General features: G+C 37.4%; 77 protein-coding genes, 1 long non-coding RNA gene and 2 other non-coding genes across 125 annotated transcripts in view; 35 read left to right on the top strand and 45 right to left on the bottom strand.

The window, feature by feature from the left end:
- Window positions 1-3,957, top strand: part of LOC9326233 (LOB domain-containing protein 3) — an 11,125-nt gene extending 7,168 nt beyond the window's left edge. For 10 of the 15 annotated variants that reach the window (XM_021013455.1, XM_021013454.1, XM_021013451.1 and 7 more), the window contains 3 exons: window positions 2,135-2,336; window positions 3,198-3,381; window positions 3,648-3,957. In XM_021013455.1, coding sequence (XP_020869114.1) covers window positions 2,157-2,336; window positions 3,198-3,381; window positions 3,648-3,778 — 495 coding nt within the window. In that variant the 5' untranslated portion in view covers window positions 2,135-2,156 and the 3' untranslated portion in view covers window positions 3,779-3,957. Of the gene's footprint in view, window positions 690-2,134; window positions 2,337-3,197; window positions 3,382-3,647 lie in introns of those variants that run through there. The other 5 variants (XR_002329439.1, XR_002329438.1, XR_002329434.1 and 2 more) reach the window with 2 other exon arrangements.
- A 238-nt stretch (window positions 3,958-4,195) lies between these two features.
- Window positions 4,196-6,852, bottom strand: LOC9328976 (uncharacterized protein At4g15545). The gene is made up of 9 exons (XM_021014833.1): window positions 6,307-6,852; window positions 5,826-5,894; window positions 5,669-5,722; window positions 5,447-5,495; window positions 5,288-5,362; window positions 4,967-5,200; window positions 4,829-4,874; window positions 4,637-4,715; window positions 4,196-4,552 (listed from the first exon to the last, which is right to left on the bottom strand). Exons 1-9 carry the CDS (start codon window positions 6,574-6,576, stop codon window positions 4,460-4,462), a joined length of 969 nt encoding a protein of 322 aa, XP_020870492.1. The 5' UTR covers window positions 6,577-6,852; the 3' UTR covers window positions 4,196-4,459.
- A 606-nt stretch (window positions 6,853-7,458) lies between these two features.
- On the top strand, window positions 7,459-7,915 carry LOC9328975. The gene has a single exon (XM_002892867.2). The coding sequence runs from the start codon at window positions 7,465-7,467 to the stop codon at window positions 7,840-7,842; it is 378 nt and encodes a 125-aa protein (XP_002892913.2). The 5' UTR covers window positions 7,459-7,464; the 3' UTR covers window positions 7,843-7,915.
- A 1,897-nt stretch (window positions 7,916-9,812) lies between these two features.
- On the top strand, window positions 9,813-10,715 carry LOC9326232 (auxin-responsive protein SAUR41). Its single transcript, XM_021010352.1, has one exon. It carries the CDS (start codon window positions 10,051-10,053, stop codon window positions 10,492-10,494), a length of 444 nt encoding a protein of 147 aa, XP_020866011.1. The 5' UTR covers window positions 9,813-10,050; the 3' UTR covers window positions 10,495-10,715.
- A 5,368-nt stretch (window positions 10,716-16,083) lies between these two features.
- LOC9328974 lies at window positions 16,084-17,527 on the bottom strand. The gene is made up of 2 exons (XM_002890123.2): window positions 16,962-17,527; window positions 16,084-16,825 (listed from the first exon to the last, which is right to left on the bottom strand). The coding sequence occupies exons 1-2, from the start codon at window positions 17,190-17,192 to the stop codon at window positions 16,271-16,273; spliced, it is 786 nt and encodes a 261-aa protein (XP_002890169.1). The 5' UTR covers window positions 17,193-17,527; the 3' UTR covers window positions 16,084-16,270.
- Window positions 17,528-28,299: 10,772 nt separating this feature from the next.
- Window positions 28,300-29,770, top strand: LOC9328972 (transcription factor MYB58). The gene is made up of 3 exons (XM_002892864.2): window positions 28,300-28,668; window positions 28,752-28,881; window positions 28,963-29,770. Exons 1-3 carry the CDS (start codon window positions 28,530-28,532, stop codon window positions 29,522-29,524), a joined length of 831 nt encoding a protein of 276 aa, XP_002892910.1. The 5' UTR covers window positions 28,300-28,529; the 3' UTR covers window positions 29,525-29,770.
- Window positions 29,771-30,103: 333 nt separating this feature from the next.
- On the top strand, window positions 30,104-33,725 carry LOC9326231 (pentatricopeptide repeat-containing protein At3g24000, mitochondrial). Its single transcript, XM_021012900.1, has one exon. It carries the CDS (start codon window positions 30,743-30,745, stop codon window positions 33,554-33,556), a length of 2,814 nt encoding a protein of 937 aa, XP_020868559.1. The 5' UTR covers window positions 30,104-30,742; the 3' UTR covers window positions 33,557-33,725.
- A 98-nt stretch (window positions 33,726-33,823) lies between these two features.
- Window positions 33,824-36,420, bottom strand: LOC9328971 (proteasome subunit alpha type-2-A). The gene is made up of 12 exons (XM_021012901.1): window positions 36,271-36,420; window positions 35,975-36,040; window positions 35,820-35,896; window positions 35,674-35,738; window positions 35,504-35,550; window positions 35,333-35,408; window positions 35,177-35,244; window positions 34,904-34,973; window positions 34,608-34,693; window positions 34,443-34,505; window positions 34,150-34,215; window positions 33,824-34,052 (listed from the first exon to the last, which is right to left on the bottom strand). Exons 2-12 carry the CDS (start codon window positions 36,013-36,015, stop codon window positions 34,004-34,006), a joined length of 708 nt encoding a protein of 235 aa, XP_020868560.1. The 5' UTR covers window positions 36,016-36,040; window positions 36,271-36,420; the 3' UTR covers window positions 33,824-34,003.
- Window positions 36,421-37,704: 1,284 nt separating this feature from the next.
- LOC9326230 (thiosulfate/3-mercaptopyruvate sulfurtransferase 2) lies at window positions 37,705-41,131 on the top strand. Of its 5 annotated transcripts, none has more exons than XM_021013300.1 (12): window positions 37,705-37,875; window positions 38,301-38,483; window positions 38,613-38,672; window positions 38,994-39,056; window positions 39,370-39,494; window positions 39,596-39,758; window positions 39,872-39,931; window positions 40,167-40,225; window positions 40,338-40,419; window positions 40,507-40,570; window positions 40,632-40,699; window positions 40,796-41,131. In XM_021013300.1, exons 2-12 carry the CDS (start codon window positions 38,367-38,369, stop codon window positions 40,895-40,897), a joined length of 963 nt encoding a protein of 320 aa, XP_020868959.1. In that variant the 5' UTR covers window positions 37,705-37,875; window positions 38,301-38,366; the 3' UTR covers window positions 40,898-41,131. The 5 variants fall into 5 exon arrangements, with proteins under 5 accessions (XP_020868959.1, XP_020868958.1, XP_020868957.1 ...); XM_021013299.1 differs by having other exon boundaries at window positions 38,298-38,483; window positions 40,796-41,123; XM_021013298.1 differs by lacking the exon at window positions 37,705-37,875 and adding an exon at window positions 37,881-37,994 and having other exon boundaries at window positions 38,298-38,483.
- A 63-nt stretch (window positions 41,132-41,194) lies between these two features.
- Window positions 41,195-41,267, top strand: TRNAR-CCG. Its single transcript has one exon. It is a non-coding gene; the product is annotated as a tRNA-Arg (tRNA).
- Window positions 41,268-41,322: 55 nt separating this feature from the next.
- Window positions 41,323-42,886, bottom strand: LOC9326229 (putative rRNA methylase YtqB). Its single transcript, XM_002890121.2, has 6 exons — window positions 42,607-42,886; window positions 42,421-42,484; window positions 42,135-42,333; window positions 41,974-42,047; window positions 41,685-41,840; window positions 41,323-41,574 (listed from the first exon to the last, which is right to left on the bottom strand). The coding sequence occupies exons 1-6, from the start codon at window positions 42,806-42,808 to the stop codon at window positions 41,445-41,447; spliced, it is 825 nt and encodes a 274-aa protein (XP_002890167.1). The 5' UTR covers window positions 42,809-42,886; the 3' UTR covers window positions 41,323-41,444.
- A 61-nt stretch (window positions 42,887-42,947) lies between these two features.
- Window positions 42,948-44,950, bottom strand: LOC9326228 (serine/threonine-protein kinase RHS3). The gene is made up of 3 exons (XM_002890120.2): window positions 44,740-44,950; window positions 43,921-44,534; window positions 42,948-43,839 (listed from the first exon to the last, which is right to left on the bottom strand). Exons 1-3 carry the CDS (start codon window positions 44,776-44,778, stop codon window positions 42,996-42,998), a joined length of 1,497 nt encoding a protein of 498 aa, XP_002890166.2. The 5' UTR covers window positions 44,779-44,950; the 3' UTR covers window positions 42,948-42,995.
- Window positions 44,951-45,105: 155 nt separating this feature from the next.
- LOC9328970 (mediator of RNA polymerase II transcription subunit 22a) lies at window positions 45,106-46,140 on the bottom strand. The gene is made up of 3 exons (XM_002890119.2): window positions 45,938-46,140; window positions 45,731-45,796; window positions 45,106-45,488 (listed from the first exon to the last, which is right to left on the bottom strand). The coding sequence occupies exons 1-3, from the start codon at window positions 46,091-46,093 to the stop codon at window positions 45,255-45,257; spliced, it is 456 nt and encodes a 151-aa protein (XP_002890165.2). The 5' UTR covers window positions 46,094-46,140; the 3' UTR covers window positions 45,106-45,254.
- Window positions 46,141-46,557: 417 nt separating this feature from the next.
- LOC9326227 (metacaspase-8) lies at window positions 46,558-48,103 on the top strand. Its single transcript, XM_021014047.1, has 2 exons — window positions 46,558-47,080; window positions 47,157-48,103. Exons 1-2 carry the CDS (start codon window positions 46,732-46,734, stop codon window positions 47,945-47,947), a joined length of 1,140 nt encoding a protein of 379 aa, XP_020869706.1. The 5' UTR covers window positions 46,558-46,731; the 3' UTR covers window positions 47,948-48,103.
- Window positions 48,104-49,685: 1,582 nt separating this feature from the next.
- Window positions 49,686-52,410, bottom strand: LOC9328969 (dihomomethionine N-hydroxylase). The gene is made up of 3 exons (XM_002890118.2): window positions 51,375-52,410; window positions 50,893-51,166; window positions 49,686-50,299 (listed from the first exon to the last, which is right to left on the bottom strand). Exons 1-3 carry the CDS (start codon window positions 52,353-52,355, stop codon window positions 49,929-49,931), a joined length of 1,626 nt encoding a protein of 541 aa, XP_002890164.2. The 5' UTR covers window positions 52,356-52,410; the 3' UTR covers window positions 49,686-49,928.
- Window positions 52,411-52,979: 569 nt separating this feature from the next.
- On the top strand, window positions 52,980-54,834 carry LOC110224554. The gene is made up of 3 exons (XM_021010760.1): window positions 52,980-53,352; window positions 54,066-54,138; window positions 54,344-54,834. The coding sequence occupies exons 1-3, from the start codon at window positions 53,318-53,320 to the stop codon at window positions 54,770-54,772; spliced, it is 537 nt and encodes a 178-aa protein (XP_020866419.1). The 5' UTR covers window positions 52,980-53,317; the 3' UTR covers window positions 54,773-54,834.
- A 1,316-nt stretch (window positions 54,835-56,150) lies between these two features.
- Window positions 56,151-58,738, bottom strand: LOC9326225 (hexahomomethionine N-hydroxylase). The gene is made up of 3 exons (XM_002890117.2): window positions 57,639-58,738; window positions 56,992-57,265; window positions 56,151-56,719 (listed from the first exon to the last, which is right to left on the bottom strand). The coding sequence occupies exons 1-3, from the start codon at window positions 58,689-58,691 to the stop codon at window positions 56,349-56,351; spliced, it is 1,698 nt and encodes a 565-aa protein (XP_002890163.2). The 5' UTR covers window positions 58,692-58,738; the 3' UTR covers window positions 56,151-56,348.
- A 3,394-nt stretch (window positions 58,739-62,132) lies between these two features.
- LOC9328968 (organic cation/carnitine transporter 3) lies at window positions 62,133-63,907 on the bottom strand. The gene has a single exon (XM_021013187.1). The coding sequence runs from the start codon at window positions 63,826-63,828 to the stop codon at window positions 62,272-62,274; it is 1,557 nt and encodes a 518-aa protein (XP_020868846.1). The 5' UTR covers window positions 63,829-63,907; the 3' UTR covers window positions 62,133-62,271.
- A 1,462-nt stretch (window positions 63,908-65,369) lies between these two features.
- Window positions 65,370-68,707, top strand: LOC9326224 (cation/H(+) antiporter 1). Its single transcript, XM_002892859.2, has 4 exons — window positions 65,370-66,057; window positions 66,224-67,201; window positions 67,292-68,232; window positions 68,386-68,707. Exons 1-4 carry the CDS (start codon window positions 65,899-65,901, stop codon window positions 68,663-68,665), a joined length of 2,358 nt encoding a protein of 785 aa, XP_002892905.1. The 5' UTR covers window positions 65,370-65,898; the 3' UTR covers window positions 68,666-68,707.
- Window positions 68,683-70,380, bottom strand: LOC9328967 (organic cation/carnitine transporter 6). Its single transcript, XM_002890115.2, has one exon. The coding sequence runs from the start codon at window positions 70,311-70,313 to the stop codon at window positions 68,793-68,795; it is 1,521 nt and encodes a 506-aa protein (XP_002890161.1). The 5' UTR covers window positions 70,314-70,380; the 3' UTR covers window positions 68,683-68,792.
- Window positions 70,381-71,385: 1,005 nt separating this feature from the next.
- LOC9326223 (putative ALA-interacting subunit 4) lies at window positions 71,386-74,519 on the top strand. 2 transcript variants are annotated; one of them, XR_002329421.1, is made up of 9 exons: window positions 71,386-71,929; window positions 72,527-72,585; window positions 72,686-72,760; window positions 72,849-72,962; window positions 73,051-73,121; window positions 73,336-73,633; window positions 73,728-74,017; window positions 74,153-74,274; window positions 74,391-74,519. XR_002329421.1 is itself a non-coding variant. In XM_002892858.2 (8 exons), the coding sequence occupies exons 1-8, from the start codon at window positions 71,842-71,844 to the stop codon at window positions 74,208-74,210; spliced, it is 1,053 nt and encodes a 350-aa protein (XP_002892904.2). In that variant the 5' UTR covers window positions 71,386-71,841; the 3' UTR covers window positions 74,211-74,383. The 2 variants fall into 2 exon arrangements, 1 of the variants encoding a protein (XP_002892904.2); XM_002892858.2 differs by lacking the exon at window positions 74,391-74,519 and having other exon boundaries at window positions 74,153-74,383.
- Window positions 74,520-74,600: 81 nt separating this feature from the next.
- On the bottom strand, window positions 74,601-76,928 carry LOC9328966 (inosine-5'-monophosphate dehydrogenase 2). Its single transcript, XM_002890114.2, has 5 exons — window positions 76,334-76,928; window positions 75,594-76,189; window positions 75,311-75,490; window positions 74,951-75,208; window positions 74,601-74,851 (listed from the first exon to the last, which is right to left on the bottom strand). Exons 1-5 carry the CDS (start codon window positions 76,734-76,736, stop codon window positions 74,780-74,782), a joined length of 1,509 nt encoding a protein of 502 aa, XP_002890160.1. The 5' UTR covers window positions 76,737-76,928; the 3' UTR covers window positions 74,601-74,779.
- Window positions 76,929-77,024: 96 nt separating this feature from the next.
- Window positions 77,025-80,180, top strand: LOC9328965 (2-dehydro-3-deoxyphosphooctonate aldolase 2). 4 transcript variants are annotated; one of them, XM_021013233.1, is made up of 14 exons: window positions 77,025-77,133; window positions 77,216-77,313; window positions 77,526-77,622; window positions 77,834-77,899; window positions 77,982-78,041; window positions 78,148-78,222; window positions 78,303-78,387; window positions 78,545-78,603; window positions 78,711-78,755; window positions 78,857-78,955; window positions 79,058-79,105; window positions 79,174-79,221; window positions 79,301-79,379; window positions 79,463-79,610. In XM_021013233.1, the coding sequence occupies exons 1-13, from the start codon at window positions 77,095-77,097 to the stop codon at window positions 79,355-79,357; spliced, it is 876 nt and encodes a 291-aa protein (XP_020868892.1). In that variant the 5' UTR covers window positions 77,025-77,094; the 3' UTR covers window positions 79,358-79,379; window positions 79,463-79,610. The 4 variants fall into 4 exon arrangements, with proteins under 4 accessions (XP_020868892.1, XP_020868893.1, XP_020868891.1 ...); XM_021013234.1 differs by lacking the exons at window positions 79,174-79,221; window positions 79,301-79,379 and adding an exon at window positions 80,098-80,180 and having other exon boundaries at window positions 79,463-79,543; XM_021013232.1 differs by having other exon boundaries at window positions 79,301-79,549.
- Window positions 80,181-81,647: 1,467 nt separating this feature from the next.
- LOC9326222 (putative cyclin-B3-1) lies at window positions 81,648-87,198 on the top strand. The gene is made up of 24 exons (XM_021013713.1): window positions 81,648-81,796; window positions 82,133-82,172; window positions 82,269-82,329; window positions 82,407-82,439; window positions 82,584-82,638; window positions 82,730-82,781; window positions 82,864-82,960; window positions 83,144-83,179; window positions 83,341-83,395; window positions 83,638-83,692; window positions 83,788-83,845; window positions 84,063-84,117; window positions 84,266-84,311; window positions 84,415-84,505; window positions 84,756-84,810; window positions 85,016-85,303; window positions 85,382-85,504; window positions 85,631-85,720; window positions 85,829-85,990; window positions 86,087-86,146; window positions 86,251-86,349; window positions 86,443-86,621; window positions 86,709-86,887; window positions 86,985-87,198. Exons 1-23 carry the CDS (start codon window positions 81,782-81,784, stop codon window positions 86,842-86,844), a joined length of 1,941 nt encoding a protein of 646 aa, XP_020869372.1. The 5' UTR covers window positions 81,648-81,781; the 3' UTR covers window positions 86,845-86,887; window positions 86,985-87,198.
- LOC9326221 lies at window positions 87,116-88,383 on the bottom strand. The gene is made up of 2 exons (XM_002890113.2): window positions 87,925-88,383; window positions 87,116-87,782 (listed from the first exon to the last, which is right to left on the bottom strand). Exons 1-2 carry the CDS (start codon window positions 88,257-88,259, stop codon window positions 87,296-87,298), a joined length of 822 nt encoding a protein of 273 aa, XP_002890159.1. The 5' UTR covers window positions 88,260-88,383; the 3' UTR covers window positions 87,116-87,295.
- A 99-nt stretch (window positions 88,384-88,482) lies between these two features.
- On the bottom strand, window positions 88,483-91,123 carry LOC9326220 (metal tolerance protein 10). 2 transcript variants are annotated; one of them, XM_021013899.1, is made up of 6 exons: window positions 90,600-91,123; window positions 89,934-90,046; window positions 89,616-89,861; window positions 89,408-89,488; window positions 89,103-89,333; window positions 88,483-89,010 (listed from the first exon to the last, which is right to left on the bottom strand). In XM_021013899.1, the coding sequence occupies exons 1-6, from the start codon at window positions 90,793-90,795 to the stop codon at window positions 88,669-88,671; spliced, it is 1,209 nt and encodes a 402-aa protein (XP_020869558.1). In that variant the 5' UTR covers window positions 90,796-91,123; the 3' UTR covers window positions 88,483-88,668. The 2 variants fall into 2 exon arrangements, with proteins under 2 accessions (XP_020869558.1, XP_020869559.1); XM_021013900.1 differs by lacking the exon at window positions 90,600-91,123 and adding an exon at window positions 90,134-90,337.
- Window positions 91,124-91,835: 712 nt separating this feature from the next.
- On the bottom strand, window positions 91,836-95,149 carry LOC9328964 (glyceraldehyde-3-phosphate dehydrogenase GAPCP2, chloroplastic). The gene is made up of 14 exons (XM_021013898.1): window positions 94,913-95,149; window positions 94,497-94,585; window positions 94,344-94,411; window positions 94,220-94,258; window positions 93,974-94,074; window positions 93,624-93,736; window positions 93,389-93,488; window positions 93,100-93,246; window positions 92,937-92,997; window positions 92,739-92,836; window positions 92,513-92,655; window positions 92,318-92,401; window positions 92,143-92,232; window positions 91,836-92,050 (listed from the first exon to the last, which is right to left on the bottom strand). Exons 1-14 carry the CDS (start codon window positions 95,003-95,005, stop codon window positions 91,996-91,998), a joined length of 1,281 nt encoding a protein of 426 aa, XP_020869557.1. The 5' UTR covers window positions 95,006-95,149; the 3' UTR covers window positions 91,836-91,995.
- Window positions 95,150-95,396: 247 nt separating this feature from the next.
- On the top strand, window positions 95,397-98,997 carry LOC9328963. Its single transcript, XM_021012991.1, has 13 exons — window positions 95,397-95,728; window positions 96,055-96,264; window positions 96,418-96,468; window positions 96,677-96,807; window positions 96,898-97,014; window positions 97,123-97,242; window positions 97,423-97,484; window positions 97,696-97,865; window positions 97,964-98,017; window positions 98,129-98,238; window positions 98,339-98,452; window positions 98,553-98,678; window positions 98,775-98,997. The coding sequence occupies exons 2-13, from the start codon at window positions 96,055-96,057 to the stop codon at window positions 98,800-98,802; spliced, it is 1,293 nt and encodes a 430-aa protein (XP_020868650.1). The 5' UTR covers window positions 95,397-95,728; the 3' UTR covers window positions 98,803-98,997.
- An 82-nt stretch (window positions 98,998-99,079) lies between these two features.
- Window positions 99,080-101,510, top strand: LOC9326219 (DEAD-box ATP-dependent RNA helicase 36). Its single transcript, XM_002892854.2, has 6 exons — window positions 99,080-99,885; window positions 99,973-100,295; window positions 100,390-100,593; window positions 100,684-100,765; window positions 100,864-100,962; window positions 101,168-101,510. The coding sequence occupies exons 1-6, from the start codon at window positions 99,283-99,285 to the stop codon at window positions 101,318-101,320; spliced, it is 1,464 nt and encodes a 487-aa protein (XP_002892900.1). The 5' UTR covers window positions 99,080-99,282; the 3' UTR covers window positions 101,321-101,510.
- LOC9328962 (probable serine/threonine-protein kinase DDB_G0267686) lies at window positions 101,476-107,017 on the bottom strand. 2 transcript variants are annotated; one of them, XM_021012989.1, is made up of 9 exons: window positions 106,516-107,017; window positions 103,502-106,142; window positions 103,349-103,429; window positions 103,015-103,167; window positions 102,724-102,887; window positions 102,490-102,637; window positions 102,294-102,416; window positions 102,122-102,209; window positions 101,476-101,872 (listed from the first exon to the last, which is right to left on the bottom strand). In XM_021012989.1, exons 2-9 carry the CDS (start codon window positions 105,986-105,988, stop codon window positions 101,673-101,675), a joined length of 3,444 nt encoding a protein of 1,147 aa, XP_020868648.1. In that variant the 5' UTR covers window positions 105,989-106,142; window positions 106,516-107,017; the 3' UTR covers window positions 101,476-101,672. The 2 variants fall into 2 exon arrangements, with proteins under 2 accessions (XP_020868648.1, XP_020868649.1); XM_021012990.1 differs by having other exon boundaries at window positions 106,542-106,740.
- A 387-nt stretch (window positions 107,018-107,404) lies between these two features.
- LOC9326218 (wall-associated receptor kinase-like 8) lies at window positions 107,405-110,287 on the top strand. Its single transcript, XM_002892853.2, has 3 exons — window positions 107,405-108,586; window positions 108,683-108,787; window positions 108,873-110,287. Exons 1-3 carry the CDS (start codon window positions 107,692-107,694, stop codon window positions 110,078-110,080), a joined length of 2,208 nt encoding a protein of 735 aa, XP_002892899.1. The 5' UTR covers window positions 107,405-107,691; the 3' UTR covers window positions 110,081-110,287.
- A 76-nt stretch (window positions 110,288-110,363) lies between these two features.
- On the bottom strand, window positions 110,364-112,844 carry LOC9328961 (F-box/kelch-repeat protein At1g16250). Its single transcript, XM_021012993.1, has 4 exons — window positions 112,586-112,844; window positions 111,857-112,432; window positions 111,080-111,659; window positions 110,364-110,724 (listed from the first exon to the last, which is right to left on the bottom strand). Coding segments are annotated over exons 1-3 (1,152 nt in total). The 5' UTR covers window positions 112,588-112,844; the 3' UTR covers window positions 110,364-110,724; window positions 111,080-111,085.
- A 93-nt stretch (window positions 112,845-112,937) lies between these two features.
- LOC9326217 (syntaxin-51) lies at window positions 112,938-114,788 on the top strand. 2 transcript variants are annotated; one of them, XM_021012994.1, is made up of 6 exons: window positions 112,938-113,122; window positions 113,425-113,650; window positions 113,761-113,966; window positions 114,057-114,157; window positions 114,236-114,280; window positions 114,480-114,788. In XM_021012994.1, exons 2-6 carry the CDS (start codon window positions 113,436-113,438, stop codon window positions 114,609-114,611), a joined length of 699 nt encoding a protein of 232 aa, XP_020868653.1. In that variant the 5' UTR covers window positions 112,938-113,122; window positions 113,425-113,435; the 3' UTR covers window positions 114,612-114,788. The 2 variants fall into 2 exon arrangements, with proteins under 2 accessions (XP_020868653.1, XP_020868654.1); XM_021012995.1 differs by having other exon boundaries at window positions 112,997-113,122; window positions 113,410-113,650.
- Window positions 114,789-114,981: 193 nt separating this feature from the next.
- On the top strand, window positions 114,982-118,234 carry LOC110225327 (syntaxin-51-like). Its single transcript, XM_021014791.1, has 6 exons — window positions 114,982-115,175; window positions 115,381-115,606; window positions 115,708-115,910; window positions 116,002-116,102; window positions 116,187-116,231; window positions 117,938-118,234. Exons 2-6 carry the CDS (start codon window positions 115,392-115,394, stop codon window positions 118,064-118,066), a joined length of 693 nt encoding a protein of 230 aa, XP_020870450.1. The 5' UTR covers window positions 114,982-115,175; window positions 115,381-115,391; the 3' UTR covers window positions 118,067-118,234.
- Window positions 118,235-118,264: 30 nt separating this feature from the next.
- LOC9328960 (probable protein phosphatase 2C 6) lies at window positions 118,265-121,131 on the bottom strand. Its single transcript, XM_002890108.2, has 5 exons — window positions 120,194-121,131; window positions 119,603-119,968; window positions 119,409-119,526; window positions 119,101-119,324; window positions 118,265-119,025 (listed from the first exon to the last, which is right to left on the bottom strand). Exons 1-5 carry the CDS (start codon window positions 120,449-120,451, stop codon window positions 118,516-118,518), a joined length of 1,476 nt encoding a protein of 491 aa, XP_002890154.1. The 5' UTR covers window positions 120,452-121,131; the 3' UTR covers window positions 118,265-118,515.
- A 927-nt stretch (window positions 121,132-122,058) lies between these two features.
- LOC9326216 (coiled-coil domain-containing protein 124) lies at window positions 122,059-123,731 on the top strand. Its single transcript, XM_021012977.1, has 3 exons — window positions 122,059-122,828; window positions 123,160-123,279; window positions 123,490-123,731. The coding sequence occupies exons 1-3, from the start codon at window positions 122,271-122,273 to the stop codon at window positions 123,511-123,513; spliced, it is 702 nt and encodes a 233-aa protein (XP_020868636.1). The 5' UTR covers window positions 122,059-122,270; the 3' UTR covers window positions 123,514-123,731.
- A 148-nt stretch (window positions 123,732-123,879) lies between these two features.
- On the bottom strand, window positions 123,880-126,857 carry LOC9328959 (probable ubiquitin receptor RAD23a). Its single transcript, XM_002890107.2, has 12 exons — window positions 126,650-126,857; window positions 126,232-126,393; window positions 125,871-125,909; window positions 125,743-125,781; window positions 125,586-125,647; window positions 125,284-125,461; window positions 125,079-125,201; window positions 124,932-124,997; window positions 124,679-124,726; window positions 124,466-124,575; window positions 124,257-124,341; window positions 123,880-124,162 (listed from the first exon to the last, which is right to left on the bottom strand). The coding sequence occupies exons 1-12, from the start codon at window positions 126,713-126,715 to the stop codon at window positions 124,046-124,048; spliced, it is 1,095 nt and encodes a 364-aa protein (XP_002890153.1). The 5' UTR covers window positions 126,716-126,857; the 3' UTR covers window positions 123,880-124,045.
- Window positions 126,858-127,557: 700 nt separating this feature from the next.
- On the bottom strand, window positions 127,558-129,960 carry LOC9328958 (probable serine incorporator). Of its 2 annotated transcripts, none has more exons than XM_021011941.1 (7): window positions 129,850-129,960; window positions 129,288-129,513; window positions 128,963-129,202; window positions 128,771-128,882; window positions 128,519-128,693; window positions 128,178-128,418; window positions 127,558-128,013 (listed from the first exon to the last, which is right to left on the bottom strand). In XM_021011941.1, exons 2-7 carry the CDS (start codon window positions 129,469-129,471, stop codon window positions 127,727-127,729), a joined length of 1,239 nt encoding a protein of 412 aa, XP_020867600.1. In that variant the 5' UTR covers window positions 129,472-129,513; window positions 129,850-129,960; the 3' UTR covers window positions 127,558-127,726. The 2 variants fall into 2 exon arrangements, with proteins under 2 accessions (XP_020867600.1, XP_020867601.1); XM_021011942.1 differs by lacking the exon at window positions 129,850-129,960 and adding an exon at window positions 129,760-129,783.
- Window positions 129,961-130,472: 512 nt separating this feature from the next.
- On the top strand, window positions 130,473-131,561 carry LOC9326214. The gene is made up of 2 exons (XM_021011943.1): window positions 130,473-130,753; window positions 131,167-131,561. Exon 2 carries the CDS (start codon window positions 131,184-131,186, stop codon window positions 131,460-131,462), a length of 279 nt encoding a protein of 92 aa, XP_020867602.1. The 5' UTR covers window positions 130,473-130,753; window positions 131,167-131,183; the 3' UTR covers window positions 131,463-131,561.
- Window positions 131,562-131,812: 251 nt separating this feature from the next.
- On the bottom strand, window positions 131,813-134,867 carry LOC9326213 (wall-associated receptor kinase-like 5). The gene is made up of 3 exons (XM_021011940.1): window positions 133,482-134,867; window positions 133,285-133,407; window positions 131,813-133,199 (listed from the first exon to the last, which is right to left on the bottom strand). Exons 1-3 carry the CDS (start codon window positions 134,419-134,421, stop codon window positions 132,019-132,021), a joined length of 2,244 nt encoding a protein of 747 aa, XP_020867599.1. The 5' UTR covers window positions 134,422-134,867; the 3' UTR covers window positions 131,813-132,018.
- Window positions 134,868-135,328: 461 nt separating this feature from the next.
- Window positions 135,329-138,040, bottom strand: LOC9326212 (wall-associated receptor kinase-like 4). The gene is made up of 3 exons (XM_021011567.1): window positions 136,973-138,040; window positions 136,773-136,895; window positions 135,329-136,687 (listed from the first exon to the last, which is right to left on the bottom strand). The coding sequence occupies exons 1-3, from the start codon at window positions 137,910-137,912 to the stop codon at window positions 135,474-135,476; spliced, it is 2,277 nt and encodes a 758-aa protein (XP_020867226.1). The 5' UTR covers window positions 137,913-138,040; the 3' UTR covers window positions 135,329-135,473.
- Window positions 138,041-138,146: 106 nt separating this feature from the next.
- LOC110224732 lies at window positions 138,147-141,993 on the top strand. 2 transcript variants are annotated; one of them, XR_002329230.1, is made up of 3 exons: window positions 138,147-138,378; window positions 141,501-141,582; window positions 141,897-141,993. It is a non-coding gene; the product is annotated as an uncharacterized LOC110224732 (long non-coding RNA). The 2 variants fall into 2 exon arrangements; XR_002329231.1 differs by lacking the exon at window positions 138,147-138,378 and adding an exon at window positions 140,889-140,963.
- Window positions 138,482-141,000, bottom strand: LOC9326211 (wall-associated receptor kinase-like 3). Its single transcript, XM_021011569.1, has 3 exons — window positions 140,033-141,000; window positions 139,844-139,960; window positions 138,482-139,757 (listed from the first exon to the last, which is right to left on the bottom strand). The coding sequence occupies exons 1-3, from the start codon at window positions 140,979-140,981 to the stop codon at window positions 138,634-138,636; spliced, it is 2,190 nt and encodes a 729-aa protein (XP_020867228.1). The 5' UTR covers window positions 140,982-141,000; the 3' UTR covers window positions 138,482-138,633.
- Window positions 141,667-144,623, bottom strand: LOC9326210 (wall-associated receptor kinase-like 6). The gene is given in 5 exon segments (XM_021011568.1): window positions 141,667-141,893; window positions 141,895-142,951; window positions 143,043-143,159; window positions 143,244-144,065; window positions 144,068-144,623. Coding segments are annotated over 5 exon segments (2,190 nt in total). The 5' UTR covers window positions 144,195-144,623; the 3' UTR covers window positions 141,667-141,826.
- TRNAK-CUU lies at window positions 144,453-144,525 on the top strand. The gene has a single exon. It is a non-coding gene; the product is annotated as a tRNA-Lys (tRNA).
- A 94-nt stretch (window positions 144,624-144,717) lies between the features above and the next one.
- LOC9326209 (wall-associated receptor kinase-like 6) lies at window positions 144,718-146,360 on the bottom strand. The gene is given in 4 exon segments (XM_021011571.1): window positions 144,718-145,351; window positions 145,431-145,595; window positions 145,597-145,734; window positions 145,736-146,360. Coding segments are annotated over 3 exon segments (834 nt in total). The 5' UTR covers window positions 146,339-146,360; the 3' UTR covers window positions 144,718-145,351; window positions 145,431-145,502.
- A 240-nt stretch (window positions 146,361-146,600) lies between these two features.
- LOC9328957 lies at window positions 146,601-148,364 on the bottom strand. Its single transcript, XM_021011570.1, has 5 exons — window positions 147,889-148,364; window positions 147,453-147,670; window positions 147,230-147,358; window positions 147,020-147,151; window positions 146,601-146,929 (listed from the first exon to the last, which is right to left on the bottom strand). The coding sequence occupies exons 1-5, from the start codon at window positions 148,235-148,237 to the stop codon at window positions 146,816-146,818; spliced, it is 942 nt and encodes a 313-aa protein (XP_020867229.1). The 5' UTR covers window positions 148,238-148,364; the 3' UTR covers window positions 146,601-146,815.
- Window positions 148,365-148,560: 196 nt separating this feature from the next.
- On the top strand, window positions 148,561-150,827 carry LOC9326208 (tubby-like protein 8). The gene is made up of 9 exons (XM_002892848.2): window positions 148,561-149,227; window positions 149,311-149,425; window positions 149,506-149,682; window positions 149,775-149,830; window positions 149,931-150,027; window positions 150,118-150,207; window positions 150,290-150,382; window positions 150,463-150,530; window positions 150,654-150,827. Exons 1-9 carry the CDS (start codon window positions 148,806-148,808, stop codon window positions 150,727-150,729), a joined length of 1,194 nt encoding a protein of 397 aa, XP_002892894.1. The 5' UTR covers window positions 148,561-148,805; the 3' UTR covers window positions 150,730-150,827.
- Window positions 150,828-150,887: 60 nt separating this feature from the next.
- LOC9326207 (AP2-like ethylene-responsive transcription factor At1g16060) lies at window positions 150,888-154,356 on the bottom strand. 2 transcript variants are annotated; one of them, XM_021014680.1, is made up of 8 exons: window positions 153,963-154,356; window positions 153,778-153,860; window positions 153,533-153,541; window positions 153,001-153,089; window positions 152,716-152,789; window positions 152,538-152,588; window positions 152,367-152,443; window positions 150,888-151,517 (listed from the first exon to the last, which is right to left on the bottom strand). In XM_021014680.1, the coding sequence occupies exons 1-8, from the start codon at window positions 154,151-154,153 to the stop codon at window positions 151,054-151,056; spliced, it is 1,038 nt and encodes a 345-aa protein (XP_020870339.1). In that variant the 5' UTR covers window positions 154,154-154,356; the 3' UTR covers window positions 150,888-151,053. The 2 variants fall into 2 exon arrangements, with proteins under 2 accessions (XP_020870339.1, XP_020870340.1); XM_021014681.1 differs by lacking the exons at window positions 153,533-153,541; window positions 153,778-153,860; window positions 153,963-154,356 and adding an exon at window positions 153,194-153,269.
- Window positions 154,357-160,048: 5,692 nt separating this feature from the next.
- Window positions 160,049-162,035, bottom strand: LOC9328956 (phosphatidylinositol-glycan biosynthesis class F protein). Of its 4 annotated transcripts, XM_002890097.2 has the most exons (8): window positions 161,748-162,035; window positions 161,592-161,657; window positions 161,344-161,386; window positions 161,095-161,149; window positions 160,863-160,911; window positions 160,680-160,747; window positions 160,497-160,605; window positions 160,076-160,352 (listed from the first exon to the last, which is right to left on the bottom strand). In XM_002890097.2, the coding sequence occupies exons 1-8, from the start codon at window positions 161,928-161,930 to the stop codon at window positions 160,239-160,241; spliced, it is 687 nt and encodes a 228-aa protein (XP_002890143.1). In that variant the 5' UTR covers window positions 161,931-162,035; the 3' UTR covers window positions 160,076-160,238. The 4 variants fall into 4 exon arrangements, with proteins under 4 accessions (XP_020867565.1, XP_020867566.1, XP_002890143.1 ...); XM_021011906.1 differs by lacking the exons at window positions 161,592-161,657; window positions 161,748-162,035 and adding an exon at window positions 161,479-161,585 and having other exon boundaries at window positions 160,049-160,352; XM_021011905.1 differs by lacking the exon at window positions 161,592-161,657.
- A 93-nt stretch (window positions 162,036-162,128) lies between these two features.
- On the top strand, window positions 162,129-164,474 carry LOC9328955 (heat shock 70 kDa protein 5). Its single transcript, XM_021011895.1, has one exon. The coding sequence runs from the start codon at window positions 162,334-162,336 to the stop codon at window positions 164,278-164,280; it is 1,947 nt and encodes a 648-aa protein (XP_020867554.1). The 5' UTR covers window positions 162,129-162,333; the 3' UTR covers window positions 164,281-164,474.
- Window positions 164,475-164,844: 370 nt separating this feature from the next.
- Window positions 164,845-165,412, top strand: LOC9326205. Its single transcript, XM_002892846.2, has 2 exons — window positions 164,845-165,036; window positions 165,126-165,412. The coding sequence occupies exons 1-2, from the start codon at window positions 164,916-164,918 to the stop codon at window positions 165,389-165,391; spliced, it is 387 nt and encodes a 128-aa protein (XP_002892892.1). The 5' UTR covers window positions 164,845-164,915; the 3' UTR covers window positions 165,392-165,412.
- A 58-nt stretch (window positions 165,413-165,470) lies between these two features.
- On the bottom strand, window positions 165,471-168,649 carry LOC9328954 (vacuolar fusion protein CCZ1 homolog A). Of its 6 annotated transcripts, none has more exons than XM_021011898.1 (10): window positions 168,291-168,649; window positions 167,876-168,157; window positions 167,671-167,764; window positions 167,375-167,558; window positions 167,237-167,275; window positions 166,991-167,100; window positions 166,371-166,910; window positions 166,134-166,289; window positions 165,833-166,050; window positions 165,471-165,749 (listed from the first exon to the last, which is right to left on the bottom strand). In XM_021011898.1, exons 2-10 carry the CDS (start codon window positions 168,049-168,051, stop codon window positions 165,719-165,721), a joined length of 1,548 nt encoding a protein of 515 aa, XP_020867557.1. In that variant the 5' UTR covers window positions 168,052-168,157; window positions 168,291-168,649; the 3' UTR covers window positions 165,471-165,718. The 6 variants fall into 6 exon arrangements, with proteins under 6 accessions (XP_020867557.1, XP_020867558.1, XP_020867556.1 ...); XM_021011899.1 differs by having other exon boundaries at window positions 167,876-168,154; XM_021011897.1 differs by having other exon boundaries at window positions 167,876-168,082.
- Window positions 168,650-168,815: 166 nt separating this feature from the next.
- On the top strand, window positions 168,816-171,465 carry LOC9326204 (magnesium transporter MRS2-1). The gene is made up of 6 exons (XM_021011903.1): window positions 168,816-169,060; window positions 169,152-169,198; window positions 169,605-170,230; window positions 170,346-170,807; window positions 170,905-170,952; window positions 171,056-171,465. Exons 3-6 carry the CDS (start codon window positions 169,640-169,642, stop codon window positions 171,284-171,286), a joined length of 1,332 nt encoding a protein of 443 aa, XP_020867562.1. The 5' UTR covers window positions 168,816-169,060; window positions 169,152-169,198; window positions 169,605-169,639; the 3' UTR covers window positions 171,287-171,465.
- On the bottom strand, window positions 171,421-172,229 carry LOC9328953. The gene is made up of 2 exons (XM_021011909.1): window positions 171,990-172,229; window positions 171,421-171,684 (listed from the first exon to the last, which is right to left on the bottom strand). Exons 1-2 carry the CDS (start codon window positions 172,159-172,161, stop codon window positions 171,593-171,595), a joined length of 264 nt encoding a protein of 87 aa, XP_020867568.1. The 5' UTR covers window positions 172,162-172,229; the 3' UTR covers window positions 171,421-171,592.
- Window positions 172,230-172,365: 136 nt separating this feature from the next.
- LOC9326203 (putative cyclic nucleotide-gated ion channel 7) lies at window positions 172,366-175,539 on the top strand. Of its 2 annotated transcripts, XM_021011894.1 has the most exons (5): window positions 172,366-173,447; window positions 173,525-173,737; window positions 173,825-174,138; window positions 174,215-174,563; window positions 174,641-175,539. In XM_021011894.1, the coding sequence occupies exons 1-5, from the start codon at window positions 172,914-172,916 to the stop codon at window positions 175,358-175,360; spliced, it is 2,130 nt and encodes a 709-aa protein (XP_020867553.1). In that variant the 5' UTR covers window positions 172,366-172,913; the 3' UTR covers window positions 175,361-175,539. The 2 variants fall into 2 exon arrangements, with proteins under 2 accessions (XP_020867553.1, XP_020867552.1); XM_021011893.1 differs by having other exon boundaries at window positions 173,525-174,138; window positions 174,641-175,377.
- LOC9328952 (photosynthetic NDH subunit of subcomplex B 1, chloroplastic) lies at window positions 175,386-177,548 on the bottom strand. The gene is made up of 7 exons (XM_021011902.1): window positions 176,954-177,548; window positions 176,704-176,854; window positions 176,426-176,616; window positions 176,096-176,353; window positions 175,910-176,015; window positions 175,738-175,823; window positions 175,386-175,643 (listed from the first exon to the last, which is right to left on the bottom strand). Exons 1-7 carry the CDS (start codon window positions 177,373-177,375, stop codon window positions 175,475-175,477), a joined length of 1,383 nt encoding a protein of 460 aa, XP_020867561.1. The 5' UTR covers window positions 177,376-177,548; the 3' UTR covers window positions 175,386-175,474.
- A 245-nt stretch (window positions 177,549-177,793) lies between these two features.
- Window positions 177,794-180,436, top strand: LOC9328951 (DNA-3-methyladenine glycosylase 1). Its single transcript, XM_021011904.1, has 5 exons — window positions 177,794-178,687; window positions 179,281-179,338; window positions 179,426-179,509; window positions 179,625-179,766; window positions 179,872-180,436. The coding sequence occupies exons 1-5, from the start codon at window positions 178,222-178,224 to the stop codon at window positions 180,184-180,186; spliced, it is 1,065 nt and encodes a 354-aa protein (XP_020867563.1). The 5' UTR covers window positions 177,794-178,221; the 3' UTR covers window positions 180,187-180,436.
- Window positions 180,437-181,967: 1,531 nt separating this feature from the next.
- On the top strand, window positions 181,968-184,601 carry LOC9326202 (metal transporter Nramp6). Its single transcript, XM_021011816.1, has 10 exons — window positions 181,968-182,060; window positions 182,361-182,439; window positions 182,980-183,023; window positions 183,099-183,177; window positions 183,291-183,395; window positions 183,510-183,592; window positions 183,692-183,796; window positions 183,872-184,003; window positions 184,082-184,177; window positions 184,264-184,601. Exons 1-10 carry the CDS (start codon window positions 181,968-181,970, stop codon window positions 184,489-184,491), a joined length of 1,044 nt encoding a protein of 347 aa, XP_020867475.1. The 3' UTR covers window positions 184,492-184,601.
- LOC9326201 (cinnamoyl-CoA reductase 1) lies at window positions 184,586-187,951 on the bottom strand. The gene is made up of 5 exons (XM_021011815.1): window positions 187,704-187,951; window positions 187,439-187,593; window positions 186,780-186,965; window positions 186,170-186,522; window positions 184,586-185,035 (listed from the first exon to the last, which is right to left on the bottom strand). Exons 1-5 carry the CDS (start codon window positions 187,834-187,836, stop codon window positions 184,834-184,836), a joined length of 1,029 nt encoding a protein of 342 aa, XP_020867474.1. The 5' UTR covers window positions 187,837-187,951; the 3' UTR covers window positions 184,586-184,833.
- Window positions 187,952-188,453: 502 nt separating this feature from the next.
- LOC110224773 (neurofilament medium polypeptide) lies at window positions 188,454-193,394 on the bottom strand. 2 transcript variants are annotated; one of them, XM_021011812.1, is made up of 14 exons: window positions 193,049-193,394; window positions 192,505-192,708; window positions 192,198-192,379; window positions 191,979-192,105; window positions 191,698-191,895; window positions 191,524-191,574; window positions 190,731-191,438; window positions 190,549-190,641; window positions 190,390-190,463; window positions 190,254-190,305; window positions 190,078-190,161; window positions 189,932-189,975; window positions 189,770-189,844; window positions 188,454-189,687 (listed from the first exon to the last, which is right to left on the bottom strand). In XM_021011812.1, the coding sequence occupies exons 1-14, from the start codon at window positions 193,160-193,162 to the stop codon at window positions 188,664-188,666; spliced, it is 3,030 nt and encodes a 1,009-aa protein (XP_020867471.1). In that variant the 5' UTR covers window positions 193,163-193,394; the 3' UTR covers window positions 188,454-188,663. The 2 variants fall into 2 exon arrangements, with proteins under 2 accessions (XP_020867471.1, XP_020867470.1); XM_021011811.1 differs by having other exon boundaries at window positions 190,549-190,644; window positions 193,049-193,391.
- Window positions 193,395-193,843: 449 nt separating this feature from the next.
- LOC9326200 (40S ribosomal protein S12-2) lies at window positions 193,844-195,539 on the bottom strand. Its single transcript, XM_002890092.2, has 5 exons — window positions 195,380-195,539; window positions 195,147-195,211; window positions 194,371-194,665; window positions 194,214-194,279; window positions 193,844-194,104 (listed from the first exon to the last, which is right to left on the bottom strand). The coding sequence occupies exons 2-5, from the start codon at window positions 195,152-195,154 to the stop codon at window positions 194,045-194,047; spliced, it is 429 nt and encodes a 142-aa protein (XP_002890138.2). The 5' UTR covers window positions 195,155-195,211; window positions 195,380-195,539; the 3' UTR covers window positions 193,844-194,044.
- A 233-nt stretch (window positions 195,540-195,772) lies between these two features.
- On the bottom strand, window positions 195,773-197,414 carry LOC9326199 (probable CCR4-associated factor 1 homolog 2). Its single transcript, XM_002890091.2, has 2 exons — window positions 197,106-197,414; window positions 195,773-196,965 (listed from the first exon to the last, which is right to left on the bottom strand). Exon 2 carries the CDS (start codon window positions 196,835-196,837, stop codon window positions 195,983-195,985), a length of 855 nt encoding a protein of 284 aa, XP_002890137.1. The 5' UTR covers window positions 196,838-196,965; window positions 197,106-197,414; the 3' UTR covers window positions 195,773-195,982.
- Window positions 197,415-197,734: 320 nt separating this feature from the next.
- Window positions 197,735-201,608, bottom strand: LOC9326198 (factor of DNA methylation 1). Its single transcript, XM_021011814.1, has 8 exons — window positions 201,542-201,608; window positions 200,143-201,060; window positions 199,875-200,056; window positions 199,677-199,766; window positions 199,275-199,562; window positions 198,648-198,860; window positions 198,196-198,428; window positions 197,735-197,940 (listed from the first exon to the last, which is right to left on the bottom strand). The coding sequence occupies exons 2-7, from the start codon at window positions 201,044-201,046 to the stop codon at window positions 198,198-198,200; spliced, it is 1,908 nt and encodes a 635-aa protein (XP_020867473.1). The 5' UTR covers window positions 201,047-201,060; window positions 201,542-201,608; the 3' UTR covers window positions 197,735-197,940; window positions 198,196-198,197.
- Window positions 201,548-202,554, bottom strand: LOC9326197. Its single transcript, XM_002890089.2, has 2 exons — window positions 202,056-202,554; window positions 201,548-201,614 (listed from the first exon to the last, which is right to left on the bottom strand). Exon 1 carries the CDS (start codon window positions 202,516-202,518, stop codon window positions 202,177-202,179), a length of 342 nt encoding a protein of 113 aa, XP_002890135.1. The 5' UTR covers window positions 202,519-202,554; the 3' UTR covers window positions 201,548-201,614; window positions 202,056-202,176.
- A 3-nt stretch (window positions 202,555-202,557) lies between these two features.
- Window positions 202,558-205,878, bottom strand: LOC9326196 (probable disease resistance protein At1g15890). Its single transcript, XM_021011813.1, is given in 4 exon segments — window positions 202,558-202,812; window positions 202,814-204,485; window positions 204,488-204,871; window positions 204,874-205,878. Coding segments are annotated over 4 exon segments (2,517 nt in total). The 5' UTR covers window positions 205,229-205,878; the 3' UTR covers window positions 202,558-202,706.
- A 3,763-nt stretch (window positions 205,879-209,641) lies between these two features.
- Window positions 209,642-215,669, bottom strand: LOC110224871. Its single transcript, XM_021012467.1, has 2 exons — window positions 211,477-215,669; window positions 209,642-211,371 (listed from the first exon to the last, which is right to left on the bottom strand). Exon 2 carries the CDS (start codon window positions 211,004-211,006, stop codon window positions 209,735-209,737), a length of 1,272 nt encoding a protein of 423 aa, XP_020868126.1. The 5' UTR covers window positions 211,007-211,371; window positions 211,477-215,669; the 3' UTR covers window positions 209,642-209,734.
- LOC9328950 (probable disease resistance protein At1g15890) lies at window positions 212,936-214,083 on the bottom strand. The gene is made up of 3 exons (XM_021013928.1): window positions 213,786-214,083; window positions 213,542-213,655; window positions 212,936-213,444 (listed from the first exon to the last, which is right to left on the bottom strand). The coding sequence occupies exons 1-3, from the start codon at window positions 214,081-214,083 to the stop codon at window positions 212,936-212,938; spliced, it is 921 nt and encodes a 306-aa protein (XP_020869587.1).
- Window positions 215,670-215,721: 52 nt separating the features above from the next.
- Window positions 215,722-217,586, top strand: LOC9326195 (Golgi SNAP receptor complex member 1-1). Its single transcript, XM_021012471.1, has 5 exons — window positions 215,722-216,058; window positions 216,332-216,571; window positions 216,772-216,936; window positions 217,036-217,149; window positions 217,271-217,586. The coding sequence occupies exons 1-5, from the start codon at window positions 216,020-216,022 to the stop codon at window positions 217,382-217,384; spliced, it is 672 nt and encodes a 223-aa protein (XP_020868130.1). The 5' UTR covers window positions 215,722-216,019; the 3' UTR covers window positions 217,385-217,586.
- Window positions 217,587-217,677: 91 nt separating this feature from the next.
- On the bottom strand, window positions 217,678-219,128 carry LOC9326194 (uncharacterized protein At2g39795, mitochondrial). Its single transcript, XM_002890086.2, has 3 exons — window positions 218,736-219,128; window positions 218,107-218,429; window positions 217,678-218,005 (listed from the first exon to the last, which is right to left on the bottom strand). Exons 1-3 carry the CDS (start codon window positions 218,976-218,978, stop codon window positions 217,843-217,845), a joined length of 729 nt encoding a protein of 242 aa, XP_002890132.1. The 5' UTR covers window positions 218,979-219,128; the 3' UTR covers window positions 217,678-217,842.
- Window positions 219,129-219,252: 124 nt separating this feature from the next.
- On the bottom strand, window positions 219,253-221,550 carry LOC110224872 (DCN1-like protein 5). Of its 3 annotated transcripts, none has more exons than XM_021012468.1 (11): window positions 221,432-221,550; window positions 221,230-221,302; window positions 220,807-220,891; window positions 220,576-220,650; window positions 220,446-220,482; window positions 220,243-220,326; window positions 220,076-220,136; window positions 219,873-219,979; window positions 219,708-219,773; window positions 219,490-219,631; window positions 219,253-219,394 (listed from the first exon to the last, which is right to left on the bottom strand). In XM_021012468.1, the coding sequence occupies exons 2-10, from the start codon at window positions 221,300-221,302 to the stop codon at window positions 219,536-219,538; spliced, it is 684 nt and encodes a 227-aa protein (XP_020868127.1). In that variant the 5' UTR covers window positions 221,432-221,550; the 3' UTR covers window positions 219,253-219,394; window positions 219,490-219,535. The 3 variants fall into 3 exon arrangements, with proteins under 3 accessions (XP_020868127.1, XP_020868129.1, XP_020868128.1); XM_021012470.1 differs by having other exon boundaries at window positions 219,494-219,631; window positions 221,432-221,545; XM_021012469.1 differs by having other exon boundaries at window positions 221,452-221,470.
- Window positions 221,551-234,248: 12,698 nt separating this feature from the next.
- Window positions 234,249-236,706, top strand: LOC9326192 (protein RAE1). Of its 2 annotated transcripts, XM_021015175.1 has the most exons (12): window positions 234,249-234,372; window positions 234,482-234,549; window positions 234,782-234,868; window positions 234,984-235,061; window positions 235,148-235,341; window positions 235,429-235,570; window positions 235,656-235,736; window positions 235,847-235,975; window positions 236,053-236,130; window positions 236,218-236,289; window positions 236,412-236,492; window positions 236,580-236,706. In XM_021015175.1, exons 2-12 carry the CDS (start codon window positions 234,490-234,492, stop codon window positions 236,646-236,648), a joined length of 1,071 nt encoding a protein of 356 aa, XP_020870834.1. In that variant the 5' UTR covers window positions 234,249-234,372; window positions 234,482-234,489; the 3' UTR covers window positions 236,649-236,706. The 2 variants fall into 2 exon arrangements, with proteins under 2 accessions (XP_020870834.1, XP_020870835.1); XM_021015176.1 differs by having other exon boundaries at window positions 234,249-234,549.
- A 26-nt stretch (window positions 236,707-236,732) lies between these two features.
- On the bottom strand, window positions 236,733-238,098 carry LOC9326191 (ribonuclease 3-like protein 1). 2 transcript variants are annotated; one of them, XM_021015177.1, is made up of 4 exons: window positions 237,919-238,098; window positions 237,567-237,747; window positions 237,197-237,305; window positions 236,733-237,103 (listed from the first exon to the last, which is right to left on the bottom strand). In XM_021015177.1, exons 1-4 carry the CDS (start codon window positions 237,970-237,972, stop codon window positions 236,875-236,877), a joined length of 573 nt encoding a protein of 190 aa, XP_020870836.1. In that variant the 5' UTR covers window positions 237,973-238,098; the 3' UTR covers window positions 236,733-236,874. The 2 variants fall into 2 exon arrangements, with proteins under 2 accessions (XP_020870836.1, XP_002890129.1); XM_002890083.2 differs by having other exon boundaries at window positions 237,197-237,308; window positions 237,919-238,097.
- Window positions 238,099-238,832: 734 nt separating this feature from the next.
- Window positions 238,833-240,392, bottom strand: LOC9326190. The gene has a single exon (XM_021013015.1). The coding sequence runs from the start codon at window positions 239,682-239,684 to the stop codon at window positions 239,286-239,288; it is 399 nt and encodes a 132-aa protein (XP_020868674.1). The 5' UTR covers window positions 239,685-240,392; the 3' UTR covers window positions 238,833-239,285.
- A 369-nt stretch (window positions 240,393-240,761) lies between these two features.
- Window positions 240,762-242,703, bottom strand: LOC9326189 (loricrin). The gene has a single exon (XM_002890081.2). The coding sequence runs from the start codon at window positions 242,560-242,562 to the stop codon at window positions 241,207-241,209; it is 1,356 nt and encodes a 451-aa protein (XP_002890127.1). The 5' UTR covers window positions 242,563-242,703; the 3' UTR covers window positions 240,762-241,206.
- Window positions 242,651-243,607, top strand: LOC110225110 (proline-rich extensin-like protein EPR1; the record flags this gene model as incomplete). The annotated part of the gene is made up of 1 exon (XM_021013924.1): window positions 242,651-243,607. A coding segment is annotated over one exon (501 nt), but the record flags the coding sequence as incomplete, so codon positions are not given.
- Window positions 243,461-244,736, top strand: LOC9326188 (chlorophyll a-b binding protein CP24, chloroplastic). The gene is made up of 2 exons (XM_021013013.1): window positions 243,461-243,858; window positions 244,068-244,736. Exons 1-2 carry the CDS (start codon window positions 243,632-243,634, stop codon window positions 244,615-244,617), a joined length of 777 nt encoding a protein of 258 aa, XP_020868672.1. The 5' UTR covers window positions 243,461-243,631; the 3' UTR covers window positions 244,618-244,736.
- Window positions 244,737-244,789: 53 nt separating this feature from the next.
- Window positions 244,790-247,034, bottom strand: LOC9328947. The gene is made up of 5 exons (XM_002890079.2): window positions 246,002-247,034; window positions 245,745-245,827; window positions 245,473-245,584; window positions 245,311-245,363; window positions 244,790-245,211 (listed from the first exon to the last, which is right to left on the bottom strand). Exons 1-5 carry the CDS (start codon window positions 246,912-246,914, stop codon window positions 245,068-245,070), a joined length of 1,305 nt encoding a protein of 434 aa, XP_002890125.1. The 5' UTR covers window positions 246,915-247,034; the 3' UTR covers window positions 244,790-245,067.
- A 403-nt stretch (window positions 247,035-247,437) lies between these two features.
- LOC9328946 lies at window positions 247,438-250,634 on the top strand. The gene is made up of 5 exons (XM_021013014.1): window positions 247,438-248,207; window positions 249,737-249,790; window positions 249,872-249,934; window positions 250,012-250,080; window positions 250,176-250,634. The coding sequence occupies exons 1-5, from the start codon at window positions 247,863-247,865 to the stop codon at window positions 250,275-250,277; spliced, it is 633 nt and encodes a 210-aa protein (XP_020868673.1). The 5' UTR covers window positions 247,438-247,862; the 3' UTR covers window positions 250,278-250,634.
- Window positions 250,635-252,707: 2,073 nt separating this feature from the next.
- Window positions 252,708-254,458, top strand: LOC9328945 (mediator of RNA polymerase II transcription subunit 15a). 4 transcript variants are annotated; one of them, XM_021010637.1, is made up of 7 exons: window positions 252,708-252,843; window positions 253,001-253,080; window positions 253,207-253,318; window positions 253,445-253,535; window positions 253,657-253,792; window positions 253,917-254,028; window positions 254,231-254,458. In XM_021010637.1, the coding sequence occupies exons 2-7, from the start codon at window positions 253,016-253,018 to the stop codon at window positions 254,273-254,275; spliced, it is 561 nt and encodes a 186-aa protein (XP_020866296.1). In that variant the 5' UTR covers window positions 252,708-252,843; window positions 253,001-253,015; the 3' UTR covers window positions 254,276-254,458. The 4 variants fall into 4 exon arrangements, with proteins under 4 accessions (XP_020866296.1, XP_020866295.1, XP_020866294.1 ...); XM_021010636.1 differs by having other exon boundaries at window positions 252,713-252,847; window positions 253,415-253,535; XM_021010635.1 differs by having other exon boundaries at window positions 252,715-252,843; window positions 253,415-253,535.
- The last annotated feature ends 548 nt before the right edge of the window (window positions 254,459-255,006 follow it).

Raw genomic sequence — 255,006 nt, 5'->3', positions numbered from 1 at the left:
TAGGAAGCACGGAAGCTCCGTCCGTAGTCCGATTCCCGCTTCGGAAGCTAAAACGGAATCGGAAGCTTCAGGAAGCGCCCGGAAGCGTGGTGGAAGCGCGATTCCGAAAAAAAGGAAATCGGAAGCGTTTTGGAAGCTATGATTCCGTTTAGGAAGCGTTCTATTTTTATGCGATTCTGATTTTGGAATCGTTATTAAGGAAATATTTAGGAAGCGTGATATATTTTTTGTATTTCTTAATTAAATATGAAATTAGAAAACCCTAATTACTCTTTACTAAACAAGAGAATACCAATCGTGGCTAAATTTCGTCTTTGGCAAAACTCTTGTTGGGATTGACCCATTTGATTGGCCCTGCAAAAGAGAAAGCTAGGTTAGTGATGATGAAGAACAAGGAAGTTCTGAAGTAGAACAAGAAGAAGAAGTTGTCATGGTTGAAGAAGAAGAGAGGTCAACTAAAGAAGAAGAAGGAGTCAACGTAAAAAGAAGATGTGTTTTGAGTTAAGAGATGGAGTGGGCCTAAGTGGTTAAGGTGTGGCCCAACAGAAGAAAGGTGTTGTCTAATGGGTCTAACTAAAGCCCATTCGTAGAAGTAATTATAATGTCCAAGTATAACTAAGCGTTAAGTGAGTTGTTGAGAGTGTTTGCTAATGGTGATGAAAATGAAAAGGAAGACGATGGTCCAAATCTTTGACTTATGCGTTATGTTTTTTTTTTAATCTCTAATCAACTTAATTAAGTATTGGATCTCTTTTATTTAAGACAAGAGTTATTTAATCACATTTGAGTTATTTAATCACATTTGATTATATATATATATATATATATATATATATATATATATATATATATTACACGCTTCCAAAACGTACCCATATCATAAATTTTTGAAAAAATCGCTTCCACGTTTCCAAACGCTTCGCTTCCCCGCACCCGCTTCTGATTCCATGCAACTTAGTTAAAGACACATAACAAAATTAAGTACATATTTTACTCCCATAAAAAAGGTAATGAAAAACTATTACCAATTATTGAAATTTTTTGTCAATGATTATAATCGTTTTCAAAGTATTTCATTATCTATTGGGTAGAAGTTATAACAACCGACCAAGAACAACCAACTATTAATTACGTGAGCGTACATGTATATTGATATCATTCAAAGATCTTTCGTTTGGTATTTAGGATTAAGGGATTAATTATACATTGTTTTTGAACTTCTTGCAGAAACAAAACGATAATACTATAATAGTTAATATACTCATTCGAACAGGGCCCAAAATGGTGGTATTGGTCGATTTGAATCACTTAAACAACAATTCACAATTATAAATGACTTGTTATATGTTTGCATGTTGTACGTATTAGAATATGGTATCAGAGCCCGATCCACATATGTCCAACCCGATCCGACCCAAAGATGGTCCAATCATCGACAAAACCCAAAATTGATGTCGTCGATCTAAGTCCGAACATTCCGAGATTAATGGCCAAAGAGTCATCATCTCGAGGGAGCGTATTAGGACATAATGTCCCACACCGGAAGTTGAAAGGGATTTTAACTAATATATAAGGGATATGGGTCACTCCACTCATTGCCAATTGGTTTTGAGTTGGAAGCCCATATTCTAATAGTACATTGTCGTTAATTTTTGGATGTGTCAAATAATGAAAGTATATATACTAGTAGACGATATTAGCAAAGACAGAATTTGAAAATTCATATCAAAACGATATCTTATGATCAAGAAGAAAACTAGATCTTGATTCACCAAGAAGTGACAATCTCATACCCGATCAAAACAAGGAGAAAAAAAAAGAGAAGTAATGTTGCGTCAACTTGCAAGAAACAGTAGAGCAAACAATATAGGTATAGTATTCAATTTAATATACAGACAAAACAAAAACCTATTCAACGAATAAAAAACTTTGAGAAATTATAAGTGGGCCAAAGAAATCTTAAGGAATAGAGATGCGATTTTTTGTCCAAACAAAGCAAATCTAATGACTTATTACTTCGGGGTTGGACCCACAAGAAGATTTGATATATGTCTCACATTCTCTTCTTGTCTATATAAACACAATCGCACACTGTTCTCTAAAGTCTTCTTCTCTTCTTGTTTTACTCTTCAAGTCTCAAAAACTCTCTTTTCTAAATGAGACAAAAGGCTCACAGACACGGAAGAACAGTATCGCCTTGTGCCGGCTGTAAGCTTCTCCGGCGAAAATGTGTGAAAGATTGCGTCTTTGCTCCGTATTTTCCGGCCAAAGAGCCTTACAAGTTTGCCATTGTCCACAAGATTTTTGGTGCTAGTAATGTCAATAAGATGTTGCAGGTGAAAGTTCTCCCTTTGTTTAGATTTGGGATTTTAGCCACTTTTATTAAAAATGTTGTTGTATATATATATTATTCCCTTTTGGTCACGATATCTTTTTTCTTGTATATATTGCTGCATCCAAGTTTATAAACATTATGGTTTCTTTATTTTGTTTTTTTTTTCTTGTGGTCGTTCATGTTGTTAAACTCTTCAATTTGTTTGTCTTTTTGATTCTTGAAATTAACGTTTATATTAATTAGGGCTTTTGGATCTTGTCAATGTGATATTTGCTTTTTCTTAGATTTTTTGTTGTTTTTGGAAAGTATCGAAACCGCGTGTAAGAATAGTGAAGGAAGTCACTTTCTAGTTTTCTATCAAAAGTCTATATCGCATGTCACATTAAAAGGCAGAAATCATGACATTATTTCTTTTTATTTGTTATCTTATGAAAAATTATGACGCGGTGAATAATTAATCCATGTCTAAACGCGACGTCTTACTATTTTCTACTATTGAATATTACTATAAGATCATTGACAAAATCATTACAAACAAACAAACCATCATTTTATAAGCATGCATTTATTTATTACATAAACATCATGTAATAGTACATCATATAATCCATCACTAAAAGTTCCAAAATAACATCATCAATGATTTTTTTCAAGAGAATTAAACGCTAAAATAACATATTCCACTGTATACATAATTGCATGGTTTTCGTAAAAATTATAGAAATGCAACATCATTTCGTTATTTAGCGGATTAAAACCATTCATCTACTTTTCTTGCAATAATAACTATTTACATGTCTTTAAATAATAGAAATAAATATTATTAATATCCAAACCAAGTATACTAATTTAACGATCGTAGGAGCTGTCGGAGAACCACCGGAGCGACGCTGTTAATTCGATGGTGTACGAGGCCAACGCGAGGGTGCAAGATCCTGTATACGGATGTGTAGGGACAATTTCTTCGTTACACAGACAACTCGAGACTCTCCAAACTCAGCTTGCTTTCGCTCAGGCCGAGCTGATTCATATCAGGACGCTCCACCGTATCGACACAGAGCCGGCGCAAGATAAACTGGGGCCACAAGCCCAATATAATGTTTGGGCCGAACTATATTGTAAACAAAGGAAAAGAAATTAAAACAGGTAAAATGTGTTACAGTAAAGGTTCGAACTTGAGACCTTAGTAATATTTTCACATCTTTAAACCACTAGACTAAAGAGACTTTTATGTAAATGAGGCCGATTAAGAACTATATATTTTTGGGGCCACAAGCACATGCCTCACCAGCTTGTGTCTAGGGCCGGCTCTGTATCGACACCAAACCCCCACCGTACGCGGCGAGTACTGTTACTTTCCCGTCGAACAAAGACTTCTACAGTGACGTCGACATGGCTTTTGTGTATGAGGATGGTGCCAGAGACTCCCTTTGGTCATGCTAGCTTTAATTAGCACTATATCCTATCTTTGCGATGTTAAAAATAAATAAATGATAAGATATGTATATAATATGAACAAATTAAGTATACAATTAAATTAAAGTAGTTCTCTAGAATAGCAAGTAGCAACTAAAAGAATTAAGATTGTAAACTTTATTTCTGTCTGCCTTCTTTTGGTTTTTTTTTGGTTCTTAAAATAATTTTATGGAAGAAAAAAGAATAGAGAGGCATATTGATGTAAAAAATACATATAATGAGTTGATGCTATTCAAACAATAAAGTGAAAAGTATGTGTAGTAATAAAACAATAATGTCACATTGATATGATGTAAGGATAGATATACAACTTTTTGATATATTTTTGTATGAAATAATTTCTTAAATCTAGTATAGAGATAGTATATGTTACATATTGATATGTAGGTGTATTATACATACTTAAATTTATATAAAGATTCATTCAAAGCCAATTTCTAACAAAATGCATTAGGACCAAAGCGAGATATATTACAAGGGAGAAACACAACACTTCGCAAAACGAGATATTTCTTCTTCATTTTTTGTGTGAAACAAAAAACACTTAGCATGTTACTAAATCCCGTCGAGAATACACATACTTGATACTACAATGGTTAAGATCCTATCACGTTGGCCAGAATTCAAGATAACGGCTTATGAAAAAGTTCAACGCATGTTTCTGTTAAGGAGACCTTGGAAAGATAAATAGAGATCTTTGTTATCTCCCCCAAATATCTCATCTGCTTTCCTCAGAGTTTCCTGTCAAAAGCATCAACGTTTTTGAATCTGTAATCTGGACATACCGAAAGAAAAACTGGCACATGAACTACTACAAAATTTTACCTCTCGGGTTTGCTTCTGGGCGTTGAGCTCCTTGATGTTAGCTAAGAAGGAACTGAATTGTTCATAGGATAATCGGCTCCTGTGAATGATGGATGAAACAAAAAAAAAGATCAACAATTTGAGAGTCTGGTTAATCATAAAACTGACACTAGCTACTAGCTAGGCACAAGAGCTGAAGAGAAAAAGCCTCACCTGGCTTGCCGGAAAAATTCTTTACCATCCATCCGAGGTGTACGAGCTGGAAAAGAATTTTATATAGAGTATCTATGAGAGAATATACTTGAGTTTCACCAATTTTATACAAGTAACAATCGTTAAGATCCTATGAACCTGGGAGTGTGCGGTTGCGAGGAGGGGAATTAGCAGCCGATGATTGCTGACTTAACGGGTACCAGAGTGTTGCCTTTGTGGGAGAAACTGCACCTGATGTTCTTTTAGGAGAACCTGCTGCAGAATATCCTCGAGGAGATACACTTGTGGAGATGATCTTTGGTGTTGCGGTTGGGGTAAGACGTGGAGAGATGTATGGTGTCATGGAAAATTTGTTTCCAGTGTATTTTGAAGCTACAAAATAAAAACTCTTATTTATTCCCAAGTTGCAGCATAGAGATAGAATAGAAGTATAACACTGGATGGTTGATTCAATGTAACCTTCAACAATTGGATTGTTCAGGTCTGTAGATCCACTGTAAGCATGTTTTATTGAGTGTGCATTGGTCCTTTCATCTGCATGGTTGAAAGACAAATAGCTTACAGATAGACCAAAACAAGACATATCGTTTAATTGGGAATTGGATATTGATGCAGTACCTTTGGGAACTGACTGGTCGCAAGTCCTAATATCAACAGGTTCTGTTTGCTGTAAATAACAAATGGAGAAGAAGCACAGTTACATTCCCTAAAATCAGAGGTCAGAAGCGTGCAAGATAGAGAGCAATAGCAGGAAAAAAACAATAGGCTCTCGCTGGAGTGCATATAACATATAAAACAACAAAAGAATGTGCATAAACTACAAAAGCTTGAATCTCTTACCGGACCACTCTCATCGCTCAGGGATTTGATTAACTGCCGCTTGAACGTCTCCAACTAAAAATAAAAACATTAGCTGTTTTCTCCACTCAAAAATATATGATGTGAAACTCCTTTACAATACAAGCATAAAGCATCAGAAAACCAACAAAATTCTCACCTTAGCCAAATCACGGGTGAGTTTCGTTACAGTCTTTGCCAGTGAATCCTTCTCCTTGGTCAGGTTCATCTTTACCAGAAAAGGAAGACAGTTCATTAAAAAGAAAAAGAAAAGTCATGGATATAAAAGCAGAGGAAACCAAAAAAGTGTGACACCAGATGATTCGACTCTTGAGCAGATATTGAAGAGCATATCTACCATCTTAGGAATTCAAGCTGAATCCTTGAGCATCATACAGCTATCTAAACATATACCAAACACACAAAATTGTTCCCAAAATTTGAAATCCCCGTAAGTAACCTGTAACAACACCAAGAAGGTCCTGAATCTATACATACCAGTCAAGCCCGAGACTCTCTCTCCATTGTTAAGCAACTATCTCAGCAAACAAAACTAGCCAAATCTCGGAAGCTAAAATGCAAAAGTAACGGAGCCATAAAAGCAACAGAATTGGATAACGAAATGAAGCTCTTTTACTTACATTATCCTCGAGGACGACCTTCAATCTCGAATCAGCCTCGCGGCAGTCTCTCTCCAGGCGAGACGATTTCTCCTCAAGCTCACGGACAACACTTTCCTTCTCCAGAAGCTTCTGTCTCAATTCCACCACCTCAGAGTCCAGATTCGACACTCTTGAAGCTATCGCCATCGATGTAATCTTCCTTGCGAGATCCAGCTGCTCAAAAGGGTCCATCGGAATCACCGACAAAACCTCTTCGGGGAGCTCGAAATCTAGCTGGTCGTCTCCCATTTCTCCACCACAAGAATGCCCCTAAAATCTCCTTCGACGCCGGAGAATTTCACCGGAGATAACGTTCTATCTTCTATGGTGAGAAATTGAGCCCCAAATTTTGGAGATGACAAGCCCGAGAAGATTAGGGTTTTTAGCTCTGGAATTGTCCGATTGCCTGTAAGTTGTTGGAGAAGGGAAATCAAAAAGACAAAAGCCTTTACACTTGTCAATTTCTCATTGGCTACATATCTTTTTCCTGTCTCTATTTTGAATTTTTCTTGTTTGAATTTTAAGAATACACTTGTGATTACTTTTCCCTCCAAACCAGAGAAAAAAAAAAAAACACTACTTTTTATAATTTCTCAAAATTGTACATTTCATAAATAAAAACCAAGAAATAAATTTTAAAATGTTAGTGCCATTTTGGTCCTACATTCCAAAATGACAAATAATGACCTGAATTCGCATTTATTAATATGTCGTATTAAAATATTCCAAATTGGCTTGTTGGGTATTAAGTATAATATAGTAGTATAAGAAAATAATTTTTTCTAAAATTTAGAAATGCAATAATAAAGGTTTCAGTATTTTCTGGTTACGAGTTGAGATGTCTACATCTAAACAGTTTCGTTGAACAGAATCACCAGACACGTATTGAAATGCATATCAATTCGTATCTACGTATATTCAATTTCCTTTATTGTATAAACACATAACCGGTTTTTTCCGGTTTGCATTAATTATTCAGACGATTAAACCATCAATCAATCGGCTCTTAATCTCCTCCACTTAGGTTGTATCGCCTCGTATACCATCCAAACCGGACTATACTACCAAATCAATGAGAGACAACTATCAGCTTTGAGCATTTATTACATTGTTCGGACCACAGTGGTGTCGTCGAGTATGACTGATTGTCTGTGTGCGATTACACACACGTATACTATTATATATACACACATCTCGATGCGAAGAGAAAAACATCATCTTCTTGGATTTCTTTTGTTACTCGAAGAAAAAAAAAAAAAAAAGATGTATTGTCTTCAAGTTGCAGCATATCACTTGTTCTTCAACGCATCTCGAATATGTTATCTTCTTGCTCTGATTATATTTGTCTTTCTTAGATTCTTCGCTATTTTCCAGAATACTGAAGTGAATCAAGTCGTCGAGCCCAGAACGACGACGCTTTTGAGGTTTACTGATACAAAGGGAGATGTGAATGTAACTTTCTCTGGTGTTTTCTTAGAATCTGTAATCAAAGATATCACTGATAATCTTTTGTAGTTTATTTTGTATTATTTAATTATGTACTTATCGTTATATCTATAATTACCATGCTAAAAAAATTCCAGGCTCATCGCTTTTATACCTTTCTTTAATTACTTGATTATTTGATCTTTTAGAACTAAAATTTGAATACTAGGTTTAGACCGTAGCTTATAGAATAATGATTTGTGTTAGTTTGGTAGTCTGTCTGATATTGCTGGTTCGGAATCAAGTAACATGTAGGTTCGATCGTAGGAGGACCGAGGACGAAGAATAGGTTTTATTAGGTTTGATATCGTGAGTCGTGACTGTTCATATTACTTAGTTTATCAGGACTCTTACTAATTACTAAGACTGTGTTAGCAAGCTCGATCCTAGATAGACCGGTTTAAAAAAAAATACGGTAATTTTTTCTTTTCATAGTCCCCAAAAAATAGCCGCAAATTAATCACCAACTCATTTTCTTCTTGGCAACATTTATATTTTTAGTTTATTTATATATTTTAAATTCACATTTATTTAATTAGTGTATATGTATATAGTAGTTATTAACGTATTCATGAGTACAAAATGAATCCAGAAACTAGAGTCCGATTCAAAATATGATGGGCCTTCATTTTTGCCAAGGCCCAAAATAAATCGCAATTATTTGAGGCCGAACCGACAGGCCTCATGTGTTAGCTTTAAGGTTTTCTTCCGTCGGGTTTCAGTTTTTTTTTTTTTTTTTTTTTTTTTTTTGCTTTCGTGACGTCGGGTTTAAGATATTAACGACAAATAAATAATGAAAAAAAAAAATTAATAAGAAGGCTCCGTACTGGGGTAAGAGAAAAGAAGGACAGGCAGAGAGTTGGTGGGTCACACTCTGTATGAATAAATGACCGTACAACCAAACCCACCTGCCACTCTTTAATAGTACCTTTAAACACACGTCATTTTAAACTATTCTATTATTTTGATTTTCATTTTTAATAAATTTTTCTTTTCCATTAATTTTCTTCTCACTGAATTTGAACCCATCCATTTTCTACAAAATATCGCTTAATTTTTGTGTATTTATGGAAATGGTTAATGAAAAGTCGTACTGAAGAACATATACTTAATGGAATTATTAATATGTCGTTTCAGTTTGTTTTTTTCTGTAAACATGCCGTTTAGTTTATGAAATATCCACAAACGCATGGGGACAAGTGTGTCGTGAACAACTTGTTTAGTGACTCCCAAATTGGTCGATGTTTTGTTTCTGCCTCGATGTCTTTTTTATCCTTGTATCTATTTGAATTTTTTCTTCTAAGAAGAAATTACATTGTACGTTTGGAACATGCGAATAACGTTTAGGAGACAAGAAGTGCTCAAAACATTTATACTATCCAAAATGTATTTGTAATGTTGAGGAACTTATAAATTTTGTCGGCCAGATAAACTATAAAAATTAATAACATAAAACAAAATAAAATACGTTTAACAAATAACCAAGAAAAGTTATCATGAAAAAACTTCATTATAATGAAATAATCGACAAAAACGAAGGTCCCGCTTTCTCGATTGATATTTCATTTTTGTAAATTCTATTTGACTTCTTGGTCTTTGTGCAATCTAAAAGAATGTTGAACTTAAATTTAGCCGCAGATATTTCATCCAACCATTTGTAGTATATTGACCAAATTACTACAAAATCAGACAAAAAGACTCCAAATTTCTAGTAGAATAAATAAAATTGTTTGAATAATTTATCAAGTCTACTGAACCACCAACCACATATATAAGGGTTTCAAAAATTTCCTGTTTCTTTCATCTTTGACCACAATGATGTAAGAACAACTTGTTTAATCATACTCAAATTTGATTTTAATCAAAATCACGGACTATTTCAATTGATTGGTTTAAACTCCACTAGCTCAAATATAATAATTTATATTTTTGTAGCCAATATAATAATAAAAATATTTTCAAAACAGGTTTTTTTTGTGATAAAGTTTAGAGACATAGATACTAATAAAGTTTATTTGTAGTATAAAAAAAAACATTAATTACTAAAAAAAAAGTAAATTTTCTCGGGCTGTTGTACCCGGCAAGTACTGCATATGTACTCTCTCCTCAATGCTCTCGTCATAGTCTTTCCATGTCTTCTCTCTATATATAGTATATTACTTAACTCTTTCTCACTCTCTCTCTCTAATTTTGAAATATATCTCTCATTAGTTTAAACCGCCGGAGACAAAAAAAAAAATGAAGCATCTCATCCGTCGCCTCTCTAAAGTCGCCGACTCATCCTCCGAATTCTCCATCCGCCGTTCCACCTCATCCTTCCGCAACCGTCGCGGTCATCACCGTCTCCACGCGCCGCCGCCTCAGTGGTCAATTTATCCGGCGAGAAGAGTCAACACCGTCCCCGCCGGTCACGTACCTGTCTACGTTGGCGAAGAGATGGAGAGGTTCGTGGTTAGCGCGGAGCTTATGAACCATCCGATTTTCGTCGGTTTGCTTAACCGATCCGCTCAAGAATACGGTTACGCTCAGAAAGGAGTTCTTCATATCCCCTGCCACGTCCTCGTGTTCGAGCGCGTGGTGGAAACGCTCCGGCTGGGAGCATTCGAAGAGTCCGGTGAGGTACAGGATTTCGTGGCTTCGTTGCTCTCCGGTGATGAATTGATACCTGAAACTACAGAGTAGCTTTTCAAGAATAATAATCCAAATCGGCGATTTGATATTTTCTCCTTTTTTTTTTTTTTTTCGTTTTTTATTTTACGATTTTGTAAATACACACCAGTTTTTTTTTTTTTTACTTCTTCTATATTTGGTTACTTTAATCTCTGTTTTAGCCGATCAAGAAACATAATTTTCGTATAGTAATCAAATCAAATCGAATATGAAACTGCAGAAATTGAAACGCTGTTTTTGGCCGCCAATAAAAAAAGTAGAAAACAAAAGAAACGTGCGTCCCACACGTTTCATGTACCGTTTGGTTTAAGAATCAGATTAGCTCAATTTCGAAACTGCACGTTTTGGTTATATAAGATTATAAGTCATAATTGTACAAACATTTACCAAGAAACGTACGAGTTGGGACAATTTGGTCTAGTGATTAAGCTTGCAAGTTTTTAACAATAATTGGAAATCTGTTTGTCCTAAACTAATGAGACGTCACCACGAAAGGAAAACTAATTGTTTATAGCTACGGGTGTCAAAATGGGTAACCTGATCCGATCCGACCCAAACCCATATGGGTTCGAGTGTTTAATGGACGGGTTTGACCCGACCCATATATTTATATGGGTTGAATTTACATACCCAAACCCATTATTATAGAAATCCATTGGCTTAATGGGTTATATGGGTATCCATATATTTGTATAATAAAATATATAAATAATAAAAATCCAAAAAAATAACATAAAATTGTAAACCAACAAAAGTTTTTGAATAATAAATTAAAAAATCTAGTTATTTTACTTTTTACTTTTATTTTACATATGTTTTACATATATTTTACATTTTACTTTTAATAATAAATAAATTAAAATAATATTATACATATATTTTACTTTTTACTTTTATTTTTAGGTAAAATGTAAACTTTAATAGTTATTTTAGATATTTTACATATATAGTTGTAAAGAAAAGAAGATATTTTACATATATTTATATAAATTTTACATAATATATCAATATAGATATATATAAATTTTACTTTTTAGTTTTGGTTATGAAACCCATGGGTAACCCATGACCCTAATGGGTTTTACCCATTAAATCCATAACCCTAATAGGGTAACCCACTAAAACCCATTTATATATATGGATAAAAAAATTCTACCTAAACCCACTAAAATCATGGGCGGGTTCGGGTAACCCATGGATATTAACCCATTTTGACACCCCTATTTATAGCTAATTTATCTCTTAACTTTGTATGCTTTATACAGTACTATATCTATGAGTTGATTTGTTTCATTAGTTTTTTTTTTTTTTTATGATCAAAGTTTCATTAGTTTAGTTCTAATAAAGCTATACTACAATTCCACCCAAAAATGAAGATAATATTCCAAGAAGCGAAGGGCCATCAAGGTCTTTAAGAGGACGAAATGGTAATTTCTGGACAAGCACCGAATTAGTATCGTCATTTTCAACGAAAGAGTATGGATTTGGGTGCACAATTGCACCGTACGGATCCATCAGATAAAGTACTGAGAGTTGTAACAAAACGTCCAAAGATCACTTGAAAATTTAAACAATTAGATACGGAAAGATCCATAAAGAAATTTTTGATTTTTTTATTTTTTTATATAGTTGCACAGGTCGACATGCACCTTGTTTGTGGCGCACACTTTTTGTTGTTTACGTAATTGTTTATTTTTTAATCAAAGTTGCGAATTTATCATGAACTCGTTTAACTTCTTGTTAACATATGTTTATTAGTTACATCTAATTAATAACAGGGATATATCACGTATTTATATATTTCGGTCTTAGGTCAAACTATACATGAATAGGTTTGAGTTTCCTTTGCCCGTTCTGTATAACCTAACCTTCAGGATCTTTGACACCGAAATTTCTAAATTAATAATGTAGATGTCACTACATTTGAGTGGATAATCCACTAGCACTAGGACAAATTCTATTTGTATATCTTAATGAATCTTTGTCAACAAAATTTAAAGGAATTTGTCTTACCTATTCCATATTACATTGGCAATTTTGGTAAAAAAGAGAAAATTATTATGCAGGTTATCCATTCGAGGACATCCGGAAATTTTTTTTATAACAACAAATAGTTTTTGTAAGAGAACTAAAATAGAAATATGATCTACATAAATGTTTTTGGTGTTTTATGTAATTATTGAAGTTAAAAAAACGTTTAGTATCTGCATTCATAAATATAATTAGATGGAAAATATAGAAGCACCCTCCGTTGAAAGGCTTCTAGTGTCTTGTATCTTGGTAATTCGATCGGCTCTACAATTTGCGTTCGCCTTTTGTCTCAAGCATCAGAGCAGGAAAGAACAAGAAAATCGTCATTACTTTGTCATACTCCATAAGCATTTTCGCTTATGTTTGAGTGGATGGACTGAAAATGTTCTATAAATTATGCTTTCATGTTTTTGCTTTTTTTTTTTCTCGTCTAAATTTATTATTAATTGCAAATTATGAGAACTGTTACATAGACGATTCTACAACTGACAATTATGTTTCATGTTTTTGTTTTTTTTGTCATGGAACTATTTATAAAAGTATATATAAATAATAAAATATAGAATAAAATATATAAAGTATATATAAATATATATATATATATATATATATTTAAAGTATGTTTTTGTTTTTTTGTTTTAATTGTAAACTTAAATAGTTTTTATTTTTAATAAAATATTTACATTCTTAGCAAAAAAAAAAATAATAATATAGAAGCATTTTTTCTTCAAAGTTGTAATAGTGAAACAAAAGTTAGTCTTAAAACCAGACCAATAATACCCGGTGTAAGAAGCTACAATTATTTAAGGAGATGATATTTTTACGGTGTTGGACTGCTTGCCGGAATATTGAGATCTACAAATTTAAAATATATCCAGAAATCAGTAGGATTAGTGATGTCATGATGTGGCAGTCAAGTATTGGCTAAAACCCTAGAAGGTTGATTTGTCAAATCTTATTGCACATGTGTGCTTCATTTCGTAGGAAGTTGGGGAAAAACTTAAGTAAAACAGCTAACATAAACAAGTTCGCATAAAGTAAAAATAAATGTATAATAATCAATAAATAAAACAAAGTATGAGTTGCAGCTGGCAACCTTAAATCCGTACACCAACTTTTGTATTTGTGTACTCTATTTCATATATGTTTGTGTAACGTACTAACAGAGTTTCTCTTTTTGTAAGTGTTATAACACAGTTACACATGTATAAATTGGAATGCCAAAAAGAAAAAAAAGTTGTATGCTTATTTTCGCCGTAATCCCATTGACAACATCACAGAAGTTGAAATGAAATGTAGAAGAGGAATTTATAGGTTGTAGCATTTTCTGGACAGATCACACAAAACTTATCATCCTATTGGGCCTGAGCTGCTTATGGTAATGCTAACTTTTAGATGGGCCTAAATTGCTATGTAAGCTAACTTTTGTTTATATAACTTTGTGAAATTCAAGAACAGTAGTATCCTAAAGATCTGTAGAAATATACTTGCACCAAATATAATTCTTCTAAAGACCAGTGTTTGTTTTTAGAAACTTTTGAAACCAAAATTCTAGTAAAATATATACATGTATAAAATATTGTTTTTGGTAAATATTATTTTCTGAAAATAATTTGTATAGTCTTTGAAAGAGACAATTATTTAAAATTAAGAAAAAATATAAAATAGGGAAGTTGAATTTTCGTTGTTTCAAAGACAGATCCACGTCCCTTTATGTAATTGCGATTTTGTATCTGCAAATTAATAGTGACGTGCGATATAATGGCGTGGAATATGTATTATTTACAATCAGAAATTGTATTTCTTCCTTTTCGGGATTGCCTTTGAAGCAATACTAAGTGCCAGCATAATTTAATGTAGATGCTGACTCGAAGATTTTAGACTTTTCCTAAAAGATAAAATGAAAAAAAAAGTAACTCAAAATTGTTTTAAGAGCATTAATTGGTATTTATTAGTAGAGGTCGCTATCCAATTAACTGACTTTGTTTTCACTAGCAATGACTTTCTCTTCTCTCTTTTTTTCATACTTAGCAAAACAAAGACTTCATATAAATCCAGCCCCAATCCATTTTTCCTTTTACTAAATCGCAAATCTCTTTAGGAATGCCTGATGGCCATTGGACAAACGCTTTCTTGCATACACTTCACACATAGTCGCACTATACAAATAAAAAAACTTCAAATTCTGGTATTTTTACCAATTATCTTTAGTTGTTGATGTTAATTAATAAGTGACTTATTTACCTCAACTATTGGTGTGATATAGTTTTAAAATAATGTATTGACTTATAGTCTTAAACCAAAGTTTGTAACAGTTGACTCATTAAATACAGTAAAGTTTTCAATAATTGATAAAGACAATTACCAACCAAAGCGTATATAGCGTATCGTATTCCATCAGGAATGTGTTAAATGAAAATTTTATTCTACGAGATATTTTAATTACTTGAGGTCCTACCGAAATTAATGAACACTTCTTTTTATTGTTGAAATAGCACTGTACACAGTCTAATAAAATTAGCAATTTCTTATAATATTTTTTTAAATCCATATATTTATATGGTATATGAACACTTCTTTTATTATTATTTTCCAAAGATTACTTGTTTTGAAAATATATTAATATGGTATATGCGTGTGAATGAACATGCATCGTTACCCTATGTGGAAGTGAAGTTAGGTCCGCGAAACTTTAATGACTCGTTTTTTCTCGTCTTTAATGACTCTTATTCCACTTAAATTCTTCTCATTTATTCGTCGGTTTAATGTACTCTCTCCGTTTTCGAATAGTTATCGTTTTAGAGAAATTTTTTTGTTTTTAATTAGTTGTCGTTTTCAGTTTTCGATACAAAATTTATTACTTTTTTATTTTTTATATTTATTTTTATTATGCAATTTGATTTACTATTGGTTAAATTATGTTTATGTAGATAACTAATGATATTTTTATATTGAAAAACTAACAACATTAATAATTTCTTAATTTGTGTGCATATAGTTAAAACGATAACTATTCGAAAACGGAGGGAGTATTACTAGTAAAAGAATTAAGCCAGATTGTTTAAGCCTTTAAGGCTTCAAGCGTGTGTATTTTTGTATAAGAATATTACTCCAGTGAATATATTTTTTTAATACTTTATAACCGTTTCAAATGGTAGGTGTTGTGGAATATTTTTTCGTTTCAGAAAGTTAGATGTTTTATTTTATTTCCAGTGAATATATATATTTTAAAATTTTTTTAGTTTACCCCTAATTTTATACTAAAAGAAAACTTTTTAATACTAATATATACAAACAATGGTATACTTGTAATTGCAAATAAATTTTAATATATGTATAAAAACTAAGCATCTGCTAATTTCTGGAAACAGAGAGAATAATAAAGTAAAATTATAAGTTTCCAACTAACTTAACTTGAACTAACCCGTGACTTCCTTTGACAAAAAAAAAAAAAAAAACATTGGGTTCTTTAAGATGTGGAATAAATACCAGTACAGTTGAACTAAATGTAATGAAATATGTTGACCAAATAATATACGAGTATAATTTGGTAACCTTACTCACATAGAGTGTCTTTCAAATAATTAAGATAAACTATTGATCAGAAAATCCCATACATAACAATTTACAAAATAACATCCATCTCTTCCTTTCTGCATTCAATTTATTTTCAATGAAACCCCCTGATTTTATCTATCATTTACAGAAATCGAACCTACAAAATAAAGCCATTCAATTCTATCCCCGAGAGTCTTTTTCAAATCGAAATGTTGAGATCAATCTTAGGCTTCTTCATGGCAGGCAAAGGAACAAACGAATGACACCTCGGGCATTTCGGATTGTTCTTCGCCACAAACACGTACGATAAGCACCCTGGACATCCAGCCGCCACCTGAGACGCCGCGGCGGTGGTGGCAGAAGCGGTTCCATCGTAAACACCGTCATCGTCAGGCGATGGGCGTTTCTTTGTGTCTTTCTCCGCCCTCTCCAAAGCCGATTTCACTTTGTCTAGTGTGCAAACACTCGATAGATACGAGAGCGACGTATTTGGAGAATAAGAAGACAGAGGAGGTGGAAGAGGACGAGAGAGAGAAGACGGAACTAGCTTCAGTTCAAGGCTTGTGTCGTCGTCGTCGTCGAAGAGGCTTAACAATGGTTTCGTCGGAGATTTGTCGGAAACCGGCGGGACATTCAAATCTTGAAATCTCGGACCTGTTTGGTTGGTTTGGTCTGCGTGATGATGATGATGATGATGAGACGATGACGAAGAGCTCGTTGAAGTGCGTTGTTGTTGCAGATACACTTTCCCTGACTGTTCAAAAATCGATTAATTATTATGATTACTGAAAATAATCGTTTTTCTTTTTCCGAAAACTCTCTGTTTCGTTATTTCAAAATTTTCTCGAGAAAAAAAAAACAAAGGAGAGAAACAATAGCGACGAACGAACCTTTAGGTCGAGACGTTTTTCCCATCCGTTAGGGACTTGGAGGTCAAGGTCAAGTTCCAGCGACTGTTCGTCTCCTTCTCCTCCTCCTCCTCCCACACAACCGCCGCTTCCGAGGAGATCGCGTGTCATGAGCGCCACCGTCGATCTTGGTCCGGTGGAATCTTTTACCACCGTCCGATCATCCTTGTACATACCAAGTATCCGTACGAGAGAGCTGACGTCAGCAGCCATACCCAAGAAGCAGAGATAAAGAGAAAGAGAAAGAGAAAGAGAAAGAGAGAGAAAGAGGTCAGTTATGGGGTCTGTTAGGCAGAGAGAGAGAGTTATATAGATGGGGCCATTGTAAGAAAACAGAGTCTCAACTCTTAAAGTTAACGAGGACGGTTTTAGTAAATTTATAGCCAATTAATTTCTCTCATTTATTATTAAAAAATATACTATGATTAATTTATCATATTTTTATATTTGCATGGAAATTATTTAATGTTATTAAGTGTACCATTTGTTGTCTACCGTCAAAGATTGAATTCCATGTGTAATTTTGTATTCTACGTACCCCTTACAATATGTGAAAAAAGAACAAATTCACAATTGTAGAATCATATATCAACTTTTTTCCTCACAACATATCTTTTGTCCTACATTTAGAAAGTGGAGATTGAATTTGAACCCATTCATGTCTTAATGGGCAGGCTCTAGGTAGAAACCATCAAACACATAATTCAGTACTTTATGAATCAAACTTTACTTTACTAATTCTTGGTAAAAGAAAACAAATTTTTTTTTTTTTGGCAAGTAAGTATTAGTAAATGAATAAAATAAACAAGAGTAACAAATTAACAGCCAAAAGGCCAAAGGAAAGGTGTGGAGGGAGGAATTCAAGGAGGAAGCAGACACAAAGTGTAATAAATGCGAAGAAAATAAAACGCATTAAATGCATGGAAACTACAAATAGATTCAAGCTTCTATCCATCAAATTACACATTTTACCCCTCCCTACTCCTCTCTCTACTTGTAATCATAATTTTCAAATTGTAAGTTTTACGTTCATATTCAATTAAATACTCAATTAACTACGCATTGATGAATTATGCATTTAATGCACTTCGTCTTCTTTTGTATTGGGCACGTCAAAGATATTTAATGAAGTAGGTATTGATACGAATGTGGTATTTAGAGTAACCCACCATTAGCATTAGTATGTGTTTCTGATATCTATAGCCCTTTAAAAAAAAAAAAAAATTATCCAATCTATAGCCTAATTATATATCTTCACTTTTCGAAATCTTATTATAACCAAAGTCGTACGTATGCGTATATCTCGAAAATATTCATCTAGTCCCCAATATTATCAGCCTCTATTCATTCTGCCTACCTATATTCTTTTTGTTGTTGCATACCTATATATATTCGACTATGGTGAATTGACATTATAAAAACAATTTTTAAAACATATACTGTATATATTATATATATACTAATTCTTTTAAAGTAAAAAAATAGACCACTTAGTTAATTATATTTTAAAGTAAAATTTATTAGTGCTTGGGAGTTAAATTTTATGATTTCAGAGTTTAGAGTTTAAACTTTTAGATTTAGAGTTTATTTTGTAGTATTTAACGTTTAAATTTGCAGTTAAAGATTTAAAATTATTATAATATTGTTATAATTTGATATAAATTTAAATTATTTCATAACATTCATTTGATATAAAATTATAGAAAATTATACTAAATTGTAGTAACCGTTATAAGACGTTAGAAAAAAAAACTTTACAGCATTGTATTGTCTTTTTTAGAATCCAAAAAATATCATTTATGGTTTTTGTCGATAATATATAATATAGACAACGATATTATCAATTAAAATTTATAAATTAAACGTATAACGTTCTATTCTCTTTTTTAAAATCTAAAACTATCATTTACATTTTTTGTCGATAATATATAATATATACAAAATATTAACACAAACTACCAATTTATCAGTCATATTTATTTTTTAATCTTATAACGTTCTACTGTCTTCGTAAAAATCTAAAATATTATATATGTTTTGTCGATATTATATATACAAAACGATATTGACACAAACCACCAATTTACTAGTTTAAATTTATTAATTAAAGTTATAACGTTCTATTTTTTTAAAAAAATATTTATGTTTTTTGTCGAACATAAACAACCAATTTACCAGTCAAAATATATTATTCAATTTTATAACGTTCTATTGTCTTTTTAAATTTTAAAAGAGATTTTCGTTATCATAAGCCACCCATGCATTTAACAATTAATTAAAATTTAGTAATTAAATTTAAAGAAAAAGGGTTAGATTATTGCATGCGCTCCTGACCACGATGACGTGGCTTCGGTCGGAGGTGGCAAACTGGCAACGAACTTTTCTGTTCATCCAACTAATCCAATTATCAAACCTATATTTCTTGGGGATTAGCAAAAATACTCCTTTTCTCATGGGGAAAAAACCCGAAAAAACCGCCATCTATTTTTTTTTTTGCCGTTTAATACGCGTGTTATTAAAGTTGGAATAAAAATGCCTGGTTTAATTTCAATTGCCTTTTAAAATCGTCGTGTTTTAAAACTTGGTATAATCATACACCCACGTTAACAGACGTTAACTCTACTAACGGAATGACTAACCGCGGTTAAATCCTTAACCCAAGGTGTTTAAGTATATATATATATTTTCTGTCCGAAAACTAACTAATATATTGTTGTAGCCAGATGGTTAAATGCGGGAAGACATCCCAACTAAACCTGGGTTCGAATCCCCATTTTGACGTTTTTTTTTTTAGTTTGTTTTTCTCCATCTTCTCCATTAAAGCTGATGATCTCCTCCGGGCTCCGGTCAAGTACTCCTCTCGACGATTCAAACATAAATTTTACGAATTCGAATTTCAAGTTTCCGATTCTCTAAATCAATTGATTCCACTCTTCGTCAAATGAGAAAAGCCCTAATTTTGATCCTCTAAGTCACACATGGGTGCGAACGAGTTTCGTTTCTTCCTCTCCTGCGATATCAATTCGCCCGTCACTTTTCGTGTCGAGAAGCTTGATGGAAACCTCCCAGTCAAGAAATCTTCTGATTCGGGTACTCAAAAGATTTTGATTGAAAGAAACTTGAATTGATTCTCTTAATCCCTAATTTTGGTTTAATGGGAACTTGTTTTGTTGATTGGTGTGTGAAATTTAAGAATTTATGAAATAAATACTAAATCGTTTAGAAAAAAGAACACCCGTACATATATTTTACCTTATGTATCAAATTCGGCCTAACCAATTTGAATTGGATTGATGCAGGTGAAGATTAAGAAAGTTGTAGACAGACAATAAAACTGGTTATCGAGACCTAGACTGAGAGGGATCGATAGTGGAAGACTGAGAGGGATCGATAGTGGAAGAATCAAACTAATTGGGATCTATGGTGTTTTAGATTTCGACTTGCAGAGATGAAGAGAGACGAGAGAAAAGAGACGATAGGAGGAAAGAGAGAAATTTTTTTTTTTTTTTTGTCTTCTTCTTCCTAATTTGGAGCCAATGAAAATTTTGTACCCAAATCAAAATCAGCGATTCGATTTTAGAAATATGAAAAGCGAAATCTAATAGGAGACGAGTCCCCCATGATTATAACAACGAAACTCGTGGGAGAATTTCTGCAATTAGAAGAAATAAAAGCAAAGTCGACGAAGAACAGAGAACCAAAATCTTGATTCTGGTTCTTAAGAAAATTATCGCAAATTAGAAGAAATCAGAGGAAAAAAAATTGAATCGGAATCATGAATCTGCAAAAGCGATCTACTACTCCTAACAACAACAAAAAAAAACCTAAGAAAATTCAAAATGACGAATAGGGGGAGAAAAAACCAGAGCTTTACATTGAATGTGCGTGCATTGTATATTGATGAAGACCAAAAAAAAAAAAAAACGTTTTAAAGTGACGGCGGTGAGATTCGAACTCGAGTGGACAATTCAACACACGTTTAACCACCAGACTAAGATAATATATTTGTATATGTTAGAAAAGAGATTGTATATATATACGTAAACACCCTGGGTTAAGGTTTAACCGCGGTTACTAATTCCGTTATTAGAGTTAACGTCTGTTAACGCGGGTGTATGATTATACCAAGTTTTTAAACACGACGATTTTAAAAGGCAATTGAAATTAAACCAGGCATTTTTATTCCAACTTTAATAACACGCGTATTAAACGGCCAAAAAAAAAATAGATGGCGGTTTTTTCGGGTTTTTTCCCTTTTCTCATGCCCATTTTCAAAAATGCCCTTTTTAGATTGTTCATTTTAAAAAATATCCCTTTTTAAATCTGAAATTTTTATAAAGTTTTATTAGGTTTATAAGGTACTTATGGATTGTAACTACTACTTGAAGACTCGATCCAAGTATTTATAAGGTTTTATAAGGTGTTTTAAAAGGATTTACAAGTTATTTTAAAGAATTTTTAAGGTTTTTCAAAGGTTTTACAAGATATTTTAAAGGTTTTTAAAGGTATTTAAAATGCATTTATAAGGTATTTATAAAGTATTTATAAGATTTTAGATACATAGAAATGTAGTTTGTGTATGTTTTAATAATATTACATACATATTTGGGTAAATCTTATATTTTTAAGAGCATTTTTTATAAAGTTTTAAAAAAGGGTATTTTTGAAAAGTGGCATTGAAAAAGTGGCATTATTAACCATTTCCCATATTTCTTTCATTCATTTCGGACACAATTAGTCACATATCTTTTGTATTCTATGTGAAATATGAATATCAAACTTTACTCTCTTTTTTTAATTTACCGAAAAATGTGCTCAACAAGCAAACGGAATTAATGACGGTCCTTCTTTACATTGGTAGAAGCACATACTCGAAATTTAAGTGCTAATTAATTCGTCTTCGACCAAATGCGTATGGTTTATTTGCTACTAATCTGATTCTGATAAGCAAAATAAAGTCAAATTGCAAAAATGTATATTGGTGGGACAACTGTAGTTAAATGGAGTTTCTAGGAAAATAAGGAAGGTGTGCATTTAAGAGCTTTAAATAATAACGTTGAAAACGTTATGATAAACATAAATTTCTATTTTCTTAATAGTACAAGTAAAAAGGTGAGGAAGTGATGATGCTCACGGGCGATATTCTCACAACACCAGCACAATTAAAGCACTTTAATTTTCAACACACACACATACTGTTTAAAATACATGCACGTACCTTTTATTTCATAAATACTAACAGTATCAAATTTCCTAATAAACGGACAATATAGATGCACACAAGGTTCTAAAAAAAAAAAAAAGAGATGCACACAAGGTTCTTTATTTTTCAAGTTTGACACATTAAAAAATTTAATCTTCATGGTTTTTTTTAAAAAAATCTTCATGAAACGGAAAGAGTTTTAGTTTGGAGTAGTTGGTTGGAACAAATAAAGTAGAGCAATACTTGGATTCACCTCTAGGGTGAATCTTTTTGTTCACCCCTTTTGTTTTAACCAATAAAATTGTCATATCATTTTATATTTAAATAAAAATTAAAAATTAAACAAATAAAAACAAAACAAATTAAAATGAAATCATTTATAAATATATGAATATAGTTAGAGTGGAAAAGGGTTCATTTCAGAAAATTTCTTCATTTAGTTAAACCCAAACTAACACATAATCTCTTTCAATTGCATAACGTAAACCCTAATTCTTATTTATAAACCCAAACCGATATATAATCTCGTTTAATTGTAAAATATAAACTCTACTCCTTCTTTATAAACTCAAACCGACATAAAATCTCGTTTACTTGTAATCTAAACTAGAATTGTCCTTTATAAACCCAAATTGACATATATTTTTGTTTAAATGTAAAATCTAATCCCTAATCGTCGTTCATAAACCCAAACCGACATATAATCTCGTTTATTTGTAAAATCTAAACTCTAATTCTCTTTTATAAACCCAAACCGATATATAACATCGATTAATTGTAAAATCTAAACCCTAATTCATATTTGTAAACCCAAACCAACACACATCATTGTTTAATTATAAATCTAAACCCTAATCACCTTTTTTATAAACCCAAACCAACATATAATTTTGCTTAATTGTAAAATCTAAACCCAAATTCACATTAAGAAACACAAACCGACATATCATTAATTTTGTTTAATTAAAAGTATACAAATTTTGTTTCCTTAATTTTTTTTAGTTTTCAGAATTTAATTTTGATTTTTTTTAAAAAATATATTACATGACATATTATTGTATTTTGATTGGCTAATCAAATGGAGGGTGAATAAGAGAGATTCATTTCTAGGGGTGAACCAAAGAATTTTTCAATAAAGTATTCTACCAAACAAAAAATTAATTTAAATTTTAGTCCCTATTCCTAGCAGAAATCAATATATGGGAGTTACTCCTAACTAGACGGCTAAGCCCTAAATGTATACCGAGAGACCCATATAATAATAGTATGAATTAAATTGGACATATATTTATTAATGGTAGCGAGACTGGTCTTGGGATTTGAATGCATTTTAATGCGAGATCGGTAAGGGTTTTTAATACGAAAAATTAAATGGCACTCACCTTTTATGCTATGATAATAATTTAAGAAAGTTAACTTTAATTTTTATAAAATGCATCTGAAAACCTTAAATTCCGAGGCCATATGGAAGTTGCAGCAGTCTGAGATCGGATTTTCCACCACCTACCAACTTTTTCAATACTATTTCTTATTGTTTTTTTTGTTTGCAATCACAGATTGTTCATTGTTCCTTTACCAAAATTTTGTTGACCTTTTAGTGCTTGGACTCTGGACGGAGTCTGTTTTTAATTGGGCTTATTTGTTGGAGAACCAAATTTTGTAGTAAAATTAGCAAGAAAATCGTGCTCGCAAAACCATACTATTTGCGTGTGATTTTTTTTTTTTTTTTTTTTTTTTTTTTTTTTTTGCGTGTGATTTAAATGAATAATGTGACATTATATTAAAAAAAAATGTTACCGGACGACATAACATGATGCTCATTAGTATACATGCAAGCACACCCCATATTAATTAAAAAAAAAGGTATGCGATATATGAATGAACTTTGCCTTCACCGTCGCTAGTCGCTACCACTATCAAATTTTCATCGACTGAAAAATGAAAACACGAATGCTACTTTTCTAAATCAAAGTATTGGGCTTTAAAAAAAAAAGTATTGGGCTTAAACCATAAAGGACCACATAGCGAGGGTTTCTTAAGCCCATATATAATGTAAAGCTACAAAATTTTCAATTCTTTTTTTTTTTAACATCAGCAAATGTTTTATTTTGCATTTTATTATGTTAGAAAACGCCATAGTTATATTATATAACAATGAGAACTCATTTCTTTGTTTAGGTAATAATGTAATATATATATATATTTAAACGTAAAAGAAGCAAATTAAATTTTTACATAATATTTTAGTTTATTACCAATACTCTTTGCTATTATCAGTAGCAACTTTACATTTGTAATTTACCTAAATAAATATTTGTCCCGTAGCATTATGTAGTTAATTGATTTTAATTTTTAGCTGGATATATTATATACACACGTATGAGTTTTTCAAAAATTTGACAACAAGATTATAATAAAAGTAACAGCAAATAATATTTCGTAAATTAACGTTTCGTCATGCATATGTAATGTGATCGTCTCGCTTTTTCTCAAGCCATCACGTACTAAAATTTTGTTTCTTAATTTATGCATTTGTTTTTAAATTAAATAGTATAAATTTACGAGTCCTGTGCTTGTACCATGAGTGATTAGTTTGGTAGTCATCATGACTCATGAAAAAGTCATCACTATTAAGCAAATCTTCTACCAACCAACTCCTAAAATTTTAAAATCTTAATTTATATATTTTCCAAGAGTAGGTGCCCATATTGGGGTTACTTTATAATTATTTCATAATTGTTATAAAACACATCGTCATGTGATGATCGTTAACTAAGGAAGACATGACGCAGCATATGAATATACAATGATCTAAACTTTTATTATTCTGAATAAATCACTTGCCATATGTATATTATCATTACATATTAATTGTTGAGATGTAACTTTATTTATAAACTCAGAAACTCCAAAACATGAAAGTGTTCATCCATTATAATCACTGCCGGCCTTGACTACAAGCAGGACAAGCTACAGTTTGCGACCAATAATTGTTTATATATTAATTTGGCCAATATTTTTTGATATTTTTTGCAAAAAATCATTGATTCTGCGGGTAAAAATGTGTTGGGTACTAATAAAAGGTCGATGGTTCGACTCTTACAAGCCAAAAAAAATTCTTGCTTGCAGCCCCAAAAATCTCCAGGACGGCTCTGATTACAATCAAGTAATCAACTATATTTTTGTGTGTAACTTATATATATCTCTTAAATTACTTTTAAATTATAAGATTGAACGCGACATGCCAAAATATATCCAACAATGCGTGCATGCAATGCATTCTTTGATTATTATTTCAACTACATCAATAAATAGACATATATTATAGTTTATAGTTGGTTTATGATGTGAACACACTTACACATAACTTGTTCTAGTAAACCATTGTTAAAAACAGAAGTCAGTGAATATATATGATTTTGACCGATTGAATGATTTTGACCAATTGGAATTGTAGTATAGTGATGCATTTCTGAAATTTATTGCATATAATGAAAGAAAATAGAAACCTTTTTTTTGTTGAATTATTAAGAGGTTTTGGACCTAGGTTTGTAGATCTTCTCAAACCAGAGACCAAAATATTTTATATGGTCCATTCTCAAGTGGCAAACAAGATATTGTTAAACTGTTACCGAATTATGAACATTAGTGTCTCAACAAACAAATACACACTAACTCAATCTAATACTATAAATTGAAAACCACTTTCTAGTAGTTAAAAAAAACATTAGTGTCTCACCAAACAAATACATATATTTTGTCACCAAACATATACATCCTCTATATATGTAGTTTTTTTTTTGGCCAACTCTAGTATTAATTTTTTGTGGTACGTAGAAAAACAAACAAACTTTGCGATCAAGCCCAAAGGAACGTGTGATCAAAGAACTACTATCGAATAGAGAAAATGAAGTTTGTTAAACATTGAGCTAATTTCAATTTTATAGTTGATTAAATCGTGGAGTTTTAGACCGAATAGTCTAAATTAGGGAGCCTTTTCACCTCGTCCCTAGTTAGCGATACAATATTAAACGGCGAATCCAACTATTATTGTCACCTTAATAAACAACAAATGTACTACGGATTCATTTCATTGCACTTAATTATGGTATTTTATTTAAGAAAACGGGCGGCCGAACCAATCAAAGACTAAAAACAGAGTGTGCCAATAGCAACACGTGTGCTTTCGTCATGCAAATTCCAATCTTTTTCAATTCGTCATCGATTGGGATATTTCAACTTTTTCCATTCTTTTCAACCTAGTTTACTAAACTTTTTCTTTTTTCAGTGGAACCTAATTGGTTCATGTTAAAATAACATTTTCGTAAGTTGTTCACCAAACAAAGGAAACATATGATTTTAACTCTACTAAAGATGCATGCACTCTAATACTATTGTCGAATAAATACTTATATCTTCGTCAAAAAAGTTTGTTTATTATTAGGTTACAAGATCCATTCTTACTACCTAACTGATTTTTTGGTTAAATATTTTGATTTCGAAACAAAACTATACAGGACATGCATGTGAGAACAAAGACTGTTGTTGTTGTTGCTGCTAGTTGAGATATATATATATATATATATATATATATATATATATATATATATATATATATATATATATATATATATGTTGCCAATATAACATACACGATGCCAACTTTTCGTCATATAATTTAGTGGAAGCATGAGTTTCGTCATATCTTGTTTGGTATATGGAATATAAATCGTACTTTTGAATAGGAATCTTAAACTTAACTCCCTATTAATGGGAGATGAAAACAAACTGAAGTTAAGTAAGCAATTGATGCTGATATGTTTCTTTAGATTGATGAAGCAGTTGCTTCAAAACCTCGACAAACAAGTCTGGAACCGAATCTCTTCAATACGTGAACAAAAAGATAGAAGATACGATGGATGTACGGAAGCTTGATTTGCTTCAAAATAAATATTGTATGCAAATTTCTAACCACTTTATGTTAAAAACTTATAGTAATTTATGATTTGACTGAATAATTTGTGTATGTTACTTAAAATCCAAATCGTAAATGTGAAAAATACATAGAAGACATGATTAAAATTTATTTAAAAGAGTATTGATGAGAGGGATGGAGATTAAAGAAAAAGAAAGAAAAAGTGGAGAAAAAGAAAAAACTTGGAGAAATATTATGTGTGTATAAAGTAAAGGAAAGCTAATTTGATCATTGTGTTCGAAGAAAACAAAAAAGTACACACATGTAATATGTTACAGGGTTATAGGACCCATTTTCTCTACAATAAATCCTCTATGTACATAATTTTTGTTACTGTTATTAAACATGATTTTATATGTGTATGTTGTGGTTGTAGATTTTATTTTTAGCCTTCCACGATTCTAAAACCCTAACCAGTCAAACTAATTTTTTTTTACATTTCCTTGTATAGAGCAACATTATTGGGAGGTGCTTAGTTTTGGTTCTTAGTAAATTTTTTGGTTTTTAGCCCAATTTTTGACTCTTAGCTATGAGTCATTCTTTAGCAAAATCATCAATTACACCTTTATTTTTAATCTCTTTTGAGCTAAGAACCAAGTTAAGAACCTCCCAATAAGGATGGTCTAAGATGATAGCATCCTTACGTCTTGTTTGGTAGATTACAACTTAAAGTATAAAGAAAAAACGATAATAAGTCAAGTTTTATTTCATGAAATTTCCACTTATCAAACTTTCTCGTTTTGTTAAATTTTAAAACCGTTTTTCAAAAGTTGGTATAGCTATAGATAGAAAAAATTATTACAACCCTACCTGATATGACTCACAGAGACACAAATACATATTAATTAGTCAGATCACAAATTTTACAGTTAGCTAATATTAACTAACGAGTTGCGCAGTACAAGAAACTTAGTCAAAATAAGTTAGAATAATAATACTAATCAAAAGAACAAATCTAATTTGGTTTTACATTATAAAGATGGATTCAACTTATAGATTTGTCAGAGGCAATCTTTATAGGTTTCAGATTGAATAAAAAATATGAGACTCAGTATCTAAGTTTCAAACATGTTTCATGTATGTATATATAGTTGATTACATTTCCCAAATAATAAAAATAATTTTTTTTGACATATATAAATGGGAAATTAAAAAAAAAAGATGGGAATATTGCCAGATACTGATCCACAATATAGACAAGTTTTAAACTTCAACGAATCTGATGTGACAATTGTCAATCTCTGTTGTTTATAACATGTTTCTCAAAGTCAGGATCAGACACCACTTCTCATGTATAAATACACACAACACCAATTGGATTTGGTAAAACGGAATCTCAAAAGTGTGTGTGAGAGAGAGAGAGAGAGAGAGAATGGGCAAAGGAAGAGCACCATGTTGTGACAAAAGCAAAGTAAAGAGAGGACCATGGAGCCAAGATGAAGACTTCAAACTCATCTCTTTCATTCACAAGTATGGTCATGAGAACTGGAGATCTCTCCCAAAGCAAGCTGGTATGTTTCTCATCTTTAAAAAGCCTCTTTTCTTTAGCTTTTCTAATCTTCTGGTTCTGATTCTATCTATGCATGCAATGAAGGATTGTTGAGGTGTGGCAAGAGTTGTCGTCTACGATGGATTAATTACCTCAGACCTGATGTGAAACGTGGCAATTTCACCGCAGAGGAAGAAGAAACCATCATTAAACTTCACCAGAGCTTTGGTAACAAGTATGTGTTATCTTGTTACTGTCTTCTTGTGTGGCTCAAAGTTCTGATTTTGACAATAGCTTTTCCGCATTTTGGATTCAGGTGGTCGAAGATTGCTTCTAAACTTCCGGGAAGAACAGACAATGAGATCAAGAATGTGTGGCATACACATCTCAAGAAAAGATTGAGCTCAAAAACTAACCTTAATGTCGATGAAGCGGCTTCAAAAGGTTCTTTGAATGAAGAAGAGAACTCTCAAGAGTCATCTCCAAATGCTTCAATGTCTTTTGCTGGTTCCAACATTTCAAGCAAAGACGATGATGCACAGATAAGTCAAAAAACGTTTGAGCATATTCTAACTTTTAGCGACTTTACGGAGATGCTACAAGAGGTAGACAAACCAGAGCTCCTGGAGATGACTTTTGATATAGATCCAGACATCTGGAGTTTCATAGATGGTTCAGACTCATCATTCCAACAACCTGAGAACAGAGCTCTTCAAGAGTCTGAAGAAGATGAAGTTGATAAATGGTTCAAGCACCTGGAATGCGAACTCGGGTTAGAAGAAAACGATAACCAACAACAACAACAACAGCATAAACAGGGAACAGAAGATGAAAATTCATCATCACTCTTGGAGAGTTACGAGCTCCTGATACATTAATGAAGCCATAAAGCAAAAGACATTTTCACCTTAAAAACGAAATTATTATCCTCATGAAAATCTACAATAGAGCTAAATTCTTGGCATCTTTAGTAGATAGGCGCATATAATAGCAATCGAAGAAACGTCAAAATGTAGATATTACAGAGTTGAAAGATTGTATTTGCAAATGATTGCTTTGTAGTGAAACCAAGTTATCGCAAGCAAACAACCATCTAGAAATGGAAAGCTGACAGTTATAAGAAAGACTAGTTGTTGCTATCTTCAATATTGATTCAGCAGCTAACATTTTCTATAAACGAACAAACATAGCATTCTCTCAGAATCCTTTTCCAAAACAGAGTAAAACTTGAAGAAGAAAAAAATGATTTTGTGGGTTTTCTTGATCTTGATGAAAATGTTTTAGCTTTCACAGATTCTGGTGAATACATCGATTGAATCATTCACACAGTTACAATTGCAAATGCTGAATTTCAAAGGAATCTTTTTTTGTCTGTTTCTGTAGAAATTAGATTCGCTTACGCTATGTGGAAGGTGAAGTAGAATACAAACGATTCACGATTCAGAGAACTTACCCGAAAAAGGCGAGAAATTCCCAATCTTTCTTCGTTCATGCGAGTCCTAGAAACACAGTGAGACTTGCAGAGGGTTCAAACGGTGTAGGAGAAAATAATTAGGGTAAAATAAGCAACATAAGAATAGTACAGGGTTTACATTGAAATTATTGTTTTCAATCCTAAACCGGTCCGGTAAAATCGGTTTTATATGGTCCAGTACGTTCTCCGGTTATTTCGGTTTTTGTTTAAAAGAGCAGTCTTTTTTTTTTGTTCTTTCTAGGTTGCCTTCAAGTCGTTTGATCTTTCCGGGAACCACCGTTGAAACGCCGACGAATTAGAGCTGGCCAGCTGGCGACGCAAAGTCCTGTCTTTTCAGGGCGGCGATTCTCGTTTGCTCAGTAGGTTTGTCTCCCGCCATTCCAACACGCGACGTTTCTCGACATTGCAATGTCTGGAAAGAGTGGAAGAAGAAGAAGGAAAAAAAGTTATCAGATGGAGTGGATGTTTCTCGCTCTCAGACCATTGGAACCCGGAATTATCTTGTTTCGATCAAACTGGTTTCTCTCAAATCACTAGAGAAACTACGGGAAGAGCTCTGCACGCGCTTTGTGTCAAGGGATTGGTTCGTCTGAGTGTGCTGCACACTAACACTTTGATTAACATGTACACCAAGTTTGGTCGAGTCAAACCTGCACGCTACCTGTTCGATAAAATGCCTGTGAGAAACGAAGTCTCTTGGAATACCATGATGTCTGGGATAGTCCGTGTTGGATTGTATCTGGAAGGAATGGAATTTTTCCAGAAGATGTGTGATCTTGGTATCAAGCCAAGTAGCTTTGTGATTGCTAGTTTAGTTACAGCTTGTGGTCGGTCTGGTTCTATGTTCAGAGAAGGGGTTCAAGTTCACGGCTTTGTGGCTAAGTCTGGTTTGCTGTCTGATGTTTACGTCAGTACTGCTATTTTGCATCTCTATGGGGTTTATGGATTGGTTTCGTGTTCAAGGAAGGTTTTTGAGGAGATGCCTGACCGAAACGTGGTGTCTTGGACTTCATTGATGGTTGGTTACTCGGATAAGGGTGAGCCAGAGGAAGTCATTGATATCTATAAAAGTATGAGAGGAGAAGGAGTTGAGTGTAATGAAAATTCCATGTCTTTGGTAATCAGTTCCTGCGGATTGCTTAAAGATGAATCATTGGGTCGTCAAATTATTGGACAGGTTATCAAATCGGGGCTGGAGAGTAAGCTGGCAGTGGAGAATTCGCTCATATCCATGTTTGGTAATATGGGAAATGTAGACTATGCAAATTACATTTTTAATCAAATATCCGAACGGGACACAATTTCATGGAACTCGATTGTTGCGGCATATGCACAGAATGGTCATATCGAGGAATCATCTAGGATTTTCAATTTGATGCGTCGTTTTCATGATGAAGTGAACTCCACCACTGTGTCTACTCTGTTATCAGTTTTGGGTGATGTAGATCACCAAAAATGGGGTAGAGGAATTCATGGTTTGGTGGTTAAAATGGGGTTTGATTCGGTTGTTTGTGTGTGCAATACTCTTTTGAGAATGTATGCAGGCGCGGGAAGATCAGAAGAGGCAGATTTGGTGTTCAAACAAATGCCCACTAAAGATTTGATCTCATGGAACTCTTTGATGGCTTCTTTTGTCAACGATGGGAGGAGCTTAGATGCTTTAGGAATTCTTTGTTCAATGATAAGGACTGGAAAATCAGTGAACTATGTGACTTTTACAAGCGCATTGGCTGCTTGCTTTAGTCCTGAATTTTTCGATAAGGGCAGGATCCTTCATGGACTTGTAGTGGTCAGCGGTTTATTTGACAATCAGATTATTGGTAATGCATTGGTTTCTATGTACGGAAAGATAGGTGGGATGAGCACATCCAGACGGGTACTATTACAGATGCCTAGACGAGATGTAGTAGCTTGGAATGCTCTTATTGGTGGCTATGCTGAGAATGAAGATCCCGACAAGGCACTGGCGGCTTTTCAAACTCTGCGAGTGGAAGGTGTTTCTGCAAATTATATCACAGTGGTAAGTGTTCTTAGTGCTTGCTTAGTGCCCGGGGATTTGCTTGAACGGGGGAAACCATTACACGCTTATATAGTTTCTGCTGGATTTGAATCGGATGAACACGTGAAAAACTCGCTTATCACTATGTACGCAAAATGTGGTGATCTAAGCTCGAGTCAGGACCTATTTAACGGATTAGATAATAGGAGTATCATCACCTGGAATGCTATTCTTGCGGCAAATGCTCATCACGGTCATGGAGAAGAGGTGCTAAAACTTGTATCAAAGATGAGAAGCTTTGGGTTGAGTCTAGACCAGTTTAGTTTCTCTGAGGGGCTTTCTGCCGCTGCGAAGCTAGCTGTCCTAGAGGAAGGCCAACAACTTCATGGCTTAGCTGTAAAACTCGGGTTTGAACTTGATTGTTTCATCTTTAACGCTGCTGCAGACATGTATAGCAAATGCGGGGAAATAGGCGAAGTGGTGAAAATGCTTCCTCCATCAGTCAATCGATCACTCCCCTCATGGAACATACTAATATCAGCTTTGGGAAGACACGGGTACTTCGAGGAAGTTTGTGAGACTTTTCATGAGATGCTTGAAATGGGAATCAAGCCGGGCCATGTCACATTTGTCTCTCTTCTTACAGCATGCAGCCACGGGGGATTAGTAGACCAAGGCCTTGCGTATTATGACATGATTGCTAAAGATTTTGGATTAGAACCGGCGATTGAACATTGCATCTGTGTAATTGATCTTCTTGGAAGATCAGGGAGGTTAGCCGAAGCTGAAACCTTTATATCGAAAATGCCAATGAAACCAAACGACCTCGTGTGGCGTAGTTTGTTAGCTTCCTGCAAAATCCACAGGGATTTAGACCGCGGAAGAAAAGCAGCGGAAAATCTCTCGAAGTTAGAACCAGAGGATGATTCTGTTTTTGTCTTGTCCTCAAATATGTTTGCAACAACAGGCAGATGGGAAGATGTAGAGAATGTGAGAAAGCAAATGGGTTTCAAGAACATCAAGAAGAAACAAGCTTGCAGTTGGGTGAAACTAAAAGACAAAGTGAGTTCGTTTGGTATTGGAGACAGAACTCATCCACAAACAATGGAGATATACGCAAAGCTAGAAGACATCAAGAAGTTGATAAAAGAATCTGGGTATGTCGCAGATACTAGTCAGGCTTTGCAAGACACAGATGAAGAACAAAAAGAGCACAATCTTTGGAACCACAGCGAAAGACTCGCTCTTGCTTATGCGCTGATGAGTACTCCTGAAGGTTCTACGGTTAGAATCTTCAAGAACCTTCGCATATGCAGTGATTGTCACTCTGTTTACAAGTTTGTTAGTAGAGTCATCGGACGTAGAATCGTGCTAAGAGACCAGTATCGGTTTCACCATTTTGAGAGTGGTTTGTGTTCTTGTAAGGATTACTGGTGAAAGAAGAGGAAGCTCGATTACGACTCTGTACAGTTGCTAGCTGACAAAGTTTCGTTATAGGATTCTTTGGTTAAGGTTTTGGGTTTCAACAGTTTTGGAACATTACTCCATGATTCTGTTTGTAGACAGTTATTCTGTTGTAAGAAATGGAATAAAATTGGTTTTAGAATTTGCAATTTCTCGATTGGAGGTGAAAGTGGCCATGCGACCAATTCAATGACAGATAAGATCAGACTACTCTAAGATTTCTCTGAAACCTTCACTGAGTGAAAGAAAAAAAGAAACAGATTTCATTAGTTATTGAATCATAAGAAACACTCAGCTTGTGTTCAGCAACAAACTATTTAAAGATCCAAGTTTTACAGAAAAAAACAAATCTTTAAGACTCTGCAAATGCCACGAAATTCCTGTCTTAAGCGCATGTTTGTTGCTAGACTATACTAGGAGTTACTCGACTTCAGCAAGGTAATCATCGATCTCCGCTGGTGTTAGTACCCTGCATTAATCCCAAAAAACCAATTGAGTATCAACAACATTCTATTCAAACATCAGTAGCAGCAACAACGATTCTTGGTGTTAAACAAACAGGGTACCTGAAAACTTTGTCAGCACCAATTTTGCCAATTTCAATATTTTTGCTTGAGATCTCTCCCTCAAAGCTATCAAAAGCAAAAAACAAAAGACAAATGAGGTGAAGACTTTTCGGCACAGAGTATGAAGACTAAAGTTACAGATGTATCATGTATGTATATGTGGGTGTGTGTACACACCGTGCTTTCATTATAAAAGACAGTGCTATGCGTTTGGTAATCTTAACAGCCTCAAGACTGGTAACTTTCTACTAATGAATGATCAAGAGACCTTGAATCTGTAGATTTGTACTTACCCTTCTTTCAATGTCAGTATCGCTGTGTGAATGGCATCGTCAAGTTCCATGTCTTCTGTGTACCTGCAAGGATTTCGTGGTTGGTTAAGTTTGGTCAGCGAAGAAGAGTGGTTTCCTGTTGTTATGACAGGAGCCTACACTAACGAAATTTGTAAATAATATTACCTTTTCTCAAGGAAGGTTTTTGCATTAGAAACGTTCTTCCCCATGGCTGAAGCTTTCCAGGAGAAATAAGAGCCAGATGGATCCACCTAGTGCAAGATGAGATGGTAATTCAGACTATTTGGTTTAGACAGAAAAATAAGGTGGTAATTATTGTAACAGGATAGTCAAAAAGGTAAAATACTCTGATACAAATTTCACTACGTTCAGTTTTTCAGCGCTGAAGAGAATGGAAGCTAAGAAGATTGGGAGACTCGATTGTGCTCAATCAACTGACACATATTCTAAGGAGGAAATACCTGATACAATTGTGGACCCTTGTCATCATATCCAGCCACCAGCAGGGAAACCCCGAAAGGCCTAACACCACTGTAAACAAGAGACTACAAAAATTAGAAATAGGATATATAATGGGTACAAATTTGCTGAAGCAACATTATTTCAAGTCAAGTCAATTACCAATTGCTTTTTCTAAGCAAATAGTTCAGTGCAATTCAAATATATTGGGAAAATGAAAGGAAGTAAACATATGACAGATGAGGTTGAATTTTACAGTTCAATGTAGAACTTACCCCGATTGAGTAAACTCTTGCATAACAGTAGCGGTTTCCCTTACAAGTTGGGTAACAGGGATGGGTTCCTGCAACAATAAAGCTTTCTTTAGATGAAACCATACCACATAGGAAAGTATTCCAAGAAAGTTTGAGAAAACAGAGAGATAGGATTACTTTGTACAGACGGAGATACTGCTCAGCCTGTTTCCTACTCTTCCTAACAAGAACTCGAAAATCAGGACCCATGCCACTTCATAGAAGGAAATGCAAAAAAAAAAGTTAGTACTTAAGCTACAACATCAAAAACAAAAACAAATAAAAACTTAAGATAAGTGAGAAGAAAACCTGTATACAACTCCAATATTAGGAGTCAAATGCTGAATTTTTTGAACCTGAAACAGGCAAAAGATAAAACTAATGTCAGAGATTTTGACTGAATTACGCAATCTAAGAAAGCATCACAAAGTATGGCTCAAGGGTAATGATACGAATATTCTGGCTGATTATTAACTTACAGATGTTTCATCAACCAGAATAGAAGGCAATTTCTTTTCAGTTGCAATGACGACTCCATTAGAAGCTGCAGTAAGAAACCAAGTTATCAGAAGAAAGCTACAAAATTTCTTTGATCTATTACCAATTCATCATGTCATTGACAAACCTTTAATCCCCAAAGATGTTTGGCCAGATCCAACAGCTGTAAGGGCATGTTCTATCTGAACGAGCTTCCCAGATGGGCTGTCTCAGACACAGCACACCAAATCAGTCACAGTAAAAACTAACCCAAAATGCTCTGATGATTGAGCAAGTTCGTACCTGAAAGTGGTGAGAGAAAACGAGTACTGACTATCTCCCATAGCTCCTTAATCAAATCGGCGAAAGCTGTGAACAAACACAACGAGTAAGATCAATTTCCTGAAAAGAATTTCTGAAAAATTGGACTCGTGGTTTCAAAGTCCACCAGAAATTAGGGTTTCACCGTTACCGGGATCAAACGATTCAGGTTTCGTTTGCTTAAACATTAGAGTCTAAAAGCAGTTTAATAGAATGGGATTTTTGAGATCGAAACGAATCTTCGAAAAAGAACTAACACTGTGAAAAGAATAGCTTACCTTTAGCTTCAGCTTCGAGATCGAACAAGCGATTAGTTGCAGAGAGAGAGGTGAAATAAATAGGCTTTTAGGTTTCTTGCAGAGAAGAGAAGAGAAGGTTGAAGTCCGAGATTTTACGAATTCTTTTTGGAAGAAGAAAGTAAAACCAAAACGACTCCGTTTTAGTGGAAACGCGATTTTTAATAAAGAAAACGCAAGCGCGATTTTATTTATGTAACCAAATACGCGTTTGTCGCGTCACTCTTTTGCTGATCAGTGATCAGTGATCACCCGGTAGGCCTAGGCACAAGGCAAGTACTTGCTATTTTTCAAGTACTTGTGACTCGGTTTGGCCCGTACAAATAATTGAAAGTTCGCTTGATACTCGACTCGTTTGAGCAAGTACTTGCTATAACAAGTACTCGTCCAAAATTTTGTTACTTGCAAGTAACTTGACCCGGCTTGTTACTTGCAAGGTAACTTGACTTAGCTTGTTACTTGCAAATACTTGTTACTTAAATCTTGAAGTCTTGAACATTTAATTTAAATAAAAAAATAATCTCATACATATTATAAAACATTCAGAATTTTAAACATCATAAAATCGCAAAACATCCTAGAATCACAACACATTGAAAGTTCCAAAAGATAAACATTTTAAAACAACTTGGTTCAAATTGAAATCATGTCTCTGTCTTCTTTCTTGAGTTCTTGTCTTCTTGATTCTCTTTTTTTTTCCATATAAATAAAACCAACATAACAAATGTTACTATTAGTGTATTACGCTTTAAAACAAAACTTGAAAATCATGAAGTATCCATACCTTTCATTCTTCCTCCAAAGCTAAACCCACTCCTTGCACCAAATTTCCATAAGCATTTGAAGTTACAAATTCTGTTGAAACAACATAAAAGTTGTAAGTTCACATGTAAAAGAAAACATGCATATATAACGTACGAATAAGTGTATAATGTTAGTATATACCTTCTTCTAGAATTTCAAGTTGTTCAATTTCTTCCTCCAGCAAACTTTGTTCATAATCGTTACGAATCAAGTCTTGAGTGCATATTAGAGCCTCAACAAGTCTCGGGGTTAGAGAACTGCGAAAAGGATCTATAACCCGACCACTTGTACTATATGCTGACTCAGAAGCAACGGTTGAAACCGGTATAGCTAACAGATCTCTAGCCATTAGAGACAAAATCTTATATTGGGTTTTATAATTTTAGACTTTTAGTGATTGGGTTTAAATGTTTAATGGTCTTTATATCTTGTAATACAAAACGGGACGAGTAGCGGAGCGAGTAACGGGGCGAGTAACGAGCCAATTATCAAAAAAATTTATGATACTTGATACTTGACCCTTACTTACAAGTAATAGAATTATACTACTTAGTACTTGCCTTGACAACACCGGGTACTTGTTTTTTCAAGACGAGTACAAGCCGAGTAGCAAGTATCAACCGAGTAACGAGTACTTGTGCCCAGGCCTATCACCCAGGTGGCAAAAGCAGCATCGTTGAGAACGAAGAAGCTTGAAAAAGTTGCGAGCTCGGAGAATCTGGTGGCAGTAGCAAAATCTGGCGGCTTTAAGTCAACAATTGTTCCACTACATGGTATTCTGAGGTGATATGGCTTTGGCTCTTTTCTCAACAACTTTATTGGTTGCTGGTCACGGCCAGATTAATCCGTATCTATCTTCTGTTCCTCAGCAGACGACTCGTAATTTCGCAACCATTTTGAATGCAAGTTGTTCGTAATTCGATTTTCGACCGTCTCTGACCTTAGATATTCACTTCTAGTTACTGATAATTTGTTTGTATAATTTGGCTACTACTAGTAGTCGGCTTTCGAGTTTAGAACACATTGGGAGTTATAGTTAGCTGTGTGTAGATATCCGATGATATCTGAGTCAAAATGATTAAAATCTGAATTTAATTTTCTCTTGTGTAACTCATTCTAGTGAATTGTGTTCAAAGGTTGGATTTTTTTTTTTTTTTTTTTTATCTTTTGTTTTGTAATTCTGAGATTGTAAATGATTACTGCAGAAGAGAGCATTCAGCTCACAGTTACGCTCTGCCTATTCAGCTTCTAAATCTACTCACGTTGGTCGAGTCATGGCTTCTTCTGGATCTGGGGCAAAAGTTAATTACGCAACATCCTCTATATCTACCAATGAACCTGTCGTGTCTGTTGATTGGCTTCACTCTAATCTTAGAGATGCTGATATAAAGGTAACCCAACGTCCTAGCTGTGTTGAATCTCAGTCTCAGAATGCTTATAGTTTGCACTTGTTGAGATTGTAGCCTTAGTCAAGACTTTTCTGCTATGATTCTTATGTAACTTGTTTGTTTCCTGGTCAGGTTTTGGATGCCTCATGGTACATGCCACATGAGCAAAGAAATCCAATCCAAGAGTACCATGTGAGAATATGTACACTTTTCTAAATAACTACGTAAATTAGCTATAAGCCTTTGTTCTGAATGAGTGTTCTGGATGAGCGCTATGACACTCTACATTAGTTGTTCGTTAGCTAATCGCGCGACTGATCGCTGCGACTAATCGCCATTTAAATAATCGCATCGCTAATTTTTCCTGCGATCAAAAATTTCAGTCGCTAGTCGCAGGATCCTGCGACTGTCAAACGAACAACTTTCAGTCGCAGTCGCAGTCGCAGGAGGTTTGCGACTGCCAAACGAACATCACCATATGTTGATTGGCTTGCATGTTGTCCTTTTCTACAGGTTGCTCATATCCCAGGTGCTCTCTTCTTTGATTTGGATGGAATATCTGATCAAAAAACAAATGTGAGTTTCGCGGCCTTTTTCTCCAGAGAAGATATTATCATGTTGTTGTTTTCCCTACTTATTGACTTTACACTGCCATCACGTATATGTATAATGAAATCTTATCAGTAAGTATCCTTCATTGCAGCCATGTGTATATATTCTTGTTTCTTTGACGCAAAAATTTGGACTCTTTGTTTTGATTGTGTATATCCTTTTTCTTGAGAGTTTCCCATTAATAGCTTTGGCAAGCCTTCTAACTGTGAGCTTCTATGTGTCTTACGAATGCGCAAGAACCAAAACGTTTGGTATATTATTTGAATTATATGTGCAGTTACTACACATGCTACCATCCGAGGAAGCTTTTGCTGCTAGTTGTTCTGCTCTTGGAATCGAGAACAAAGATGGAGTGGTTGTGTATGATGGAATGGGGCTCTTTAGTGCAGCTCGTGTATGGTGGTGAGTTATGGATCTCATGTCCCTAAGCTTTTTTTTATCTTTCCTCAATATGTTTTCTCAGGTATTATCAAATCGATGAGTGCTCTTTTTTGTCAAAACAGGATGTTTAGAATCTTTGGACATGACAAAGTATGGGTACTTGATGGAGGCTTGCCGAAATGGCGTGCTTCAGGCTATGACGTTGAATCCATTGCTTCAAGTGATGCCATTTTGAAAGCCAGTGCAGCAACTGAGGCTATAGAGAAAATTAATCAAGGACAAACAGTAAATTAATTCATTCATAGAAATATTTTCCCATTCTGATGTATCTGCAAATTGCATATTTAGTTGGTTCACCTGCTACTTATGGTTTACCCACATCTTTGCTGGTTGCACAGATTAGTCCAATAACTTTTCAGACGAAGTTCCGGTCACATCTTGTATTGGCACTTGATCAGGTTAGCGTTTCCAAAATAGAGTTTTTCTTTGATTTGATGAACTTGAAGATAGTGTGTGTCAATTCACTTGATACCATGATCACCTGGTTTATTGTTCCACAAATAAAATCCTTGGTTAGATTGAAGCGGAGTAGCAAACTGGCTTATATTAAAAGATGTCACGTTAGTTATTAATAGATTTAAAGTTTATAGATAGTTGCTAGTAAACTAGGGGAGCTAACTGGATAATTGACAGGTGAAGAAAAACATCGAGGATAAGACTTATCAGCACATCGATGCGCGTTCAAAGGCTAGGTATCATGCCAAATTTATTGCTTGTTCTGGATTGTAATTTCACTATAATATCGATGCTAATGGTTTAATTTCACTATATCTGTCATCATATAGAATTTACTCTGTTTCACAGATTTGACGGTATTGCTCCAGAACCTTGGAAGGGTATAACGAGTGGTCATATACCCGGTAGCAAGTGTGTCCCTTTTTCCCAAGTAAACCACCGTCTAACTTGAAGGGCTTACCGTTATCTTTGCTCTTTGAAACCAGACATGATAAACTGATAATATATTCTTATGCAGATGTTTGATTCCTCTCAAACACTGTTACCAGCAGAGGAGCTGAAGAAGCGGTTTGAACAAGAAGGTAAAACAAAATGCAGTCTCAAGTATTTTTTCTATGCAATTCCTTATCCGTTTATCTGCAGACATTTCTCTGGACAGTCCGATCGTGGCCTCATGTGGAACCGGTGTAACAGCTTGTATTTTGGCATTGGTAACTAAATGATGATCTAGAATTCATTCATATACTGTGAATCTGTGATCATATGATTAAAACTGAAGACTGATTCCTCTTTATTTTACTGGTCAGGGACTTTATCGTCTGGGAAAAACCGATGTGGCAATCTATGATGGGTCTTGGACTGAATGGGCAACCGTACCAAACTTGCCGATAGTGGGTTCTTCTTCATAAGAAAGTCCAAGAAAAAGCTACAAGATCACAAGCCAGTTGATATTCATAAGGCTTAGCTTGGTTCAATCCATTTCTGTGTTAAACTTTAGCCAATTGCTGGGAGGGTTGTCTTGTTATTATTATACATCAGTATTCAAGATTCTTGAGTTTGGTCTCTTCTCTGTGGAGATTGATAAAAAGTCTTTATGTTCTTGTTGTCTGTTACACAATTTTGTGTTGCATATCACTTGCTCAGTTTCATGGATTGTTATAAAGAGGAATAGATATATAAATGTAATTGTAGTTGACTGTCAAAAAGACCGCGTGGCCTAATGGATAAGGCGCTCGCCTCCGGAGCGGGAGATTGTGGGTTCGAGTCCCACCGTGGTCGTTTTTTTAATTTATGTTAACAATGAACTTTTTTCATTCATAAACCTCTTCTCCTCTGCGTAATAAACAGATTTTGAAAACTTCCATCAACAAAGGTAAAATAGATTGGGTATAGTAACCATATAATCTCTCAGATTAACCATACAAAGCTTCTGGTAGATCAAAATAAATCAGTTTTTCAGTTTTCTCTCTTGAACATGAAAACAAGAACTGGAGCTAACGGTCGGTTCAACATTTGGAATTTGCAGCAGACCCAATCACTGACCGGTAAACCCGACCCAAAAGCTTCAACCACTTCTAACTCTTCTCTTGAACACCGAACCAATTCACAACAACAAGAAACATGGAGCAAAGTATGTTAGGAAACTTCACATCTCATTAGATCATCAGAGAAATTTTGCTAGCATTTTTAAATTACCTTCCACCAGGATGGCCAATGTAAACCACCAAGCTGATGAGGCCACCGGGCATTAAAATTCTCTCAGCAGCCTTCAATGCCGATAATGTTGTATCCGAGACAGTGATTATCGACTTGTTGCCCCCTGGAAGATACCCCAGATTGAATGCAACCATCCTAAAGATCATCATAAAAAGATTTCGAAGTGAAAACCTAAGGCAGCGTACTAACCAAACCTGTTTAAGCGAGGAATTTTTTTGCCAGGGATTCATCAAAAATGTGGCATCGGAGTCAACAATTTACACGGTACCTCACACGGGAGTTTTCAGGGACAATCTCTCCCATTTTACTATGACAAATGTTAAAAAGTTTGACGCATTCCTTCTGTATTTCTTCAGCAGAAATGGAACAAGGCTCAATATTAGTAAGAACCACACCGCTATGGAAAGCGAGCTCTGGTAATCATCTAACCTCTTTGGAACCAACGGCTTGATCCAGCAAAGATGAAGTGCTCTCAATGGCATCTTTTTGAATGTCCATAGCATAGACATAGCCACCACAACCAACAGAATCATTCATAACCATCTTCAACATTGCTAAAGTATCGTTCCCGTTTCCACACGTAGCATCAATGACCATATCCCCCTTTTGGATTACCTGCTCCCACACACTGAAAGGATAATCAGCAGTGAAGAGGAATAAAAAATCTTTTTTTTTTTGTTATTATTAATTCAAGTTGTGGGTTTAATGTACGCACACATGAGCTACTTCTGTTGCCTTCTTCCTCCCAAATAGATAACCAACAAAAACATCCTCTACTCCTGAAACGAGGAAAAGACTCAACTTTAAGCACAAAAACACTAAGTACGATCCGGAAGCTCCGTATCTAACTCGATTCCTTTCTAAAAACAGTTTTGGGTAGCTGAATGTAAAATATTTTCACCTCGAATTGGAAAATCTCGTGAATGCGAAGGAGACGAGCTAAAAGCAGCTACACGAGAACGTCGAATTCTGGGACAAGGGTTTCGTTGCACTGCAATTCGAAAACCGAAGGTCATAAGCGTTTTGCGGATAGGAATTGAGTATGAGCGCGCCAACGTAGAGGATAACATTGACATCTCTGCTTGAAAGAACCCAGCCGCCATTGCAGAGTTTTTTAAAACAAAGCTTCGTCGATCTGCTCTTAAAAAAATGTTTTCTTACACTTGGGGTCTGAAAAACTAAAATTAGATTGGGCTTTATCTTCGGCCCAATATTTATATCTCAAAGAAAAAGATAAAGCACGACGACGTATCGTGATGTTACAAATAGTATAATGGTGGGAGACTATAGCTAAAAATATTCAAAAACAATGTAATCAGGATCACTACCGCTCTGAGCTTCATCACACGTTTTGCTCTTCTTTTCGGTTGCCGCCGCCGGCAAAGACTCCTTCTCTTTCTTCACATAACACGAGAAATCCACCGGCTCCGGCAAATGCGGCGGCGTTTCTCCACGAATCAACGCCCAATTCACACCTTCAAAAAATGGATGTTGCTTGATCTCCGTCGCGCCTCGCTTATACGCAATTCTGTTTTGCGGCTCTTTTACCAACAAACCTTTGATTAAATCCTTTGCCTTTGAGCTAACCTGAGAATATTCCGGGAATCTCAGAGGTTGTCCGATTACATTATAAAGCGTCGCTTTGTTTCCTTGTCCTTTAAATGGCGTTGCTCCATGAAGAAGCTCGTAGATGAAAATCCCAAACGTCCACCAATCTACGGCGCTTCCGTGACCTTCGTTTTTGATAATCTCCGGCGCTAAATACTCGTGTGTTCCGACAAAAGACATTGATTTCACGTTCGTCGGCTCTGCCATGAGTTCTGGTAATGATCCATCGAAATCGGATTTGGATTTACGGTTTTTCTTCGATGATTGGAGCATTCGTGGGAAGAATGTGGATGGTTGGTAACATCCTTGGACCGCCGCATTGTCTTCAACGATTCCCGTGGTTCCGCCGCCGTTGAAAGATTTGACAAGTGTTGGATTGACTGAACATCGGAGGGATAAATCGAAATCGGAGAGCATAATGTGACCGTCATCTCGAACCAGTACGTTCTCTGGCTTTAAATCTCGGTATACGATTCCGAGCATGTGTAAATACTCTAACGCTAACAACACTTCTGATGCAAAGAACCTATAAGCCCAAAAAAAAAAAAAAAAAAAACCCTTAAGATGTATTTTTCTCTGTTTCTAAATACTCTGTTTGTATACTAACCTTGCAGCGTCTTCTGTGAAACACTTGTTAGGTTGCTTCTGTCTCAAGGAATAGAGATTTCCGCCGCTACAAAACTCCATGACCAAGCAATAGAATTTATCAGTTTCGAAGTGAGAGTAAAGAGTAGGCAAGAAAGGATGATCAAGCTGAGACAAGATCTCTCTCTCCGTCTGAGCTCTCAACAGCTTGTTCCTGCTCACAAGAGAAGCCTTATCCATTACTTTCATCGCGAAATATGTAGTCGGATTTGCGCCTTTGAGTTCAACAAGATAAACACTTCCGATATCTCCGTACCCTAGCCGTTTCAAAACACGAAAATCGCTGATTCCAAGCTTGATTCCTCTAGATTTCAAGGAATTCACTGCGTCCCACCTAATATCTCCTCCTGTGTGAGGCTTAGAGGAATTATTAGAGGATGTGCTTTCGCTGTTGTTGCTTTGTGAGCTCATGTTAATGCTGTGATTGCCAATTAACAGAGTCGGCTCTGTCTTTATTAGATGTTCTTCAATCTTCTTTGTGTTTTGCTCAAATTTCTTCTGCTTATCTTTACGCGGTTTTTGTTGTTGATATTTATGGTTTGATGAGTTTGAGGCAGAGTCACGATGATGACTCGTCTGCACATGAACAAAAGACAATGGGATTATGAACTTTACATGTTTCTGTCAAAGTAGAATGAATTGAAGAAAACACATTAAGTTACATCAACGAAACATATATATACACGGTTCATACAATATAGATAAACATAAACTTAATCACAAATATATTCTTAATCCCTATCTTAACAGGTATCCTAACACTTTCTTTGATAAAAATTACCTCCGGCGAGACAAGCTTGTTTCCGGGTTTCAATAACATCGCCGGCGAGTAAAGCTTGAACAAGAGTGTCCTGGTTTCCACGTAGAGGAAAAGAAAACAAATATCTTGTCTTAAAACATCAACTTTGAGTTAACTATCTTTTATCATTTAAATTTCCGACATTACTTGTTGTCACGAATATAACAAAGCTTCATTGTCTACCAAGATAGGTGTGCACGTCGTACATTAATTTGTTTTTTTTTTTTTTTTTTTTTTTTGTGGGAACAAAAGAGAAAAAGCTTGGAATTAAGAAGTAATGTGAAAGATTAGGTAACAATGAGTGGAGACAAGTATTTTATGAATTCCAAAGAAAGTGGGGATGGTGGAAGGAAGAAAAGGTCTTTCAGATTAAATATAGCTTCAAAGTTAAATGTTCATATGTAAATCAGAGTTTGTTCAGACAAAGTAGCCTAAAAGTTTTGGCAATAAGAAGAAAAAACCCTACAAAATGCCATTTTCTCGGATTTAAAACCCCCTTAAATGTCTAGAGTCAATCTCTGAGCAGAAGAGTAATAGTGAGACTCAAGCTCTTTAAGACTAGCAGATGCATCATCAGCAATTCTAGCCAACAATCGATTCGTCTTCTCGGCCTCTTTATCAAACTCTGCAGTTCTTTGTTCTACATGATCATTTAGTGATGCAAATCCTGAAAAAATGGCGGTTTGCTTCAGTTCCGATACGAGTTTCAAAAGAGAATCAGCTGCTTGAACCTGCCACACCATTAATAAAGAACTCAATTAACAAACACAATGAGTGCATAAGCTAGCAAAACAAATCCAATTGAAAACAAAAGTAGAAATATATTAGATTTTGGAGACTCATTAGCTAGTGAATGTTGCAAAGATTCAAAAAGTTCATATATGTGAGCTTCAGATCCCAACTGCTGTCCTAAAACCCCAAACCCTAATCGCATCTGCCTAAATTGATAATCATTCGAATTTGAATCAATTACCAATCTTGACGCTCGCATCTCCATCATGTATGCTTCCTGAGAGTTCTTCATTGGTGGATCACTCACCTACAAATAAAACAAAGATGTTCACGAAAATCGAAAATTTTGCAAACAAATTTCCAAGAACGGTAATCGTCAATCGAAACTATGCTGCAGAGATTGAATTCTGATCAATCGTAAGTATAGAACTGCAATCAAATCACTTACCCTTGCGACATTGACGATTTGAGTGAAGTTATCGACGACAGATGTGATGTCAGTCTCTACCCTCTGCATCAAGGCCTTTTGTTTCTGTAAGGCAGCAGCGGCTGCGGCGGCCGTCGGTCCGCTTCCTCCACCGGAACCACCGCCTTTGTTCATCATTCAAGTCTTTGCAGTTTGCACAGAAACGAAGGAACCACCTATGGGAGGCTTAAGAGACAGAAAAGGCCTAAAAGTACTATTGGGCTAGTACATATTCCAATCAATAGTGTTCAAAACCCATTTGTTTTTTTTTTATTTTTATTTTATGTCACTTAAAATTTTTTAAAGTGAAAAGTAAACAACCCAAAAAATTCACCAAAATATCAAAATGAGACCAAAACAAAATCTAAAAGTCAAGAGCATAATTTAGTTTTCCTAAAAGGGGAATTGCAAATATTAGGAAGAATGTAAATGATTAACTTAATGGCACTCATGTTTTTTTCCTTAATAATAAATAGACCATAGTCCATTAATACTTTCTTTTACAAAGAGCATAATAGGAGTTGTATTAAAATTTGATAATAAAAAGACCATGGAAATAGCCGCCAGCCAAAAAACAGACCAAGGAAAAATATAAAATGAGGCGTAAAAGGCCATTACAGCAAACCACAGAGTTTCTATAACGAGAAGAGGCAAAATAAACAGTCAAGAATGTTTGTCCTTCGTGGTAGTTTAAATGTGAAATCTTTCTTTTATAAATAAAATGAATAAATGTTATTCATAAAGGGAAAACAAAGGTTTAATTCATTCATTCGTCAATGGCGAAGAAAGCAGTTTTGATAGGAATCAACTACCCAGGGACCGCGGTGGAGTTACGCGGCTGTGTCAACGACGTCCGCCGGATGCAGAAATGCCTAATCGAACTTTACGGATTCGCTAACAAGGACATCACCATACTGATCGACACAGATAAATCATGTATACAACCTACAGGCAAGAACATCCACGACGAATTGACTAGACTCATCGCATCAGGGCAATCTGGCGATTTTCTGGTCTTTCATTACAGTGGACATGGCACGAGAATCCCGCCTGGGATAGGAGAATTAGGCGACTCTACAGGGTTTGACGAGTGTATCACTCCTTGCGATATGAATCTAATTAAGGGTATGACATGACTATTGGTGTTTTAGATTATTTTCCGGTTTTTTTCTTTCTAATTTTTTCACAAATGTGTTTGTAGACCATGATTTTAGAGAAATGGTGTCACATGTAAAAGAAGGCTGTCAATTGACGATAATCTCGGACTCTTGTCACAGTGGTGGTCTCATCGAGGAAGTAAAGGAGCAGATTGGGGAAAGCCATGTGAAGCCGATCAATGAGGTAAAGGAGCAGATCGACGAAAGCCATGTGAAGCCGCCAAAACTTGGGATTGCTAGTTACTTGCTTAGCATTGTGATGAATTTGTTAGCGACTTGTGGAATCTCAAAATCTCAGAGAGACCGTGGAGGTGGCCAAGAAAGCTTTAGCGGAGAGATAGAATTAGCGAGCGATTATGAAACGTTTGATATAAAAACTAGATATCTACCTTTCGAAAGCTACGTAAGTCTTCTCAAGCAACAAACCGGGCAAACCAATATCGAATCTCGGAGAATCAGACAGACACTTCTCAAATTATTCGGTGAAGACTCAAGCCCGATTCATCAGAGAGGTTTAAGTGACCTAGGAAACTTCGATGTTAATGCAGGTGATTCTGGAGCCCCAGGATCGATTGCCGACAAGGGGATTCTGTTAAGTGGATGTCAAACAGATCAGAGATCAGAGGATGTTTATGTGACAAGAACTGGAAAAGCTTATGGGGCATTCAGTGATGCGATTCAGACGATATTGTCGACGCCGAGGAAGGAGAAGAAGAAGATTACGAACAAAGAAGTGGTTTCCGAAGCTAGAGTGCTTCTCAAGAAACGGGGGTTTAGTCAACGACCAGGCTTGTATTGTCATGACCGTTATGTTAATAAACCATTCATATGCTAAAACACAAGAAGTTCATCTGAAGACTTTTGTTTGATGGTGCATTTCAAGTTATTTCTTTTTGTGATTTAAGATTTTTATGTAAATGTCTTTTTTTGGGGGGTAGGTTTGAATAAGTCTCTCAGTGACTTGTGATTCAAGTAATATACAATTTTTTTTTTTTTAATATAGAATTAATGGGAAAAAAAAAACTTAGTCACAATGATTATTTCAATATTTGACATATGGAATATGTGTAACGGTGACGTGCTGACCTCTAATTAAATAATAAATATTATGCAAGATCACCCAATATTCATGTATAGTTGACAATTAGCTAAGCCAAAGAAAAACAAAAACATGGACCAAACAGTGTTGTTAGCGAGAGGGAAAAGAAGAGCATATGCAGTGGAAGGTTCTCTCAAAGTCTCTCAAAATATATTATTATAATATACATAAATTAGTTTAATTGTATAATTAAATTTTAAGTAATAAATTTTTTTAAAACTAATTGCATGTTGTCATGTCTGACATGAGTTTCTGAAGAGATTCTCAAAAGTTATCATATGAGAACTCATGCTCATGTCTCTCTCTTACTTTTTAATATTTTTATTTTTTATATTCTTAAGAACACTTGCGATAACCTTTCCCCTGTACAAGTTATAAGGAAAATGTCAGGCCAGGCGTCCCTCTCCTTAAAACGCTTCTCAAGGCGATCTCATCGGTAAATCCGTGTGACCTTGTGGGCCTGGACGAAGATGTATAGATCGGCATTTGGGTTATTGGGCCTTGATAGAACTCAAACCCATAATTTATAGTATACACTTGAAAAACATATGGTGATGATGATAACGTGAATAGGAATCATGATTGGTGTAATAATAGTTGTGAAAACGAGAAGTGAGTGATGGTAATTGGTAAATGGTCATTCATGTGATACTCATGTCACATGGATTTGAGATGCCTCTGGCCTCTGGGTTGGTAACCACGTTTATATTATAATGCTTTTTTGTGTTATATAATTTGATGTGCCATATATGAATCATGATATACATTGGCATTGAAAGTGTCGCATCCAATTACGGTGGTGGAGACTTGGAGTCTGACTGCTATAGATATAATTCTAGCTCCATTTCTTCTCTTTACAGGGAAAAATTATATATCATCAAATTTGATTCAATTAATTCTATTCTTTTAAAGTTTCCAATATTCTTGTCTCTAACAACTTCATCTGTCAATACAAACACTAAAAGCTGAATTCCAATGAGATTTTTCTACAATCTAGTTATTTTCAAAAAAAAAGTCTACAAACACAATTAAGTTACATAACCAAATATATATATATATATATATATATTTTTTGAGTCAAATCACTAATTAAGACGGTTAAATGAAAAGACATGTTACCAAAAGCCATACTGCATGCTGACAACCAACTATATATATTTTTTCTACGTTTTTAGTAAATATCTAATACAGTATATGATAGATTCCATATTAATCCTCCTTTTTAGCAAACATAATATCTATGATAGATTCTATATTAACGACCTCGGGTGTAAACACGTTCCTTTATCCTGGTAATGGGGAACAAAATAAGTGGTGCCATATATATGTTACATTTCTATGATCCTATCTACGTAAGGGTCTGCATTTTATTGATATTTTTATTAAGGATTCACCTTTTTAGTACTCTAATCCTTAACAACATTCCAATTAAACACGACCATCATTAACCTCTTAAGTTATAACTAATTAACTATGCTACTCCGAATGTTTGATCGGTGTTTATTATGAAGTGACGGGGATACAAAAGAAAAAGACAACAACAAACGACACTACGTCAAGCAAAACTTATAACATAGAAACGAGCAAACCAAATTTTTTTAAAACCAAAAAAAAACATAGAGACGACTAAGCGTTGAAGAACATAACAGATAAAGAAACAAGGCGTCTGGTTTTCTTCTTCTTTTTTTTCTTACACCATCTTGTTTTTTTCTTCTTCTTAGGGGCGGAATTTTGGATAAAGGCTTGGTGCCAAGCGTGGCTCAACGGACAAGAGAAGAGGTTTAGCCATCAGCAATGATGCATCATCTTCCTCGAGGCTTAATGGTCCAAAATCTTTATGGAGATTCCAGTTAAACCCTTGAAGAAACCTAGCCAACATCATAACCATCATGGTCGTCCCGACTTTAACACCGATGCAGCCACGTCGACCGGTGCTAAACGAGACAAAACGCATCTCTGTTTCCACCAGAGTAACCTCTTTTGTGATTCCGTCTCCTTGGAGGTGACGCTCCGGTTTGTATACCAATGGATCTTTCCATATTTTAGGGTTCCGGCCTAGTCCAGGGCGGGATACATGAATGTGGCTACCTGTCCAAAAATCAACCATTTCTTAAGATATAACGCATATCATATATATCAAGATGCTGCTAGCTCAACCGGTTAGATGTTTGATGTATAAACGTGACTGGATTCAAACTTGAATACGTTTTGTGGAATCACCACAAACTCAATCAAAGACTACTCTGTGAACCTACTAAAAGTATGAATATGATGCGAAAATTAAATTAAATGAAAACAAGAAAATCAAAACGTAAAAACTACCATAGGAAATATATAGCTAGATTTTTTTTAAAAAAAAAAGATAATATATAAACACAGTAATTGACATAAAAAAATAAAAGAAATATAGTCAGAGTTATTTTTAGGCTATATATAAAAAACAAATAAAAGTACCAAAGATAAAATTTATTAAAAGTAGGGGGTAAAAACGTTATATTTAGGTATATCAAGTGTTATTGATTCTATCGGTAAAAACGTACGACAGAATTTACATGTTGTAGAATAACCATGCATAAATTTTTTATTTCTTAACGAAACCCATGCGCATGCCTAAACTTACTAGTTATATTGAGTACTAGAGAAAAAACGCAAAAGATTTATCTCTTCTTCTTCTTTTTTACCTTTGGGAATGAAATAACCCCCAAGGGTGGTATCTTGACGGGCAAGATGGGAAGGGACATAATGAGCACTTGGGTGAATCCTGAAGGTTTCTCTACAACAAGCTTTTAAGTAGTTTAGATTTGGTATGTCTGATTCTCGCACAAGCCTGTCTTTTCCAACTACTTCATCTAACTCCTTGAGAGCATTTCTAAGAATCTCCGGGTTCTTTAACATTTCAGCAAGTGTCCACTCCATGTTATTTGCCGGATTATCGATCGCTGCTATACAAAATTCCTGTAACAAAACACCAGAACAACAAACAAATTAATGTAGCTAGATATACATATATACGTAGATCTCGCAACTTTAGTCAATATATAGTATTCAACATTTTTTTTTTTTTTCTGCTTGTCAGAATTCAGATGATCATCTTATTTAGTGTATATATCTATTTCTCTATGTATATACATACACTCTTTTATAAAAGTTATATTTAACTTACAACGCATTGAGCTTTGATTTCGTCTGGCGTGACCAAGTACTTTCCGTTTCGATCTTTTAACGTAATGAACGTATCAAGCCAATCTTCAACAGCAGCCTTACCACCTTTTTCCCTCCATAACTCGACCCTCTCGTCAATTATGGGATTGTTGTAACTACGAACAATGTTACAATTCACTGTAACCCTCTTCTCTTGACCATCAACATTCCAACCTCTCAACCATCGTTCCACGTAATCCGCTGGACTAAAAGATGGTAAACAGTTAAGAGTGTTGAAAATCACCTCAAGATGATGTTTTTCCGCTTTTCCTAGTCTCCCATCATCGGAAAACACGTTTTCTTTCGTGACATGTCTCCTTCCAAACAACATTCTCATGGTCACTGCGTAACCATAAACCCTCGAGAGTTCTCTAACATCGACCGTCTCGGACCGTTGATACATGGAGTGAACGTAAGCAATGAGATTATCCGCTTCGATGGTTCTCGCAGCTTCCAACATATTCAACGTTTTAACGGACATAATTTCCGTTGTGATCACTCTTTTCATCTTCATGAATTGTTCACCGTACGGCGAGATTCCCATTGATTTGTAATTGTCTCCGATTGTCTCCATGATGAAAAGTTGAGGCCGGTCTGCCAAATCTGCGTCTCGCTCTCTAAACGCTTCTCTAGCGATCTCGTCGGAGTTTATGGTGATGGCGCGGATTCCGGCAAAGTTGAAACATGCAATATCTGTTTTTAGCTCTTTCATGGCAAGGCGGAAATATTTGGACCTAGGACGAGTCATGATTAGTTCGGGTAGATTGCCGAGGATGGGCCATCCTGGTGGGCCAGGCGGAAGCTGGCGAGATTGGTCTTTGGTTTTGGTGGGTCTTGAGAGTATTCGACCCAGTAAAGTGATTGATGCCATGGAGAGGATAAAGACTAGTAGGATTTGAAAAGGGTATGGTAATGATGTGGTAAAGCTCATCATCATCATCATGTATGTATGCGTGTAGTGAGGTGTGTGCTCGTTAGCAATAGCGATATCTGGAAAGTGTTTGTTGTGTTGATTATTTATAGAATCGATATCATGCATGTGATGCTCACGTAGGGTTTGGGCTTTTGGGTAGGTACTACGGTAATCACGTTTATATATTTTATATCTAGTTTGAGTAGCAATAGTAAAACTGTAAAAACTTTATGGATTTTTGAAAAGTATACTACGTACTTCTGTTTCAAGGGCTTTAGTTTTGTTTCACATAAAGTGTTTTAATTTGTTTTGTATTTTGAATGTAGAATTCTTTTAGGCCGTTTAAAAAAATAAAGAATGTAAATTCTTAAAAAATTCTTTATCACATTAAAAAAATATTTAAGAAAATCCGTATAATTCCTTTCAATTTATTTACTAGATCCATAAACTCATATTACAAACTTGAACACTTTTCTTAAATATATATATATATATATATATATATTTGTTATCTAAAGATTTGTATGTGGCTATAAGTGGTGTTGTAATATATGTTTAATCACTTAGAGCATCTCCAATGGCCTATTTTTTGGGTTCTCTCAATGAGTTCTCTTCAAAAACATTTGCAAAAATAAATCAAAATTAAGATTCAAGAAGAGAGACAGCTCTCTTGTGAGAGGTTTTGAGGGTTAAGAGAACCGATGACGTGGCAGCTTGTCATTGGTCGAATTTGAGACAAAAGAAGAAAAAAAAACACAAAAAAAAAAACACAAAGTAACGCGTAAAAAAAAAACAAAAGCTGCTTCTCTCTTTCTTTCTTTGTTGGCGATGTCGAAGGCGATTTGGAGTGATTTTCTCCGGCGATTGAGGCAGACGGCGACGATTGAGGGAAGAATTGAGTGGTTAAGGCCGGGAATGAGAATGATGATGCATCGCATGTGGAGATCGGGAATGAGAGAGATCACTGCAAATTGGAGATCCAAATTCAATGGATGGAGAGTAATCGATTCAGCTTGGATCGTAATTGGTAAGAGCATTTGCTTGGCTTTTGTGCGTTATCATGATTTATTTGGGGTATTTGATGTTCTTTTTAGAGTTATTTGAATTTTTGAAATTAGGGTTCATAGTTTCGAAAATTGGGGTTTTCAGTTCTAAGCATTGATAAGGTGTTTTTTTAACTAAATTGGAGGCTATGTGTTTGTTATTTGGCATGATTGAAGTGAGGAGGAGTCGTTGTATGTTTGATTTTTTGGGTTTAGGGTTTCGGATTGAATCAAATTGAGTCAGGATTGTTTCATTAGGGGTTTCATTGATATTTCCTTGTCATGATTGAATCAAATTGAGTCATAGCATGCTTGATTTATGGTAAATAGTTTCGTTAATGTATGTAGATCTTTTCTTCAAAATGCTTTGATTCTTGAATTATGGATTATATGAGACTATATAGTGTATAGCTTCCTTAATAAATAGTTTCTGTTTTTATTCTGAAATATAAACTTCGTGATCAAAGCATTAAAAGATTAGTTTAAGCTTTCAAGCTCTAGTTGCTTTAGGCATTAACCAACACACATAGAGTCTGGTTTTTCTTTGTTTGAGTCATGTGGAAAGGTTAATACTTGGTATTTCTCGGAGGCATGATCATTTTGAAAACCTGATTCAATATCTCTTAGTAATTACTTGAATCATTTTGAATTTTTAATCTTATGTTAATATTTCTTTCTTTGTCTCTGTTTTGGTGAGGTTAAATGGAGTGGTTGAACCTGACAAATCTCACAAGTGGAGAAGGCATCGATTTAACAGCCTCTATATCAAGGTACAGTTCAAAGTGGTTGTTTCATTTAATTACCAGTGTGTGCTATGTGATTAATGCTTGGTTTGTGTTTGATTAGGACAGTTTTTGCTTTTGTAAATGCTTTCTTTGTTCTTTGAAATAAATGCTTTCTAGTTGGAGTATTGTAGGTAAAGACAATTAGTGTCTTTACCTTGGCATTCATTGCTAATACTTCAATAAGTTTCAGTCTATTCGACTACCACAAACTCGGAAAGACACTTTATTTGCTACACATCAAGAAGCGGCCCGTAAAGATGTCGAACGTGCATTTGGAGTATTGCAAGCTCGCTTTCACATTATTAAAAACCCAGCTCTTGTTTGGGATAAGGAAAAAATTGGAAATATTATGAAAGCATGTATCATACTGCACAATATGATAGTCGAAGACGAACGAGATGGGTACAACACTCAGTTTGATGTTTCAGAATTCCTACAAGTTGAAGGAAACCAAACTTCACAAGTCGATTTATCGTATTCTACAGGTATGCCTCCAAATATTGAGAATATGATGGGCATGCGAAATCAACTTCGTAATCAAAATATGCATCAACAATTGAAAAGTGATTTGGTTGAGCATATATGGAGAAAATTTCGCAACAATCAACAGAATAACTAATCGTTTTTTTTTTTCCAAATTTATTTTCAAATGTATGAAATTATTGTATCTTTAATATGTTATGAATTATAATATTTTTCAGATTTATGAAATAAAAAAATTAAAAATAATTTAATTTTTTCCTGAGAACCCCACAAAGAGAGCCTACCATTGGACGTTGCAAAATTAACAAAAGCTCTCATCTCATAAATTTGAAAATTTTAATCTTAAAAAAATGGTGAGAGCCCATGGAGGGCTCTCACCATTGGAGATGCTCTTACACGACTATATTCAAGATTTAAATATAGGAATGGGACATGAGAAAGTTAACCAAATACAAGGGGAATTTTCCCTCTAAAAGATAAAGGGAATATAATACTATGACTATGAACATGCGTCAAGAATCTACTCTACACAGTGGAGGGATCCAAGATTTTACCTATAAACATTTTTATTTGATAAAACTTAATAAATATTACAATTTTCTAAAAAAATTAAACATACAAAACATAAAAGCATATAAAAAATACATATAAAAAAACAAATTATTGTCATATACGCTTAACATGAGCTTTCAATTATTGATGTATAGTCCGATCACGAACTCGAGTTCGAATATAATGTCTATCATATTACTGAGATTTGAAGGCATATTTTTTTTTATCTTTTATTAATATTTTTGATCAAATCAGAAAACGACACATATAGGACTCCAAACAATCCTTAAACCTCTTAACAATCTTTATATTAGAGCCAACTCTTAACAATCTTTAACTTTATTTGTTGTTTTCATTTATTTTAATTACTTTTAACTTTAAGAATTTTTTTTATGAAACCCATAAAAACCACCATTGGGGTGCTCTAAGACCTTTATTACAAAAATTTTGAACATCCGACTCTCTCTTTTAAAACACTTGTCCAACCTTTGGCTTTCCATCTCCCATTCTCCTACCGGATGAGCCTCTTATTACTCCTGATAAAATCATTTTTCTTTCGCTTATTAATTAACAGCAAACTGGAACATGAGACGGAATTAACCAAAGAATCCGATTGATTTTTCTTAAACTGGTCTTGATCACTTGTTAATTATCATCAACTTTGATTCAATTCATTTTTTAACTTCATCAGTATATACAACATTGAAAGGTGGATTCCAGCGAAATATTTTTACAACTAATATTTTAATTTTTTTTTCGTAGAAACATATCTATTATTTTAATAAATAAATAATACTACCTTGGGTAGGTGAACACGTTTATCCTGATAATGAACAATATTCTTATTAGTGGCGGTGTCATGTCACCAACGTTTATCCTGATAATGAAAAACATTCTACGTAGTCTAATTCTTCGCACCATTTCAATTAAACACGGTTATCATTATACCTCATAAGTTATAGTTGCGCCCGGATTATTGATTGATATTCATTATTAAGTTACGGAGATACAGAAAAAAAGAAGACACACGAATGTAACAATATAGCGTTTTCTGGCAAAGGATAGTCTAAAAACAACAATAAACAACAGTACGTCAAGTAACATAACACAGAAACGACAAAGCGTCGAAGAATATCACAGAGAATAAACAAGGCGTCTTGTTAAGGACGGAATTTTGGATAAAGGTTTGGTGCCAAGCGTGGCTCAACAGACAAAAGAAGAGGCTTAGCCATCAGCAATGATGCATCATCTTCCTCGAGGCTTAGCGGTCCACAACCTTGGTAGAGTTTCCAGTTAAACCCTTGAAGAAACCTAGCCAACATCATAACCATCATAATTGTCCCGACTTTGACACCGACGCAGCCACGACGACCAGTGCTAAACGAGACAAAACGCATCTCTGTTTCCACCAGAGTAACCTCTTTTGTGATTCCCTCTCCTTGGAGGTGACGCTCCGGTTCATATACCAATGGATCTTTCCATATTTTAGGGTTCCGGCCTAATCCAGGGCGGCATACATGAATGTGGCTACCTGTCCAAAAATCAATAATTTCTTAATCTATAACGCAAAATCGTATCGAGTTTTTGTGAACGAAACCCATGCACATAAACGTACTAGTCGTGGTATTTAAAACGAACAAAAAAAGTACGACAAAATCTAGGTTGTATAATATATAGCCAAAAACAAAAACAATGAATTTTGTTTTTGTTAATGAAACTCATGCATACACTTACTAGCTAGTTATAAAAGTTAAATCTTATGGAAATAACAAATACATATGCATTCCATATAATATATATTACCTTTGGGAATTAAATAACCCCCGAGGGTGGTATCTTGACGGGCCACATGAGGAGGGACATAATGAGCGCTTGGGTGAATCCTGAATGTTTCTCTGCAACAAGCTTTTAAGTAGTTTAGATTTGGTATGTCAGATTCTTGCACAAGCCTTTCTTTTCCAACTACTTCCTCTAACTCTTTCAGAGCTTTTCTGAGAATCTCCGGGTTCTTTAACATTTCCGCAAGTGTCCACTCCATGTTATTTGCCGGATTATCGATCGTTGCTATACAAAATTCCTGTAAAAAAAACAGAACAATAAACAGTTAATCAATGTGTGTGTGTGTGTAAATAATAAACCAAATCGAATAAGATTCTCAAAGCTACTTTTAACATGTTATGTACAAAATTATGATTGTAACTATTATAGCTCGCAACTTTAGTCAATAGTATTTAACATTTTTCTCTTTTTCTTTTTGGTCAGAATTATTCGGATGATCATCTTATTTAGCGTAAATATCTATCTCTCTATATAATTACTATTTTATATGAATTTTTTATTTTTTTCTGTTTGGTCAGAATTCAAATATAATGATCATATTATTTAGTGTAGATATCTATTTCTCTGTATATTATACACTGTTTTCTAAAACTTATACTGTAATTACTTACAACGCATTGAGCTTTGATTTCGTCTGGCGTGACCAAGTACTTTCCGTTTTGATCTTTTAACGTAATGAACGTATCAAGCCAATCTTCAACAGCAGCCTTACCACCTTTTTCCCTCCATAATTCAATCCTCTCGTCGATTATGGGATTGTTGTAACTACGAACAAGATTAACATTCACTTTCGCCATCTCCTCTTGACCATCAATATTCCAACCTCTCAACCATCTTTCCACGTAATCCACGGGACTAAAACCTGGCAAACAGTTTAGAGTGTTGAAAATCACCTCAAGATGATGTTTTTCTGCTTTTCCTAGTCTCCCATCATCCGAAAACACGTTTTCTTTCGTGACATGTCTCCTTCCAAACAACATCCTCATGGTCACTGCGTAACCATAAACCCTCGAGAGCTCTCTTACGTCGACCGTCTCTGACCGTTGATACATCGAGTGAATGTAAGCAATGAAATTATCCGCTTCGATGGTTCTTGCAGCTTCCAACATTTTCAACGTTTTAACGGACATAATTTCCGTTGTAATCACTTTTTTCATCTTCATGAATTGTTCACCGTACGGGGAGGTTCCCATTGATTTGTAATTGTCTCCAATGAACTCTATGCTGGAAAGTTGAGGCCGGTCTGCCAAAACGGCGTCTCGCTCTCTAAACGCTTCTTTAGTGATCTCGTCGGAGGTTATGGTGATGGTGTGGGTTCCAGCAAAGTTGAAACATGCAATATCTGTTTTTAGCTCTTTCATGGCAAGGTGGAAATATTTGGACCTAGGACGAGTCATGATTAGTTCGGGTAGATTGCCGAGGATGGGCCATCCTGGTGGGCCAGGCGGAAGCTGGCGAGATCGGTCTTTTGTTTTGGAGGGCCTTGAGAGTATTCGACCTAGTAAAGTGATTGATGCGATGAAGACGATAAAGCCTAGTACGATTTGAAATGATGTGTTAAAGCTCATCATCATCATCATCTTAATGTTTGTATTAGTGTTTTTGTTTGAGTGTTTAGTGAGTTGTGTGCTCGTTTCGCTATGAACACTGCGATATTGGGACATTGTTTGTTGTTTTAAGTATTTATAGATTCGAAAACAATCTTAAAGCCAAATTCTCCTTATTTAAAAGCCAAATCAATATATTAAATAACAAAAAATCTCGATAAAGATAATTTTGCTATTATAATAGAAGGGTAACTTTTTAAGAGAAAACCTTCAATTATATTTTATTACATGATATGTCATTAGAATCACTTTGTTTAGTCTAAGTAGTTTAAGGGCATTTCTAGAAAATCACATTTGCTCATTTCCTACAGCTACAAGTCTACAACACACCTTACCATAATTTTGTATACCAGTATTTAACTATATTTAAAAAACCAGAAATATGCTAGTGTTACTATGTTAGTAGATTGTGTGAGTTTAATTTACTTTTAAAAAATTTAGTTAAATGATTTTCTTATAATATTTTTACTGGCATATGATGTAATAAATACGATCCTGTATATATTTTTTTTTTAATATATAGTGGAATTGAAAAGAAAGAGCTAGAAAAGAAAATAATCTAAAGTGATTCAATATAAAGGGAGTGGGATACTAGACTGGTGAGCTCTTGGGTAGGTAACCACGTTTAGATGTCTGAATTGATTTTCAGACCCCCTCTTTGCATTTCAGTGGTTAATTAGTTGGCCTATATATATGTGTCACTCTAAAATAGTAGTATAGCATTTTTAGTTAATTTAAAAAATGTTTCTTCAAGAAAAGTAGATTTTTTTCATTTCAATAAAGACTACCACTTTAATATTCCTACAAAAGGGTGCATCCTTTAGAGTTTACGTACATTTCGAATATGGAAATGAGATAAGGGAAAGAAAGTATGCATGAGTCATTGTTGAATAGATCAAATTGAAAGAGAATTATGGTTGGATGAATTTGGTTTATGGTCCGGTATCATAGAGGAGACAGTCACTTGGTAGTTGGTACATTTGGACCCTAATATGGAAGAGGAAGTCTGTCTCGGCGGATCCAAAACATATTTCTATATAGAGCATAAAATATAAATTTAATTAAATTATAATTAATTAGTTAAAAAAATTATAAAAGAAAGAGCCATAAGAGAATAAAATCTTTTTTTTTTGTCAACAAATGTTAGTTAATGCTCAAAAGACTAGTCATTCATGACGAATGTTGTTTACATATGTGATATAAAGCGGTTCGGTACGAATTTTTTGTGCCAAATTATCCGCTTTTACATTTGCACTACAAAAGATTAAAGATAAAAAAAAATTTAAAAATTTTTCATTGTCGTAACTCTTCCAAATACACGGAAAAAGCCTTTTTACCTTTCAAAATACACAATAAAGAGAATCGAACCTAAAAACTTAGATTTAGCATGGGGCAATTTTATTTTTTACCTTTTAAAATTGAAACACATTATTTGTATTAGCCATTTATTAAATTTATAAAATCTGCCTAAGGTTCTAAATAAATCCGCCACTAGTCACGGAGGATCACCCAGAAAATAAAGGCATGTTTAGGGATCATCTGCTTGAACCAAACAGAATTTAAACGGACACTGCTAGAGGATTGAGAGTCTCCCAAATATGTGAAGTAGAGAAGATACTTATTAATTAGTTTACAATAAGTTAGATTGTAACCATCTTTCCATTGTGTGTCCAAAAAAAAACATTTCTCTCTCGACTAGAACCAGTTCGCCCTAGCCGCCTTCAACCGTAGCCTCTCGTTCTGACCTCTCCGGCTTCCGGCGCTCCTCGCCGGAGTCGTGAGAGGATCCGTCGGTTACTTTCCAGTCGTCTCTCTTTGGTTTCGGGTCACTCTGCTACTTTGAGAAAGTTTTGATTTGTTTGTTTCCGAGCGGCGTTTGGTGATGGCCTCTTCCGTTTCTGGCAAAATTTCCTCTCCGCGTCGTTGTCTCTTGATTCGTAGAGGAGATCCGCGATTTCCTTTGTGATCGTCTGTGGTTTCGTTCTTCTCCGCCTTTGATCTGGACCTTGTCTAGGTTTCGGGCGATGGTGATAGGCGGAGCCGTTGCTTCCTTTATGACTGAGACGAGTTTGTTTTATCTCCGGTAACTTCCGATATCCGTGTTTTTCATCTTTGAGGTAGTAGAGTTTTGTCCCTTGTTTGTTCAGTTGGAATAAGTGTTATTAGGTTGGTTTCAATCGTTAGCTTGGTCGTTATCTGAGAATTAGCTGGTTGTTTGGCCCTTTCTCGACGGGCTGTGTGTATGGTTTAGCCATATGGTCCGGTTTTTGTGGCTCTCAGTCTCTGGTTCTCAGCGGAAGTTATGAGTTTATGTCATTTCTGTTCATTCCTCTTTGCTGGCCTTCTCCTAGGACTTAATCGAATCGCATCCGTCACCATTCTTTCCCTCTGAAGGTTTTGGTGAGTCGATTAAGCGGCTGTTTAGTCTCCTCCACACGAAGTTAATTTCAGGTTTGGTCGAGACCTGTTTTGTTTGTGCTGCCTCCTAACTGGTTTCGACATTTGTTTCGATTTCTCCGGCCCCTGGCAGTTTCGTCGGTCTTGTCAATTATCTTTTGAAAGATTCGTCTTGCCATCCCAAGGAAGCACAAGTTTCAAATTTCTGAAGTCTACCTACATCAAGCGAGGACAAGTAGAGTTGAAGCCTCGGTTGGTTATTTTCGGTGTTCCAACATGTCTAATCGTTTTCCGCTCTCGGGTTTGGTCTAGTTTTTGAGTTTTGAATAGTTGTGTTTGCATATCTCATTTAAGAGTCTTTGTTTGTATATGAAGTTGTTTCCCGGGTAGTCGGACTTTGTCTCTCGAGATTTCGAGCTTAGTTAGTCGGAATCTGCGGGCTTTTGTCTCTCGAAATTTCAACCTTAGTTTAGTTGGAGTTTGCGAGCTTTGTCTCTCAAAATTCCGAGCTTAGTTTAGTCGGAATTTGCGAGCTTTGATTCCGGTGTGTCCGGCTTATGTATCCTTACCTTGTTTTTAATAACACCAGACAACAAAAAAAAAAAAAACCATCTTTCCATTGTACTATCTTATGACCAATTTCTATATTTTCTTGATTGTAAAAAAATATCAGTCTAATGATAAAAAAATCATAAAAGTCATAATTGGTCATACATCGAAATTAAGCTTAATGCAAGGAGTTAACCCGTACGTGGTTTCATAAGTATTAAAACCAGAATGATTTGAAGAGGCCCGACCCGTCTATAAGGCAGGCAAAGCTCCCGCTTTAGGCCACAAATAAATACTAAAAAGTTGAGGCCACATTTAAGAATCCTAGGTGGTGTAGTGCTAAGTGTCCAAGAGTAATCTCTCATATTCAAGGGTTCGAGTGCATGTACTTACATTTATTTTGTCCATATTTTCTTTTTATCTTGTTCTGTTTTTCACAATAACGTGAATAATGTTCATATTTTCTTATTATAAATTATTGATAAATATATTTTTGATAACTAATAATATCATGTAATATAAAATAAAAACTATTATGTATAATCAATAAAATTTGCTTAAAAGAATATTAGACTCTATTTTGTTATTTTGCTTTAGGCCACCAAATTAATAGGACCGGCATTTGAATCAATACCGAAACGGTTTAAGCCTGCATGCATACTTTTTAATTATTACAGCAAAGACAACACTATCAACCAATAAATTGTCTCTTTGCCAAAGTCTTATACTCCTCCTCGTCCATAGTGTCGCATAGAACACTTCCTCTAGTCTCCGGCAATCCAAACACAAACAATCCACACAATGCTATGACCAAACCAAACAACCCATACGACCAAAACTGATTTTCGCGACCAGCAGCAACCATCACTGGACTAAAAACGCCGCCAAACACCAGCGCCTGCCTCACCATCGCAATCGCCGAGTTCCTCACACATGTCGGAAACATCTCAATTGTGTATATAAGCGTCATGTTAAATGCGGTGCACGCACTGAAAAACGAAACGAGCTCTAACACAATCTGTAATGCCCCTAGTTGTTGTCCTAACACCGCGATCAGAGCGCTAGAGATTCCACTTAGAGCTGTAAATCCGATCAACGCATCTCTTCTATTGATTTTATCAATGAAGAAAAACGTTATCAGAAAAGCTGGGAACTCAGACAAGGCGTTGAATACAACACCTAAGTAAAGATTGAAGTTTAGATTCGTTAAAGCTAATGGCATTCCGTAATAAACCATACCGATACCAAATCCAACCACCATTGCCGCTAATAATCTCCTAAACGACCAACTTTTCCTCACCAAGATCTTTAACGCGTCGTAAACATCAGGATTTGAATTGGATTGATCCTCTTCTATATCAAAACATAAGTTCGTGAAGCTCATAGTGATTGCATTAGAAGCAATGCTTTGGAGAATTGAGACGGCTTCTTCTTTACGACCCTTTACGATAAGCCATCTAGGAGATTCCCTGACGAAAATCCGAATTAAACAGCAATAGATTAAAGTCGGTATCGATGTCCAAACATAAAGATACCTCCACGAATTCCCGTTATTAATGTAACCTAACATCGGCAGCGATAAAAACCCTAACGTGAAGCAAAAGAAACCCATAGCACCGACTTTTCCTCGCCATTTTTTACCGACTAACTCCGTTGATAAAACGAGCGCGCAAGTCCCGATCGTGGCTCGGCCACACCCGTTCAAGAATCTCAAAAACGCATAAACCCAAATGCTCGTTGAGAAAGCTGTTAACATCGAAGAAAGAGACATTATGAGACACGACAACAAGAGCATGTTCTTACGACCGAGCGATGAGTCGGCGAGTGTAGAAAGAACTAAGCCGCCGATTAGACAGCCAAGGAAAAAGGAGCTTGCAGGCAATCCCTTGAGGAACGAGCCGGCGCATTGTAGCCCCCACTCGGAAATGATTGACACGTGAGGGTTGAAGTCCCAAGACCAGGTTTGGTTGGGTAAGGTGCAGAGGTTGGAAGATGACGTGTTGCATACTGAGTCGACTAGGTCCGAGTCGGTACAGTGCCATGTGGGTTGTGAGTCGGTGAAGACAGTGATGAATGTTTGTTGAGCGTCGAAGACCCAAGCGAATGAGACTAAAGCGGCTTGGAGGAATTGTGCCCACCCGAAGTTTCCGATGCATTGCTCTATCGTCTCGTCAAGGGATTTTGGTGGTGGAAGATTTGACTCGGACGAGTTGGAATCGGAGAGAAGCGGCCGTGTCGAGTCGGCCATATATAAGAAGAGATAGGGTTTTCTTTCGTACTTAATTTTATGTTTGAATTGATTTGCATGTCCAATCAATTTTTGTTACTCTATAATCTATATATAGAGAATAAAATACAACTTGTGTGTGCATTTAAATTAAATTTCTTATATAAATAATTGATTATTTCATTCCATATTTTATTTTTTTTGGATAGAATCTTTCCAGTTATTTTACGTCCGATAAATTATTGGATGAAATAAAATATCATTTAACAGTTTTTAAAAATTTATTTTTTTTGTATGAAAAAAAGAGGTAGTAATTAAAAAATGTTATTTTAGAATGGTGGGAAAGTTTTGTAAATATTGTGATCGATCACAACTAATTAAAAATTTGGATGCAATACTGTCCGTGAGACAGTGACTAGGATCCAGCTAGCAGGACATGTCTTTAGTCTATAATATTTTTTTTGGCGTCAAACTCATTACATATATAAAACACATTTATTAGATACAGTATCTTCAATAGGATAAACTGAATAAGAACCCAGAAATTTACCTTGATCACGATTGAGATATTTGAGAGATTGATTTTAAGATTTTGTGAAATTGGAAACTGAATTGTGAAGAAGAAGAGGTTAATCGCGAAATCTCCTCCAAGCCAGAGAAGAGGAACGTGAAAGAGAGAGAGGAGGAGAAGAGAGAGAATTTGGGGCTTCTGACCTTGACACGTGTCCAACTCTTAAGACAGAAAACGTTCCTTAACTAAGGAACGTTCCTTAGTTATATTCACCTTTTCTGATTTAAATTAAATCATTCTAAAACCTAAGATTCATTTAAGAACCTGCCGATAATCTTGCTCTTAGATCTCTCGATGGCTAAGTGAATGGCTGAGGATGAGCCATCTATAATTGGTTTCTCAGGACCTTCTTCCCCACCGCCGTTAATTAGCTCCCTGTGATCCCACACTCAGCCACTTTGGGTCTACTTCTTTAATTATCATTTATTCTTCGATGGGTTTTTATCATTTTTTTTTTTACATCAATGAGCTTTTTATCATTTCTTGATATACATCTTTGTAAATAAATACATATTTTTGGATTAAATCTTATTGTAAGGTAAGTACAAAATTAAAATCAATATTAGATGCTGTAACTTAAATAATGATCAAGTTGCACCTGGTTGCTGCAGTTGGACAAGATAAGCTTAATCTAATTGCTTTCCAGAGCATGGGAGATGTCTTTAATTCGAATGTCTCTAGTCATTTGGAAGCTTATACGTAGCCTTATGCATGTAGGAGAACATAAATAAAATATACAAATTTGTGGAGGCATAGTTTTGTTTTATACAGAACACTGGAATGTCATCGAAAGTCTAATATATAGATGGATGCTCTGTTTTTCATGCAGTTTATAACAATATACTCGATAATTTTCTGTCCAATAAAAATATTCATTTAATCAATAAGAAAATAAATATAACATTTCAGCAGGTATAATATAAATGTTTGAAATAAGAAAATCAGATATAAGTTATAAATAAATAATTTGACGTATACCTGTTAATTTTAATTCATACATAAAGTAGTGCAGTAACTTATAAAATATAATACATAAAAGCTATAGTTTTTCGTTGACAAAAAAGCAATAGTTTTTTGTTTGATTTTTCCATTGGATGCAATGTTAGTAAATACTTTTGAAAGAACCTAATGTCAGAAGAAAAAATTAAGTTTACATAGTTTTCTTCCTGAAATCGACACTTTTGTATAATCTTACCAAAAACATAAACTTACCCCCTTTAAACCTACTCCAATAATTCATGCATTTTCCGATAATAGTAAGTATATCCGCTTTTAATGGCGAAAATTAAATGTGTCGACAAGAAAAATAAATGGCGAAAAACAAAAGGCATGGAGTAATTGGAGGAAAATCACGTAAATGTAAACCCCTCAAACTCCAATCCAAGATAAAGTAATATTTATATTTTTAAGAAAAAAACTGAAAACTATATATTCTTCGTTTTAAAAGAAATTGAAGTTTCTTTCAAATTTTATATTTCCCGCATTGAACTTTGAAGAATGCTCAAAATCGAATCAAGAAAATGGATCCAAAGATGTTGTTTTGTTTACCAGAAGGAGATGCATTGTTTAATCCACTCAATACAATGTTTATTCAAATGGCTTGCATTCTCGTCTTCTCTCAATTCTTCTATCTCTTCCTTAAACCCTGTGGCCAAGCCGGTCCCGTTGCCCAGATTCTCGTAAGTTTTTTTCTTTAAAAATACTTTTAAACACTTTTTTTATTTTTGAACTTTTCACAATTTGACTCCTTAAACCCTGAGAATAACCTGTCGTGCAAAAAACCAGGATAATTGATATATTATAAACATTCAGAAAAAAACTGACGGTTTGATCATTTTAATTCAGGCTGGGATTGTGTTGAGTTTGCTCACAATAATCCGCAAAGTCCACGAGTTCTTCCTCCAGAAAGATTCAGCGAGCTATTACATCTTTTTCTCATTCCTTTTACGAACAGCTTTCATGTTCTTGATCGGTCTCGAGATCGATCTTGACTTCATAAAACGAAACTTAAAGAACTCCATTGTCATAACTTTGGGCTCCTTACTCACCTCTGGCATCATCTGGCTCCCTTTCCTCTGGTTTATCATCCATTTCATGCAGATCAAAGGCGATTTCTTAACATTTTACTTAGCCTTCCTCATTACCTTGTCCAACACGGCAGCTCCTGTCGTCATCCGTTCGATCATCGATTGGAAACTCCACACATCTGAGATCGGACGGCTAGCAATCTCATGTGGATTGTTCATCGAGATAACCAACATATTTCTCTACACTATCGTCCTTTCTTTCATCTCAGGGACTATGACCGCCGATATTTTTATCTACACATTTGCCACCGGAGTTATAATCTTGATTAATAGATTCTTAGCTTCATGGCTCCCAAAAAGAAACCCTAAAGAGAAATATCTCTCCAAAGCTGAAACGCTTGCTTTCTTCATCATTATTCTAATCATCGCGTTAACCATTGAATCCAGCAACTTAAACTCCACGCTTTTTGTGTTTTTCATCGGATTAATGTTTCCGAGAGAAGGAAAAACTTACAGAACGATGATCCAACGGTTGAGTTACCCGATTCACGAGTTTGTTCTTCCGGTTTACTTTGGTTACATCGGGTTTAGATTTAGCGTGAATTCGTTAACCAAACGCCACTACCTCGTCCTTGCTATGACAGTGGCTTTAAGCCTACTGGGGAAGCTTCTAGGAGTTTTATGCGCTTGTTCATTCCTAAAGATCCCAAAGAAGTATTGGCTTTTCTTGTCAACTATGCTTTCCGTCAAAGGTCATATAGGTCTTGTTCTTCTCGACTCTAACTTGATTTACAAGGTATTACAACAAATTACGAGTTTTTGTTAATTTAGTTTTTCAAGTCAGTTAATAATCTTCATCTCCGTGTTATTGGTTTTCTCTTTGTAGAAATGGTTTACTCCGGTAGTTCATGATATGTTCGTTGCGGCTCTAGTGATCATGACTTTGTTAAGCGGAGTTATGACGTCTTTGTTGCTTAGAGTGCAAGAAAAGAGTTTCGCACACATAAAAACATCACTTGAGTTTTTTGACACTAAAGAGGAGTTACGAGTGTTGACGTGCGTCTATGGTGTTCGTCATGCTCGTGGATCAATCTCTTTAGTCTCTGCTCTAAGTGGCTTCTCTCCTGGAGCTTCTTCTTCGCCGTTCACGCCTTATCTTATGCACCTCATACCGCTCCCGAAGAAGCGGAAAACGGAATTGTTGTACCACGAATTAGACGAAGATGGAGGAAATTCCAACGGTGGAGACGATGAGTTCGGGACTAATGAAGGACTAGAGATCAATGACTCGATCGATTCGTTTACTAAAGACAGAAAAATCATGATCCGGCAAGTGAAACTCGTGGCACCGATGGAGACTATGCACGAAGAGATCTGTAACGCGACTGAAGATCTTCGCGTCTCGATTGTGTTTCTTCCCTTTCATAAACACCAGAGGATCGACGGGAAAACCACCAATGACGGGGAAGTTTTTCGACATATGAACCGGAAGGTTCTAAAGCAAGCTCAGTGTTCGATAGGTATCTTTGTTGATAGAAACATAACCGGGTTTCACCAGCTTCACGGCTCTGATTCGGTACAACACGTTGCGGCGTTGTTCTTCGGTGGTCCTGATGACCGTGAGGCTCTGTCCTTGTGCAAGTGGCTTACCAATAACTCTCAGATTCACCTCACTGTAATACAGTTTGTGGCCGATGACTCAAAGATGGAGAAACTTGTTGGTGACGCGGTGACCAAGGAAAACAACGAAGTATTCTTGGAGATTGTTAGTAAAGATCAAACCGAAGACGAAACAGATCGAATCTTCTTAGAAGAATTCTATAACAGGTACCTTACAAATACTCTGTTTTTGGCATGACGAGTACTCTGTTACTATGTCGCTATATATATATATATGTATACTCTGTTTCTGTATCTTGTCTTCACCAGAATTACATTGCGTTTTTCATTTACGGGGATGTTTTTGATTTGTCTTGAAAGATTTGTGACGACGGGGCAAGTTGGATTCATAGAGAAGCGAGTGAGCAACGGAGTGCAGACGCTGACAATTCTGAGAGAGATCGGGGAGATGTATTCACTGTTTGTGGTAGGAAAAAACAGAGGAGATTGTCCAATGACTTCAGGAATGAACGATTGGGAAGAGTGTCCGGAATTAGGAACAGTCGGAGATTTCTTGGCTTCATCAAATATGGATGTAAATGCTTCTGTATTAGTAGTTCAAAGACATAGAAACTCATTTGATAGCTTTGTAGATGATTAGCAAATACTCTTTAGTTTTTACTTAACAAAACTTCAAATATTTTACTCTTATAAAATCAAGACAAACATCACAGAATTGAAAACATATGAAAATGGAGAATGTTTAAGCTAAACAAACTCTTAAACTCTCAGCAAACATGGCTAGTGTTTACGGCTTGATCTCTCTTTTCTTGTTCTTCCATTGAATCGCAGAGACTCAAACCTTTTGTCTCAGGCAGAATCAAAACGAACAATCCTAAACCTGACATTGCAATTCCAAAAATCGCAAACGATACTGACGGAATGTATCTTCCAATCGAAGAAATTAACGGACAACAAGCTCCTCCAACAACAAGAGCCTGTCTAAACATCATTGTTGCCGAACTTCTCACACAAGTTGGAAACATTTCAACCATAAAAACTGCCATAAGGTTGAATCCGATCCTTGCGCAGAAGAATGTTCCGAGGATGCTGAGAACAAAACAGAGCACTCCCGATGCCCCACCAAGTAAGGTATTCACTAGAACAGAGCTTCTTCTGTTGAATCTCTCCAATAAGATTGGAGTGATGACGAAAGTAGGCAGCTCCACCAATGCATTTAGGGTTTCACTCAAGTAGATGTTGACATCTATGTCTCTAGCTGCTAAAGGAACACCGTAATACGATATTCCCAACCCAAACATTATGATCATAACAACTAAAATCCTCTGAAAAGCCCATTTTCGGAAGAAGAAGTCCTTAATAGAGTAAGTTGGCACTTGTTCAAAGTTTTCTTGCTCGTGGGGTAACTTAGAAACCACTGATTCCAAATAAGCTTTGTTCTTCGGCGACATCTTTGTGAGAACATCAATGGCTTCTTTATCATTTCCTTGCATGTGAAGCCACCGAGGTGATTCGAGTGCAAAGAGGTAGAGGAAGATACAGTAAAATATCGCTGGAACAGATGTGTATAGATAGAGATATCTCCATGAAGAATCTTGAGCAAGGTAAGCGATTCCAGACAACGACATAAACCCTAAAACAAATAGGGTAAATGGAATCATTGTAGCTCTAGGTCTCCATCTGGTGGAGACTCGCTCACTGATGAGAACCAACGCGTATGACCAGGTCTGTGATCGCGAAAATCTGATGAAAAACTTTAGGAATGTATAAATCCATATATTGGTTGAGAAGATAACACAGATTGAAGTGATTGACATTGCAAAGGTTGAGAACAAAACTAGTTTCTTGCGACCCAAGGAATCGTCTGGGATCAAAGCTAGAAAAAAGCCTCCAACAATGGCACCGATGTAGAAAGCGGAACTAGGCATACCTCTGAGTAAAGACCTCGAGCACTCGAGGCCGAATTCTGAAATGACGGATTTGCCCTTGGAACCACCGTCCCATTCCCAAGCTGATCTTGGAAGATTGCAGATGTCGGAAGCTGAAGGATCACAGATCGTGTGGTTTAGACAGTGCCACGTGGGATAAGCATCTGTGTACACGGTGATGAATATCTGCTGAGCATCGAAGAGCAAAGCGAGTCCAACCAGGGATATCTGGAAAAATTGCCAGAATCCGAAATCTGATAGACTCTGTTCGACGATCTTGTCGAAAGTCAATGCTGTTTTGTCGTTGACTCCAGAATCATTGGCGAAATGAGACAACAATGGTTCTGATGGATCATCCATTATTGTTTAGTTTCGAGCTTTGTGTTTGGTTTTGTTTTTGTGTTTTTGAAGAGCTTGACTTGACTATTGGTATACTCTCATTAATTCTTATCAACTATATATAAATCTGAATCTGTGTTTTCATTAAAAGCAAATCTCAACTTGTATAAATTAATTCATACCGTGTTTAATATGTGTTATAATAATATTTCAAACGTGCTTCAAGTGAAGCTTGGGTCGTCGAAGTCAAAGTATTCATGCCAGTATGGATTCAGTTCATTACTGTTTTACTGTTTCTTTTATATTGATGGTCATACTTATAAGTCGTGGATTTGATTTATCTAATTTTAAAAACATAGCTTTACTGGTTGAGCCACGATCGGATCCGTTCACATGCCATGGACTAAATCATCACGTCGAGAATCCGTGTTAGTATAGAAAGTACTGGTTTGATTGGTGGCAGTTTAGATTAGACGGCTTGGGAAGTTATCAATCAATTCGGTGGACCAAAACTTTTTTAGTTGGATTGGTTCATCACAAATTAGTGGAATGGTTTAATAAAATTAGTGGAATGGTTTAAAACATTAAATCGGATGTAGTTAGACCAAGTTGTAATCCTACCCTCTAATCCGATACTAGCAAAGATTACTCATCGTTTTTATCAATCAATGGAATGATTAAATGATTAAACAGTTGAAAATGGTGGTTGTATAAAGTGATTAGAAACGAAAAATATAGATTACCAACCAACCCAAAAATAAGACAGTTGGGCAAAACAATCCTTAATACAAGACTAAAGTTTAGTTTTAATGTAACTAACCTTTAATTTAAAATATATTTTATTCAATTGTCATTAGAACTAGATACAATTTTCTTTCATGTTTTGCATAGAATTATGTAAATTATTTTTATATTATAATAAAATCTTTGGTATCTATTTTTAACCTATTTCAAGTAATTATTTGAAAAGAAAAAAAAATTAAAATCCATTATTTTGAATTAAATATTGCAGAAATAAGAATGATTGAAAGAAAACAGAAAGTAAATGATTGGGTCACATGGACCTGTATATAATGTACGACTGTTCAATCGATTTGTATAATTTGTGTGTTTGATGGGCTTCTTTCTGTGTACTAATATGAGTCGGACTCGTTAGTCTCATAATAAATGCCGATTGAAGGACACAATTTTTGGGACCAGCTTGACCAAACCATGTAATCTACGAAAACTGTATAAGTTGTACCAGAGTTGTTACTGTGTCATTCAAAATCCAATCAAATGAATGTTGTTGACAAAAGCTATTACATAAGATAAGCTCAATAATATGGCATGGCTTCACATTTTATTCGTCAATCTAATTTTGGCTATATGGTTTGGTCTCGTATGACCGATGGAAACACCGATAAAAAACAAGATAAATCTCACAATTCGGTGAAAATGGGTATTTACTATTTACTTATTTAGATATTCGAAAAAGTCAAACACAAAAAAAAAACGCATTATTTTTGAAAACGGCATTAGTTTTTTTCTCCTTGTCAATTCTTTCATAATGAGCTCCTCTGGGACGTCCTCAATTGCATTAGGCGGTGGATCCGCTGAGGCAGCTGCTGCCAAAAGCACCTCAAAGCGTCCAAAATGTGATCTCTAATCTATTCTCAAATTTTTGATACATTTTGTCATTTGAGGTTATTTTTGATTTTTTTTTTCTTTTGCGGATTTGACAAATCTGTACTTTGGTATCGTACATAGTGTTCTAGAATGACTTTGTAATTCCACCAATAGTTGTTGTCATTGATCAATCTTTCTATGCTTTTCTCTTGAGAGGAAGTTATGTGCGTGTTGAAAATAAATGTTAAGAACTCAGATTCTTTTGTTTGAGATGTTGCTAGTCTCTAGATCATCATATTCGATGCTTCATTTATCAATGCAAATGACTATAATTAATTTACATTGTATACAGATATATCATATAGGGAAAAAATCAGATTACTGATATTAATCTAGTTCAAACAAACAAATGGATGCTTGTATTTTCTTATTTGTTTGGTATCTTTTAGTAATCCATTCCATGTGAAAATTTAACAAGGGTGTAGTTGAAACCCATTTTGTGTTGCTGGATTGATGTAACTCCCCAACAAATTAAAATGTGTGATACCTTTTTGATTCCTTAATATAAGTTTCCTTGAATCTGTATACTAAGAAACCTAATCTGTTGGCTGAATTTGCTTCATTAGATTCAAGATTTACCCAACAGGAGCTTCCAGCATGCAAACCCATTCTTACTCCAAAATGGGTAAAGAATCAATAACTCATAACAATGTAAACATTCCTAGGGGTACAATTTCCAATGTTTTTCATAGTTAAACTCTTTTTTTGGTTATCTTGTTTTGCAGGTGATTCTGACTTTTCTTGTCTCAGGGGTTGTCTTTATTCCTCTTGGAGTGATTTGCCTATTTGCTTCTCAGGGTGTATGTTTTAGTCTTTTCTTACTTTCCTCAGCTACAATTATTTCTTTTTGTGAATATGATTTGATTTTTTTATTACATACATGATCAGGTCATCGAAATTGTTTATCGATATGACATAGACTGCATTCCATTATCCTCTAGGGACAACAAAGTCAGATACATACAGGGCTTAGAAGATAAGAGGTGTAACAGAACAATAATGGTAGATATCTATCATCTTTAGTTCTTGCTATATACTTCTTAATTAACTTTCGTTCACAATCTTTTTTATAAATGTTTTTTTATGATAGGTGACAAAAACTATGAAGAATCCGGTGTATGTATATTACCAGCTTGAGAACTATTACCAAAACCATCGACGGTAACATATCACTATTAGTATTCATTCTTGTGTTTGCGACTTTCCATGGACTCTAGCAGAACCTCTTTGAGCATGTGCTATTGGTGCATTCCAGCAAGATTCAATTTTTTTTTTTTTACACATCACGTATATGTTTACTAAAGGTATTGCACAAGGCTTAATTTGAAATAGTTTGAGAAAATAAAACTTTGTTTGATGATTTTTCAAATTGAAGGTATGTGAAAAGTCGACAAGATGGACAATTGAGAAGTCCGAAAGATGAGCACGATGTGAAATCATGTGCGCCCGAGGATACTATAGATGGTGAACCCATTGTTCCTTGTGGTCTTGTTGCTTGGAGTTTGTTCAATGATACTTATGACTTCACTAGAAACAATCAAAAACTCCCTGTGAATAAGAAAGGCATCTCATGGAAGAGTGATAGAGAATCAAAGTTTGGTAAAAATGTCTTCCCGAAAAATTTCCAGAAAGGATCTCCCATCGGCGGTAAAAGTCTTGATCCTGATGTTCCAGTAAGTCTTTTTGATGTGCTAAGAATCTCACATCTTAAGTAAAAAAATTCTAAAGTGATATATAAAAACTGGTAAAAATGTATGTTTCTGACAGTTAAGTGAACAAGAAGATCTAATTGTCTGGATGCGAACTGCGGCTCTACCAACATTTAGAAAGCTGTACGGTAAAATAGATACTGATCTTCAAGCCGGAGATACGATAAAGGTCTTGTTACAGAACAATTACAACACTTATAGCTTCAATGGAAAGAAGAAGCTTGTGCTCTCTACCACTAGCTGGCTCGGTGGAAGGAATGATTTCCTTGGGATTGCGTATTTGACTGTTGGTAGCATATGCTTGTTCTTGGCTGTTTCCTTCTCTGTCTTGTATCTAGCAAAACCAAGGTACATATGTAACATTCTCTGATTTTTGAGACTGTTTTCATAAAACGTCATAGAGAGTCTTTAATAGTCTATATAGCAGTCTATATAGCACAAATGACAAAACTGTAAATGTTATGTTTTACTTATGTGTTTCAGGCAATTGGGAGATCCATCGTACTTGTCATGGAACAGAAGTGCTGGAGGTGGACGATGATAAGAGTTGTTTTAAGCTCTTGTTTGTTGTTTCTGGGATCTGTCACTTACTTCTCCTTCTATTGGTAAATAAATTCCCTATGAGAATAGATTTTTACCGTTTATGAGAAAAATTATGTATAGACTAACCCATAAGACTAATCACATCATATAAATTTTTATTTTTTTTTGTTTGATATAGCTCAAAGTTTGTTGGGAACTAACTAAATTAAACGCTGCGACCACGGTGTAAAGGTTGGTATCACTGGGTCAGGAACCCATATGTATGTATTGTCAGAATCATGCATAATGGACATGAGAGGTTGAAACTTTCATGTGGTGGCAAGCCATTTAATACTATTTTGATCCAGCAAAATTCATGTTTATTGTGTTTAATACAAAACTGAAACCATGAACAAAAGTTAAATATAACACAATTCCATAACCCCAAATGGTTGGATATGGTTGAAATAGGGTAGTGATTCAGTGAAATAGCATTACGAAACACGATTCAACTATTACAGGATTACAGAACCTTATTGTTGACACTAGTATAGTGCACGGTTACATAAGAAAGTAAACTCGGGAAAGCTAAAACGATTTCTTTTCGTAAGAAACCAGTCCATGGATTCCACCTTCTATCTGTGCTGCACCGGTACGAGCCTATACACAACATCAACACCATAAACGTAAATACTAACATCAAAACAGCAGAAATCGCAAATTAAGATAGTTTTCCAAGGACTAGATTTAACGACATACCTCGAGTCTAAGGATATTATCTCTCAATAGCTTGTGAGCAGACTGCAAAGAAGAAGCACCAAGATCTTGGAAACCTTGCTTCACAGCATGCATTGTGTAAGGTATAAACTTTAACACTGAGCCTTTGTCCGCAACCGCTCCAACCACTCCTTGTGCAATCTTGAGTTTCGCGGTATCTCCCAAGTATCTCTGGTCACTTCCTTTGGTCATTGCTTCTAATGAACCCATACCTCTGTATTTCTTCACTCTCCTACCGTTCTATAATTAACACAAAACAGACCAAACAAAGCAAGATATTGAGGAAAAAAATCAAGGAAGGTTGTTAATCAATATCCAAAGTCGGAAGGTGTGTGCAATTACTCGATATTCATAAGCTCCAGGAGCTTCGGTGCTTCCAGCCAAGAAGCTTCCCATCATCACAGTTGATGCTCCAAGAACTAGAGCCTTCACAATGTGACCTGAGTTTGAGATGCCACCATCTGCGATAACAGGTACACCGTGCTGAGAAGCTAGTGTCGAGACTTTGTACACGGCAGTAGCCTAAGAGAGAACCAATCACAAAAAAAAGAACCCGACTTCGTAAGGTGCAATTCATAGAATCAACTTAGCACTCTATTTCAAATATGAAAGCTTTTTCATTTACCTGTCCTCGTCCAACGGCACAAACCTCTTGTGTTGTGCATATAGATCCAGATCCCATACCAACTCTCAACCCATCAACTCCTGCTTTGATCAAGTTCTCTGCCTGGTACATAGTCACCACATTCCCACCAACCACATCCAACTCTGGATACGTATTCTTCACATACTTGATCATCTCAAGCTGGTAAATTGAGTTCCCTTGCGAACTATCCAGCACCACAACGTTAGCTCCAGCATCCACTAAGTGCTCTAGCCTCTCCTTGTCTGAATCCCTAGTCCCTATAGCCGCACCCACCATCCATTTCTTGTCTGCACCAACAGTTCCTGACCCTAACTTGGGATATCCTTTAACCCTCTCCACATCGTCTTTTGTTACTACGTTGACGGCCTCACCTTCCTTCTCCAGAACCACAAATCCTTTCTGCTTATCTTCCAAAACCGCCTCAATCTTGTCAAGATCAATATCCCATGGCACATAGTAATCTTTGCTCTCACAACTCCTCATGTAATCATATATCTTCATCTCCTTTTGGTCATCTTTCATACTCGACCACTCCGATTTTGAGACATAACCCAACAATTTCGGTGTCAGTGTTCCTGATTAATCAAACAACAACAACAACAACAAAAAATTATCAAATGGAAACTACTTCACAATTATTACCACGATTTTGATTCATTCTGAAAATGAAAGTATCTAACTTTCAGCTAAAAGGTCTGAAATCGATTGTGAAATTATACCTGTCTGCGAGACAAAAACGAAGGAAGAAGGACCAAAATCATCAACCGAACCAATCTGATGCTCTGGGCATTTGAAAACAGCATCAGACGCAATCGGAACTTGAAGCGATTTGGCGTGACGGATGACGGAAGCTTGAGTCTCGATGTCACAGTTATAGTGCACGATTCCGATTCCTCCAAGCGCAGCCATTGCAGCAGCCATGTGGGACTCAGATACAGTGTCCATCGGCGAAGCGACGCAAGGGATCGAGAGTGGGACGCGCTTGCTGAGGCGCGTGGATAAAGAGACGGCGTCTGTGGAAAAGTCGATGAAGTGAGGTAGAAATATCACATCGTCGTAGGTGTATGAGTATCCCTGTGAGAATAGCTTTTCAGCTGAAAATCCATCTTCGAATCCTGACATCTTCAATCCAACAATGGCGTCGATGCCGATAGATAGAAATGAATAGTGAGTGTGAGCTAGGGTTTAGTGGAGGAGTTGGTGAACAAGGAGGTTTAGGAGCGAAAGATGACAAACGAAAATGTTGGTAAAAAGATCAAACCGTAACCGAAGAAATAAAACCGAATCAAATCGAAGTTTGTTTTCTAACCGGTTGGTTTTGTTATTTACAAGTGAAAGAACCGAAATCGAATCAAAACCGGATGGCTGATTTATCCACCGAAATCGAATCAAAACCAGACCATCACTAAATTCTTGTTTCTTCGTGAATTTTGTTAAAAAAGTTGAGGTTTTGTTTTCTGATCTTAAGCTCTACTAAAAAATGGCGAATTCAGCGTCACTACTGTACGATCAGCTCAAGGTTGAGTCTTCTTTTTTACAATGCTCATTTTTTTTTTATTTTCTTCCGGTGGTCTTATCAAACGCACAATGACTCTTTGCAGGTTGCGGAGCCGTTTTTCTTGTTTGCTGGTCCAAATGTGATTGAATCCGAAGAACATGTTCTTCGAATGGCGAAAAGCATCAAAGAGATTTCTACAACGTATGTGTAACCATCACCATTGAAGCTCTTTTCTTGTTCTGACATCTTGTGTTCAACTGTGGCGAACGGAACTAATAAAAAAATTGAAAAGGGGGAAATATTTTCAAAATTGTATTCCACTTATAGCAATCGCGTCATAGTGGAAACCCTGATCCTCTCATTTATTGGACAATGTGGTTACTTACTTATTGTTAAGCATGCTCTTGTTGTAGGCTTGGATTGCCCCTGGTTTTCAAGTCAAGTTTCGATAAAGCTAACAGAACTTCATCAAAGTCCTTCCGAGGTCCTGGCATGCCTGAGGGTCTCAAGGTTATTTTTGATTAATCATTCCCTCTTCTTCAGTTGCAAGCATGGATGATTCTCTATCTGGTGCTGTTACAACTGTGCATTTGAAAACCTTCAAGAGTATTAAAGCGATTTATCTTTATGACGGAAACTAGTATTGGTGTGGCTTCATCTCTTGTGTGTAATTTCTGCACAAGTATAGTAAAGGTAGTAACTTTTCTGTTTCTCTCAACAGATTCTTGAGAAGGTGAAAGTAGCATATGATCTACCAATCGTAACTGACGTTCATGAATCGAGCCAGGTATATGGAGTTTTAGTCACATCAGAGAATCAATATTCGAAATTTTTTTGTTTCTTTCTGATGCTTTGCTTGTTTTTATTAGTGTGAAGCGGTCGGCAAGGTTGCAGATGTAATTCAGATACCAGCGTTCTTATGTCGCCAGGCAAGATTCTAACATATGCTTTCTTAGCAATCAAATTTTCATCTACTGTTTGAATTTATCATTTATGGATAGGGTTCATGGTTTTAATCACTGCCTATATCTCCAGACAGATCTTCTGGTCGCGGCAGCCCAAACTGGGAAAATTATCAACATAAAGAAAGGACAATTTTGTGGTCACTCTGTGAGTTATCTTATTGATCTGGAGAAACTTTTGTTTCCTGGTATATTGTAGTGACTGATTTCATGTATATCCATTTTAAGGTCATGAGAAACTCGGCCGAGAAGGTTAGACTCGCAGGGAATCCAAATGTGATGGTTTGTGAAAGAGGAACCATGTTTGGATACAGTAAGTTAAATGTTCTTTGTGTCAATAGAATTGGCAGCGTGAATGAACATGTAGATATTCACCACTTTTATGCAAATAGGGACCAAAATAGACTAAAGACACTGGATACCTTCTTTATGACTCCTGAGTGTCCTCACATTTGATTTTTGTTCCTCAGATGATTTAATAGTAGATCCACGAAATTTGGAATGGATGAGGGAAGCTGATTGTCCCGTTGTAAGTTAATCTTGCTTCTTGTTCTTTTCTTGTTGTGGGAGTTTATATCTTTGTTTTGGCTTTATACTTTTTGATGTTTTGACACTCTTAATAATTATTGGCTTCAGGTTGCTGATATAACTCATTCATTACAACAACCTGCAGGCAAGAAGGTATGATAATTAGAACGATGCTCTGAGTAATTTAAGAAGTGCTTGGTGTTTTAAAGCTAAATCAGAATTGGTCTAAACTCAAACATACCTTGTTTATATAGTTAGATGGTGGGGGTGTTGCTAGTGGAGGCCTTCGCGAATTAATACCATGCGTAGCAAGAACAGCCGTAGCTGTTGGTGTCAATGGAATTTTCATGGAGGTATCAATATTTTTTTCCAACTTGAACGCAATTTTTTTGTCATCTCTTTGAATCTTTGTTCCGATTTGGTTATGAAACTTGGTTCATTTTCCGGTGACTTAGGTGCATGATGATCCTTTGAATGCACCAGTTGATGGTCCAACACAATGGGTGAGTTTTAATTTTTTCAGACCATGTACATTTGCATTCTCGATCATCTTTATTTTCTTCCTGTTCAGCCTCTGCGTCATCTAGAAGAACTGCTAGAAGAGCTCATTGCAATCGCGGTAAGCCCTTTACATTATCCCATAAAATTTCAATCTGTTTCCATTTGTTGTAACATTGGCCCTTATGACATCTTTGCAGAGTGTCACAAAGGGGAAACAGCAGTTCCAAATCGATCTCACGCCTTATCGTGATTAGAATCAAAGGGTGTATTAGCCAGGCGAGAGACCGATAGATCAAGATAGAAATGATGAACTCTCTTCGTTTTCTCATCATTTGCAGATTCTTTTCTGCATTTTGCAGGTCGAGCACGTCACTTTGGGTGCAACTACACCTTCTTGATAATACTTCAATCTTGTCGGAGCAATAAGCATTATTTGTTTGTTGGCAGTAGGCCTGGGCGTTCGGATATTCGGGTCGGGTTCGGGTCGGGTTTTTCGGGTTCGGGTTTTTCGGGTATAAAAAACTAAGACCCGTTCGGGTATTTTAAAACTTCGGGTTCGGGTCGGGTTCGGATCGGATATTTCGGGTTCGGATTCGGGTTTACCCGAAGTATCCAAATATTAAAAATTTTGTATCCGACTCTTTGCAAAGTATTGAAAAATACTCAAAAATCTATAAAACCCAAATATTTTTTAACCGAATCTAGCCAAAAGTAACTAAAACACCCAAAAATTCTTAGCATCCAAATAATTTAGGCACTTAAATTTTTACAAGTATAAATATTACTAATATATTATAATCTATGTACTTATATTTCGGGTATGTTCATGTACTTGTTCGGGTTAGGGTTCGGATCGGGTTCGGGTTCGGATTTTCGGGTTGTGAAGTTTAGAACCCGTTCGGGTATTTTAAAACTTCGGATTTGGATTCGGATCGGGTTTTTCGGGTCGGATTCGGTTCGGTTCTACGGGTTCGGGTAATATGCCTAGGCCTAGTTGGCAGTTGGCAAAATACATCTCTCCACAGCTACTAATGTATTTTCAAAGTAGCTGATGTTGCCTAATATCAAATGTCAGAGTTTTTATTTAGGGTCAACAAAATATTAAACCACAATTGACCAGAAAATAAAAAATATACCCATAGTTTTTATATTATTAGTTCTCTCTCCTCAACTTCTGTAAGTTGGACAAAAATGCCCCTCCGCATATAACAAATTAATTAACAATATAATAAAATAGTTATCGACGTTTTTTATTTGATTTTAAATAGATTGTCCATCAAATATCTGAGTAAGAATATCTAATGAGTTAAATGATTATCTATTGGTTTAACACGATAACAAAATATATATATCAATAAGTTTATAAATATATCGTGTTAAACATATTGTATCGCGGTAACTTTGTAATTGATATGATAAAGTTTATATTATCATAGAAAATATTTATGGTAAGATAGTAGATATATAGATAATATTTATATTAACGTGTATAACGATGTTAACATGATAACAATAAAAATAACAGATGTTACTCTATTTATCGATAACTATAGTAAAATCAAACCCAGAAAAATGTGCCAATGACGCCGACGATTCCTTTCTTTTCATCGATTAACCTAATCTAAACTACAATTGACAAATTCAGTTTTCATATCTGTCTCAGTCCACCACTCTGTTTGTTCTAACTTCACGACACCATCCATTTCTCCCCCGTAATTACCGCAACAGATATTATCATCATCACCACAATACAACTTTTAGCCATCACACCTTCTCAGTTCTTCTTTCATCTTCTTTTTTCTATACTTACCGCCACCAACAATGTCATTGTTAGCATCATCACCGGTAAATCTCATCATCGTCAAATCAGAACCACCATCAATTACCATTATTTTTTATCGCAGAAACTTAACCAACCTTCGCAAAAACACAAAACAAAAACTTCCCTTATCTTCATCATCGCTAAATCAAAAGCACTATTGTCATAGGTGAACCACACAAATTATTGGTTTTGCTTTTCGGTTCTCTGCAGAAAAAAGTCTGATTTAATTTTCATTACTAAAGTTGTGTTCTGGTGTTTGAAGAAGAAAGAAATAGAAGAAGAGAGATAAAACATTGAATAAATAAATCAAGGGTGATATTGTATTTTACATATGGACAGTGAATGCCAAATAGTAACGAAGAGAGAACTAATTATTCATTCTTCTATGGTCACAGATTATAGATACCCTTTTATTTATTTATTTTATTTGAGAAGAAATAAACAACAATTAGAAGTTAAATTATTTATTTACTTTTTATGTCAACAGAAAATACAGTTTCTATACCTGAACTTATATAAGTCTTTTCTTTGAACTTCTTACATAATGCATTATTAATTGCACTTGCACAATAACAAAATGCAAATAACAATGTTTTTTTCATTCTTTTTTTCCGAATAATAGGTTGATGGGTCTGATATGCCCTAGGTTGGTAACGAATGGGCTTGGGTTAAACAAGCCCAAACAAAAATAGAAAATAACTATGAAGTGAAGGGCCATAAACGTAAATTCCATAAGCTCAATTTCAAATACTTGAGAAGCGGCGTCGCTCAGTGTCTGGGAATTTGCAACGGTAGAACTCTCTTGCAATTGAGTTTCTGGGAAGAACAAAGCAGAAGATCTGGAGATTTAAGGATAATGGCGTTCGCAAAGGTAAAGAATTTTTCGTGAAGATCCTAATTTCATCAAGATTTTGTTCAAAAAACGAGTTAGGGTTATTAGTTATTACGTTTCATCGCAGATGAGTTTGAGATTCGAGGGCTTGTTATTTTAAACGAGATTAGGATTAGGGATCTTGAATTTCTTTGCAGATAGAAGAGATTATGATTTTTGCCGATTTCTGCTTCTTTTACCACAAGATTGGATTCTTGTGATTTCATTGGCTTATACTACTCTCAGATTTGATTAATTTGATCAACATAATCTTAAAAAATCACAGGTGATAAAGCTTTAGTTCTTATTTCACTTACTATTGATTTTTTCTTGTAGGCACCACGACTAAGTAGAGATGATATTCTTGGAAATCGAGGTAAGGGAGACTGTTTTATCCTCTGTTACTTGGTGAATCTTATTCAGTCTTAAGCAAAAATAATTCAAAATCTAAAAATGTTTATATCTGAAATAGTGGGCCCTAGGAGTTTCAAAATCTTCTCTGATAATCAGAAAACTGATCCAGCGGGTACAGTGTAAGTGCATCTCTTACATTCATCTTTCAGTACTATTGCATTTGTTAATCTGAATTTAACTGTTGCTATTTCTGCAGAGTTACTTCGCAGAAGACTCGTATTCCTTTGAGGTTTGTGCTGTTGTTTTACAATTTTTCTGTTTCTTACATACGTCTATTAAATGATGAATTTACTGGTGCATATTTGGCTTGATCATGAAGAAGTAGACTTTACGAGTCTGTAAGAAATTAGTTTTCTGCTTTTACATTTTTTAGGAGAAAGTCTGTTACAATTAGCAATGGAGCAGCTTCTAACACAAACAATATGAAGGTTTATCCTTTTACCTCTTTCTGAGTTCATACAAGTGTTGAATGTTATGCACTTTTTCACATGCTAATGCATTTTTGTTTTGATTGAAAAGAAGGAAAATTCGAGAATCACAGGAAAGGGCGAAATCAGTATTGAAAATGCGGGTAAGCTTATACTGGAGAGTTTCTTCATTACATTTTCTGGACGTAGTTTTGAATGTTAACTCAAATTTTTGCCTCCTTTCAGAGGAATGTACTAAAGTCACAAGAAAAGCTTTGGCTGATTTAAGTAATCTTGGTGGGAACCCTCTAAGGATTCCAACGCTTTGTGGCAGCAGTACCATGTAATTTGCTTAACTCTTAAGGGTTTTTATGATCTCTCTTGGAAACAAATGATAAACTGCCCATGGTCTTCACTTCTTAATCAAACTGATCTTATGTTTAGAAAACATATTTCTTAGTTAGTTTTTATTGTACTGATTTTTTTTCTGTTCTAAAACTATTCTATTGAACATGCAACCATGCAGGAAATGGAAAGGTGTAAAATGTGCAAATTCACAAAGGTATGTAGTAATCGTTAGCTGATGCTATAGACGTCACATACATACAATATCGTTACATATCGATGAGCTTTTACAGAACGAATCACAGTTCCATGTATATTATACCTGATTTTTGACAATGAGTTGATGATGCTGGGCTAATTTGACCTTTACATGTGTAGGATTTCAGTTGGTTCAACCAGAGTTAATAATATTTCTGTGAAAAAGTCAACCAAGGTATAGTAACCGTATTGCCAAACTATATCATGTTGTATACTTGCAAATTTCTATGACTAGATGCAGTTTTGAGATTAACCAGAATATCACAATTTATCTGTCTGCATGTGAGTTACAGCAAATATCACAAACGTTGTATGTGTCTTAAAGCATGGGATTTTAATTAGTTAAACAACTCGATGGCCATTTCCTTCTTCTTTCTCGCAAGCCTTGATTATTGTTTTATTTTTCTTCTGATATAGGAGCTTGAGAGTAAAAGAACAACCGAACTTGAAAACAATAACCCTTGCAAGACAGGTGACTTCCTAAATGTTATGTTTGTTTTCATGTCTATGGCTTTAGTTGATCTTTACCGTTTATCTAAAATTCGGAAGTTTTAAATCATATTTTAGGTCAGAAATTCATCATAAACAAAACCCTGAGCCTTGGATCAACGGCTGGTGGAACAAGGTACCTTTGTGCTAATCTCATGCATAATAGATTGATTATCAGCTTCCTGACCAGTTTGAAGAATTTTCCAAAAAAAAACAAAAATAGATATTTTGTTTATGCCCTACATTCCCTATCAATATGTCAAAGCTCTCATCACGTAACCTACGTTAGTATCTGCTGAGAATGATTTTACATCATTCATTGATTAACTTCCTTGATTGATTTGTTCTTGCAGAAATTCCTTACCAACTTTAAAGAGAACAAGCCTCACTGATAAGAGCTTAAAAAAGGTTGTTATCAATCTAATTTGAGATGTTTTTGTCTTATAGTTAGCTGGTTTTACAACAACTCGTGACGCTAATCATTTAGGATAGTTTACTTAATTGTGTATTTCTCTACTCACTGTTTTTTACCCTGATTTTTACTATTTTGACGCAGTTCAATGTCTCAAGCTTAAATTCAAAACAATTGGGTCAGGGTCTAGGTAACATGGATTTCTTTTCTAAACTTCTGATGGAAATATGTATGTTTAAAATTTTAATTTGATTGGTTCAGTATCTAATATGAGTGAGGTTGCATTGTTTCAGCTAGTAAAGTCAGCAATAAAGCTGTCCCACAGCTGAGGAGTGCCGGAACCTATACTTTGAAAACTCGGACAAGCGTCGGCTCTATACCATCGTAAGTAAATGTGCTTAATTCTGATATCATCATTAAAGAAATGAAGTTGTTTCTCTCTTGCACATCACACATGTCTTCTTCCAACTATCAAATTGTCTAAATTCATAGAATCCTTGTTTGCATTTTCATTATCAATGATTCAATGTACGACTTTTTTACATCTTCGAGAACCAGATTATTTTTTCTTTTATCGTTTGTGGGCAGCAACTTGAGATATAACTTGCGAAGTTTATTTTCTTTGCATGTTCAGGGACCGCAACAGACAGAGTAAGAATAACGTCCGTATCGTAAGGAAATCTATCAAGGTATATACCTTTAGTTTCGTATCTTTGCATGCAAGTGGTTTATTTCCATTATAGCCACACTATTTGAAGTCTCTCAAAAATGTTTTGGCCTTGGCTATTATCATCATTGAACTGCTAAATCAGTTCATTTCATCTGGCAATAGTTACAGTCACATTGAGGTTTTTTGTTTATTAAATATGTGATAAGCTTTCTCTCTTATTCAAGATCCAGACAACTGTAAAGACGTCGCTACAAAACCGTAGTTCTCTTAAGAAGCCCCCAGTGGGTAGAAGTAAATCAAGATCTATTTCTTCAATCCCTTCTTCTGAAATAGTTGCCTTAACGCTGTCACTTCCGAAAAAGGTTGAAACAAAATGTCTCGAAGAAGACACTCAAGGAGAGAGTTCATCTAGTAGAAACAAAGACCCAACAACAAAAGTGTTGGATGTTGCAGCGAAGCCAAAATCAAAGCGTAGAAAGTCTTTCACATCTCTACTAGTAAATGGATCAAAGGTTCGTAATTTTATGATTTGTTGTGTTTCTTGTGACTTCTTTTTCTCCAATATTACTAATTTGGTAATTTACTTGCAGTTGGATGAGAAAAATGGTGAAACCACAGAGGCAGAGAAACTTCCAAACATTGATGATGAATCCAATCAGTTGGAAGTTGCAGAATATGTGGATGACATATATCAGTTCTATTGGACTGCAGAGGTATTCCACTTATTATTCCACATACATACAACTTCACTTTCCCTTATATTCATTTTTTCTTTTTCCTTATAGCTTTGAATATTGAATTTTAGCTTTCCAATAGCTTAGTGTGAAATATTGTTGCAGGCGTTAAATCCAGCTTTGGGATACTACTTGTCAGCTCATGCAGAAGTCAGTCCAGTTACGCGTGGAATTTTGATCAACTGGCTTATCGAAGTGAGTGCAGTAAATTTTTTGTTTCCATTTCAACTTGATATTTCCCTACTCAAAGTTTTGCTTCTCCATGTGGAAACCTATATCTCGGTTTTACTTATTTGTTTGCAGGTTCATTTCAAATTTGATCTAATGCATGAGACTCTCTACCTGACAATGGACTTATTAGACCGTTACCTCTCCCAAGTTCCAATACATAAAAATGAGATGCAATTGATTGGTCTTACTGCACTCTTATTGGCATCTAAATATGAGGACTATTGGCATCCTAGGGTAAGAGACAATTATCCTGAAAGCTAATACCTCTGCTTAGCTCCATATAGCGTCACCCTTAAACTTTTAGAATCTATTTTCTTTGTCCATGTACAGATCAAAGACTTGATTAGCATATCCGCAGAATCATACAGCAGAGAACAAATCTTGGGAATGGTATATAACGAACTCTGTTTATAGTCAACTTCTTTATTCTTTTTAACAATCTCTGGTCGTTTGCATATTTACCCTTGTAATTTATCTTCTTTTTTTCTTTTCAGGAGAGGATTATGCTTAAACAGTTAAAGTTCCGTTTGAATGCACCCACCCCCTATGTTTTCATGTTGAGGTTCCTCAAAGCTGCTCAATCAAATAAGAAGGTACGCGAAAAACTTGCATCTGAATGCTTTATATCCTATAAAATTAACCTGCTTGAATAGGTAGTCATTGAATACTATTATTAATTTTTTCAGCTTGAACAACTCGCCTTCTACCTTATCGAGTTGTGCTTGGTGGAGTACGAAGCTTTGAAGTATAAGCCATCATTGCTATGTGCATCAGCCATATATGTTGCCCGATGCACTTTGCATATGACTCCAGTTTGGACCTCGCTCCTAAACAACCATACCCACTACAATGTCTCCCAGATGAAGTAACAGTCTCATTAATAACTCCACCTTGTAGATCACTTAGACTAATTAGATTCTGTAACTAATCGTACACAATTTTCTTATCACAGGGATTGTTCTGACATGGTCTTAAGGTTTCACAAAGCTGCTAAAACAGGAAAACTGAGGGTCACTTATGAGAAGTACATGAATCCAGATCACAGTAATGTCGCAGTCTTGAAACCCTTGGATAAACTCCCTCTCTAAGTTGAACTCTACAAAAGTCCTGGCATGCCTCACCAGTCTAAAGGTGTATATCTATACATATGTTCATGTAGCTGGAAACTTGTTTTCTGTTCGCTTTCTCTATTTAACTGATCTTGTTCATTCTTACTTGGAAATTGCAGGGAGATACAGCATCTACATGGACTCTAGCCGGATATTAAGAAAACTCAGGCTAATGGTGATTCTTAATTAGGTGTGTTGTTTTGTTTCTGTGAGTTTAACCACTGAGTAATATTACTGTTTCACATAATCATAAAGACAAAACTCCATTGTATTGATTACGTTGTATAAAGCTTTTGGAACAACATAACAGTTCTAGGTTTCCCAAGAATTAAATCAACCAGATCTACTCATATATATAAAACCTTCAATGTAAAACTATATACACCTGAGAAGTGTGACCTTGAGTATGTGTATAACAACTCTACTTCCACTATGTGCATGTGAGTAAACTGTCTGTCACAAAGATATCCTCTGTCTCCAATGTCCCTCTCACCACTTGATAAAACCTAATCCATGAAGATGAATAAGAGTCCACAGGACTGAAAAAGAACGTTGGATTGGGACTACTTGCAGGAGAAGCAGTCACCAAATCCAAAACCGAAGCTGCGGGTTTGAGCTGTTGAGGGAAATTGAAGGCCAAGTTATCGACTTTATGCTCATAGATTTTGCCATTACGGTCGAGTTTATACCGAGAAGTGCCTTGAAACTCTCCTTTAGCTTCCCATGGAACTCTAGGCACACCCTTGAGATTCCACCTGATGAGAATCATGTTCTCTGATGGTTGCCATACCCTGAAGATCTCAAGTGAGATATCCCTGAACAATATCTTCCCATGAAATCTGAGCGCCCAGAAGATCAATTTGTAGTTGTCAATCCCACTGAATGTGTTCATCGGATCCACAAATGTTATATCATCCCTGTCAAACAAACAAAGATTCTGAATTGAATTCTCGGAGAAACATTCACAATCAAATGATAAAATTCTGAAGATAGCATCCAAAGATTCTTCCTTTCACCCATTATCATTCAATTATCAAATACCCAAATGAGGAAATTTACCTGTAGATGTCGTAATTAAGATCTCTAGTGAAGAGCAAAGGCAAATCTTCGCGAAGCGTACGGACAGCGACACCAAGATTGATATAGAATTCATCTCTGTCGTGGTTATTATGCTTATCTTGCGAACTGTGTCTTGTCTGAACCTGCGTGTCTTTAAGAGGAGGAGACTGGATGCTCAAAAGAGAGTGTGTCGATATATTATCTTCCACGAATTCGTAGCTAACAGAAGACGACGACGACGATAGAGATTGACTGAAAATGGGTTTATGGTTTGGGTATTTTCCGGTCTGAAGATGGATTGAGGGAGACGATAGATTAGGAAGAAGAAAAGCCATGGCTGCTGGATTTGAGAGCTCGTCTTTGTTTCTTCTTACATTTTCATGGCGACGATTCTGAGCCAGAGAAATTGTCTCGTGGAGTAAGAGCAATCAAGCACGGAACTTTGTCGGAAGATAGATAAACCAACTTTTAGTTTTGAGTGGTTTTAATTTAAAACCCATTATTTTTTTATGATTTTATCTTTATTTTGAGTTTAGCTTCAAACGACACACAGGTGAATGAAACGATATTAATGTCGTCAATTAGCTTCAAACGACACACAATGCGCATTCCATAAACAGAGACGGCACAACGTTCAACGACACATTTCGATTTCCATCTACTACTGTATATGTATAGATAAAACGACACGAAGAATACATAAACTAAAGAACTAATTATACCCTACAAGATTTACTTAAAAATCTAGTTACACTTGTGTTCAGGACGATGAGTGAACTCAAAGTCTATGTGGACAAAAGCTCGTTCTACTTCAGCAAGCTGCTCGAGCTTCTCCTGAAGAGTCTCTCCGATGTTGTGAGCCTCTTGTAGTCTCATGTCCTCTGGCAAAACAATGTCTACTTCCACAAAGTAGTGTGACCCAAAAGTGTAAGCCCTTACTGTGTCAATATGCTTGATTTGTTCGTGATGGTTCCATATCAAGAATGTCAGTTTCGCCAAGAACTCTGGCGGCGCAGAGCGTCCGATCAGCGAATGGACGTTCTCTAGTACCGTTCTTGCCCATGTTGCTATGGTGTACAAAGCAATCTGCAACCATTAAAAAGACAAAAAAAAAAAAAAAACGTTTGTCAAATCCCATGAGACATTTCTTGATCATTTTAGATTCCTGAGTTACTTACAAGTATAGCACCGGAGGGATCAATCCACCAGTAGAATTTGACGGCCAAGACAGCTGTTGCTAAGCCGATTGAATTAGTGACAACGTCAAAGAGGTGATCCTGAGCATAGGCCCTAACGATTTCGTTCTGAAATCCTCTGCAATATAGCATTAGAAGAAACTTCACAATGGTGACAGAGACCATGATCCCGATCATCCATTTCTCCTCTGTGCTATTCATATGAATACCACTCTGTAACAAAAACAGAATTGGTTACATACATCAAATAACCGATGAAAGCAGTTACCTGAAAAAAAGTAATGTACCTTGGCAACTAGTTGCCTTCCTGACTCTAGTAAAACTTGCAGTCCAAGAGTTGCCATCACCGAAGCAAACACAATGATGCCCTGTAAATTTACATTATCAGTTCTATTTTCTTGGGAGACAAGTAAGTTCGTAGAAGAAACTGATCAGAGAGGAATCAGAACAAAAACCAAACAAAGGGGTTAATAGATAAAAACAAAAGAAACATACCACAGGTTGCATCCGGCGCTTTCCGATAGGATAGTGAAACTGGTTTGGTTTTCTCATGGCATTAGCTGTAAACCAGAGAATAAAACCAGACAAGAGATCCAAGAGAGAGTCCAAAGTTGAAGCAATCACAGCCATGGATCTACTTTCCATAGAGGCATAAACTTTTGCCACAAAAAGCACCAAATTTGTTGCGTTCGATATGTGAACTGCCAGCCTCTCACTCTTTGCAAGCTTCTTCATTTCTTCCTGTTGAAACCAAGAAAGATTGAGGATTCATCTCAAAGAGACATACCATAAGAAAAATAGTAGAGGGCAGACCTCAGTTGGAACACCAGATGCAAAACCAGTTTCGTGGATAGTCTCCATCTCATTGAAACCCTCGAGGAGCCTCTCTTGCTTCTTGTAGTATTCAGAGACTCTACGTTCCTTTCCTGCATTAAGACAGCAGAGAGGAGGGTTCAAAGTTAAAACCCTTTTTCAAGATTTAACAATGTGTTAGTCGACCTTGATGGGTTTACCAGTTTCTCAATCACTCTAAAACGCCTTAAAACATCTGAGGTTAATCTGATTCAGTAATCATTCAGTATCCACATAATTTTAAAACAGAGAATCTGGCATATACAAATTCTAAAAGAGAAGCTTAAGATTCCATCAAAAGCTTAATAACTTTGAATCAACAAAAAGAAAAAAGTTAAATACTCGCTTGAATCAAATCAATAGAAAGGGTTTTAAACAGAGAGTATCATTTACTCTTAATTTATACTTGAAGCGATTTCGGTTAATTTCGAAACTTTATTTTTCCGAACAAGTTTCAACAATTACACATTTGCATAATCACTTTTTCTCTGTTTTCGTACACAATTCAAAAGGCATGGTCGATGATCATGTTACGTACACGTCTATAGACATCGACACTTTACGGATTGAGCACAGATCACAAAAAAAAAAAAAAAAAAAACGAAAACATGATGGAAGGAGTCTTACTGGGAGTACGGAAATAGCGAGAAAAGCGAGTACGAGCGTCGTGACGGCCACCGATGGAGGAAGGTGGTGAAGAAGGAAGTTGAAAAGCTTCGAGGTTGAGACGCCAAGACGATTGAAGCGGCGGCGCATCGTCGTCACTAGGTAAAAGCTCGACATTGTATTCGTCTTTCGTACGGACTATATGCTCCGTCGCCATTATCCGATCTCTCTGCGTTCGAATTCCGAAAAAAGTGTTTCTAGGGAAGTTGTGAGAAAGAGAAAGAGAGAGAGAAACAAAAACAATGTTGCTTGTTTGAAGAAAATATAGGAGGAGTTAAGCCGCATATGAGTCACACACAAAACTCTTGGAAAACAAAAATGTCAAATGCAAAAATATTTTATTTTGAATAATTCATTCCTTTTTTACAAGGAAGAAATAATCTTGTTAACATTTACTAACAAAAACGCCGGAAAGTTATAACCCCTCTTAGTCAATATTATAATCACATACTTTAGTTAGAAAATTTAGCTGTGTTGAATGGGTATAATACCATGTATGATATTTTCATTTTTAAATTTGTTAAGGAACATGGTATTTATTCAAGATAGGTACACGAAATACATTTGTCTTCTGTTTTTAAAAATGTGCACATAATCGGAAAAAACCATTTAAATAAGTATTCGTATATGTTGTTGAGTTGGCGAAGTAGGTGGTCATTACTCACTAGTGATGCAAAAAGGCGTGGTCTAAAATCACAAGGAGTATGTATACCAATTCTTTTACATTACTCTTTCCTTCATCTTAAAAGGTTTTCTATACGGCCACGTTATATCAAGATATGTTTTTATTAACATTTTGGATTATGATAAGGAATGATTAAATAATACGTCCACATTTGTTTAGATCAAAGTGGTTTCCCACGATTGCAAAAATGCTTTTGTCCCCTTGTGCCTTTTGTTTACTCACACTTTTCCTCTTTATACGAGCATTTTCTCTGAGTGGTTTTTTTTTTAGATATGTTGCATCGTGTTATTAATTAACAAATTCCTATATCGGAGTATCAGATAATTTTGCCTAAAAGTGGATGTCACGTCACTATTTCATCATATATTACGTTGTGCAAAGTTAACCAATAACCTCGCTTACATGATAATTGTCGTAAGTCCTTAATGACACTTTGCTAACCATCATGGAGTCATGGTCATGGATGGTTCACTGTCACAATTTCGAATAATTCATAACGTAGAGATGAGTTATTGAAGCTAACCGGAAAATTCCAATCTTTGAAAACCAATCTTTTTACTTAGCTATTTTTTTTTTTTAAGGAACATCTTTCTCTCGAAGTAACGAACAATATTTCTTAGTAGTTAGTATAACAAAAAATTTGCATTGGCTTCTGCAAGAAAGCGGCATGGTTTAGCAGCTGGCTGCAACTAACGCCATGTGCTCTATCAGGTCAAGGACTCGGTTACTGTGACATTACAAGACCCACACATATTTTAGTATTTGGGTATTGTCAAATGGCAATGTGATGGTAAAGAACCGAGAGAGAGTAACTGTTACCTGTAACCCCATTCGTTGTCATACCAGGAGACAAGTTTCATGAAGGACTTGCTTAATCCAATCCCAGCATTAGCATCAAAGATACTTGACCTGAAATTTTTTGACAATGACCACAACATTTGAGAACCAACACTAGATTTTAAATGATCCGCTACAAGATTTAAGAGTGACATACCTTGAATCTCCAAGAAAATCATTAGAGACGACATCTTCTTCTGTATATCCAAGAATGCCCCTAAGTGGTCCTTCTGATGCAAACCTGTTAGAGATTTTAAATCAAATTCATGAGAGGTTATTACAAGTTCCATGTTTTATTCATATATAGAGAATGTTACGGGAAATTAGTTGAACAGAGTTTTGAGAGTAATACTTTATGGCTGCCTTAACGTCTTCATAAGATGCATCCTTCTCAAGTCGACAAGTTAAATCCACAACAGAAACATTTGGTGTTGGGACACGGAAGGCCATTCCCGTTAGTTTTCCATTGAGTTCCGGAAGGAACTTACCAACAGCCTATTTAGACAAGAAAAAAAAGGCATGGCTTAAATATGATTCCAGATGCGATGCTTTGTATATAACTGTATGATTTTGCGTACCTTTGCAGCGCCGGTTGAGCTAGGAATGATGTTTTGACTAGCGCCTCTGCCTCCTCTCCAGTCCTTCATTGATGGGCCGTCCACAGTTTTCTGAGTAGCTGAATATTCAAATGCGAAGATAAACAAAACACATCATTTAGTCTCGTCAGTTCAGTGATTTACAGTGACATATAACAAGAGGGCACAAGAATCAAAGACCTGTGGTCGCGTGGACTGTTGTCATCAAGCCTTCAAGAATTCCAAATTCCTCATGCACCACCTACCAGATACAAGTGGTTAAGGGCCATAGACAATTTTATTTGACCTTAATGAAGTTCTACATAACAAGCTATATATAGGACAAAAATGCAATGTTACAAACCTTGGCAAGAGGTGCAAGACAATTGGTGGTACAGCTTGCATTGGAGACTATATCCATGTTAGGTTGGTATGTCTTCTCATTTACTCCAACAACGAACATGGGCGCGTCCGCTGAAGGTGCAGAAATGATGACTTTCTTGGCGCCACCCTGCAGAGACAATGAAAGGTCAAGAAAACCATAGACCATTTTAGCAGATGATTGTTTGAATTAAAAATATAAGGCCTGCTATTAAATGTTAACATCAATGGAACTAGTAGATCAACAAGTGTGTTCAGGTGAAAGTGCAAACCTTCAAATGTGATGAAGCTTGTCCAACGGTGGTGAATACCCCCGAAGACTCAACAACATACTCAGCTCCAAGATCAGCCCACGGGATTTCAGCTGGGTCTCTGAGGAAGAATCAATAAGATGTCAGACTCTAAAAGGATAAGCTTTATACCCTACCAATAGGAAAATCATGGATATTGATTCCTAATTTGACAATACTAGACGGATACACATGAGTCAACATTTTGAGGCAATACCTCTTGCTGACAACTTTGACCTGTTTTCCATTGATCTCCAAAGTAGAATCATCAATTACATTGATGGTTCCTTTGTAATTTCCATGAGTAGAATCATACTTGAACATGTAAGCCTGCAGAAGAGGGGAGAGAAGAATTGCTTTTAGTTTGATATATCCATGCCTCTTAATACGATTACTATATGGGTTCAAGCACGCGGAACAGTTACTATGAGTAAGGGAAACTAAATGGGAAGAGAGCATAAGAAACAGTTATAGAAATTCCTGGCTAAAAATAGACTTAAAAATAGTAAGAGCAAAATGGCATTGTAAGTTGCATCTACTACTGGATAAGATAGTCATCATCCTTACCATGTACTTGGCGTCTATGAATGGATCGTTGACTGCTACAACCTCAATATCATCCCTAAAGGTAGCGATGCGGAGGACCAACCTTCCAATTCGACCAAAACCTGTCCCGCACATAAAAATACAACCATCAATAAGAAATGAAAATGTAGAGAACTAGAAGCATGTCAGAAGGAATGAAGGCATAGAGACTATCTTATGATGTTGAATTTCACAATGAATCCAACAATGGAAAGAAAAAAAACATACCGTTGATCCCAACCTTTGTCTTTCCACTGCTCCTTGACCCTATACAAGTCAACCAAATCAAAGTTAGCTGTAAGAGTGCAGCAACAAACACAGGTAAGAATATCAATTAATTTTTTTTACTTACTATGAACAATAGGAGGTGCTTCTGTAGCTGTGGCCTTGATGGGTTGAACGCTCTTCGCATTGCATTTTCTGTACATTAGAACATAAAACATCGTTAGGAACCAAGGCAAGCATCGTAAGAAATTTACATGTACTACAGAGTTTGTCACAGAACTGTAAAGTTGAAGATGACCCAGTTGAAACTGCAGCACCAGAAAATCTAGACGAGGCCAGGTTGTGAGTGAATCCAAGACTTGACGTGACCTGATCATATGAGACAAAAGATATAATAAACCCACTGAAACTTTAATGCTTCCTATCATCGATTCAGCTTCTCAATCAAATAATAACTCAGGGCAAACGACTAGGAATTCAATATTTCAACGACAAGTGAGGACGCAAGTAGAGAAGATAGCGATAAAATAGAAAACAACGAGTTGACTTTACACTGAGAAATTGAAACCAGAACCAAAAACAAGACATCACCTCCTTACTATCTACTAAAACTCCAGGCGACACGGACATACAAAAGCGAAGCAGATCAAAATTCAAAGCTAAACCCAAGAGAGAGAAAACGAAAACGTTTAATACCTGAGAATGATCGTACGATGACGATGGATAAAGCTGGAAACGAGGAGCTGCGGCGGAAGTGGCGGCGGATCTGAGGAGAGAAGAGAAGGCCATAGCTAAGCTACCAGATACAGAGAGATCTCGCCGCCAAAAACCTTCCGCTGAATGGCTTTTGAGTGTAGCTGTGGAGCCAAGAAAATGTTCTGTTGAGTTAAAAATTGCAAATTGCAAATTGCAACTGCACACTGTTTAGTTCATTTTTGAAGAATATTTTCATGCTTACGACTCTGCAAAGACGATGACTGTGTTCCGATGCGTCGCAGCCTACTTTTGCGATGAGATCTAACGGTTGAGATTTCTCGGAGGAAAACTACAAAGCCGCGTGTACGGGATCAGCGTCAAGGCCCATGATTTGGTGGGCCTTCGGTCATATTTGAACAACGTTGACGTATCTTTTGTCGTTTATTGAGTTACGTAAAGTTTTGCCACGTCAAAATAAAATGGGCCTGATCTAGTTTGACAGGTGGCAAGTCCAGCTGGCTCTCCCTCCAAAAATGGCTACTGTACTGTTAAAACGACGACGAGGCTGAGCCAGCTCCGATACGCCACGTGGCATTTTCTTCGCTGTTCCTGCAGCTGGCTCGTCTCACAGTCCCCTCTGTGTGATTAATTTGCTTTTCTGGCTCTCCCGTCAAAAATGGCGAACCGTCGGTTTCTCTGTATCTCTAGAATTTCCCAGAGATTAATTTGAATCTTCATCTTCTTCTTCTCTCTGATTCGCCGAGAAACCTTGTTCCTCTGCTCCTCTCGTCCTTCGCGCTTTTTGCCTTCGGCAAGGTCTCTCATACACACGAAATTTCTCTTTGTTTTAGTTTGTTTGAGCAATGTTGACATGCTACTACCTAGTTTTCCGATTGATTTTCTGAATGACTTCTCCGGGATCGGTTGATTCGTCTTCGTATTTGATGTGTAGAATTCGATTTTCTTCTTTAACTTTGGCAAACATGTTACTTATGGATGTTGTAAACGATGTGTCTTCTATTTCCACTTGCTTTTCTCTTGTTTCTTCCATCAGATTGCTCTCTTTCCATTAGCTAGTCGTGCTTGTGAAATCTCTAATTGCTTCCGTGTAAATTCTCTCTTTTTATTTTTCTTTGTGATAGATGCCAATGGAAAGGTCGTATAGCAATGCAAGAATGGCCAACAGTTTCACGTTCTGGAATGATTGTGTTGAGCCAGAGGATTTAGAAGAAATGTGGATGGATCCTGCGGTCAGTGCTGAATGGATTGATGTTGGAGAGACTAAAGGCCAGAAGGTTCACCTTTCAAGGGATCCTGATGGACAGCCTTATCTTACACAGACCGAGATGAGGGTAATCACATAAAGTTCCTTGTATGTTTGACAGAAATTGCGGATGGTTTTCGTTTGATTTCAAACATTTCAATACAAGATTGATGTGGCTTTCGTGAATCCTAGTTAGACCTTTCTTTCTGCCTACTTATTGATCAACCCCTTACCTTCTCAGGCTGTTGCTGATATTACTGTCCGGAGGCATTTTGATTCGATCTTGGATTTGGTAATGCTTCATTTTCACCCATCATTGATAGTTTCATGTTCGATTGTTGGTCTGTAATAATTACTCAGAGCATTATTTTTCAAAGTGGGCAGTTCTTTAGAAAACTAACACTTTTGAGCTTGGTTTTAGCTACTCTTTTAGGTTATTGAAATCATGCATCTATGCCCTTTCTGATCTTGAAGTTTTGCATCTCCCTCTTCCTCTGCAGGAAATGATATGCGCAATTGCTGAGCTTGAAAGTGACCGCAAGCCTCTCATTATGAGGTACAACAAAAAGACCAAAGAAACTGGCCTAGGAATTTTACAAGTTTTCGAAAAGACAGCAGCGTGGTTGGCTGGGTACAAAACGATTTCTAGTTTCTCTCCTTTCCAAGAAGATCTTAGATTTATAAAATCTTATATTCCGGTTTTGGTCAAACTTTCTTGCAGGGGCCAGGGCTATCAGGCATATAATGTGGATGACAATCCTGATCTTCTTCACAAGCCCTTTATAAATGTATATTTTGGGGCAGCTTACCTGAAATGGTTAACAGACTATCAGAATAAGTATGATATATTGTCCCTAAGCTGACATTGCTACCTTTACAATTTCAATGACGACAAGTCTAAATTCCTCCTGGAATTACTTCAATATTTTTAACTTTTCGTGTGCAGCCAGAGAAGTGAAGAGTTTGTTGTCAGAGCATATAATGGTGGGACAAAAAAGGCGACTCACAAGTCGACATTGCCATATTGGAAACGATACCTTGCAGTGAAAGAAAGTCTCCCTTCAAGGTTGTTGTTTCTGTTCTCTGATTGCTCTTTGTACCTAGTTTCTGCTGTCATATTTTATGCTTGGTTTCAAGGAAAAGGTTTTGTGTTACCGTATGCTTTCATATTGTTATTTTTGTTCATAGTTATAATAAAGAAGCTGAGAGAAGCGAAGCTAAAACTCTTTGGTAATTGTTGTTGCAGAAAACATGTCGATGCTGGCCCTTCAAGCTTTCATCCTACGAATCCCGCTTCACCAGGCTCAAGTAATCTCTCCCTCTTTTTTTATCGTTCTGTATCAAATAATAATGTTTCTACGTTTATACACATGCACCTATGTCAAACATATTAAGATCTCTAGAAATATTAGGATATCATGGTGCAATGTGCCAATGCTTTAGCTGTATGCTCATATTTGGAGAACCTCTATCATTCTCTTTTAAGTTTTGATATGAAATATACTCTCTGGTTGAACAGACACCAATTTCACATACTGGGACTCTCGGGCTTCCCCTGAAGATATGGAAGATATGTGGAATCATTCTGAAGTATGTAAAGAGTGGACAAAATCTAAAGAAGAAAGGGGAAAGGTTCGTTTTTCACAAGATGGTGAAAAGAGGCCTTACCTTTCTCGAGGGGAACTTAAGGTACTGTCTGTCTTTTAATTGAGCACTTTTACAGAACAAATAACCAACATTGTTCTCACCATGTTGCCTTCAAAGTAATGCTATATTTTCTATTTCAGGCTGTTGCAGAAATAATTGTTTCGAAGTACTTCAGCACGAAAGGAATTAGAGTTGTAAGTGTGCATTTCTGTTAATTATCACTTGCTGAGGAAACTTATATTGGGCATCTTTTTGGGTCTATTCATATGCTATTCTGATAAATATGTTCCATATCACTGATGCAGCCTCTTGTTTGTGCGATTGCTGATACTGTGTGCATGCGGTTTGTGAACGGTACTAAGAAACATGTAGGTATACTCGGAGTGGACTACTCAACCGCTTCCTGGTTATACTCGTAAGTTTGTGACCAAACTTCGTTTCTCTATTCTATAGTTTGCATTATAAAGTCTTAAACCATATATCAAATCCAAATGGGGCTGTTTTTCTGAATAAAGGGAGCTAGGATACCGTGCATACAGAGTCGATTCAGCAGACGATTTGACCAAACCATTTGTCTCTATGTACTTCGGTGTAGCCTATTTGGTTTGGTTATCGGAATATGAAGGAAGGTATGCTTCCAACTCCAACTCTCTACTTATAAATCCTGATTTTGCAATCAAGATCTTAGTCAAAACATAATCAATCTGATTCAAACAATGTGATACGCAGTCAGAGAAGTAATCAATTCATTGTCCAAGCTTATATCAACGGTCCTGACCACGTCGATCTTGAGGCATCATGTCCACTCTGGCTCAAGTTCGAGCAAGCTCTGAGTTACTATGAAGTGTCGAAGAGGTATCATTGTGCATAACCGCAACTATTTCATTTTACTTTATGATAGAAAACAAATCTGACTTATGATTGGTTTTGATGGCTCTGTTTCCTCATCAGGGATTCAGGAAGCTGCATTATCCTATGAGACAACGTTTATTAATACACATATGATGAAGATTAAAGAATTTAGCTTTGGTTTCGTGTGTGTTTGTATCACAAGATTTCCTTTCTGCGGTTTCTGTTTTTGTCTTTAAATTTCCGTGTCCTTTTTTTGTTTGTACGATGAATGATTAACTGTGTAGAAAATTTAACAAATGACTACATACTGGTTCTTTCAAAAGAGTAACAACAATCTTCAAATAGGCAAAACATCGTACAAACAAAGTTAGCAAATCTTCTAAATAAACCGCGAAATTAAAATGGGATAGAAAAAGCTTAAATCTTCGGTTCGTTTAATTTTCCGGTTTATTATTTAGGTTTGGCTAAACCGGATTTGAACTCCCCTAGTTTACGCGTGTATACATCATCTCCAGAACAATCTAAGAACAGCGGCTAACGAACGTATTTTTCCGGCGATAACTCCGAATCAATTTCTTCACTTTCTTTCTCTTCTGATTCAAAGAGAATGGAGGAACCGAGATCGGAGGATGAAGGGGGAATCACAATCATGGCGAAATCCCGCAAAAATCCTAAAACCGTAGTACAAATTCAGTCTCAGAAACTTGATTCCGACCAGAATGCTCCTCAATTTGAGAAATTCACAAATCCCAACCCTAGTCCCGTCGCTAATTTCGAAGGGCTCGGATTAGCTGAGTGGGCAGTGGAAACGTGTAAAGAGCTTGGGATGCGTAAACCCACTCCAGTTCAAACTCACTGCGTGCCCAAGATATTGGCCGGGCGAGACGTTTTAGGGCTTGCTCAGACTGGTAGTGGTAAAACGGCGGCGTTTGCTCTACCGATACTTCACCGCCTCGCTGAAGATCCTTATGGAGTCTTCGCGCTTGTAGTGACGCCGACTAGAGAGCTAGCGTTCCAGCTCGCTGAGCAGTTTAAGGCTTTGGGTTCGTGTTTGAATTTGCGTTGCTCTGTCATTGTGGGAGGAATGGATATGTTGACGCAAACGAGGAGCTTGGTTTCACGACCTCATATCGTTATTACTACTCCTGGGAGAATTAAGGTTTTGCTTGAAAACAATCCTGATGTTCCTCCAGTTTTCTCTAGAACCAAGGTAAAGAAGAACATTCTCAAATTCAGAGCTATCTGAAGTTGCTGCGTTTAACTGATTTTTAGCTTTACTTTGTGTTTGCTTGCTTAGTTCTTAGTACTGGACGAGGCGGATAGAGTTCTTGATGTTGGTTTCCAAGACGAGTTGCGGACAATCTTTCAGTGTCTGCCAAAGAGTAGACAAACATTGTTGTTCTCTGCTACGATGACTAGTAACTTACAGACATTGCTCGAACATTCTTCAAACAAAGCTTATTTCTATGAAGCCTATGAAGGGTTAAAGACTGTTGACACTCTTACGCAGCAGTTCATTTTCGAAGACAAAGATGCGAAAGAACTATATCTTGTGCACATACTGTCGCAAATGGAAGATAAGGGCATTCGATCAGCCATGATTTTTGTCTCCACTTGCAGGTCTCATATTCATAGCTGCTTTATTAAAAAAAAAACATTTATCATCGGGTGATTCCATTTGCAGTTACTGACTAGACATTGTTGCGTGTTTTAGAACATGTCAAAGGTTAAGTCTTATGCTTGACGAGCTTGAAGTGGAAAATGTAGCTATGCATTCTCTGAATTCTCAGTCTATGCGACTATCTGCACTAAGTAAATTCAAGTCTGGGAAAATACCGATATTGCTTGCGACTGATGTTGCCAGCCGTGGATTGGACATTCCTACTGTCGACCTTGTCATCAATTATGACATTCCGAGGTACCTTTTGCTGATATTTTCCTTTTTCTTTAATTCACTGTGCTTTTCATGTTTAACTGATATTCTAATTCTACATTTGGCTCAAATCAGAAATCCGAGGGATTATGTTCATCGTGTTGGACGTACAGCTAGAGCTGGTAGAGGAGGACTGGCTGTAAGCATTATCACTGAGGTAAAGTAGTAAATCACAGAACCACATGAAACATCGACCCTTAAGTTTTGTTGTTCATGGTTGGGCTTACAACCAAACCCTTACATATCCTTTTGCAGACCGATGTGAAACTTATCCATAAAATAGAAGAGGAAGTTGGAAAAAAGATGGAACCGTACAACAACAAAATAATCACTGACAGTTTAGAAGTCACAAAGGTAAGATTAGCAGTGTAATATATCTAAGTTCTCGTCTTTTATCTTTGGCTCAATCTGATCAAATACTGAGTCATACCAGCTGCTTCGCAATGGTGTCTAAGTTCCAGTTCATCTGGGTATATAAGAAGAGTAAGATCAGTTATTGGCTGCTGAGTGATATCCTGTCGTGTTTTACTGATCCAAACTTCTAAAACTGAATCTGCAGGTCTCAAAAGCCAAAAGGGTGGCAATGATGAGGATGCTAGATAATGGATTCGAAGACAAGGTTAAAGACCGAAGGAAATTGAAACGTAAAACACTTGCGGATAAAGGGTTGCTTAAGAAACGGAGCAAAAGGCAGAAATCAACAGAAAATTGATGACTAAAATCATCTTCAAGTTTTGTTCTCTTAGCTGCATTTTGAGCAGCAAATCTCTAAGAATCTATGTTTACCAATGTTCTTACTTTGTTCACATTTAGCCAGTCCCTTATATTTCTTGAACCTCGATTGTTCACATTTGGTAAGAAACGTTCTTAGTTCTTACATATCTATCTTATTTCCTTCTCCACACTGGCGAGAAAAAACAAATTTATTATTTATTTTGTTTTCGTTTTCGTTAGAAAAAAAAAGGGAAAGGAGAAAAGGGTCAACAAATATCTCCCTCCTGACCCCAAAAGTCCAAAACACTTGGAAAGAGTAAAGATAAAACCTATAAAATATCGACTCTGTTTCACTTTGAAGCCTTGTGGGCTGGTGGTTTGGATTGGTTTGAAGTAGCTGCAGTTGACATAACACGTAACCGACCAGCTATCTCCGTGAAGGATGGCCGTGCTGTTGGGTTAGGCGCCCAACACTCCTCCATTAATATTCGCCAGTCCGAGTCACAGTAGCTAGGTATGGTCGGCCTCAGTGTGTTGTTCACTATCCCACCTGCGTTTAACCCATAAATTTCTCAGCAAGATAAGACCTAGTCGTGTCCAATCCGATTTTACCAATTCCAGGCCAAAAACCCGACCATAAGCTGACTATAACCTCATATTTTCTGAAAATACTTCAATGTAAAACCCAAAACCAGAATCGAATCAATCCGAGCTGTTATATTTCATACACCAAAAAATCCGAACTAAAAACAGGATTGGGCAGGAAAAACCAAAGCTTGTGGGTTGGTTAAACACGCACCTATTATAGCACCGTAGTGCATATTAGCATATGGTTCCTCCCCAGTTAGAATCTCCCACAAGACTATACCGAAAGAGAAGACGTCGACCTGCAGGAAAAACAGCAATAACTCGATTTGGTTTTGTTCCCATTCTTTATATTCAGTTATTCACTATGAAATATTTCATTTTACCTTCTCTGAAACTTTGCTGCTGCTACCATTGAGAAGCTCTGGTGCCATCCATGGTAGGGTTCCGCGTACACCACCAGATACCAATGTATTTCTTTTAATTTTTGACAAACCGAAATCACCAACCTTGAGGAAGAACAAACGAGTGAAGAGTATGAATGGATTTTGTTCAAAGACATCATATGAATTGAATTTTTACCTTGCAGATTGGGCGAGAAGGATCTTTGAGGTTCACAAGTAAATTGTCACATTTCAAATCGAAGTGAACAATGTTTTTGGCGTGCAAATATTCCATTCCAAAGGCAGCATCCATGGCAATGATTAGTCTCTTGCGACGATCCAGGTGTCTGACAATATAAAAGTGAAAAAGCAAATAATCTTTAACCGTTCATCAGATGGGAAAACACAGAAACGTTATAAGAGAGATTTGTACCTATCTTTCCTAAGTAGAACATGTCTCAGAGAACCATCAACCATGTACTCTGTTACAGTAGCCAATGTTGCGCCAGGGCCATCTTTTACAACACCATAAAATGCAACCACATTTGGATGATGAAGCTTTGAAAGAATTTCAGCTTCTCCCCAGAATTCACCAGTCTAGCGAACAGAAAAGGTATATTCATAAGCGTCCCATGATGAGAAATCTAGAAGTGTTATCACTAGGTAATCCTTTTAACATATGCCCAAAGGAAATTTTTCCAAAAGAAAATGCAGAAACACTCACTAATCTTTCTTGCTCAGATGATCGGCCAGCAAAGCAACTCTTCTTTATCCTTTTGATGGCAACATCTGATCCTCTCCATTTCCCATGATACACTGTACCGAATGTGCCAGAACCAAGCTCCTTTAGCTCCTCGAGATCGTCATTCATAATGATCTAGAAACATTTAAGAATAGAAGGATCACAGGCAGAGACTAGAAGGAGAAATTTATTTTATAATGACAAACAGGGGTTATACTATGTTTGGTTCTTTTAACAATCTGAAACTTACTATCCTTTTTCTAATGCAGAATAAGTAAAACTTCTATCAGGTGTAAGAATTTATTGTCCATCATACCTGCAAGCCACTTGTGTCGTAATCTGCCAGAGACGGGCCAACTGGGGGAAGTCCAGCGTTCCTTGTTTCTGTCTTTTCATCCTATCAAGTTCATCCTCATTAGTATACTCATGGTTTTGGAATCATAAAATCAAATCTACCAGAGACTTATACCTCATGTTCACAGTCTGAGGTCCTTAAGTTCTCAACCATAGCACCAAATTCCTCACTCTCTGTGACATTCATCTGAGGATCCACACGGTTTTCTGTCAACGGAGCAACCTGATGCAATCTGGCGATTTCTCCACCATCTTCCATGTCAGATGGAAAGCCAGGGGTTCGGTCAATATAAGCAACATCCCTTTCGCTAAACTGCTCCTCGGCCAGATTCCGAAAATAAGACCAATTTTTAGGATCATGATTCTCTACATTCAAGCTAACACCAGCTCCATCATGCTGATATGGATTGCCACCTGGCGGCATATCATCAGAGAGTGCCTTTGCAAATATTTCAGAAAGGAAGTCCTGAGGGAACCGATCATTGATATCAATAAGAACACCTGAAGAAGTTTGCTTTTCAGGGATATCGTGACTCATTTCTGTGTCTACATGGCTCAAGTTACGAGCTTCAGGCTCAATACCTCCACCATTGACCGTTATTTTGTCCACGGTTACATTTGATGCCCCTACTTTTCCAGAGATGTTTTCCACATCATTAACAATATGGGAATCTTCATGTGATTTACCCGCTGCTTCTTTTGCTGGTTCTTGCTGTCCAGTGCTAGCTTGTGAATGAGACATTAAGAACTGAGAACCAAGTGAGTCATCAGACTTTGACAAGCGGTTTAGCATTTCCAACTGTTCACGAGGTATCCTCTCCGAACGATATACCCTCCGGGTAGGCTGTAAAGGTTCTGGATAATCAAGATCAATTAGATTCGACTCAGAGTCGGTATGAACAAGACCACAGGTACCACTTGATGATGAAAGCTGATCATCTTCACCGGATAGAGGAACCTGCTCAGTAATAACAGCATCACGGTAGGTAGAAGGCTTCACAGGATTGTTCTGCCGTGTGTCTCTTCTTGGGGGCAACATATGTGCAGCATCCTGGCTGGGTACAGTTGTTGCAACTGATGCCTCCCGATTCTTAACCTCAGTATCATCCGCTTGAGGAAGATTCTGGTGATTATTTGCCAGAATTTGACGATTTTCAGGCTCAACGTAATCACGAACTTTCGTCTCAGGTTTTATGTTTGGCTCCTCTACCTGAACTGGTGCGTTTTGCTGTGTGATGCCAGGGTGAGGGTATGGCTGCCCTTGGAAAGGCATGGGAATAGAGTAATTAGAAGAATTGGGATCATGATGCTGCATTGGAAATTGCTCTCTTTCTCCATAATATTGTGGGTATATTCCATACGAGCCGGATGAGATCGATTGTGGATACTGAAGAGTGGAATTTGGTAGAATAGATTGAGGATAGTGGATAGACGAACTTGGTGGGTTGGACTGGGCATACTGAAGAGTAGCATTTGGGGGAACAGCTTGCTGAAACTGAAATGCAGCATTATGTGGAATAGATTGAGAATACTGAGCAAAGGAGGTTGGTGGAGCAGACTCAGAATACTGTATAGAGGATTGTTGGTAATCTACCCCTGTTAACTGCGAAGGGCCAACACCATTGATTCCCTCGGTGTTCCTGACATCCAGCTCAGCTAAATTGTTTGCAGAAGAGCTGTCCAATCCATTAAGGGTTGAGTTGCTTCTTGATCCAAGGTCCATGTCATTAACAGCTACAACATACTGGAACTCAGAGTCAACATCATTTTTGTTAACCCCCAGAAGAGCACCATCCAAATCACTCACAGAGAACAGAAACATCCTAAGCTTTTGCGAACCCCCACGGTTTTCCATCTCATTATACTCCTCCATCATATTCAGTAGATCTTCGTCACATGATACAGACACCAAGGCATCAAGATCTTCACCAGGAAGTTGATACTTCACAACGTGAGTCCGGTAGTAGATTTCAAGAACTTTTTGCCTGAGCTCCTGCCAAGAAATGTCCTTTCTTATGGAAATAATGTGTGTTTCACCTCCAACATATCTAAGCTTTGAATCACCTGGACGTGGAAGTATTTTCCCACCAAAGCTACAAAGGACTTTAACCTTTGCTGTTAAACTACCTGAGGCTGAAGAAGATGCATATCCATGAAAATTTCCTAAACTTCTATCTTGACATAATAAAGCTTCTGGTGCTGAATGGATATGCCCAAGTTTATTCCCAAACTCGTGACCCGTGGGGTTTGTTCTCTCATACTGCGTCAAGCCGTTTCCCACCATGCTCATCCTCGAAACATCTGAACCAAATTCAGACCCTGCGTGCCCGTTATAACCTATGGGATAATTCATATCTCCAGCTGAAATGGGATTTGCAGACCTTTGAGAAATCACCCGATCGCGTAGAAACTCGAGAGAAAATTCCTCCCCTGTTTGTATGGAGTAATGAAGCCCCGGCTTAACATCTGCAGGATGAGGTCGGACATTTGCATTCGAGATACCCGTTTGATCAGGGGTAAATCCTTGAGGGACTGAGTCATTCACATATCCAGGTTCCATGGCATGTTGCTGGAACGGATGTGGTGGTCTGTTTCTATCCATCACAACAACAAGAACAACAACAGTCCTTCAAATTATTCTAATTGACAAGACCTGTAACAAGAATCTGACATACTGAACTATAAAGAATCACTGCCAAATTGCTTCAGCGATTGTAGCCGATGCCGCTACAAACTTCCCCTCCTAAATATTTAAGCTGCAATGAACACAATTGAGAGAGATAAATAAGTTTTAGCAGAAGATGAATCCTCCAGAAACATCGAGTCTTTCATACTATCAATTAAACAGAGTAATACTCATCAAAGTTCTTCCATTTGCAATTGTAGATTGAATAATCCGACCAGAAAAGTCCAAAAACATGCTTTTTCTTCCAAAAATGGAAACTTTTCCACATCAACCTTACATAAATTAATCCAAAACCTCAATACAAGTAATTTAAGAAAAAAGGAAAACAAAACCCTAGCTCGATTTGAAAGATTTAGACATACCACATCGCTAAAATTAGCTTCAGATACCCAAAAATAAAGTTTCAGAAAATGTCAAAGAATCAAAAACTGATAGAACAATACCACAAAGAAAAAATGTAGAGCTAGACCGGTAAGTAGATTCAAGAAGGATTGTGAGAGCTAGCAACAATCAAAAACATCTTCTTCTCTTTGTTCAAATCTCAGAATCTGCATCAAAACCCTAACTTTTTTTTTAAATTATTTTTGTTGGTTTTCTCTCACTTTCTCTAGGTTTCCTCGTTGCTTACTCAAAAAATGGTAAATCCGTTTAAAGAAATGATAAAAATGACCAAATAAATTGTCAAGAGTTTTTTTTTTTTTTTTTTTTTTTGTATTGTAATGGAAAGAAAAATACAAAATGGTTCGTGTCCGTGTGACTCGGTGCTTTAAAACCAGAAGAAACGAGAACCGTACATCTATCGATGATGAGAGAAATAGACGGCTGAGATGAAAGAAGAATAAGTGAGGAGTAAGTGAGAAGCATGGAATCAACAAGTCTCTCTCTCCCGTAGCTTATGTTATACGGTTTGCATTAAATGGGACTCTCAATATCATCAGATCCTAAATCAATGAATTAAGTAGAAGAACGTGCGCATACTTTCATTCTCATTTTCGTTATAAAATTTCTCTCTTTTTATTCCCTTACGTAATGTTTTTTTCTTTCCCACAAGAACTGTCATTTTCTGAATTCGGTTAATCTGATTCCATTTCAATTTGCATTGAATTCAGTTTCGGAAATTTTTAGATTCTTTTTAGTTTGATTCGTATGAATTTTGTAGACCATCTCAAGTTTTAGGCCCATTAAGTCTAAACATAAAAGTCCATAGCCTTATTAACTCTCAAGTTCTAAGCCCATTGACAGACAGCCAATAGGTTGTCGCTACAACCTTTTTTACATACATGCAAGTCAACGTAAAACAGAGGAAACAGAGTATTCTGCTTCTGTGTTTTTGTTCGAAGCGTTTCATTATGAATGTTTTTCGCATTTCAGAAAGGGGTTCCTCTTTTGTGTTTATACTGTTTTTATGGAGCCCATTCACACACAGGTCAAGATCTTCGTTTTTTTTTTTCTTTCTTTTTGGTTGAAGCGGTCAAGGTCTTCGCTGATGTAATCATGGGGTAATAAAGAAACATTAGCAGTGATTGCGAGGAAATTTCAAAGAAAGACCAAGAGGAACGATACTATGTATTATAGTATTAGTCAAATCATTGCTGATCAGAGTGTGAGAGAGAGAGAGAATGGATAGTGATCTAAAACGTTTCTTTGTGGTATTGATTCTGTTGCGAATCTCCGAACACGCAGCTGCTTCTACTTTCCCTCTTGCACTTCCAAATTGCAAAGACCATTGCGGAGATGTTAGTGTTCTTTACCCTTTTGGGATAGGCCAAGGTTGTTACAAGGACAAATGGTTCGAGATCGTCTGCATCAACTCATCAGAACAAATCTCTGTACCTTTCCTGCTTAGCATCAGACGGGAGGTTATTTCGTTTGACCTTGGAAGCTATTACTCCATCGATGACCGTTCTCATTATCAGAGCAACAAGATTCACATTCTGGGTCCATTGAAACATACAGGTTGTTCCAACGGATCAGTAGGAGATTCATCGTCTTTGAATCTGAAGGGGAGTCCATTCTTCATATCAGACAATAATAAGTTCACAGCTATTGGATGTAACAACAAGGCCTTGATGAAAGGCACAGGATCACAGATCGTGGGATGTGAGGCGACGTGCAAGAATGAGACTTACAAAGATGATAACGTCAGGGGCTGTCTGGGTGATAAGTGCTGTCAGACCAAAATACCATCTGGTCTTCAAGTGTTTGATGCAACTGTGGAGAAACTAGAACCCAGTAAAGATGGTTGTCAGGTTGCCTACTTGACACAATTCCAGTTGGCTGCGTTCATGTTCACACCTCCTGAACTACAAGAGTACAGAAATTACGTTATGATGGAGCTGGAATGGTTCCTTGATGTTCTCCCCATCCCTTCAGAGGGTTCAGCGCTATGTGAGGCAAGTATAAATGGTGAACAAATTCCAAGAAGTTTAGGAAACCTATCTGCCATAGATGGATATCAGTGTTGGTGTAAACATGGTTATGAAGGAAATCCTTATATACCTGGTGGATGTCAAGGTGTGTATAAACTTCTTTCTCATTCTTTGAGTATGTGTATAGCCTTAATCCATAGAATTCTGTAAGTGATTATGAGAAGTTTGGTGTTGTCCAAAGACATTGATGAATGCAGATATTCATATCACAATAAATGTGGAAAGAACAAGTGTGTGAATGTGTCTGGATCATTCAAATGTGAGAAAACTTGGCCAGCCATTTTAAGTAAGTTAATTTCTGCATAGCCGATAATCTTTCTTCATTGAAACTGTAAAGATCAACTTACAATGCGCTGAGAGTTATTCTGCAGGTGGAACACTAAGTACTGGATTGTTGCTTTTAGTCGTTGGAACGTGGTGGCTATGCAAGGTTAATAAAAAGCGGAAAGCAGCCAAGCAGAAAAGAAAATTCTTCAAACGAAACGGAGGTTTGTTGTTACAACAACAGACATCGTTCCTTCAAGGCAGTGTCAATAGAACCAAAGTGTTCAGCTCCGATGACCTTAACAAGGCAACTGACAAATTCAACCCTAGTAGAATACTGGGACAAGGAGGCCAAGGTACAGTTTATAAGGGAATGTTGGAAGATGGGATGATCGTCGCTGTCAAAAAGTCCAAAGCATTGGAAGAAAAGAATCTTGAGGAATTCATCAATGAGATAATCCTTCTGTCACAGATTAACCACCGAAATGTTGTCAAGATTTTAGGATGTTGTCTTGAGACAGAGGTACCTGTGTTAGTGTATGAGTTCATTCCAAACAGAAACCTTTTCGATCATCTTCAAAACCCATCAGAGGATTTCCCAATGACTTGGGAAGTCCGTCTCTGCATCGCCTGCGAAGTCGCAGATGCCCTCTCCTACCTGCATTCAGCCGCCTCTATACCAATTTACCACAGGGATGTCAAGTCAACAAATATCTTATTGGATGAAAGGCACCGAGCAAAAGTGTCAGATTTTGGAATTTCGAGATCAATTGCTATAGATGACACTCACTTGACAACAATAGTGCAGGGAACAATTGGATATGTAGACCCAGAGTACCTTCAGTCAAGCCACTTCACAGGGAAGAGCGATGTCTACAGCTATGGGGTTTTGCTCATTGAGCTCTTAACCGGAGAGAAACCTGTCTCCCTTCTGAGGCGCCAAGAAGTCAGGATGTTGGGTGCCTACTTCCTCGAAGCCATGAGAAATGATAGGCTTCACGAGATTCTTGATGCTCGCATCAAGGAGGAATGCAATCAAGAGGAGGTCCTTTCAGTAGCCAACCTGGCAAGAAGGTGTTTGAGCTTGAACTCAGAACATCGCCCTACCATGAGAGATGTTTTTATTGAACTGGATAGGATGCAATCCAAGAAAAAAGGCATTCAAAGCCGAACTCAGAATGATGAAGAGCATGGGCACATTCGGATTGCAATGCCCGAATCTATGTCACTCCTTTACTCTTCTCCGGACATAGTCATTGAAAACAGCTCATTCTCACTGGAATCAGAACCACTCATGCTTCACAAGACACAGTGACAGGAAAACCAATACTCTTCACCTTTCAAGATAGTATTTCAACAAAGAATGATATGTGCGAATCGCCGTCCAAAATATATATATATATATATATATGTGTGTGTGAATGTATTCCATTACTTCATCTAATAATACCTCTTTCTGCAATTTATAAGACTTTATGTAGCAAATCAACGAATCTAAAAAAGAAGCAAACTATTTGTATTACTCTTAATTTATCTTTCACGTGTTTGATCTATAGTCTATACACATGATACACCTCAGTGTAGGTAAAATGGAGACATAACAAAAGATAAGTTCACTAACACTCAAATACACTGAGGTAACATGAATCTCTTATTATGTACAAGTTTAATTCCAAATATGAGTGACAGTAACGGCCTAACAACCAGTAATCATCTCATAGCATGACATACTGAACTCATTTCACATAAAGGTGGAAGCCTTTTACCCGGAAGATAAATGCATTATAGGTAACGACTTCCCTCATAAACAACTGTTTTCACCCACACGATTTCCAGTTAGCTCCAAGTGTCCAGTTGTATGTGCAGTGAGTATTACAGCAGAAGCTTCCACTTTGACAATGAGACCAAGGTCTTTCTCAGAGAAGGAACACACTCGGACATTCCATGAATATAAGTCAGCTACAGTAGAAGTAAATTTTTTTAAAGAGTGTTAACCCTTACTGGAAAATACGCAACCATAATCAACCACAAACCAACACATAGTTAAGTTTAAGGCGTAGAGTTTCCATGCCAGCATGGAAACAAGATATGCTAAATTTCAGGCTTTCTTACTTTTTAACATAAGCCTTACGAGACTTCTGTAAAAGAGATGATCAAATAACAAGGCGAAGTTACTTGTTTGTAAAAAGACAAAAGCAGATATCGATGATAACCAAATGCTTTCCATGACTCCTTCTAACTACTTTTTCTTCTCACCATGCAACAATCAAAGAATTGACTGTAACAATTTTATACATCCAGAAGATTCTATCACCTTGGTTTAAAGCGGAGAAGATTCTTCCAAGGATACACAACCAATGATGGACCCACCGGCTGGAATGCACATCGGTTTGGTCTCTCTCCAATTCAGAGGCCTATCCAAAGGGTTACATACCCTCACAACGGGCAATCTCACAATGTCAAATCTCCCTGCCCCTGATTCTTCCCATTTAAGGACCTTACCTCCTATAACATAGAGCTCATCCCTTAGAGCTGCAAACCCATAACCAAAGGCCTCTAACTCTCTCGGATGATTAGGAAGAACAACAGAAGGAACTGAACCAACATTGTACCATTCCCCTTCATCTGTATCCCTAGTCTTGATCAAGCTTTCTCCCCAATCTACAATAGTGTACACTCGATCATTTTTCATCACCTGAACAGCAAACTGCATGGCTCTAGAGAATGGCCAGACATCCTCCACAGTGGACCAAGTCATGTCTCGTGGATTAAAAACTTCAGATGAATTTTGCTCTGCAAATCCCACCTGGTCACTCAGAACATGAAAGCAACCTCTGTACGATAACCCCGAGCAGTCCATCTGTGGTCTAGGCATTGCTGGTAATTCCTCCCATCTGCAATACTTCTATGTTAGACTCCAGTTTGATAGCTTCTCAAGTTAAACATAAGAAAACTTTAAAAAGTATATCTCAGCCAGCATAGAAAAAAACCAAAAAGAGTAAATTGTGGGGATTCTTCATGCCAATTATATATATCCTACACCAGATAATACACGAGAATATAGGCCACGTGAGTGGAGGAATAAATATACCTATCAGCCACAGGATCATAAACCTCAGCAGAGGGAATTCCCCTGGAATGGGTTAAATTGCGACCTCCAGCAACATAAACCTTGCCAGAGACAGCAGTACAAGCAAAGTGAGTCCGTGGTGTTCGCATACTAGCAACCATTTTCCATTCTTTCTTAAACGGATCAAACCGCATGACATCTTTAGTGACAACAGGCTTCTGATGAGGAAACGATGACACAGAAGGCGCATAACAACCCCCAATCACAAGAAGACAATTGGAAACACAAACACACGCAAAACCAGAATGATGCCAACCATCTTGAACAGCCCTAGTTGTAGGCAAAGGATGCCATCGATCAGCTTGAGGATCATAAGCAACCCACTGGTTCTTAGAACGTTCTGTCAACACAAACAACCAGCTCCCTGACCATCCATTTCTAGCTTTATAGGAAGAGTAATCAACGCTACGAACTAAATCTCTCCAGCCTCTGGAAACACACTCGAGCACTCCATGATAGCCATGAGAAAGCTTCGCTATGCATCTCAAAGCCAAATCATCAGGCAAACCTGGGATTATAGACTGCTCTATTGATTCCCTGAAAAACAAGTTTCAGCCACTAACGATCAGACATCTCAAACTCGATAAATGTTATAGAAAAAAACATGAATTTGAACCCAAGGAGAGATAAAGGTAAAGGATTTAGATTCAACTTTGTGCAAGAAAGAAGAATAAGAGAGCTAACACTTACATGAATCGAAGTCGCGAGATTGTAAAAATGTATCGTGCGATCCCCTTCTCGAGCTTGCTTTAGAACACCAAAATTACCCTTCAAAATATATCACTTTCCCGGAAACAAAAACACCATTAACGATAATCGAAACGGAAACTGCAATCAGAACGATCTAATTATGACACACAGTTAGAGAGAAACTCAAGATTCTGACAAGGAAGAAGGAGACAGAGGAGCACAAGCATGGGATGGATGTGGGGATCGAAAATTTAAAAATTCTTTATTGGTCCTTTATTTATACATGGTTTCTGTTTATTAACCAATACTTTCTTAAATAACTAATTAACCCATAACTTTCTGCTATCACAAGTTAAACAGCGTCGTTTTATTTCAGCTTCATCTTTAAATCTCTTCTTTCTTTCGACGGTGCGTGACAGGTCGACTCATTCTCCTCCGATTCACGGTGGTTCCGGCGAAAACAGAGTCAACATTCAATAAGCCGATCTGTTACAGGATCAAATAGAAGGTTTGATCAAAGGTCCGAGGAATATCTTGGTAAGCAATTCGATTCTTTTAACCATGTTATTTTCGTCAATCCCAGTGCATTGATTTGGGATTATATCTGTTGCTGAACCGCTCCGATCTTCCCTTATCATGAACTTATCGATCCTGGAAATTTCATATTTTGAGCTTCTGTGTCTGATTATAGAAAATTCTATCCAAAGGCCGCGTTTTTGTCTCAATTTGTGGATCTTTGTTGTTGTTGTTGCATATACATCCTTGATTAAGTTCGAAAATTTCTCTGAAAGTGATGTATAATCCCAGGTCTTGGCTTTGATTAGCTTTTAATTGTATAGGAGTCAGGTCAATGGCGTCTTCGTCGGATTCATGGATGAGAGAATACAACGATGCTTTAAAACTCTCTGAGGAGATTAATGGAATGATATCAGAAAGAAGTTCTTCTGCTGTCACAGGGCCTGATGCTCAGCGTCGTGCTTCAGCTATACGAAGGAAGATCACCATTTTCGGTACCCGATTAGACAGTTTGCAGTCTCTTCTTGCTAAAATTCATGGAAAACCTATGTAAGCCATTTACTAGTCTAAATCCTAATTGCTTAAAACTGTAAAGTAGACACTTTTAAGTGTAGTGTTGATCTGATCTTGTCAATCTGAATTTTTACTTACTGACACAGTTCAGAGAAAGAGATGAATCGGCGCAAGGATATGGTAGGGAATTTGAGATCAAAAGCAAACCAGATGGCGAATGCTTTGAACATGTCAAACTTTGCCAATAGAGACAGCTTGCTCGGGCCAGAAATAAAGCCGGATGATTCTATGAGCAGAGTTACTGGCATGGATAATCAAGGAATTGTTGGATATCAACGACAAGTTATGAGAGGTAACCTCTCTTATCCTAGTAAACATAATGCAGATGTTGTTGATTTCTGTACTAGTTTTTCTATTGAATATGTTATTTTCCTGTGAGTAGAACAAGACGAAGGACTTGAGCAATTGGAGGGAACAGTCATGAGCACAAAACACATTGCTCTGGCTGTTAGTGAAGAGCTTGACTTGCAGACAAGGCTTATTGTATGTCACTAGCTTTTCATTGTATTGCCTTGGTTTGAATTTTCGGATCGTGACACATTTGGATTTTCCTGTATGCAGGATGACTTAGATTACCATGTGGATGTTACTGACTCTCGCTTACGGGTAATATATGCTTCAACTCTTAAATATTTCAACAAATCACTTTGGTGAATCCCAAGCTTTAGTTGGTCCATACTTTATCAGGAGTAACATTGATCTAATGATGATCTGTTTTGGGTTTTCTCAATCAAGAACCACATTATGCTAAGTTAACGGCTAATTAAAGACATTGATCTGTTCTGTATGTTGTTTCTTATTACAGAGAGTGCAGAAGAGCCTTGCTGTCATGAACAAGAATATGAGAAGTGGTTGCTCTTGCATGTCAATGCTCTTGTCAGTGCTGGGGATCGTCGGTCTTGTTGTTGTAATATGGATGTTGGTTAAGTATCTGTAATACCAACATCAGAAAACTTATAAGTTTCTCTGTAGGTCACTGTCACTGGCCTCTACTCTCTATGTGAATGGTTGTAATGTATTTTCCTCATTCCACATTTGTGGTTGAGCTTTTCATTTCTCTTCTGTTACAAGAACCCTTAAGAAATAATAATATGTAACGTGTGCAGTTTTCACAGTTTGCTGTCTTCATAAAGATTTAAGAAGTGGTAGTGAGTAAAATGCAGAGACAAAAAAAAAAGGGTATATGTCAGATCTTCATCAAAGAAACTTGTCTGAGTTCAATATTGTGGGAAATTTATATAATACCGATATTCATGTCATCCATCCATTATCACTGGAAACAAAATTCCTTTTGGTCCTTCATTTTTTGTGTGTACTGTTTCTTAATCTCTAAATGACTTGTCAACGCCTAACTTTCTACGATCATATAAGTAAACGGCCTCGTATTTAAAAGATCTCTTCTTTCGACGGAAACTGCCGTCTGGTTGCGTGGCTACAAAGTCAGCACTCAGCTAGTTGATCTATTTCTCCATGAAAATGATGGATTAATCAAAGGTCCTTGGTGAGCAATTGGATTCTCTTTTTGGGAATATATATGTTGTTGAATTGCTCCGATCATCCCTTAATACATGTGTTAATACCAATATTGAATTTGTTGCTTCTTGTAAGCTAGTTGGATTTTGGTTGTTGTTGTTGCATCTTGTATATACATTCCTTGGTCAAGTTGAAAGTGATCTGTATTTGATTTAACTTTTTTGATTATGTAGGAATCAGGTCAATGGCTTCTTCGTTGGATTCATGGAAGAGAGAACACAACGAGGCTTTAAAACTCTCAGAGGAGATTGATGAAATGATATTAGAAAGCAGTTCAATGGCCGGATCAGAACATTATGATCTACGTCATGCTTCATCTATGCGAAGAAAGATCACCATTTTGGCAACTCGAGTAGAGACTCTGCAGTATCTTGTTGCTAAAAGTCCTGGAAAACCTATGTAAACTTGATATTTTTTTAAAGTTTAATTAATGTTTAATATGTGAATGTATCTTTTTCTTTTTCTTTTTTGTCAATCTGAACATTTACTTACTGGCACAGTTCAGCAAAAGAGATGAGCCGGCGCAAGGGTATGGTTGAGGATCTGAGATCAAAAGCAAATCAGATGGCGTCTGCTTTGGACATGTTAAAATTTTCCAATATTGACAGCTTGTTGAGGCCAGAAAAGCAAGATGATATCATGAGCAGAGTTATTGGCATGGATAACCAAGGAATTGTTGGATTACAACGACAAGTTATGAAAGGCAAGCTGCTTTTATCCTAGTGAATATAATACAGATATTGAATTCTGTATTAGTTTCTCTATTTAGTATGTTCTTTTTTTTCTGCGAGTAGAACAAGACGAAGAACTTGAGAAGTTGGAGGCAACAGTCATGAGTGTAAAACACATTGCTCTAGCTCTCAATGAGGAGCTTGGCTTGCAGAAAAGGCTTATCGTATGTCATCGGCTTTTCATTGTTTTTACTGCCTTGATTTGGGTTTCCCTGTCTTACCAAATCTGGTATTTTCCTTTTATACAGGATGGCTTAGACCACCATGTGGATGTTAGTGCCTCTGGCGTTAAGGTAATATATACTTTAGCTCTTAAATATTTCAAACAAATTACTTTTGGTGAGTCATTAGCTTAACTGCTTAAGTTAGTCCAATGTATGAAATGAATGGTGATCACTGATCAGTCTTGGGTTTGCTCCACCAAGAATCACTTTATACTAAGCTAACTAGGATAGGACCCGCGGTCCACCGCGGGAGAATATTGGTTTACATACGTTGATTTTAATATTGTGCGCGTTTTAAGTAGAGCGAATCGTGTAGTGTACTTATAAATATTCATAATAACGAATTGTAGAGAAAATATTAAATTGTTTATAATTAAACCGATCATATTAATTATTATTAAAAAATGGGATTTTGTGTTTTAGAATTCTAAAATTAGACGATTCATAGGAAACTGTGGGTCGAGCCCAAATCATCTCACTATGGGGCATATTTGGGAAAATATATTAAATCCGCAAATAAACGGACCACATGGATTGATTCGCAGTGGATCATAGGTTTTAATCGGTTTTCGTCTGAGGGTTGGCGGATCAGCCCGCATGTTAGTATTTATTGATAAAAATATAATTTGTTCAACATTTGGTAATTTAAAAAAACTTTTAATAAATGAAATTATATTATTTATAAATATATTGATATATAAAATTATTTTCTCTAAATTTGTTTTATTTATTTATTTTAGTAGTATTTTAAATTTTTGCTACTTTAAAATTATTTAAACAAAATTCACGGATAACCCCGCAAATCATCATACATTTGCGGGACGGGTTTGTGTTTCATATATGCTACCCGCGGATCGTGTGGACAGACTAACTATATTTCAAAATATATTTTGCCTATCACAAAACGGGGTTAACAGGACGAATCAACTCGCTTCGACAACTCTAATGGAAATATTATTTAGTCATACAACAAAATAGAGTTTGGACATAGGAATAATAGAATCTGAATCTTATTTGTTAGATGAGAGATTGAAACTTTGAAAGGTGAAATATAATGATTAAAAATTAATTATTATTTTTCATGATTCACAAAATTTAATAAATATCTATCATCTTGTTAAATAATTCTATAAATCATATTCAAGAAATCTTTATAATTTTAAAATTAAACTTTTTTGGTAAGCTATAAGTATGAAAATACCATAATTTTGATTTAATCTAATTAAATTAAAATTAGCTACATGGATTTCATATCTATTTAATTTATACGACCAAAACAAAAATATCTATTTAATTTATAAAATAGATGGGTTAGGTGTGATAAATTTTCTAGAAATCTCTTGAAGCAAGTAAGATATCTTTCAATTAATGATAATTGGCTAAAATAAGCAAAATTAATGACAAAACGTTGATTGTTATGGAATTAGTTTCAAAAATATATGAACAAATATATTATACGTAATTAATGTATAGTATTGTTCGGAATATGCTTTTATGATTAGTTACCATAAATACAATCAGATTTTATTTGAATTCCATAAATATTTGATTTTAGTTTGTTTTTTCATTATTAATTCGAATTTATATTCAAAAAAATTTCAAAGATCCGATTTCAGAATTTCGGGTCAATTTTTTGATTGTGACCCGACCCATTTTCATTTGTACTTATCTTTTAATAGTATAGAGATGACTAACGGTAGGCATGCCTAAAATAAGACAAAAAATTTAAGAGTTACATGGTCTTTATCTGCTCTGTTTGTTGCTTCTTAATACAGAAAGTGCAGAAGAGGGTCGATACTGGTGTTTGCATGTCACTGCTCTTGTCAGTGCTTGAGGTCATCGGTCTTGCTGATCTAATATTTTCTAATCCCAGTGACAAGGTTCAAGAACCAAGGAAAGATTAGGTTGATTTACATTGGTTTTGTTATCTATTTGGCACAGTAATGATCATCACAAGGAGGAACTCCATAGGGATGATCTTTTTTTGTGATCTGAAATTTTGTGTGATCCTTTGAAGTTTGAACTCTTTCGCTCTTGTCTATCTCCTGATGTGCGTGTGTCTGATCCCCCTTCTGTTGCAAGAACCCTTATGAAGTATTATATAATGTGTGCAGTTTTCGCAGTTTGCTGTCTTCATAAAGATTTAAGAAATGATAGCACTTACACCGCAGAGACAAAAACGTTTTTATAAGTTCTTCCACGAAGAAGCTTGTCTGACTTCGCTCGCTTCATGAAACAGTGAACATTTTGTGACATTTCTTAACACCGATTTTCATGTCATCAATGGAAAGAAAACCAATCATGAAATGAAAATCAGCGACTGTTTGTTTGATCATTTTTGAGTTTTGTTGACTCACAACCATTTTCTCCAGCTACTTGATCTTAGCTCGCCGGAGAAGAACCTAGGAATGCTCAAGAGACTGTTGACTCTAGTCAATCCTTCCAATGCCGACCACTCTTCTTCATCCTTAACCGATATACACTCGGCGAGTGTTGTCTTCTTGGACTCAATCCTGCAACTCTGAAGCTTCTTTTCTTCTTTTATCTCCCAAACCGGTACAATCTCATTTGTTTCTGTTGAAGCCTCTTCCTTCCTGTCAGAATCTTTGCTTAATGTGATAGTGACACTCTCTGTAGACTCTTTATGTGAATGATTAACCGTTTCTGAAACTTCCACGGATGCTGCTGCTGAAGTGTCTTCAAGAAAGAGACATACAACAGCACAATCGTCGTTCTTGGAAGTAGGATACTTGAGCCTCCATGCTCGAACTGCTGTGTCGACTACAGCACGAGCTGCAGTGTTTCGATTAGGAGCTGAAGCCACAATATCAACAGCTTCTTTATTCGATAAAACATCCCATACCTAGTAGCATAACAGACACTTTAGCTCCAAAGATTTCAATAATAAGCTGTGAGAAGAATAAAAAGAGTAATGTACCCCGTCTGTGGCTAGAATAATAAACTGATCTCTTTCAGTGAGGCGATGGTAGTTGATATCAGGAACAGAGATTAGCCCGTAATCTTTAAGACAGAAGTCCCCAAAAGCTCGAGCCATTGCTAAACCAGGTGAATCGCTGTTCGGTAACCACACACGCGCAACCTCAGGCTCGTCTTGTAAGGCAAACACTCTACCTTTACATTTATGGATTCTTGCTGATTCACCTAAAGCAAGTACGTACGTAGAGAAGAAAATCAGATTGTGTTTCCAAGATGATCAATAGGGACAACATAAAGTAGAGATTATACTTGGCAAATCGGGTTTTAAGTCTATGGTCAATGGTACAGCGACCAAAGCATTGTCTTGGTCTCTTGTGGCAAGAACAGCTCTCGAGTCACCAATATTTCCCACCACCAGATCCTTACCCTATAAAGGAATATATACCAAACAGTCAATGTACAGAGCCAATGGGAGAGTAAATAACTGGTGACCGAACATTCACCTGTTTGATCACAGTGACAGAAGTAGTTCCGCTGCAGAAACAATTGATGGTTGGATGCATTTTTAACTCTCTATCCATCTGTTGACAAGTCTTGAGCAAAGCCCGCTTCAACGGGAGGTACATCTCCGGAAGTAGCTTTTCGTCCTCCTCGTTCGGCTGTAACTCAAACCACTGCTCTTCATCTACACAAGTAGCGGACTCAAGGCCATTCTTGGAGCCGCTTTGTTCCTTCCTTAAGGTCGTTTTCAATTGAGTTGATAATATGAAAGGTAACATATCTCGGACTCTCTTTGAAACCATATGACCAAATGGACCATGTCCATCGAATACACCACATAACACTGTATCGGTTCTCGAACAAAAATTCTGAAAATAAGTTGAACAGAAGAAGAAGATATAAAAAGCTCAAATAAAATAATAATCACTAGAAGAACATAAATAGCAACAAGAAGAACAATTGTAACCGTAACAACACAGAGAACCAATGGTTTTTCTTCAATCAATGAACCATAACAAAAAGGCTTGTAACATCAAACAATCCCACATTTCATCACGGTGAACTAAAACCCTAATTAAAAGAGAAACACGAACCTCCCAGACAAGCATGGCGTCTTGGTTAGTTCCTTTTTTGCCTTGTTGTGTGTAAAGACAAGCGATTTCACTAGAACCATTGCCAACAAGCCGACCCACGACTTGTTGAATCTCATTGATTTCGCCGCCGCTGTATAAATCTCTAGGCCTCCGCAGCCTCCCCGAGCTCTGTCTCTCCACCATAGTAGTAGTGGCGGTGCTTGTTGCTCCGGTTACCTTCCTAGTGGTCTTATCAATTCTCGAATGACACAGACCCATTTGAAAATCCCCAATCGTCCAAAACAAGTCAAAACCTTTTCCTTATAATCGAATGGTTAGAAATAGTATCTACCAGAGAGACCTGTGTTTTTTTTTGTTTGGGGTTTGGTCGGCAATAAATTCCCGTTTAAAGACTCAAAGCTTCCATTACTACATCAACTGGAAAAGACCGAAAGAGAGTGAAAAACCACATGTTTACAAACATTAGAGACAATCAAATGTCTCGTAAACTGTTTAGGATTCTCTGTTTGAAGAGAGAGACGCCAAACTTGAATACAGACCAGATCACAAAAAGTGTTTACTAACTCCACTTCCGCAAGACTGACTATTCAAAAGAGTAAAAAGTATTACTTTTAGTCAAAAAGAGAGAGAGAGAGGTCGTAGCTAGCTTGGTTCTGCTGCTTCTGCACGTGAGATCAATTTTCACTCTTTTACAATGTTTTCTGTTTAAATTTTTACTGAAACATACTATTTAGCAAGAAAATGATAGTTCTTTCTTTGGCTGAGTTCATACTTCGTACCACCCACACCAACTGAGAAACCAATTAGAATTGTTCACGTAATCGACGTAGAACCTGAAACGTGTCTTTTGTCATCTGGTCGAGTGATGTTTCAATCAAATGAAGCGATATGTCCAAGACTCCCTAATTTCCATGCCCACCAAATTTGAATATTTTTAATACATAAAAATGTGAAAAGGATTGAAACATTCTTGGTTGACAAAAAAAAAAAATAAAAAAAAATTGAAACATTCTTGGCATTAAATCTCCATCTCGCAAGTCCAAATTCTTCTTAAGAATATGTATATCCAGTGTATCGTTATTACATACATTGTTTGTTCTATTAAAATAGTAACCACAGTTGATGGGAGGAGAATCTAGTTGGGTGAGAACCTGAACCTCAAACGTGTCTTTTGTCATCTGGTCTTAGAGAAGTAGATATATAGGGTGGGATGAATTTAATTTACAAAACATCTCACCCAAGGAAAAAAGATGGCTGGCTACACGAAGTATCTGCGAAAGCCACACATGCAAAGTTTAATAATGGATCCTAAACTACATGAACTATATGTATCGCATGCCTATATATACGAACTATATGTAGTCATGTCGCCAACATCACGAACATTTTTTTCCGGTACACTTTTCGCCGGAATCCGGCATTGACCAGTTTAACCGGCGTTGACCAACATAAATATTAAAAAAAAAATTTAGTTTTTTAATATTTAGAAAATTATGTTATTGAATCATTTATAATATTGTATAATTAAAAATATATATACAATATTCAATATAAAAATATTTTGTATATATATTCAATGCATTGATTTTTATAATTAGTTAGTTTCAATAATTTCAAAACTAAACTAAAAATTAAAAAAAAAAACAATTAGGTAAAATAATTATAAATATAACTCTCTAGTCTAAAGTTTTTTTTATAATATGTTGTTAATTTTTTATATTATCAAAAGAATTTTTCGTAATAATTTTAGATATAGCCATGTCTTCTCGGATACTTCGTATTCCCAGCCATCTTTTTCCACTAAATTATTATCCATATGCCAAAATAAAATGGTTAAAAATTGGTAGTAAATTTTTCCAAAAATCCCGGTTAACGACCTTAACCAATGAAAGAAACAATAACAATTGTCGGTTATTGACCTAAGCTTTGAGCCACCGCCTTAACCAGTCAATTCTCAGCTCTGAGCGTATCCATTTCTTCTAATACAAAGTTTGCGGTGAAGGAAATCGTAACCCTAGCGAATTCAATTCTCATTTCATACAATCGAGAGAGATCAATTACCCTTATCGAATCGAAGATGCCGAAGAAGATGGGTCTGAACAGCAAGGCTGAGGTCGCCAAATCTCGGAAGAACGCCGCCGAGGCTGAGCAGAAGGATCGTCAGACTCGGGAGAAGGAGGAACAATACTGGCGCGAGGCCGAGGGTCCCAAATCCAAGGCGGCGAAGAAGCGGGAGGAGGAGGCGGAGAAGAAGGCCGAGACCGCCGCTAAGAAAGCGGAAGCGAAGCGTCTGGCTGAGCAGGAGGAGAAAGAGCTGGAGAAGGCTTTGAAAAAGCCGGACAAGAAGGCCAATCGCGTCACTGTGCCGGTCCCTAAGGTCACAGAGGCTGAGCTCATAAGAAGGCGCGAGGAGGAGCAGGTGGCTCTGGCTAAGAAAGCAGAAGACTCTAAGAAGAAACAGACTCGAATGGCAGGGGAAGATGAGTATGAAAAGATGGTTCTGGTGACCAATACCAATCGCGATGATTCTCTCATCGAGGCACATACTGTTGACGAAGCGCTTGCGCGGATTACTGTGTCAGATAACCTCCCCGTTGATCGCCACCCGGAGAAGAGGCTCAAGGCTTCATTTAAGGTTATCTCCTGTGCCCTTTACTTTAATGCTTCTTATTTTCATAGCAAGTGTGTTTGATGTTCACATTCGTAACATTCGATTGGGAAGATTGTTGTATCCTGTTCCGGGGCTGAGTTGTAGACGAAATTAGTAGTTGCTCCTTGTAGTGGATCACATTTAGGATTTAGCAGACAATCCGGACTTTTCTTGTATAAACAACTTTACTTTTGAAGTTATATATTAGGAGAGTCTCTGTTGTTGAAATGATAATTGTTTGATAGATCGATCATGATATGCGAAGCCAAACTCTGGTGGATCTGTTTGCTAAGTTGTTGCTATGATTGTGATTTAGGCCTATGAAGAAGCGGAACTTCCAAGGCTCAAGGAGGAGAAACCAGGTCTTACTCACACTCAGTACAAGGACTTGATATGGAAGATGTGGAAGAAATCACCAGATAATCCTCTTAACCAGGTAAATGATAATCCATCTCGCGCTTAGTCAATGATGATAGGCCTTAAGATTGGCTTGTTCAACTGTTCAAGTGCATATGTAGTTGGTGTTTGTACCAAATTAGTTAGCAGTTAAAACACTTAAGGGATCTAGAAGTAGTAGGCAGAGGTGTTGATTAATAGAGATGGTTTATTGTTAAAACAATCGGAAGCTGAAATATGTGTTGAACAGGCTGCTGCTGCTGCTAATGAGTGAAATGCAACTTGGAGTCAGAACAAGGGAAGGTATGATGAAGAGGGAGATGCATGGCAGAGAGTATGATGCAAATCTTTTGATTCCCAGAGAAAATGTTTGAGTGACGGAGACTGTAACATATTTTGGGCATAATCCTGCTCGCCAACATTGCTTATTGTTTCTTGTGCTTTGTGTATAAACACTATGATATAGCAGAAAATATCGTTTTAATAAGAATATACCTGTGTACAATAAATTAATAATCACAATCACACAACATGTGAGAGTATGACCGCAGTTTAATTAAACCTTTATCAGTAGTTTGGTTTCCTGGCTGTTCAAGACAAACATCTTAAAACTACTACTACTAAGGAAAGACAAAGCAGCGTGGAAAACGCAGATTATTCTTTAGGATAAATATGGAAATGTGAGTATGAGATATATAATCATTCGATATTCTGAGCAGAGTAAAATGTCAGATATAAGAGGTAGGAGGAACAAAAAATTTGTTGTGCGCTGATCTGGTTAAAAGGCTGATTTTTTAGGTCCGAACTCAGTCTTCAAAATCTGCTGAGTGCTCTAGCAGATAGTTTGCAGCCAATTCCTCGTTACGGTCACAGGCAAGGAATGCTTCTATGACTAGTGCTCTATCAAACCCCATTGCCTCAAGCTGATCAAATAGGTTTAACGCATGTGTTAGAAGGGATGAGAAATGGCATTATAGGTTCATATAATGGTGATGAGGAATGCGTGTTTTGTAGTACCCGTTGAATCGCTTCTTGCTCTTCAGGGGTAACGTTGACTGCGTGGGGCATTTCTTGCTCGGGTTGGTCAAAAATATCCATATCCCTGATAGTTTTAAACAATTAATAAGAGCCATTGAGTCACATATAGACATGATTGGTTTGATCAATCACAAATTTAGCCATTCAACCAGTGGCCAAACCAAGAAAACGATTTGCAGACTACTCACCCGTCAGATCCTTCATAGGGCTCGTTTAGTAACTGAAGAAATTCTGCTTGGTTCTCTTGAATTAACCTCAGAAGTTGAGGGTTCTGTTTTCCGAGCTCTTGAAGCATAGGCTGTAACAGAAGAAGCAATGAAATCGTGAGATATTCAGAAGCAAAATAAATAGGTCAGACTAATTATTGGACCAAAAAAAAGAAAGATAAAAGACTCGCTTACCTGCAGAATCTGGGGGTTGGAATTGACCATGGAGCGTAATTGTTGGAACTAAAACAAATGGAAATGTAACAAGATAAGTGTATGAGGAAGCTGCATCAAATGGTTAAGCAATATCACATAGGATTAGGCTAGAATACACCTCCCTGAAGGTGATGAAACAGGCTTCTAACAAAACTAGTAACCACGTTTCAAATCCTTAATCATTCTACTCGACCTCACAAATGAAAAGAGAGGTTAAGGATAGAATGAAAACCTGATCATTGCCTCTGAGGAATTCAAGCGTTCCAAGATCTCCACCACCAGCATCAGAAACTGCTTCCTGAAAAGAAAAAACGCATGCATGCGATGAGAATTCAACTTCAATTAACTCTTTTCGATGATCGAAGTACCAAGCTCTTACCTGGGGAAACAAATCCAAAGGAGATGAATTAGGTCCTCCAGAGGCAGGAGGAGCTGTAAGTTCTGCACCAGATCCTACACCAGATAAATTAGTTGCTGGAATGGCTACTGTTTCAGGAATTCCCTGAAAATTAAAATGGAGATATCAGCAATATCGTTCCCTTAAAAAAATATTCACAGAACACTGTTACAGAAAAGGGGCATACAGAATATAGATAATCCACTGCTCTCTCAGGATTGTTGTACGCTGCACGAAGTGCGCGAGTAACTGTTTCTTTGTCCCAGCTGCCTCCCCCCATTTCCATTATTTGTTGTACCATCTGCTCAACACTACTGCCACTAACTAAAGTTGAAGCAGCTTGACCATAGGTGTCACTTTGTGCCCTATAATGGTGTGGAGATCATAGAGTATCCATAAAATCCTCAAAATATAAATTCAAGTAACTTAAGTTACTGATGATTTTTTTTTCTTTCTAATAAAGCCTCTTATTTCAAGAATAAAACTTACGGCAGCTGTTCTTGAACAGGAGTAGAATTAGAAGCTGGCACAGCTATAGACGGAGCTGCAAGCTGGTCAATTGATAGAAACTTGTGTTAAATGAACCAAGGAAACAAAATGTTGACTGCATAAGTACCCAACAAGAACAGATATGTAGGAAAATTACCGGGGTTGGAGATATGGTAGATGTCGTGGTAGAAGTAGGCTGTGAGACAGAAAGAAAGTTCTCCAATGAGGAATACTCAACTGACCAAGTGATGTGCACAACCATGAGAAAATAAGAAATAAGCTTACTTGAATGGAAGAGGGACCAGCTGAACTTGGAGTTTTACTCTATCCATTGCAAAAAAAGGCAAAGATGTTGTCAGCACAAGCACATAGGTTCTCTTGTAGCGTTTCTTAATTTGTTTATTCACCAATCATCTAAGCTTCCACTAGAATCATCTCAAGTATTGCTTATAACAAAATCAAAGTTTTATCAATTTGAGTTTCTGCTATTGTGATCATTGGTCATAGAAAACACAGCCACTATAAACAAGATATATAAATCCAGTTTGCTTAGAGTGCCTCACACTGCAATATCTAGGATCATAAAAGAAATCAGAAACCGGATCATACACAAAAAGAAAACTAGATAAGAAGTTAAAATAGGTACCTTGCTAAGCATGACGACAAGAAAACCTTCTTCGGTAACCTTGTTCTCCACCAAAGTAGTTTCATCTTTCAAAACTTTGCCATTGTGAATCAGCAATTGCTGTCCACAAGGATAGTTGTCTTTGCTTTGTGAATCTTCAATATTCTTCTTCACCGCCATTATCTTCAAAACAAAGTAGAAAAATTCCAGGAGATAACCATGTAAGAACTCATACACAAACACACTCACTCAACCAAAAACATTTCATCGAAAAAACTCAAAAAATTCTGAATCTAGCATTTTTAGAAAGCTATGCATCAAGTAATATGTATCCCAGATTGGTATTGCAGCAGCTCTCACTTTTCGAAGATATCTAAATCTACTGATTTCCTAATAGAAAATATTTGAACCAAGGAAGCAGAAAAGGAGAAGGACTAACCGTGTCGGTGGGCTGAACTCTAATTTCAAAATGGCTACCCTTGAGAGTCTTAACGGTTAGCTTCATGCCGACGGATTGGACTAGAAGATATTACCGGCGGCGTCGGCGAAGTCCGGCGAAGGAGAGAAAAATAGAGTGACCTAAAAAAAGTGCTTTCAGATTTTCAATCACTGTAGAACAATGCCGACTTTTTGGCAATCAGTCGCTATCAACATAGCGTTTCGGATTTTTAAACGCGGCAATAGCAACCTCACGTGCATCGCACGTGACACACTCCCTAAAGCAAATAACCGGGATAAACATAATCAACTCCCAATCACATTTCTAAAATTCCCGGTTTACGACCTTACCAATACAATAATCATAACGATGATCGGTTCGTTTAACAATTGATAATTTTATCAGAATTCATACCACCGTTTTGACCAAACAAAAGACAAACGCTAAATCGTACAAAACGCAATTGTGGGAAACACAGTTAGTTAGTGGAGATGTAAGAAAAAAAAATTAAAATGAACGGTTCAGATGAAATAAGGGAAGGAACAAAACTAAAACTTTTCGTCCTTGTCACTCTCGCTCAAACATATAGTTTGCAGCCAATTCCTCGTTATGGTCACACGCAAAGTAAGCTTTTACGACTAAATCTCTAGCAAAACCCAGTGCCTCAAGCTGATCAAAGAGGTTTAAGGCAAGAGTTAGATATGAAATTAGACACATTTTCCCGGTGATTCATTGGAGATTTTACCAGTGTGATTCCAAGTTCATTGGAGAATCTTTCTCTTCACTTAAATGATTATTATAAATATGAAATTTCCGTGACAGCAACTGTGCAATTTATTTTTTTGTAGTTTTAGTTATGTTTACTTTTTTCAAATGTATTTTCTGCAGGAATTCGAGACTGATGACAATTACGAGAAAGGAATTATTTATATTTTTATATTACAGATGTGCCAACAAAGGCCATGCGTGATTAAGCAAACGAGACTCTATTATAGTCGAAAGATAGAATAATTTTTTTTTTTTTACAAATTCAAGATTCTTGAAAAGTTTTTCAGGATCTCCAGTAGATGCATTAGCTCAGAACTCACGGTCGGGGAAGAGTATCGGAGCAACAAGCGACCAGATGAAGAGACCAGCAGTGGCCCAGCTGGTCACAACACGGACCCACACTGAAGGCCACCCGACATCCACCAGCTTACCACTTTCACCAACTGAAGTTGACCAGCCGGTTAAGAGCATTGCAGAGTACATGCTCGCGAGGGAGAAGATGATGTGGAAGAATGCGTATGAGTATGACACTGGTTTTTTATTCTCTTTCTCTTCCTTCTCTTCTGCTTTCCCGTCTATCGGAAGCAGCGGCTTCTCTGAAAATTTTCATTGAAAGCAAGTACGTTATGATGCTTAGAAGCAACTCTCAAGCACTCCGCACAACAAGGTTTCAATATAGGGATTTGAAATACATGTTTCAGTTCAGTTTTGATTCGCGGGAAGCAAAATATAGGAGAAGGATTTTTTGTCAAAAACATACCTGCGCGAGGAGAATCAGGAGGGGAGAGAAGAGTAGTGGAAGAACCAGCACGAACAGCGGAATAAACGACAGAGAGTACAGTTGTGAGTAATCCAATGGTCATTGTGCCTGTTGAAACAGCTTTGGAGTGTTTGTGAAGACCATTGCACTCGTAATCACGGGGCTCACTTGCAAGTCCGCTGTAACAGAGGTACATGCAGTAGAGAGATATAACCGATGCTGGTAAAATACTTCCACCGACCTGCAAAAGAAAAAAGGTTAGTTTGACTTCAGTGAGTCTGAAGTTGAGAATCAGCCAAAATCTCAGATCAGAGTAATACAGGGTTTCAGTCAAAACTTACAGCAGGATGCAAAACTACAACAGCAAAGACGAATACAAATATCAAAGTCATGATAATGAAGAAGGTGTTCAGTCCACAATCATGTCCAGATGGAGTAAACCAGTGGAAGAGAAGCCCAGAGAAGACGAATGTTGCCAAGTAACATACAAGAGACACAACGAGTAACGCAGCATACCTATATATAAAGTAAAGTACTTAGATTAGCAGTGGGATTATGAAGTCACATATGATTTGATTGCAAATATTACTAACCAGAACTGCTCGTCGTAGCCAACCCATGTGTCATTCCATCCATGAACGAAATCCAAAAGAAGCACAACTTGAACGAGAAGAAAAAATCCAGCACCAAACTTTGACATTGACTCTGCAAGATGTCAAATTGATTGCCATTAGTTGTAAGTTAATCGATTCACTAACCACTTTGCAATGATAAATGAAACTTACCATAGAAACTGATGATTTCATTAGGAAGGAAGAACATTAAGATGACTAAAATGCACCAACAGATTATTTTCATCATCCAACCACCATGGTGTATACCATCACGAGGGTCTTTCTGATTTTTAACACCGATCATCATAACCGACAGAATCGAGAAAAATAAGAAATTCCCTAAGCTGACACGCAACACAGCATCAGTCTCAAACCATTCACGATCAGGTGTCTTGTGAAAATGGTTAATCCCTGCAGAATATCAGTAATTAGTTCCATAAGCTAATAATAATCTCACTAGAAAGATAAAAACAATACAGACAAAAAAAAAGCTTACAAGGGAGCTTCTCCATAAGAGGAGCAGCAACTTCACGGAGAATCCATGAAACGATTAAGGAAAGTGCAAAGAGACCACAGTAAGCAATTCTAGCAGAACGTCTGCTGATCCCAGAAACCACAGTACGGCAAGCATCGCATGCACAAGCAGCACAACACGATGCGAGACAAGAAGCTGCAAACATCTTCTTTCTCCTCCAATATCAAAGTTTGGATTCAATTTTCAGCTGCAAAAACACAAACACATATCATCAAAACAAAAACCTAAATTTATCAAAAAAACAAAAACCTAATTTGGGATTGAGACGGTAACAAAAGCAGGTTTTTTAAAGACCGAATCGAAGATTAATCAAATTTTCTCAGAAATAAACAGAATTATTTGGAAATAATCCTATGAAATTGGAACTGGTTTAAATAAGCTGAAATTTCCCCAAATTCGAGATGAGATCATAGCTTCCGATCTAAAGCTTTACCTGAGAAACCTAGCTTTAGTGATCGGATTTTACCTATGGAAGAAAAGAAAGAAAACCAAAATCGCTTTGAGAAGGAGAGAATCAAAATACCTTGGCGATCGATCAAAACCCTTGAAAAGTAGAACAACAACAACTCGTTTTGTTTCTTTATTATCTCGCTCCTGATTTCGGACTTTGACCAACTAACAAAGGAACTGGTAAACCAATCAATACCATATAGTGCATCCATCGTTTTAGGCCCACTAATGGCCCAATTTCCCAATATTTTAATGGCCCAGTTGCATTTAAAAAAAAACATAACGAATTTTAATGGTTTGTCTAAAAAAGTTTTGAACATCTCAACCTTGGTTAATAATACTAACTCGCTTGAAAACGTGACCAAAGTTTTACTGAAACATGAAACCAAAATATTGAACACCTCATACAATACAAGGTAACAAAAAACAAACTTATCATATGGATTTACAAAATTTTACATTTTATTTGCGGTATGACATCTATAATATTTGATTGATATGGATCGTGATCCCATATTTTTTCGTTGATGATTAAAATATTTGATCTTATACGTGTTTGTTTGTAATAAATGCCCTCTGCCCTCTGGAAGCTGCAAGAGTCAGATCATAGTCCTAGGTACAAAATGTCATCATCTAGATTCTAGAACATACATGCACATCCATCATCTTCAAACACACAAAGGAGTGGAAGCTAACAACGCAAACGCATCATCATTTTTTTTTTTCCTTTAAAAAAAAAAAAGCCTTTTTGTATATAAAAGGGTCCCTAAATTCCCGTTTTATGAAACGGACTTAATAAGCCGCGTACGGCGTATCCGGCAAATCGGCCCAGCTCAACCTACGGAGGAGATCTCTCTCTCTCTCTCTCTCTCTCTCCACATCGCAACAAGCCAACAACGCTGCTGGAGAGATTTTGGGGTTGTCGACGGAGCTGGAATCAGCTTTTTCTTCTCCAGATTTCTTACCGATTCTCACCGGTTCGTTTTCTAATCATCTTTCACCTGCTTCGGATCTGTGTGTTTCCCTCCATTATCGGCATCAGAATTTTGGATTCGTCGAATCTCTCTCTTAATCCAATGTGCATCAATGACGATTTGTTATTGTCTACTGTGATTGATGATTGATTGAAAATGACGTTATTGTTGGCAGTTTGTTGCTTTAATTTTCATATTTTGCATAAGATCCAAGCTCGTCTTGTAATTGTAATTGATATGTGTCTCTCGTTTGCTACTCCGATTCTTGTTTCTCATTTGACAATTATGATGTCGAATTTTTTGGTAGCTGTAAATATTGTTTAAGATGGAAAAAGATCCCAAAATCTACATTCAATCTGATTGTGATCTCCTTAGTTTTTGTGCATTTGTGTAAACGACTCTGTGTCAATTTGCAGGTTGGTATTATTAAGCAATGGTTCTTGATGGGCTTGTATCTTCACCATTAAGGAGACAACAGTGTCTAAAGAAGCAATGGGATGAGTTGGGTAGCTGGTCGACTCTTATTCAGAGGCATCAATATCTCTTAACAGCATTGGCTCTTTTGGCATTCCTCTGTACTGTTTATCTTTACTTTGCGGTTACTTTAGGTGCCAGCCACTCGTCTTGCTATGGCTTGACCGGGAAAGACAAGGCAATGTGTCAATTACAACATGTTCAAGCTATCTCCAAAGGGAAACTTAAATTCTTCTAGAGTGTTATCTGTGAAAGCTGAAACCCAATTTATTGTTCTTGTATTAAAACATTCTTTTTCTTCTTGATTCTATAATGCAGTTTGTGTGTACTTACTACATGGTGAAAAAAACCAGAGATTCATAATCGAAACATATAACCTTTATGTCATCAGATGAGAGTATACATGTGCAGTGTTTTGAGTCGGATCATCACCGTCGGTTGTATGTCAAACCCCTTTAGGTGCTCTTATAATATAGCTCATGCAATTCTGTATCTTTGGGAATGCTTACCAGCAGAATGGTGATAGCAGCGGGATATAACTTCTAACCTACAGGTCCAGTCTCTAAACTGAAACCATAATGCTAGAAGTAAAAAAATTTCTGACATATCGTTGACTCCTACTCCTAGACAAGTTTGTTTTTTCAGTCATCAAATAATACATTCAAGTCACATCAAAAATCCACACTTCATTTCAAATGTAGATATAAACTGTGAAATTCAAATGTACTTTGTGGCTAAAGATTGATAACATGCTGCCGATGTGATCTTATTGGTTTTCTTGTCACCATGTGCATCTAACTTGGGAATACATTGAACATAGAGGCTGGAACAGTCTTGTACACGCCTCCAGGACCATCCTCTATGATCTCCATGGCTTGGTCCTCTTCATCATCATTTTCGAAATGGGCCTCTAAGTGATCTTCAGGTGATGAACGAATCCTCTCCAGCTCAAATGAAGCCTCTCTCATGTTTGGTCTTTTACTTCCTTTCCGGCTAAGACACTTTCGAGCGAGTTTTGCCACTGCCATCAGTTGGTCAAGCTTGCTTTCATCTTTGATCCGAATATCAATGATGTCAATCACTCTGTTTTCTTTCATGGCCTCGAGGAAATGAGTTGCCAAGCCCCTGCCTTCCTCAGAACGGATTCGGGACAACGGTTTTTCTCCAGTTATGAGCTCTACCAGGACAACCCCGAAACTATAAACATCGCTCTTGTCAGTATATTGGCTTGATAGGAAGTACTCTGGATCCATGTACCCAAAAGTTCCTGCAACCATTGTTGTCAGGTGAGTTTGATCAATGGTTACCGATCTTGAAGTTCCGAAATCCGAAACCTTAGCTCCGTATTTTTCATCCAATAGGATATTGGTAGTCTTGATATCTCTGTGGTATATTGGAAACGATGCAGCTGAGTGCATGTATGAAAGAGCTCCCGCGATCTCTATGGCTATGCGAAGACGCACTTCCCAAGTCATCACATAATCTTCGGATTCATCATGAAGGCGCTTGAACATATCTCCATTGGGAATATATTCGTAAACCAAGATTGGAACCTCTGTTTCCAGGCAACATCCCAAGAGTTTCACAATATTCCTATGGTTAATCTGTGAAAGAAGGATGATCTCATTGATGAACGTTTCAAGCTTATCTTCATCGACAACTTTGGATTTTTTAACCGCAATGATCTTTCCATCCACCATCATCCCCTTATATACAGTTCCTTGACTGCCTTTCCCAAGCACCCTCTTCACGCTAAAGTTATCTGTGGCTTTTTTCAACTCTTCCGAGCTAAATATCCTCGACATGTCTACATTACCATCGTCTGTAGTAGTTAGTTGTTGTTTTAACAACAAGCCTCCATTACGTTTGAAGAACTTCCTGCTACTGATGATCCTCCTTCGCTTTTTTATAACTATGACCAACCCAAGCGTACCAACAACTAAGAACAATAGTCCCAACAAACCTAAAAGAACCCCTGCAACAATGAAGAAAAACATAAACAAAACTACTTCCTGCTCTACCTTGAAGGATGGTAGATGCAAGGTGCCGTTGGAACTCACCTTGTAGCACGAGGGATTTGGCCGGCTTGATTATCTTGGGCTTGGGATAGCATCTATAGCCTCCACGCACGTTCACACAAGTGCCTTCTCCACATATATTGGGTCGTTTGCAATCATCATCGTCTGCATATATATCAATTATCAGTATTAATGATCTGATTTACTCACAACAAAAAGAAGAAGAAACAAACACTTACCTATGCAACCCCCTCGAAGATATGGATTCCCTGTGAAGCCAAGGGAGCAATAGCAGTTCCTATAACTCATTTCGGAAAAGTAACCATAGTCGCAAAGACAATTATCATCGGATGAGTAAGATCCGGAATAGGTCATATTTATGCAACCCAAGGGGTTCCTAAAGCGAGAATCCGAAGTAGCAAAGTACCAACCTAGCTCTACCACCACGTAGCCACCAGCATGGAACTGTTCTGGTACAGTAACATTTGACAGTGAATACCTCTTGCTAGACAAGAAGGCAACCTTGCATCCTTCTCCTCCTGAGCGCTCTACATTGACACCTACTGCTTGAGGACGCTCCAACGGTATCCTCGCCTGGCAACATTTGTAACCGTCACATAACGAGTTTGTTACTTCTTGACTACTCTTGCTATCTTCGCAACTCGATTCACAACCCAAGATCTCTGATTCAATATCCGTCATCAACGCCTTTGTACCGCAACCAACCGCGATGAGGCGGTTCTCGTCGGTGATGAAATATGGACTGCCCTTGCCCGTGACGTTCAGATCCGGTAGCGACTTTTGGGGTACTTGACTAGTATTACTAGAACAACCCAACGATGTCACAGGACCTTTGATGAGAACTACTCCGTATGGTCCATAACCATCTGGAAGAGATATGTTCACCACTTCCCTGTTGATTCTCGACAGGAATGGAACAGTTGTGCCGGACGACCCGGAAGTGGTGGGGTTGCAGACAACCTCGTACCAACCGTTGAGATAACAATCCTTCCCACCGATTCCGAACGGGAAGGGGATCGAGATTCCTCCACAGGTTCTGTTACAAGAAGTTGAAGAATTCTTACTGTTTGGAGGTGTTGCTGCTGATGAGCCATTCATGAGCTGCAGAGTTAAGACAGACACTACAATACATAAAACCCGGTAATTTTTAGTCTTCATAATTCCTGTATTTTTATTTTGGTCCTTGATCTGATCAAATCTCAATCAGCTTTTCTATCAAAAAAGAAGTTCAGGACCCGCCCGATCTGATGTTAAGGTAAAGGTCAATAGAGGTTTAGAAAGAAGCGTATAAAGCAAGTTACAAAGCACATAAAACTAATAAAACTATGGTCAATGTCAATGCCTGAGGGATTCTAGTTTAACTTAATGATTGAACGTTGGATTATAAAAAAATACAATCTTTTTTCTGATGACCATGTGAAAGTAGACCAATCACATTATACTCATTTGACCATCGTCACCACTCACCATGTTGGCATACGAAATTATATAACAAATTAAGTATGGTCAATGTCAATGCCTGAGGGATTCTAATTTAAGTTTAATGAGTTCACGTTGGATTATAAAAGTTTAAATTTTTATTCTGATGACCATATGAAATTGTAGACTAACCACATTAATTAGACTCATTTGACCGTGTTGGCATGTTCGTTCAGGACTCAGGATACAAAACAACGAATCTATGACCAGTCAGATAAAATGTAATCAAGGTAGTGGCGATCACATGGATAATGGATAGATGATGTGGACATTCTTGGTTTTGACTTTCTATTCTTTTAAAAAGCCCACTGAAGTAGTAGCGTAATGAGGAAGGTTTCAAGCCGAGGATAGCGGAAGTTGATGCCGTCGAAGTTTGCCGGAGTTGAATCGCATCGTGCTGTGGTTAGACCGGGAAATAGAAAGGCAATGCGTCAATTAGAACACATCTCCTAACTCCTAAGGGAAACTGGAATCCTTCTATAGTGTACTTATCGGTGACAGCTTAAACTCGATACTATTCTTCATCTTTTTTAACATCGAATAGTCATAAATGAATGTGGGTGGGTACAGACTTACGAAACACATATACAGATTAAAACGTTACTTATTTATTGGTTCCATAATGCAAATTGTGTGTATTGTTACATTGTGGAAAGCTAGAAATTCAGAATCCAAACATAACATTTTTTCATCAAATGAGGGTATACTACATTGTTTCGAGTTGATCATCATCACCATGTTCGTAGAGGAACCAGAGGCTCAACATCAGTCGCAGGGGATCGGTTATTAAACATAGAGGCTGGAGCAGTCATACCAACTTCCCAAGTCTCGTCAATGTTGATTTCCATGGCTTGATCTTCCTCATCATCATCATCATCATTATGAATCTCTGAATTACAAGGTGATGAACGAATCCCCTCCAGCTCAATTGAAACTTCTCTCATGTTTGGCCTCTTCTTCCCTTTTCGGTTTAAACATCGTTTAGCGAGTTTTGCCACTGCCATCACTTGGTCCAGGTTGCATTCGTCTTTGATCCGTTCATCAACTATGTCAAGAACTCTATTCTCTTTCACGGCTGCAACAAAATGAGCTGCAAAACCCCTGTTTTCTTCAGACCGGACACGGGAGGATGGTTTGTCTCCGGTAATGAGCTCCACAAGGACAACTCCAAAACTGTATACATCACTTTTATCCGTAAACTTGCTTGATTGAAAGTACTCTGGATCCACGTACCCGAAAGTACCTGCAACGTGAGTGGTCAAGTGAGTTTGATCTATGGTCACCGATCTTGAAGTTCCGAAATCAGAAACCTTAGCCTGATATTTCTCATCCAGTAGTATGTTGGTAGTCTTGATATCTCTGTGATATATTGGAAAAGAAGCAGCTGAGTGTAGGTACGAAAGTGCTCCTGCGATCTCTATTGCAATGTGAAGGCGCACTTCCCATGTCATTGTGTAATCATCAGATTCATCTCGAAGACGCTTGCATAAGTCTCCGTTCGGGACAAACTCATAAACTAGGACTGGAACTTCCGTCTCAAGACAACATCCCAAGAGTTTAACAATGTTTCTGTGGTTGATCTGCGCGAGAACAACAACTTCATTGATAAACTCTTCTACCTTGTCTTCATCCATGGCTTTCGACCTTTTCACTGCGACGATTCTACCATCAACGAGCATACCTTTGTAAACAGTACCTTGACCTCCTTGCCCAAGAACCCTATTCTTGTTAAAGTTATCAGTAGCTTTCTCCAACTCATTTGAGCTAAATATCTTTGACATCTCTACATTGCCTTCTTTTCTAGCTAACTGTTGTTTTAACAACATACCTCCATTACGCCTGAAGAACTTTCTCATTTGAGTGATCCTCCTCTGCTTCCTAATGAACCTGTACAACCCAAAAATTCCAAAGGCGAAAAGCAACAGTGCCGAACCTATAAGACCACCTGCACCAGCAAAAGAACAACATGTACAGTACAGACCAAATCAATAATATCTTCAACACAACGCTCAAGTTTCTTTGACTTTTACCTTGAAACACTGGTTTGAGCTGCCCTGGTTTCTTTGGCTCACACGTAAACCAACCGGGTTTATTCACACAACTTTGGTCTTTACACCTTTGGCGTCCTTCTTCTAGTTTACATTCATCGATGTCTACAAATTTGATTCATCATTAATGATAGAAGAATTGATTGAAACAATGGATACAGAAAGAAAAACGCATCTCTTACCAACACATCCACCTGGAAGGAATGGATTCCCAGCATAACCCATGGAGTTACAATAGCAACTCCTATAGCTGAATCCAGAGAAGTAGCCGTACGAGCAAACGCACATTGTCTCGGAACCGTACCAGCCATCTTGTGATGCATCTGACACATTTTTACATCCTATGGGGCTTAAAACACGAGGATCCGAAGTATCAAAGTACCATCCAAGCTCGACCACCGCGTATCCATCACTATGAAACTCTTCTGGCTCTGTAATATTAAAAGTCGAATACTTCTTGCTCGTCAAAAACGCAACTCTGCATCCTCCTTCTGTTGTGTTTTTGCCTTCAGGGATCTCTATATTGACTCCAATTACTTGAGGCTGCCCTTCCGGTATCCTCGTCTGGCAGCATTTACTACCACTGCAGATTTTGTTTCTTACTGGTTGGCTGCTACTGTTTTTCTCGTCACAACTTGACTCACAACCTATGATCTGCGATTTGATATCCGACATAACGGCTTTGACGTTGCAACCAACCGCCATGAGGAGGTTCTTGTCCGTGAGGAAATAGGGGCTGCCTAGGCCGGCAACGTTTAAAGGCTGCGGTGTAAGCGGCTGAGATCTTCCGGTAGAACACCCTGAGGAAGTTACGGGACCTTTGATGTGAACAACTCCGTTAGAGTAGTACTCAGTAGAATCTGGAAGAGAGATGTTCACCAATTCTCTGTTGATCCTTGAGAGGAATGGAACAGAGGTTGTGCTGTTACATACAACCTCGTACCACGGGTTTAGATAGCATTCTTTTCCACCGATACCGAACGGGAAAGGAATTGATATTCCTCCGCAGACTCTGTTACACAGATCTGGAGGTTTTCTTGCTGATGATACGCCATTGATGAACAGAGATAGGACAAAGATCACCAGTGGAATACAAAGGATGTTTTGAGTCTCTGTCTTCATACTTGTTCTCTCAACTGGCCAAGTCGGTCTTGTCTTTTGAGTCTTCTAATGTTGTCTAAAAACAAAAATCAAGACTTGCATTGTTGGACGAAAATGTCAAAGAGGAGATAAGATGGATCATGCGTGAAAAGGGATGCAAAACAATGTTGACCAAAAAAAAAAAAATACAATGTTAACCAAGATAGTCTTAGCTAAAAGTCAAATGGATTTCATAATCATTAATGTAATGGAAATGACCAATGCGGCAAAGACATTTGGCAGACACATTTACGTAATGTTTTGTAATATCAGCTTAAAAGTCAACAAATGAATACATTAATTACATCTGTCCAAACATATGACGTGGCTAGTTAATAGTTGACGTGGACACTTTGGGGTTCTTTTTGGAAGAAAAAGAGTAACCTGGCCTACAATCGTCGAATCTCGCCGTCGTCAGCTAAAGAGACCAACGAAGCTTCCGAAATCGGTACAAATCTGGATCCCGAATCTTTACTTTGTTCCTTCTGTTTGCTAATACTTTTTTAGCATTTTGATTAAACGAATAATCTCCTCTGATGAGATCTTCCTCATCGGAAACCCTAGATTTTCAAGGAAAAATAGTGAGTGGGTTTACAGGTTCTTACACTTAATAAGAGGCATTTTAACTCCAACTAGCAACACTTTGAACACTTAGTTTTTATAGATATAACAATTGTTCCAGCAAAGTCTTATTTAAGATGTTTCAAGAATCATATATTCTGTTGATTTCCATAAGTTGATCCTCTTCTTCTTCTTCTTCTTCCGGATGGACATCTAAATCTTTGGGTGATGAACGGATCCTCTCTAGCTCCATTGAAATCTCTCTCATGTTTGGCCGCTTATTCCCTTTTCGATTAAGACATTTTCGGGCGAGTTTTGCTACCGCCATTACTTGCTTGCTTTCTTCCCTGATCCGAATATCAATTATGTCAACAGCTCTGTTCTCTTTCATTGCTTCGAGGAAATAAGTTGCCAAACCTATGCCTTCTTCAGACCGGACACGGGACATTGGTTTTTCTCCTGTTATGAGCTCCACCAACACAACCCCGAAACTATATACATCGCTTTTGTGAGTGTACTGGCTCGACAGGAAGTACTCTGGATCCATGTACCCAAAAGTTCCCGCAACTAATGTTGTCAAGTGAGTTTGATCAGTGGTTACCGATCTTGAAGTTCCGAAATCAGACATCTTTGCTCGGTATTTCTCATCCAATAGTATATTGGTAGTCTTGATATCTCTGTGGAATATTGGAAAAGATGCAGCTGAGTGCATGTATGTAAGAGCTCCTGCGATCTCTATGGCTATGCCAAGTCGCACTTCCCAAGTCATCTTGTAATCATCATATTCATCATGAAGCCGCTTGAACAGATCTCCATTGGGAATATATTCATACACCAAGATTGGTACTTCTGTCTCCAAGCAGCATCCCAAGAGTTTCACAATGTTCCTATGGTTAATCTGTGAGAGAAGGACGACCTCATTGATAAACTCTTCCATTTTGTCTTCATCCACAACTTTCGATCTTTTAACAGCAACAATACTCCCATCTACTAGCATTCCCTTGTACACAGTGCCTTGACCACCTTGCCCAAGCACTCTATCAATGCTATAGTTATCAGTGGCTTTCTCCAACTCTCTCGAGCTGAATATTTTTGACATCTCGACACTACCGTCTTTTGTTGTTAACTGTTGTTTCAACAACAAGCCTCCATTACGTTTGAAGAACTTCATACTACGGATGATCCTCCGTCGCTTTCTAATAACTTTGAATAACCCGAAAATCCCAATAACAAGAAACAGAAGTCCCAACAAACCTATAAGGACCCCTGCAGCAATAAAGGAAACATAAGGCACACTAAATTCTCTGTTCTAGCTTGTTTTCTAGTAGACACCAAGTGTTATTTTGACTAACCTCGAAGAACAGCGGGTTTGGCTGGCTTGGTTATCTTTGGCACACATTTGTACATTCCAACAATGTTCTCACAAGTATCTTCTCCGCACTTGTTGGGTACTTTGCATTCATCAATGTCTACAAATTTGAATCATAATTATTAAGTTTCTGATTGATGGTCACGATTACAGAAGAAAAACATGCACTTACCTATGCATCCGCCTCGTATGTATGGGTTTCCTGTGAAGCCATTGCCGCAATAGCAGTTCCTATAATTGATATCGGAAAAGTACCCGTACTGGCAAAGGCAGTTGTCGTCCGCAAAGTAAGACCCATTAGAACGGGTCAGATTTATGCAACCCAAGGGGTTCCTAAAGCGAGAATCTGAAGTATCAAAGTACCATCCTAGCTCTACCACCGCGTAGCCATCGGCATGGAACTTTTCTGGCTCTGTAACATTTGACGGTAAATACCTCGTGTTCGTCAAAAAAGCAACTTTGCACCCTCCTCCTCCTGTACCATTATTGATCTCTATGTTGACACCCATTGCTTGCGGACGCTCGGTCGGTATTCTTGCCTGGCAGCATTTGTAACCGTTACAAATCGAGTTTGTTACTTCTTTACTACTCGTGCTGTCTTCACAACTCGACTCACAACCCAAGATCTCTGATTCAATATCCGTCATCAAAGCCTTGGTACCACAGCCAACCGCCACGAGGCGGTTCTCGTCAGTGAGGAAATATGGGCTACCCTTGCCTGTGACATTCAAACCCGAGAGCGACTTTTGTGGTACTTGACTAGTATTACTAGAACAACCCAACGAAGTCACAGGACCTTTGATGTGAACCACTCCGTATGGTTCAGGATAACCATCTGGAAGATAGATGTTCACCACTTCCTTATTGATTCTAGACAGGAGTGGAACAGTTGTGCTGGAAGACCCGGAAGTGGTGGTGTTACATACAACCTCGTACCAGTTGTTGAGATAGCAATCCTTCCCACCGATTCCGAACGGGAAGGGGATCGAGATTCCTCCACAGGTTCTGTTACAAGAAGTTGAAGTATTACTTGTTGGAGGTGTTGCTGCTGATGAGCCATTCATGAGCAAAGATAGGACATACACAACAATACACAGGAAGCGGTAAAACTTTGTCTTCATAATTCTGTTTATTCTTATTTTTTTTCTCTTGATCTGATCAATCTGCTCATATAGGAGAAAATTAAGTTAAGTACATGCCTGATCTGATGAAAAGGTCAATAGAACTTTAGAAAGAAGCGTGAAGGATGTTACAAAGCATTAAACTCTTATTAATAATTAACTCTACGCCTCAGGGCTTCTTGTATTTTATAATAATGAATGAAAATTGGAGAAACTAGACCTCTGGTGTTGTTTACGCTACTCCAGCTAAGTCGAACACCAGAATTTGGAAGAAAAAAAAAACAAGAAGGGCAACCTCACCACTGAAAGGCTCTTTTGTGAGAAGTGAGAACAGAGTGCTCTGCTTTTGTGAGAAGTGAGAACAGAGTGATTCAGATTTAAATGATCTAGTTTGATTTCATATTTTGTGAGAACTGAGAACAGAGTACTCTGCTAAACAATCCTTTTGCCAAGTCGGAGATGATAGATATTTCAAACCACTTTAGATGCTCTTGTAACTCATCAATACTCCAAAAACAGGTCAGGCCGAGACACTGAAGATGGGAGAAGCCAAACATTTTGTGACAAATCTGCTGACCACATTGTAATTGTACCTAGACAAGTAAGTTCAATTAACCAACACTCTTTTTATTGTTTTCTTTTCAGTCATCAATATACATGCAAATCAAGTCGTGCCACCACCAAATCCACTTATCATTTTAGAAGTGCATATAAACTTTGAAATTCTGATATACTTTGTGGCCATAATTGCTGTCGATGTGATCTTATTGAGTTCTTTGTCAATATGTTCGTCTAATTTTAGGGATACATTTAACATAAAGTGTGGGTAACTCATGTACACACACTCAAAATCTTTCTCTGTTGATTTCCATGGTTTGTTCCTCTCCATCATCATTTTTAACATGGACCTCTCAGGTGATGAAGAACGATCCTCTCCAGCTCTAATGAAACCTCTCTCATGTTTGGCCGCTTCCTCCCTTTCCGGCTAAGACATTTTCGAGCAAGTTTTGCGACTGCCATCACTTGGTACAGCTTGTTTTCTTCTTTAATTCGATCATCAATGATGTCAACCACTCTGTTTTCTTTCATGGCCTCAAGGAAATCAGTTGCCAATCCTCTTCCTTCTTCACACCGGATTCGGGACACTGGTTTTTCTCCGGTTATGAGCTCCACCAAGACAATTCCAAAACTGTAAACATCGCTCTTGTCAGTATATTGGCTTGATAAAAAGTACTCCGGATCCATGTACCCAAAAGTGCCTGCAACCAATGTTGTTAGATGAGTTTGATCAATGGTTATGGATCTTGAAGTCCCAAAATCAGATACTCTGGCTCGATATTTTTCATCTAATAGTATATTGGTAGTCTTGATATCTCTATGGTATATTGGAAAAGATGCAGCTGAGTGCATGTATGAAAGAGCTCCCGCGATCTCTATGGCTATACGAAGACGCACTTCCCAAGTCATCGTGTAATCATTGGATTCGGATTTTTCATGAAGACGCTTGAACAGATCTTCATTGGGAATATACTCGTAAACCAAGATTGGAACTTCAGTCTCTAGACAACATCCCATGAGTTTCACAATGTTCCTATGGTTAATCTGTGAAAGAAGTACGACTTCGTTAATGAACTCTTCCATCTTGTCTTCACCCACAACTTTCGATCTTTTAACCGCAACTATTCTCCCATCCACCAGCATTCCCTTATACACTGTTCCTTGACCGCCTTGCCCAAGCACCCTGTTCATGCTGAAGTTATCAGTAGCTTTCTTCAACTCTTTTGAGCTAAATATCCTTGACATCTCAACCTTTCCGTGCTTTGAAGTAGTTAGTTGTTGTTTCAACAGCAAGCCACCATTACGTTTGAAGAAGTTCTTGCTGCGGATGATCCTCCTTCGCTTCTTACTGAATTTGTACACCCGCAAGATTCCGAGAATGAAAAACAGCACTCCTAGACCTATAAGAACGCCTACACCAACGAAGAAAAATACCAGCAAGTAAAATACTTTCCTGTTCTCTGTCTCAGGGTCTCGTAGATGCAAGATGGTACTTTAACTCACCTTGAATCACAGAGGCTTTTTCCGGCTTCGTTATCTTGGGCTCGCAGCTATATGATCCAGGCATGTTCACACAAGTCCCTTCTCCACAATTGTGGTGTCCTTCGCATTCGTCTATGTCTACACATTTTTGAACCATAGTTATTTATTTATGGTTTGATCGATGAAAAGCAGCAACGAAAGAAGAAGAAAACAATCACTTACCTATGCAGCCATGTCGAAGGTATGGGTTCCCTGTGTAGCCACAGTTGCAATAGCAAATCCTATAACTTATCCCAGAAAAGTAATCATACTCGCAGCTACAACTATCAAAGGAGCTGTAAGAACTGTACCGGGTCATGTTTCTACAACCTAAGGGGTTCCTAAAGCGAGAATCCGAAGTATCAAAGTAGCAACCTAGCTCTACCACCGCGTAGCCACCAGCATGGAATCGTTCTGGCTCGGTAACATTAATCGGCGTATACCTCTTGTTAGTCAAGAACGCAACACTGCACCCTTTCCCTCTTGTGCCATCTGTTTTTTCTATACTGATACCAATAACCTGAGGACGCTCCAACGGTATCCTCGCCTGGCAGCATTTGTAACCGTCACATATCGAGTTTGTTACCTCTTCACTACTCTTGCTAGCTTCACAGCTCGATTCACAACCCAAGATCTCTGATTCAATATCCGTCATCAAAGCCTTTGTACCGCAACCAACCACCACGAGGCGGTTCTCATCAGTGAAGAAATATGGGCTTCCCCTGCCTGTGACGTTCAAATTCGGCAATGACATTTCGGATACTTGACTAGTACTACTACTAGAGCAACCCAACGATGTCAGTGGACCTTTGATATGAACCACTCCGTATGGTTTATTACCATCTGGAAGAGAGATGTTCACCACTTCACTATTGATCCGTGAGAGGAACGGAACAGTTGTGCCAGACGACCCAGAAGTGGTAGTGTTGCAGACAACCTCGTACCAGCCATTGAGATAACAATCCCTGCCGATTCCGAACGGGAACGGAATTGAGACTCCTCCTTACAAGAAGTTGAAGAGTTACCATCTGGAGGTGGAGGTGTTGCTGCTGATGATGAGCCATTGATAAGCTGCAGAGTTAGGACAGAGAGTTCAATAATACATAGGAAGTTGTAAGTCTTTGTCTTCTTCATACTTCTGCATTTTTTTTAATCTGATCGATCTTCTCTTATCTCGTATGTGACAAAAGTCCACGTTCAAAGAAATTTGGATAGACGCGTGAACCTTTAATCATCAAAAGTCAACTCCCTATGGATCGTTTCATATCAGTTATTTAGTTTCTGCAGAGTGCAGACCATTGACTTGAGATGTTTTAAAATTTGACTTGGTTACTTTGTTAGCAGACTATATTTATAGATCAAGTAATCATTAGTAGTTACACTTAACACAAAGCCCGTCTAGCTCAGTTGGTAGAGCGCAAGGCTCTTAACCTTGTGGTCGTGGGTTCGAGCCCCACGGTGGGCGATATTTTTTAAGTCACTTTTTAATTTTTAATCAAGATTCAAAAATCACGTCTCCCTAAACTTCATGGTATTTGGGAAATATGATTGGCGGGTCCTAATGAATCTGAGCTGCTGCAACAACTAGTACTACAAATGCAATAAGACTAGTCATAGTCCAATCTCATAAACGTTCTAGTCAAGAGGGATTACTTTCGTTGATAAATGTTTGTGGTTCTTGTTATTCAATATAACCTTCTCCAAACCGGATAAAACAACACACATACAACTAAACAAATCGAATAACACCAATATTTTAAATGATACGGTTCCAATAATAGTGGTCTCTGGTGGTGATGTTGGAGGAAGAATCAGTAAAAACGTTCCAAGGATCTTCTATGTTGCAATACTCTTGTTTTCTGTGGCTTTCTCCAATTCTTTCGAGCTGAATACTCTTGTATTCTCAATGTTGCCTTCATTCAAAACCAACTGTTGTTGCAGCAATAGTCCTCCATTTCGCTTAAAGAACTTCTTCCGCTTTATCTCCCTTTGCTTTCTGATAAACTTATACAACAACCATGCTCCAATGGCAAAAAACAACAAGCCAAAGCCTAGACTACTACTTACACATCACAAAAGAAACACATTAAAAGCCAAATCCGTTTTATTGGGTTATCTATACATGTTAACATATCGCATAGCCACGATGATCGGTAGCTTACCAAGAATGATGGCTAGTCTTTTGTTTTTGTTGGATTGACAACTAAAGTTTCCTGGTATATTCTCACAATCATACCCTTTCCCACAATGGTTTCGCCCTTCAGCTTTGGCTTCTTCACACTCATCAATATCTACATAGACGAATAATGCATCAATGATTCATGGAGCCTACAGAAACTAACGCAAAAGCACCAGAAAATGTTAATTTACCTGTACATCCACTCGGGAGATATGGATTCCCTCTGTAACCACTGTTACACCTGCAGCTTCTATAGCTTCGCTCTAAGTACTTACCATATCTACAAATGCAAGCTTCATAGTTACTGTAACTCCAACCGTGTGTACCCTCGGTAATTGAATAGCAAACCCCAGTATCAACGGACATATTGTGTAACCTATCTATGAACCAACCTAACTCCACTGTTGCATATCCCTTATCGTAAAACAACTCTGGTTCGGTTATATTTAAAGGAGAATATGCCTCATCTGCATCCAGCTGATTTCGTTGTGTTACCATCAAGGCTCTCTATCTTGATGCCAATCTGTTGCAGACGGTCAGAGGGTATCTTCGCTTGGCAACATCTGTAGCCGTTGCAGCTTGTGTTCTGCCCTCTCTGACCAAACCAAAGGTCGCAGGTAGACTCGCATCCTCCTATCTGCTGCTTAACATCCGTCATCGAGGCCTTGTTGTTACAACCAACTGCTACTAGAGTATTATGGCCGGTGAGGAAGAATGGGCTTCTGGTCACATTCAAAACCAAGCTGAGTTCTTCCATATTGGAACAGCCAGATGAAGTTACCGGATTCTTGATTCGGATTAGCCCAAAGGAATCGCTTGAGTCGTCCGGCAGAGAGATATTCACCAGTTCTCTGTTGATACTATTAAGAATTGGCACAGGGTTTCCTGAGGTTCGGTTACAGATAACTTCATACCACTCGTTGTTGTCGAGATAGCAATCTTTACCAATTCCAAAGGGATATGGAATCGCTATTTACCCGCAATGGCTTTGACAAGAACTCAAGACCGTGAGATCTTGAGTAGTTGCTGCAATCGAACAATGGATCAGCAGAACCAGAAGAGAGAGCAGGGCACATATGGAAAAGCTCTCTCTGCTCATTATGCTTTCTTGGTAGAACACTGAGTTATGTTATGAGATGCTAAAGCTAATATAAAATCATGTGTTATATAGTAACTAACCGAAGAAACCACAGTTGCCTACTTGGACCTCATTGCCTGCAACGGCTGAAAATTCAAACAAGCGTGGACGATCCTGCCTCTTAATTTGTAAGTTATTGATAATTCCAAAGAGTCTACATAGGTCGCTGTCTTAATTTGTTTATTATTGAAGATTCCAGTCTTCCCTATTGATGGGAGTCTAGAAGCAGAAAAGTTTTGATTCTATAAAATGCACAAGTTTACACAGATATAAGTCTGGACTTTTTACAAAACGTGAACTGATTATCTTTATTAGAAAAGTAAATCTTTTTTTTTTCACTTCTCATGCGTGTACATAGTTCATACTAGTTTCAGATCATCTACTTAAACTGTGTAAGAATGCTACTTAATCCAGATACTCACAATACACACACTGGCTCTATATCACTTTAAGCTCTTTCAGCCATTCGGTATGGAGGGGACACGGATCCGGTTTCCCTTCCGCAATCGCCTTCTCTGATAGTGAATAAAACCAACCATTCCTCCATTTAAACTGCAATAATCAGAAAACTGGATGTGAAACAGATACTGTTGCACATGCATTGAAAGTGAGAGGTCAAAGATGGTAAACTAATATACGTACTTCTTTAACAGCAGTCGGGAAATGAGAAACAGCTCGTGAATAAGCACATAGTCTCTCCACCATGTTCTCTTCAAAGGTTAGTCCTTTTTCCGCAGCAGCAGCTGCTGCGAGTTCTTGGATGAGTATGGACACCTGAATGTATAAGTAGTTAGAACTAAACAACGATTTTGTATGCTAAAACAAAACAAGGAATGAATGGAATTTCTGTACTTCATCTCTGTATTCTTTCTCCACCGTGCCAACACTTGCACCTGGATGACGAGCTCCAACAAGCATAAATGCACAAATCCAAATGAGTTTCTCCAACATTTGCTTCTGAAAAGCTTCTTTGTCAAGTACCTAACCACAGAAACACCCAAAAAAGGAATACATTTAGTTTATTCATGCAGTTTCTGCTTTATCAATATAGAGCCAAAGATTTGCTTCTTGTAACCTTGCAAGAGAGGCCACCAGATTGCAATCTTGCGGCTATCTCTGAAGCCCATTTTCCATAAGCAGCAGTTAGACCTTCTGGGTTAGTGTCAGTCTTTCCATCCACGGGAGGCTCGCCGAGCTTTGACACAGCAAAATAGGCCAAGACTTGGTCTGTATCACCCAAACCTTTGCTCTCAAACCACGGCTCCATCATTCCATTTTGGAAGAAGACCAAATCTGATTAAATTACACACAACTTTTTTAGTACACCAAGTCATAAAATGAAGTAACATTATCATGTTTTCTACACATCCAATCAAATTTTGATAATCTGATCACTTGATCGTTCCAAATCCGGATGAAATGTGCAACTGGGCCAATGAAATGATCAAACCCCCTAAAACATCTAACAATTCGGTTCACTAATAATTCTTAGGGCCAATGAAAGTTTCTACCTTTCCATCTAGACTGAGGAGTAGCTTCAAGAACAGCATCGAGATCATCATTTCTAGTACAAACCAAAATGGGTCCTTCAAAATCAACCGGAACTGCTTCTCCTCTCTTCACCAACAAATCCTCGCCATTTCCCATTTCCTGTAACGCCCTTCCGACTCTTCCGCCACCCACAATCACGGCAGGTGCTAGTTTTTTAGCGGTGGCAGCTGACGCGGCGGCCATAGCCATTGGGGCGGCGAATCTCGCTCTTGAAACTGAGGGTTTAAGAGATTCAGAGTGTCGGAGGAAAGAGAAACGAGCTGAAGCTGAGCAGGAGACAGCAAACAGAGTGCTGCTGGCTTTAGCCATAGTGATGATAATGGGCTTCGACGATGATGTTGTGGCCTCTCATGGTTTGGACTAATTTGAACAGTGATGGTTTAATAGCCACTCGATGGTTTGAGGCTCTGGCTTATCAATTTTGGATCGACTAACGAAGATAAAACGGCAGGACGTTCAAAACAAAACGGCAGGTTGTTGATACTGTAAGTGTTTGAAACACAGTTCCCGCTAATCCAATCATCAACCTTCAGTTTCCCGACAAAGGAAAACGACAAAAAAATTAATCAAAATCCCGTTGGGTCCGTAGGAAATAGAAAAAAAGGGCAAAATCAACGCAGACATCTAAAAACCTCTTTGTGTTGAGACAAGAAAAGAAAAGTCCACCTGTCTTTGGTTCTGTGCTCGCACAATCCCCAATGGCTATTTCAAATTCAAATGGAAACATTGTGGGACTTTATAAAAACGTTTCTTTTAACCCAGTACCATTGTCAAACACCTGTTTCTAGATTTATGTCTTCAAATTCTATAAAGAATATAAACTTAGCTCCCAGAAAGTTCTAAACTTGAAAGCAACCCAGAAAGGGAAAAAAAAAACATGGCTGGTTCCAGAAAAGAGAATGATTTGTTGGAGGAAAATAAGGAAAATGTGGACACAGTCTCAAGGTCTTTCTCCACAAAAAAGGTAGAGGATAAGGAGAATGTGTCGCCGGAAAAAGTATCTACCTCTGTGGAAACTCGGAAACAAGATCGAGCTTTGAAGTCTCAATCGATGAAGGGTAACTCTGGCTTTCCCACGGAAGTTACAAATTTCAAGTCTTTCTCAACGGGTGGTCGAACGGCTCTGAAGCAGACATCCCTGCAAGCGTGTATGCAGAAGAACAGTGAGGTTGATAAGGGTAGTTTCGGAATGAAAACTTGGACTAGTGTTGATTCAGAGCATTCGAGTTCGTTGAAAGTGTGGGAGTTTTCGGATTCCGAAGCTGCTCCTGCTTCCTCTTGGTCTACTTTGCCCAACAGGTAAAAGCACTCGCAATTACCAAGATTCTTATGCTTTCAATGTCCTAAACATGTCTGAAACTATGTATACACTTGTTAAACAGGGCTTTGTTGTGCAAGACACTACCTTTGGATGTGGGTAGATGCACTTGTCTGATTGTGAAAGAACAATCACCTGAAGGCTTAAGCGGCGGATCTCTATATTCACTTTATACACATGTAAGTATACTGACATTTGATCTATAGTAATGTTGTTTGAGAATTGAGATGTAGTGATATCAATGTTTCTGATATCTCAGGAAGGTCGGGGGCGTAAAGACCGAAAGCTAGCTGTTGCTTTCCATAGGCGACGTAATGGGAAATCCATATTTAGGGTGGCACAGAATGTTAAGGGACTATTGTGCAGTTCGGATGAAAGTTATGTCGGTTCTATGACGGCTAATCTCTTGGGTTCCAAGTACTACATATGGGATAAGGTTGGAATTTCAACCTCAATGTATCAGCATTGTTTCTGCTTATAGGTGGGATATTCAGTCTGAATGTTTCTGGTCTTTTGATTCCATTGCAGGGAGTTCGAGTTGGTTCTGTAGGTAAAATGGTGAAGCCGCTTCTTTCGGTTGTAATGTAAGCTTTGAGGATTTTGAATGCTGTGTCTTTTGATGAATTTGACTATCCCTTAGCTTTGGGTTTGCTTATCCAGTTATCCTTGTGTTGGCTTCTGCAGATTCACACCCACCATAACCACTTGGACAGGGAGCTACAGAAGAATTAGAGCTTTGCTACCAAAGCAGCAGCCAATGCAGAAGAACAACAATAAGCAGGTAAATGCCTAATCTAAAACTTCTCTCCATCAATCTCGCATTCCGAAAACATAAAACCGTTGATACACGTATGCATGTATCGCTTTATAGGTTCAGCAAGCTAGTAAACTACCGCTTGATTGGCTTGAGAATAAGGAAAAAGTTCAGAAGCTATGCTCAAGGATACCACATTACAACAAAGTAAGTCTCACCGGGGATCATTGGTATTTGAATGATTGGTTTTCTGAACTAAGAAATTCATTCTGTCTCCCCCTTTCTTTAGATCACCAAGCAGCATGAGTTAGACTACAGAGACAGAGGAAGAACAGGGCTGAGAATACAGAGCTCGGTGAAAAACTTTCAGCTAACACTCACGGTGCAGTTCCACAACTTTTAAGCTTTAATCAAAATCCAATCTCAAGAATCCTAAACATTGTGTAATTTGGTATAAAATAGGAGAATCCGAGGCAGACGATTCTTCAAATGGGAAGAGTGGACAAAGCAAGATATGTAATCGATTTCAGGTACTACTTGCTCAAACCAGAATGAGCAAAACATAAACATACTTATAAGCTTAGGATTAAAGGCTTTATAGAGATCAAATATTTGTTTTATCATCTAAAAACTTTTGCTTTATCTGTCTACAGGTATCCATTCTCAGGCTACCAAGCGTTCTGCATTTGCTTGGCTTCCATTGATTCCAAGCTTTGTTGTACTGTTTGATCATTATAAAATGGATGAGTTCAATCTCTGAACATCGCTCCAACGATCATAATCTGTATTCCTTACTTCTCTACATAATCTATCTGAGTTTTCACAAATTACCTCAGTGCCTCTCAAATCAAAATTCACCCAGAGAGGAAACTGAAACTGGACAACTGTTAAAAAGATTCAAACTTTATTATAATAAGATTGTCACAAGAAAGAATAACCGATATGTGTCAATGCTGATTTTCACAACCGAGATTCCAAAAAAAAAAAAAAAAAAAAAAAACTAAAAACAAAACTTATCAAATCCCTTTTTTTCTTACTTATCAGAAGAACACTTTAGCAATCATTTAACTCGCTGTAGAAATCAGGCGTAAGGAAAGAATCTAAATCACCGAAGATAACGTCATCTTCCTCCGTCGTTAACTTGCCGGAGTTTTGACACCCGAAATACGTCTGGATATCTTCCGGGAAGCTCCGACGAGGCGGAGCAATCTCCGGTGGCGTCGATGGTCCGATTACTTCCTCTGCATTTAAAGGTGACGACTTTAAGAGCTTTGTTTTCCGATCATCGTTATCGTCTGAGGAAGATTGACTCTGTGATAAATCAGACTCGTGAGTAGGGTTTATAAATGGGCTGGAATCAGAATGCGGACTCTCCAGGAGATTATTCGCGGCGTCGATAGGGTTCTCCGGCACCGGGAGTTTCATATAACGGCTGATGTCGAAGTTAGTAACGGCATTAAGTCCACGGTACTCGATTGCTGCGATGTCATACGCTATAGCCGCTTCTTCTTGTGTAGCTACATAAAGATGGGGTGCAAAATGTCACATACTAAACATTGAGAAGTTTAAGACAATTTATGAAAAGTACATTCCCTTTGGTTTATTAATTATTACTCCTAAAACTATTATGTATTTGCCTAATACGAAACATTATGATGCTAGAAGTGAATAATGCCAACAACAAAAAATACTACAAGTCAATAATCACGTTAGAATTTTTTTTTTTTTTAATGTACTTTGTCCCGTTGATATAGGACAATATGGAAAACATATAATAAATAGAATTCAATTGGCCAGTAAAATTGGATGAGCAACTTATAATTTAAACCATACAATAAAGAAATATGTATAAACATAAGGAAAAACAAACTATATAATAAATTAAAGGCTTGACTAAAGTGGTTGGGTTTGGTGATCTATTTCCCAACCAACACAAGATCTGATTACGTGCATATAGATATATCAACCCCTTATTAACGATTTCTAAGTAAAAAAAAAAAGTTTTTTTTTATAATGAAGAGAGAATGCCACATATAGCATTCGTAGATTTTGTTTGTTATCACAATTACCATTTACCACCATCAAATTAGTAAATGTTTATAATTTGTAATCAAACTATGTATCATACAATCTTTTCAGTTAGAAAACTAACCACTAGTATTAAACTCAAATGTACGTGTAATAAAATATTATTGAAAAAGTACAAGTTTGCTCAAATGTGTCAAAATGACAATCGCATATCATAATTTCTAGTTGTCTTGAATTTCATCTATCTATGTTTTGCGTTGGGAGATATAGAAAATTGCATCCTTTTTTTCATTATCTTACTGTATAAAATATAAAAAAAAAGTATTCAAAAACGTTACCGTAAGTTCCAAGGTATAAATATTTATTGCCAAACACTCTTCCAATTCGAGCTTCCCATCTCCCATTATGGTGATGCCTGCAAGTCCATAATAACTTATCAAAATTTGAATAAGTATATTGAAATTGTTAATTGTTCTTATAATATTTTATTATAGGGAATTTAGGTTTACTTTGCAACGCCTCTGTATTTTGATACACCACGTGAGAACCCACTACTTTTCCTGTAAAAATATAATCCAAAAGTATAATTAATCAATTCTTAGTTTGTTAACCAAACAAAAATAAAAAAACAGAGAATTATTAGTTAATCACCAATCATTCAAAAAACGTAACCGATTTAGTTATTACCTTCTCAAAGATCCAATATACTCTTCCTTTGACTGGCTTTCCATTTCCTTGATGTCTTCTTCATAATTACACAGCTATAAATCACACACAAAATAAACAATAATTATTCAAACTAAAAAAAACAATAATTAGATATAAACAGTTAGTTAAACAGACTCTTCTTCTTTCTTTCTATAAAAACACGTAGGTAAGAAAGATTGTGAAGCAAACAAAGATCATGTGAATAGAAACTACTTTCTAATTAATTTAATGATATGTATTAATTTGGATTCCGAGAAAATTTACAGGGAAATTCAAGATGGTGTCTCGTCCCCAATATTTCAATGCTGCTAAGTCGTAGGCACGTGCTGCTGCATCTTCCTCGTCATATGCCCCTGTGCAAACCACATTAATATATTAATTAAACATTGATAAAGGGAACATTGGTATAAAATAAATCTCTATTTTCATTTACGTGTCAAAATGTTGTTATACTTACGTAAATATTTTATTTTCTTCAAATTACATATGTCAATTGTAAACGTAAAGATGAAGTAGGAAAAAAAGAGAAAAATGTTTGATTTTCAATGTACGCACATTATAAAAAGACAAATCGAAATGTTCTTTATCAGATCATTTGCTTGTTTTGTCACACCATAGATGTTAACATGTACGCTTTTTTAGAACCACCAAGTTGGCTTTATAAAGATCTGAGAAATAACGTTTATTTTTTTTTTTAATTAGAGTGATAATTAGCATCACTCACTCTATAAAGTGTCTACCAATTTGAGAGTGCAAAAAGAAAACGCCATATGAAAAATGACCAAAACAAACTCACCTAAATATACTGCACGTGATGAGTCAGCCATTATTCCGGTCAGCATCGTCAGCAAAACCAAAAAAAAACATATTAACAACAAAAAAATATATACAAAATTAAGTTCAAAAAGATATAATTAATTTCAAATCAAAGAACAGTAACGACGAACTCATTCCCCGGAGATATCGGAGTAAGAAGATCAAAACGACAATATCTTTAATACTAACTCATAAATATGTATATGTGTGTATGTATAGACTGACCTTGTCTTCCTTTCTTGCTCTGAGTCTCGTTCCAACTATTCTTATCCCACAAATGTGCTTCGTACCTTCCAGTCCATCGATGCCTATAATCGGAAATTTTTTGATAGCCAAGATATATAAAAAAAAAGGCAAATGAAAATGGATTAAAAGGTGTTGTTTTGAGTGTGTTTTGTTATAATGGAAACCTGGTGACGCCTCTATGGACGGAGCTGCGTTGTGGAGGAGCGTCTCGTGGTTGCGATCGACGTTTACGTTTAGCTTTAACGACTACTGATGTTGCTGACTGATCATCGCCGGTTTCATTCTCAACGGATGTTTTCTTGCTCTTCCGTGTGATCTCTTCCATTACCGGAGAAACTTCGACGGCGATGTACATAAAGAAGAGGAAAACAACAAAGATGAGAAATTGATGGAATGGTTTTTTTTTTTTCTTTATAAGGAGACTGACTAGCTATAAAGACAAATGGTTGAGTATTTAAATTAAAATTTTCCGTTTATTTTTTTTAGCCTTTTTAATTGTTATTGCTTTAAAAGATTTCCTTAGCTACGGCCCTCTTTGTACTTCTGTAATTTGATTTCTCATTTATTAAAATTCCTAATCGTAATCAAACCATTTTTGTACCTGATATTAAGCGATTAGCAATTTTATTTGTTTTAAATATGGCTTTTAATTCATGTTTTAATTCTGAACATATGAGGAATTGACATGTGGAAGTTTAGATCCGCTGAGCCAAAAATCTTGGAGAAAGTAGGCAAGCAAAATCGGAGCTCCATAATTTCTCCACTTCTTGGTTTATCTACTTTTTTGGTCGGGCCGTGAAACATTTGAACTCCCATATTTTGAGTGCTTAGTTTCTTTTAGTATACTACATATTTTTTTGCTTAACATAAAATATGGGGATAGCTAGTAGAAGAACATCATTACAAAACTATTAGAACTTACATGATAAAAGTCATATTTTTACAAGTGCATTTCTTATAAAATTAAGACCGTGTTTTCTTATACAGTTTTTATTGAATAACAATTTGTAATTTAATGTGTATACCTGCCCCTAATTAGATGGGAGCAAATGTCAACAATTATGGTAAAAATTGTCTATAAGAATCCAATCTAAAACGGGCCATATTTTGCGTGTAAAGAAATGCAATTAATCAGCAGCAACTTAAGAGACACACTTGACACATATCAAATATGAAATATCTGTTTAGAACTTGATGAGATTGTGAAGTATGAATACAAATTTTAAATAGATAAGACTAGTTTCGTTACTTTCGTTCAATTTTACGATCAAGTCATAAATAAATCCCTATTTCTTAAAATCAATAAAACCTACATATTTAGATGGTGTCTCCTACTCTGTCTCTAACCATGGGCGGAGGCAACATAATATAAATTTTGAAAAACCTATTATAATATTTGGGAAATTGTTAAAAATAACTCTTTTGGTGTGTCCCTTTTCAAAAATGCCTCTGTTAGATGTCCATTTTCAAAAATGTTCCTTTTTAAATCTGAAATTTTTATAAAGTTTTATTAGGTTTTATAAGGTACTTATGGATTGTAACTACTACTTGAAGACTCGATCCAAGTATTTATAAGGTTTTATAAGGTGTTTTTAAAGGTTTTACAAGATATTTTAAAGGATTTTTAAGGTTTTTCAAAGGTTTTACAAGATATTTTAAAGGTTTTTAAAGGTATTTAAAATGTATTTATAAGGTATTTATAAAGTATTTATAAGATTTTAGATACATAGAAATGTAGTTTGTGTATGTTTTAATAATATTACATACATATTTGGGTAAATCTTATATTTTTAAGAGCATTTTTTATAAGGTTTTAAAAAGGGGTATTTTTGAAAAGTGACATTGAAAAAGTGGCATTTTTGCAAAAGCTCCATTATATTTTCATAAGAATAATTATAATGACCACAATGTTTTATAATTTTTGACCCCCATATAAAATTAATTTAACTACATGAGATAAAAATTGTCTGTATACATGGCAGCAAAAATTATTATTCTTATATACTGTATAAAAATTATTTCATTTTGGTTAATTTCAAAGAAATATTCATTTTTTCTTATGAGTAGATTATTTCTAAGGAAAAATTAATAATATTAATATTATATTACAAATTTTTTTGACCCCTATAACAACAATTTCTAGCTCTGCCACTGTCTCTAACTATTATCAAATGATCTGAGATAATCAACCAATGAACTTCAAAAATATAACATTTTTATCATTTCGTTAATATCAAATCATCAAAGGTAATGAAACGATAATATCAAAGGTAGTCGAACATTTAGTGCTCTGAGTTTTTTTTTTTTAATCATGATTTAAATTGTCTACAAACTTGAAACCAGATTGTTATTTAGTTGTCTATAGAGAAAAAGAAGAGGATGCATGAGATGAGATATAAATGAGAAATGCAAGCAATGGTCACCGCCTAGTTTCGGGTATGCCATCTTTTTACGGCGTTGGTCCATGTTTCAGAGCTCGCAGTTGCCAGCATTTAACCATATACGTGAAACGGTGACCCAACTGAGACCCTGTCAGCCAATAACCACCCGCCACGTCATCCGACAGAGTCTGGCCATGGTAGATGTCGCGTACAGTCAACACTGTGCTTGGTATCATCTATCATGTCCAACAAATATTGCATAGACTATACATATATATTTACTAGATATCAACCCGCAGTACATCGCGGGCCTATTTTTTATTAAATAAAAAAAAATAGTTTTTTTTAAAGATTATTTATACATATATGCTATTGTTTTGTTTTATCTAAATGTATGGTATACCGCATGGAGATATTTTATAACTAAAAAATTAAAATTTTAAGTTGTATTTGTTTTGTTTAGTGATTAAGATTGTATAATTGTATTTTGATTGTTAATTCTAGGATTTCACCCGTAGTATACACTCTCCGTATTAATATCGACCTAAATCCGTCCCACCATATAACTTCGTACAGTGAAATTAAACATCATTTTGTAATTTTTTATGAAGTTCAAATATTTATAATATTTGAAACTTCATAAAAGTTTTAATATTGACTCAAACTTCCTAATTGTATTTTGATTGTTATATCTAGGATTTCACCAGTAGTATACCGTCTCGTATTAATATCTTTTATAAATATTGAATGTTTAAACTTCTTATAAATTTTTATAAAATTCAAATATTTATAATATTCGAAACTGTATAAATGTTTTAATATTATAAATATTTAAAATGTTTGATAAAATTTAGAGAAATTGTTAAAAATGCCCCTTTTTCAATACCCCTTTTCAAAAATGCCCCTTTTGAGAGTCCATTTTTAAGTTTGCCCTCTTTTAATTTTTAATGACCATTTTACCCTTATTTGAAACAAAATTAGGTCCACAAAATACAAAATATTTTTTGGCGGGAAAAGTGATCCCGCAATTTTCCCGCCAAAACACTTGTAAAAACCTTTAAAAAACCTTGTAAAATTTTCCCGTAAAAATTTTTCCCGCCAAAAAATTTTTTTTGCGGGAAAAGTGATTCCGCAATTTTTTTTTTGCGAAATTTTTTTGGCGGGAAAATTTTTGGCGGGAAAAATTTACAAGGTATTTTAAAGGTTTTACAGAGTATTTACAAGTGTTTTGTAAGGTTTTACAATGTATTTTAAAAGGTTTTACAAGGTACTTATAAGGTTTTATAAGGTATTTATAACTTGTAAAACCTTATAAAAAACTTGTAAAACCTTATAACTTGTAAAAACCTTATAAAATAGCTTGTAAAATCTTATAATATCTTATAAATACCTTGTAAATACGTTGTAAAACCTTTTAAAATACATTGTAAAACCTTATAAATATCTTGTAAAAAACCTTTAAAATACCTTGTAAATTTTTGGCGGGAAAAATTTTCCCACCAAAAATTTAACGCCAAAAAATTTGCTGAATCACTTTTCCCGCAAAAAAAAATTTTTGGCGGGAAAATTTTTTGGCGGGAAAAAATTTTACAAGGTATTTTAAAGGTTTTACAAATTTTTACAAGTGTTTTGGCGGGAAAAATTGGGGGATCACTTTTCCCGCCAAAAAATATTTTGTATTTTGTGGACCTAATTTTGTTATATTTCCTTATATATTTATGATATCTTTTATTAAAAGAAGGGTAATTTAGTCATTTTGTACATAGAAGGGGTATTTTTAAAAATGGACATCCAAAGGGGCATTTTTGAAAAAGGGTATTGAAAAAGAGGCATTTTTGTGAGTCTCCCTAAAATTTATCTTTTAAAAAAGTTTAAATAATTATAATATTTAATTTTTAACAAAGTTTAAATATTTCTTATATTTTGAAACTTTATAAAAGTTTCAATTCTTTATAATAAATAACCGAAGTAAACCGGATAACACTTTTAATTTTGGACACTTAATAAATCAAGTTTCCTTCTCATTCTTTTTTAAACATTGCTTCATCAGAGTAATATATGTCTCTTTTTAAAAATTTTGAACACATCATATGTAGAAAAAATCTAATATTTTATTATTAATATGTATTTTATATAAATTCAAAATAAATTAAATATAAGATCAAATAAAATGAAAGAAGAATCATATATTTATTTTTAAATTAAGTAGAGAGATTTGAGGAAATTAGCAATTAATCTAATGTAGTTAAAAAAAGATAAGATTTAAGAGAGAATTAAGGATTATTTTGAAAATTTGCTTTAAATGCTTATCATAATATATAGATTTTTAATTTTTATAAAATATTATTAATATTAAAAACAATTATTTTGAAAAATAAAAGACAATCAATAAGAAGACACATTACATAACTATATTTGTGTATCGTATAAAAGGGTTTAGATAATGTTTTTTTCTTTCTTTTTTTTGTCCGCCAAATGTCAATCTTTTTTTTCACCTCAAGAAAATAGTCAAAACAATTGTTCATACAAAAAATCTTTATCCCCTCGGATTATCTTCCTGATTTAGCAGGATCTTTTTTCGATTACAGCTATGAATTAAGATTTGAAAAAAAAACATACCAAGCCAATTTAATAATCCTACATTCACAACCACGTGACCTTAATCCAACTCCACAATTCCGGTTTAATAATCAAATTCTAAAACCCAAACAAACAATCGTACGAACCACAACCACTACGTGTGACCAACATCACAAGCCAACTCACGATCCCAAGCTTTGATTCTGGATTTTAATTACGAAAGGGATCTTTTGGTTTAGCTTGGTTTAGTTTCACGGTTTAATAATCACAACAACACCAAGCAACACAGACACGAGACATGGACTTGCCGGAGTTTCTTTCTCTGCAAGTTTTCTCGATGGTTTGATCTGACAGTTCGAACAGCAAAGTGGATCTGCGATGGTCCAGATCAAAACCTAATTTTGAAGAGATCCGAGTGCTACTCCACATCTTTCACCAGTTTTGATTCGAAGAGGTGATGCAAAAATGATAAACAACGACACTGGAAAAGATGATTCGAAAATCCAACTATCGCATAGAGACCCGAAACAGGCTTTTGATAGAAGTAGAAATGGTTGTCGTGGTTTGTGTTTAGATCTTGTGAAATGAGAGTGTATTTATAGTGTTATGATATGTTTGTAGGGTTTTAGATTAGAGAATTTAAGAACATCTTGGTGAGCAAGTATAGAATATCCTTACAAATTTTTGAATCGATAATATATAGAATATGCTTTATAGATGCTTCGTAGAAAATAAGAACAAATTGTTTGATTGTGCAACATTTCCTACTGTTGTATATATTTAATGTAGGTTTAATATTGGTCAATTTTATTAGGAAACAGAAGTGATTTACGGAATATCTTTAGCATAGAAATAGGATACAATATAATGTGATGATAGAAAGATAAGTTTGAAGAGACAAATTAGGAACAAAATCAGTTTAGTAATATCTTCAATTTAATTTTTGGAATGTTAAGCATTTAAGATAATTTTGAAAATATGTGTAATTAAAGAATTAATTTCGTTTTTTTTTTTAATGATTTCCTTAAATATCTTATCCAAGATCCGAATAGATTAAAACCGGGTCAAAACCCGACCCAAATGAATTAAAAACCAAAATCCCCTGCAAAAATGTATATGTAGATTTTCCCTTTATTTTTTCATTAACAAAAAAATTTAATTTTCAAAATTTGAAAATCTTTATTTTTATTTTTTGGTTCGAAAGGAAAATTTTCTATTGTTTTATTTTGTTAGTTTTCTAAATTATAACGGCTGTCGGCAGTGTATATAGATCAGGCTTATCATTTGCATTTTCCCCTAAGTTTGTTTGGATTGTCTTTCAAGTCTATAATCGTTGGTTGAACACTTGATTCTATGTGGAATATAAAATTTTTTGTTCAAGCTAACAAAAACCTTTGCCCTATTGTTGTTTCTCCATCTAGCAATCAAGTCAAAACAAAATGAAACTCGTTCTGCATATCCAGGGACGATCAATCTATTCTAGGCTAGCTTCAAATTCTTGTGTTTCCTGAGAAGAATCATCAAACTCAAGGAGACAATTTGTCCAACAATGCAGCCTCCTATAGCTCCATAACACACACATACAGGCCACTCCTGTTTAGAAGAATAATATAAGGATTAGTTCATTCTTGCAATAAACGCGAAAAAGAGAGTAATAAGTTCAAAACCACAAGTCCACAACCAAGAACAAGAACCAAGCCCTTGATTGGATTGGATATTGAGATAAATAAACATTACCTGCCATGGCCTTTCCCAGTCAAGTGGCATAGGCCAAGCTCCAAACCAAGCTCCAATAATTGCTCCATATGCTGGAATCAAGATCATATATTCTATATTTCCAGTTGGTCTAAAAGAAACAAAATGATGGATTAACAATAGCAATTGTGTGAATTATCATATAAGGTAACATAACTAACTTACTTAAGTGAAGCAAACACACGATGCCAATCTGTCCATGACGCACCAAAAACTGCAGTCGCTGGAACAACCTATGAAAATCAAAATTATCAGTCAGCATCAAAGGTTTGTTCCAAACTGCAGAGATACACATATGCATGGTAATAACATCGTTACATCTTTCAAGTCATGGACACTGCAGCTTACCGTGAAAACAGACATTAGAAAGGACCAGTGAATTGTTCTTGGTAAAGATCTGCATAAGATAAGAGGTAATACTCATGTCATGCTTTTGCTAATCACGTAATCTCCATGCAGAAGTGAGATCACAACCAGTATTAAGGAGCCTCGTTTGTAATCTGGACAACTGAAAAGTCCAGATTCACAATCAACATATCCACAATTAGAAAGAAACAAAAAAAGATTTAGAGAAACATACTGCATTCCAATAGGTGCACCCAAAGAAACAGCTCCAAAAGCATTTATAAGAGCCCCTATTAAACAAACCAAACCACAGGTATAGAGAAGTCAGAATTCAAGGGATACTGAATAAGTAAGAGCACAAGAGGAAAGCATCAGAAGCTAATACTCATTCACATCTTCAGGTTTAGCTTAACATCTAGAATTTCCAGGTGAACTCATTGAGGAATCAACTTCTTTGAAAAAGTAGCAAACAAAAATTACTAACCGGAAATTAGTCCTACTATGCTTCGCCCAACAGCTCTAAAGTACTGGAAATCAATGAGAAAATCATTAAGAGAGAGTCAAAACAGAGAAGACCAAATCTTTACTATATGAAAGAAACGATTTTTTGGAGCATTACGAGTGTCAAAGTGATGATACTTGTCAATTTCATAAAAGGGAAATGAGCCAAGCACAAAGCAATCCAGTTAAAACGAGAAAGTAAGCTTATTTAAATCCCGGAGATGAACTCACGGAGCATTTCTCTGGGTTTCGTCGGAGCAAGCTGTAGATGATTACCACTATCGGGAACTCAATAATCTGAAATTAAAATTAAAAAAAGGCTAAACTAGCTGAAAAATACCCACTAAAACATGCAACAACCAGATTAATGAAAGAAAGTTTTAGTACCCATAGGAGACGCAGAGTGAGAGATGGATCAGAAATGAGATCGACAAAGTAAATATTATGAATCACCCAGAATCCGACGGCCAGAAATAACCCAGTAATCAAATAGACAGAGAAAGCCCCCAGAGCTGATATCGACACACCAATGGAGATTTCTGGCGTCTTCTTCTTCTTCGCCTCTTTCATGGCTTTTCCTTTCTCGTCGTCTTCTGAATCAGAACGAGTGAAGAAGACGTCAAAAAACTTCCATTACTTTCACTGGGCCTTTCATTCTATATATGGGCCTACAATTATCACTTTATGGGCTTTAATAGGCCCACTAAACTATTAAGCGGTTGCCGGAGATAAATATAATAAGCCGGTGAATCCAGAACTCTCTGGTACATTTGTGCGATTTCTCCATGTTTCCACAATCCCGTGGGTTGTTCCCCGAGCTTTTTCTCGAAATGTCTCGTTTCTCTCGTCGAATTCGTATATATATCTGCTTCCATCGATTCCGATTCTTCATCAACCAGATAAACAAACAACAGAAATCGAAAAACCTCACTTTCCAATTTCAATCAATTACTGAAGCTTTTTTCTAGTAACAATGGCGACGAAATCAGACAAGGCTATTGGAATCGATCTCGGCACTACATACAGTTGTGTGGGAGTTTGGATGAATGATCGTGTGGAGATCATCCCTAACGATCAGGGAAACCGTACGACACCGTCCTACGTCGCCTTCACTGACACTGAGCGGCTGATCGGAGACGCGGCGAAGAATCAAGTGGCGTTGAATCCTCAGAACACTGTCTTCGATGCGAAACGTCTCATTGGAAGGAAATTCTCTGATCCTTCTGTTCAGAGTGATTTGGTTCACTGGCCGTTCAAGGTTGCTTCTGGTCCCGGAGATAAACCGATGATAGTGGTCTCTTACAAGAACGAAGAGAAGATGTTCTCTCCTGAGGAGATATCTTCCATGGTGTTGGTGAAGATGAAGGAAGTCGCTGAGGCTTTCCTAGGTCACACTATTAAAAACGCCGTTGTAACGGTTCCGGCGTATTTCAACGATTCGCAGAGGCAGGCAACGAAGGACGCCGGAGCTATTTCTGGGCTAAATGTTTTGAGGATAATCAATGAGCCGACTGCTGCAGCTATAGCTTACGGTTTGGACAAGAAGGGTACCAAGGCCGGTGAGAAGAATGTTTTGATTTTCGATCTCGGTGGTGGAACTTTTGATGTTTCGCTGTTGACGATTGAAGAAGGTGTTTTTGAAGTGAAAGCTACTGCTGGAGATACTCATCTTGGTGGTGAAGACTTTGACAACAGACTTGTGAACCATTTTGTTGCGGAGTTTAAGAGGAAACACAAGAAGGATATTTCTGGGAATGCGAGGGCTCTTAGGAGGTTGAGGACTGCTTGTGAGAGAGCAAAGAGAACGCTTTCTTCTACGGCTCAGACGACTATTGAGATTGATTCTTTGCACGAGGGTATTGACTTCTATGCGACGATCTCACGTGCGAGGTTTGAGGAGATGAACATGGATTTGTTCAGAAAATGTATGGATCCTGTGGAGAAAGTTCTTAAAGACGCCAAGATCGACAAGAGCAGTGTGCACGATGTGGTTCTGGTCGGAGGATCGACGAGGATTCCGAAAATTCAACAGCTTCTGCAAGATTTCTTCAACGGGAAGGAGCTATGCAAGAGCATAAACCCTGATGAAGCTGTTGCCTATGGAGCTGCGGTTCAGGCTGCGATACTGACTGGTGAAGGAAGCGACAAGGTCCAAGATCTGTTGCTTCTTGATGTGGCGCCGCTAAGCCTTGGAATTGAGACAGCCGGTGGGGTGATGAGTGTGTTAATCCCGAGGAATACGACGGTTCCTTGTAAGAAGGAGCAAGTGTTCTCTACGTATGCGGACAATCAGCCAGGCGTTCTGATCCAAGTCTATGAAGGAGAACGTGCCAGGACCAAAGATAACAACCTTCTCGGGACTTTCGAGCTCAAGGGCATTCCTCCTGCACCACGTGGAGTTCCTCAAATCAATGTCTGCTTTGACATGGACGCGAATGGGATCCTAAATGTGTCGGCGGAGGATAAAACCGCTGGTGTAAAGAACCAGATCACGATCACGAACGACAAAGGAAGGTTGAGTAAAGAGGAGATAGAGAAGATGGTGCAAGATGCGGAGAAGTACAAGGCTGAGGATGAGCAAGTGAAGAAGAAGGTGGAGGCCAAGAACTCGTTGGAGAACTATGCTTACAACATGAGAAACACTATCAAGGATGAGAAACTCGCGCAGAAGCTAGATCAAGAGGATAAGCAGAAGATTGAGAAGGCGATTGATGAGACAATCGAATGGATTGAAGGAAACCAGCTGGCAGAAGTTGATGAATTTGAGTACAAGTTGAAAGAGTTGGAAGGTATTTGCAACCCAATCATCTCAAAGATGTATCAGGGTGGTGCCGGCGGTCCCACTGGAGGTATGCCGACAGATGGTGGTTTCAGTAACTCAGGTGGTGCTGGAGGTCCCAAGATCGAAGAGGTGGACTAAACCGTGTGCAGAGTGTAAAGACAGAAGAGTGGGTTTGGACCATTTGCGAGTCTTTCTTTTGTATTGTGTGAGGGTCAAAGAGTGTTGTTATTCATAGGTGTTTTGCTAGTGAACAAATGGCAGTATTATAGTTGTATGCTTTACATATTTCAGTTGTTTCGAGTAATAAAGAAAGTGATTTACTTTTCTCTCAAGAGTGTGTACCTAAAGTGTTCATTAACAAATCTAGATGAAGTTTGTCTTGTCTTTACTGCATAAACATAACTCTCTAAGAGCATGTTCGTTAGGTTCTTAGTCTTATCTCGCACATATGCTTTTTTATTTTTGTCATAATCTCGCACATATGCCTAAGGAAGTGATTATATATATACATACATATTACTAAGTGTTATATATGTATATATGTGTGTACATATTGATGAATTTTCTTTGCTTGTTGGAGTTGTCTTTGTCCTGAGAAAGGAAGAGGCAGAACAGAGAATTTTGATCTTTGAAGTGTGATAAAGAAAAGTACATATTTGATGCCTAACTTGTCATTTCAGAACAAGTTCTGTCTTGACCCCACCCACACATATATATACACACTGTTAGCTTCATTACAGTAACATCTAAAATCCACGAAGCTCAGACCAGCAATGGGTACAGTATCTGTTGCATTGGTCTTCCTCTTCCTCGTCTTTCTCTGCTTCCCCATCTCATTAGACTCCCAGAAACTCGATCCAGCGACGAGCTTGCTCAACCAAGAACAAGCCCATGGTGCTCTGTTTTAAGTATCTGTTGTTTCTCTTTAGTTTATATGACCAGAGATGTTAAACATCATTATCTCGTTTTTGTTCTTCTTATAGCAGAGTTTATAATCAAAGATATAGGAGGAGAAGATAACAAGAGCATCGACATCTTCCGGGCAGGGAAAGGAGGTCATGGAGTTACAGGTGGAAGAGGCGGCGGAGGCCGGAAAGCATCTCCAAAAAAAAGTAATGCCGCCATGGACCACACGCCAACGTTCTTCTCCGCTGCCTCCATTCTCTTTACTGGTTGTATAATGTTTTCATTAACTTCTTTCAATATCTTACATATTGTACTGAATATTATAAACTTTGAATTCTATTGAAAATTTGGAACGGATACAGAATAACACTTGTATAGTACTACTAGTAATTAGGAGTGACTATATCTAACCAAACCAAGAATTAAGACCCACGAGAAAGATGCTTTCCTCCGCACAAAAAAAAAAGGATTTCGTTTGCATGATAGAGCGTGGAATCATTGTTACATATCTACAGGCCAACTAAGAACACAATCGTTTTCCTCTCTGCAATTTCCCACAACAAAATTAATGGCTAATAGAGAAGTGCTCATTACATCTTCTGAGCTTTTCACTTTGTACTTGAAACTAGAAGAAACCTCTTCCCAAAACCAGAAGAAAGAACACTAAAACTTAGTCCATCAAGAACGCTCCGCTGCAATACCTGATAAAATCCCAGCACATTTTTTTAAGAACAGTCATGAATTTGTTTCCAATGCAGAGTATTTAGTTCGTAAGTAGCAATACCTGTTGCTGAATCTTCCAACAGCGTCTGTAGTATCAAGAAGAGTGTCGCTGCCTTTCTCCAAAGCCATGTAAAGCTCTTTGCCTCTGGTCACACGGGCGATCACCCACACATTGTTCTTAGCTCTGATGCATATTTCCATGTCTTTCTCCTGCCTTTTCGCACGACTTTTTTCTAAATCCACTTCTTCTCTAAGCTTGTTTAGTGCAAGTAGAGACTCCTGCCGTTTTTGAAGTGCATACACTTTTGAGTCCAAAGGTGGCAATAATTGCAGCTAGTAAATCATAGTGTGAAAGACGTTACCTTTGCAAGTGTTGTTACTTTTCCTGAAGGAGAAGCTCTGGATACTTCCATGTCACTATCAACTACTAAGTAACGGTAACCTTTAATATGGTAAGTATTCTCACCGCCCCACCCTCTTGAAATCTTCTCTTCGATTTTCAAAATTCTCAGTGATGCCTGGAAAAGAGATATTGGGTATTTATTAGAAGACACCATAAAAGAGATTCACCAAAAAAGATCGATGGGCGATGTGCTAACATCTTCAATAACTTGCTGTTTCACGGCTGAGACGCTTAAATCACCATTGACAATGGCATTTGTAGGCATGAGAAGAAGTAAGGTGAGACTTTTATGCTGATAAGCAAGGAGATACATTCTTTCTTGTGTCTGCTGAAGCCAGATTGTAGGGATGGCAGAATCAGGTGAACCGCCAGTCTCTAGACCCCAAATATCGGTTATTAAAAACCCATCTTTCCCTTTTGTCCACTTCTCATTTTGTAGTGGCCTAATAACATGATGCATGTCATTACCGTTTCTTGAGTGTAGGGAATCAATTGGGCCAATGGGTGCCAAAGTAGATCTAGAAGAGATTTCAGATGAACCAGACCCTTTAAGTAGATATGACCAAGAACTTGCGTCAGAGGATAAAGCTTTTGAGGTCAACCTCATTACAGCAAATGTAAATAAGTCGACGGTATCATCAGCTGAGAGGGTTGTTGAAACCAGCAGATCTTGAAATAAGATCATAGAGTGACATCGTAAGCTCCCAGCACATGAATCTAGTACTTGAACAAGAGACTGTACATCCAAAAAATGTTCGTCAAATACCAAATTATTATATGTGTAAATAATAGTCCAACAGATTTGGAGACACAAACCTGAACTTCAACTGCGATGTCCCTTGCTAAAGTAAGCATTTGAACAGTTCCACGCTCTCTCAAAGTTTCACGGAAAGTTGGTAGCTGAAGTTTCTTCCCAACAAAAAAATCTGCCCGAAAGAGAAAACCTTTGCATAAGCTATTACATACAAACCAACTTGAGCATTTTACCATGAAGGTAACAAAATATGCGGTTTTGCACAAATCCAAAGGAAGGCATTCGACACAGCAACTTGAGCATTTTACCACAGCAGCAGTCTTCCGAGAGAGACCATTTTTGAAATGCTGACAATTATTGACATAAAATGTATTGAAGCGGGAAACAGAATAAAAAGGGAAAACAGTGGAATATTATATGTACTAGATTTTGTGATAGTAACTTACTGCTTAAATAATCAGTGATGAACGGGTACAACAGTGATCGGGTAAGCCCTCCTGTTGGTTCTTTTTCGATTAATGCCCTAATTGACCCGTGAAACATAACAAAGAGTGAGTGCACTTCTTTAAGCACCCTCCTTAATGCATCAATCCTCCATATTGCTCCTGTCTCCTTATTTTTCTCCACAACCTGCCAATGTCTAGATCAGATCTTGTTCATTGACATTACCGAGACACCATAGGATGCATCATTCATAAAAAAATTCTTGTGCTATAACAAGTAAAGAAAGAGAATGCTTTACCATAACCATCCAGATATCGGGTTCAGCCTCATAGAAAACATGGGAATGTCTTTCTGCTTCTATTACTTCACAAGCTGCCTCCGGAGAGAAAAGTCTGCATTAATAGTCACACCAATCCTCAGAATATGAACAAGATTCACAAACAGCAATGATAAAAACACATCTCACAGGGTTAAAAAAAGAAGAAGAGTATGTAGCAGCTGACCTAGTAAAAGTAATAAGACCTTCACTGAGCCCGATCACTGATAACTGCGTGGATAAGTCTAATTCTGCAGGGTAAAAGAACAAAATCTTGTCTAACTCTTGTCCTTCAGTTTGGCCCCTCCTCAAATCAAATGCGCAAAGTCGAAGGCTTTCATCACCAGAGCTCATGGACGCCATTTCTGGAAGCTTCTACGAACTCATTAAAACCCTAACATACAATGCAAGAACCGCGGCAGAAATCAAGCAAGTTACAATTGTTTGTTTCCAATGTGCACATACTCTGCTTCAAAATCCAAAGTAATTTCAGGGTTTCAAGGGCACATTGGAGATTCAACCACGGCACACAAATCCCAAAGTAAGGTTCCTAAAATAAGAAGACCGAAGAACCCATAAATCGAGAAGACAAAATTTACTACCTTGAGAACGAATTGAAAGAGCAATGTCGAAGGAGTGATCAATCACCTGGTACTGCGAGATAGTTCACCGATCGGAGACAGATTAGTCAACTTTCGATTGGTGGAAAGCTCAAATTTCTAAACTCAAACTCGAATTTGACCGATTGAGCTGAAATCAGTAGAAGAAGAATTACGTGACATTTTGTGTGACAAGGATGAAGAAAGAAGAGCAGGTGGACAGTTAACCACCACGAAATAAACCGGATCGGGTTTATCGAAGAGTCGGGTCAAGATCTGAAACGGGTAACCGAATATTTCTAGATAGATTCTCATCTCTGTCTCTTCTAATTATGTGAATCTCAAATAATTTGATCATTACTCGGTTAATAATTAAACCTTAAGAGATAGTGATAATGACAACATTAATGATCTAAAGTTAAGTTAGATTTGATAATATAATGGGAAGTTAGAGATAACCGGTAAATTAGCTATAGTTGGTCGGTTAGCATTTCTGGTTAACCCCTCAAGTAGCACTACTTGGCTCGCATTCACTAGTCGCGCGACTAATAGAAAAAAAGCTTCTGCGTGTTTGTTGTCTTCCATCGCTCGTTTGTTTCTTCTTCAGCCATATCGGAAAAAAAAAAAAAACCCGATATACGACAAGCCATCCGGTGTTTGTTCCGACAAGCTTCGAATCGATCTGTGATAGGTTTTTCCTTTTTCCGCCTTATGAATCTCTTTTCATTGGATTCAGTTTAACTTGAGTGATGAAACCAATCTCCGTGCTAGAGGTAAATTCAGATACATCGGTTAGGTTTTCTCTTTGTTTTTGCTTCGTACCGATCGATATGATTCTGGGTTCGTTTTGTTTCCAATCTGCAGCTTTTTGATCCCGTGGCTGGTAGGATATTACGGCGTTTGTAGCTCTGGTATGGCTTTGTGGTTCGTTTTGGTTCTGAATTTCGAAATTTTTCGATTTTTTTATCGGAATCTGAGACTAGTTCATCGTTTTATGGTTACAGTTGGCTTGTATAGATTTAGAACGACGAAATCAGCCTTGATTTATTAACTTGTATTTGTTCTTGCACATATGTTTTGAATTTTTCTGCTCCGGAGTTTTGGTGGCCTGTGGTCTGTGTAGAATAGTATCAAGATCATTCCTGTTATCATTTAAGAAAGATGTTGAACAAAGAAACTACTTAAATCTTCTTGAGTATCTAGATTCATTGGGGAAATTCTTGTTCTTAGGATGATTGCAGTGTTTCTGGTTATTCGGCATTTGTGTATCTGAGAATCTAATCTCACTTTTTACGTTATTTATTTTGATATTTGTAGTTATTTGGCATTCCAGTATCTGAACTTTTGCAACTATGTCTGAGCTAAAAGAGCGCCTGCTTCCTCCAAGACCTGCTTCAGCTATGAACCTCAGAGATACTACTGTGACTCGGCCTTCTGCCTCTGGAAGAGCACCCCTTCTTGGAGTTGATGTCTTGGGTCTGAAGAAGCGTGGACAAGGCCTACGGTCTTGGATTCGAGTTGATACTTCTGGCAATACTCAGGTCATGGAGGTCGATAAGTTCACTATGATGCGTAGATGTGACTTGCCTGCCCGTGATTTAAGGCTGCTTGATCCCTTATTCGTGTATCCCTCAACTATCCTCGGCCGAGAAAAGGCTATTGTTGTGAACTTAGAGCAAATCCGTTGTATTATTACTGCAGATGAAGTTCTGCTCCTGAATTCCCTTGACAACTACGTGCTGCGGTATGTTGTTGAGTTGCAGCAGAGACTAAAGACTAGTAGTGTAGGTGAGATGTGGCAGCAGGAAAATGCCCAGTTGAGTAGGAGGAGGAGCAGGAGTTTTGACAATGCTTTTGAGAATTCATCCCCTGATTATTTACCTTTTGAGTTTAGAGCTCTTGAAATAGCCCTTGAAGCTGCTTGCACGTTTCTCGATTCCCAGGTTAGTAACAGTTTAGCTTCGATTTTGTTTCTCCATCTGAAAAAAACAGACTAATGCAGGGCTTGGATTTGACTTCTACACACTAAGTTGATTGAATTTTATTTTTTCTCTATAGGCTTCAGAGTTGGAGATTGAGGCATACCCGTTATTAGATGAGCTTACCTCAAAGATCAGTACACTAAACTTGGAGCGTGTGCGTAGGCTAAAGAGCAGGCTTGTAGCACTGACAAGAAGAGTTCAGAAGGTTCGGGATGAGATTGAGCAGCTAATGGATGATGATGGAGATATGGCAGAAATGTATCTAACAGAGAAGAAGAGGAGAATGGAAGGATCTCTGTACGGTGACCAATCCTTGTTGGGTTACAGGTCAAATGATGGTCTATCTGTTTCTGCACCAGTCTCTCCTGTTTCTTCTCCTCCTGATTCCCGAAGACTTGATAAAAGCTTGAGCATCGCGAGAAGTCGGCATGACAGTGCAAGGAGTTCGGAAGGTGTAACAGAGAATATAGAAGAGCTAGAGATGTTGCTGGAAGCTTACTTTGTCGTCATTGATAGCACTCTAAACAAGTTGACATCGGTACTTTAGTGCTTCCTCCCTTTTTCACTTTCTGTCTTTCTTCGTTAGGAAGCTTTAATCATATGTATCCCTCTCTTTACTTTACTTTACTTTACAGTTAAAGGAGTACATTGATGACACTGAAGATTTCATTAACATTCAACTGGTAATACCTCAAAAATTCTACCTTTTCCATCTTCCACAACTGAATGTTAATCCAGTTTGAGAAACCATATGAGTCTTGCTGAAACTGTCATCAATATATGCAGGATAATGTACGGAATCAGCTGATCCAGTTCGAGTTGCTTCTCACGACTGCAACTTTCGTTGTAGCCATATTTGGGGTAGTTGCGGGGATATTTGGGATGAACTTTGAGATAGACTTCTTCAACCAGCCAGGTGCATTCAGATGGGTACTTATAATTACTGGAGTATGTGGCTTTGTTATATTTTCGGCATTCGTCTGGTTCTTCAAGTACAGAAGACTCATGCCTCTATAAGAGGACATGAATGTGCCCCCCACCCCACAAAGTAGACATCAACTTCTATTGTTGTGTTGCTTACATATTAATGATTTGTTTCCTTTTCACAATGGAATCTTCAGCAATTTTATCATAGGCATTGTCAATCCAAATGTGATAGAATCTTTTGTCTTTTTATTAAAAAACAGATAACCAAACATGGTGCATCAAAAAATATGAAAGTAAGAACAAGCTTGAATCTAAACCACAAAGTTTCAGACTCTTTTTACTAAGTTTTAACTCGTGTGGGTAAATGAGTATCAGTGTGCAAGTACTTGAGACAGACTACTTGTTAGCTGATGAAGACGATGAGAGGCGGGCTTTTCGAGCTTTATCGGCCTTGTCCATGTAATCTTGGTGAGATTGATGCTTTGACCCTAAGAGAAACCATAGAACTTCAACCAATTAGCCCAAACAGAGAGCAGATGTAACAGATTCAGGTGCTATAGGAATGTGAAAATGTGATCCATTTTCATCAGTTCTCAGAAACCATTTACTTAAGTGTATAAGATATAATGTCTCTCTCATTTTGCAAGAAGATCCAAATCAGAATCTACCAGCAATCAAAATCATATATCATCTTCCTATCAGAGTTTCCTTCAATTCTCTTCTAAACCCATATCCATCCACGAGAAAGGATTTGGTTATAAAATTATTAAACGATGAGAGAGATCGGACGGACCTTGAGTCATCACATACCAAGGAACTCCGAAGATGATGGTGACGATTCCGATCCCAACCAAGACGTGCTTCCTTTCACCACTGTAAACGTAATGTTCCATTTTAGCTCTGAATCCTCCGCCTCCGGCCATACTTGCAGCACCACCGTTGTTGGTCTTCGTCTCATTTCCCATTCTCAGATCTCTCTATGTTTTTAACTTACCTTTCCGATCAACAAACAAGGTTTATCGGTCCATCCATCAGAGAATGGGGGAGGTTTTAGAAACATGTATAAATGGGCCTTAATTTAGGCCCATCCACATTAACTTTCTTTATGTTTATATAATATTACAGTTTGAACCCCATACTTTCTTTGATTACAATTTTACCCCAAGAAAGAGAGTGAATTAGATATAGAAGAGAGCGCTATAATAACTCTTCGCGCCTCGTCAAAAAACGCGGTAAATACGCTCCTTATCAGAAGTTAGTTAGTGTATGATTATTAACCAACTTTCACAACGGTCCAATCTCAAGGAGTATTCAATCATTCATCCGCCATCTATGGTACCAAGTAGCAACCCTCAATTTCTTCTTTCCCAAGTTTCTTCGAGCCCTAGACTTTCCTATATCATTCTTACACTTTTCCACATTTATTACAAATCACTGTTAAGTATTTGTCGCCGATCCTTGCTTAGCTCTTTATTCCCAGTTTTTATCTCATATAATCGAGATCTGTGGTGATGTTAGGTTAAATTTTGCATGAAGCCTATGATTGTTTCTCCGAAAAATGTACAAATCCCAATACATTAGCGGCCAGAGAGAAAAATTCGTTAGGTAAATAACCAAACTCGCAATATTTTTCTATGATTTCTTCAGATCTAGGAAAGGTTTAACTTATAATTACAGGTTAGATGATATAGATTCAAGTTCTTCTCCTGCGACTGGAATGATGATGCAGCGAAACTGTTTCGGATTTAACCTAAAGAACCGAGGAGGTGAAAAGAAGAAAGCATCCAAATCTTTCAGGGAAGGAGTCAAAAAAATCAGATCAGAAGGTCTAATAACCATCGGTAAATCGGTAACAAGAGCAGTTTTTCCAGAAGATTTAAGAATAACCGAGAAGAAAATCTTTGATCCTCAAGACAAAACACTTCTCATATGGAACAGATTGTTCGTCATTTCGTGTATTTTAGCTGTCTCAGTTGATCCATTGTTCTTCTATCTTCCCATTGTCGATAATTCCGGAAGCAGCTGTATAGGGATTGACACGAAACTAGCTGTTACAACGACGACCCTTAGAACCATCGTTGATGTCTTTTACTTAACTAGAATGGCTCTTCAGTTCCGAACAGCTTATATAGCTCCTTCCTCTCGTGTGTTTGGTCGTGGTGAGCTTGTGATTGATCCTGCAAAGATCGCGGAACGGTATTTAACCCGTTATTTCATCGTCGATTTCCTAGCAGTGCTTCCTTTACCGCAGGTAAAACATCCTTTGATAGTTACTAAGAATATTGGATATTTTAGGGTTAATTTTGATGTTTCATGTGGATATTACAGATTGCGGTATGGAAGTTTCTTCACGGGTCTAAAGGATCAGATGTGCTACCGACGAAAACGGCATTGTTGAACATTGTAATCGTGCAGTATATTCCGAGATTCGTGAGGTTTATTCCGTTAACATCAGAACTGAAGAAAACTGCTGGAGCTTTTGCTGAAGGAGCGTGGGCTGGTGCTGCTTATTATCTCCTCTGGTATATGCTTGCAAGCCACGTAAGCGTCATTATGTATATATATAAGGTTTTGAGACATTTATTTATCATTGTGTCACTTTCTCACTTCAGAAACACATTTTCGCAGATAACTGGAGCGTTTTGGTACATGTTGTCAGTGGAACGTAACGATACTTGTTGGAGATTTGCTTGTAAGGTCCAGCCAGATCCGCGACTCTGTGTTCAGATTTTGTATTGTGGGAGTAAATTTGTGAGCAATCGCGAAACTGAATGGATCAAAACAGTCCCTGAGCTTCTCAAGAGCAATTGTTCCGCTAAAGCAGATGATTCAAAGTTTAACTATGGGATATATGGTCAGGCAATATCTTCAGGCATTGTATCATCAACAACATTTTTCTCCAAATTCTGTTATTGTCTATGGTGGGGTCTTCAGAATCTCAGGTAAGGCCTTGAAATCAATGAATAAACCGTTGTTAGCTTATGCAGTAATTTTGATAACTTTGGTGTTTTCTAACAGCACGTTAGGTCAAGGACTGCAAACAAGTACATTTCCAGGAGAGGTTTTGTTTTCCATTGCGATTGCTATAGCTGGTCTTCTTCTTTTCGCGCTTCTTATTGGGAATATGCAGACTTATCTTCAGTCACTTACTGTTCGTCTCGAGGAAATGAGGATTAAAAGACGCGACTCGGAACAGTGGATGCATCACAGGTCACTTCCACAAAATTTGAGGGAAAGAGTCAGACGCTATGATCAATACAAATGGTTAGAGACAAGAGGTGTAGACGAAGAAAACATAGTTCAGAGTTTACCTAAGGATCTCAGAAGAGACATCAAACGCCATCTCTGTCTAAATTTAGTTAGGAGGGTAAGATTTTAGAATCAGAATGCTAAAATTGTTTCAGATACTAACTAACTAACTAACCAAGTGTTCTGTTTCTGCAGGTTCCTCTGTTTGCTAATATGGATGAAAGATTACTTGACGCGATCTGTGAGAGATTAAAGCCGAGTCTTTACACGGAAAGCACTTACATTGTGCGTGAAGGAGACCCGGTTAACGAAATGATGTTCATAATCCGAGGCCGGTTAGAGAGTGTAACAACAGATGGAGGACGAAGCGGTTTCTTCAACAGAGGGTTATTGAAAGAAGGAGACTTTTGTGGTGAAGAGCTTCTGACATGGGCACTTGACCCTAAAGCAGGCTCAAACTTACCTTCTTCCACAAGAACAGTGAAGGCTCTAACTGAAGTAGAGGCTTTCGCTCTTGAAGCTGAAGAGCTGAAGTTTGTAGCAAGTCAGTTTAGGAGACTTCATAGTCGACAGGTTCAACAAACATTTAGGTTTTACTCTCAGCAATGGAGAACTTGGGCTTCTTGCTTCATCCAAGCTGCTTGGCGTCGCTATTCAAGAAGGAAAAACGCTGAACTGAGGCGGATAGAAGAAGAAGAAGAAGAAATGGGTTATGAATATGAGTATGATGAAGAAAGTGACAAGAGGCCTATGGTTATCACAAGAACTGAGTCTTCTTCTAGACTGCGTTCAACGATATTTGCATCAAGATTTGCTGCTAATGCATTGAAAGGGCACAGACTAAGGAGCTCAGAGAGTTCAAAGAGCTTGATGAATCTGCAAAAGCCTCCGGAACCTGATTTTGATGCTGAATAATCCAATTCTTGATCAGAGGCCAACATCAGAATAACAGAACTATATAATTGATTTATACACATAAATGCTCTATATATAACGTGTTTCAGAAACTTCAGAAACTGTTAGGTTTATCTACACGAGAGCCAATGATCCTTCAAAGATCTGCATTGCATTTTTAACAGTTCCTATGTCGATATCTGCTAGTTTTCCAGTCTTCGAAGCAATAATTACACAGTTACTCTTCTCTTCTGCATACGGTACAAAGAGCTTCCCTTTCTCTTCTGAAGAGAACAAGCCAATACTGGAAGAAAAAGAATCACACACACACACACACACAAACACATGTCAGTTCTTGAAAACATTTATCACTCTTTATCTTAATCAGATATCTTCACCTGGGTTTGTCTCGCGCATTAGCTAGTTGAATCGCAGCAGTGTTTGTAGCGATAACTCCAGCAGAATCGTTTATCAGAGCAGCCAACTAAGTAAGATCAAGAAAATGAATCAAAGTAAGATCGGTGAATTCAACTTTGTTCATACTAAATACAGACAGATAAGCATACACACCTGTCCTGGTGTTGTGATGAACACTATAGATGTATCATCACCCACAAAATCTTCAACTTTTTCTCTTTCTTTCTCATGTGGAATCACAAAGACCGGCTTGAATCCCCTGGCATTGTTCACAATCATATCTCAGAGAATTTCAATCTCAGCAGAAAATTCACATTTTGAAGGTGTTTATTTAATTACCTTATACCCTTTATTATCTTAGCCCATTTTTCAAGTGACAGCAAACTATCACTATCTCCTTTTGATTGCATTGATGCTTTAGAATCCGATTCAATCCCATGAATCACTATAAACTTCCCCGTGGCTGCTCCAGCATTCCTATACTTCTCAGCCACAACCACTTTCAATTTCCGTGAAATCGATACTCTAAGTGGCAACACAGGAGTCCTTGGAACACTCCTAAACGGTCTTCCTAACCAATCTTCCATCTGATCATACCTGAAACCATCAACAGTCAATATAGACTGGCGATAAAAAAATCTGCAGTTTCTTCGGGTTCAAGGAACTCACATGCTATAGCCTAATTCTGAAAGGTTGGCATTTTCTGCGGTAAAGGTCTCAGACAGCATCAGACCAGCTCCTGCAGAGTTAACATTCGGGTAAATGTAACTAACCCTGTCTCGAGCCGTTGTCATGAACAAGAACGCTGCGTGGCCTAACCCTGCGAGCTTCGTGGACAGAATCATGTCATAGTACCTTCCCTGAAACATGACTTAAAAGAAAAGTTAACTAAGCAGTCTGATAAAGGAAAGATATAAAAAAGGTTGAAATGTTTTAAAGTTACAAACTTTGAGGATTCCGATCATGTCTGTGTATTCAGCAGGTTCAGGCCAATGATCATCTGGATCATACACATTTGCCCATCTCACGTTTTTGTTTAATTCGTATGTTTGTTTTCCTCTATCAGTCGTTAATATATCTACCTGAACACCAGGATACCTTACAAAAACAACAAGAGACGTACGGACAATGTTCTGCATTACAAATTTAAGGTTTTTAAACAAATGTCAAATCGGAGACAGAGTCTTATACTTTTACCTGTCTTTGATTAGCTGAATTGTCGGGAAAAAGAGTAAATTCTCGTAAACGCCACCGGAGATAACGCAGCAACATCGTCTAACATCTCCTCTGATTTTCAACGGCAAAGAAGCAAGCTCGACGGTGTAACCCTTGGGAAACTTCAAGAACCCGTAAGGGTTATCAGGATTATCGGGTGGTCGTGGATCCTCATCTTGTTTTCCGTCGACAAACAAGGACCCGTATTCGTTTTCCGGGTCTTCACCGCTATCAAACGGGTCGAGCCACGGGTTATTCTTCTTCTTGAGATTGACCGAGACATCGGAAGATCTCGAAGTAAGCCGAGTTTGAAAGTTGAGGAAGACAAGTTGTTTGGAGGTCGAAAACGGCGGCGTTTTGAAGAATGGGGAAATGGGTTTGGGTAACAGAGGAAGTGAAGCCATTGGAAGGTTTTTTGAGCCAAAGAAAGAAAAGTTTGGATTTTAAAATGTTGGGAAAGAAGAGAGATCTCTTTAGGAGGAACTTAGGATAAGTGGGTCCCTTTTATGGCTATTTTCCGACCAGAGAAGAAGAAACTTAGCATTTAATTTCTTTTTTTTTTTTTTGTTATGGCAATTTCAGAAATTATTCTCTGTTCGATTAATTAAAACTTTTGTCTTGACATGGGTTGATAGGCACGAGCAAACATTCCTAATCTCAGAACTCAGAAGCATTAATCAACTGATTAAACAAGTAAACTTTACGGAACTTTACAGTAAGTAATTAAACCATTTTAGTTGTCGGGTCGAGCAATAAGTACCCGTTTTAATTGTCGGGTCGAGGAACAAAAGATCAGAAAAAAAGCAGAAGAACCAAACGATGACGTGTTAAGCATCTCGTTTCTCTTTCGATTTGATTCGTTTCGTCCTCGATCAGAAAAAACTTCTTCTTTTTTTTTTTAATTTTTTTTCTGGGTTTTCTGAAGTCAAAAGGTTTCTTTTTTCTTCACTGTTCCAAGATTTTCTTTTGTGTTCTTTTCCTTAGTTGCTCATTGTTTCTAAATTTACTTTTCTCGTGAACACAACAAGCAACTTGGCTTGGTTTTGCTAGAAGATTCCTAAAAATGAGATATTTAGCGGTGACAAAAAGTTTCATTTGGGTGCTAATGTAGCTGTAAAGTCTAGGCCTTTCGTTATATAATCTCTTGAATTAGGTTACGAAACTGTTGAAAATAGCTATTTTGTTGTTGTTGTGATCCAGTGATAGATCTGTGAAATCAAAAAAGCATTTTCTTTGTGAGAATCGGGTCAATGTCGGTTCCGCCTCGATTCCGGTCCGTAAATTCCGATGAGCGAGAGTTCCGATCAGTTCTTGGTCCTACCGGGAACAAGCTGCAGAGGAAACCGCCGGGGATGAAACTGGAGAAGCCGATGATAGAGAAGAAGACCATCATCGAGTCAAAAGATGAAGAAACGAAGAAACCAACTACTCCGGCTTCTCCAAGGACGACTTTGAAGCAATGCTCGTCTCTTTGCTCTTCGATTTTGAGAAAGAACAGTGCCTCGATGACTGCTTCGTATTCCTCTGATGCTTCGTCTTCGTGTGAGTCATCGCCTTTGAGCGTGGCTTCTTCTTCGAGCTGTAAGAAGGTTATGAGGCGAAGCGGGTCTGTCTCTTCTACAAGGAAGCTGAGTATTGGGAAAGAAGAGGACAAGGTTGCTGGTGATTGCTTCGCTGATGGTCGTAGAAGGTGTGCTTGGATCACACCTAAAGCTGGTAAGAATCCATTTTTCATCTATTTCATACTGCGAGAGCGTTTGACTTTAGATGTATTCAAAATGTATGAAACGAGCAAGAATGTCAGTGTGAATGTGAGATTGAGTTTGACCTGATTTTATGAATCAGTGAAGAGACGATGAAGTTCTTCTCTAGCTAGTTGAATCAAATGGTACTGATTTGAGACAAGGAGCTAGTGTCTTTTGTTTGATCTAATTATGTGCTTCTGTATGTGGATGCTGAAGTAACTCAATGGTCAACAAAATGCTACAATTGCTCTATACTTTGTTCAGTGATCATTTGCTATGTTGCATAACCTATGTAGTAGCTTGTCCTGAGGTTCTCTTATAGATATTTAACTTCTCAGTGTCCATGAAATCTAGCTGAAGGATGTTTTGATTAGCTGATAGATCCACTTCGTTTATGATTTTAGTATAAACCAAGCAGAGTTTTCTGGATTTTCTATGCGAATGAGCATAAATGTTTCCATGCCAAGAGGCACTATCCATTATTCTTTGTTGCTCTCTCATGTTTCATATCTTTCTCTGCTGTAAATCGACTAATAATGTGGTGTGTTTTTCCTTCTTGTAAAGACCCGTGCTATGTTGCTTTCCACGACGAAGAATGGGGAGTTCCTGTAGATGACGACAAGTATGTGGCACCCTCAACTTTTTTCCTTTTATCAGAGATGCTCTCTGTAGTTATAAGAGTCTCTTACCAATTGGTTAAATTGTGTAGGAAGCTTTTCGAGTTATTATGCCTCTCTGGTGCTCTAGCCGAACTCTCCTGGACCGACATTCTCTCCAGAAGACAGTTACTCAGGTAACCAAACCAAGTTCTTAAGTAATCCGAATCTTGAAATCGCAATGTAAACTTCTGATGCCTAGCCAGTAGCTCTGATCTCAAATTTGCTTAACTTGCTTCTTATTTGAAACAGGGAAGTTTTTATGGACTTCGATCCAGTTGCTGTTTCTGAAATGAATGACAAAAAGTTAACAGCGCCCGGCACTGCTGCCATTTCCTTACTATCAGAGGTAAAGATACGGTCAATCCTCGATAACTCACGCCATGTGCGCAAGGTATAGCATAACATAGACTCACACTTACTGATCTAAATTACTCAAAACTTGTGACATTTCTAGATATAATAATCTTTCTGGCTGTTAAATGTTAATTTCATTCAGATTATAGCTGAATGCGGATCATTTAAGAAGTACATGTGGAACTTTGTGAACAACAAGCCTACACAGAGCCAATTCAGGTATCAGCGCCAAGTCCCCGTGAAGACATCGAAAGCAGAGTTTATCAGCAAAGATCTTGTACGCAGAGGCTTTCGCAGCGTTAGTCCAACAGTTATTTACTCCTTCATGCAAGCAGCTGGACTGACGAATGATCATCTCATAGGGTGCTTCAGATTCCAAGACTGTTGCGTAGATGCAGAAACAACAACAACAACAACGAAGGCGAAGAAGAAGAACGAGAGAGAGGGTGATAAATAAGAGCAATCCTGAAATAAGCTAATTAACGTATTTGAGTACCACCATGTTGTTTGCTTTTGCTTTCCAAGATTAATTGACACAAGGAGGTTTTGTTACCGTGAAAAAAAGTGTTCTCTTTTCTTTTTTCTTTTGGCGTTGTATAGATGCTTCTTGGTTATCGGCTTATGCACATATAGTAGAATGTTGCGATGAACTCTTAGACCGGACATATTTGTGTGGATCTACGTATTAATTCAGCTTATTTGACCTATATAAGTAATGCTTTTCAAACTTGAAGAGAAAAATACTTTTGATTTTATTACCCGAGTTGTAAAAAACGATTCCTGAGAAATAAAGGCCGTGCATTGTGGACGTCGAATTCATCTTTGGCATATTATTTTATTCTTTTAATTTGTTGTGGGCTTTTATAATCGAAACCAATGGGTTGGTTGGTATGTTATATATATAGCCTATGGTAGTAGGCAGCTTAGTCAAATCACATGAGATGTTTTTTCTAATCCTTCGCTCTTTGGTCTTTTGTTTCCTCAACTATTATTTTTCTTATAAATTTGATAAATGGATACTAATTAAGTTTCATTGAATCTTGATATGTCAACAAAACAAAAAAAAAAAAATCTTGACATGTAAACAAGATTTACGTGTCGATTATAAAAAGAAACAGAGAAGTATAGAGAGTGTCGATCGTCTTTATTTTCGCGTATAGAGAGTGTTGTCTATTGACTATCGAATCTCACCAAAACACGGGAGTGAATGGATCCCACTTGTTGTCATAGATCATAACCACGCGCACTTCCTTGTGGGCTCCATCTTTTATCTTTACCGTTAAGTTGGCTACTTGGCCCTGTTTCTAAATCTCTTCTTCTTTTGTTAATATTTTTTGGATACTAATAAGTAGTAGTATATTACTTAGGGGATATTATTATTTTGGTAGAGAACTTTTCTATTACGTATTTACTTATTGCTATTACTAACTGTTAAGCTGAAGACAAGAAATTGAAAGTTTTTTACGTATCCTTTATTGTTAATTATCTGATTTAGCTTTTCCTACGCATTTACTTCCCTAATTAACACATAGACGAAACAAAATAACTTGGAGTTTCTTAATTATTGTATACTAAAGTTTAATTTATTGGAGAGAAAGAGGGAATTGTGGTAATGTCGAAAAAAAAAAAGAGGGAATTGTGGTAATTCTTTATAAACAGTGTTTTATTTCTTTTATCATAAAGATACATTTTCGAAAATCGACACATGTAGATTGCCAAGGCATTTAATTATCAAGTTCAAAAAAATACGGTACTAAGAAAAAAAATACAGTACTACTACTTTCCACCTTCCATTATTCCCTAGAACAACCCTTTCTTTTTTCTTTAATTATCATTTATTAAAATTTTCTCCACAAAATAAAAACTCTCTCTCTCAATATATAAGATGTTTTACACCTTTTCATTTGTTACATTATATAAGATTTTCTTTAATTTCAATGCATGATTTATATTAGTTTAATAGTAATTTTTAATTATTTTAATTATACAGTATTTTCTTATATTGGTTGAATTTTCATAAATGAAAAAAACATTTATTATTTCTTAATCTCTGTGCTTTTAGTCCAAACATCTAATAAAATGGGACAGAAGGAGTATAATTTTGGCATTTGCATTAATGAAAAAAGAAAACTATACAGATATATATTCATGTGTTTGGTCAAATGTCAAAGAATCTCATTAAAATGTGTTGTATGTTGGCATTATAAACAGAGAGCGAAGAGACGTAACAGATAAGCGATGGCGGGTGCAACAGCAAGTGGCGGCAACAGAACTTTCTCAAACTCTCCTCTCATAGAAAACTCTGATTCTAATCAGATTGTTGTCCCTGAGGTTTCGGTTTCTTCTTGTCTCTTTTCTTTTTTGGCTCCCACACTGTGTTATTTCTCAACTTCGAGTCTCTCCACATTTTATGCTTAATCAGTCTTGTTAGTCTCCATGAATTTGATTTGCAATCCCTTTTGTGTATCCTTATCCGCTGAAACTCCCATTAGTAAACACATGTCTATTATGAATTTGATAACTGCCCATAAAGTTTGATTGACTTCAAGGGGACAAGAGTATCCTTAATTAAGGATTCAATTATATATGACTTGTGGTTTTGATGTTTGTGGTCTATATAAATAAATGCAGAAGAAGAGCTGGAAAAACTTCTTCTCATACTTAGGCCCTGGATTTCTTGTCTCGATTGCTTACATTGATCCTGGAAACTGTAAGATTCTCTTTATAGATATACATAAAGTGTAACACTTTAAAATTACGCAGAAAGACACAAGCTATGCATTTTTGTTGTTGTTGTTACAGTTGAGACCCTTGTTTGAAAAATCGCTAGGCGCTAGTCGGGCGCTCGGCATGGGCCTAGCGATTAATCGGAAAATCGGATTAAAATCGGGGATTAATCAGGGATTAGTTTTAGGGTTATTTTAATATTTTTAAAATATATTAATCCAATATTGTAAAAATTTATGATTTTTATTACAAATTTATGATTTTTATTAAAATTTGAACACAAGTTATTGTAAAACATCACAAACTCTCCATTCAAATGATTGAATAACAAAAATAAAAAGTTTTTTTACATGCAATCTAAAAAATAATCGGGGTATATAAGATTAGGCGGAAAGTAATCGGATTAGGCGGAGAATAATCGGGTTACTGATTTTTTAGGGATTAGTCATTAATCGAGGCGGATAGGGTGGGCCTAGCGATTAAGCGGTGAGTAATCGGGGCTAGGCGGGGATTTTTAGAACAGGGGTTGAGACTGATCTGCAATCAGGAGCTCAATACAAGTATGAGGTGCGTTACACAATCTGTTTAATGAAGCTTTACGTTTTTTCTGTCTTTGTTGATTTTGATTAAATCGTGTCTTAGTTACTTTGGATCATATTGGTGGCATCATGTGCAGCTTTGGTGATTCAATCTCTCGCTGCAAATCTCGGTGTTGTCACTGGTTTGTTTAATCCTAAATACGACCAACCTCTTTATTCTACTATAGTCTTTGTATACATCAATCAATGGTGATCTTTCTCATAGTATCTTGAAATGTTGACTTTCTGACCGCAGGAAAGCACTTAGCAGAGCATTGCAGAACTGAATACTCCAAAGTTCCAAACTTTATGTTATGGGTAGTTGCAGAAATCACTGTAGTAGCTTGTGACATTCCAGAAGGCATGAGTTTTTTTCTGCTGCAGTGATGATGTTGATGGGAGTCTTCTCATTTTGTTATAATTTATCAAGCAAATGCGAAATGATGAATCAATCATTGGTTTTCTTGGTGTACAGTTTGTAATGCCTCAGATTTGAGTCCAGAAGATCGAGAAAGTTGCCAAGATTTGGACTTAAACAAAGCTTCATTTCTGCTACGGGTAAATCCATGACTCCTATATGTTTTGCTTCAGTTTCTTGCACAACTTTATACATTATTAAAGGATATATATAGATATATACTTATTCTGGTCTCACAGAACGTTGTAGATAAATGGAGCTCAAAGCTATTTGCAATTGCGTTGCTTGCTTCCGGTCAGAGTTCAACAATAACCGGAACATATGCTGGACAATACGTTATGCAGGTGATCAAACCCCATACAAATGCTCCTAAGTCCTAACTTGTGACTGAATCTTGTTCATGACCTTATTTTCCTCAGGGGTTTCTTGATTTAAGACTAGAACCATGGCTCAGAAACTTGCTAACAAGATGCTTGGCTATAATCCCAAGTTTGATCGTTTCTCTGATAGGTGGCTCAGCTGGAGCCGGAAAGTTAATCATCATTGCGTCGGTATAACCCCAAATAACTTACATCCAATCTCTGAATCATATATACATTACTAACATTAATTATCTTATCATTTTGCAGATGATCTTATCCTTTGAACTCCCATTTGCTTTAGTACCACTTCTCAAATTCACAAGCAGCAAAACCAAAATGGGCTCACACGCCAATTCACTTGTGGTAATATATTCAACTTCACTTCTGTTATATATTCATAACATCAATCGAAGGAAAGAAATCTAATTTATACCGCGGGTTTTGTGTAGATTTCATCTGTGACTTGGATCATTGGTGGACTTATTATGGGTATAAACATTTACTATCTAGTAAGCAGCTTCATCAAGCTGCTTCTCCATAGTCACATGAACCTTGCAGCCATTGTTTTCTTAGGACTTCTTGGATTCTCAGGCATTGCCATTTACTTAGCAGCCATTGGTTACCTTGTCCTCCGTAAAAACAGAGAGTCCACACATTGTAAACATGCAGTTACCTAATAGAGTAGCCGTTACAAGAAACTCTAATTGAAGAATTATAACATTTCAGATAGAAGAAACAATGTTTACTTGTTGTGATCTATTACATAGAATAAATATGAAGTTGCTTACTTAATGTAATCTATTACATAGATCAAACATGAAGCCTTGTCCACAAAATCCATCAAACGGTTTGGCTAAAGAACTGATATACAGATTCATAACCAGACAAGACAATTTGAAACAGAGGTTTCACATAACCAGAGACAAACAAACTAGACTTTTCTTTATTTTTCTAAAACAAAAGCAATTTCAATGGCTAAGGATACTTAAGGGGGGTACTTGAGGGAATAAATAAGCTTTTCAAGACCCGATCTTTATGCCATTTTCGATGGATCCTTGCGATGTTGAAGGAGGAGGAGGAGCAAGATGGCCTTTCTCTTGTAAGCTCTTGACTGTGTCGTAGAGGCTTTGCTTGGTGGATGTGAACTCTAAGCCCAAGTCTTTAATCTTTTGGTTAGTGAATTTGTATGGCTTGGCTCTAGGGTTGTTCTCATCCTTGCACCTGAAAACATTATTACACAAACCAACATCGTTGTCACTTAACACAATCTTTTATATTGGTTAATTACTTAGCACAATCTGTCTTGAACATTATTTACTCTAAAGCGATTGATTTGTCTAATTAAAGTTAGACAAAGAGCAAAGACTAGCTCCACTACATCTACCGTTTTTTACAATAAAACATATCCATCAACATTATATATTGTGAATATATATATCTTATGGTTTCAAATATGTCCACGTGAGCGGTTGGTGACGAGATGACTAGGACTTATGGTGTGAGTTGTTGGGTATACCAACCATCACCACAAACGATCAAAAAAGGATCATGGGACCAATTCACACCCATCATTGGTTTTATATCAAACTAGGAGATAAAAGAATCTATTTGTCAAAAAAAGAGAGAGGAACGAAAAAGAAAAAAAAACATTCGTTTTGTAAGAACGAAAAAAGAATTATATTATATTGAATAAGCTAAATATATGGGGAGATTAGCAAAGACACTATATAAGGGACGTCACATTATCGTCATAATTAGCCTCAAGTATTCATATGTTTACTGATTAGTGTTTGTGACGACTTATTGTTATTGATATACACTAATGAGTGCATGTGTCACATGACACATGTGTGTATGTGATTGTATAATAACCGGTCATTGTCTTTATTAAGCTACACAAGAGCTAACATCGTTGATTAAAAGACGTTATTTGCTTTGTTTTTTACAGAAAGTATTGACTCAAGTGGAAATTCTATGAGGTGACGAGGGGTCATTGGTGCATGGCTGCCAAGTGTATGAGTATTCATCAAAACTGATACTTCATACTACTTATATAGATTTTTTTTTCTGATACTACAAGTATCACACAAATTAAATTAGATTTTCTCGTTTAAGAAAATTAAATATATTGGACCACAATGCTTGATATGAACCTTTACCTTCAAGTTGGTTTCCAAAGATACAAGCGGAAATAATTGTACCACAATACTTGATATGAGCTTTCGTTTCTAACTTTCTAGATATAAACTAACCCTAAATTAGTAAATACTACTTTTTTGTTCAAAAAATTAGTAAATACTAAGCGACATTAATTAGTCAGAAAAGATTAATGGGCTAAAAGCAAAGTTCACTTACTTGGTCGGAAGTGGATACTCCGGGAATAACTTAGCCAGAATCTCAACAACTTCGCCACGGTGAAGAGCGCTCTCGGCTAGGAGATAACGTCCGGAGGCCGACGGTGCCTCATAGACCAGAACATGAGCCAGTGCGACATCGCGAACATCCACATAAGCCTGAGTCAAATTAGCATAAGTCTTAGCTGAGCCGGTTAGATATTTAAGGACGTGGTAAAGGCTGGCGTTGATCGTCGGCTGTAACGGCGGTCCAAGAACCAGCACCGGATTTAACACCACCAAGTCAACACCTTTCTCCTTTGCCGTCTCCCACGCCGCTTGTTCCGCCACCATCTTGCCGTAACAATACCAATTCTACAAAACACTTCCAAATATTCAATAGACCTAACATCAACAAATAAATATATTTTCACATTAAAACCAAAAAAAATAAAATTATCTGATTGAACTAATGCTACTGTGTTTATTTGCAAAGACAAAGATTCAAAAGATTAAGGTTTTTAAATATTTTTAAGTTTTAGTAAAAACATGTTTGTAAAGTGAAAAACACAAGAAAAGAGTGTTAAAAGGCTTAATTAGCAATGCAAAAAAATTAAAAAACCAAGCAAGACCTTGGTGTTTTTGCAGAAGTCAAGATCACTCCAACAACTTTCGTCAACGACAGCCTCAGGGTCACGGTTCGGGTCCATGTAAACGGCACCAATGGAGGAGGTGATGACCACGCGCTTGACCTTGGCTTCAGCCGCAGCATTGATTACAAACTTGGCTCCGTTCACTGCCGGTTCCACCATTTGTTCCTGAAATTTTTTACACATTTAAAAATAATTAAATACCTCATTTCACACAATAATTTTCTTTGATTTTTTTTTTTTTTTTGGTTTTATTGTTAAATTATTAAATAAAATATTATGTGATTTGCCTTTTAACAATATAATTTCTAACCATCTTTGCTGATTTGTTTTCAACGCCTAAAATTAAAAAAAATACTTGACCAAACTAGAATTTCATTGAAGAATAAAAGATTGCTAGAGATTTCAACCTTTTAATCAGGCGATATCCCTTTGTGAAATAGATTAAAAAATAATGTTCATGATTAAAAAGGAGGGATTCGATAAGGACAGGGTCTAATAAAAAAACGACAAAAACTCTAAATGAAATCAGCTCCACTACTATTTTTATTTAACGTAGGTCCTTAACTTTATTCGATTCTCTCTGTAAGGCACAGAAAGTGCGAAAAAGACAATAGAAAACCCCAGGAAAAAATACTCACCGGATCGTCGGTGACCGGAGAAGCCGTGTGAAAGACGCCGTCGCAACCATCAACCGCCGCCTTGAGAGCCTCGTAGTCCTGAAGATCTGCTTTGCACAGAATCAGTCTCTCCTTTGCTCCTTCTAGTTCTCTCAAATGTGTGTTCTTCGGATCATCTGCAAGAAAATTAATTTAAAAAAAAGTCCAAATTGTAAATAAAATAAGCTCAAGAACTTAGATAATTATCGCAAGTGACTGACCAAAACGTATATAAAAATGGACCTACCTGGATTCCGTACGGTTCCTTTGACTGTGTAACCTCTCTCAAGAAGTATCTTAACAATCCAAGAAGCGATGTATCCACCTGCTCCGGTGACACAGACGGTTTTTCCGGCCGGTGATGCTTCGTCGACTGGCATATTTCCCGGTGGTCGAAACTCGAAAGTAAGAGCTTCGTTTCTGGCAAGAAGGCTTTCGAGAGACTATGAATGCTCAGTTACAAATTGTGTTACGTTTCTCGTATATAAAGACTGAAAAAAGTATGTTATCCTTCAAAATTACACACTTGCCAAGTTCACCTAACAATGGTAAATGAGTTTGGTAAAATATTTTTTTTATATTTAATTGTAAATATTACCCATATCTAAAAGTGAACAAACAATTATTTCAGAAAAAAAAAAATATAGAAAGAGGGGTTGGTGGTGGAATAAGAAACATTTAGAACTACACACCTTTTTTATATATTATCTTTAGAAAAACTCATAAACATGGACAACTTTGAAAACTGAAATAATACCTACAATCATTTAACTCATGGTATTATACTATATATTATCTACAATTCTTGATCAAGCCATACATTTCTGGATGATGTATATATATATTTTCTTTAGGTTCGGATTAGTGTTATTTACAAACATTTCTATGCAAGACCAGAACTTTATGTCCAATACTGGAAATGCACAAGTGACAACACATACGATCATTGTTTGTGTCATCTGATAGCGACTTTTCCATACACTCATTCTCATAGGCATGTCTCTAAATATATAAAATATTAATATATGCTGCTAGAAAGGTGGCATTAAGATCAAACTAGTTCCATAACAAGACATAGGTCAGAAGAATCTACTCACAAAAAACACCATTAGTCTCTAAACAAGCAGCTTCACTTAACACATAAGTTACCTAAACCACAAGAACCAATCTTTTTTCCTGGATTAACATTTACCTAACAATCCTTGATTCATGGATCAACCTCAAGCACGCTAGTACTGACTTCTGCCCTGTCAGACTCTTCTTTCAGTTCCTTAATCACTCTCTGATCATCTTCTTCAGCTTCATTTTCCACTTTACCAGTCTCAGGGATGCTTGTCAATGTTTCTTTATCAATCTCTTCTCCCTTTGTCTTAGACATGTCCTCGTTCCCAATCAATTTTGTGTCTGCAGTTTGCTCTTTTGCTGACTCTTTCTCTTCTGCATTTGGCTCTTCCACTGACTTTTGCTCTTCTCCCTCAGTTTCCGGTTCTACATTTGTCTCTTTCAGTGACTTTTGCTCTAGCTCATCAGCTACCTTGTGCTCTTCCTCCTCAGTTTTGCGTTTTGCAGTTGGCTCTTTCGCCGCCTCCTCCTCTTCTCCATCAGTTTTGGGCTCAGCATTTGGCTCCTCTGCTGCCTCCTGCTCTTCTCCTTCAGCTTTGGGCTCTGCATTTGGCTCCTTCAATGAGTTACACTCTTTTCCATCAGCTACGAGTTCTGCATTTGGCTCATCTCCATTAGTTTTAGGCTCTGCATTTGGCTCTTTCGCTGCCTCCTGCTCTTCTCCATCAGATTTGGGCTCCGCATTTGGCTCCTTCAATGAGTTACGCTCTTTTCCATCAGTTTCGGGTTCTGCATTTGGCTCATCTCCATCAGTTTTGGTTTCTGCATTTTGATTTTCAGGCAATTCTTGGTGTTCTCCCGTACAATCAGGCTCAGCATCTGATTCTTTCCCCAATTTCAGACTGTCTTCACCTTTGGTTTCCGGGTCTTCCTTCCCATCACAATCTTTTTCACTTTTCCGGTGCATAGCTCGAGTCACCTTCTGCGTTTTGCCAGTTCTGCCTTTTGTTTTATCAGGTTCACCATTCAGCTTTTTCAAGGATTTAAGATTTTTCCCTGCAGTGCTTTCTGGTTCATTGCTTACAGCCTTCAATGCACCTTTGGTTCTTTTTGCTTGCTTAATGGAGTCTGTTACAGGGCCTTTCTGCTTCATTGTTTGCATAGAGGATCTATATCCATAAACGTGAACTAATTCATTCAAGGATCAAACTTTCAAACAACAAAAACTAGAATTATAATATACTTTCATACCTGACTTCTGGAGAACTACTCGGTTGCACATTCTTAGACACAGTTTTCCTCTTCTTGGCTTTCTCCCTTTGTATACTACACATAACAGCAAAAACTCAAGACTAAAGCTAACTTCATATTAAAAACTGCGGGTTCTCATAGAACTATGGAAGTTTCACTTACAAGGCAGATAAAGGAGTAGACTCAGGAAGATCAATCTCCTTATCCTGCTTAGATTTTTTAAGGGAAATCAGATACATTTATCGATTAGGTTTTTGGTAAAACATAAAGAATGGTGAATGAATAAAGAGAATGTAAGAAAATTTCACCTCACTGACTGAATTATCCTCGATTATCTCAAAACGTTCTTCTTTCAGATTAAGCTCTTCAACATCGCCATCAGAATATTTTACCTGCAATGATACCAACAGTGGGAAAATTCTATATGAACCAGTTATGCAATAAAGGGAGAACTTTAAAATAGCAAATAGAGAAGTTAACTCACTTGATGCATCTTCTTAAGACTAGAATATGATTTTACGACACCTTCATAAAACCTGTGCAAAATATAAATCGTAAGATTGCTACCATTCATCATACAGTATCAAAAAGGAATTTAGTGAGTATCACAATAAGCTTACGTCTTGTCGAGTGGCCACCAGACATTAACTCTCTTACCAACCAGTTCCTTACCAAGCTCACTTGTATTGGACTCCTGAAAAGAGGAACCTATACCGTATGAATACAGGTGACAAGTCAATGCCTCATAGAAAGGACAGAGAAAGTAACAAAATTATCACCACTTCCTCTCCTGCTGTCCGTTTCCTCTTGAGATGGCTCTTAGGAGCTTGATCAGATTTTTTGGTTGAAGGCGTCGTTGCACGAGAATCCTTCTTCTGCACAGTTAACCCATTATAAGTTTAAGGAAGTTCTAGTATATAATATACTGATAAGCGAAATCATGGTTCAAAAGACTTATTACCTTGCTCTTTGATGATCGGGGAATAGGCGTATCCATGCTTGCACCTTCTGAATTCTTTTTCTTAACATCTGAGTGGGCTGACTTTTTCCCTCTGGGCTTTACCATCTTAGTTTCTGCAAGTGGCTTCTTTGCAGATGTTTTTGCTAAACCATTATGTGCTTTCTCCTTTTTACTTGACTTGCCAGTCTTAATGCCATCTTCAGGTTTTTCAACCTTAGACTTCGTCAAATCTTCTTCTGCAGGATTATTTTTCTTCACAATCTGTTTCTTTGATGGTTGTGTTGCAACAGAACCTACATCATGATCCGTCTCTTCCATCTTAGTTCGGCTTCGTTTACGTGCCCCTGTCCTAGCCCTACCAGAGGATGAGAGAGAAATAACAACAGACTGATTCGTTTGACCAACTTTAGTAGGCAAAGACACTTTCTTGGCAGCCACCTTTCCAAGTGATGAATCTCCAAGTTCTTTTTCCTGCACCTTCTTGCTTGAAGACGTCTTAAATGAATAGCCTTCCTCAGGATTCATCAGAGAATTTGGTTTCAACCCTCTCTTCCTTGTCGACCCTGATGCAGTCTCTGCATCTGTACTTTCAGACAGCCCTTCATTTGCGGTTATTACTTTGTCATCTCCATTGGCTCGACGAGTTCCACCTCTAGCAGTTCTCTTGGATCTATTTCCTTTGCGAGAAAGCCCCAAATTCAATTTGTCCTAATTCAACCGATTTTGAAGATATTGGTTAAGCAACAATAATGTGAAAGAGGCTGAACACTAAAAAGCCTTTCAAATACAGTACCTCCAATGAATCATTTGGAAATACTTGTCCTTCTGATATCTTTTCATCTGCCTGAAAAATTGAAAAAAAGATAGAAGAAGCTTAATATAAACTATTGGCAGTTGCAACTTCAAGATTCAACTACACAATTACTCTACTAGCAATCAAACCAAGAGCTCAAAGCATTGAGGATACCTCATTTTCTTTGGGCTTAACATCATTGTGTGCTTGAGTAGTGGCAAATTCACGTTGGCATATTGATGAAACTACAGGAGAATACATGTCCAAGCTGGTCCCAGAGGACTTCAAAGCTTCCATGATGCACGGATGAAGCTTACAGGCGCAACTACTGAGAACCTTCTCCACAAGCGTAAAAGCCGCTGGTGAGACATCCTAAGGCATGTCAACCAGAAAAATCAAACCTCAAGTCTATTGGGAAAGCTGGGATAATTTAACCTCAATTGGAAAAAACTTACCTGACTTTCTTTTCTGACAGTAGTCAAGAGGATCTCGAGCAAATCCATGGGTACTTCTTCACTTTCATCTATAACTGTGATCATAATCGTTTCCATTGAGAGAAGCACCAGTTGAGGATGATCCGGCCTAGATAGATGCCCAAAAGAAAAGCCTTCATCAGTGTCACATAAAGTACCAAAGAGTTAACTGAGCATTGTTAAATCAGGTTCTGTACCTACCTTATGATTTTCAAGAACCGTTGAAACATTTCTAGGACAAGATCGTCGCATTCCAAGTCCAACATAACCAAGGATGATCTAACCTTTGAAACAGTCTCAAGAACAACCTCGGCTTTCCTGTAACTGCGACTGGAAGCATCAGCTAGTTTTTCAAAGGCTTCTATTGTCACCTGGAAGATCTCCTGTAAGCCAAAGAAGCAAAGCCAATGCCTCATGAGGGAATATTAGCAGAAAGCATAGCAAAAACAAGAGACCAGTTTGACTGGAATCCAAAGGTAAACAAAGCCTGGATTAATGGTATATCAACCTTCATTTGGTCATCGTTGTAAGGGGCCTCAGGAGCAGTAATCCTCATAACTTCAGTCAAGCACGAGACAACAGAAACCCTAACATCAGAATCAGGGTTTCTTAAAAAATCAGCGGATACCAAAGCCTTCATTGGTGGAAATAGGGCCCTTTTTACTGATGCAGTAGGATCTTGCTCGACAGTGGCGAGCAGAGACTCGACTTCCTACACATAGAAGCATCAAAAATCAGATGATTGAACATAGACCGCAGAGAGAGAGAGAGATATTTACCCCTAGGGATTTGAAAGCAACATAACCCTAAAAGCTTTCACCTTTACGAAATCCCAAAAAAGTCTCAGGATCCGCTACAAAATCACTAACGAACATTGAACAAAACAGCAAAAATCGGATATATCTAACTGTCATGAAATGGAAAACCCTAATCGCTTCCTGAATCTAGCCCCCAACAGAGGAATTTCAACAAAACTCATGAACAAAAACCCATTTTCCGAGAAAACGTTACAAAACCAGAGAATATCGAGAGAGGGAGAGAAGGATTCGTACCTCGAGAAGAGTGAGAGTCGCATCAGTAGAGGATTGAGGTTTAAGGAGATTATTTGCAGAGTCGATGAGTGCTTGTGCTTTCGAGAGCTCGTTCGCTCCGACAAGAGGACCCATTTGGTTTTGTTCTTCTGAAAATGTCTACGAATTTCAAAACCCTAGAAAACAAAGAACATTCTCCGAATGAAGAAAAACTGTCCTCAAATCCAAATGAAAAAAAAATGACAACTTTGCGGCTTTTAAAGGCGGTGTAGAACATGCAAGAACTGCTCTATGTACCCCGTACATGAGTAAATTAACTCAAAAACAAACAAAAAAATGCTACTCTTTAAACTCGATTATGCAAGTGTTGACAAAACAAAATCAATTATGTGAGAGACAAATGAAACATGTGCTTTGTCATTCGATTATAAAGTAATCTCCTGTTTTTTATTATCATAATTTAGTACCTCTACAAATTGTATAATCAGAATTGTTGCTGTAATACCACAAGTATTTATTCGGTGGCAATCTTGGATTTGCCTCTTCCCGCTCTTCTTCCGGAGCTTTTTACTTCAAAAGAATTTGATTTTCATTGTGTTTTTGTATACAGAACACAAATCATATGAAAATAAATAGAATAAGGTGAATAAAATGAAATAAATCATTTAAAATTTAATGCTCTCTAGTAAAATATAGATACTTCAAAGATTGAAAACAAACAAATGTCAATTGTGCCTTTCAACAACTACCAGTTTTCTTCCAAAAAGACCATCAAGGTCACATTATAATTATTTAGGTTAACTTTTTAGAATATGATTTTATGATGAAGAAGTGAGCCAAAAAAATTATCAAGCAGATTTGGCCATGTAAGAGTTGAGCCTAGATAACAACAAAACTTGACCATGTTCCAAACAAATCTCAAGAGCTGTCCGCTAAATATTAAATATCAAAACCAAGAGAAAACAGCATTTGGGCGAAAAGCATCTGAAATCCGAGTTTAGAAATGCTTCATGAATTTTATTGGGAATCAATATGCTTCTTGACAATATTGAGGGCAGTTGTCTCCTCGCCGTAGTCCTAAGAAGAAATCACAGGAACGCATTAAGTAAAAGACTATGGCCAATAATAATCAATGAATCCTATAGATTAGATGATACATGAATTGACGTGTAAAGACTTTATATACCTTGACAACAAGACATGAGCATCCAACAACCTTCCTGGCATTGCCCTCAGAATCAATCTTGCAGAGCTGCAACAATATGAAAGATTCAATTTCTTGTTGATAACACTGATAAGTTATATATTTAGAGTCAGTATTCAAGCAAAAAACATAGACTTACACCAGCCCATTCGCCAAGGGTCTTGGCACTTGGAACTGTAAGCAAACTGATGCTGTGATCAGCACAGAGAGCTTTAACAAGCTTGACGTAATCAGGCTGGTTGCAGTCCTCAGCCAAGACACAGAGCTGAGCCACACGCTTCTCAATAAGCTTAGCACTCTCATGAAGACCACGAACCACACCACCGTAAGCACGAGCTTTCCTAAGAGTCAACTCCAAAGCAGTCATTAAGTCCATGTCCTCTGGGATGGCCGCTTGCTCAGCAACGGGGGGAACAACGGGGGCAGCCTCATCACTGAAACAAAAATAAGTCAGAACTCAGCCAAACAGAAACCGAGCACACAAGACATGTCATATATTACTGAGATGAACTTGAATTGTCAACAATAAACATTTAGACTTGTAAATTCTGATTTGTATCTTAACAAGTACCAAATAGAAGAGGTTTGAAGAATCAGATAAACTAAACAAAAAAAATGATACTCTGTACAGGAAGTTTCTGGTTAATCCAAAGCTTGTCTAAGTCCCACAAAACATTGATCCCCGCAAAGGAAGAAGCTTAAAAGTATCAGCAATTAACGAGCACAGAAAGCAATATCAACAATGTAACAACAGATACCATTCAATAGAAAAGGCCCGATAAAAAAATAGAAGAGAGAATTATCCCTAGTAAAGGAAAAAAGGGATGTATAATTAGAGAAATTAGCTAAAAATATCACTCTGATTAAGCAATGCAGGAAACAGCTAAGAATCACTACAAGGCAAGAGAAGCTTACCCTGACATGTTGTCGTCTCTTTGAAATGCCTTTTAGCGACCGAAAAATACAGGAGTCCTTGTTATCTGCCAATATAGATCAAGTAAATGAGCTGCAGCAAACACCTAAACAACCAAAACTACTGTGGAAATTCTAACGAAGCAAAATCGGCGGCGGGGGAACAAAGTTCGACAATCACATACATAGCCAAAGATAGAATAATGCGAAATCGTTTAAGGAGCTGTAACACTCACCTCAGAGACGAAGACGGCAGCAGCGGAAAGTATGAGATAGAAATTTGGAACCATTTTATATGGAGAGTTAACTAAAAACCCTAATTTCAGCTGAATAAAAATATATTTGGATGGGTCGTAACGGACCCGAGCCACAAGTTTGCATTTATTGGGCCTATTAATTGGGCTGGGCGATACATTGAAGACATTATTCTTTCTCAAGAGGTTCATCTTATTTATTAGAGATTGGCAGCAACGTGGATTAGTGGAACCATTGGAAAACAAACTGTGTAACGACTGAAATTTGTTTGTTATATTGTCAATCGCTTTGCGAAATCTAAAACGCAATTCCACAAAATGGGTATCATTGATAAGAAAACTGCAGAATCATTTCACCATAGCAATCAAACTCACTAAACCAAATATTAAATACATCATTTTACTTCTACATTTCTTCGACTAATAAGATTATGGATAACTTTTTTAATGGCTAAATTCTTGTGCATCATATTCGCTCTAAGCACCTATTTTGTAATGCACATAGCCCAATCTAAAACGTAAACTAAACATCTCAGACAAAAAGACACCAAAACAGTTTTAAATTTTTAATTTTGTTTTTTAATTTTAATTTTTGGTTCCAGTGAGCAACCGAGGATTATCTAATCCATACAAAAAACCAGAGTATTTGTCCAGAGAACCAGTGAAGAAGATCTCTTTCATCTTGTTGAAGGCACGCAATGTTAACAAGCTATCTGATCCAGCCTGGTGACAAATCCCAACTCTTTTAACACCAAGTAATTTTGCTACTCTCCCCAGACCTCCATAGAGTGGGGCGCAGAATCCCATCAAGTATTTCATATCATACACTACCGGGAAAAAACGCTCCACCTGATCAAAGAACTTCGATGCCTCCGCCGGCAATTCTTTCCCGGACAAGAGTTTCAGCAAGTATCCAAAATCATATCCGCAATGGAATGTCACCCACTGTATCTTGTCGTTAAGCACTACTCCTGAACTCATTAGAAGCTCAGCAAATCGCCTCGAATCTACACCGCATTCGGTGTTTTTCTCCAAATCGATGTATGACTCACGCAGGAGTTGGATGGAATCCATGGCAAACATGTCGGATTTGAGATTGAATTCTCTGAAATTGAACTGCCAGATGCATTGCTTGTTAGTTCCACAGGTTGGTAAGTTTCCTTTCTCATCTGATAACGTGAGACCTAGCTGAATCAACTTAAGCATGTTCACATTCGTCTTCAAGGTTTCGTAGTTGAATTCGTAGTGTTTAGGGTTTGGGCTTGGATTCGCCGTAACTGTCTTGCAAACGACTCCTGGGAACTCTGTGTCCATGGCGACGTAAGGGAAATCGTCAATGGCCTGTTCAATCAGAGCCATCTCTTCTTCAAGATTATGGTTCCAAACCTCGCGGATTTCAATCGTATCGTCTTCTTCTTCTGGATTCGAAACCTGCGACATTTCTCTGTCGGTTTATGATACCTCAAGAACTTGCAAAAAGCATCTGGATGCGAGAGATTGATTGATAGAAAGAAATCGATAAACCAAGAACGGATCTAGAGAAAGATCCGATCTGGTTTCATCAGTATCTGCAAAGCAATTTCAAAATGCCAAGAATTATCAAATCCCAAAAACAAGGAATAAATATCTCGCAGAAAGATTCAAACGAAACCATAACACAACACACAGAAATGGAGAGATATAGAAACGAGGAGGCGGTGATTCGAACCTGGAAAATCAAACGAAGAAGGTGTAGAAATAGATATTTTCTAGAGAAGGCGGCGATTCTCCAGATTAGGGTTTCAGAGGATGTGGTGGTTTAACGAAGAGAATGATGCGAAACTGGGGAGAAGAAGAAGAGGAAGAGGCTGGCTATTAAGGAATTACGGATATTAATAAATCAAAATTTTCTCGAAAAATTATAAATCGATTTTACCTTTTCTCTATTTTTTTTTTATTTTTTCTTTTCTTTCCCTCGCTCGCTCTCTATTTCTCCTCTGAATCTATTTATTAGCTCATCGCCACAAATTTTCTTGTTTCTGCACCAAAATAAATCCTAAATTGATCTTTCTTTCATTTTTTTTTCCTTAGGGTTCTCATTTTTCTTTCCCAAGAAGAAACCTAAAAAAAACTCATTTACTGATATTGAATGTTACTTGCCGAAATAATCTTAACTTGCCATACCCACAAACTTATATGATCACCATTCTAATCAAAGCATGATAAGCTAGGGGTTTCATGTAATAAGATAAAATGATAAAAACGATAAATCATTTTTGTTATATATACGAGGAATAAGAATAACAAAGATTATATACGCACGGGTGGCTATTAAACAAGAACTTAAAACAAAAAGCATAAACCAAGAGAGATAACTAATAAAAGATTCGAAAATCTTTCAAATAAGAAGATCCAACGATACAAGTGGGAAGAAATTAGTCTCCATACAGAGAGAATACGAGCATCCTAATTATTTTACATGAATTAACCTCAATTCTCAGTTATTTATTACTAATAGATAGTAAACTTAACCATTTATTCTTCTTCTTCCTCATCCTCCAATCCTGCAACCAAAAGTAGAAGACCATTGGATTCTTCAGTTCAAATCAAAATGACACAAGACCTAAGCCAGACCAGATCATTATTGAACTCAAGTCAACAAGCGAGATCATGCCTCTTCAGTATTTGTTGACCCTAAACCTTATAAAGCCTTTTCTTACACGTTTCTCAGATTATGGAGTGTGTGTAGTTTTAAACCAGCACATTCCATATAAGCTAATATAAGGAGACCTGTGTCAACTGAACAAGATTTAGCATACCTTCAGGTTCTTTTGCGTTTCAGACTTTTGATCTCGGTTGAAATGAACGTAATCACTTCCTTCAGTGTTGCTTTTCTTCCTTCTTTGAAGTTCCACAGTTCTGGAGTTGTGTACCGACCACTTGCATTATACTCATTCATCTCCCCAAGAGCTGTTTTTACTGCGTTATGCACCTCTTCTCCCCACTCTCCTTTAAGCTTCTTCAGCTGCTCATCATCCTCGTCTACCATTTCCTGTAACCATTACCATCTAACACCATCACTGCTAACTCACAAAAGAAGTTGTACCAACATATGGACAACATTCACAGAATCACATGTTACTCCTACATATTTAACTAAAACAGTGGCCCAGAAAGGGTAAGAAAGACCAGACACTTTTCAAAGTCATAATGGCCTCAACCTAAATCAATGATTCAGTGAGTTAAAAACTCGTAAAATTAATGAACCTACCTTTGCTCTGTCCCCGGTTCCTTCACGCTTGAATGGTTGCCATGATGGATTCTTGAGGTTCTCCTGCCATGTCGAGCAAAGGGTGGCAGCTTCAACCGTAGCATCATTTGCAGAATATCTCAGCTTGCAAACATCCAGAAAAGGTTTCTCATTAAGTTCTCCCATCCTTTTTACTCCGATATCGGTCTCAGCACCCAACAATCCTGTCAAACCCTGGAACAAAGAGCTTTCCTTTGAGTATTCTAACCACACACAACATAGGCATCAATTAATAACTCACAAGATTATTCCAACTTTGGTCGTTGTTACAGACAGTATGCATCTTCTAGACAAGATATAGTGGTAAAGATCTGTGATTTTTACCAGGGTCCTACAGCCGTCATAAAGCGTAATCTTAACAGATGAAAACTCATCTTCAATCCATCCCATCAAACAGGTTTATCAGTACATTTTAAACTTGCAAGTTCAATTGGCAACTGAAGATTTCCAACAAACTAGAGTGTTTGACCATGTCTGAATTATTTTAGACGCGAAAAAATAAACAATTTCTCAGGAACATTTTCTTACGTAATGGTAAAATGCAACTGCGTCAGTACCCAAAAACACTAAAGCATTAGAAATCTGTACCTGAATCAATTTTTTCCGCGCTGCTTGTATCTCATCATTGCTTTCACGTTCTTTTGTCATCAGGACTGAATTCATCTCCTCTAGCCCTTCTAACTCAGATTTCTTTTCCTTCAGCTCATCATTCATCTCTTGCATTTTCTTCTTGACCGCCTCATCATCATCATCCCCCAAATGCTTCATCACTTGCAATTTGCCTTTTAGCTCTTGAATCTCCATTTCCAGTGTCTGTTTGGTGTCTAGCTGCTTCTCAAGCAGAAGGATCTTGTTCAAAGCATCTTCTTTTTGCCTCTGGTAAGAAGGAGAGAGTTTCAAACTCAGACACAAATAAGGTAAGAGTTTTTTCCCTTAATTTTGGAATTAACTTGTTAGTCAGTTTAAGTAGTGTGCTATGAAGGAATATACCTTATGCTCTTCGACAAGTCTCAAGACGCTTTCGTCAGCCTTTTTCTGCTCACGAGAGGCTAACTGTAGGGATTTGTTCATAGCATCACTCTGCCAAAGCAAAAAAACATAAAATGATCATTGGTTCCTCGGAAAGAAAAATGCATACATATGCACAGACTGATTGTTTCCTATGTATCATACTGACAATGATATTACCTTTCTCTTGTCTTCATCGAGCTTTTGTTTCTCCAGTTCAGTTAGTGCTTCCTGTTTGTCCAATTGTTTGGCCCGAGACTCCAAGTCCCGCATCTTACGATCCAGTTCATCGCTTAGCCTCTCTTTGTCATATAGGATCTTTTGGATATGGCGAAGTGACATCTGCTGCATCTTCTTTGTTTCTGAGGAGATAAAATATAAAAAAAAGTCAGATACCCTAACACATAATATATATGAGTCGGAAACATATCAGGGTGTCAGTAAATACCGTCAGCAAAAGCTTCGTGCAAGCTTTTTTTCTCGTCTAGGACCCTTTGCAGTGACATTGCCGTCTTGTTGTAACTGTATTGGACCTTGTTCAGATCTTCGTTTGTCATAGCAATCATATTTGAAAGTTCGTCCAGAACAGTGTTTCTATCCTGCACTTTTTCTTGCAAAACATCTGAAACTGTTCTTAGCTGTCCCTCCTTGGAGAGGTACTCACCTATTGGATCTTGAGAGTTAAAGTCTTCAGCACGTGCACACCAACCATAGGCCTTTGACTCTGAATCTCCGCTCCTCTCAGTCCACTCCTTTTTGCTGGAGCCTTGGGTCTCAAATTCCTTTTCAAGCTCTGTGGCACTGGCAAACCCACTCCAGTCGCTGTGAAACTTAGCAATAACCCCAACAATAGAATCTTGTTCGAGCCAAAAGGCATTCACCTCAATAGGCTTGAATTTGGAAAGGGTCTTCAACCAAAATGCTGAATCAAGTAGAAGTTCCTTGTCATCTGTTTCTTTCAAAGGGTTAAGAACAATCGCCATCCATGGCCAGACATAGACGTCATGAGGGTTTGGTTCAGTCTCGTCAAACTGAGGAGGAACAACTGGAGGGCGTGGAACAGGTTCTGCATAACCAGCAAGCTCATTCTCTAAAAACTTAGCTAAAGCAAGATGATTAGCCTTCTGTTTAGCACTTCTGCTGGCAGATCCTTTGGAAACCCCAGTAGCATGTGCATATAACTCCTTGTACTTGTAATCTTGCTTCTTCTTGCCGGAACAAAACGGGCATCTGAGCTGTCCATTAACCTTGACCTTGTAGCTCCCATTGCGTAAAAGCAGGTAGGGTGTTTCGGAATAGTCATCAATCTCAGACTCGCTGATCTCAGACTCTTCATCAGATGAAATACCCATCCTACCTGCTTTACCTGGAACCACAATTGAAAATAGCAATCAAGAATGGATGATTCATTCACCAAACAAAGCTAAAGAGAATCTCTAAGAAATTAAAATACTTGTTAGACTTCAAATGAGTCAGTCACATCAGAAAGCAAAACTTCACCGGATAGTTCATGCAGCAAAGTTAAAAGCCCAAAAGAGACTCAATTTCTAGCAAACTGAGTCGATAGTATATAAATCCCAACAGCAAGAGAAACCCTAGGCAACAACTTAACCCAAAAAAAAACCAAAAATTTAACACTGGATAAAGCAAAAGAGACGAAATTGATACAGCATTTACAAAATTGTGCTATGAGATTCACGCATGCATGATAAGGAATCTAACGAAATCCAAAATGTTGTACGGGAGAAGTGAATAAAGCGTTAAAGCACGAGATGCCCAGAAAAAAACAACAACCATTTGGGAGATTTCATTGTGAAAACAGAGTATAGAAGAAATCTGGAGCTTACCCAAAGCTTGATGAAGAGAGAGAGAGAGAGGAGTAGAGAGAGTGAGGGACTGATGAGGAATCCGATGAAATTTCTATGCAAATGCGCCAATAAAACAAGAGTTAGGGAAAAGCAGCAATAAAGAAGATGAAAGACTATCTAATTTAAGAAAAAGTAAAACTAGGATAAATATGTCAAGAAATGGCATTTGAACCCGTGCCCTTTCGTATTGACTCATGTTTGACCAAAATTCATTTTGCTCTTGGATATCATCATACTCATACATAATCTTTTCAAAAAAAATTTGGTTTTCAAATTGTGATGATCTTACAAGCAAGCAGGCCAGTGTCTCTCGATGAGCAAAATGGCGAAAACGAAAATTTGATATTGAGCCTAAACACTGAACTAATTCCACTTTAGCAGCAAATTCATCAACAATCTGAGTACAGTTTTATTCAACTTCAATGAACACTCACTCCCATAAAAATGTTGCATGTTTTCATTTCAACAATTCAAAATCAAGGAGATTGATTACCAAAATTGTGATGATCAAATCGATCAACCTTTTGATAAAATCGGAGGATACAACACTGACAAGCTTCAATGGATTATATAAGCTACTCTGAATCGGCAGCAATTAGTAAGAAAGATTCAATTCAAATCGGAAGGATGGGTCGGGTACGTGATCGGCGAGATTTCCAGAGGAAGAGAACCAAAGCAGCGATCACAACTCCAATGGCGTCCGCGACGGCGTCTCTAGCGGAAGCACCTGCGGAAGGGAAGATACCAAATTGATCGGCAGCTTCTTTTGCCGCACCGGCGGCGACTGAGAAAGCAGATCCGATCCAGATGGAGTGACGTCGTAGAAAGGAGTAGCGGGAGAGAGAGGCGAGAGTAGAGAAGAGAAGAGAGATGGAGAAGCAGAATACTACATGGTAGACTTTGTCTGCAGCGAGCCAAGGATCTTCTTCTTCGCCGCCATGAAATTGCGTCTCCATTTATGCTTCCAAAATTCGGGAAGAAAAGGGAAATTTTGAAACAAAGGAATTAAAAAATATATTAGAGCAAAGCCGAGATTTTGGACCTTCCAAATCACTCTTATCAAAATGCCGGATAAGTGCTTGATGCTTGGAGAGACCATCCGCTGTTTTAGGAGCCTCCTTCTAAACCCCATTCCACGCATGTCTCAAATACTTATTAGTGGCAGCTTTGGACAGCCTTCGAAATAAAACTGTCTCAGGTTTGGAAGAGCTGGAGGATCCCAGCAGATTGATTTCAGTTCATCCAAATTACATGCTCTCCAGCTCTTCGAAAGGCACAACAATATCTGGATGCAACGTCCTAATACTCATTTCTTTCTCTCTATTTATTATTTCTTCTATACTTGATGGACCCGACACAGATAGAATCCTGAGACTTTGAGCATACAATAGCCATGTCAAATCGGTTGGACCTTCCAAACGGACTATATGTACAGCGGAGAGTTGCTTGAAGCCTGGAGAACCTGTACATATTAGATCCCCTCTTTCTTTGCTTTCCCAATCTATCTTTATCTCAGAGATTTTGGAGTTCCAAATAGTAAGGCGTTGAAGACCTCCCACAACTACCGTGTTTAATATTACCACCGGTGCTGACATATTGCTGAGACATAAACCTCGAATACTGCTTGCTAATCGGTCCACTCCTTGTATATTTTTCAAAATCACGGCATCCTCTATGGTTGCTGTCACAATCTCCACGTGCTCCAAGAGTTGTAGCTCTTTCATTAATATGTCATCAACACAAACTCTGGAACAATATAATCTCAACACTTGAAGATTTGGTAGACTTGTTGCTATCCCAACAATACTTTCAAGCTCACGAGTAAACTCCAAATTCAAGTCGATTAGTCGTTTCATCTCCTTCAAACCATCTGGTAACGATTTCATTCCTGTGTATGATAAGTTGAGATATTGCAAGGAACCCAAGTTAGAAATTTCTTCCGGCAACCTAGAAAGAATTGAGTTCCTCGATAGATCCAAGACCACAAGTGCTGGCATAAACCGAAAGAATTCACATGAAATATCCACCAACTTATTATTCTGGAATAATAGGGTCGAAAGGTTGGAGCAGTTGCAACTGCAAGATATCTCCGAAATCTGATTGCTCATTAGTGATATCCTTCTCACAAGTTCCCAATTGATGTCTTTTGGTATTTCACGTAACTGCGCACCAGATCTAACACAAAATGTTTCTCTCTGTTTCCCAAAATTAGATGCTATCCAAAGAGCCATCTCGCGTATAACATCATGCATTTTCACGGTGAATGTGAGTACACCATCCACCAATAGATGGGCATGAACTAGTAAACCGATTATATCATGACCTTGGTTGTCAGCTCCATCGTCATTTCTGCTTCCATCGATAAATCCTTCGCATATCCAATATTTTATCAATTTCTCCTTCCCTATTTCATAATCTTCCGGAAACAAAGAACAATATAGGAAGCATAATTTGACTTTTTCGTCTTTTAAGCTATCATAACTGAACTTCAAAATGGAAAGAATCTTTTCTTCCATACCTGGAAACTCATGGCTAGACGAGTTGAGAACATGAATCGCATGACGCCATTCTTGTACAGTCTCTTTACATGCCATGGCTTTTCCAATGACACATAGCGCAAGTGGCAAGCCACAACATTTTGCAGCAATTTTTCTTGCAACTGGGAGAAAATCATGATGGCTCTTTATAGGGTTTTCTCCAACTTTTTGCTGAAATAACTCCCAGGCTTCATCCGGTGACAAACAAGCAACTTCCATTATATCATCAACCTCTATGTCTTTGCAAACTTCCTTAGAACGAGTCGTAAAAACTAATTTGGATCCATTTTCTTGGGTTGGAGGTGGAACTCCTATCTTGTTCAAATCTACTTCGCTCCACAAATCATCCAATAAAATTACAAATTTCTTTCTGTTTAGGATATTCTTATGCGAGAGGCTCTCTCAATTTCCGTTTCTTGTTTCCATTCCTTGTCAAGACTTAGTCTTCCTAAAATCTGATTCTGGATGCTCTCAATTTGCAAATCTTTAGAGACCACAACCCAGATCACAACATCAAATTCATTCACCACTTCGAGGAATCTGTTGTTGATACAAGCTAAGAGGGTAGTTTTTCCGACTCCCCCCATACCATAAAGACCCAGTGTTCTTCGTTCACCGATCATGAGGCTGTTCCATGCCTTCTCAACCATTGAATCCAAACCAACTGTGGTTTGAAAATGCTTCTTGTCCACCTTTGGTACAGGGATTTTCTCAGCCACCACTTGGAAAACTCCTTTAGCTAGAAGCCCTTCAACTTCTTTCAACTTTTTCAGTACTTTTTACCATAATCGCAGCTTGTTATGCACTTCTTAGAGCAATATCCAAGCAGACACAATCTTTTAGTTTGAGTTGATCTAGCCTCGAGCAAATCTTTGACTTGAGACTCAACACTTTGTACCCTTGAAAACCATCCTTGGACTTGAGCAAGCCGTTGCAAACCTTTATCTTCGTCAATGACAACTCTTCTTAAAAGATCATCTCGTCTCTCTTCAAGTTCTTGCATAGTTTTCTCCAGAGCCTCAAGATTTGCCTCCATCATGTGAATGTAATTCCCATCACCAAATAAGCAGCCACAAGCGTGATGCAACGTTTGATCACAAGATACGTCTAGTGATACACAGTTTCCCATCTTTCGCAAACTTTCAAAAATACAATCCCTACCTAACAAGACTGCAATTCAAGGATGCTGCATTCTACACCAATAATGGAGAAACTGGTGAAGATGTTTTTATATCCACAAAATGATATGAAACATCAAATATGAAGACACACTTCACTACCCACTTGGTCTCTAACCCGGTCAAATCAATATATATTGAACCGAAACAGACTTATAAGAAAAAAGAAAAAGAAAAAAAACTTGTAAAATAAACGAAGAACAACCAGAATTGAATCGAACTGCAAATGAATCGATTAATACTTCAGTCTTTCTTTGTTTAATCCTTGAAGCTGAAAACTGAAAACTGAAACCAAACCGGAAATCTAAAATCAAAATCAAACCCAAAATTGAAGTTTTCAGTTTAGTTTACATACGGAAAAGTCTTCATTGAATATCAGAGTTACCGACGCAATGATGGTCCGTAACCACCAACCAAAGCAGCGAGCACTAACGTCGGTAGAAATGTCCAAAACGCGATTCGGAAAGCGACCTGCGATATTTCTTCGGTAATAAAAAACCACGGCTGAACCAAGAATCTAACTTATTGACCCATCTACCCAATATAAACCGACTGGTATGAATTTTTATTTCTATTAATGTGAATGGCACTCTTTAGCGTGTAACTGAAACAAACACGAATTTTTTTTTTTGAATGAATGTAAAATTTATTCACAAAAAAAAAACCGTGTTTACATCAAGTGCGACTTTGCTGAAAGTAGAGTAGATAATTTAAAGTTCTTGAACTTCTAAAATACACTTAAGATCGAGTTGAAAACCATGAGATAAGAAGATCTTCATATCTTCGATTGCCCGAGTTTCGAAGAAGAAAAATCCGGTTGCGGATGGTCTTATCAATGAGTTTCTCCAGGTGGGTGGCTGTTCTTGGACTTTCTCCATGTCTTCGATTATTTCTTTCTCTCCATAATGAATAAACTGTTGTTTGAAGTGCATACCTTAGGAGTAGCAGGCAATGTCGTTCTAAGCTTGCGTTGGAGATGAGAGAGGTGAGTTGGTTCCAGTCCGAGGTGTATTGATATCTCAGTAATCCCTTTGATAGTTTTTCCCATATTTGATTCGAGTAAGGGCATTGAAAGAAGATATGATTCCTCGTTTCCAGAGTTGCTTGACAGAACATACAAGAGAAGTCAATTCCTCGATTCCACTTCATCATACGATCTCCCGTTGTTAGACGATTATGCATACCCAACCATGTGATGAACGCGTGTTTTGGCGTGGCTTGGGAGAACCACACCCCTCTGGCCCATTCGCAGACTGGTTTCGGAGCTCGGATTAGTTTCCAAGTTTCACTGGTTGAGAATTTCTGTTTAAACCCTGATCCTCTCTTCCACAAATTCACATCCTCTAAATCTGGTTTGTGTTTGGATTTCACCTTTTCTATTTCAGTTTCAATTCTGGTCAGTATTTCCACGCGGTGCCTTTTGCTCCGGCGATTTGTTAGCACATCTCCCATCATTGTATGCTTGGTAATCCCCAGGTCTATACATCCTCTATCACCCAAGATGTCAAACAATGTTCCCATAGAAGACCAATGATCGAACCAAAACGAGGTGTTCTTTCCGTTTTTGATTTTCATCTTGTGAAATACCTTAGCCGTCTCTCTCATCTTAAGTATCTTTCTCCACATCCAAGATCCCTTGTAAGACGTTTCTTTTAAAGCCCAAAACGATTTTTCCCGAATCAGATAGGTGTGTACCCATCTTCCCCAGAATGATGTTGGATGAGCAAGTAACCTCCAAATTAGTTTAAGACCACAAACCATATTTGTTTCCTTTAGTGGCCTGAGACCTAGACCCCCTTCACACGTAGGAAGACAAACATCTTGCCAAGATATTTTTGCATTTGTTGTCTTCAACTCTGGCCCACTCCATAAGAAAGCAGAGCATAGTCGTTCCACCTCTTTCATACATTTCCCTGGTAACCGGAAAGCTGACGACCAGAAGTTGGTGATGCTTGTTAAGACTGATCGTATGAGCTGTAATCTTCCCCCGTAAGATAAGAATCTGCTCGTCCATGAACTTATTCTGCTTCTTATTTTCTCGATCAATGGTAAGTAATCTTGGCTAGTCATTGCTTTGGTCAGCAATGGTAGACCAAGGTAACTCACCGGTAGTTGTCCTGATTCGAAAGGAAAGTGAGTTCTAATTTCTTCCTGCATGGCCTGCGGTATCCCTGCCATAAATAAAGTGGACTTCTCAACACTGATTTTCAGGCCTGACCAACTAGCAAACTCATCAAATATTGAGATAACTCCTTCGATTGATCTTTTGGTTCCTTCAGCAAAAACCATAAGATCGTCTGCAAAGCATAGATGTGTTAGAAGAAGATTGTGACATCTAGGGTGATAGCCGAATCTGCCTTCTACGGCTGCTTTATTTATCAAGTGAGAGAGAGCGTTCATACAGATCACAAACAAGTAAGGTGAAAGAGCACATCCTTGTCGCAGTCCCCGTTTGCTCCGAAAAAAATCCACTAGTTCACCATTCACTTGAACTGAGAACGATGCAGTCGTTACACAAAGCCGTATCCAATGAATATATTTTTCTGGAAAGTGCAAAGCCTGTAGCGTATTGAGTAAGAAGGACCACTGGACAGAGTCAAACGCCTTTGATATGTCAATTTTCATTGCACAACGGGGAGAAATGTTCTCCTTGTGATAATCTTTGACCAGCTCAGACGCTAATAGTACATTCTCCATAAGTAACCGATCCTTTACGAAAGCAGTTTGATTAGGAGATATGATTTCTGGGAGCAAAGCTTTAAGGCGATTGGCCAAGATCTTCGAGATGACTTTATATAAGACGTTGCAGCAAGAAATGGGTCTGTAATCCTTCATAACCTTTGCTTCTTCTTTCTTCGGAATTAGAGCAAGGATCGTAGTGTTCACACCCTTAGGGAGAAAGCCTTTGATGAAAAATGATTGAATCGCCACTGTGAAGTCTTTCCCTATGATTGGCCATGCACTTCTAAAGAATTCAGTACTATACCCATCCGGCCCCGGACTTTTTTTTGCTGGCATTGAGAATAGTACCTTCCTTACTTCTTCATCTGTAACCTCATGTTCTAGCATTTCTCTGTTTTCTGCGCTACATCGAAACGGGAGTAAAGCCTCAAGACTCTCGACTGTTGTACCTTCATAATCCTCCGGGATATGTCCTAGGAACTCAGAAAAAAACTGAACCGCTTCATGTTTAATCTCCTCTTGACTGGTTGCAAGTGAACCATCCTCACGTTGTATCTCTCTAATGGCATTTTTAGCTTTGCGAATCTTAACTGCATTATGGAAAAACTGGTTATTCTGGTCACCCACGTCTAGCCAGTGAAGCTTTGATTTTTGGCGTAAAAAACTTTCTTCAAGTTCAGCTAGGTTTTTCCATCTCTCATAAGCCTCTGCTTCTGCCTGAATGGTATCCACAGTTGGATGGGTCTGAGTCTCTTCTTGCTTAGAACACAGCTCCGTATATGCAGCTTTTGTTTTCTTTGTCAATTCCCCAAGTCTATCCCGACTCAAGTTTCTGATATCTGGTTTTAGACCCTTTAGTTTTTTTGCAAACCTATACATCGCTGACGTTGATGGGAATAATGTCTCTGTGTTAGCCCAAAAAGACTGTATAAGAGGCAGAAATTCCGGCATGGTTGCAATAACATTTGCAAACTTGAAAGGTCGCTTTGGAGAAGGTTGTCCCATTTTTAACTGAATTCTATAACGCAGATGGTCTGAACACCCGCCTGCCTCAAAGACACAATACGCTTGCGAGAATTGATGGAGCCATGTATCGTTTATGAGGACCCGATCCAACTTTTTGCTTATCAAGCCTTCCTCTCTTTTGTTACACCAAGTAAATATGGGGCCGTGAGATCCCATATCCGTCAATGCACAATGTCGTACAACATCTTGAAAGTCTCGCATACCAGCTGGTATACTAGGTGAGTGTACAAAAGCAGAGTGTTCCTCCCCATCCAAAATCTCATTAAAGTCTCCCATGATAATCCATGATTTGTTCTTAAACATTTGAGAATCTCTATGATTCCTCAGGTCGTCCCATAGACTTTTCCTCTCCTCTGCAAGGTTTTTTGCATATACAAAAGAACAAAAAAACTCCTCCTGCTCACCATCCATCAAAACAGAACAAGTTATGATTTGATCACTTTTGTAGACTGGAGTTAACCGTACCGTAGCTCTCCAGAGAACCCAAATGCGACCTAATCGATGAAATTCATAATTTGCCATAAATGACCAGTCTCTGAATACAAAAGATACTATTTGATCTGCTTTCTTCTCCTTGACTCTCGTCTCCAATAAGCAGCCAAATTGCATATCCTTATTTTTTGTCCAGTTATGGACTACGGAATGTTTAATAGATTTGTTAAAACCGCGCACATTCCATGAGAAGCACGTCATTTATAGATTTCTTCGGGTGGACCTCTTGCTCGAAGTAACTGGGATCGAGTCCTTAGTTACATGAGTTGAAGTCGCCGAAGTGCCCTTTTTTTCTTGTAGACCCGTGTAGCTGGAGGATTCACCACACCCTCTGCTCCCACTTTCACTACATCTTCCTGAATCTGAACTGTTTCCCCATTTTTCTCCACAGTGTTAATTTCCTCTTCCTTACCTTCTGCGTTTTCTCTAATTTCTCCTTCTTCCTCCTCATCCACACTAAGAACTGCGAACTTCGATGCTGAAGCAACTGGTAACGCTGTATTCTGTTGTAAAACAAAGTCTTTATTTGGACTACGACTCGCCTTAGAAGGCGACACTGTGGTCCACTGGTCTGTGTCGTCCCCATTTGCATCCACTATATTGGTACTAGCTTCTTGACTCATTTCTGTAGTAACTTTCTCTGCCACTTGCTCTGTTTCTATACTTGCACCCTTTTCCAATACTATGCTTAAATTAGGAACCTCCTGACTGCTTATCTCCACAAGGGACTTGCTTTCTATGGCTTTAGGTACTTCCTGGCTGCTTATCTCTGACTTCTTTAAATTTGCCACACATCTAGTTTCCAGGTGACCCCATTTATCACATATGGTGCATCGCGGAGGCAGCCATGGATAGCTGAAGTCAACCCAAAAATCTGTCCCATTCTTAGAGAAACATATCTTTTTAGGCAATTCTTTTGACAAATCCGCCCGAACAAATACCTTTGCAACATCAAAATTTGAACAAGCTGCTGTTTCCGGATGTAAACGCACTGGAATCCCCACAGCACTTGTGATGAAACTCAGCCCTTCCCATGAATACATGTTCAACGGAACCTGCTTCAGGTAAACCCACAAGGGAATCGATTTTTCCTCTGGTTGATCCCTTTCAGTGATCGGCGACCACTTAGAGACTACCATTGGCACTTCTGCAATGTTCCACATACCCCTTTTGAGAATGCGGGCTCGAACCAATGGATCACAAACCCGAAACCTCTGTGTAGTGGAATTAACTTCATAGACATCGATTTTCTGTGAATCTGCTCCCTGTTTCCAAATTTTGTTGAGAATAACATGAACCTTTGCAACGTGAGGTGCTGTGTTCAAGAAATTAACGACCAGGAAATCCTCCCATAGTGGTGTAGCGTTTTCGAAAACTTCATCCGGGATCTCCACAGAGTTCTTCCCTTCAGAAGTTGTGACGTTAATGTCGAATTTTTGTAGAACTTGCTTATTTTGAACCACTGAAACCCACGAACCCTTCGTCTTAGGACTGGAGACCCTTGGCGACTCTTCCAGTATCTCCGACATCACTTCTCCGAGCAGCCTGACGGCACCGGCAAGCAATCTTTTTGAACACGAAACCCTAACTCTTGATCGCCCAAATTTTCACCCTTCTTAGCAAAACGCACCGTTTCTTAGCCTCAATAAAACAAACACGAATTTAACACAAGGATAGGGAAAAAACCAACATCCACAACAAATTCACACACATGCGCAAAAAGGGAACAAAACCAAACCAGTAAGCATAAGACAAACTCATCATGCGTTCACAAACCACAAATTGGCACACAAAAACCAACCAATAAGAGGGGTTTTTCTAATTCAAAGGAAGAAGAGAAATTGCATCATGTGGGATCTTCTTCTCCGGCATACATTGCTCCCCTCAGAGAAACCTACAACATCATAAAGATGGAAGCATGAGCAGAAATCGTCCTAAAACTTAGAGAAAGATATTATCCAAAAGAGAAAGGAAACGAGGATTAGAAACCATTCCATACGTTAAAAACTTTATGAAGTTAGCTTGGATAAAACCGTTGCTTAGTAGCCTCATCTTCCCATTCAAGTTCTTCAATCCACTCCTTCTCTGCGTCTATAACAAGGTTCTGTCCCTTGGCACTTTCAGAATGTAGTGGAAGTTTCTTCAGCTTTGGACACCCCAATATGACGACTGTGGTCAGACAGGGGAAATGAAGAGGGCTCCAGTGCACTGCCTTTAGTTCACCAAGATCTTGTAAGTGAAGGAATTGAAATCTTAGAAAAGGGACCTCTTCACTTTGCTCATCTAACGTCTTCTATTTGCATATTATTTCTTCTATCAGCCGTGACCGTACTACACGTAGATGGGTCTGCTTTCGAGCAAAGATGAGCCATGTCAAATGCCTTAAACTGTCACAGTTGATTATTTCTACGTCAGAGAAATTCGGGAAGAATCCACTGCTTGAACGATCCCTGATTTTCATTGCCTCCCATATCTATATATATCTCTGAGAATTTACAACCTTGTATTTCCAGCTTGCGAAGACTATACCAGACTGGCCCAACTTGTACTCTGATTGCTGGCAATATGAATGTTCTTAGAGATAGAACTTGAATACACCTTGCCAGACTACTGTTGCACTGAAGTATTTCCCAACAAATGTCGTCGTCTATACTTATGGTCAAAACTTCTAAAGTTTTCAAGTCTAGTATCGCACATAAACCCAAAAAAGAACTATATTTGGAGCTTGAACCAAGTAATTTTAACACTTGCAGCTTTCTTAACCTCGTTATCCTATCAATATTTTGGAGGTCCACCGTAAATTCCAAATTCAGGTGTATCAGACTTTCCAACTTATCTAAACCAGAAGGCAGCAGCTTTATCTCTGTGTGTGATAAGTCGAGATACCGCAAGGTGGTCAAATTTGAAATATCTGGCAACTTTCTGAGGTTGTACTTCCGGGAAAGATCCAACACCACGAGCTTTGGCATAGACCAAAAGAATTGACTAGACAAATCCAGCAAGTCGTTATTATGGAGGAACAGTGTCAGGAGCTCAGGACAGTTAGAACTGCAAAACCCTTTCTGAATTTGATTACCCATCAGCGACATCCTTCCCACTTCCATCCCTTGACTTGTATTGTAATCTGGAAGGTCGTGTAAAGAGGTTCCAGTCTCCACAATGAAATTAGATGCATTATATGGACTCAAACATGCTATCCTCAAGGCCATTTCACGGACCACATCATGCATTTTGACTACCCCCCTTTGGATTCGTCATTCATCAATAAAAATGTGCGGACAAGTTTACCAATTATAATATAACCATCGTTCACAGCAAAATCCCTACTTCTGCCCTTTATAAGCCCTTCTCCAATCCAATAGTCAATTAAAACTTCTTTTTCTATCTCAAAGTCCTCCGGGAATAAAGCACAATATTGAAAACAAAGCTTGACTGTTTCATCCCCCAAATCGTCATAGCTAAATCTTAATATAGGAAGAATTCATTGCAATTTGCCACTCGTGTACCGTCCTTTTGCATGACATTGCCCCACCAATGACGGTTAGTGCAAGTGGCAAGACCTGACATTTAGTAGCCATCTTTCTAGCGAGTTGAGGAATATCTTCATGAAAGTTTAATGTGATATCCCCAACTTGTTTTTGAAACAGATCCCAAGCATCATCAGGTTCTAAGCATGGGACATGCATCTCAGCATTGGCCCTCATCATGCACCCCCTCACCTCCACTGAACGAGCTGTGAATGCTATCTTGCAATAATTTTCTTCGTTCGGATATGGAACTCCTATCTTTTGTAGATCTACTTCACTCCATATATCATCCAGTAACAACACAAATTTCTGTTTCTTTAGAATTTTGTGTATGTCAGAGGCTTTCTCCTCTTCTTCGCTCTGAACCCATCTCTCGTTATGTATGGATAAACGTTTCCCAATTTCTTCCTGAATTTTTGCAACTCGTCCGTTTCTAGACACTGTAACCCATATCACAATGTCAAATCCATTCATTTTGTTTTGCAAATTTGTTGTTGAGTTGAGTAAGGAGAGTGGTCTTTCCTACACCGCCCATACCATAAATCCCCAGAGTTCCTACATTTTCTTTCATGAAGAGATTCCAGGTATCATCAAGCATTCTATCGAGGCCAACTGTTGGCTTGATAGGTCTTTGATCTACCGGCACAGGAACTACTTCAGCCACCACATCAAAAACTCCGGAAGTAATGAGTACCTTAATATCCTTCAACATCTTAAATACCTTTGCACCATATATACACACAGCTTGATAGAAAATTATTGGAACAATATCCATTCATACACAACCTCTCAGTTTCAGTGGTACGAGAAGGGATTAAGCCACGGGCTTCATACTCGATGGCTTCAGCATTTGAGAGCCATAGTTGGACTTTTGCAAGCCGTTGCAAGCCGTTACGTTCTTCTATCCTGACTGATGTTGACAAATCTACTCGCGTAGCAACAAGTTCTTCTAGAGCATCCTCAAGTTCGTCAAGGTTTTGCGTGAGCTTCTTGATGTAGTTTCCATCTCCACATAAGCAGCCACAGACGTGATTTAACGTTTGGTCACAGGATATCTGAAAGGACAGGCAATTTCCCATCTCTACAGGTACCAGAGATAAAAAGCATCAGCAATACGCAAGAAAAGTGGCTGAATGGGAGAGAAAAGAGGAAAATAACTGTGCCTTCCTGACTTGATCAGAACATGTTTGATAGGATATATTGGAAACAACGAAACTCCACACCAATAATTAAATATGGACCATCAAATATGAAGTCCACTTCTTTATCAACTCTAGATAAACCAATGTGTAACACATAAGCCTTCCTGACTTGATTAGGGAAAAAAAAAAGGAAGTCAACTGCAATATCATTGCATCCGACACCAATATATAATTTGATTAAGTGTTATTCAACGTGGCAGCTTCGAGGAAAGTCAGAAGTTTCATATCCAAATTAAAGTGATATTTAACTAAACAAGAAATATGAGAAGCACATTTCTCTTACCACCAATGTAAAATTCTGCTACTGAAGTTTCCCTCCTGTAGTTCCACATAATATTACTCGGGAAACTCTAAACCGATGATATAGAACTCAAACTCAGAAAACATCAATTCCACATCAGTGACACACTATGAAATATACAGACAATCGTCAAATGCAGCATTCAGAACATAAAACTGTATACAGACAGTGACCAGGTGGGTTGAATCCAGAACGCAGATTTTTAAAAATTCTGTTGATTATATTAAGGTAGTGCTGTAATATAGAAGTGGGAACGACGTGTACCTGACATCAGAAGAAAAAAGTCACCTCTCATTTGTTTTACTTTGATGTGACAGCCTCCATTATATTCGTTCAGATGTCACTGCATAATAATACCAAGAAACGCCAACAAAACAAAGAGGAAGACAATATTAAATACACCACAGAAATCTAAACAAAGACAATAATCACACGAAAAGAGGAATATAGTACTATTATTTTTGGATTGAGAAAATGACATTAGGTACCAAAGATGTAGAGCACAAACACATGTTGAGGTTCAGAGGTCCCAAAAAAGTTCCATAAGCTCTCTAAATCATACAAAAGACGATTTGCAATATCGTGCACCAGGTCTTCTAGGCTTATGGTTCTGTGTACCCCTAACGGCTATATGATACATGTGAAAGAGCTTAAACCATGTGAGAACAACAGTATATGCATCTAGAACGACAGCTCCACGAACAAGATATGTAACCTGCTCGATTATGTGTTCCATCTACCTTTGTATATCCCTTTTTAACATAAGGGTTATCTTTCTTCAACCAACCAAAAACAGAAAATTTCGTTATGGGATTTATCTGCAAATATCTCTGGCAGGTAAAAAAAGTAGCAGAACTAGAGAAAAATGGATTCCTTTATAAACTTAAGTGACGCTTTTGGAGCGAACCATTGCGTGCTCTGGCAAATACACCAGTGAAGGGTGATGATCTTTGGAAAAAACAAACAACTATCAGATTGCAAAAGCGCAAAAGGAGAAGAGGATGAAAGGAAAGTGAAAAAAAAGGTTACCGGCGGTAGAAACAACTTGAATTGATTTTTGACCCGGCTCAAGCCGTCTTTGATTAAGGTATTATCCTACGTGTCACTTAGAAGTTAACTGTTTAACGTAATATATATAAAGGCTTATTGTAGGGTGGAAAACACCGCACCGGATCATACCCGTCGAATCTCAGGTCATCGAATTAATTAATTAATTAGTGATTACGCAAAACCGAAGCAATTTTGCCGTTGAAGGGGTACGCAGAAATTCTGCCTGCGTCTCCGAACCAACTCTCGATCCGATCCGATCCGTTTTCTACTTCTCTCAATTTCGAACCAATTGGATCGCATCTTTCGGGGGCTCCAACCTTTGGTGACGAAGACGAGGAGGAAGAATTTTTTGTGCTCCGGGATAATTGTCGCATCTGATTTATATCGGAGAAAAGGTCTCTTGCCGGAAAAGACACGATCCGCTTTCATAAAGGAGAGATTTTTACAGATTCAGTGGACGTCATGGATGTGCCTAGCTCTTGGGATGCTTTACGGAAACAGGTATTTTTTCTTTGATTAAAATTCTTACATGGTTTGATTCGAAGCCACTAGATACTTGTGTATAACAAATTTTGGAAGCTGGTAGTCTCTGAAATCTGTCTTGTAATGCCATTTTGGAGGTCTGAATTGATATCATTCATCTGGGTTCGATTCGAATTTGGGGAATCTATTGGTCTTGTTAGCTGATTCTTAATGATTTATCTTTTTTTTGGATCCAATTGATACTTAAAAGGAATATGCTTTGTGTTGTTCTCTCTCATTTGAATCCCACAGGCTAGAAAGATTGAAGCTCAGCTTGACGAGCAGATGCACTCATATCGTAGACTTGTTTCAACAAAGGCTTTATCAAAGTCAGATGGTTCAGAGACTGATCTTGAAGCTGGGATTGACTTACTTCTTAGGCAACTCCAACAAGTTAATGCGCAGATGCAAGCATGGGTTTCTTCAGGTGGATCAGAAATGGTCTCCCATACTTTAACTCGACATCAAGAGATCCTTCAAGATCTGACACAGGTACGATCTTTTTCCTGACTCATGGCATTTAATAATTGCCTAATTCTTTAGCTTGGGTTTGATTGTATACTGATTAGTAATGGAATGAATGTTATCTTTTTAACCATTTGTTCTCACTCTTCTTTTGGACTAGTTTATGACTCAATTTTTTTGTTGTAAATCAGTCATGTTCCTGTATTTATGACTCGTTGAAAATGCAGGAGTTTTATCGACACCGGTCCAGTCTTAGAGCAAAACAAGAGCATGCTTCACTTCTTGAGGACTTTAGAGAATTTGATCGGACTAGATTAGATTTAGAAGATGGATATGGGTCTGAACAATCCCTGATCAAGGAACATATGGGAATCAATCGCAATACGGCACAGGTAAGTAAACTCCTTTCCCACTAATCTTTGTTAGACTCTACAGCTATAGCATACATTAAGCTGGACTTATGTGAGCTGACTATTATATAAACGGTGCAGATGGATGGTGTCATTTCACAAGCTCAGGCAACACTCGGTACTCTTGTATTTCAACGTTCAACTTTTGGAGGCATCAACTCAAAGCTTAGCAATGTCGCCAGCCGTCTACCTACGGTACAAAGAGCTTTCCTTATCTTATTTACACACTTTTTTGCTCTTTGCTTTCTTTATGTTCGATTATGGCCTGTGTTATCGTATATCTCACCCTGCAATTCGATGGTTAAAACCACTGCAGGTGAACACTATTCTGGCGGCGATAAAGAGGAAAAAGTCGATGGATACAATCATTCTTTCACTTGTTGCGGCTGTATGCACATTTCTCATATTCATTTACTGGATAACCAAGTAGAATTTGCCCATTCTTTCGTTTCATCTCTATGTTGGGCCACGTCTGGTTTTCCCATGATGTTAATTTGTTCTGCAATTATCGGTGTTCGAGTAAAGAATCTAAAGATGATCAAAAACATAAATATTGTGTACAGCAAATTCCATCCATGTCTTTGCAGTCTAGCGAACTTGTTAAAATGTTCAGTTATTTTTGAGATGCCCCACATACACCATCTGTTTCTCTATCTTGTAACTTTTTAGGTATGGGAGTATGTTGCTGCATTGAGAAGGGTACATGGCTACATGCAATACGGCTTTAATATAATCCTTATCATAACTATGTACGCAACTAATCCATATTTTGATCCATAAATGTCACATACCTCCGGAAACTAAGAACCATGCCAATAAAATTCTATCTAAGCCATATATCCAAGGGAACATACATTGGATGCATAAGAATGTGGTAAGCAGAAGATTTTACTTTTGCTCAACATAAGATTTAACAGCCTCCATCCATCTAATGTACTCAGCTTTATCTTTGTTCTTCATGTACTGATGCAAGAACTCAGCAAGATCATCACTTATACCTCTTTCCTCCAAAAATCGATAAACCGAGTCTTGAAGTTCATCTTCCATTTCCCTGTAAAATTAATCAAAAGACGAACAGGAGATATAACAAATCAGAAACACATAAAAAGAAGGAAGTTGTGTGTTTAAAAAGAGGGGATCAAATCTCAGTACTGGAATTCTGGTCCAGTATAGGAATTTGGTGAGTTTTTGCTGCTTTTACGAACAAAGAACTTGGAGATCTGTATAGTATCAGGCCAAGCAGAACACATGATCTCTAAGGTCCCACCATCACCCTTAGAGATGTTGACAATGAAAGTAATATGAAGCTGAACATCTTGAGGGTCGCTGCTTGTAGATTTTGATGATGGAACTGATCCATCAAACATGGTTGCTTCAATCTTAATATCTTCCTTGTCCCCAAAATTTCTTCTCAAGCTAATCCACTGCTCTCCTGGCCGCTCATCCACCGTAAATGGACCAAACCTGTCCTCAAGCTGAAATTTTGTGTACAAACAATTGCGCAGCTCAGCTCAGGCAGTGTAGCAGACAAAGGAACAAATTTCTCATGCAAGAATTGTGATTCAATCGATCAGACAAACCAGAGTTTCTTTCTTACTTGAATTGGGCTCATAATCAACCTTTATGATTCTCACAACAACAAGTCAATTTAACGGTGAACAAACATAATTCGAACTCCAGCAAGCATCATCATTTTGCGTTTGAGATGATTAAAATTCTAAATTTCAGCTTCAAAAGGTATCATCAGATTACCAAATGACAAACTGAAACTTTGAGAATACCTTAAGAATAGGCGAGTGATCGAGCTCGGACTGAATCTCAGAACGAATTAATCGGAGAATGTTACCTTGGAAAGCTGATTTTCGCATTTCTGATACGTAACTCCCCGAACTGAGAAACTTACGGCTAATTAAGAAACTAGGGTTTTGATTTGACTGGACACATATTCTAGGGTTTCGGTACGAAATCGAAGGTGATGAACTTAATATCACACTTCTTCGCAGACATCTGAGGAGGCGAGCCATTGACAGAGGGACGAATAACACGGGAGCAGAGATGAGGCTTTTCTTAGGGTTTAAGAGAACATCTGAAATTCAAGGAGGATTCTCTTTGCGAGGTTTTAGGATTTTTTGTTTAGTAACGGTGTAAGCTAATCTACACCGTCCCTTTCAAATATGAATCTGATGGTTATAAAACGGTAACAACGTGTGTAGTAGCAGAGAGATACGGCACTTTAGATGACTTGATCACCAACTATATAAACATGTAGAACTTGATGGTTTCTAATAGAACTTGATGTAATAAATCAAACATTATGTGTTCCCTCTATTGAAGTTAATCACATGTAACAAGAATCATATAATGTGTCTTTTTAATGTTTGAAAGATGAAAAACTCAAGTAAAAATGTGCTGAATCTGTTTGATTGAGAGCCCACCGATCCTGCAAAGCCACACCGAAACAGAGACAATCAATACCGGAGCAAACAATAAGGCCTAAAGTGGGTTCGACTTTAAATTGGTTTCTGAAAAGATTACCTACTCAAAGATTTGAAGCTGAGACTTGAGGGGACTCATATTGATTTCAGGCTTGTTTTTCGAGAATCCACTCAACAAAATTGTCAAGAATCAATGGCCATGCAAGCTCTGGATTGTAGTTCCCCATGTCCGGGAAACTAATCTGTAAATGTTACAAAACAATCCCAGTTAGTTGATGAAGCTGCCAAGCTGGGAACTAGAAGAATTAGGAAACATACCTCGTTACAAAACCGGTAAAGTCCCATCCATTGGTCCATGTTTATGACTTTGTAGTCGTTCTGGATCTGTATCAAACAAATATAACCAATCATGAGATGACAACAATGCGAGAAAACAACATTCTGGAAATTACACAATGTGAGACTTTTGAAGTAATCCCAAACCTTTAAATACTCGACAAAGTAGTCAACTTGGGCTCGAAATGTAGATCCCATGACGATTTCTAGGAGTTGACATATAGTCTCTATGTCTATGCTCTTCTGTTTTTCCTCTGCATTAAACAGTAAAACAAAGGTCAAACAAACATGAAAGGTAAAAGAGAAACAGCAAAATATATATCTCATGCAGAAGCAGAATTTAATATTACCTGTTAAACAATAGCGGAAGGCATAAGCATAGAAATCTGCAAAATTCGATGGCCTCCTGACCTTAAAGAGAGAAAAATAAGGAACAAAAAGCTTAACATGATTCAGTCTAAACGGATACTCAGAAGATGTCAATCAAAATGAAAATATAAAGGATAAAAGTTTGAACCTCTTTCTCAAGCTCAGGAAGAGCTTTCTTCAACTTACTGATCGTATCAGCTCTTAAAGCCTTCAGGCCTCTTCTCCACTCCTCCTACAGATGCACAATGAGTTAAGATAAAAAACCCAAATCACAAACTTCAGTCAAGTATCAAATAAAAAAGGATCTCTAGCTCTTATGTATTCTGCAAAAAAAAATTGTGCATTCCTTACATGTGTAAAGTAACCTTGTTTCTCAGCTTTCATTTTCCTGCGATTGCGACAATTTAAAAGTTTTTAAGGATATGTAACTGTGGTAAAGAACAAAGAGAAGCAGTAATAAAAAAATTTGATGGATAATTACCAAGCAAGCATCAAGATTCTGATATCAGTATGTGAGACTTCCAAATTGGAGCATAGTTCCTCTATTCCTTCAGGACTGTTCAAGTAGTAAATCACAAAAGTATAAGTACCAAAAGTATCTCAAAGAATCATAATTTATGGCAGGAACTGATATAACAGAGAACAATGATCCAGATTCTTCAGTTTTGCATGAAAAGAAAAATTGATTCGTCGTGCATCAACGGATACTTACTCAATAAGATTGGAAGATCTATTGGCATACTGATTAAATAAGTGATCTATTCGATCCATCTCTTTAGTCGAGGCCTTGCTCGAAGCTGAACCAAAAATTACACAAAAGTCAAAACATAGTATAAACGTTTATACAAAGCTACGGCGATAGTGATCACAAAAAATATGCAGAAGAAGTTAAATTCTTGAATAGTGAAGTATTGATTTTGAAAGCTTTCTCATCAAAATATACAATTATTCGTTCATCAACCACAAAACCCATCAAAGGGTACTGAGATTTCAATCCAATTCCGAATTAAAAGATGAGAATCACAGGAAACTTACAAAATCCGAAGCAAGAACAGAGACTTAAACTTTTGAGCATAATAATAACATAAACCCTAGACGGAATTGGTTAAAGAATCGGAAAGGATAACGAAAAAACCTGAGCGAAAGAGATCCGTGGTTACTGATTCAGCTGATTGACCTGATTTCTTCTTTGATGCAGAGCGACGCATCTGTACGGAATTGATTAGAATCGCAGAGAATTAGAGAAAACGAGTTTTTGGAAAAGAAACAAGTTCTATATATATAAGCAACAGAGAAGAAAAAAAAACCCAGAAAAGGAAAGAGAAGAGAAGAGGCACCACGAAAGAGAGAAACACACGAGAGTCGAGAGAGAGAGCTTCTAGATGGGGAAAGAAATCAGAGAGACGAAGCCACCTGATTGGAAGATATACGATTTCTCTCTTATATGATTCTCCCGATAACTACCCTTTTTATATGTATGTATTTTTATCTCATCTCTATACATACACATGTAAGTATTTACACAATTTCCTTTTTTACTTTTTTTTTTTTTTAGTTTCCCACTTTGTTCATTTATTTTGTAAAAAAAAAAAAAAGATCTAATAATTTCCATTAGGGGTAGTCCCTTATAAATACTATTAAGTTGTTAATAATCAAGTTGTACAAATTTCATTTTTATCTCTTTATAAATTCGTATCTTCTTATATTCATGATTAGAGATGTCAATCGGGCCTTCTGTCCGCGGGCCTAGTCCGTTTAGTGACCTAGCGGGGCGGGTACGGGCCTATGTAGTGAAGCCCAAAAAATAGCGGGCCTAGCGGGCTTGGTCCGTTTGAATTGCGGATTAAACAAGACATGCCCATTAAGGGCTGCGGGTTTGCGGGTCGGGTTTGCGGGCGACCCACTTGTTCTTCTTCCTTTGTACCGTACAAACTGCAGAATGAGGAGAGAAGATCGATCCAAATTAAAATCGAAATCAAAATCAAAATTGAAATCGAGATTGTTGTGATTGTCGCGGTTCTTGTTGCTGTGATTTTGATAGGAATCTTAGCTCTGTTTCTATGGATTATTTGAGCCATTTAAAGAACTAGCTTAGGACTTCCAATTCCACAAACCTGAAAATCACCTCATACGTTTCAAGCTTTTCCCTTAAATCTTTCTTTCTTCAATTTTCAGTGTCTTAAACTTGTTGGAGTTGAATAAGTCTTCAGAGACTTGGTCGTTTGTTGGTTTGAGTCAATAAGGCGAAGTATTAGGAACTAAGCCACGTTTGAATAAGTTTGTTATAGTTCCCTGTTTTGTCTCTGTTTTAGTTTGCTTCAGTTCTTGTAAGGCTATTTAAAGGCCATCTCAATTTCAATCTAAGTATCAGAGAAGTATTCTCAGAATTCTTTGTGTACTAAGTTTAACATTGTGGTATCAGAGCCCTCTCAAAAGGGGATCTGAAAGAGTGAAACACGAGTGATTTTTTTTTTGAGAAAAGAGTGAGCAAAGAAAGTGCGTGAGAGATGGCCGCTGAATCAAGTAATTTCAGTGCCCCGAGTGTGCCGAGATTTGATGGAGACTACGATCATTGGAGTTTACTCATGGAGAACCTGTTACGTTCAAAGGAGTATTGGAGTGTGATTGAATCAGGTTACAAGGAGCCTGAATCTGGTGAAGTGCTTTCGGCAGCACAGCAGAAAACCTTGGAGGAAGCAAGGCTGAAGGACTTGAAAGCAAAAAACTATTTGTTTCAGTCCATCGACAAAACCATTCTGAAGACTATCACGCATAAGGCGACTGGGAAGCAACTTTGGGACTCCATGAAAATCAAGTACCAAGGTAATGAGAGAGTGAAGCGCGCCCAATTGCAGAGACTCAGAAGAGTGTTTGAAACTTTGGAGATGAAGAGTGGAGAAACGGTGACAGATTATTTCGGAAGAGTCATGGTCACGGCAAACGACATGAGGATCTGTGGAGAAGACATGGAGGATGTGAAGATAGTCGAGAAAATTCTTCGAACGCTGACGGAGAATTTTAATTATGTCGTATGCTCGATTGAGGAGTCGAAGGATATCGATCAAATGACTGTCGATGGATTGCAAAGCTCACTGCTTGTCCATGAACAGAAATTAAGGCATAAGGGAGTCGAAGAACAGGTACTCAAAGTCGAGTATGATTACTCTGGAAGAGGAAGAGGAAGAGGTAACTTCGGAAGAGGAGGTGGTGGTTCTTCGAGGGGAAGAGGAAGAACCAGATCAGACTTCAATAAAGCAACAATTGAGTGTTTTCGGTGCCATAAACTTGGGCATTTCCAGTACGAGTGTCCGACTGCTGAGAAGGGAGCAAACTTTGTCGAGTTTGATGAAGGAGAGGACTTGCTTTTGATGGCACATGCAGACGTCAAAGGAGCTGAAATCCGAGGATTATGGTTTCTTGATTCAGGCTGTTCTAATCACATGACGGGGAACAGAGAATGGTTCATGGAACTTGATGAAAGCTTCAAACATGTAGTAAGGCTGGGAAACGACTCAAGGCTAGAAGTGCTGGGGAAAGGAGATGTCAGATTTGAGATCAATGGAGTGATTCAAATTGTAAGTGACGTTTTTTTTGTTCCAGACCTAACCAATAACCTGTTGAGTATTGGGCAATTACAAGAGAAAGGTGTGGAGGTTCTAATCAGCAAAGGAGAGTGTAAAATCTTTCACTCTCGGAGAGGCTTGATTGTCAACACCAAAATGACAGCGAACCGCATGTTCATTGTTTCTGCAATCATGAAACCTGGGCTGGAAAAATGTCTCAAGATCGAAGAAGAAGAGATGGCGTGCCTTTGGCACAGGCGCTATGGGCATTTAAACAACACATCGATCCGGACTATGCATGACAAGCAACTTGTGAGGGGACTGCCTAAGATGAGAGAAACGTCTAAGGTATGTGAAGTCTGCAACATTGGAAAACAACATCGTGAAGTAATGTCTAAGAAAAGTCAGTGGAGAGCAACAGAGAAGCTAAAACTGATTCATGCAGACTTGTGTGGTCCCATATCTCCAGTTTCTCACAGTGGAAAAAGGTACATCTTTCTTTTGGCTGATGATTTTAGCCGTAAGAGTTGGGTATATCTTCTTTCAGAAAAGAGTGAGGCGTTTGATGTTTTCAAAGCCTTCAAGAGTCTTGTTGAAAAAGAAGCTGGAACATACATATGTTGTTTGAGAACAGATAGGGGAGGAGAGTTCACTTCTAGCATGTTTAATCAGTATTGTGAAGAACATGGGATTAAAAGACAATTGACTGCAGCCTATACACCACAGCAGAACGGCGTTGCAGAGAGAAGAAACCGCACCATAATGAATATGGTTAGATGCTTACTCACGGAGAAGAGCATGCCAAAGAAGTTTTGGCCCGAGGCTGCAAAGTGGACTTGTCACGTTTTAAACAAAAGCATGACAAGTGCCGTGAAGGATATGGTTCCAGAAGAGGTGTGGAGTGGGATGAAGCCTAGTGTGAGCTACTTTAGAGTTTTTGGGTGTATTGGACATGTACATGTTCCTGATCAACGAAGAGTGAAGCTTGATGACAGGAGCAGCAAATGTGTTCTTCTCGGAGTGAGTGAAGAATCTAAAGCATATCGGCTTTACGATCCAAGTTCTAAGAAAGTGGTGGTTAGTCGGGATGTGATATTTGAAGAAGAAGAAAGATGGGATTGGAGTGCAGATAAAGATTCTGTTGATGACATTTTGGACTGGGGAGAAGAAGATAAAAACGATGGAGAAAGAGAAGAAGAGGCTGAGGTTGCTGAAGAAGATGACGATGGAGAGGGTGAGCAGCCAAATAATGGAGAAAATACTGAGAATTCTCCTCAGCCAGAGACACATCAAATGAGAGAACGAAGAGCACCTGGTTGGATGCGAGATTACGAAAGTGGAGAGAAGATTTCGGATGAAGAGGCTGAGACAGAACTGGCATGGGCACTGTTCTTGTCAAATGAGGATCCAGTGAGGTTCACAGAAGCAAGTAAAGAAGAGAAATGGATGGAAGCTATGAGGAGTGAGATACAATCCATTGAGAAGAACAAAACTTGGGAACTCGTGAGTCTACCAACAGATGCGAAGAAAATTGGTGTCAAATGGGTTTTTAAGACTAAGCTGAATGAAGATGGGAATATTGACAAACATAAGGCAAGACTGGTCGTAAAAGGTTACTCTCAAGAAGAAGGCATCGATTATGAAGAGGTGTTTGCGCCGGTAGCTCGTTGGGATACCATCAGAATCTTGTTGTCAATAGCTGCACAAAGAGGATGGAAGGTGCATCAGCTAGATGTGAAAAGTGCTTTTCTTTATGGAGAATTGAAAGAGGTGGTATACGTAGATCAGCCGGGAGGTTTTATCAAGAGAGGTGAAGAAGACAAAGTGTATCGTTTGAGAAAGGCTTTGTATGGATTAAAACAGGCTCCTAGAGCCTGGTTTAGTCGAGTAGAAGCTTATTTTAAGCAAGCCGGATTCAGCAGCAGCAGCTTTGATCACACTTTGTTCTTCAAAAGAGAAGGAGAAAAATGCATCATGGTGAGTATTTATGTTGATGATTTGATTTTTGCTGGGAATGATGAGGTGTTGCTTGAAGATTTCAAACAGTCAATGAAACAAGAGTTTGAAATGACTGATTTGGGGTTGATGAGGTTCTTTCTCGGTGTGGAAGTTCGTCAAAGCTCTAGTGGAATTCATTTGTGCCAAAAGAAGTATGCACAGGAGGTGCTAGAAAGGTTCAACATGGCGGACTGCAATCCTGTCAAGAACCCGATAGTTCCAGGAGCTAAATTGACAAAAGAAGGAATTGGAGAAGAAGCTGATGGTACTTTATACAAACAGCTAGTAGGGTGCTTAATGTACATCACAGTTACAAGGCCAGACATGATGTATGTGGTATGTCTACTGTCACGTTTCATGGCAAAACCAAGAGAAGATCATATGCTGGCTGCAAAAAGGGTGCTAAGGTACTTAAAGGGAACACTAGATCTTGGTGTGTTTTATCAGAACGGGTCTGAGCCAGGAGTAAAGGCTTATACCGACAGTGATTATGCTGGAGATGCCGATGATCGAAGGAGTACCTCGGGTTATGTGTTTTTACTAAGTGGAGCAGCAGTGTGCTGGAGCTCAAGGAAGCAAGAAGTAGTTACTTTGTCCTCGACAGAAGCTGAGTATGTCGCTGCGACATCGTGTGCTTGTCATTGCGTTTGGTTGAAAGGGGTTATGGAACAGATTTTTCACGAGCAATGTAAGTGTCTGGAAATTCATTGTGACAACACTTCATCTATTAAGCTGTCAAGAAATCCGGTGATGCATAGGCGCACAAAACACATTGATGTAAGGTATCACTATATACGTGATCTTACGAATCAAGAGGTGGTGAAGTTGGTGTTTTGTGGAACAGAAGAACAAATCGCAGACATCATGACAAAACCAGTGAAGTTGGAGACTTTCATCAAGCTGCGAAGTCGTCTTGGGATGAGAGCACAAGAAGTTTAAACTGGATGTTAGCTTAACATGTCCAGTTTAAGGGAGGGTCTGTTGGAGTTGAATAAGTCTTCAGAGACATCGTTTGTTGGTTTGAGTCAATAAGGCGAAGTATTAGGAACTAAGCCACGTTTGAATAAGTTTGTTATAGTTCCATGTTTTGTCTCTGTTTTAGTTTGCTTCAGTTCTTGTAAGGCTATTTAAAGGCCATCTCAATTTCAATCTAAGTATCAGAGAAGTATTCTCAGAATTCTTTGTGTACTAAGTTTAACAAAACTAAGAACCACCAACTTTCTTCTTCTTCCTCATTACTTCCAATTCCTTTTCCATAACCAGAATCCATAGAAGCAGATCTTGAATATGTAGATCTCTTCCACCTCCAAGAAAATCTATGTTTTATAGTCCTTTCTAAATCTCACGACACCTCCGATTTCACCATTTTGAGCAAACGACCATGGAAGTCGTCTTCACCGTTGAGCTTCTTCACGAGAATACTCTACTTGCGGGCTGGTCCGTCTAACCGATGGGCTTTGCGGGGCGGGTTAGGACTGAGTTTTATAACCCGCGGTCATCGGTGGGCCGGTCCGTCGCGGATCAGAAGAAAAGCGGGCACCTCGCGAGCGGTCCGTTTGGTCGCGGGCAGGCCCGTCTGCCATCCCTATTCATGATATGTTTAATTTTTGTATATTGCATTTTATGTATTTATATAGTTAAAAGTTACTATTTTGGTGAGTGTAAATTCTAGAACCAATAGAAAAGTTTTCATTCATCAGGTTTTTTTGGTTATCTAATCAAAATGTTTTGTTTTTCGTCTGAATTTTAAACCTCTAGCTGATACATACATTATTTTATCATCTACTATTTCACTAGATAATAAAAAAATTAACAACATTATGATATTTTATGTGTTTATTATGATATTTGATGTGTTTCTATTATCTTCGTATTTTAAGAACTTTTGTGGGGTTAATTAACGATATCTTTATTACATTTTCTAGTTTCTTTTATAGTTAAAACTAGGGGAGGTCCCCGCGCCCAGCGCGGGGTTGTATGTTGATTAAGACCAGAATTAATAATTAATATTTAGGGTTATCAAGTTAGGGATATTTATTGAATTAATTTTGTCAAGAGTCTAATTTTTATAACGACATTAATATAGAATTATGGTAAAACGCTATAACTTTTGATATATATTATTAGTAATCAACAATTAATAGTGTTTTTGAATCACAAACAATTATTAGTGTTTATATCTTGATATATATAATAGAATTAAATATAAAAAATCTATATATTTAAACCAACAATATATTAGCAACGCCCCGACCGCCACTGTCCATGGGTTCCCACGTCCAGTCTCGGTCTTTAGGCCCATCTTCTTTGCCTTGTCGTACTCTTGATTTTATGACATATTCATGCTTACTCGTTTCTTTCATATTAGCAACGCCCCGACCGCCACTGTCTGTGGGCTCCCCACGTCCAGTTCGGTCTTTAGGCCCATCTTCTTTGTTTTGTCGTACTCTTGATTTTATGACATATTCATGCTTACTCGTTTCTTTCATATTTGTAATGCCACGACCGCCACTGTCTGTGGGTTCCCACGTCCAGTTTCGTTCTTTGAGCACATCTTCTTGGTTTTGTAGTACTCTTGGTTTTATGACATATTCACGCTTTCTCATTTCTTTCATATTTGTAACGCTCCGACCGCCACTGTCTGTGGGTTCCCCACGTCCAGTTTCAGACTTTAATTTGGGCCCATCTTCCTGGTTTTTGTTGTATTCTTGATTTTATGACATATTCATGCTTTTAGATTGTATGTCACTGGAGTTTTTCGTAGTTAGAAACAAATAATTGAAAAATATAATCTCTTACCATATCTCTTACCTATCAAGTAAGTCATCTTGCTCTTTGAAGTAGTTATGTACGTAAAATTTCAATGGTATAGAAACAGGCATCTCCTTTGTATATATCGTGTCATATTTATCGTCCCTATTGTAGTATCTTTGTCTCTACCTTCGCCATTGGTCACTGCGTAACCCTTCAGTTGATCTCTTGTTTATAAAACCCATATAAAAAGTTGTAAGAGAAATATCATTTTCTTAACTGTATCGTATATGTATTTGTAGTATATTGATCTGAGATTGCAAAGATGTATGCCTATCAAGAAGCTCTTAGCAAAGTAAACACTGAAGATAGGTACTAAAAATGAGAGGGTTACAGAGAGCAAGTATCTATCCATTAGAAACCACTATGTGCAACTGAGAATAATTCATATATGTACATACATACACATGTATACAACGTATTGAAGCTTTTAAATTTAAATATCGAATGCTACAAAACTGGAAAATTGCTTGTGAAGAAAGCAATATGAACATGGCCACATATATAACAAATAACCGATTATGCTTGTCGTAGATCATTCTCTTTCAAACCAAAAGTTTTACCTAAACAACATATCAAGTGACTCACAAGAGATACATAAGAGCCATATCCTAAAAATATCCGGCAAAGCAAAAACGCTCCAGGTTCGAGAAGGAAGTCATTGGAAAATTTGAGTATATACCAAACTGGAGAGTAATTCGGCTACAAAGAGAGATGTGTTGGCTTTGAAGAAAAAGCTATGTGATGCTCTACCTTTTATTTATGAATTTTATGCTATGAATATATGTTTTTGTTAGGGTTCAACTTCAGTCTCCGGATTAGAGACTTATATTCATCCGACAAACAATTCGATGTCACAATCAACGCTACAAAATTGGTGGGTTCTCTCTATTAACAAACAAAAAAAAATTCTGGGGTATATATATTTTTTTTGTTTTGTTAGATCCATACGACGAAGAACATGACGAAGAACACCAAAAATTCTCATCAATCCGGTACGTTTGATCTTATTTTTATTAGTTTAACAATTACGGTTATGTCCGAATCTGAAATAACCATGGTTCCAGACTCCTTCACACCATGGCCACATATCACCGGAGTGGAGACGATTTCAAATTCGGAGCTTCTCTTCGCATATAAAATCATACATATGGTCTCTTTGTTTCGGGTTCCCTCTACAATAATTAGTACATATTTCAAACTGAGCTACAAAAGAGCACATTGGATTTTGGTAAACATCAAGATTGCTTCCTACCTTCCAAGAAACATGATAGACTAATTCACATCCAAGACCAAACATTAGCCACATAAAGCCTGAATCAAATTAAACGATCTTAGGATGCTCTTCATAATCCGTAAGTTAAAGAGACTTGCATTAATATTGCAAATTAGACTCTAGAGGTCCACAATGGTTAATCAGAGTGTATCAAAGACGACGAATAAAGCATGAATTAGAATATCAGCAGAGGAAGCACACAAATATTCAATAAACGTAATCAATCACTGAGAATAGCATGGACCCAACTTTTGAAAGATTCATAAAAAAGGAAGATTTTTCCTATGCAACAATATTCAAACAATGAGAAGATCAATGATTGATGACTAACCATACAACCGAAGCAAAGCCATAAACAGAAACGAAAGTACTAAAGAGCCACAACAGCAGTGATACGACATTTGTTTCCTCGCACTGGAAACAATGACGTGCTTCCATAAATCCAATCTAGTTTTTATGGAAAACAAACCTGCATTCATAATAAACACTACTATTAATTATTATTTTTTATGCAAGAATTAAATGGCAGTATAAAAAATTCAATGGTTAGTGCCGAAAAAAAAGCAAGGATTAGTTATGATATCAAATCAAAATTAAATATCAAGCAAGGTATTTACATAAAATTAAGGCAGTGGAGGATCTAAGAATTTTTTATATGACAATATCTACAACTAAACAAAGAAAATTTATATATTTTTAAAACAGAATCATTATTTGTTTTTTGGTAAGATTAAAACCGAATCATTATCATATTAGTAAAATTATTATTTATTTATTATTATCCACGTTAATTTAAAAGTTTAAGAGAATATCTGCTTTTTTCTCATAAAAGGATGGAATAATAACATAACTCTTTTAGATTTATAACTATATTTGACATTATCATATTAAATCTATTAAGATAAATATATTTCTTTTTGAAAAATATAAATAAAATGATAATATAATTATTATGGATTTACAATTATATTATTATCCATGTCAAAATTTTAAAACATTTTACTTTTTTCTCACATAGGAAGATAGAACAATAACGTAACAGTTTAAGATTTACAACATAAAAATAATATTAGAATTGGAACGCCAAATCATAATCAACACAATTAACACAACTCTAATGGAAAATTAGAGTTATCTTGTGATTAAAATACTAAACAAACAAAACTAACTGAAACAAAACAAAAGTCTTCCTTTCAAAATCATTAACGTGACGGATTGCTGACTGATTAAGTTGAAGTTTTAGGCATTTAAAGATCTAGAAAGATGATTAAGGTTAAACATTTTTATTTATTTTAAACAACGTTTGAATGTTGACAAAAAAAGAAGAAGAAAGTGTTGGGACCATCGGGAGAGACAACGTTGAGCAGCTGCGAAAGAAGCCAACGTTGTCTATTATGTTCCTCACAGTGTTTGATTTGACTTTTGACGACATTACACTCCTGTCCACTTGTTGTCTCGAAAGTTCATGCAATGGAAAATTATTAAACAAAACAATTTACTTTTATGTATAAATCCTAGGGAAGAACCGATCAAGCTAAGATCAATGGTTGTGGTTTTAGTACCGTATACTTCTCAAATATACTCGTTGAATAACGGAAATCCGCAAGACGGGGAGGAGACGAAGTCAACCTAGCTGGCAAAGGAGCTAACCCAGCTCCTTTGGTCTTATTTATGGTTATATGTATTTAGCAAAATATGGTATACAAACCGAACCAATCAACAACAAAATCTGGTTTTAAATTGTTGTATATTTCTCAAAAGTCAAAACCCATAATAACCAATGGAACAGAAGAAGCTAATGCAGAGCATACTTACGCTTGGAGTAAAGAGTGATGCAAGCTTCCATTGGCACACCCGAAAACGCATCAGAGCATGGAAAGAAACCTAAAAACCAATAAATTAAACAATAATTAAATCTTAGTGCATGGAAAACGAATCCTATACATACCAAAGTCCGAATCTCAGTGCCTTAGAATGACCTCGATACCAAAAACTTTAAGTTACTACTTCCATATATGTAATATTTTAGTTTGGGGAGAGAGATTGGCAACGAAAAGTAATTCCTGAATTTAACAGCCAAGTTTGTTATCCCTAATCTAAAGAGAAGAATACTTAAATTGTATTAACGACAAAAATTAGCCTCCTCTGAAGATTCATCCCTGTAATAAGTCATCTTTCTGACTTTGTGGCAACTGTGTTATCAAAAGTTGAGTGTTTCTTCTAAGAAAAGTCATATTTGAAAATAATAAGAACATGTACCTCAACAAAATCGGGAGGTACCTCATCTTTTTACAACAAAAAGAAACATACCAAACCATCGATGATTACCTTCTCAAAAGTTGAAACCAAACTTTTTGATTATAAAAATTGATTAGTGGTGAAAATAGTGAAACCATAAATACAAAAAAAAAAATCAAATTTGTACATATAAACTATGATCACCTGTTTATTCATTGAATTAGGTCCAAATTTTCCATACACCAGTTCACATCGTCCCCTCCATACATCCACCCTACAATAAAAAGAAAAATTAAAATTAGGTAGAAGCAAAAAAAAGTTTGAAAAAAAAGAACAAAAATACAAGGGTTAGTTATGATCTAAAATTGAATACCATGAGCAAGGTATTTATATTGAATAGGAGGCGATGCATGATTTAGAGTTTCTAAATTTTTCGACGATAAATACAAAAAAAGAAAAGAAAATTTACATATTTTCATAAGCAAATCACTATCATAATAATAAATATTTGTAAAACTGCCATTTATTCATTGTTATCCATGTTTATTTAAAATAATATTTACTTTTTTCGGTAAAAATATGGAATAATAACAACTATTTTAGATTTACTACTATATCTGATACTATCTTATAAAATATATTAAAATTTAAGGGAAAATTCCTTTATGTTTCAAAAATAAGGCGGAACAATAATATAATTTTTGATTTACAATAGATAGACATGCATGGTATCCATATGCGTCATGTCACGCTGATCCATATTTTTTTCCAAAACTCGATCTAATTGCTATTATGTGCAAAAATCACCGCCGTTCTCGTTCATGTTCACGTTAGCACTCCATACCTTAATTCACATGTAAACCTCTCTGCCTATCTCTGACTTCAGCTCTCTCATCTTCGAGTCTCCCCAAGAAAGTTTTGACACCACACCAACATTTCATTCGTCAAAATTAAATCGAGTTTGCACAAGGTTACAACCGATTAATAGGTGGTCTTCTACCTTCTATTTACGATTTTATGCTATGAATATATGTTTTTGTCAGGGTTCAAGTCAATCTCCGGATTAGAGACTTATAATCATCCGACGAACAATACGATGGCTTGATAACCGTTTCTAAATTGGTGGGTTCTCTTTCATTGATCTACATATTATTTTTTTTGTTCGTTTTTTTTTCCAAATATTTAGATTGAAACGACGACGAACACGACGATCATACCAAAAATTTCATCTATTCCGGTACGTTTGATCTTTATTTTAATTAGTTTAACAATTAATAGCCGTTTACGATTAATTTCGGATATCTAAATATTATTAATTTGAGTAAGGTTAGAATAGTATTCTTTTATGTTTATATTAATGCTCCGATTAATAATTTTCGGATATTTGACATTATCATCTTAAATATATCAATATTATAATAAATATTTTCCTTTTCCGATTTTTTTTTTTTGGTATAATTCCTTTTCCGATAAATTATGAAACATATCTGTTTACACAAAAGGTAAAAAAAAAAAAAAAAAAAAAAAAGGTTATGACGATAGGAAGTTAATGTATTTATAGGAGGTTAAATATGTGTTTCTAGGGTTTATGATTTAACATATAGTCGGTGTAGTTGTATATTTTATTCGGCCCATATTGGTTTAACGGATTACACAATGTGGCCTTTTATTTAAACGAAAATCATTTAATATAATTAGATTAAAAACGGAAAAAAAACAAGAGCTCAACAAGAGCCGTGAGTCTGACACGTCAGCAAAAACACTTCTTATATGTAAATTTTGTTGCGAATATGTAAACATTATCGTATAAAAGTAAAAATGCTATAATTTAATAAAGTAACTAATTAATATTCGAATTTAATAAAGGGTATTTAAGTAATCACATAAAAGCAAGGGCTCAACAAGAGCTGTGAGGCCGACACATCAGCAAAAACACTTCTCAAATATTATTATATATAGATATAAAATGTACCTCCTAAATCCATGATTACAGAAAATTATAAAGGAGTTAATGTAATGATTACAATTAATCTTGGGTCTAGTAAGGTATATTGGGCCTTAACTTATTGGCCTCAATAAGTAAAGGCCTGACGAAAAACTTAAATGTATACATCCTAAATCCATGATTACCGTAATTATAAAGCTAATTTTGGGTTTAGTAAGGTATTTTGGGCCTCAAACAACAAAAAGGCCTGACGAAACAAAAACAAAAAACAAAAATTGAACGTTTTCGTCGTCGTCGTATATAAAGCATTCTTCACTCGTCGACAAAAAAAAAAAAAAAGGATAGTCCCAACTTTTCTCGCGAACTTCTTCTATTTCCCTCCTTTTTCTGTCACCGGAACTGTTGAAGCATCTCGGATTCAATAATCACCAACGTCTCTCGTCTACGGTTTCTTACTCTTCACCGATTGATAAACTTTCTTTCTTTCTCTGTCTTCTTCGATCATTATTGATTCTTGTGTTCTTGATTTGAACTTTATCACCACAATCTGCTCCAGTTTTTACAATGTCTACTTCCGGTGATCAAGCCACCGCGAACAACACTAACCCTAACAACTCCTACGAGGTACGTAATCTTTCTTTTATGAGTTTTTTTGTTGGAATCTTTACCCATTTATTTGAGATCATTACCGATTATGAATCTTTTTCATCTCGTTGGGGATGTTCACGCTAGACTTAATCTTGATTGAATCTTTCCGTTAGTTAAAGGGATTGCCATTTTTAGGGGTTAGGTTTGAGTGATTCCGATGATTGATCCGGGAAACCTCAATTTCACTATGAATTTCATTTACTTGCAGATTACTCCACCAGCCACCGACTCTATCTCAAGCTTAAGTTTTAGTCCAAGAGCCGATATACTTGTAGCAACTTCATGGGATTGTCAGGTTCTCTCTCTTCATTCTTCTTTACCCTCTGCTTTAGGAATCTAACTTGTTCGGTGTAATACACAAATTCGTAATGCACTCAAATCTTGGCTCTGTTGTGACACTCCGATTGCAGGTGAGATGTTGGGAAATAACCCGTAGTGACGGCTCTATAGCCAGTGAACCAAAAGTATCAATGTCGCATGATAATCCGGTAATATGCTACTGGTTTCTGAGTCTATGTGTCCTCCTGCTTTCTTTTTGCTCAAATGCTAATGAAATCTTTTTCTTGTGGTTCAGGTTTTGTGTTCTGCTTGGAAAGATGATGGAACCACAGTCTTTACAGGAGGATGTGATAAGCAGGCAAAGATGTGGCCATTATTGTCTGCTGCTCAACCATTCACTGTTGCTATGCACGATGCACCTATTTGCGAGATAGCTTGGATCCCTGGAATGAATCTCCTTGTCACTGGAAGCTGGGATAAAACTTTGAAGTAAGAATGATTTCTAGATATTGGAGCATATTATGAAATATCTCAAATAATAGCATGTTATGTAGCATATTGGTTACATTGTTGTAGATATTGGGACGCAAGACAGGCAACTCCAGCTCATACCCAACAGCTTCCAGACAAATGTTATGCATTGACAGTGAAAGAATCTCTGATGGTCGTTGGGACTGGGGATAGAAATTTACTAGTTTTCGACTTGAAAAAACCTCAGGTGTGATTTTCTTTCCATTACAAGCCTGTATACACCTTCACATTTGACCTGATATCTTAGTTAAATGTCTCTTCTTATACTGTAGATGGAGTTCAAGAGAATTGAATCGTCACTGAAGGACCAGACAAGGTGTCTTGCTGCATTTCCTGATCAGAAAGGGTTTTTGGTAATGTACTCTTGTCATTTTGCTCCATCTCTGATGCATTAACATTTCAATTCTTCCTACTCATTCCGAGCAAGTGAATTATGTAGTTAAGATAACATTGTTTGGTATAGGTTGGTTCAATTGGGGGAAGTGTTGGTGTTCATCACATTGATGATGCACAAGTGAGCAAAAACTACACTTTCAAATGCCACAGAGTAGGCAATACTATTTGCTCTGTAAATTCTCTGAATTTTCACCCGGTAAGCCTTATGATTCAAAAATCACAAGTTGTAGATTGATGTGCAACGACCTTAATCATCCTTGTTGTGCATTTCAGATACATGGCACGTTTATCAGCACTGGCTCTGATGGTACATTCAGTTTCTGGGATAAAGATAGTAAAACAAGACTTAAGGTGTTTTCAGAAGCATCTTTGTTGCATAATGTGCTTTTCTTCAGTTTGTTCTATATAATTTATATCTAACAGACGAAAATATCTTAGGCCATGTCAAGGTGCGATCAGCCGATTACTTACAGTACGTTCAATCACGACGGGGCATTATTTGCGTATGCGGTAATGCATCTATTCCTTAGCTTTGTGACAATGCAAACACCAGAGAAGCACTACAATTATGCTACAGAAACCCCTTTTGAGTTTGTAGATAATGTGAGTCACGCTTGCTTCAATAATAATAGGTTGGTTATGATTGGAGCAAAGGTGCAGAAAATCACAAGCCAGATACTGCCAAGACCAGTATATACTTGCACCTGCCAGAGGTACGTCTCTCATTGCCACACATTGAACTGTATTAGAAGATTGCCGCAATTTCGCGACTAAACAGGTCAAAGTTTTGTTGGTGTCAGGAAGCCGATGTGAAGCCCAAGTCAACATACAAAGTCGGCAGATTTACTGTGAAAAAGGAGCAGATTTGAACCATTTTGAGTAAATATTGGATATATTTTGCCAATATCATGTATTTTGGATCCACTCATTGAGTGACTGTTACAGTGAGAAACCAAAGAGAGTAATGATAACCATACTCACAACTAACAACTAACAACTGATGTTTAAAGATACACATCAACATAGTCTCATCTGTTACACGAGAGAGTTTATGCTAATTCGGGTTCATTAACAGATTCTAACTGGCAAAGATCATTACACGGGTTCACCTGTTCCCATCATCTTCGATATCGGTTTGATCTGCCCTTTATGACCAGAAGCTTTCTCTGTTTGAAGGGTATGACCCACATTCTTAAGATACCAAAGCGCTGCTTCTGCTGCTTGCTCAGCTGCGATCTTCTTCTTGTGCTGCGGATCCCCAAAACACTCCAAAACCGTTATCCGAGAATCCTCCTTCATTTCAACCGTAGCTTTGACTGTAAATCTGAATAAAACAAAAGAAAAACATGATGCTCACACTAAAAGATTTTTAAGCTGAAAAAATGTAAAAAAGAGTGCAGAAATGATATGCTCTTACAATATCATATGGCAAGGACCCTCAGCGATACATTCATACACTGGTGCTTTCCAATGCCTCACACTACAGAACTTATACAACTGTGATTTGGCTGACGATCTTTGAGTCTCTTCTAAACAAAACACAACAAAATGTTCAATAAATGAAAACTAAACCCAAAAACCTGAGTGTGATAATTGACAAGGTTTAAGGTTTTGGTTTGTTTAGGAACGCAACAGCTCTTTCAAGGAAGCAAACACAACACTCACATTCATATTCCATAACCATAGAATTCATCTTTAGAACCCTAAAACCCAATAACATTAACAAATCCTTAGCTAATTACAAACTGAGAACACCAAAAAGTAAAGAGTGTGAAGAAAAACAGTACCTTCAGTTGTGGGCTCAGTTGTTTGAGGCCCCAAAGTTGCTTCTGGTTCGGAAACAAGAGTGTTCTCATGTGTGATGTTTGATTCCATCTGCGTGACAATGTCTTCTTCAACAGCATCATTCAGCTTCCTTAACTTAAACCCACTTTCGCATCTCTGTAGCATCATCCTCTTTTCGCATCTCTGTAGCAAAAAAATTAGAAGTAAATAACTCATCCATATTAACTAAAGTTATTCAAATTTCCCACACTGGGTTTATGCTATTTCGAACAAAAAAAACAGGAGAAGATGATTTAGAAGATTTAAGCGCTAAAGGAAAGACGAATATTTCTATATATATTCCGCATATCTTACCACAGAGGAGGAAGAGGTGGGATTTGGTGAAGACTCTAGAGGAGGAAGATACATCGTTGAATTGAAATTTCAAGTATTTTTTTTCTTTTGCTTTATTGGACGTTTAGCTTCAGCTACCCTCTTCCGATTCCTTTACGCTTCCAGAGGAGTAGTTCAGGTTTCCTCTTTTCAGAAATGTATGTGGTTGTACTGTATCTTATTTTTAATCTTTTGTTGTACTGTATCTTATTTGGGTCTAAAATGGACCTTTGTTTCATTTGGTATAATATAAGGCCCACATTCTCGGCCTGTTTCCTTCCACGTCGATTACATGTTTTCTTTTTTCTTTTTTTGCAGTTCAGAGGTGGAAGTTGATTAGTACATTCGTAACTAAAATTATGTGACAAAATAGTTTCGATTAAAGTCAAGTAGTCAACGTCTCGAAGGAAAATAGAGGTTTGCGGAGAATGAAGATAAGCATGAAGTGAAGGCGCACATTGCATTCAATTACAACGGTGGCACATCATTCTAAGCAAAGGCTTTCAATGCACCTCCAAAATTTATCCTTACTAATTTTGAGAAAAATGTACAAAATAAATCGCAACATTTCTGTGATTTTGTAGGATTTACTATTAAAAACAAAGATGTTGATCTCTTTCAATTAGAAAGGCAATATTGATCATTGGTAAAACAAAAAAAAGATTACTGTGGAAATACAACAAATAAAGAAAGTATATGTATTTTAGACTATGCCGCAAACCTACTACAGCTTATGTATGATTCAGATTCTACTTGTGTATTTTTTTTGGTGTGAACTGTAAAACAAAGGTCGTGTGACGTAAATGAGTTCATTTTTAGACACCACTTTTTAACTTTTGTGATCTGCCACAGTGCCACTTTGCCAATAAATTGTGTACGTAATCAGGATAATCCTCATCCTTCTCTCGGCATTTATGATTCCTACATTTTCCCGTAAGATGCATTATTCATGTACTAGTATTATTTTATATGAAATGAGCAAAGAAAAAATATTTTAAATGGTCTTTAAACTTATAGTATATATAACTGTTTTGCAACGTATATATGAGTTTTCTATCAAAGAAGAAGACAACGTAACCAAAGCAAACACAAAGAGATGATCAAAGCAAAACAACTACTCGTAGTTGGATTTTTGTTGTCTCTACTCCTTTTAGTCGTTAACAGAACAGAGTCCATCTCAGATAACGAAAATAACGCTAACGCAAACGTTAACGTAGAAGCTGTAACCGTAAAGGAGCAAAAGCAATCAAACAGAGGGAGACGAAGTGGTAGCGGTCAGAATCGTGGACGGAGAAGCTGCGATCCTCTCTATCAATACTTATTCGAAACCTGTGGCCATTGGCCTTTTCCTACAACACCTTCACCGGAAAACCCTTTTCTCCCTTTCCAACCACCGCGTCCACCACCACGTCCGAGACCGCGTCCAAGGCCGTCCCCACGTCTACCACCACCCTTGGTTCCATCCCCACCACCACCACTGCGCCCGAGACCGTGTCCAAGGCCGTCCCCACCTCGACCGCCGCTTGTGCCGTCTCCACCACCTTTGGTTCCATCACCACCACCGCCTCCTCCTTCACCGCTTGTTCCTTCACCTCCTCCTCCCTCTCCGCCACCATTTTTCTTCTTCCCTTCACCGCCACCGCCAGTGATAGTGTTTCCTCCCCCTTTGGTGCCGTCTCCTCCGCCGCCACTACCAGGTGGTGATCAGACGACACAACCTCCGCCGTTATGGTTACCACCTCCACCATTTCAAGAAGAAACGCCGCCGATGTTCTCTCTTCCACCACCGGAGGATGAGTTTCCACCTATGCCACCAATAACTTGGCTGCCTCCTCCGGATGTTCCCGCCTCGTCGGTAGAGACCTTTGATCAGTTTCCTCCACTGTTAATGGAATCCCCTCCGCTCAAACACTAATCATTTTCTGATTCTCTTTTTTTTTTTTTTCTATCTAGCCGGTGTACGATTACTAAATTACGTAGACGTAACGTAACAATTTTGTTTGTTTCTTTGTAATCAACGTAGCAATTTTCTATTTTCCTTAATAAATTCGCATTAAGTAAGGATCACGCATCTACACTACACTAATGAATACGTGTTTATTTTGGTGTAGGGGAAAAAATGTAATTTAAGTATTTAACCCTTGCAGTATAATATAGCGGGCCGAGCTAGTGACAGTTTAGAAGATTTGGGCCCAAAAACTATCGAGGACTAAGTGTTTATAAGGGTAAAACGGTAATTCAGAGTGTGGGTCAGCTATGTTAAATGTGGTAACAACGAAGAGCAGCTGAAGCAACGGCGTGGAATAAGATAACAAGTCTCGAAGTGAAGACTCGATTTCAATTCAATGCGTCTTCTTCGAACAGAGCATTACATAGAAGAATTGACACCACGTCACGCTTCTTCGCATTTATTTACTTATTCTACTCTCTTCTTTACCTTTTGTTCGTTCATCATATCCATACCATATTTATCTCCTCAGTCAATTCTTTTAGATGTTGTGACGTCTTGCACCAACTCGGTTATGATCCAACCGGGCCTATAGACCATGATTTCTGTGATCAATCCAACCAACTATAAAATCTAGAATGGCTATTGTATATGTTGACCCAACTTTTTATCTAAACCGGAATCGAATTTTAAGAGACATGGACTATGCTGTTACATGTAATATGTTTTATTAGATTGTTACAGCATAAACAAAATAGTTCTGTCTATATTCACTTCAATATCCTTTGAGCAGAGAGGCTGTGTGCTGGCTAACACTTACCTCAAAGCTCTAAATTCCGAGTCAGTTTTAGTTATTGCCTCTTTACATTGGATTGTGTAACCAAATAAATATTCTCCTTTATTACTACAATATTATTCATTGAATCCTTACAAAACTAAGGTCTTTGGTAGAGACAAAACATAGGAATTGCCAAAAATCAAACATAAGTCGACCATCAATGATTCGACTATAAATATATACACATGCGTAGTAGAGTTCCTGCATGCCTTACAAAAAAAAGGATGAAGAAAATTGTACTAAGATGTGTCATTACACTGCTTTTGATCAGTGTTTCAATAACAGAAGCAATAGAGAATCCACACAACAGTCACAGACACAGAGACGAAGAAAAGAAAGGTTTAGATAGAAGAAATAGAAGAGTCAAAAGCAGAAGAAGAAGCCGAAGTAGAAACGGAGAAGCTTTCTCAACAAGATGTGACGTGTTTTTCAGGTGCATTTTCGGCACTTGCGGTCAATGGAATTTCCCGATTGTCCCTTGTCCTCAAAACCCTTTCTTACCTCCTCCGGTGATCTTACCACCACCTCTTCCCCTTCCGCCGCCACCGTCACTCCCTGTTGTCACACCCTGCTCACCACCACCGCCTCCAATCATAGTCAACGGTTCACCACCACCACCGTGTATTACTTGTGTACAAGCATCACCGCCACCGCCAATTCCCATTCCTTGCCCACCTCCCCCATCGCCACCACCACCGCCTCCGCAACCTTGCATTACTTGTGTCACTGCCCCGGCACCGCCTCCTCCGCAGCCTTGCATTACTTGTGTCCCAGCTCCGGCCCCGCCTCCTCCGCAGCCTTGCATTACTTGTGCCACAGCCCCGGCACCACCTCCTCCGCAGCCTTGCATAACTTGCGTCCCAGCACCAGCTTCACCGCCTCCCGTTACGCCATTTGTCCCTACGCCGATTTTTATACTCCCTCCATGGCCACCTTTACTTCCCGTTCTACCACCACCATCACCATCCGTGACGCCTTCTCCTGTTCCAGTCCTACCCCTTCCTCCCCCTTCTGCGCCGCTTCCGCCACCATTATCTTCCTCCCTTCCCTCACCACCCCTTCCTTTAGTTTTATCGCCACCACCGCCACTACCTGGTGGCTCGGTTTCACAGCCACCGTTTACAATGACACCGCCTCCTCTTTTAGGCGGAGGCGCTCCCGGAACCACCGATTCACCTCCTCCCCCTCTTTTAAGTGGCGGAGCTCCAGGACTAATTGATTCCCCTCCTCCTCCTCTATTAGGCGGTGGCACTCCGGGAATCACCGGCTCATCTCCTCCTCCTCTTTTAGGTGGTGGCGCTCCGGGATTTACCGGTTCACCTCCTCCCCCTCTTTTAGGAGGCGGAGCTCCGGGAATCACACGTTCACCTCCTCCTCCTCTTCTAGGCGGTGGCGCTCCGGGAGTAACCGGTTCACCTCCTCCTCCTCTATTGGGTGTCGGAGCTCCGGGAATCACCAGTTCTCCTCCTCCTCTTTTAGGTGGCGGAGCTCCGGGAACTGCTGGCACATCTCCTCCGCCGCTAGTCGCAGACGTCCCGCCCATGCCACCAATAGCATGGTTTTCGCCGCCTGATATACCTACTGGATCACCACCGCCATCTCCAGTTTTCCTCCTTCCTCCGCCTTTAGACCTGTCTACTTTAACGCCGCCAGCTGCACAATTTCCAACGCCGGTTATAACCACCGGATCTCCTCCACCGGTAGACAATCTCCCACCCGATATAGGCAACGGACAACCGCTGAATCCAACGCCGCCTGACCAATCTACGCCGGAGCTTCCACCACCTGATGTAACCATCGAACCACCTATTGACCAGTCAACACCTTCGCCACCAGTCATTCCCGTGACTTTGCCTCCACCCGTTCAAGATTTCCCGCCAATTTTACCTCCACCGGTTCAAGACCTCCCTTCAATTTTACCTCCACCGGCTGAAGAATTCCCGCCGAATTTGCCTCCACCGGATCAAGAATTCCCGCCAATTTTACCTCCACCGGCTGAAGAGTTCCCGCCGATTTTGCCTCCACCAGTTCAAGACCTTCCTTCGATTTTACCTCCACCGGTTCAAGAAGTCCCACCGATTTTTCCTCCACCGGTTCAAGAACTCCCGCCGATTCTACCGCCACCGGTTGAAGAGATCCCGCCGGTTTTCACATTATCACCAACCGTACAAGATCCACCAACAGTTCCAGTATTCTCGACACCACCAGCCCTCGGAGATTTCCCACCCCAAACTCCCGTCTTTACCACGCCGCCAGAGGTCACGAATCCATGGCAACCGCCGGTGACGTCATTCGCACCACCAATAGAGTCCATCCCAACAATACCGGATAATCCAATTCCGGTTACACCAAACCCGGACATGGGTTCAAATCAACCGCTGGTTCAGCTTCCTCCGCCCACTTGGGATTCACCACCATTTAATCGTTAATTCTCTATATATTTTTAAATTTTCGTTTTTTTTTTTCTCAGTAAATCATGTACTAATGTGTAATCTAAACGTAATAAGCTCACAATGCAGCCGCTTTTTACAAATTCATTGCTGTCATTTGCATTTCAATTAAAAAAGCAAAAAAAAGAATTAAGTTTCCACGTGTCATTTTATTTTCCCCTCATAAATTAGATTTAGATAAGAAAAATATTTAAAAATGTAAATACTGAGTTGGCAGGAAGAAGACAGTAGTGAGTGTGGGTGATGTGGATACGGTGAAGTAGTTTCTGAGTCCTAATTGGTCAGAAATCTATCCACGACAGCCTCTGAGATTTCGTCTATAGATTTTCATTATCTCACATTGTCCCTCTAAATCTCCTCCCTTTGATTCTTTCTGCTCCGAAAACAGAGAGAACAACCAAACAATCATTTCTCCACATCTTGAGAGAAAAAAAACAGAGGAAGTATATTAGAGATCTCATGGCGATGGCGGTCTCCGGAGCTGTCCTCAGTGGGCTTGGTTCTTCGTTCCTCACCGGAGGCAAGAGAAGTTCCACCGCATTGGGAAACGGCGTTGGCACTGGAGCTCAGAGAGTTGGCCGGAAAACTCTGATTGTCGTTGCTGCGGCTGCTCAGCCTAAGAAATCTTGGATCCCTGCCGTTAAAGGTGGTGGCAACTTTCTTGACCCTGAATGGCTCGATGGCTCGTAAGTTCTCTTAAATCTATCAGTTACTAGCATGAACAATGCTGAATTCTCATTCAAATCTCTTATGTACTAGCATGAACAATAGATTATGATAGTTCTGAAGGTCGTGAATACTCATTTGGTTCTTATCTGTAAAATGAATCTCAAAAGAGTATGAAAAGCCCGAATTATTACCCAGTTATTGAGTCAAATGTGTGTAATATTCGCAGGCTACCGGGAGATTACGGGTTCGACCCATTGGGTTTGGGCAAAGACCCGGCTTTTCTGAAATGGTACAGAGAGGCTGAGCTGATTCATGGCCGATGGGCAATGGCAGCGGTTCTTGGGATCTTTGTTGGCCAGGCCTGGAGCGGTGTGCCGTGGTTCGAAGCTGGAGCCCAGCCAGAAGCGATCGCTCCCTTCTCCTTTGGGTCGCTTCTTGGAACCCAATTGCTTCTCATGGGTTGGGTGGAGAGCAAACGATGGGTCGATTTCTTCAACCCGGATTCTCAATCGGTTGAGTGGGCGACGCCGTGGTCGAGGACCGCCGAGAATTTCGCCAACTATACCGGCGATCAGGGATATCCCGGTGGGAGATTCTTTGATCCGTTGGGTCTCGCCGGCAAAAATCGTGACGGTGTTTATGAGCCGGACGTAGAGAAGCTGGAGAGGCTGAAATTGGCAGAGATTAAGCACTCGAGGCTCGCAATGCTTGCCATGTTGATCTTTTACTTTGAGGCCGGGCAGGGGAAAACGCCTCTCGGTGCTCTTGGCTTGTGAGAAAATGGCATGATGTTTTTGATTCTGTAGATACAATTTCTCTTTCAAAAACCTAATGTTTCTCTTCTTCAATGTGACATTTGGGAAAAGATCATCAAATCATTGCTTAAATTGGGACTAAGTGATGAGCTAAATTAGCTAGCGAAAAATGTAAAATGAATTCATATGAGGCTTTTTCGTAAATAACTTTATTATCGCAACTCAAACGTGAAAGAGAATACTAAACATCAATGAAAGAGATCCACAACTTCATTCTTTGCCACAAATGCATGATTGAAGAGCTCCAGGTGAAACATTGGAGTAAGAGGACAAAATAGAATAGAGTGACTTTCTTCCCTAGAGAGTAAAATGCCTAACAGGGTTTGAACAGCTAAGTCTCACTCACAACAGTGCGTTGGTTAAACCAAAAGGGTGCAGAGATACCATCATGGGGTCTCTAGCGCATAAAGCTTAGAGCTTGTATTCCGGGTTGTCACGAAGGCTGAGTTTTGACAGGACAAGGCAGTAAGAATCCCAGTCAGTTCGTCTTAGATATTTCAACAGTTTCTTCCGTTTCTGCACCATTCCTAAAAGTCCCTTCCGGGAATGCTTGTCCTACGGTTATAAAGCCACAAACAGGTATGACATAAGATGTCCAAAAGAAACTGGGACGGATAGCTTCACAAAAATTTCGAAAACAATTTGAAGTTTTACCTTTTTGTGTAAACTTGAGGATAAATGCTTGATCTTAGTAGTGAGTTGTGCCACTGCAAGTAGAGACCAGAGACATCAGAAGACAATCTGACTCAGAACGTGTAAGCCTTTTAATGGCTAAAGCCAACATTGATCAGACCACTGGCCTTATGTAGAATTTACCTTGCACACGTGCAGAACCACAATCTGATTCTGACATCTTGAACTCTTCCCTGACTTTCGTGAGCTCAATTTTCATCTTCTCCGCAGAGGACATGTTATCTGGGTGGAAATACTTTGTTGACGCAGTCAAATAAAACAGATCAATACCCACAGTTTCTTTTAAGTGTCACAAAAGATCAATACAGCATTGTAGAAACTATCATAAACCTTTTGCTTCCGACTAATAAGACTGAAAAGCTACTAGCTTTAAGGTCTAAGAGCGTAAAACTTACAGTGTCAACTAGATCCTCTTTAGGAGGAAGAAGCTTGTATTCAGGGATACCACCCAAATGGCCCATAATGGCGCTATTCTGCTCTGCAAGCAAAGAAACCTCGTTATATGACATAAACATCATTTAGACAGCAAAACATGAGTACAGACAACAAAAATCAAACCAAGATCTCAACACCTCGAGTCCTAAGCAAAACTAACCAATTAAGTATCGCATAGATTAGACAGAGAGGGAGTCATGAGAGGCTCAGAACGTACGGGAAAAAGCTTCATTTTTTTTGTCATTGTCATTCTTAATTGATGAAATAACATTCCTGAGTGTCGCAAAATTCTTAGTCCGATATTGTGCCTCTTTCTCTTCCACTTGCCTTAGCTTAACCAACCTCTGATTCAACTCCTGCAATGAGAACCATCCTTCTTCTTTCTCTCCTTCTGGCCTAAGCATCCTTAGCTTCTCACCTAATTCTTCTTCGTTATAAAACGTTAAGAACTCCGTCATCATCTCCTCTGTTTCACCTTCCCTTACCTCCCTCTCGTCCATTTTTGTTTCGAACAGGGATATGGGCAATGCTTCTCCTGCAGTAGTGCTCTTGAAACTTCCTAAAAACCCTCCTTTCTTCCCCATGTTGCTTGAAGTGTTAGTCTGCGTCCTCAAATTCTTTAAAGTTTCACTTACGGTGCTCGAATTGAAACCATGAGCTTTCCAATTTCTAGGATCCGATGAGTTTGTTGCAGTGCTCTGCTTATAGAGGCCCTCTAAGGAAATCTGTGGCGGAGACTGTACGCCACCTGAATCCCTCGGAGGTGGAACGGTGGATCTCCGCTGAAACTTGGCGAGGTTGTTCCCCAAATCATGTGAAGACACACGTGACTGGTTTTGGGCGAAACTAGTCGATCCGCGACTCTGAGATTGGGTATCGGATCTGGTAAATTGTTTCCTTCCTTGCTCCTGCTGGTTCTGTAATTTCTGTTTCAGAGTGGTATTGATGTCGAATGACGGAGAAGAGTATGAGGAGTCCGACGGAGGCGGAGAAGATGGTGACTGAGAGGGATTTTCAACCGGTGTGTTCAAGACTTTGGGAGATGATTCCGATGAGGAATTGGAGAAAAATCGAATCAAAGATGGGTTTGATGGTAACCGTTGGTGGCGTCTGGCGAGATGAAGCGCCATGATTTTGCTGCTCCTAAGGATTTAGGGCTTTGTGTTAGAGTGTGTGTAAGTGATGACGATAACAGATTACAGTAAAAGCGGTTTAAGTGAATTGAAATGTTGACTCTTCCGGTTCATTGTAGACCACAATTGCTCAGGCAAATTTTATTAATAACCGGATATAATCCTCAAACACGTTTACTGTTTACGGATCAAGGTCGTGTCTACTTTGCAACATAGACATGTGAAAAGGCCCAATTGATCTTTTTCTATTTTCGACCCATGAAGTCACCAACAAAGCCCTTAGGGTGTTTCTAATTCACCGACCATTTAATAGGAACTAAATTGGATAATTTGTTTCAAATTGGAGTATTATGGACAGTAAATATGAATGGCCATTAAGTTATATAATTTCAATCCTAACCAAAAAAAAAAAAGAACGAGTTCAATACATACTTAAAAAAAAATACATATTTGAACTATCCTAAATTATAAATTTTATCATACCTAACCTAAGCAATATGGTATCTATCTACAATCATGAAATATGAAAATGTGTTTCAAGTAAGAATGATCTCACACGTCCACAAAACTATCCCGAAACTGCATATAAATAGAGTAATGGATGTAACTGAACCGGCACGCAAGCCATAAAGATCTCACTAACCGCGCGTGTATTCTAGTCGTCAACCCTAGTACCTTTGCACAAAGTACAAATGCTATATGCCACGTATGTATTCCTATGGGTCCCACTCTCACCAAGAAAGAAAATTAAAGACAGATTTACAAATAATTTTTCAATCTAATAACTGTATGTGTGTGAAAACGTTATATATAAAAAAAAAAAATCCACCCATTAATGTGCCACGGGAGATTTTTTCTTCTTCTCCACTTTTCGCCACCATTTCTTCTCCTTCTCTCTCTTTCTCTCTATCTATCTAAATTCGGTGGAAGGTCCAACCTTAGACTATGACCGGCGGAGACTGGATTCACGAGGCTATGTGTGATGATTCATTGGTGGCGGAGGCTCTGATCTGTCTCCTCCATGCTGAACCGTCACCTCCTGAGACGAAGAGTGGCGGCGCGTCGGATCTCAAGCTGAAGTGGAGCGTGCGTCAGCGGAGGACCAAAGCGGCACCGTTAAGGAAGAAGGGAGATCATGATACGCGTGCTAGTCCCACGACGCCTCTTTCCTGGAGCGGCGCAACCTCTTTTAGCGGCGGTGGAGGCGGAGGTAGCGGTGCTGCTGTTGCCGTTGATGGATTTGAGGAGTCAAGCGGCGCCGTGAAACTGTTTGAGGCCGTTAGATCTAAGGTTCGTTCGATCATTTACCTTTGGTTTCTATGTTCATCAGTTTTTGAAAACTCTGCGTTACTCTGTTTTGTGTGTTTGACAAATATACCCCTCGGGATGCGGCGTTTTGACGGCTACTAGCCACCGTGTTATAACGAAGCCTAGTCGTACTTTTTTCCTGATATCCATCCACTTCACGTAATCTCTCAGTCTTCCTTGTTTTCCGCAACTACTTCCAATTTCGCCCCTCTATGCCTATTTGTTTCTCTCTAGGCCACTTTCGTCATTTCAGTTCGGGATCGGCTTCTTCGCCGGTCACGCATTCTTGGCCTTTCTATCTATATTCCGACTTACCGTTGACCGATACATCACTCTGATACGCTGACCTTGACATGTCACGTTCTTTTTCTTCATAGATAAAACTCAAAATGACAAAATCTATCTATCTTCTTTTGCTTTTTCCGATTTCTGCAATCTAGTGCCCTCACATCGAGATGATGGTGATTGGTGACCAAGTTTCACGTCACGATGCTTGGCTCCTGAAACTGTTCGCTGAATTCAAGCAAGATAAATTATACCGAGTCATCACCAATTCAATGACGAGATTACCCCTGTGTCACAGAGTGTGTTAGGGGTAGTTGAGTCAATAAGAGAAGTTATGGCTGGCGTTATTTATTATAGCTTATAACGAGGGTTGCCTCTTTTATGGGTCGAGAGGCGTTTTCGTGGCGGATTAGGTTTGGGGGGTTTGGTGCGTCTGTGGTGTAATCAGATGCGGCGTGGAACATAATAAGTCTCATTGGTAATAATGGGCTGACGTGGAAATACAAAGTCAATAACTCTCCACGCGACAGTTTGACTGCAATCCAAAGCATCTCTTGGGTCAAAATCACTAACTCCTTTTTATATTGGTTTAGCTTTTTTTTCTCTATGGTTTAAGCTGAATTATCTTACCAAGTAGAACCCACCAAAGTCACCCAGTTTTGTGATTAAAAGAACGTGACAACTGATAAGGACAAGTGGTTATGTGGATAATTCGTGACAACAAAAGTGTGGGGTCGTGGCCATGGGGAGACACGCGTATAAGTCTTGCAAGTCACGCTCCATTCACGTGATTCTATTCTTTCGAATTTAGTATGTCTCGAGCTAGGGAAAAAGATGCACTTCTTGTTCATATTGCTTTTCTTGGGTCTAAGTAGTTGACCAAGAAAGAAGATTCTTTTTTAAATGTTCTTTGGTGATTAACTTGTCTATGATTTGGTATTTTTATTTCGGTCTTTAAACATGTAAGGATGTCTTGTTATTGATCGAACACTTCATGCTTATGATCTTGTAGATTTCGCAAGAGACTCTTCTTTTCATCGTCCCATTTTGTCTCTATTGCTGCCACTCACCCTAGTTGACAACTTAAAATTATGGAATCACATTTTAAGATTATGGTCTATACGATATTACGTATATGTCTCGTTTATTTGAGGTCGACTTGATCTGACCTTGTTATATAAGTTGTGAGAAGCCACATTCTAATATTTTTGGTGGGTTTGACGCAGATATCTCAAACAAGTGTAACAACAAGCCCTTTCAAGAGATCAAGAAAGAAAAAGGTAAATCAGATTCTGGTAGAATTACAAGTACATTATATGATATTATGTCTTAATTTAATCACTGTACGTGGCTGTCCACAGACACTTGCTCAACTTAAGGAGGAGGAGAGTTTGCTCTTAAAGGAAAGGAAAAGCTTGAAAAATGTAAAATATTCTTTCCCAGCTTGTTCCAATATCAAGTCCCCCAAATCTTTAATATATTACTTGTTTGCGTCAATCAGGAACTCGCAACTATGCAGGATCTGCTCGAGCAACAAAGAGCAAGAAACGAGTCTTTAAAGAAAATCCAGGTTAAATTCATTTTCCGATTATAGTAGAAGATGCATGATCACTCTTTTGAGTAGAAAGAAAAGATAAATCTTTAACAGATCATATCGCTGTGCAGGCTGAATCACAAAAGAATGATGATTCCTCCTTCTTGCTCCCTGACCTTAACATACCTCTGGATAACAACCCGAGCCCTGAAAGTCTCTATGGAACCAGCTGATATACAACTTGGACACAACTTTCAAAACATCAATATTCTTTTGTCAGTGACACGTTCTATAGACTATGCGTAACTGTAACTATATGATATGGATAAGAATATATAGATAGATAATCGTCGTCTCCTTCCCTTGGCTTTGCAGAAGGATACAAAGATTCTAATGAAAGAGGAGACGAGTTAAATGTTTAATGAGTTTTTGGTGTTTTTCTTTTAGATATCAATTCTTAGGTTGTAGCAAGTTTTTTGCTCTTGCCTTCCTTTTGTTGCTTCTCTCTCTTATTTCCACTCTTGTTATGTTTTTCATAAGATGAGATGTAATTAATAATAATTACTAGTACTAAATATCTTCTTCTTTGATTTTTTTTTTCTTAATCACATTGACTTTCCATATTTTGGTAATAATGTGTACTCATTTTCACCATTAGTTATATAAGCATGTTAATGTTTGGGCTCAGTGGGCCGAATAAGTTAACCAACCTCTATGGTTTACTCGGATATTAATTTTGATGGTATAAAGTCAAAGTTATGATTCAGTCCCCGATTGTCATATTTGTCACGCTCTTTGTCACTTTCCGCCATTCCTGAAGGCCGAATCTCGCCAATAGCCTCTGCATTTGAGGTGCAAATTTTGAATTTCGTTCTTTTCTTATTTACGCTTTGAGTTTAGATGCGAAAGTAGCAATGTCACTCCAAAGAAATGTTTTTTTTTTTTTTTTGTTTTTTTTTTTTCATTAGGAGAATTAATGGATTAAGTGTTTTTGACCGATAAATGAAGGAAACTGGTACCTCATCGTTCTAACTTTCCAACTCAATAGTTTTGTTTTCTTGTGCTTCCATTAATTTGATCGAGAGCTTTTCACGATGCATGGCCCTAGACATGTTATAGACATTTAGGGTATTCACATTGATCTGTTTAAATGAAGTTATAAAGAAAGTCTACTATATATACGTAACGAGGCCTCCTCTTCAAAGCGGCAAACCCACAATGGACATATGTGACTGGAGAACTCAGTTGACACCTGATTCACGTCAGAAAATCGTTAAGAAGATGTAAGTTTCTTTTTGGACTCTGCAAAGATATTATTCCATTTCCACACATTCTAGCTAGTCTAATGTTACATATTGGCCCCAGTCTAGAAAACAAACTTTTTGATCAACAACAACAAAAACAAACTTGTTGTAATACACTATAACAACAAAAACAAACTTGTCGCTCTGAAATTCCTCTAAATACACTGAAAACGCCGGCTATTCTGTTGGAGAAGACACCATCTTCACAAGGTCTGAACAGTCTGTAAAGGACGCTATCTCTTGATTATCTGCACCAATCATACACTTCATCGCCCAGAGAAGGGCCTCGACTTCGGCATGTAGTGGAGATAGACTTCTACGGAGGTTCGCAGCTCCCATGGTTGGCGGCTCTCCATTTGACGATGTACAGAACCAGCCTGTACCGGAGAACTTATCACTTTTTTTCCATGATCCATCCACAAAACAACGGTATCCCGAATACTCCGCCTCAAGTGAAATATCCCTCACTCGATCTTGATTTACCAAGTCCACATAACCATGATTTTCATTATGGATCTCAATTTGAGCTGATTGCCACAATTGTACCTTTTTTCCGCTAATCGTAGTACTTCTGCTGGGTCTGTATCTATGCTTTCAAAGATCTTTTCGTTCCTTGCTTTCCAAATATACCAAATAATCTATGTGAAGGCTGATGAATCAAATTCCGTAGGTATTCTCCAAAATAAGTGATCTAAATTAGTAAAATTAGATTCCGTGGGGAAAATCCCCATAGCCGTAGGAATCTGTGAAATGTCCAATTCTGTCGTGCCGGGTGACACTGAAAGAGTGTATGATTGATTGTTTCCTCTGATGCGCCACATCTGGCACATCCCATATCACAATCAATTCCTCTTTTCCGCAAATTTTCCGTAAATAGTACACATCCCGTTAAGATTTGCCATATGAAATGGCGTATCTTAGGTGGACACTACACTTACCAAGAATATGCTTTTAACGGGTTGATGTTAGGGCCAAAAAAGTTTAAATTGGTCTCCGACTTCTCCATCCGTGTAGAATGATATCCCGATTTGACTGTATATTTTCCGGATTTTGTAAAATGCCAACCCAAAGAATCTTTTTTTGTTGGCGCATCCACAGGTATGACGCTTATTAGAGCGACATCTTCTGGATTAAAGATCGCTTTTAAGAGGTCAATATTCCAAAAATTCGACCGACTATCTATAAAGTCTTTAACTTTTAAAGATGGATCAGCAACTGAACAATTATTTTTAATTTCCTAATGATAAGTAGTCAAATGCATTTCTTTTCATTTTTTTGGTAATGTAAGATACGAAGGGACGTTAAAAAAAAAAAACAGTAAATAGAGAGGAGACTCTTTTGTTTAATTATATGGGCCTAATGGGCCGCGCCACCTTTTTATTGATAACCATTTTAATTCACCCCTGTGACTCCGATCGTCGCCACCTTGACCCCTGAAACCCAAAGTCTTGTCGATAGTCTCTGTTTCGCCGATCAGTGTACAAAACTTTTGTTGGTCGGTATAAATTTCCAACTCAATAGTTTTTTTTATTCTGTGTCTGAATTTTTTACTCGGATCAAAACCTTCCGCTTTCAATAATCGTTGTGTTATAAGATAAATATGGTCTGTTTTCACATATTTGATCTGTTTTTTTAACTTGAGTTATATACAGAACAGAGAACCCATCATGGACACAGGTGACTGGAGAACTCAATTTCCATCTGATTCACGCTCGAGAGTTGTCAATAAAATGTGAGTTTATTAAAAAAGTTAATCAGATTTTCTCGCAATCGCGGTGTTTAATGTTACATTAAATTCGCCTTTGATCAATAAGGTTTTTACTTTTACTTTGTTGATTTGACTTGACCGCTTGTGTAGAATGGAAACTCTGATAAAGCAACTTCCATTTATTGGACCAGAGGGAATTAACGAGCTCAGGAAAATTGCTGTCAGATTTGAGGACAAAATATTCAGCAATGCTATCAATCAGGTGATTCAGTGACTCCACAATTTGGAAATGAACTGAGTTTTGGTACTCATAAAGCTCATTTTTTGGATATCCATGTCCTTTTGTTTCGATCTTTAGGCTGAGTACCTTCGTCAAATATCCCTGAAGATGCTGAGTATGGAGACTAAATCACAAAATGCAGCTGGTTCTTCCTCATCTGTCTTTGCCGCTGATGACAACAGCCCTCCGTTGGTTCCAGGTAAATAAAAGGCTTTTTATTTCTCCGACATTTAAGTCCTTCATGTACTATAGGTCTATAGCAGAAGCTTGTTGTTTTGGTGTCCTTAATCTTAATGTTTTCTTTTCATGTGACACATAAGATGATTTTTTTGGGTGTATTCTTATGGACATTGACCATTCAGAGCCTTCTCTTCCGAACAATGAACCTGATGTGAATTCAAGTGACTGGAGAACTCAACAGCCACCGGATTCACGCCAGAAGAATATCTACGCGTTGTAAGTTCATTACACACTCGCTAGTCATTTCTGTTGGAATGAATAGAGGGTTATAACGTTTTCTCACATTGCCTTGACCTATAAATATTTTAAATGTATCACTAATTACTTGTCATTTGTGCAGATTGGAAACACTAAAGAAAAATGTTCCATACTCTGGGAAAGAAGGAATTGACGAGCTCATGAGAATTGCTGTCAGCTTCGAGGAGTTGATTTTCAACACTGCTATAAGCCAGGTTTCAGTTTCATCCTCATTTTGATTCTTTAGTGTGGTCAAGTAGATAGATTTCAAAGGCATTGGTAAAGAAACATCTGACAGTTGGTGCCTATGAACCTTCTTATTGTATGAACCTCATTACATTTTGACTGAATTCCATGTGAACTCTTTCTTGATATCATTCCCTTTATATGTATATTCTGTTTTATTTGGAGTTTCAGGAGGATTACCTTGGCAAAATATCCATAAAGATGCGGACTATGTAAGAGGGCAACTAAGTCATTAAGTGGCGTTCTAAGCGATCAATTGCGTTTGAAACTTTCAGGGCAATTCCATATTTGTATAAAGAACTCACCTTGAAAACCTTTTAAACCTGCAATGTTTAATGTATATATAATTAATCATGGCAAAGGTATCCATTGATTTGATTTATGAAACACCATTTCTCATTTCTCCAGAATCATCAAGGAAAAAAAGACATTTAAAAAATTACTTAATTATATTTTATTCTACTGAAAGTTTTCAGCAGTTGATACGCACTACTGTGGCTGGAAATTGGAGAAACTCTCTCAAACATTGGGGGATATAGATATTTGCAGTAGCAAATAGAATAGATATCACCTATTCCAAGTTTCCAACTATGGTTTTGTTATGAATATCCAGACGAAAATGAAAGTGATCTTTTTTTATTAGAAAACATCAACATATTAGAGACACTAAAGACTCCTCTTTTGACTTTGAACATGTACACTTGACAAGTTAGGTTAGTTTTTTTTTTTTTTTTTTTTTTTTTTTTTTTTGTCAAACAAAATAGGTTAGTTTAGTTATCTTTTTAGTTAGTGATACTGAAATTTACATATGTTTAGATTGAAATTTGTAAAAAACAACTGTTGTTTATTGATGATTATTCGAAAATCCTCTATATAAAAAGGAAATGTTTTACACAATCCTTTAATGTGACATCATATACATATACATATATAGGGGTGTCAAAATG

Source organism: Arabidopsis lyrata (genome assembly GCF_000004255.2).
Source record: "Arabidopsis lyrata subsp. lyrata unplaced genomic scaffold ARALYscaffold_1, whole genome shotgun sequence".
In the NCBI taxonomy this organism is placed as follows: Eukaryota; Viridiplantae; Streptophyta; class Magnoliopsida; order Brassicales; family Brassicaceae; genus Arabidopsis; species Arabidopsis lyrata.
This window is presented reverse-complemented; position numbering and strand designations above follow the sequence as displayed.

Coding starts and splice junctions, on each gene's coding strand:
- LOC9326223 (XM_002892858.2), top strand. CDS start 71,842: ATGAGCTCCTCTGGGACGTCCTCAATTGCATTAGGCGGTGGATCCGCT. Junction 72,963..73,050: donor GGTGTAACAGAACAATAATG/GTAGATATCTAT, acceptor TTTTTATGATAG/GTGACAAAAACTATGAAGAA. Junction 73,634..73,727: donor GTCTTGATCCTGATGTTCCA/GTAAGTCTTTTT, acceptor TGTTTCTGACAG/TTAAGTGAACAAGAAGATCT.
- LOC9326204 (XM_021011903.1), top strand. CDS start 169,640: ATGTCTGAGCTAAAAGAGCGCCTGCTTCCTCCAAGACCTGCTTCAGCT. Junction 170,231..170,345: donor GCACGTTTCTCGATTCCCAG/GTTAGTAACAGT, acceptor TTTTCTCTATAG/GCTTCAGAGTTGGAGATTGA. Junction 170,808..170,904: donor CTCTAAACAAGTTGACATCG/GTACTTTAGTGC, acceptor TTTACTTTACAG/TTAAAGGAGTACATTGATGA.
- LOC9328947 (XM_002890079.2), bottom strand. CDS start 246,914: ATGGCGCTTCATCTCGCCAGACGCCACCAACGGTTACCATCAAACCCA. Junction 245,585..245,744: donor AAGAGGATCTAGTTGACACT/GTAAGTTTTACG, acceptor GCGTCAACAAAG/TATTTCCACCCAGATAACAT. Junction 245,364..245,472: donor TGGTTCTGCACGTGTGCAAG/GTAAATTCTACA, acceptor CTCTACTTGCAG/TGGCACAACTCACTACTAAG.
- LOC9326195 (XM_021012471.1), top strand. CDS start 216,020: ATGGATGTGCCTAGCTCTTGGGATGCTTTACGGAAACAG. Junction 216,572..216,771: donor TCCTTCAAGATCTGACACAG/GTACGATCTTTT, acceptor TTGAAAATGCAG/GAGTTTTATCGACACCGGTC. Junction 217,150..217,270: donor TCGCCAGCCGTCTACCTACG/GTACAAAGAGCT, acceptor AAACCACTGCAG/GTGAACACTATTCTGGCGGC.
- LOC9326229 (XM_002890121.2), bottom strand. CDS start 42,808: ATGGCGGCTGGGTTCTTTCAAGCAGAGATGTCAATGTTATCCTCTACG. Junction 42,334..42,420: donor GCAACAGAAGTAGCTCATGT/GTGCGTACATTA, acceptor TTATCCTTTCAG/TGTGTGGGAGCAGGTAATCC. Junction 41,841..41,973: donor CCTGAAAACTCCCGTGTGAG/GTACCGTGTAAA, acceptor GATGATCTTTAG/GATGGTTGCATTCAATCTGG.
- LOC9326225 (XM_002890117.2), bottom strand. CDS start 58,691: ATGTCCCAATATCGCAGTGTTCATAGCGAAACGAGCACACAACTCACT. Junction 57,266..57,638: donor AAATCAAAGCTCAATGCGTT/GTAAGTAATTAC, acceptor TTTTTTTTACAG/GAATTTTGTATAGCAACGAT. Junction 56,720..56,991: donor GGGTTATTTAATTCCCAAAG/GTAATATATATT, acceptor ATTTTTGGACAG/GTAGCCACATTCATGTATGC.
- LOC110224554 (XM_021010760.1), top strand. CDS start 53,318: ATGGAGAGTAATCGATTCAGCTTGGATCGTAATTG. Junction 53,353..54,065: donor TTCAGCTTGGATCGTAATTG/GTAAGAGCATTT, acceptor TGTTTTGGTGAG/GTTAAATGGAGTGGTTGAAC. Junction 54,139..54,343: donor TTAACAGCCTCTATATCAAG/GTACAGTTCAAA, acceptor AATAAGTTTCAG/TCTATTCGACTACCACAAAC.
- LOC9326232 (XM_021010352.1), top strand. CDS start 10,051: ATGAAGCATCTCATCCGTCGCCTCTCTAAAGTCGCCGACTCATCCTCC.
- LOC9328967 (XM_002890115.2), bottom strand. CDS start 70,313: ATGGATGATCCATCAGAACCATTGTTGTCTCATTTCGCCAATGATTCT.
- LOC9328960 (XM_002890108.2), bottom strand. CDS start 120,451: ATGGGTCTGTGTCATTCGAGAATTGATAAGACCACTAGGAAGGTAACC. Junction 119,969..120,193: donor ACGCCATGCTTGTCTGGGAG/GTTCGTGTTTCT, acceptor ACTTATTTTCAG/AATTTTTGTTCGAGAACCGA. Junction 119,527..119,602: donor CTGTCACTGTGATCAAACAG/GTGAATGTTCGG, acceptor ATTCCTTTATAG/GGTAAGGATCTGGTGGTGGG.
- LOC9326192 (XM_021015175.1), top strand. CDS start 234,490: ATGTCTACTTCCGGTGATCAAGCCACCGCGAACAACACTAACCCTAAC. Junction 235,062..235,147: donor CAATGTCGCATGATAATCCG/GTAATATGCTAC, acceptor CTTGTGGTTCAG/GTTTTGTGTTCTGCTTGGAA. Junction 235,737..235,846: donor CTGATCAGAAAGGGTTTTTG/GTAATGTACTCT, acceptor TGTTTGGTATAG/GTTGGTTCAATTGGGGGAAG.
- LOC9326231 (XM_021012900.1), top strand. CDS start 30,743: ATGTACACCAAGTTTGGTCGAGTCAAACCTGCACGCTACCTGTTCGAT.
- LOC9328966 (XM_002890114.2), bottom strand. CDS start 76,736: ATGTCAGGATTCGAAGATGGATTTTCAGCTGAAAAGCTATTCTCACAG. Junction 75,491..75,593: donor GTGCCGTTGGACGAGGACAG/GTAAATGAAAAA, acceptor GTTCTCTCTTAG/GCTACTGCCGTGTACAAAGT. Junction 74,852..74,950: donor ATAATATCCTTAGACTCGAG/GTATGTCGTTAA, acceptor TGTTGTGTATAG/GCTCGTACCGGTGCAGCACA.
- LOC9328956 (XM_002890097.2), bottom strand. CDS start 161,930: ATGAAAGAGGCGAAGAAGAAGAAGACGCCAGAAATCTCCATTGGTGTG. Junction 161,150..161,343: donor CATAGTAGGACTAATTTCCG/GTTAGTAATTTT, acceptor TTTGTTTAATAG/GGGCTCTTATAAATGCTTTT. Junction 160,353..160,496: donor ACTGGGAAAGGCCATGGCAG/GTAATGTTTATT, acceptor TCTTCTAAACAG/GAGTGGCCTGTATGTGTGTG.
- LOC9328952 (XM_021011902.1), bottom strand. CDS start 177,375: ATGGCTTCACTTCCTCTGTTACCCAAACCCATTTCCCCATTCTTCAAA. Junction 176,855..176,953: donor ATTCAGCTAATCAAAGACAG/GTAAAAGTATAA, acceptor TGTTTTTGTAAG/GTATCCTGGTGTTCAGGTAG. Junction 175,824..175,909: donor TCATCACAACACCAGGACAG/GTGTGTATGCTT, acceptor GATCTTACTTAG/TTGGCTGCTCTGATAAACGA.
- LOC9328961 (XM_021012993.1), bottom strand. Junction 111,660..111,856: donor TATGATCCTGTGGCTGATAG/GTATATTTATTC, acceptor GAAGTATTGCAG/ATGGGAGGAATTACCAGCAA.
- LOC9328976 (XM_021014833.1), bottom strand. CDS start 6,576: ATGGGAGACGACCAGCTAGATTTCGAGCTCCCCGAAGAGGTTTTGTCG. Junction 5,895..6,306: donor AGGTCGTCCTCGAGGATAAT/GTAAGTAAAAGA, acceptor TTTCTGGTAAAG/ATGAACCTGACCAAGGAGAA. Junction 4,875..4,966: donor TCGCAACCGCACACTCCCAG/GTTCATAGGATC, acceptor ATTCTTTTCCAG/CTCGTACACCTCGGATGGAT.
- LOC110224773 (XM_021011811.1), bottom strand. CDS start 193,162: ATGGGTCCTCTTGTCGGAGCGAACGAGCTCTCGAAAGCACAAGCACTC. Junction 192,106..192,197: donor CGGTTCTTGAAAATCATAAG/GTAGGTACAGAA, acceptor GCATCTATCTAG/GCCGGATCATCCTCAACTGG. Junction 189,976..190,077: donor AGGATAATTCAGTCAGTGAG/GTGAAATTTTCT, acceptor AAATCTAAGCAG/GATAAGGAGATTGATCTTCC.
- LOC9326194 (XM_002890086.2), bottom strand. CDS start 218,978: ATGGCTCGCCTCCTCAGATGTCTGCGAAGAAGTGTGATATTAAGTTCA. Junction 218,430..218,735: donor ATCACTCGCCTATTCTTAAG/GTATTCTCAAAG, acceptor ACAAAATTTCAG/CTTGAGGACAGGTTTGGTCC. Junction 218,006..218,106: donor TATACTGGACCAGAATTCCA/GTACTGAGATTT, acceptor TTAATTTTACAG/GGAAATGGAAGATGAACTTC.
- LOC9328957 (XM_021011570.1), bottom strand. CDS start 148,237: ATGGCTAAAGCCAGCAGCACTCTGTTTGCTGTCTCCTGCTCAGCTTCA. Junction 147,359..147,452: donor CTGGTGGCCTCTCTTGCAAG/GTTACAAGAAGC, acceptor TTCTGTGGTTAG/GTACTTGACAAAGAAGCTTT. Junction 146,930..147,019: donor TCCCGACTGCTGTTAAAGAA/GTACGTATATTA, acceptor TGATTATTGCAG/TTTAAATGGAGGAATGGTTG.
- LOC9328959 (XM_002890107.2), bottom strand. CDS start 126,715: ATGAAGCTAACCGTTAAGACTCTCAAGGGTAGCCATTTTGAAATTAGA. Junction 124,998..125,078: donor CTTTGGATTTGTTTCCCCAG/GTAAGAGCTTGG, acceptor TTTTCTTTTCAG/GAAGCAGTTTCTGATGCTGG. Junction 124,576..124,678: donor CCAACCCCCAGATTCTGCAG/GTAAGCGAGTCT, acceptor CTTCTGTTACAG/CCTATGCTTCAAGAGCTCGG.
- LOC110224872 (XM_021012468.1), bottom strand. CDS start 221,302: ATGCGTCGCTCTGCATCAAAGAAGAAATCAGGTCAATCAGCTGAATCA. Junction 220,892..221,229: donor CACGGATCTCTTTCGCTCAG/GTTTTTTCGTTA, acceptor TTTTTGGTTCAG/CTTCGAGCAAGGCCTCGACT. Junction 220,327..220,445: donor AACAAGGTTACTTTACACAT/GTAAGGAATGCA, acceptor GTGCATCTGTAG/GAGGAGTGGAGAAGAGGCCT.
- LOC9326220 (XM_021013899.1), bottom strand. CDS start 90,795: ATGGCGACGGAGCATATAGTCCGTACGAAAGACGAATACAATGTCGAG. Junction 89,862..89,933: donor CATCTGGTGTTCCAACTGAG/GTCTGCCCTCTA, acceptor TGGTTTCAACAG/GAAGAAATGAAGAAGCTTGC. Junction 89,489..89,615: donor AGCGCCGGATGCAACCTGTG/GTATGTTTCTTT, acceptor GTAAATTTACAG/GGCATCATTGTGTTTGCTTC.
- LOC9326222 (XM_021013713.1), top strand. Junction 82,440..82,583: donor AAGACTCGTATTCCTTTGAG/GTTTGTGCTGTT, acceptor TACATTTTTTAG/GAGAAAGTCTGTTACAATTA. Junction 83,396..83,637: donor CTGTGAAAAAGTCAACCAAG/GTATAGTAACCG, acceptor CTTCTGATATAG/GAGCTTGAGAGTAAAAGAAC.
- LOC110224871 (XM_021012467.1), bottom strand. CDS start 211,006: ATGTCGGAGATACTGGAAGAGTCGCCAAGGGTCTCCAGTCCTAAGACG.
- LOC9326199 (XM_002890091.2), bottom strand. CDS start 196,837: ATGTCGCAGGTTTCGAATCCAGAAGAAGAAGACGATACGATTGAAATC.
- LOC9328970 (XM_002890119.2), bottom strand. CDS start 46,093: ATGATGAACAAAGGCGGTGGTTCCGGTGGAGGAAGCGGACCGACGGCC. Junction 45,797..45,937: donor AAATCGTCAATGTCGCAAGG/GTAAGTGATTTG, acceptor TTTTATTTGTAG/GTGAGTGATCCACCAATGAA. Junction 45,489..45,730: donor AGATGCGAGCGTCAAGATTG/GTAATTGATTCA, acceptor ATGGTGTGGCAG/GTTCAAGCAGCTGATTCTCT.
- LOC9328950 (XM_021013928.1), bottom strand. CDS start 214,083: ATGGGAAATTGCCTGTCCTTTCAGATATCCTGTGACCAAACGTTAAAT. Junction 213,656..213,785: donor CACTGAAACTGAGAGGTTGT/GTATGAATGGAT, acceptor TGGCTGAAGTAG/TTCCTGTGCCGGTAGATCAA. Junction 213,445..213,541: donor AGGAACTCTGGGGATTTATG/GTATGGGCGGTG, acceptor TATGGGTTACAG/TGTCTAGAAACGGACGAGTT.
- LOC9326218 (XM_002892853.2), top strand. CDS start 107,692: ATGGATAGTGATCTAAAACGTTTCTTTGTGGTATTGATTCTGTTGCGA. Junction 108,587..108,682: donor TATACCTGGTGGATGTCAAG/GTGTGTATAAAC, acceptor TGTTGTCCAAAG/ACATTGATGAATGCAGATAT. Junction 108,788..108,872: donor AACTTGGCCAGCCATTTTAA/GTAAGTTAATTT, acceptor GTTATTCTGCAG/GTGGAACACTAAGTACTGGA.
- LOC9328962 (XM_021012989.1), bottom strand. CDS start 105,988: ATGGATAGAAACAGACCACCACATCCGTTCCAGCAACATGCCATGGAA. Junction 103,430..103,501: donor CCTCAGACTGTGAACATGAG/GTATAAGTCTCT, acceptor TGAACTTGATAG/GATGAAAAGACAGAAACAAG. Junction 102,210..102,293: donor GCAGCAAAGTTTCAGAGAAG/GTAAAATGAAAT, acceptor TTTTTCCTGCAG/GTCGACGTCTTCTCTTTCGG.
- LOC9326190 (XM_021013015.1), bottom strand. CDS start 239,684: ATGGTGGAGGTGGTAACCATAACGGCGGAGGTTGTGTCGTCTGATCAC.
- LOC9326211 (XM_021011569.1), bottom strand. CDS start 140,981: ATGAAGACAAAGTTTTACCGCTTCCTGTGTATTGTTGTGTATGTCCTA. Junction 139,961..140,032: donor CATACGAGGCGGATGCATAG/GTAAGTGCATGT, acceptor TCAAATTTGTAG/ACATTGATGAATGCAAAGTA. Junction 139,758..139,843: donor CAAACCCGCTGTTCTTCGAG/GTTAGTCAAAAT, acceptor TTATTGCTGCAG/GGGTCCTTATAGGTTTGTTG.
- LOC9328975 (XM_002892867.2), top strand. CDS start 7,465: ATGACTGATTGTCTGTGTGCGATTACACACACGTATACTATTATATAT.
- LOC9326212 (XM_021011567.1), bottom strand. CDS start 137,912: ATGAAGACAGAGACTCAAAACATCCTTTGTATTCCACTGGTGATCTTT. Junction 136,896..136,972: donor CCTTCCAGGTGGATGTGTTG/GTAAGAGATGCG, acceptor TCAAATTTGTAG/ACATCGATGAATGTAAACTA. Junction 136,688..136,772: donor GCTCAAACCAGTGTTTCAAG/GTAAAAGTCAAA, acceptor TTGCTGGTGCAG/GTGGTCTTATAGGTTCGGCA.
- LOC9328953 (XM_021011909.1), bottom strand. CDS start 172,161: ATGGGAAATGAGACGAAGACCAACAACGGTGGTGCTGCAAGTATGGCC. Junction 171,685..171,989: donor TTGGTATGTGATGACTCAAG/GTCCGTCCGATC, acceptor GGTTTCTCTTAG/GGTCAAAGCATCAATCTCAC.
- LOC9328971 (XM_021012901.1), bottom strand. CDS start 36,015: ATGGGAGATAGTCAGTACTCGTTTTCTCTCACCACTTTCAG. Junction 35,739..35,819: donor AACATCTTTGGGGATTAAAG/GTTTGTCAATGA, acceptor TTCTTACTGCAG/CTTCTAATGGAGTCGTCATT. Junction 34,053..34,149: donor GGTGCTGACAAAGTTTTCAG/GTACCCTGTTTG, acceptor GGATTAATGCAG/GGTACTAACACCAGCGGAGA.
- LOC9328954 (XM_021011898.1), bottom strand. CDS start 168,051: ATGGCGTCCATGAGCTCTGGTGATGAAAGCCTTCGACTTTGCGCATTT. Junction 167,276..167,374: donor CATCACTGATTATTTAAGCA/GTAAGTTACTAT, acceptor AATAATTGTCAG/CATTTCAAAAATGGTCTCTC. Junction 165,750..165,832: donor GTTGGAAGATTCAGCAACAG/GTATTGCTACTT, acceptor GGATTTTATCAG/GTATTGCAGCGGAGCGTTCT.
- LOC9326189 (XM_002890081.2), bottom strand. CDS start 242,562: ATGACTGGTGGCGAAGGTGTTGACTGGTCAATAGGTGGTTCGATGGTT.
- LOC9326208 (XM_002892848.2), top strand. CDS start 148,806: ATGGCTGGTTCCAGAAAAGAGAATGATTTGTTGGAGGAAAATAAGGAA. Junction 150,208..150,289: donor GGATACCACATTACAACAAA/GTAAGTCTCACC, acceptor CCCTTTCTTTAG/ATCACCAAGCAGCATGAGTT. Junction 150,531..150,653: donor AGATATGTAATCGATTTCAG/GTACTACTTGCT, acceptor ATCTGTCTACAG/GTATCCATTCTCAGGCTACC.
- LOC110225327 (XM_021014791.1), top strand. CDS start 115,392: ATGGCTTCTTCGTTGGATTCATGGAAGAGAGAACACAACGAGGCTTTA. Junction 115,607..115,707: donor AAAAGTCCTGGAAAACCTAT/GTAAACTTGATA, acceptor TTACTGGCACAG/TTCAGCAAAAGAGATGAGCC. Junction 116,232..117,937: donor TTAGTGCCTCTGGCGTTAAG/GTAATATATACT, acceptor TTCTTAATACAG/AAAGTGCAGAAGAGGGTCGA.
- LOC9326216 (XM_021012977.1), top strand. CDS start 122,271: ATGCCGAAGAAGATGGGTCTGAACAGCAAGGCTGAGGTCGCCAAATCT. Junction 122,829..123,159: donor GGCTCAAGGCTTCATTTAAG/GTTATCTCCTGT, acceptor ATTGTGATTTAG/GCCTATGAAGAAGCGGAACT. Junction 123,280..123,489: donor CAGATAATCCTCTTAACCAG/GTAAATGATAAT, acceptor TGTGTTGAACAG/GCTGCTGCTGCTGCTAATGA.
- LOC9326213 (XM_021011940.1), bottom strand. CDS start 134,421: ATGAAGACTAAAAATTACCGGGTTTTATGTATTGTAGTGTCTGTCTTA. Junction 133,408..133,481: donor TCTTCGAGGGGGTTGCATAG/GTAAGTGTTTGT, acceptor ATATATATGCAG/ACGATGATGATTGCAAACGA. Junction 133,200..133,284: donor CAAATCCCTCGTGCTACAAG/GTGAGTTCCAAC, acceptor TCATTGTTGCAG/GGGTTCTTTTAGGTTTGTTG.
- LOC9328964 (XM_021013898.1), bottom strand. CDS start 95,005: ATGGCCTTCTCTTCTCTCCTCAGATCCGCCGCCACTTCCGCCGCAGCT. Junction 94,259..94,343: donor AGCACCTCCTATTGTTCATA/GTAAGTAAAAAA, acceptor TGACTTGTATAG/GGTCAAGGAGCAGTGGAAAG. Junction 92,402..92,512: donor GACGTTAAGGCAGCCATAAA/GTATTACTCTCA, acceptor AATCTCTAACAG/GTTTGCATCAGAAGGACCAC.
- LOC9326230 (XM_021013298.1), top strand. CDS start 37,881: ATGGCTTTGGCTCTTTTCTCAACAACTTTATTGGTTGCTGGTCACGGC. Junction 40,420..40,506: donor AGTGTGTCCCTTTTTCCCAA/GTAAACCACCGT, acceptor ATTCTTATGCAG/ATGTTTGATTCCTCTCAAAC. Junction 40,700..40,795: donor CAGCTTGTATTTTGGCATTG/GTAACTAAATGA, acceptor TTTACTGGTCAG/GGACTTTATCGTCTGGGAAA.
- LOC9326228 (XM_002890120.2), bottom strand. CDS start 44,778: ATGTTATTGAAACCCGGAAACAAGCTTGTCTCGCCGGAG. Junction 44,535..44,739: donor ACAAGCTTGTCTCGCCGGAG/GTAATTTTTATC, acceptor GTTCATGTGCAG/ACGAGTCATCATCGTGACTC. Junction 43,840..43,920: donor TTCACAGAAGACGCTGCAAG/GTTAGTATACAA, acceptor TTGGGCTTATAG/GTTCTTTGCATCAGAAGTGT.
- LOC9328955 (XM_021011895.1), top strand. CDS start 162,334: ATGGCGACGAAATCAGACAAGGCTATTGGAATCGATCTCGGCACTACA.
- LOC9328951 (XM_021011904.1), top strand. CDS start 178,222: ATGTCGGTTCCGCCTCGATTCCGGTCCGTAAATTCCGATGAGCGAGAG. Junction 178,688..179,280: donor TTGGATCACACCTAAAGCTG/GTAAGAATCCAT, acceptor CTTCTTGTAAAG/ACCCGTGCTATGTTGCTTTC. Junction 179,767..179,871: donor ACTCACGCCATGTGCGCAAG/GTATAGCATAAC, acceptor AATTTCATTCAG/ATTATAGCTGAATGCGGATC.
- LOC9328945 (XM_021010636.1), top strand. CDS start 253,016: ATGGACACAGGTGACTGGAGAACTCAATTTCCATCTGATTCACGCTCG. Junction 253,319..253,414: donor TCAGCAATGCTATCAATCAG/GTGATTCAGTGA, acceptor TTCGATCTTTAG/GCTGAGTACCTTCGTCAAAT. Junction 254,029..254,230: donor TCAACACTGCTATAAGCCAG/GTTTCAGTTTCA, acceptor TTGGAGTTTCAG/GAGGATTACCTTGGCAAAAT.
- LOC9326201 (XM_021011815.1), bottom strand. CDS start 187,836: ATGCCAGTCGACGAAGCATCACCGGCCGGAAAAACCGTCTGTGTCACC. Junction 186,523..186,779: donor ACTTCTGCAAAAACACCAAG/GTCTTGCTTGGT, acceptor AGTGTTTTGTAG/AATTGGTATTGTTACGGCAA. Junction 185,036..186,169: donor GAGTATCCACTTCCGACCAA/GTAAGTGAACTT, acceptor TAATGTTTTCAG/GTGCAAGGATGAGAACAACC.
- LOC9326200 (XM_002890092.2), bottom strand. Junction 194,280..194,370: donor CCCTTGGCGAATGGGCTGGT/GTAAGTCTATGT, acceptor ATATTGTTGCAG/CTCTGCAAGATTGATTCTGA. Junction 194,105..194,213: donor GCTCATGTCTTGTTGTCAAG/GTATATAAAGTC, acceptor ATTTCTTCTTAG/GACTACGGCGAGGAGACAAC.
- LOC9326214 (XM_021011943.1), top strand. CDS start 131,184: ATGGTTCTTGATGGGCTTGTATCTTCACCATTAAGGAGACAACAGTGT.
- LOC9328974 (XM_002890123.2), bottom strand. CDS start 17,192: ATGGCTGCTGACGTCAGCTCTCTCGTACGGATACTTGGTATGTACAAG. Junction 16,826..16,961: donor AAAAACGTCTCGACCTAAAG/GTTCGTTCGTCG, acceptor ATTTTTGAACAG/TCAGGGAAAGTGTATCTGCA.
- LOC9326191 (XM_002890083.2), bottom strand. CDS start 237,972: ATGTATCTTCCTCCTCTAGAGTCTTCACCAAATCCCACCTCTTCCTCC. Junction 237,748..237,918: donor CCACCTCTTCCTCCTCTGTG/GTAAGATATGCG, acceptor TTTTTGCTACAG/AGATGCGAAAAGAGGATGAT. Junction 237,309..237,566: donor AACTGAGCCCACAACTGAAG/GTACTGTTTTTC, acceptor TGTTTTGTTTAG/AAGAGACTCAAAGATCGTCA.
- LOC9326217 (XM_021012994.1), top strand. CDS start 113,436: ATGGCGTCTTCGTCGGATTCATGGATGAGAGAATACAACGATGCTTTA. Junction 113,651..113,760: donor AAAATTCATGGAAAACCTAT/GTAAGCCATTTA, acceptor TTACTGACACAG/TTCAGAGAAAGAGATGAATC. Junction 114,158..114,235: donor ACTTGCAGACAAGGCTTATT/GTATGTCACTAG, acceptor TCCTGTATGCAG/GATGACTTAGATTACCATGT.
- LOC9326197 (XM_002890089.2), bottom strand. CDS start 202,518: ATGGAGACGCAATTTCATGGCGGCGAAGAAGAAGATCCTTGGCTCGCT.
- LOC9326198 (XM_021011814.1), bottom strand. CDS start 201,046: ATGGGTATTTCATCTGATGAAGAGTCTGAGATCAGCGAGTCTGAGATT. Junction 200,057..200,142: donor GCACGAAGCTTTTGCTGACG/GTATTTACTGAC, acceptor TTATCTCCTCAG/AAACAAAGAAGATGCAGCAG. Junction 199,767..199,874: donor TCGATGAAGACAAGAGAAAG/GTAATATCATTG, acceptor TTGCTTTGGCAG/AGTGATGCTATGAACAAATC.
- LOC9326207 (XM_021014680.1), bottom strand. CDS start 154,153: ATGTACATCGCCGTCGAAGTTTCTCCGGTAATGGAAGAGATCACACGG. Junction 152,790..153,000: donor ACACCATCTTGAATTTCCCT/GTAAATTTTCTC, acceptor TGTGATTTATAG/CTGTGTAATTATGAAGAAGA. Junction 152,444..152,537: donor AAATACAGAGGCGTTGCAAA/GTAAACCTAAAT, acceptor ATGGACTTGCAG/GCATCACCATAATGGGAGAT.
- LOC9328963 (XM_021012991.1), top strand. CDS start 96,055: ATGCCAATGGAAAGGTCGTATAGCAATGCAAGAATGGCCAACAGTTTC. Junction 97,485..97,695: donor TCCCGCTTCACCAGGCTCAA/GTAATCTCTCCC, acceptor CTGGTTGAACAG/ACACCAATTTCACATACTGG. Junction 98,453..98,552: donor TTATCGGAATATGAAGGAAG/GTATGCTTCCAA, acceptor TGTGATACGCAG/TCAGAGAAGTAATCAATTCA.
- LOC9326203 (XM_021011893.1), top strand. CDS start 172,914: ATGATGATGCAGCGAAACTGTTTCGGATTTAACCTAAAGAACCGAGGA. Junction 174,139..174,214: donor TGGGGTCTTCAGAATCTCAG/GTAAGGCCTTGA, acceptor GTTTTCTAACAG/CACGTTAGGTCAAGGACTGC. Junction 174,564..174,640: donor GTCTAAATTTAGTTAGGAGG/GTAAGATTTTAG, acceptor CTGTTTCTGCAG/GTTCCTCTGTTTGCTAATAT.
- LOC9328969 (XM_002890118.2), bottom strand. CDS start 52,355: ATGATGATGATGATGAGCTTTACCACATCATTACCATACCCTTTTCAA. Junction 51,167..51,374: donor AAATCAAAGCTCAATGCGTT/GTAAGTTAAATA, acceptor GTTTTGTTACAG/GAATTTTGTATAGCAGCGAT. Junction 50,300..50,892: donor GGGTTATTTCATTCCCAAAG/GTAAAAAAGAAG, acceptor ATTTTTGGACAG/GTAGCCACATTCATGTATCC.
- LOC9328965 (XM_021013233.1), top strand. CDS start 77,095: ATGGCGAATTCAGCGTCACTACTGTACGATCAGCTCAAG. Junction 77,134..77,215: donor TACTGTACGATCAGCTCAAG/GTTGAGTCTTCT, acceptor GACTCTTTGCAG/GTTGCGGAGCCGTTTTTCTT. Junction 79,222..79,300: donor AAGAGCTCATTGCAATCGCG/GTAAGCCCTTTA, acceptor ACATCTTTGCAG/AGTGTCACAAAGGGGAAACA.
- LOC9326202 (XM_021011816.1), top strand. CDS start 181,968: ATGGCGGGTGCAACAGCAAGTGGCGGCAACAGAACTTTCTCAAACTCT. Junction 182,061..182,360: donor ATCAGATTGTTGTCCCTGAG/GTTTCGGTTTCT, acceptor AAATAAATGCAG/AAGAAGAGCTGGAAAAACTT. Junction 183,797..183,871: donor CTGGACAATACGTTATGCAG/GTGATCAAACCC, acceptor TATTTTCCTCAG/GGGTTTCTTGATTTAAGACT.
- LOC9326188 (XM_021013013.1), top strand. CDS start 243,632: ATGGCGATGGCGGTCTCCGGAGCTGTCCTCAGTGGGCTTGGTTCTTCG. Junction 243,859..244,067: donor CCTGAATGGCTCGATGGCTC/GTAAGTTCTCTT, acceptor TAATATTCGCAG/GCTACCGGGAGATTACGGGT.
- LOC9328958 (XM_021011941.1), bottom strand. CDS start 129,471: ATGTTTGCAGCTTCTTGTCTCGCATCGTGTTGTGCTGCTTGTGCATGC. Junction 128,883..128,962: donor TGAAATCATCAGTTTCTATG/GTAAGTTTCATT, acceptor GACATCTTGCAG/AGTCAATGTCAAAGTTTGGT. Junction 128,014..128,177: donor TCCTGATTCTCCTCGCGCAG/GTATGTTTTTGA, acceptor GAAAATTTTCAG/AGAAGCCGCTGCTTCCGATA.
- LOC9328972 (XM_002892864.2), top strand. CDS start 28,530: ATGGGCAAAGGAAGAGCACCATGTTGTGACAAAAGCAAAGTAAAGAGA. Junction 28,669..28,751: donor ATCTCTCCCAAAGCAAGCTG/GTATGTTTCTCA, acceptor CATGCAATGAAG/GATTGTTGAGGTGTGGCAAG. Junction 28,882..28,962: donor CACCAGAGCTTTGGTAACAA/GTATGTGTTATC, acceptor TTTTGGATTCAG/GTGGTCGAAGATTGCTTCTA.
- LOC9328968 (XM_021013187.1), bottom strand. CDS start 63,828: ATGGCCGACTCGACACGGCCGCTTCTCTCCGATTCCAACTCGTCCGAG.
- LOC9328946 (XM_021013014.1), top strand. CDS start 247,863: ATGACCGGCGGAGACTGGATTCACGAGGCTATGTGTGATGATTCATTG. Junction 249,935..250,011: donor AAAGGAAAAGCTTGAAAAAT/GTAAAATATTCT, acceptor TGCGTCAATCAG/GAACTCGCAACTATGCAGGA. Junction 250,081..250,175: donor AGTCTTTAAAGAAAATCCAG/GTTAAATTCATT, acceptor ATCGCTGTGCAG/GCTGAATCACAAAAGAATGA.
- LOC9326219 (XM_002892854.2), top strand. CDS start 99,283: ATGGAGGAACCGAGATCGGAGGATGAAGGGGGAATCACAATCATGGCG. Junction 99,886..99,972: donor CAGTTTTCTCTAGAACCAAG/GTAAAGAAGAAC, acceptor TTGCTTGCTTAG/TTCTTAGTACTGGACGAGGC. Junction 100,963..101,167: donor ACAGTTTAGAAGTCACAAAG/GTAAGATTAGCA, acceptor CTGAATCTGCAG/GTCTCAAAAGCCAAAAGGGT.
- LOC9326227 (XM_021014047.1), top strand. CDS start 46,732: ATGGCGAAGAAAGCAGTTTTGATAGGAATCAACTACCCAGGGACCGCG. Junction 47,081..47,156: donor CGATATGAATCTAATTAAGG/GTATGACATGAC, acceptor ATGTGTTTGTAG/ACCATGATTTTAGAGAAATG.
- LOC9326205 (XM_002892846.2), top strand. CDS start 164,916: ATGGGTACAGTATCTGTTGCATTGGTCTTCCTCTTCCTCGTCTTTCTC. Junction 165,037..165,125: donor CAACCAAGAACAAGCCCATG/GTGCTCTGTTTT, acceptor TTCTTCTTATAG/CAGAGTTTATAATCAAAGAT.
- LOC9326224 (XM_002892859.2), top strand. CDS start 65,899: ATGGATCCAAAGATGTTGTTTTGTTTACCAGAAGGAGATGCATTGTTT. Junction 67,202..67,291: donor ACTCTAACTTGATTTACAAG/GTATTACAACAA, acceptor TTCTCTTTGTAG/AAATGGTTTACTCCGGTAGT. Junction 68,233..68,385: donor TTAGAAGAATTCTATAACAG/GTACCTTACAAA, acceptor TTGTCTTGAAAG/ATTTGTGACGACGGGGCAAG.
- LOC9326221 (XM_002890113.2), bottom strand. CDS start 88,259: ATGGCTTTTCTTCTTCCTAATCTATCGTCTCCCTCAATCCATCTTCAG. Junction 87,783..87,924: donor CTTAATTACGACATCTACAG/GTAAATTTCCTC, acceptor TTTGTTTGACAG/GGATGATATAACATTTGTGG.